Here is a 240,078-nt window from a genome sequence, read left to right as displayed (position 1 = left end):
CCTACATAACGACGAAATCTATGAGCGATAGGCTCAATAGGTTACAGTGGGCGGGTCACTTAATCCGTATGAATGAGTATGATCCCACCCGGAAAGTCTGTAAGGGCAATATCTCTGGTAGAAAAAGGAAAACGAGGCAGACCCTTCCTAACATGCAGCGATGGGGTTCAGCTGAAACGAATCGCCAAACTTTGCGAAGCGCTCCTTTTCGGGGAAAAGTTAAAGTTAACAATCCTGGACAAATTTGGGTTGTAGTCCGGCTAGTCTAAAATCTACCGTTTGGAATCGGATGGTCGCGAGTGGGCGGAGATTCCATGATGGTGTGAGGATGTATGATAGTCACATGGGTTGGAACCAGTATTTTCAAAAGCGAAAAAAATATTACCTATTTAGGTAAAAGCGAAAAAAAAGATTTTCACCGCTCATGTTGTTTGTTTTTTTTTATTAGGGTAGGTGAATGGATTTACGCACACAGTGTTGGACTCCCGATTCGGTACGTCGTGGGACTACCAACTAAACACCTTCCCATCGTCAGAGAGCTGGCCGTTTGTCACATTATTTCGGGCTAGTCCCCGAACTCTCCCGCCTTGCGGAGCCTTCAGTTCAGGGAATTCCTTTTACCAACGGGAGGCGGGAGAAGGAAGGGAACTGTCAGTTCAAGGAACCCCCTGCCATCCGGCTCCTCCACCGATCGAGTTCTATCTTCTTAGCAACGAGAACGTAATGGGCAACACGGTTTCACCTGTCAGCAGTCCTCAGCATCTCTTCGACAATGTTGTCTGGAGAGCGATCCCCTGAAAGAGAAGGTTAAAGAACGAACAAATGAACACGCATGAGAAATACAATGAAAACCCTAAAACATTTATTCCTACGTAATGCAAATCACACAAAGAAGACAAAGAAAATGAACACAACCGAGTACAAGAAAAGTATTGGTATAACAAGCAAAATTAACTGATTCTGATGAAAATCAACCAAATCCCAACTTCCATTTCAATTTTAATGTTATATATTCAGTAACACCTGTAAGTTAACAATGCATCGAATTGAAAAGATATTGAAGAACATGGCGGGGAACTTCGTTCCCAATATTCAACAATTTTTCTGCAAATTATTTTTTGAGGAGATTTACCGTTTATCGAGCTAGAGTTATAGTAAATGCTCCAGCTGTTCAAACTGAAGTTTACCGATAGGCGAGGCATATAGAGTCGGTGTAGAATATTGTACGATAACAGTCTGCCTGGACGACTAGAAACTTCACAATATTCTACGTACACTAATGATCAAAAAAAAGTGGCCACCCAAACTTTTTCCGAAAAACCAAACTTGAACCCTAGTTTCTCCCCAATTGATAACAATTTCAAATATCTGTTTTACAAATACTATGGTAGGAAGTGTAAAGGCTATTTATAAATAAAAAACAAATTTTTTATTATTAATAAGAGGTATGTCCTCCTTTATTTTTAATAACATTATCAATTCTGTTTGGCATAGAATTAATTAGTACTTCTAAATATTCCTCGGAGATTCTATTCCAGGCACCCAAAACAGCTTCCCATAGCTCGTTTAAGTTGTTAATTGTCTTGTCGTGAATCTCACGATCAATATGGTCCCATATATTTTCGATGGGATTTAAATCAGGGCTTTGAGCAGGCCAATCAAGAGTCCTTATATGTTTTTGGGCCAACCAATCGGATATGAGCCTTGTCTTATGGCATGGTGCATTATCTTGTTGGAAAGTTAATAGGCGAGGTGTTCTGAACCTCGCTAGACTTGGTACCAGTGATGTTTCTAAAATATTTTTATATTCAGCTGAGTTGATTTTTGTATTCACTGGTACCCGGTGCAGTACACCTACTGTTTTTGAGGAAAAACAGCCCCATACCATTATTCCAGGGTTGCCTTTCTGCGTTTCCTGGATGCAATCCTCACTGTATTCCTCGCCTGACCTACGAAGACAGCGTTGCGGCCTGTCCGATCGAAGACAAAATCTTGATTCGTCCGACCAAATGATTTTAGTCCAGTCGGTGTTTCGATGGTCTTTGGCCCAAACCAATCTTGCAGCTTTGTGCCTCGGTTTAAGAGCCGGAACTTTTCGACAGCGCCGACTGCGAATGCCAACATCTTTCAAACGGCGTGAAATCGTGTGGCGACTTACTAAGTTTCCGCTGGCTGGCACAAAATCTTTAGATATTTGTGCGATCGACGATTTCCGATTCCCCAGCGCGTGTTGTTCCAACGCTCTCGTGTCTCTGCTATTCATTTTTCGTGGTCTTCCGGAGCCTTTCTTACGTGCTACACTGCCGCTTGCTTGTTTACGTCGCAATACTTGCTGCACGCCGCTTCTCGAAACTTCGACATCCGATTTTTTAAAAATTCTCACGATTTCGCGTTGTGATTTACCAGACTCGCTTAGTCCTACGATGCGTCCTTTTTCTTCCTCCATTAATTGCCTGTAGAAAAAATGTATACACTTTTCTTGAGTTTCTTTTCAAACAAAATGATTTTTTGAAAATAATTCAAATATATGAATTTTTAATCTTCAAACTGATTTCTCCGCTTGCTTCCAGGACTCTACCAGGATTATCCTTGTGAAAAGTCCTTGAGGCAAGCCTAATTTTTGATGAGTTTTTTCTTACTATCCTTTTCTACTAAGTTAATGATAATAATTACTTACCGCTGTTTTGGAGACATTTTAATTCGACAAATTATTAAAAATGTATTTCAAGCACAATTTCCACCTTTGAATGATTTTTCACTATTTCTAAATTTTGTATCCTTGCACTTCGTCTGTTTGTTAGGAACTGATGTCCTTTGATGTTCTGATGTCCCTTTTTATACCTGCTTCATTGCAAAATTACGAAAAACCCCGAAATATTACATGCGGCGGCAATATTTGACACTCTTTCGACACCAGGTAGGTGGCCACTTTTTTTTTGATAATTAGTGTATGTTCTAAGAGTCAACCTGTCTGCCCGTGCATGTAGTGTCATCTTCCTCCAATGTCGTAGCGCTTTTCAACGGACTTTTCTGTGAATTACGAATGACGTCCTGTTATTTTCTAACTGCTAGTTTCCGCAATGGGTGGTTTCACTTTGTGTCCAACTTAGTGGATGTGCTGAACTGCGGTAACTGAAACCGCAACTTTGTCTGTGCGATTTTATAAAATGACCAGAGGCAACGTAAGTTCATCAGTTCAATTTTTTGGTCTTTTTGTCATTCGGCAAAACGCGACATTGACAAATATTAACTTCGTTTCGGTTTATGTTGAAAAGTATTGAACAGTACATAAAGTCCAAGTACCGGAAAATAAGAAAATGGAATCAGGTACTGATGAAAAGATAGTAAATTTGGTAACAAAAAGACGACACTGTTTAGAACGCTTCACAGAATCCTTGAAAAGATCGTATATTGATACTTTGGGGTCGAATTTCCGATATCTGCAGAAAAGTTAGACGTAAAATTTTCGGAATCCCGTTCTATAACTTTAGGATAAGCGTTTATTTTACACTTCATAATACAACCAAATTGATTATAGAACAATTTCTTCCACTGGTACAATTCGAGGCCTATTTACAACCAATGCGAACTGTTCTAACCTAGAACTCCGTGGGCGAAGCTCCGGCCATTTTATATCCCACGGAATATTCTAGAAAAGTTTGAAATCGCTTTACAAGATGTCCTTACTGGCATTAGGGTCACCTGTTAACAATTATAATAATCGTTGGCGCAACAATCCAATTGGATCAGGGCCTTGAAGTGTGTTAGAGCACTTCATTCAAGATCGTAACGGTACACTACAGGATTATAGTACCCTATAGCATGCAATGTGGTCAGCATTGCGCTCGCCCGAGATTATCACTCTGATTTGGCTCAGGTACTCATTCACAGCTGAGTTGATTAGTATCCGACGTCAAGTCATGGTACAAATCCCACTGCCACCAGGGAGATTTGAACCGCGACCTTTCGTATGGCAGCCTTGTGCTCTAACAACCCAGCTATCCGGACACGTTAACAATTATCCTAACTAAATATTCACCGCACTGCTTTATAATCTCGTCCTGGTTAATTGTCATTACTATCTTGCCTATTTCAACAGGTACTCCAATTTCATTTTCGTCCGCCTCGATCCACTTCGTCTAATTTAGTTAACGTCATAACTAAATTCCGTAATTTCCCAACGAGGTACTTCCAATTTCGATTGCAACTTTAGTGTTTTCCCCTTCTCATGCTGTAAACTCTGAAGCAATACCAATTGATACTCGAAAGAGCCAACCAAACTGGATCTTACATCAAATCTTGCTTGTCTGCTATGACTTGAAGAGTGCAATTTTTCCTTACCGCTCTCTGATGACGGCTTTACCTCAACCATAAAACTTCTTCCGATAGGAGCATGTACTTCTTCGTCTCGCCGACCCTTTTGCAAAGTCATGCCATTAACATAGTTTCACGCGATCTGATCCTAAGCATCTAGTCCAATAAAACCGCTGTTTGCCATTCGTTATAGTTTCGGTGACATACAAATTCTCACTAATTACTTTTTCATGATGGTTCAAAATGATGCCCGGTGTTGTTACTCATAACACAACCATCAACATTTGTGCGCTTCCTCTTTGGCTCTGCTCCTTCAAATTAATTGTTTCCTTTACTTTCACCACTTTTCCATAGCCTTGCCATACTTACTCGAAAGTTAGCTCTCTCTCTGCCCTAGCACTCAAACGATCAACACTACTAGGTCGTTCTGATACTCACTCGTGTATTCTCCTTACTTCTTAATTTTCTTCTATTTATCACTTCGCTTTCTTCACTGTAATTATCCCAAAACTCTCGCCTTTCCGTGTCCATTCATCCATCCCTTCTGATTTCTTTCATCTTCCTCTTCTCCAATCATGGAACTCGCTTCTAAAAATGCGCACAAGTGCAATTTTATAACTTGGCGAACCATTGCCTTAAACTCACTAAACGAGTTGTACACTGTTGTTAGATTCCTTACCGTCCAGTATATGCCTATTGCTACCTCTGTGCTTAAAGGTCCCAAGTTCTTATCACTCGCTTCTCGCCACTACACACTTTCCGTCTGCCGACTTATCAACTCTTGAACCCAACCAGGTATGCTCATCCTTCTTACAAATTTCTTTTCCATTGTCTACCGCTTCTCGGTAGTTTCGCTCCTACTTCTAAGTCACATCTTGTGATTTACGAATATCCTGACTGCTACTCTAATGCAAGTTGGCAACTTACTTCTGCCATTTTTCAGCTTCTCGGATGCTCTCCTGCATCGACTTTGTAATCTCATTGGCGTTCTCATGCTGTATCAATTGCTTTTGTATACTCACTTCTCGATACATCGGCTTTCCATCCTGCCTTTTGGCTTCCCATAGCTTTCTTAAGCGATTCTCCCAGACACTTTGTATGTTTTCCTTTAGTTCTTCAGTTATCTTCAACCCGCTTTCAAACTCTTCTAAAAATTCAGTTTGTCGTCTTGCCATCTTCCCCATAAATTTTGCTCATTCTTCGGCTTGACGTCTTCTAGATTTCTCTTTATGCTTTCCTCTTGTCGTCTTCTAAATTCTTCTTTTTGCTTTCTACTCAACTCTTCGGTTCTATATATAGCTGGCATTAAAGCTGCTATGTGGTTGTTGTTTACCGTGGACGTTCCAGTTGCTTCCTCATGACCTTCGATAGATACTATAGGCTCACACTGGAATTCACGTTCTGCGACATTAATACCTCCTGACTCCAAAGCTTCGCGAAGTCTCCTCTGTAGGTCACTTTAGTTCCCGTCGTAGGGAGCTCTAACGCTGACAGCTCCCTTTTAAGCTGCTCCAATTTCAGGGCCTCGAATTTAACCATTCTGGTTTAAGCAAACCCAGTGCTGTCACCAAGTGCTACTTTACTTGCTTTTCGTAGACTTGTTCTATAACTTTAATATAAGCGTTTATTTTACAATAAATAATACAACCATACTAGACAATTAATTATAGAACAATTCCTTCAACTGATACAATTCGAGGCGTATTTACAACCAACGTGATCTGTTCTAATTTTAGAACTAGCCTGACTTCCGTGCCGGCCTGTAAATGCTCTACTAGAAAACTACATATTATACTTTGCGCCTTTGACAAAATTTGTTAAAACTTCTCCTAAATAAATATTCACCCTACCGTTAGATAATTTTGTTCTGGATAATTATGATTACTACGATTTACATTGACATTACACATAATTTTCCCAAAGTGATTTGCGTCACAATACTTCAATTCTTGAATGGCTCTCCACCGTCGCCAGATATCAACTTCATAGAATACCCACGGGGGGACGCACGTTAAAGTACTGATGTCAAAAATATCCCCAAAAATGTTTGAAGTCACAAGTTGATCACGCAAGGTTTTTATAATTTTATTTAATTTTTTGTCTCTCTAGTTATGGCGCAAAGAATGGACCGCGTCGCAGAAGTTATACAGGGTGCGGCAGCATAACTTCCTTTTTTAAAATGCGCGCCACTCAGTTAGTTGATGTCATAGCGGAGCGCTAGTGGTCTCGTTCAAGAGGGGATACTGTAAAGTTTTGTCCCAATACAGTTCAGTCGCCATCATGCGTTGGAATAGTGATGAGCGTGCCTTTGCCGTTGAGGTTTACTTTTCAAGCGGATGTTCGGTTATTGCAACACAGCGTGCATTTCGGAATCGCTTTAATTTAGCCCCGTTGGCTCCTGTCCCAGACCGCAAATCAATTGTTACATGGGTCACTACATTCAGACAAACTGCAAGTGCGACAAAAGGAAGAACTGGAGTCCCTCGACCCGTTAGATCACCTGAGAACATTGAAGCAGTGGGAGCGTCAATGTTGCGATCGCCACGGCGTTCTGCGCGCAAACACGCATCTGCCCTTGGACTATCCGATCGTTCTGTGAGAAGAATTCTTCGTGATGATCTTCATTTTCATCCCTATAAGATGGCGATAGTGCAGGAACTTTCAGAACGTGAGCTTCTTCTTGATGTCGTTCCCGAGGGTGCTATTGTTTTTTTTTAGCGATGAAGCCCATTTTCATTTGTGTGGGTCGGTTAACAAACAAAACATGCGCTATTGGGCTGACACCAACCCTCGAGAATTGCATCAGAAGCCTTTGCATTCACCCAAAGTCACAGTGTGGTGTGCAATTTCCTCAGCTGGAATTATTGGTCCCTGGTTTTTTGAGGAAAATGAGGTTACAGTGACAGTGAATTCGGACCGGTATGTAAACATGCTACAGAATTTTTTTTTCCCACGGCTAGAAAATTTGGATTTGGGGGACACTTGGTTCCAACAAGACGTTGCAACAGCACACAGTTCAAGAGCATCGATGACTGTTTTGAGGGAACACTTTCCAGAGCGCCTTATCTCAATTAGAGGCGATTTGGAATGGCCGGCACACTCTCTCGATCTGTCCCCTTGTGATTTTTTTCTATGGGGTTTTTTGAAATCCCGTGTTTATGTGAACCGTCCAAGAACCCAACATCCAAGAAGAAATTGCCAACATAACACCTGCTATGCTAACAAGAGTCATGACAAACGCCAGAAATCGGTTTATGCAATGTATGGAGAATGGGGGACGTCACCTAACAGATTTGATCTTCAAAACAATGTAAATAAAAACTTTAGACATGAACCTACATTATAAAAAATAAATAAATATCTTCCGATGCATACAATAGTTTTTATTGAGTTTTGAAAAAAGGATTACTAAAAAACTACCAATCCAGTCAACCTCAAATTAAATTAAATGATAATAGCTAGTCGGTGAATGAAGGAAATTTTGTTTTTGGGTAAAAAGTTTGAAAATTAAAAGTCGGTTCACGAGTAATAAAAGAAATGCGCAAAGGGATTCAGGATTTACATAAGCAAACAAAGAACACAAGTCCGGCAGAATTGCTCGGAAACTTCACAAAGATGGTAGACCCCCTGTTCTGTTATTCGCGGGTAAAAAAATAACACATAGTTTGTCAATGGTGAAATCGGAGCAAGAACCAGGACTGTAACGAACATTTTAAGTTAATCACCAGAATTATTCTAAAAGCCGTCCATGGGGAAACATGCACGTAAGGTCAACGAAACCACTTTTGACCCAAGCAAATGTTGACAATAAAACAATTTTCTTAATAGACTAAATGAAGGTTTTACCCTAAGTAATGCAAGGGGCAAACGATAAAGAGCTCACATCCTTTTTATCGACTAATCTTCAATTGAATTATATCCAAAAACAAATCGACAGAACATCTGAGTAGGGACAACGCATTCAAAACCGGTAAAGCTAAAATTAAGATGGCCGGAGGCATTAGTTTATAGGGAAAATTTGAGCGCTGTTTTACCAAGCTATGGAGGGCGCACCAAAATCCAACTGGAACATCACGAAACGATACCTCCGATATTTATGCAGGTTGGAGCTCGGATGAACGCGTGTGAGCTTCTTCTTGATGTCGTTCCCGAGGGTGCTATTGTTTTTTTTTTAGCGATGAAGCCCATTTTCATTTGTGTGGGTCGGTTAACAAACAAACATGCGCTACTGGGCTGACACCAACCCTCGAGAATTGCATCAAAAGCCTTTACATTCACCCAGTCACAGTGTGGTGTGCAATTTCCTCAGCTGGAATTATTGGTCCCTGGTTTTTTGAGGAAAATGAGGTTACAGTGACAGTGAATTCGGACCGGTATGTAAACATGTTACAGAATTTTTTTTCCACGGCTAGAAAATTTGGATTTGGGGGACACTTGGTTCCAACAAGATGGTGCAACAGCACACACTTCAAGAGCATCGATGGCTGTTTTGAGGGAACACTTTCCGGAGCGCCTTATCTCAATTAGAGGCGATTTGGAATGGCCGGCACGCTCTCTCGATCTGTCCCCTTGTGATTTTTTTCTATGGGGTTTTTTGAAATCCCGTGTTTATGTGAACCGTCCAAGAACCCTACAAGATTTGAAAACCAACATCCAAGAAGAAATTGCCAACATAACACCTGCTATGCTAACAAGAGTCATGACAAACGCCAGAAATCGGTTTACGCAATGTATGGAGAATGGGGGACGTCACCTAACAGATTTGATCTTCAAAACAATGTAAATAAAAATTTTAGACATGTACCTACATTATAAAAAATAAATAAATATTTTCCGATGCATACAATAGTTTTTATTGAGTTTTGAAAAAAGGAAGTTATGCTGCCGCACCCTGTATAAAGGGAAATTAGTCGGCATCCTTCTATATAATATTATCGGTCGTATATTATTATATTCAGCTGACTAGCCATTATGAAAAAATACATACTATTGAAAAACAAGGATCTAACACAATGTATGAGAAAGAATTTCGGAACGTTTCATCAATAAGCGTGTTATGAAATACTTATCGTCGAAATGTTCAGGGTTTTTTTTGAAACCCCATTTTCAAAGTGTTGCAGAAGCCCCCACAAAAATATTACTTAACTGATTTAGTCGAAATTTGAATCCTTTATTACATACACCCATACTGATATTTAATTGTATAATATTATATTTTTTTAACTAGTTTTTTTTTCCAACAAATTCGCCCCTTTTTTATTTTTAAAAAATGTTTCCATATACGAGATTCCACATATTATGACGAGCCTACAAAATAGAAGCAACCTGTATGCTTCCCCGAGTAATAATAATAATAATAATCGTTGGCGCAACAATCCATATTGGATCATGGCCTTGATCAAAGTGTGTTAGAGCACTTCATTCAAGACCGTAACGGTACACTACAGGATAGCCTGTAGGAGGCAATGTGGTCAGCATTACGCTTGCCCGTGATTATTACCCTGATTTGATTATTGACCAAAAAGCATGCCTGGATCCGCTAGTATGTTAATATAATATGTATGTGCAGGGTGTAAGGAGAGAAATATAATATATGGTTGCTATTCAGTCCTTGTGGGGTACAGCACGTCAACCATACATTCGCGTGATCGTTCGCGGTTCACTGAAATGCACTTCAATTCAGAACTTCGCGAGATGCCTGCACTCCTCCTCATCGTTTTATGATCACCGACCAAGTTCTTTGTTTGAAATAATGTCAGACCAATTTACTTCAATGATGCAACGTAAACAGGTGTTCATGAAGGCTTATAGCTTTTCAGTTACAACGGTACTCCCACACAGCAACACAGAAGGAACACGAACAACTTGATCTACCAAGTGGGCGGAAAAGTTCGTAGGCTAACATCGATAAAATTTGATTTTATTATTCAATGCCTTCAATGCCTTCGAATGCGATCCAACGATTTTAGCAGTCATACAGTTTTTCGATACCATTTTTATTGTACGATTGGTTTTTAGCCTCAAAATAGGCCTCAGTTTCGGCGATTACTTCATCCTCGGTTCTAAATTTCTTTCCAGCGAGTATTCTCTTCAGGTCTGAGAACAGGAAAAAGCCGCTGGGGGCCAGATTTGGAGATTACGGTGGATGCGGAAGCCCAGTTCATGCAATTTTGTCATTGTTTTCATTGATTTATGATACGTGTAATGTCTTGTAGAACAGCATCATTTTTTCTTCAAATGGGATCGTTTTCCGCGGCTGGATTGGAACCATGTTTCGTTTATTGTTACATATCGACGTAAAAATTTAGGTTTTTTTTTAAAGAGGAAGAGCTTCAAACACTTCTTAGAATCGTCAACACGTGGTTATTTTTGGTCGGTTGTGAACTCGTGCGGCACCCACTTTGAACAGAGCTTTCGCATACCCGCACATTCAATACTTTACACTACTTTAGGGCCTCAGCGATTTCGATCAACTTCACTTTGCGGTCATCTAAAATTATTTTATGAACTTTTTGATGTTTTCGTCGGTAACAGCCTCTTTGGAGCGTCCACTGCGTGCATCGTCCTCGGTGTTCATTTCGCCCCGTTTAAACTTACCAAACCACTTCACAGCGATTGAATTTTCCGGCGCAAAGCGCAAATAGTGTTTATCAAGCTAAGTATTGACTTCAACAGTATTTTTTTTTCGCCAAAAAACAATTAACACACGAAATTTATTTTTATCCATTTCCTTCAAACTGACAAAAGTTAGTTCACTCAAGATGCTCTATTTCACAAAGTAACAGTCCGACAGCTGTCAAATTTGTATATTTGCCTTTTGGAGGTTAGGGTTAACTAAAAATCATATGGATTTAATACTGGTAATGCCACTTCTATGTTGACTTGTGAACTTTTCAGCCCACCTGGTAGGTTTTGAGATGACTGGATTTCCAAACATTAGACAAGCTACCGAAAGTGGGTCGTGTGCTGTTAATGCATCGGACGACGTCCTGCTCGATGCCGGTGTTGATGTGGTCAATGCAGGAGGACCTGAAGCGGAAACCAGGCTACTCTCTGTCGAACAAGCTTTTTAGGTGTTCTTTGATGCTTTTCATTCATTATTTTAACTATTACTTTTGCGATAGCAGGGAGCATGCAAATACCCCTCCAATTGTCACATTCAAGACGGCTGTCCTTCTTTGGAATCTTGACAATCATCCTCTTCTTTCGCTCTCTAGTAAAGATCTCGCATTCCCAAGATTTCCGTACGAGTGGAAGTAGCAGTAGGTGCAGAGATAAAAAACTCTGCGGGGAGACGGTCCAGCCCAACAACTTTATTCAATTTGAGTGCATTGACGGTCGAAATGATTTCTCTTCTGCTTGGGGGAGCAATCCGTACACGTATGTTCCGGTGACTAACCATTTCACCCACAAGAGGCGAAAACTTCACCGGATGTCTTACGGTTAATACCCGTGGTCGAATGTTCGTTCGACCTCTTCAGCTGCTCTTCATCGTGGAAGAAGAGTTGATAGTTAACGCCCTTCATAGCACCATCGAAAGGTTTGTGGCCACAAATGCAAGTTCCTTCGTGATGTGTTATATAATCCTGAAATAATTGCGTTCTGCGGCATCTTTTGCTTCTGTGAGCAGCACAATAGCAGATTCTCCTTTGTCACAGGGCACAGTACGTCAAAATTCTCAGAATTTCGCACGACATCACAGTTCGAGTGCATTATGCTGCCATCACTCGCACAATAGAGCCTTCAATTCTTTCCATTCATTGATCCCCTTCCACAATTCTGTACTAAGCCAGATGTTCTGAAGCCCCTTCGGGACGTGGCCGACGACCTGGGCAGCACCCGAGAAAAGACCATTTTTGAAGAAGGCCCAATCATCATCATGAATGGCACAACAATCGGTATCCGATCTAGTCCTGCCTTAATGAGGAACTGCAGACATCTCGGTTTTGCGCCGAGGTCCACCAATTCGAATTCCTTAAAAACTGTCTAGCGTCCTGACCTACGCCAGCGCTCCATCTGGAGCAGGTTCTGCCACATCCTCTTTTTCTTCCGCCCATATTGCTATTATAGACTTTCCCGGCTGGATCATCCTTACCCATACGGATTAGGCAAACCTTCCAGCACAACCTGTTGAGCCGGATTTTATCCACAACCAGGAGATCGTGGTACCGCTCCTACATTTCGTCATTTTGTAGGCTACGGAATCGTTCATACAACCACCTATCTAAATAGACTCTGTTGGCAGGCAACAACCGTGTGCGGATCGCATCGTCATAGCTGTTGATGGCCCAATGCTCATGAATATTCTCAGGCGGGTTACTTTGTGCGTGCCGTCCGATCAGCAAGATAGCTCTCTCGCTATTGAGCGACAAGTGGATCATACGAGCGGTCAATGTTGAACTTCGTGGGTCGCAGTTCTCGAAACCCCTCGAGAAGTGGCGGACGCAACACGCGAGTGAAGATAAGCGACCATAAGATGGTGATCCCTTTCGAGGCCGATGTCAGATTGCTCGTACGGTGTCGGTTAGTTAAAACACCAATTGCCTTTATGACAGGCGGTGTCGTCGAACCATGTGCCACCAATGACGCGGCGTTGGAAGTTGCAGAAATCCACAAACCTCGCACCATTGTCGTTATGGTTGCCAAGACCGTGCTTTCCCATTACATATCCAATTAAGGTGTTGTTAGATCCCACCTTGGCATTCAGCTTAACCATCACAACCAAAATGTCACCTTGAGGAAATCTCTCCTAAAATACTTGTAATTGCTCATGCAATGCATCCTTCTCCACTGTATCAGGAGTCTCCGGCCGTGCATAGCAATACAATTGCGATGGTTCTTAATTTGCTCGGAATCGCGCAATGAAGATCCTGTGGGAAATTTGTTCCCTGGGAGCCGTCAAAAGCAACCTGAAACCGTATTCGAAGAGTACTCTCCAGAGCCCCACCATCTTACTTCACTTAAGCCCAGAATGTCCAACTTATGTAGTTAGAATTCTCGCTCGAGTTAAAGAAAGCGAACATTCTGAGGTCCCCCGCTACCTTTTAGTTAGTCCTCACCCAAGTCGTTGTTGAGGTTTGGTGGCAGTAAAATTTCCAAAGTTGCAGGTTATTAGCACACTTATTAAAGATTGGCAATTTTTTGGAATCTTAACCGGTGCTTCCTTCAATCTAGCCCACACATTTTCAATGGGGCTTTGCTCGATTAAGCAATCAGGCCAATCTGTGCAAACCATAGGAAAGTACTGTTTGACCTTCTGGATACTGGCTTTTGCAGTATGCCAGCGAGCTCCAACCTGCATAAATATCGGAGGTATCGTTTCGTGATGTTCCAGTTGGATTTTGGTGCGCCCTCCATAGCTTGGTAAAACAGCGCTCAAATTTTCCCTATAAACTAATGCCTCCGGCCATCTTAATTTTAGCTTTACCGGTTTTGAATGCGTTGTCCCTACTCAGATGTTCTGTCGATTTGTTTTTGGATATAATTCAATTGAAGATTAGTCGATAAAAAGGATGTGAGCTCTTTATCGTTTGCCCCTTGCATTACTTAGGGTAAAACCTTCATTTAGTCTATTAAGAAAATTGTTTTATTGTCAACATTTGCTTGGGTCAAAAGTGGTTTCGTTGACCTTACGTGCATGTTTCCCCATGGACGGCTTTTAGAATAATTCTGGTGATTAACTTAAAATGTTCGTTACAGTCCTGGTTCTTGCTCCGATTTCACCATTGACAAACTATGTGTTATTTTTTTACCCGCGAATAACAGAACAGGGGGTCTACCATCTTTGTGAAGTTTCCGAGCAATTCTGCCGGACTTGTGTTCTTTGTTTGCTTATGTAAATCCTGAATCCCTTTGCGCATTTCTTTTATTACTCGTGAACCGACTTTTAATTTTCAAACTTTTTACCCAAAAACAAAATTACCTTCATTCACCGACTAGCTATTATCATTTAATTTAATTTGAGGTTGACTGGATTGGTAGTTTTTTAGTAATCCTTTTTTCAAAACTCAATAAAAACTATTGTATGCATCGGAAGATATTTATTTATTTTTTATAATGTAGGTTCATGTCTAAAGTTTTTATTTACATTGTTTTGAAGATCAAATCTGTTAGGTGACGTCCCCCATTCTCCATACATTGCGTAAACCGATTTCTGGCGTTTGTCATGACTCTTGTTAGCATAGCAGGTGTTATGTTGGCAATTTCTTCTTGGATGTTGGTTTTCAAATCTTGTAGGGTTCTTGGACGGTTCACATAAACACGGGATTCCAAAAAACCCCATAGAAAAAAATCACAAGGGGACAGATCGGGAGAGTGTGCCGGCCATTCCAAATCGCCTCTAATTGAGATAAGGCGCTCTGGAAAGTGTTCCCTCAAAACAGTCATCGATGCTCTTGAAGTGTGTGCTGTTGCACCGTTTTGTTGGAACCAAGTGTCTCCCAAATCCAAATTTTCTAGCCGTGGGAAAAAAAAATTCTGTAGCATGTTTACATACCGGTCCGAATTCACTGTCACTGTAACCTCATTTTCCTCGACCCACACAAATGAAAATGGGCTTCATCGCTAAAAAAACAATAGCACTCTCGGGAACGACATCAAGAAGAAGCTCACACGCGTTCATCCGAGAATTGAAGTCACGTTCTGAAAGTTCCTGCACTATCGCCATCTTATAGGGATGAAAATGAAGATCATCACGAAGAATTCTTCTCACAGAACGATCGGATAGTCCAAGGGCAGATGCGTGTTTGCGCGCAGAACGCCGTGGCGATCGCAACATTGACGCTCTCACTGCTTCAATGTTCTCAGGTGATCTAACGGGTCGAGGGACTCCAGTTATTCCTTTTGTCGCACTTGCAGTTTGTCTGAATGTAGTGACCCATGTAACAATTGATTTGCGGTCTGGGACAGGAGCCAACGGGGCTAAATTAAAGCGATTCCGAAATGCACGCTGTGTTGCAATAACCGAACATCCGCTTGAAAAGTAAACCTCAACGGCAAAGGCACGCTCGTCACTATTCCAACGCATGATGGCGACTGAACCGTATTGGGACAAAACTTTACAGTATCCCCTCTTGAGCGAGACCACTAGCGCTCCGCTATGACATCAGCTAACTGAGTGGCGCGCATTTTAAAAAAGGAAGTTATGCTGCCGCACCCTGTATAAGTGGAACCATCGTGCATCCAAATATACTTATATCACAAATCAACTAAACCTTTCATATCTGCAGCGTCGAGTTTCCTGTTCCCGACTTGTTGTTTTACTCTGAATAATGTTAAATGCATTGTCTCGAATCCTCCTCCTTTTCTGGACGTGGGGCTAGTATGTATGTGATTACAGCGGCGGAGTTAACAACAATACCTGCCAAAATATTTCTATTTCGCCTGTGCCGCTTTCGAACCAGCACGGCACAACACAATAGAAAAACAAGTCGGGAAACCGGAAGCTGGACTCTTCAGGTATGAAAGGTTTGGTGTATTTCTTAGTACGTAGTACGTAATATATGCATATATTATGTGAGAATATCCACTTTCGGGTGATATTGACATTCAAAGTCTTGAATTTGTAAAGAAGCAACAAATTTGACGTATTATAACTTTGTTAGTAATAGTGCGATTTCCACCAAACTTGGTAAGATCATGCTATAAATTATATTAGCCTAGCATACTGCAAAATTTCGTGGTGGTAAGATGAACTTAAGGGGGCTTTTGCAGCCATTTACTAAAAATACATTAATATATTATTATTCACTTCAGGCACCATATAGTGGGAGCCTCTTGATTTTGTTCAGCATTTTCGGTTTGGCAGTTTCTGAGAATATATGAAAATCGCTTTAAATTTCACAGTTTATTGCCACTAAAAACTGCACCTGGAAATTTAGAGCAAGAAGTGAAAACTCGAAGTTTTGTCTTTATTCAACGTTCTACTAATTTATTCATACAAAATCGGGATTTACTTCTACTTACTGGAGCTCTGTAGTGACTTCTGTCATCTACTCGTAACTAATCTGCGACACTCAATTTCCGGAAGTCACTGACCCATTATTTTCATTTACCATTACACAGGACATTCGCAAATAGCACACCGTTCAAAGATACACCTTAAACATTGACATTTGCCAAAATAAGTAAAAAATATATATTTTTCTTTAGAATGTGCAGTCATGAAGGGTTCGGGTTGGGTCCCAATAGACTGGAAGCATGCTTAAGCATATCGGAGAATCTTCGGGGAGGCGCCACCACTGGTTTTTCGCCTTCAATTTTGGCAGCTAATTCATATACAGAATCAGCCGGCCGGTGCTTGATTGTAGCGGGGAAAGGATGGAATAAGGTCGGGAGGTACTGCTACGACATATTACTTACCATCAACTGATTTAAATAATATTCATATGGAATGACTCCTGTTTGAGGGTCGACTGCAATAGCCATCATTTCATCAATTTCCTCCTGAAAAAGTCAGAAACCATTATTTTAGGTATGTGAAATTTTCCGAATTAAATTTTCACAGTAATTTAAACTTTAAAGTACCGTTACAATAACACCTATTGAAATTTGAAGTTTCAACAGTTATACATATCTTCGAAGCGATGATGGTCTTTGCAATTGAAAAAATATCCATTTATAAGAAATTTTATATAATTTCCGAAAATGGTATCAAATCTGGAATTAAATGATTGAGCGATATGGAAATTACGATTTTTTGGGGGCCAAGCCAAGATCTAGTGGTCCATGGTACTCGCTTCCCCCGCCTAACGGAATATCCCGGATTTGTTTACCTGTCATTATGGGAAGCCCACTTCTCGTTTTTATTCAAGGGATAGACTTCGGCTTCAGAACCTTGTTCTGGTTTTAGTCATCGATATAGATGACGTCAGTATATCCTGTCGCCCATTCTGCTGGTTCACCCCAGTTTTCTCTTCGTTTTCAGGTTTTAAATGCAACAGTGGGTATGTCATAAAAAAAAAAGTTTATTCAATACAACGATGAATTTGATTTGCGCACTGGAAGCGTTACAATATTTTTATAGAGATAAAGATAAATGTACTTTCTGTACTGTACAATATAAAAGTTACTCTCTCTCTCTCTTTAGAAAAACAGGTTCGTAATTGCATATTATAAAGTGGCTCATAACTTCGATAACTAAATATTTTTGCACAAAGAGATGTGGAGTTTTCTTTAAGAGTAATTACTTCAGCAAAGATAACTTCATATCTTCTACCAAACAGATGTATAGGGTTCTGAGAATCGGAAGGCATTGCGAAAACTGGATTCAGTTCTGCCAGTAACCCTTCCAATGCTCTGTGCACCCCATGTCCGTTGCTATTCCATAGATTTAAGCAAATTAGTCTATGGGCTGCCCTCTTTGCAGCGCTCGGAATAAGCAAATCCAAGGGCTGCAAATGGAGTAATACATTTAGAGCTGCACTGGATCTCGTGCTCATGGTACCAGTAATACCCAGATACATGGTTTTTTGCAGTGTGACTAATTAAAACGAACATTTTTGGTTTCACCTTAACCCACCACACTACTGATGCATAAGCGAAGATTGGCCTAATGATAGTAACATACATTTATACACATTATTACCTGGGGTTAAGTCCCCATTTCAAGGCAAAAATCCGCCTACACAGCCCATAAGCTGTGAGAGCTCGTTTCATCTTTACCCCTACATGATTGAACAAAAGAAGCTTCTTGTCTCGAATGACTCCCAGATATTTCACCCCTCATCTCTGGAAGGCAAAAACTACTCAGTTTACTTCTTTTGGTAAATAATATTATTGGGGTTCTTTTTGGATTTTTTGAAAGTCCATGCTTGAGGCACCAACTTTCAGTCAAATCAACGGCGCGTTGTGTATTTGTACACCCCGTTCCGACATCTCGACTAACAGACTGGCAGATTCTGCAGCTCGCCTAGTAGTAAGTCAATCAACATACTCCACAGAAGTGGCAATAGCACACCACCTTGAGGGCAGCCTTTCTTTACTTTTGTTTTTAGGCAGCGATCAGCACCCTCCCCAGCACACAGCAATCTCGATGTTAGTGTAGCGTAAATTTACTTAATTAAAGTTTTATCAACATCATGCTCTATGGCGGCATTACAGAGCTTTTGGAAGGGCGCACAATCAAACGCCCCTTCCATTAACACTCCCATCACGTATTCGCCTTTCAGAATTGCGCACTGTACTTTTGAAACCAAAGAGTGAAGAGCAGACGTGGAGTCGGTTTTCATTTAGCGGGTCCAATCTTAGCGCTTTCTCACGAATGAGACGCTCAACCAGTCTTTGCAAATATTTCAGCGAAAATGATTTGAATAGATATATTTTCCAAGCTTTGGTATGAAGATTACCTTAACCTTCGTGTTGAAAGGTTTGCAGAAACCGCCAATTCTCTTCCTTCCACTTTGGGACCTGTTTCCCCGGGTGGTATACTCCCATGAGAGTATAGACTCAATTTTGGAGTTCGTGAAAGCACAATCCCGTTTTCTAAGAGACTAGAACTCGACCGATTCATCTCTGCATAGCCTGGAAGTCTCCTTTTCACCTTCCAGTTTCTCACAGCATGTTCTAAAAGCGCAGTGCTTCCGGAATTTCAACAAGTCTTCATTCTCATTGCTTTTACAAGAACGATTTAGCAGTTGTCTGGTTGATTTCCTGAATCTTTGTGGTCCTCGGTTCAACTATGGAACCGTTTTACCGCTTTGGCCTCGGGAAATAGGACAAGCCTCTTCAAAGCACTCTAAAAGTGTGTGATTCAGAGTTTCCAATTGATTTTCTATCGCCAACCGAGTCGTTTCTTGACATAACCCACCACACGGAGCTGCTGCCTTCACCGCCTAAGTCATCTTGATCAACCACCCCGCGTCAATTCTCGAAAAGCTACAACCCAGTATTGGATTGTAACATCATTCACAAGGAGCAGGGAGTTTTGAGCTAGGCTCTGAACAGCGGGAACGGCGCTGTGGCTCAGCAGACACGGCCAGAGATGGCGAGACAACGACGTGAGGACAACGGCACCGGGGTCTGAATCGCAATGAAATCGCAACCTGTGCTCGCAGCAGTAGACGGAACGGGATCCAGACCGGCGGCCGACCTGCTGTGGCGAGCTGCACCATCTCATCGTCAGCGAAACGAAAACAAATGAAATATTCGAATTGTAATTAACATGACACGAATTGTTTATTTTAAGTGAAGTGTGTGAAGTAAACGAAATACGAATGCTCCATTACACTCCCCTCCAGCGATGTCCACGGAACAAAAAGACGCAACAAGGCCCGCAAAACCCGCGGTCGCCCTGGTCGTGCGCGTACCACCTCCATGGCGCAAGAGGTCCAAAACGTGGTTCCACCAGCTTGAGGCGCAATTTGCGCTGGCCGGCCTCACATCTGACGCCACACATTTCAACCACGCGCTGGTTGGGCAAGACGGAGAAACTGTTGGGCTCGTCTTCGACGTGTTGGAGCAGAGCTCCTACGAAAAACCAAAGAAACATTTAATACGGCGTCTGTAAGTTACTGAGCCATTCAAGCTAATTCTCTTGCTGAGAACTCACGCTGGATAATCGGACACCCAGTCAGCCGCTTAGAGAAATGAAGCAGCTGGCTGGAGACAGTGTAGCCGGTTCTGTTTGAATTTTTGCGGTTCCACCGGCGTCCGGGGGGCACCCGTGCCATTTTGAAGTGCGCGGACTTTGGTTCGTTAGACATGCTGGCGGAAAATCCCGACAAATTCCATGAAGTGCACTCGCGGCCCATAGTTGCTGAGGTGGCGAGCAACGCGCCGGATAAACTCGCGCGACAACAACTAAAGCATTCAACTTGCCGGCATGGTGGCTGCTCTCCATCTGGGACGAAGCTCGCGAAATAGGTCAACATCCGCCTTTTGAAATAGGTGCTCGGGTAGTAGGTCGTCAAAACAAACAAATACCGGGCGATGCTAGTACCACCGAACGATCGCGGAAAAAGCCGCAAAATGCACCAGCCCTAAAACTGTCATTAGCCCTAGCGACAGCTACCCGAAACACAACACCATATCGTCTTTCCGTTTAAGAGCCCCTTGATTGATACAGGCGTTGAGATTCTGATTCTCCCTGTATCCAAATACTATCGATTAACGCTGCAGACTTCAAAATTGGCGGCAGCAAATTCATTGTCCATTCGTACTTATGTCTACGAGCAAGTAGACCTGAGTTTTGAACTTCCACGTACGTATTCGTGGCGCTTCATTACAGCGGATGTTAGCACTTCCATTTTGGCTGCCACTATGGTTTATTAATGGATCTGCAACGTAGGTTCCATTTGATCCCACAACTAAACTTACGTCATCAGGGACGATCTCCATCTGCCCATCCGACACTCTATCCATCATTTTCAAAAACGTTGCCGCAACATAAGCTACCGAGCGTGACTTCACTGAGCTAGTAAAGCATGATGTTCAGCACCATATCAATACCGGAAAGAGTTTAAAGAGCTCCTCAAGTAGGATATATGCAGCTGGCAGCTGTTAGTATTCGCTACTCCGCATGGTCCCTAAACCAAACGACGTGGTGGTGGCAACTATAGACGCCTAAACAGTCAGACTGTTCCGGACCGTTCTCATACCGCTCATCCATGAATTTCCGCATTCTCTCGCTAGAAGTCCTATTTTTTCTACGTTGAAATTAGCCAAGACCTACCACCAAATCTCTGTTGCTCCTGAAGATCTTTCGGATTCTTCGTGTTCACCAAGATGACTTTTGGACTGTGCAATGCGGTACAAATATTTCAGAAATTCAACCACTCTGTCCTACGAAACCTAAACTTTTGTTTGGTTTACATGGCTGATGTTCTGGCCGCCTCCTCATCAGAGTCTGAGCATATGGCGCACCTTGAATGCATTTTTCTATGTCTCCTTGAGGCTGGTCTTGTTCTCAATGTTGAAAAGTGCAAATTCCTACAAGCGCAGGTGAGATTTCTCGGCCACAATATTTCCCTTGATGGCACCCAACCGGACTCGGACAAAGTCGGTACAGTATTACAGACTGTTCGCCTTCAATAGTCTAGACTAGAGACTAAATTTTAAGTAACGGTCATCTGAGAGTGGGACTTTATCTAGCACTCGCCAATCTCTAATCAACTTTAACAAATTTGAAGTACATATTATTAGATCAATTACTTCACTTCATCTTTGTCCCACGAACGTAGGGGCGCACCATACGTTCGCGGCCATCAAACCAGCTGAAGTGGTAAAATCAAACAACTTCTCTTTTCTAGGATTGCATTTGCTACTGTCCCAGCAAATATGCTGAGCGTTGGCATCACAGCCTATTAAAAGTTCGGATCGCTTAGTTCTTGCGTCGGTATAGGACATAAGGTAACATACGGTAAACACGCAGAGGTAACCATAACATTTACCATTAACCTGGTATTGTAAGTTGGCCGCGACTAAGTCCTGGGAACAGAAATGATTCAGCATGGTTGCCTCTAATAACTTTTGACATCAGGACGCAGGTTTTCGGTATCGAGAATGTCTCCTAGTCCCCTTTACTGATGCAATATCACAGATATTGGTAAAATGAATCCATGGCTCTTGGATCAAAAATATATAGGGACAGTCCTGCAATTTGGCCAGCCTTGCTGCCAGTAGATAAGAAGAGGCTTTGGTATGCTGTCTAATATGAAAACAGCCGTTAACCGAAAAGTATGCTGCGTCCAGCGTGGATGTCACCGGAGTTACCAGCTTGTCCCCACCTTTCGCCGAAAGTTCCGCTTTCTTGTGTCCGATTTTTCTGGGTATAACTACACTTGGTGATGTAGCAACGCCCATGTCCTCATTCTCACGAAATTAACCCTTCTTTCGCAGTGTCTTCCGTTGTCGTTGGCTGGGAGCCGTCCTAGTTTCACCGTGTTTGAACTGTATGAATCTGTTCCCACATGCTGGTCTGATGTCCATATGTTCTACATGACCTACCCACTGGAGCTTTCGAAATTTGATATGTATGATATGGTTTATCATAGGTAGCCACAGTTTAGTGTTGTATCCCATTCGCCATCCGCCACTCTAACTAGGTTTAAAATTCTCCTGAATATTCGACATTCGAAAAGATTGATTTTTTGTTCTGCGGCCTAGTTTATCGTCCACACCTGGCTGACGTAACACAAGATGGATATATTTTGAACTTTGTTTTCCTGGGTAGTTTTGTATTTTCAGTTTGTCAGACTTTTTCTGACTGATATCTGTTTTGTGTCAAGATTTGGCCCTTTCTTTTATTTTTAGGCCAACCTCTTTTGTTACTTTGTCAAGGTTCATGAAGACCTATTTACATCATCCACATAAGCCATTGTCTTGGATGATTTATACAGTAGCATACAATTTAGATCCATCTTTCGGATTACATTTATACTCCAGAAATGTTTATTTCTTCAATCCGAGAAAGTTTAAAGCCTTACCTTAATTTTGTTAATTTTCTTAGAAACTGAATAAAAAAATATTTCAAAGTCTACAAGACAAAATTCATCACTCACATGGAACGAAGAGTTTGCGTGGCAAACTTACTTTTTCACCGAGTATATGGCACAGTTATTCAAACTAATGAAAATTGATGATTTTGTGTTATGGATTATTCTAATTTCATTTACGTAGTGCTCAATGAGAGTGCTTTTCAAAATGGGCATACTGTGGGACTGCACTCAAGATATAGGAGAAGCTAATAAGAGTAAAAGTAAGCCTGTGTGATATGTGTATATGTATATCAGTTTATGCGTAGATCATATATATGATTGGCCTCTATGGGGGCGTGGCGCGTCAACCTCATCTGCGTGCCATCGTTGTCAGTACCCGGTAATGTGCTTCAACTGCTTCGACGATTTTCGGAGAAGGTTACACCTCTCGATCAAAGTTCTTCACTATCTGGTTTTAGGGCGACCCACTTATCGGGCATCCTGGAATATCGGACACCATCTCATGGCATAACCCGCAATGGAGTTTTTACCTTTCTCAATATGTCACCTATCCACTGCGATCCCTTTCTGGTTAGATTCTTTGATAATACGACGTAGAAGTCAATTTATGGCTTGTAACAACGGCAGTCACTTTTCATTTAATACCCGCACATATTACATAGAGAAAACATTTGCGTGGAACAGCCTCGACATAATGTTGGTGTTGACATAGTTGTTTTTCCAGATTTTAGACAAAACAATGAATGCGGATTTAGCACTGTTAAAGCGTCATCAAGCTATCAAGCTCGGTGGCACCGCTGGTATGAACAACGCTACCAAGATAGACAAATTGATCGGGACTCTTAATGTTTTGTCTGCTATTGCAGATAGAAATAGTGCGATGGGCCGCTTTTGCTTGTCTTTCCAAATTCACAGCCCTTTGACTAAGGTGCATTTCTCTATGCCAAAGTAAACGGATCTCATCAGCGTATTCGCGGTGTATGAGGAGAGATTATATCTTTCATTGAACCCTCCACGTCCTTCATCTATGTGGAGTTGCCAAATCTCCCATCAGGCGCATCCCTTCATGTGGAAAGAGAACGCTCGGCGGATGCGTTATGGGCATATGCATCAGGAGATGTGGATGAAATTATGAAAATTGGCTATTAGAAGGGTAGCCAGAATTCAAACCAAATATGAAGGACGAGAAAAGAAGTGGAAATCTCGGTGACTTTTACATCTGATGGTGCAAGTGGTAATAGTGGAGTGGAAATCAGGTCCACACCGGATCATTTTCTTAGGAGTTCGAAGCTTGGAAAGTCACCACTGAATGAATGTTCCTCTCGAGAGTCGAGATTTATTGCGGGACTCAGAAACGAACTTGGATAGACGCCGGATCAACATGAATGCTGCTGTGGAGGCGCAGGCTAATTAACACGGATTTGTCCGGGCTCCGCACGGGAATGATGCAATTCATCATGAAATGATGTCAGTAGCGGAGTGAGAGTCAAGAGGTTGGCAGAGCAATCGTGAAGTAAAAAGTCAGTGAGAAGTGATGTAGAAAATAAAGGAAAACAGAGTCGAGTTTTTCTCTTTTGTACTTACTAACTCATACGCAGTATATGTATTAATTAGATATTTATATAATCAAAATGTCATTATTTTGTAATTATGTTTTATGAATTATAAATGATTTCAATTACTGGACAAAAGTAGCTAAAATTATTTGTGAACCCTACAATTGGTGATCCCAAGCGAACTCCATGAACATCGAATTCCGTTGCGCCAACTTTTGTCCCAAGTGCCCAAGTGCGCAGGTTATTTGAGTTTAGGGGAGATTAAAATATTTTACTATTTTAAATATTTGGTTATTTAAATTTAGGTTTGTGAACCAACAAAGTTTGGCAGACTATGCCTTTGTTGCCCAGTTGGTTCTCCTGATTTTCCTTCCGCTGTCGGCAGTGGGGCTTGAATAATTCCGCTCCGGGTGTGAGTTCCGCTTTGGTGATTGTGTTTTCCGTTTGTAGTGGGGTTCGGACGACTCTTCATTTTTCTTTTCTAGGTGACTCGTAATTTCAATTGATAGCAGTACGCACGCAAACGTCTCGACACTCCCTGTGGCCGCAGGGGCGGTACGAGTGCGACCCTTTTTCGACGAACGTTCTCATGGCGTTTCGTAGTAGCGGACATCAGTAGTCCCATAATAGGCACAGACTTTCTAGGCCACTATGTATTGCTAGTGGATCTACAGAATAGGTCTCTTATAGATCCCGTAACTTCGCTCAGGTCTTCAGAAAAACTTGGCACCTGCTCTACTGTCAATCTTTCGATAATTTTTGAAGAGGTAGACGACCTTCGCATTCGCATTCCAAAAATACAACAATATAACTACCGAAAGTAGTCTCTTGCAGTCAGCTAAGCATGATGTACGGCACAACATCCCCACTACTGCCTCTCATATTTTCTCGAAGGTTGGTCCATTGCCACTCTAGAAACTCCCTGTTGCTAAAAAAGGATTTGACACACTTTTAAAGCAGGGTATTTTCAGACCATCAAATAGCTGCTGGTCTTCTCCACTACACATGGTTCCAAAGTCTAACAGCGTTTGGAGACCGTGTAGTGATTATAAGTGTCTGAGTGCTCAGACAATTCTTCTGAGTCTGAGTCTGAGCATTTGGAATATCTTGAATGCATTTTTCAACGTCTCCCAGGGGCTGGTCTTATACTTAGCATTGGAAAGTGCAAGTTCCATCAACAGCAGGTGAAGTTTTTAGGCCACATGATTTCTCTTGAGGGAATCCAGCCGGATCCAGAGACGGTTAAGGATCTGCGAAGGTTTTTGGGAATGTTAAAGTTCTATCGTCGTTTCTTGCCCAAACCGCACAACATCAAGCAATCCTCAATGCCTATTTGTCTGGACCCAAGAATAAAGACTCACTCGTGAGTCCGGGCTCTTTTGAGCTAGCCAAACGGCAGCTGGCTGATACTACACTCCAGTCATTTCCTCAAAGAGATGCAGCGCTAGCCGTATTCGTCGATGCCTTAGACATCGCGGTAGGTGCTGCCCTTCACCAAAGGGCGGAGCAAATTCGGCAGCCGTTGAGCTTCTTTTCTAAGAAATTGAATAGAGCTCAACAGAACCGCAGCACCTATGATCGTGAGATATTAGCCGCGTACATGGCAATAAAGTGCTTTCGATACTCTCTAGAAGGCAGGCCGTTCAGAGTTTCACGTACCACAAGTCTTAAGCCTTTAAGCCGAAATCCGACAAATCATCCCCTCGTCAACGCTGACACCTGGTTTTCATAAGCCAGTTTACTTTAGACATCCAACATGTGTCCGGCAAGGATAATGACAGATGCTTTGGCACGCGTTTCAGAGGTTAAAATCCGTGCCACGGCCGAGGCACAGAAGGATGACGCAGTGCTCCAGAGCCTCAGGGAAAACTTCAAATACAAATTTCGAGAGTTTCCCCTTTTCGGCTCAACCTCTGAGACCTCGCAAAAGGGATCTAGACCATAATTCGACGGGGGCTGATACCCCCAGAGACATGAATGTCACCATATGAGGGCCCATATGAAGTGCTAAACTGATGGGAGCACTTGTTTAGGTTTGTCGTCGGCGGCAAGCCCAAGAACGTTTACGTGTCCAGGTTAAAGCCTTTTGTCTCCGGAATTGAGGTTTCCGGAAAAAGCGGTGCACGGCGTGTGAGATTTAATCTGCGCCCCTAAAGTTGGCGGGCCAGGAGTCGAGTTTGTTGTTGAAGCACGGTATCAGCTGAGGGTGGGGTCCGCACGGGAATGATGCAATTCACCACGAAGTTAAACTCACCTGCCTGAGTGGCTCGCCTACCTGTCAGTAGCGGGGTGAGAGTCAAGAGGCTGGCGGAGCAATCGGGAAGTAAAAAGTCAAACCGCCCAGGTATCATGTGGAAAAGTCAGACAAGAAACGCAGCTGACACCTCCTCAAAATAAGGTAGGTGAGAACGCAGGAAAACGGAGCAGGGATGGAATTAGCGAACCCGGTGGTACCTGGAAAGCGGCCCAGAAGAAAAAACCCTCTTTGCTTCGAAAGCTGCGCTGACGAAAGTTGGTAGTTCTTTGACTACGGCCTCAACTTTCACAAAAAGGGAAGAATTTGCAGTTCACAAACTCGAGCAATGGACGAAGGTGTCATTGCTCACCTTCGACCATTGCTCGAGAAAAGGAGAAAAAGAAGATTCTTCCGGAAATAATCATTATTTCCGATCTCCTTCGAAAAGCCAAAGCCGATTCGGAATCGACAACACGTGGGCGATAGTGTGAATCGCATCAGGCGGAAGGAGAACTAAACAAATCCAGCTTGAAAATTGCGGATAGCGTTCGTGGTCAGGTGGAAAATGTGCTAGGTAAGCAAGCAGTAGTGAAAGCTTGAAATCAAGAGATAATAATCGAGTGCAAGGACCTAAATGAAGTTACATCACGGCGGAATATCTCTGTTGCGCTAAGGGAACAATTTAGTCTTAGCGAACTAGAAGAGAGGGCAATGAAGAGGATGAAGGAGGCATATCGAGACGCATAGACTGTTATAATTAGCTTGCCGGTTAAATCACAGTTTAAACTATTTACCGCGAGTAAGATTAGAATATATTGAGCCGTGTGGCGCAAGTATATCTCGGATTCGGTCGCTTTGCAGCAGACTGTATTAGTGAGTTTGATAGGTCGACATAATACAGGAAGTGTGGAGAAGAGGGCCATCTTATGAAAGATTGCACTGAAGATGTACGATGAATGTTGTGCAAAGGGAAAGAGGGAGTAGCCGACCAGCATGTTGCGGGTGGTGGCAGGTTACCTGCATATAAGAGGGAGCTGAATCGTAGGGCTAAAGCAAAACGAAAAGGTTGGTGAAAATCAACCTCAACCATTTCGGGGTAGCTCAAGACCGCCGGTCGCAATCCTTTCGAGAGCCGAATGTGAACGTGGCGGTAATCTGCAAACCTTACCGAAATTACGGTAGTACTACGTGGGTAAACGACTCAAGGGTGTCCATACCTACAGCTCTTATGTTCCTCCTGGTGCATAATTAGCGCAATATTGTGGAGATGCTAGAGAGCTTGGTGTTAGACGCTAGAGACAGGAGGAACTACGAAAGATCTGTGAATGAATTGGGAATAATAAAGCTGCGGGATTGGATGGGATTCCGAAAAAAACCTTGTAGTTGGTTTATAAAATCAGGCCTACATGGTTCATAAGCACATTTCAATCGGTTTGGTTGAAGGAATGTCCTAGAATTCAATGTGCCTGCAGACTTCCGAAAAGTCATTGGGAAGGAGCTGTAGAGGAGATGGTAACAAAAGTGGGTTAATTCAGGAAAAGGCCATTGGGCCCATATACTGATCCCTTGTGTTGAGAGAATGCACGGAGAATTGAATTATCACCTAACACAGTTCACTACGTTCAGCTTGCTCCCTGTCAATCAAATCTTCGATGTGTTCTTTAATGTGTTCCAGAATGATTTTGGCTAACATTTTCGCGACGGTAAGAATCACATAACTATCCCTGCAGTTTTCACGCTCAAGGCGGGCCCTTTGTTCGACTCAGTGCAAAAGAATTAATAGATCTGTGAAGATTTAAGGAGCTGAAAAGAAAAGTTACGCAGATAGTGCGTCAAGCCAGGCAGCTTTACTTTGGTTTAGTGCGTCGTTTGCAGCTCGTCACATCGTGCACAAGAGGTGGAATTTCACCAGGTGTTATATGACTAATAATACTTAGCATAGCGTTAACGTTCCTCATGAGACCATCGAAAATCCTACGATCATCAAGCTCTTTCATGATGGATCATAAGTATTTGCAGCAGCTTGTGACTCTCTTATCAATGCAATGATTCAATTCCGATTGAAATTACATATACTGCGCTGCACTTCTTGAAATTTCTCCAGGAAACAGAGCTCCAATGTATTGCGCTCACTCCTATTCGCAGTCATCAACAGAGCTCTAGGTTCCTTCCGTGACCTTTGTGACATATTTTTCAGCCGCGGTTGATACCTTCATCCGCACTAGAAACGAAGACGCTTTTGATGATAGGCCAGTGCTTATTAACATTCTAGGTCGGGTTATTTAAAGTTAGTGTCGTTTAAGGAGCACAAAGTTTTCCCATGATTAATCAAAACCCAACTAAGGTTATAGCAGGCTATGTTCTTGAACAATGTACAGTCGGTGAAGCGGTGGTTAGAGATTCCGGAACCTACGAACCTTTCGTTGTTGTTGTGCACGCTGTTGTTTTTACGGTCACCAGGACCATGGCTCCCCATCACTTGCCCAAGCAAGGTGTTGCCCAGGACCACCTTAGCATTCAGATCACCCATCACGATCACAATGCCATCTTTAAGAAGTCTCTTCTGAACTGCGTGATATTGCTCCTAGAGAGAGGATGAATTTTCCGTTGGTGCATAGCACTGCACAACTGTGATGCTCCTTAACCTGGACCGAAGCTTCATAGTGAAGATCCTGTCAGAAACCGGCTTTCAGGTCACGGGTCGCGCCTTGCGTAGCTGTCCAAGATTGGATTCGCGTCTGCTACCTTTCGGCTTTCCAGAGTACAGAAGCACAGTATTGCAAGAGAGGCAGGAGTCTCTCCACAGTCCGACCACCTTGCTTCGTTTAGGCCGAGAATTTCCAGTTTATACCGTTGCAATTCTAGCTCAAGCTTGACATTGGCGGGAAATTGGTCTAGGAGCGTGCGCATAATTCATCATGAATCGTTTTCGATAACCAAAGTGAAGCTTCGAAAGAAGATGTTACCATGCAGGGAAAACTTCGAGTATATTCTTAGACCAACTTGCAGTAAATGTAATTGGGTGCAGTAAATTCATGGAAGTAGAAAACTTTGACGTACTTGCTCTGTGAGTAATCGCAGCATTCTCCTCAGTATTATGCACTATATTGTCATTTACATTCGTCTCACTTTATGGTGTGCACTTTTTGGGTCATAACTCCCTTATCATTCAACTAATATTGGAAGTTAGGCCAGATTTAAAAAGTACTATTTAAGTGCCTTTACCTAATATCCCATATGATTATATTCTCAGAAGAAAAAAAATATGTAACCCCCTTTTTACATTTATTGTAAATGGATTCGCAGACCACACATACCCATCAAATTTCCTAACAATAGATTCAGCCGCTTCCAAACCAATTTATGCCAATCCCGTAAATATCGAATGCCTGCAAACAATACTTACAATGTAACTGGCATCCCAGGAACATCACTCCTATGCCAATTGTATAAACACTACAAACGTATACTAAGGAGAAAATATTGGGTTGGGGAAAAAGAAATGTCGTATTTTGTCAATAGATGGCGACACTTAAACATATCTTATGTTGTACTTATCGCATCGGGTCATACGGCGGTTTGAAGACGACAATCTGCGCTACAAGTGTCTCTTTGACAGGATTGTGATCGTACGTTTCAGTCTCAAGTTATAGCGCGTCAAAAAAGGAGTCCACCATGCAAGAAATTCGTCATATTTTACGTTTTCACTACCTGAGAGGTAAAAATTCAACGAAGGCGGCCGAAAAAATTGTTGAAGTTTATGGGTAACGTTTCGCATAGCCCAGCGTGCGCTCGATCGATTTCGATCTGGTGTAGTGGATGTCGAAGATAGACCCCGTCCTGGTAGGCCAATCGTCGTAGAAACCGATAAAATCGTCGAAAGCATACAAGTAGACCGGCATGTGAGCACTCGCTCGATTGGTCAGGAACTGGGTATAGACCATAAAACCGTTTGGAACCATTTGCAGAAGACTGAATTCCAAAAAAAGCTGGATGTTTGGGTGCGACAAGAGTTGACACAAAAAAAATTCTTAGATCGAATCAATGCCTGCGATGCACTGCTGAAACGGAACGAATTCGACCCGTTTTCGAAGCGGATGGTGACTGGTGGTGAAAAGTGGATCACGTACGAAAATCTCAAGCGAAAAAGATCGTGGTCGAAGCGCGGCGAGCCGACCCAAACCATCGCCAAGACCGGATTGAGGGCCAGGAAGGTTTTGCTGTGTGTTTGGTGGGATTGGAAGGGCCAGACTATCAACTCGGTCCTCTACTGTGAACAACTCGAGCGTTTGAAGCAGGCGATTGACCAGAAGCGGCCAAGATTGGTCAATGAGAATGGTGTTGTGTTCCACCAGGACAATGCTCAGCCTTAAAACTTAAAACGACGACTTAAAACGTATAATTCCAAGCATGTTAAATAAAGCGTCAAATTTCGATCACAAATACGACATTCCTTTTTCCCCAACCCAATTGGTAATGGACTCCTGTCCTGGATCATCAGCTAGCAGGTTGGGTATAACCTAAATAAAGTTAATGGAAATAATAACACCGTCAGGATGGAAATATAAACCAAGACTTAGAGTCACATACAGAGTAAGTGGTTGTCTATCCTCTTGAACGCTTCCAGAGGCAAAAAAGGCCAAATCACCAGTTCAGTTCGTTTAGAGGATTAATTCCCCGAAAAGGTGAATGAACTCTAAAAAACTGACTTCGAAATAGGGTTTATGTATGTATGTCTAGTATGTGACTAAAAAATAAAAATGAACATGCCTGAGTGAAAGGCTCCCCTTCTTCCATCATAGCTGTCGAAAGTTCCTCTTTTGTAAGAAATCCCTTTTCCTCCGGATCTAGAACATGGAAAGCCTCTAACAGTTTTTCCGGTGAAGCTGGTTCCATTCTGCAAATCGGATGATAAGTTAACGAAAGTATGTCTATCGTCTTTCCGTATAAGAATCCATCAATTCATTACTTACTTCCTTTCAAGGAGTAATTGGCAAACGTGTGGTAAAAATTTTGATAGGTGAATCGTCCCATTTGAATCTTCGAATTCCGTTGCTGAGATGATTTCGTTTATTTCATCTTCCGTCGGTACACAACCAAGAAACCTTAGTATGGTCCCGATTTCTCGCACATCTACCGTTTTGTTCCCGTGGTGGTCGAATATGAGAAATGCATCGGCGACTCGCCTCTCTAAATCATTGGTAATCGGCACTAAAGAAAATACGTACATACATTAGTTGACGATTTGTAGATACACTGATTTGCACCTTTACACGAATATCTACTAGTTTTTACCTGGGATATCGTATTCGTCCATTGCGTCCTACCAACTGAATTACTCTGAGTGACTTTTCATGTTATTGATTAAACTTACTGTAAGGGCGCCTTCTATGGCTGTATTTGTTTTGACTGTCCTGCCAGTTCACACACACATGCGAATACTGATGAGTATTTGCATCTTACATACCAGAAATTTTTCAATCTTAAGGATCTATTTCCTAAAAAACAAGTTCAAGGAAAATGTTTTGATGGGGACCCTGGCATTATTGCATTACTTGTAAATGAACGTTATCACGACACAATGCTATGTTAAGACCTTTTTCATTTTCATTTTATTTATTTCCAATTAGTGTCTTACATCTGACACATTTAGCTTAAGAGTAGCTTAGAATTAGCTTAGCTAGCTTAGAATTATTACAATGGGTGGCTATACATTGTTTGGCCTACCCGACCTTCTCTATAATTAACTTTATTGTGTAAAAGCAAACTGTAATTTACAACGTTCCTTGACTTTGTATTTAATTAAAACATTACTTAACCTATTTTCAAAACTGCGTCCGCACTAATGACGCGAGAAGGTTTTGTTTTACTTACTTACATCTACCTTTTTACTGCTTTTTTACTACTACTTATTTCTGCTTACATAAATACTTAATTCTACTATATACAATAGCACTTAATATTCATATAGTGCTTAGCCTCTTTGCACTCCTACCAGGCAAGGTGTGTCGAAGAGGGACAGGATTATTGATTTTAGGTCAGGGTTCAGTATCTGGCACGGCCTAAGGAAAGTCGCTAGTGGGATTGTTCTGCCCTGCTCATGCAGTCTTCTAATTTTTGGGTTTGGATGGTTTTCAAGTTTATTGAAAAACCGCTCCGTAATGTTGAGAATATATTCTCTAATGGGGTCTATATTTGCTCGCCGGTATACTATGGCGTTCCTGCCGCACTTCTTAGTCTTCCAATTGTAAGACAATCCAGTGCAATGTCTTAATACACGACGTTCGAAAGACATGCATTTATCCATTGCTTTCGAAGAGCAAGTGATCCACCAAGGGGCTCCGTAGCCTATGATGAGCCTGATGAGAGTCTTATATAGGATCAGCTTAGTTTTGGTGCTCAGACCCACTTTTTGCGAAGTAGAAAGTAGATCTTGCGCAATTCACCATTTGCTTTTCCAATGGCGAGTTTAACATGGTCATTAAATCTTAGGAATTCGTTGAAATTGATTCCTAGATATTTGATCGATTTCGACCCTCTTACTATTGTATTCCCGATTTCCAGTTTCAGGCGTTTAGCCTTCCTGTGGATGGATCTAGATCCCAAGTATCTAGATTTCCTCCTGAAGATGCAGACTTGTGTCTTGGTTGAGTTAATTTTAATACCCCAGCTCTGGTAGTAATAGCAGAGGTCACCCAAGTATTCTTCTATATCGCTAACTACCTTGTCTGGGCAAAAATTAGAGGAGTAGATGAGTGTGTCGTCGGCATACTGCATAAGTTCTGTACCGACCTCAGGGGAGGGGACATCAGCAGTAAAAATGTTGTATAAAGTAAGACCAGAAATGGATCCCTGTGGCACCCCAGAAGTAACCGGCAAGGGATCGGAAATCTCATTTCCGACACTGACGTAAAAATGTCTATCCTCGAAGAAACTGATGGCAAGTCTGATCGTCGGGATTGGGAATTCGTATTTGATCAGTTTATAGATTAGCCCGTTTATCTAGACGGAATCAAAGGCCTTTTCTAAATCCAGAGCGCAAGCTACCGTGGGTTTGTTATTGACGTTAAGTCTGCTGGCCACAGTATCGTGGAGGTAGCTCAGGACGTGCTGTGTTCGAACTGATGGTCTGGAATAATGTTATTAAGGTTGCAGTGTTGGACCAGCCCTACGGTCCATGCTCTCTCAAAAACCTTCCCCAGGTTAGATAAAAGTGAAACGGGTCTGAAGTTACCAGGTTCACAGGAAACACCCCCTTTCCGAATGGCTATAATTTTGGCTATTTTCCAGGTGGATGGCAGTTATTAAAAAGCGCAAGCAGGAACTTAATGGGGGCTACTGGAAGATTTTTTAAGACGAAATTCGTAATTCCATCTGGACCTGCTGACTTTTTATCGTTAAGGTTATGGGTAATAGCAGTGAGTTGTGATAAACTCAGAAATTTGCTCGAATCAGTAGGCTTGTTGGAAGGATTCTGGGCAGAAAAAGACGTGATTCTGTAGCAGTTCCAAGAAGTGAAATCTCTGATTGTTGAATCAACAGTCTTAGTGAGAGCCGTTCTGTTGCTCGGAGGTGTTACGTTGAGCTGCCGCTCGAAGAATTCCCCAAGTGTTTTTGCTTTCTCAGCATTACTGCAGACTCGCACTTTGTTTTGGGTTAGAACAAAGTTGCGGGCTTTGTATTTCCCCGTTAGCCTGTTCATATTTTGGAACATATTAGCTCCAGGCTTAATGTCTGCAAGTTTGCAGCTCAATTCCTTGCTACGGAAGGTCGCCACCATACCACGGATTAGCGTACTGAGACAGTTAATCCGGGAGAGTAATGCTTTATATTCCGCATTTATTTTATTCCCGTGCTCGTAAAATTTGCGCTTGAGATTACGCCTCCAAATCTGGCTAACTTTCAAGTGGAGCATTATCTCATGTGGAAGAGAATTGAATTCAAATTCATCGACTTTTATCAGCTTAGAGTTCCTGCGTGTAGCAGTGTCAATAGCGTCAGACGCCAAGTTAATAACCTCGTCGATTTCTTTGTCCGATAGATTGCGGTTATTTGAGAGCTTTTTCAAGTTGAGTTTTGGTGCTAACTCAGCCCTGAATTTATCCCAGTCAGTGTGTGCGAAAGACCTAATTGTGGTCATTACTCTCTTTTTTAGAGAAAGAGGTGACGACAGTTTGAGATTGACCGCGAAATGGTCGGACATGCCTGGTAAGGTATCACATGATATTACCTGAAAGCTTTGCTTCATTTCCATAGACAGAAGGAAGTAGCTAATATAGATTGACTACTGGGCCTTGACGGAGAATTCGGCAAGACCATCACGAGATTGGTATGCGAGAAAGGATCGTGGATCCATTTGAGCAGGGTTTTCCCATTACAGTTAATGGCCGTGTCGCCCCAGTGCGTGTGCCTGGAGTTGAAATTGCCTCCAAAGACAAGGTAATTAGATTTCAACTGGAGATCGCTCAAGACTTTTAAGTCATGGCCTAGTTCCTCATTTCTAGATTGGCACCTAATATAAACGGAGACAATGAGAATCCGTTTATTGCCAGCCGTTTTAATGAAAGCCGCCGCAGCGGAACAGGTTAGCAGATTGTCTATGGCGACTTCCTCGAATTCATAATCTTTTTTGATTAATAGGTCAGAGCCGGTGTTGTTATCGTCCCGGATGGTATTATATCCGGTGAAGTTCACGTTATGCCTGCTTTTAAGATGGGTCTTTGAAACGCAATAAATGTCTGCTTTCAGAGAGTCGATCAACACCTGGGCAGTGGCACGTTTGGCGTGAGATACAAGGGACGCGGAGTTAAAAGTAACGATACTTAACTCCATAAATTAAGAATAAGTTTAATGGCAGCGAATTGCCGTTGTTCATTTGTGCTGGCTGAGGTGAGGGCTCCAACCAATTCATGGAATGCAGCCGGCTGGTTTGGGAGAGACTTCGTTGGAGGTGGAGGTGCAGGGGCCACCCGCGGCAGTGATTGTTTCCTGGCTTGGGCGTAAGATATGCCTGGTTTAGCCAAACTTTGCGACAGTTGTGCTACTGCCTGTTTGGTCTGCTGTGCTTCTTTAGATTTGCGGGCTTTGGCAGCTTCTTTTCGAGCCAGCATATCTTTATATGCTGCGCAACCGCGGAAGCTGGCGGGATGTCCGACTTTGCCGCAGTTGGAGCATTGCGGCACCTCCGTTGAGGTGCATGGGCAGTCGCCACGCGGGTGTTTTGTGATGCACTTAACGCACCGATGTACAATTGCACAATTTTGAGCAACGTGCCCAAAATTTTGACAATTGAAACATTGAATCTGACCCAACGGTCTTATTTTTTCTAAGGTACCCTTCTGATGTAGAATGTATTTCACCGTGAAGGCATCGTTGAGCTCTTGAGAGGGCTCGAAGTTCACTATAAAAAGTCCCAATTGAGACTTTATTGGGAGAGAAGGATTTCCCTTATGTAGAGCTTTGTCCTGATTTGTCAGGAAGTTGGCTACAGACCGGATTTTAAGCTGCGGATGCTCAGCTTTGAGCTCCGCCAGAATTTCTGCAGCATCGGTTTCTCAATGTAATCCTCGAATAATGAGGGACTGCGTCCTCAGGGATTGAGGGGTGCTCATTGTGGCGTTTAAGCCTTGCTCTTTAATAAGAGCGAAGATTTTGCCGTGATCCTCGATGCATTCGGCGAAAATCACTTTTTCTATCTATTTCGCAGCACACGTCTGCTCGCCTCGAGATCTCGAAGCGAACTGGATATGTTGAGACAAATCTTGAAAAATGCTTGGAGATTTTGAAGAACAGTGGCGATCGCTTTCCATGTGCTACTCCCATATAACAGCGCAGAAAACACTACCACAGAACAATCTCAACATAATTTTGGCGTTAAGATAACTGCATTTTCAGATTTTAGACAAGCCAGTGAAAGTGGATCTAGTGCTATTTCATCGGTACCGCAGATATACACATTGATCGACGTCTTCGGAGCTCTTCTGGTAATGCATGTAAGCAGATTGCGATGACCCCTCGGATTGAGAATCTTGGCTTTGTTGGATGTTTATCTCCAGTGTAACTCTTCAAATCCAGAGCTATTTGGTGAGAGAGCAAACAGATGTCATCAGCGTAATCGAGATGTTTGAAAAATCTTCTGAGATTTATCCTCGGTCCAGCACGTGACATTTTACAGTATCATATGTCCTTCAACAATACTTGTTAGTTTCCCTGGAACGCTCCTCCTGCGTAAAGCACGCCAGATGTACTTACTATTTACACCATCGAAAGCTTTCTCGAAATGGATAAAGAGCAGGTGAAGCGAATATCTAAACTCCGTGCACTGTTGCAAAACGATGGTAAGGTGTTGATGTGGCGAATGCAGGAGGATCCGCCTGCTCTCTGAAGATCAAGCTTTCGATATGTTCTTTGATGCGTTTGACAATTATTTTAACCATTATCTTTGCAACGGCAGCGAGCACACAGGCACAATTGTCACACGCAGGACGGATGTCCTTCTTTGGAATGTTAACAACCATCCCCTTCTTCCACTCTCTGGGAAGCGTCCCGGATTCCCAATATATCCGTCCCAGTGGAAGTAGCAGATCCATAGTAACTGCAGGTATACCGATAAATAATTCTCCGGGAAGACCACCAAGTCTAGTGGCTTTACTTCGTTTTAGTGCATTGATGGGCGAAATGATTCCTCTTCTGCTTGGAGGAAGAGTTGGTATCCGCATGTTACGATGACTGGCCATTTCGTCCAGAGATGGAGGATCTTCACCGAATGTGATATATTAAGAACCGTGGTGAAGTGTACTTTCCACTTGTTTAATTGCTTGTTATCGTGATTGAAAAGTCGACCGTTACGGTCCTTCACAGAACCTTCTATAGATTTGTGACCACATGCAACCTCTTTTGTGATACGGTAAGCACTTCTGAAATCATTGTGGTCTGCGGCAACTTTCGCTTCCCAGATCACCGCAATAGTAAATTCCCCCACACATTACGCTGAACTTCCCCATATTTCGCTCGGAATCAGTGTTCGAGCCTGTCACGCCCGCCATCGCTCGCAGCAGCCAATAGAGCTTGCAACCTCTTTCGATCATCGATTTGCTTCCACGATTCCGCAGTCAGTCAGATCTTATGACGCCCTTTCGGGACGTGGATGATGACCTGCCTAGCATCCGCGAAAAAATATTTTCGGATGGCGGTCTAATGCTCATCGATATTCTCACGCGGGTATCTGTCGTTCGAACAGCAACTCTTCCACTAACGAGTGACAACTGGATCATATAAGCGGCCGATGTTAAATCTGGAGGATCTGGAAAAGGTGGGAACTGTGAATGCTCACGCATACAGTGAGTGATATCCTTCTGCGTAAAATGGAAGGGGGGGGGGGGGGGGGGGGGCGGGGAGGGACCCCATACATACAAAAGGGATTTTGCATTTTTTTTCACCAAATATAGTCATGTGTGGCATCAAATGGAAAGGTTGAGGGGGAGTGCGGGGGTCGAAATTGAGCATTTCTTTAACAGACCCATTCTCAGAAACTACCTAACCAAAAAATCTGAAAAAAAATTCAAGAGGCTGCCACTATATGGTGCCTAGGCTCCGAAATATCCTCCATATCGATACCTGTTCAAATAAAGTTAATAGTAGTAGTAATACTATAATTTTCAGTGTTTGGCTGCAGAACTCCTCTTAAGTTCATCCTAGTGCAGCAATGTAGGCTATAACATAGAGCATGATCTTACCAAGTTTGGTGGAAATCGCACCGCTACTAACAAAGTTGTAATAGGTCAAAGTTGTCGCTTCTTTGCGAATTCATCACTTTAGATGTCAATATTACGCGAAAGTGGATATTCTCGCATAATATACACGAGTACGTATACTTCGTGCTAGGTACTAATGGGTCAAATGTACACTCAAATGTCTTTATAAAAGAGACATACAAAGCCCTTCATACCTCAAGCGTCCACCTTCCGGCTTCTCGACTTGCTTGTAGATTGTAATGTAAATGGATTTAGCATGTCAGATTACTGTTTGTAGTGTGATATTTGTATTCATTGTTGCAGCAAATTTATACAAAAGAGATAGCTTTTAACTACTGAAAGTCTCATTTATAGTACGATTCCCACGAAAATCAGAGATATCATGCGTTATACTATAGTCTATATTACTATTATTGTCACCAAAATTGATAAGAGGGTGTGATCTGCTGTTCCCTTTACATGCAGCAAGTAGCGTCATTTTGTGTTAAGTTTAAGGGGGGTTCCCCATACATGTGAATGGTGGGTGCAAAATTTTTTTTCATAATATGTCGCCCTTATGAATGGGGTCGCAAAGAATTATTTTGTTTTAGTTTTTTAGTCATTTGTATATGAATATCAATTATTCCAACCAGACATGTGTGTGTATAGGTATTTAGTATTTGCGTATCTAATATATGTACTATATGTGTACATATGTATGCTTTTGTGCACGAAGTAAATCGGAAATATGAGCACCAAAAAGTGTAATAGGTCTCGTTCGCAGAACTTTCCCAACCGAAAAATCTGAAAAAAATCACAGTGGTGTAACTAAACGAAATCTTGACCTCAAAATACATCCGGTTCCGATATCTGCACAAATAAAGTTAAGAATATTACATTAACATATTTTAGAAATTTTGCCGGAAACCCCCCTCAAGTTGATGCTAGAACCACAACATTTGTATTTGCATTTGTATCGAGGACTATATAAGACACAATTTGGTCAAGTTTGAACAAAATCTAACTATTATTAACAAAGTTATAGGGGGTCAAACTTTGCCATGTGTTGTAAATTTCGTGCATTTTACAACGTGTATGACGTCATCATCCCATATCATTTCGCCAATACCACAACAAAGTGAGCTCACATGGATGGGGGTCACAAGGAAACATTTTATAGTTTTTGGGTCATTTGTATAGCATATATCAATATCATATCATATCAATGACTCTGAACAGACATATGTGTGCATGTTGGTATATACATGCTAATGAAGTTTGCGGGTGCTAATCCTGATATATATATTAGTACATTAAACCAGCGGTATACTTTTGTTCATGAAGTAAAACGGAAATATAAGTACGATCAATTTATATATGCATGGATATGTACAATACTCGATGATAGGCAGTTTGTTTGTTTAGGGTGAGAATAATATCTGCCTATAATATGTACGCATATCAGGTAGTTTGGAAAAATATGAAGGAATAGGTTGGATTTGTAGTCATATACGGATGGAACAATGTGCGTTGAAATTTCTCTCATAAGATGAACACAAAACCTTTGTACCTGAAACGCCCAGCTTCCAGTACTCCAACTTGTTTGCAATCAATAATGGCATAGGAGAACTTTAGATCAATTTGGAAAAAAGTAAGTAAAAGGTGTCAGAAAAAAATAACCGACTTTTTGGTCATGCATAATCTGAGTTTGATTTTGTATTCTGTATTTCTTTGTGTGCTCTATTAATTAAAAAGAATAAATATCTATATACGTATGTATAATTTATTTGCGTTTTTTATTCCTTTGTAATCGGACCAATTTTGTTTGGTCTCGGTCCCGGTTCGACTGTACTACTGCTAGCTGAACCCGGCAGATCTTGCCCTACCTGTGGTTTTTCTTCAGGTAAGGTGGGTGTGAAGTTTCTATATTTTATAATATTTGCCACTCCAAGCGACGGTGGTCAGTGGTGGGAAATCAACTTTGCCAGTGTAACATCACATATCAGGCATTTTTTATTGGAACTTCAAAGCACGATAATGTAAGTATAACATAGCCATTAGATCAATGAGGACATTTCGATGCATTTTGTAATCATAGTCTTCAATTACAATGCTGCTTTATTGGGAACCTAAATCTTGATCGAGCCTGTCATGAACACTCAGTTACACGTCGTGTCTTGCTCTTCATGAATTTGAGCAGCTTTTTCTATAAATTGGACACTTGCAACGATGAGAGAGATCTATTATATATCGACGAAACGCCAAGAACAACGCACGAGAATGGTACTTTGCTTACCGATCGCTTTCGAGCAGAGTTCAACGAAAGAATTTGTTAATCTTCCACTTTCAAAAGTACGGCCGGTGTTTGGAGCAATTTGACCTCTCAGCGTTACTGGTGCTCAGATGTGGCGGGGAGGCAGACCAGAGAGCAAACCTGTCGGTTGAGACAGCACCAAATGTCAAAGTGGAACCTCGACTGGCACTGGGAAACGCTGTGTTCACTTCACCTTGATGGTTGTGATCCAGTAGGCGAAATCTGAAGTGGCTCCAGCGACGAATCCTTACTAGAGGTAATCCGGAACGGGGATAGTCATCCGAGGGTATATGTCTCAGGAGATTTCTTGGAGGTGTATTCTCGGTCCGGTTATTTGCGGTTAGCCCCTTATTAGAGTTTCATGGTCACTGTGGTTGCGTCCATATAGCGGGCTTAAGCGCCGTACAACTCGAGCGCCTTACTTTTTAGTTGTGGAAGAGGTGTGGTATGAATGCTGAGCGTGCAGTCAGTATAAACCAGTACAATGGCTCAGTGACTTCTTTAATCGGGATATTGAGGAGAGTAGAACGCTATCTGAATGGTGAGAAGGCATCAGTGATCCAATATGCGGTTGCTGGCAAATACCATGAAGATTTTTGCACGCATCCTTGACAATCGTATTTGCGGCATCGTTCAAATAATCGCAATTTAAGCCGGGTTTGCCAAGAAATTCTGACGCAATACACGCTGCGCAGTTACTTATGGAGAAACACCGTCAGAAGCATCTTTTTTTTACATTGCAGTTCTGAATTCGGTATGCGGCAAGACCTAGTGCCACAGAAACTTGTGTGCTGGGCTAAATTGCATTACCACCATCCGATGAGTAAAATTGGAAGTGTGGCAGGTATAGCAAAACAGCTTCGTGTCTCTGTCGGTTTTCATCAAAGAAGCGACTTCTCGTCACCCTTCTTTATTCTTGTTGTGCGCATTATTATACGGCACATCTAACGTGCAGTGCCCTATACAGGGCTCTATGCAGATAATATTTTTCTAGCGTCTCATAGTAAAGCTGATCTGAAATGATCGCCTCACGCAATACGATCTTAGACTGCATCAAAATAAAACAGTTTTGGACGATCGATCTGAATGAAATAGGCACTATCACTGCCAGTGGCAGTGACATGCCCAGAACTGAGTAATCTAAATATCTCGGCTCAATGTTATTAGCCAATGGTGAACTGCTTTAAGCAGCGGCGCAACTTGGATGAAGTAGTGTATTTTGTAATCGAAACATCAACGAATGTCTCAAATTAAAAATTTACCGCAGTGTCGTTCGCCCTGGCGCCTTCCTTTCTTCTGAATGCTGACCGGCGCCTCCCGGTAGTGGAGACAAAAATGATGCTTTGGACTAGTGGCATAACAAGCTACGATTAAATCTTAAATGAAGACATCTGCCACCCATATGAGGTTGCATTGATGGTACTGAAATTAGATATGCTTCTTCGGTGGCATGGACATGTAATTCGCGCTGATGAGTATTCATATACCAAGATTGATCTGAACATTGAACTTGAATGGAGATTTGAGAGCTTCGCGGCGCCATTCAGACCATTCCTTTGAGCGAGCTAAATGGGGCAATCTATTAAAGACTAGCCGACTTCGCTTCTGAATGGGAAAAAGATTGAAGAAGAAGAATTCGAATTTTGATAGCCTGTATCACCCTTGAAATGTTTGATCCACAAATCCATTTCATTTAATGATCAGGTGCTGCAATCTCTTCTCTATTTCCTAAAAGTAACGTCTGTCAAGCAACAAAACACATTACTTTTGATTTAAATATTTATTCTTTTCAAATTCAATGTGAAAATAATTCAATTAATCATATATACGTTATTTAATAATTGTACATGAAAATAATATATTTTCCTTTCTTCTATCAATTCCTATCAATTCTACAATCACAATCGAATGCAAAAAATTCAAAAAGCGTGTGACAACTTTAAAATGCGAAAATTAACGGTGTGCTTCGAAAATTTGCTTAAAACATGTCAGTCATCTTAGTAAGTACATTTTTATGTCGTAAACTAGATCGAAATTAAAATACTTGGTAGCAATTTCTAGACTAGTATGCGGTGTAGGCGATCGCGCAGATAGCTCATGGGCAATGAAGTCTCATTTGAGTCGACTTTTGTTTGTCAAAACCGAGGGACATTCCTCTAAGCTTATAGAGGCTTTCATATCGAAATTGTAAAATTAGAAATAGATACTGCGGTCAAATGGGTAATGGCTATAAAAATAATTATGAGATAGGATAGTTCAGTTAAGCCAGAAAATAGAAAAATAAATTTTAGCATTTTAAGTTAGATTTATATTGTATTAAGGTTTGCTTCTTTATTCCATATAAAACGAGGGTTTTTACAGCACCAAATGTAACTATATGGTAATTTCCAAAAATGCCTACTTAAACATTATTTGTAAAGTTTGAATCAAGGATTTGTGCTTTTTGATCGATTAAGCTGATGAGAATCTTTTTTAGAATGTTTCTGTAAGTCGTACGCGTAAAAAAGTTTCCCAAAGTTGGTTCTAGTGCCTTTAAACTAATTGCTGTGAGCACTTGAATAATAAATTTATTGTTTGACTAAACGCTTTAATTTAGGCAAAAATAGAGATCATTAAATTTATTGAGCTTTAGATACTTCACTCCTAGCGCATGCGTAGATAGAATACCAGTATATTGAGAAAGTATGTTTGGTCAAAGAGTCTAGATTGCTGTGAAGGGAACTTGATGGAGGAATGCGAAAGGAACTTTTGTCGGTTGTCATTTTATCTGGTGTAGTTTTGACTCTTAGATCATTTGTACATAGTTTAGCACCTTATTTCGAGTTTCCCGTCGAAAGGGTTCTAGCAGTGGCTCACTTTGGAATTTCATAATTTTCGTTAGCTCTACTGCCATACGCACAGTGAAATTAGCTCAAAAGAAGAAAAACTATTGAGAGTGACTCAATGATATCAACTTATCTACCAATAAATTATTTGCATAATATAAAAACTAAATCTCGACACATACACTAAAATAATTATATTAAAACTATCAAGGTAAATACACGATTTACAGTTGTACGAATCGATATTTGAGTGGGGTTGCACTTGTTTTTCAGGAGGATTATAGATTATCAACATCTCATTCGCATGCTATCTTCCCGTCGAAGCTACTAAGCGCTATGGCAAAAGCTTGCAAAGCACATAACGGATATCTGTAATCCATGGTAAACACATCTTCTGAAGTTCGTCCGAATTGCATGACAATGTATTCCGGATCGGAATCGTGGACCAGTTGAAAATTTTTCACTGAAGCTTGTGTAACTCGACCGTGAAAGTTCAACACATAAGACTGGGTATCATCATTCCAGACTGGCGTTTTATTGTGCAATTCAACAATATTGTCGAAATTCTGGAAAGAAATTCGAATGTTCATTGAAATTCTACTTCACTACTCTGATTTTTACCTTAGATTTCCAACTTTCTAATAATCCTTGCTGTCGAGGGCCAGCTGAGCTTATTTTTACCCTTTCATCATTTTCCGTCATTCCAGGTAGTATCACTGTCATATTTCTAGGACCTTTAAAGCCTAGAATATTTGTGTCCTGGAAAATTATAAGAAAATAAATTATATAAACTTCAAGACTATCATATGGTACTAACGACCCCTGAAAATCCAGATCGGATTTCTGGATCTATTATAACAATAATCGTTGGCGCAACAATCCAATTGGATCTAGGCGCTGAAGCATGTTAGAGCCTTTCATTCAGACCGTTATCGTACGCTAAGAAGGAATGGGGTCGGCATTGCGCTCGTCTGTGGTTATTACCTTGATTTGAATTTGATACTCATTCACAGCTGAGTCGAGTCCTCTACCACCAGTGAGATTTGAAGGGCGACCTTCCATTATTATTAACCTAATACATCTTCACTCCATTGAAAAGGATGTTACTTCTTTGAGTTGGCAATTAAGAATTCACTGGAACCCTTGAGGGCATCTCCTCTCTTTTGTTGCACTCTGTCATTACACTCTGGAAAGCCTGACGTATTAAGCGTGTATCGATTGTCGGACCCATCCTTATGGCAACCGCAGGATGTGCCATCATTGGCTACAGTGTAGTGTTGGGCATATCTGCATTCGTAAATACGAATACGAAATGGTGGCGATTGAAAGTGTGCGAGTTAGCAGACATAGTAGGCATTTCAAAAAGTGCGGTGCATCGTATAAGACTGAAAATTTGGAAATGCGAAAAGCTGTGCGGAGAATGGCTGCCACATTTGCTCACACTCGAGCCAAAACAACGTCGTGAAGATGTTGTCGACTGAGTGTTTAGCTAAGTGTCACAGGAACAAAGGAATTTTTGCGCCGTTTCATAACATGATGCACCATTCCACAAACAAGACAAAACAAGTCGGGAAACTGGAAGCGAGACGCTTCAGGTAGGAAAGGTTTTGTGTATTTCTTGTATAAAGAGATTTGAGTGTGCATTTGTCCCATTAGCATGTAGCACGTAAAATATGCATATATCCTGTGAAAATATCCACTTTCTAGTGATATTGACATTCATAGTCTTGAATTTGTAGTGGAGCGACAGTTTTGACCTAGTATAACCTTGTTAGTAATAGTGCGATTTTCGCTAAATTTAGCAGGATCATGCTCCATACTGTAGCCTACATTGTTGCAAAACTTTGTGATTCTAGGGTGAACTTAAAGTGGGTTTTCCTGTCAATTACTAAAAATTATAGTAATATACTATTATTAACTTTATTTGAACAGGTATCCATATGGAGGGTATTTCGGAGCCTAGGCACCATATAGTGGCAGCCCCCTGATTTTTTTCAGATTTTTTGGTTTGGTATTATAGTTCCTGAGAATGGGTGCGTTAAAAAAATGACCACTTTCAATCCCCCGTACTCCCCACCTTTTCAACAAAAGTCAAAACTAAGACCGGCTTCGAAAAGTACTAGACCTATAATTTGATACCCCACATGACTATATTTGATGAAAGAAAAATTTACAACCTCCTTTTGCATGTATGGGGACCCCCCTTAAATTCATCGTAAAAGGATGTAACTCACTATATGCATGAGCGCTCGCAGTTCCAACCTTTCTACCAAATTTGGTGTCAATCGCTATAACCGTCTCCGAGAAAAATGCGTGTGACGGACAGACAGACAGACAGACAGTAAACCGATTTTAATAAGGTTTACTGTCTACCCTAAAAACAATCAAAACAATGGACTCAAAAGGGAGAACCGGCTCCAAAGAAAGCGAAGACCGTTTTATCTGCAGGAAAAATCATGGCGTCGTTTTTTTCGGAATGTGCGTGGGATATATGTCATGGACTATCTTGAGAAAGGAAAAATAATCAATGGCGAATATTAAGCGAAATTATTGCAAAGTTGAGTAAAGAAATGAAGCAAAAACGGCCACATTTGGATAAGAGGAAAGTGTTGTTTCATTAAGGCAATGCACTAGCTCATAAATCCCTTATTGCAATGGTCAAAATTAATGGATAAAAATTTGAGTTGCTACATTATTGTCCTGTTTGTTAGATTTAGCCCCTCGGATTATTTTCTGCTTCCAAACTCGAAAAAATGGTCCAGGGTCAAAGATTTTCCAACGATGAAGAAGTGATGTCTATTTTGAGGAGCAAGTCAATTCTTATTATAAAAAGGGTATCAAACATATTAACATCGCCGGAAAAAGTATAAAAAGCTGAAACAAAATTATGTTGAGAAATAAATACATTTTTTTCCAAAATATTTGTGTTCTCTTTTTGAGACCGGGTACTTCTGGGAAAATCCTCGTACATATAAACTTGAAAGATATTTCCTAGCCTTCCTATAATTGTTTTTTGGAGAGAAATCACTTGTAAGCAAAGACTTCGTCTGTGCTTGTGTTTCGCAGACAACAGGCAGACAGATGTCTGTGTTTGAAGCAAACAGTTGGTTGGCAATTGCCTCACACCGTACGTGCATATAAACAACTGCTACTTATGAAATACGCATATATAAAATTTAAGTTTGTAAATGGGGAGTAGTCCAGCTCACAGTGTATACATATATTTGTGCGCATCTCAAATCATAATTTCGGCTTGCAGCCGACAGCTTGTAGATATGTAAATGTGTACGAATTGCAAAACAGCCTCTCACGGTTTATCTGATACCTGATACATATATAAGCACAGAAGAAAATTTCTTCTTTGCTGTCAAGTGCTTTCTCTTTGCAAAACAATTCTTTAGACTTGGAAATATCTTTCGAGTTTATGTACTCATACATACTTTTTTGTCTACATCTGCAACGCCCTTTGACTTTCTTATATTAAGTCCGACTCCTTCATGCATACGTACAACATGAAATCATTGAGGCGCTAATATTCGCGATCCAGGCGAATACTAACATTTCAATGCAAAAAAAGTCAGGAGACCGAAAGTTGAACGCTTCAGGCATGAAAGGTTTTGTGTATTTCTTTTATAAAACATTTGCGTGTGCATGTGTCCCACTGGTACCTAGTACTTAATATATGCATATATTATGTGAGAGTATCCACTTTCGGGTGATATTGATATTCAATGTCTTGAATTTGCAAAGAAATGACAACTTTGATCTATAATAATCGATATGGAGAGTATTTCGGAGCCTAGGCACCAATAGTGGCAGCCTTTCGATTTTTTTGGTTGGATAGTTTCTGAGAATGGGTCCGTTAAAAACCTGATCACTTTCGACAACTGCCCCCCCCCCCCCCCGCACTCCCCAGCTTTCCAACAAATGTCCAATTAAGAGCGGCTTCGGAAAGTACTATTTGCGACCTTTAGTTTGATATCCCACGTGACACTCACTGTATGCGCGAGCGTTCACAGTTCATACCTTTCCACCAAAGTTGGTCTAAATCGCTATAACCGTCTCCGAGAAAAATGCTTGTGACAGACAGACAGACAGTAAACCGATTTTAATAACGTTTTGTTTTACACAAAACCATAAAAGCTCGATTCGTGTAAGGTTGCCATCGTTTTCATTGATTTGTGATACGGCGCATTGTCTTGTTGAAACAGCATTTTCTTTTTTTTCAAATGAGGCCGTTTTACAGTTTGTTACATAAGAGCGTGGTCACTGTTACACGTAGATAAAAAATCAGAGCGTCTTGTTTCTTTTTCTATGACATAGAGGGCACCTCAGTCCTTCATGCTTTTTGTAAAAAGTCAGCTCTCTGTCAAATTTAATCTTCAATTGAGTGGTTTTTCGAAATGAGTGCTGTTTACGCATCTCGCTTTGAGGCAATTTTTCTATGTTTGCATGAAAAAGGACCCAAATTAACGCAAACTGCTGCTGCGAAATATATGGGAAAGTCGAAGCAGTTTGTTAGTAAGTGGATAAATCGCTATAAAAAGGTCGGTAACGTTGATGATTTACCTGATCGCGGAAGTGCAAGCAAAGTCTCAAAAAAAGACGAAAAAAAGATTCTCGCATTGTTCTCGAAAGATCCAACTTTGACTTTACGTGGAGCTGGTGTGAAATTGAAAGCAAAAGGTGTTGACATATCTTACGGAACAATTCGCAGGCACTTGCTTGCCAATAAACTGAAATATCGCAGTACTTTGGAAAAACCAATGTTTAGGGCAAAACACGTTGAAAAACGAGTGGAATGGGCGAAGGAAAACTTGGACCGCGATTGGAGCAACGTAATTTTTTCTGATGAATCTTCCTTCTGGGCATTTCCGAGCATCAAACACGCCTGGGCAACCTCCACCAGTAGGATGCTTCAACGGACTGTTAAACACCCCTGCAAGGTCCATGTTTGGGGGTACTTCTCAAACAAAGGTTTCGGTACTTTGTTCTTATTTACCGAGAATTTAAATGCCGAAAAAAATGAATAAAATGTATCAAAAGGCTTTGTTACGATCTGCTAAGCAATGGTATATCAAGAAAAATGAAAGCTGGATCCTTCAAGAGGACAACGATCCGAAACATCGGAGTCGAGCGTGTAGCGAGTGGAAGGCGCAAAACGGAGTTGTCACTTTAGATTGACCATCTCAGTCGCCGGATGCAAATCCCATACAAAATGTGTGGGCTCTGATGAAAATGCAGCTTCGCAGACGCAAGCCATGTAATTTTGATCAACTGGAAAGTATGCCCCGATGATGCCAGGCCATAATTGACAATGCAGGAGATTGGACTTGCTACTGAGGTATTTTCATTGAGTATTGACGACCAAATTATCAATAAATTTGCGAATTTTCGAAAAATCAATTGTTGTTATTATTTAACAGTGACTACGCTCTTATGTAACAGACTGTATAGCGATTTCATTTTTCAAACGCTGTCGATGATTGATGTCATAGCATTGTCAGCCGACTGTTGCGTTTTTGCACGATTTGGAGTCGGTTCATAACGTGCAGTCCATTCAGACGACGATGGTTTTGATTCTGGTGTGAAATAATGGAACCATATTTCGTTCATTGTCACATATCGACCCATAAATTCGAGTTTTTTATGGAGGAAGAACTTCAAATACTACTCAGAATCGTCTCAACTGGTTGTTGTATTTGGTTGATTGTGAGCTCGCTCGGGATCCACTTTCAACAGAGCATACCCAAACATTCATGCACGATATGTCCAACACGTTTCTTTGATACCTTCAGATACCTTCGATTAACTTCACTTTACCGTCATCCAAAATTGGTTTGTGGGCTTCGGTAACAGCCTCTTTGGAGCGAATAGTGTTTATCAAGCCAGGCCTTGGCGTCAACAGTATTGTTTTTCGACAAAAAAACAATGCTTTATTGACACACGAAATTCCTTTTTATCCATGTTCTTTAAACTAACAAAAGTTACTTCACTTAAAATGCTCTATCACACAAACTAATAGTCCGACAATCGTCTAATTTATTCAAGTGTCTTTTGGAGGTTAGGGAGGTTCAGTTCGCGGCGAAAGGAAGACTTCAACTATGGAAAGTAGATGTTTATTTTCTAAGTAAATTTTAAATAATGCCACTCTGCTTCCTTGCGTGGTTCAGCACACGGCGAAAGGAAGACTCCAGCTGAATGTTGGTTCTCTACCTTCACGAGCACGAACTAGCGGTAAGTAGGTGCTGCCCTAGATTTCATGTTAGTTGCGCCATCTGTGTGTTAGCCCATGCACTTTTCAGCCCAATTGGTATATGTATTTGAGATGATCGCACCATATTACATTTTCCTGAGTAGTTTCGGGTATGAAAGGTTTTGTGGATTTTTTTTCTGTAAGAATATTTCGATTCACGATGGTTATACATAACTCCTAGTATATATACCCGACATTCAATTCAATGTGGTAATCCATTTTACCTCTTAGGGACGGGAATTTGGCGCCAATTAAGCAGCTTTAAAATATTATAATTTTGTCAATAATAGTAGAGTTTCCATCAAACTAACCGGTATGATATTTCATATTAAAACCTATATTATCGTGCTTTTACGGAGCTAGCATGAACTTAAGGGAGTTCGCAATAAATACCCAGAATGTAATAATATACAAATATTAATTATTTATATTTAATTTATAATTTATTTGAGCAAATATCGGAGAGTATGATCTAAGAAGAGTATTTTGAGGCTGATATGCACGGACCACCATATTTTTTCGTTTTTAATTTCTCAATTTTCCAGCAAGATTTCCAAAACTAAATATTATCAAAAAGTGAGGAAATCTAAGTAATTTCAAGATACAATGTAAATAGGAATAACTACTGCGTATACACTGGGCCAGATTCCCGGAAAATATATTGGTAAAGATATTAAAGATTGTCGAAAAGAAGAATAGAGATTATAAAAAGTAGGATACTCAGTTAATATTATAAGTAGCTGAGAAAATTCAATTTTCCCATTTTTTTTTGCTTTAAAAATTCATTTACAATTTAAAGCTTACGCATCAATGTTTTGAGCCCAATATAAAGCCAAGCTATCAACAGATATTCTTTAACTTACTAGCCTATGCTTATACCAAAAAGTTTGTTTTAGTTATTACTGAAAATATTTAACAATTTATTTATAAAACAGAAATTTTTGTCTTCTTATGTTTGAATTTTAATTTTTTGTTTTTTTCGTTAGAAATAGATACACACAAAACGAAAAAAATGTATATTTGCATTTAAACATCAATGTTACTATGTAATTGAATTCAATGTAATAAATAGTCTTCTGCTGTCTGGAAGTTCTTCCCCCTTGAATTCCATTTTACAACGGCAACATAAAGTGCCTTATGTTGTGTTACACCGGAAGAGCGCCCAGTGAAAGAAGAAAAAGTTGGTGTTGCTTCCAAAACCCAGTAAGTTACCTGAAAATCCAACATTATTTCGTTCAATCTATCCGTTGGATAGAATGGGGAAGATGATGGAGGGAGTTATATATAACAGACTTGAACCCATTAATGGCCTGTGACAGCACTAGTATGGGTTTACCCACTCTACGGTGGATGCAATTAGCATGGTGGTGAGCCTGGCAAAAGACGCACTGAATTCTAGTGGTTGCTGCGTCATGGTAGCACTGTATGTGAAAAACGCATTCAATTGCGCCAACTGGGGCCGAATTAAAACGGTTTAAATGTTCCTGGATATGTGGCATATCTGGCTAAGAGTTACCTCTAAAAGAGAAGCCTCTTGTACAGCACGAATGAAGGTCCCAAGGAGTATATCGTCCAAGCAGTGGTACCACAGGGTCCCTTGCTGCGGAATGTCATGTATATTGATGTGCTTATGCTTCCCGTCCCAGAGGAGACTACGATTGTAGAGTTTCCCGATGACCTGGCCGTAGTTGTTGCAACAAAACACACAGAGGATGTGGAGGTTTGCACAACGAAGATGGTGAGAGCGGTAAAAGCCTAGCTGAAAAAGGCTGGATTGACCCTGGCGAACCGTAGGAAAAACTATCAAGTACCTGGGGATAATAATTTATGCCAAACTGAGCTTTAGGGGACACCTAGAGTATTTATGTCGAAAGCTAGCTGGCGCAGTCACGGTACTTGCAAGAATGTTGTTGCAGGTCGGTATTAAGATTGATTTTATCCGGAATGCTGCGATTCATTCTGCTCTACATGCCACCTGTGTGGGCGGAGGCGCTCGCAAACTCTCAAAGATGGAAGCAAGTGAATTCGGTTTACCAGCTGAGGCAGCACTGATGATGGCCGGCATGATCATAGTCTATATTGTGGCGAGGTTTTACTGCCTAAGGTTCGCAATGGAAAGAAGGAGACTGAACCAAGCGCTAGGAAGGAACGTGAGCCCGGAGAATATAGTTGCGGAGATGCTCAAGTCAAAGGCGAGCTGGCTTCTGGTTTTCTCCACAATTGTAGAAATACAGAATGAACTGCTAAAGGAAGGAAATGGAAGGAAAGGACGAGAATCGTGAGTGACTGAAGGCATCCAGCAAGTGACGCCATTTTGTGTTAGGTTTAAGGAGAGGCTCCCCATACATGTGAATAGACGGTGCAAATTTTTTTTCATAATATGTGGGCCTGTGAGGTATCAAATGAAAGGGCTTAATTAGTGCTTTCAGAAACTGGTTTCATATTTGATATCGGGTGTGCAAAAAAGTATAACAGATCTCGTTCTCAGAACCTATCCAACCGAAAAATCTGAAAAAAATCACAGTCGTGTATCTCTACGAAACCTAGGCCTCAAAATACATCCGGTTCCGCTATCTGCACAAATAAATAATAGCATATTTCGACATTTTAGAAATTTACCCGGCAACCCCCCTTATGTTCATCCCAGAAATAAAAATTCAGTATGGGGATAAGGGATAACATAATGCACAACTTGGTCAATTTTGAAGAAAATCCAACTATTATTAACAAAGTTATAGAGGGTGAAACTTTGCCATTTCTGTGAATTTCGTGCGTTCTGAAACCTGTATAACACCAACATCACATATCAATTCGCCAATACCACACGGAAGGGAGTTCGTATGAATGAGGTCTCAAAGAATTATTTTGTTTTAGTTGTTTTTAGTCATCTGTATATGAATATCAATTACTCCAAACAGACGTGTGTGCATGTAGGTATGTAGTATATGCGTGCTAATGAAGTTTGCGGATAATGTCCAATTCAAATAGATATATTTGTACATTAAACCAGCCGTATTTAATATGCGTACTATATATGTACATATGTATGCTTTTGTGCACGTAGTAAATCGGAGATATGGGTACGATCAATTCATATACGTGCATATATATGTACAGTGTTCGGAAATAAGCAGTTTGTTTGTTTAGGGTGAGAATAATATCTATGGCGGTAATATGTACGTATGTCTTGTAGTTTGTAAACATATGAAGGATTATGTTGGATTTGTAGCTATATAGGAATAGAAAAATGTGCATTGAAGTTTCTCACATAAGATGAACACAAAACCTTTATGCTCGAAGCGCGAGCTTCCGGTATTCCGACGTGTTTATGTTTCATTGTAAGTGATTTTTCCATTTTTAGACATTCTTTGAATTCGCTTTCTCCTAAAACCTCCAGTTAACACAAATACTTTGTCATCTTTCCGAACGATTGTATTTAGATCTTCAACATTAGTGCGGACTGCAAGTGTTAATTGTTGGACAATTTGTCATTTCGTCGTTTCGGAAAGGCATGTAAATCTTCACACTGTTGCATGCAATATTGTCGCAGTCTACCTATAAGTAAGACCTTTTCTTACCAATTGTGTTATGCTTTGGGAAAGCTCTGCTGAAGATTTACCCATTTGTGGAAAATGTCAACATACTGAATTAATTGCATAAATCGCTTTATTTTTTTCACCTCAAAATTAATATTAATTTCAAAAGATGTTTATGTTCATTCCTAAAAGAAGCCCTTTTAAAAAACAATTTCTTTGCAATATTTTCAAGTTGTTAGGAGAAATACCGCAAACTCACATAATTGATTGAAGCGTCATCCTCATATATCATGCAAATCTCGATACAAATTCCACTGCCACCAGTGAGATTTCAACCGCGACCTTCCGTACGACAGCCTTGTGCTCTAACAACTCAGCTGTCCGGACATGTCGGGGACGGTTACAGTGAATGACATTCGGTGGAAAGGTGGGAACTCTAAACGCTCACGCATACAGTGAATTGCATCTATCTACGTCGAATTGAAGGGGGGTCCTTATACATCCGAAAGGGTAGTGTAATGGAGTATCAAATAAAAGGTCTCGGTTAGTATTTAGGCAGTCTTATTTTTTGTGTTCTCACCAAATTTCGTGACAACAGCCTTACCCGATTCCGAATAAATCGGGTGTGGCAGACAGTGAATCAATTTTAATAAGGTTTTGTTTTACACAAAACCTTAAAAACACTTTCGTTTGAAAAAATTATAGAGAAATATCAGAATATATGATTTTTCAGATGTTAGCATTACACCCATCTGGTCAACAAAGATGAACATTTTATTATTTCAATAAAAGAATGGGGTGTCGAAAAATTTTGCACGCAGTTGATTCCGCTATGCATAAAAATATATTTTACTGAAATCGTCCTGTTGGTTAGACAAATAAAGCTATTTCATTTTCCATGAAAGTTGAACCAATTAAATTGAGCGATTACATACAATGATCGGGAAACACGATCATAGTAACAGCAACAATAACGGTAAAAGGTTTGCGAACTTTTGCATATTTTTTGACAGAGCATCCCACAAGGTTAGGTAGGTTTCAACTGACCGACAGAGTACGAGCAATCATATTGATCATATTGCGATCGGCAGTAGATTTGGGGGCTGTCTTTTAGATCATTATCATTCATAATCGGTTGCTAACTGCGGAACCGTGAAAGGGATCGATTAACATGAGGAATTGAAAATATTATTGATCGTTGGGATTGGTATTGATCTTGACTCCCTATGCGCTTTACCTGCTCTTCATCAACAGGAATTATAGCTATACCATCCGGTATGCGACAATTCCCTCGTGTAGAGTAAGGTCGATGGCCATGACGGTCGTCCCCGCGGAATTGGTCTTTGCAGCTTCTGCAGTTTCTGCCAATTCGCTTGTTCCATTTATGTAAAACTATTACTACTGGGATCTTCCCAAGAAATAAATGGGAGGGATCTTTATGAGCCCGAAGAAGTGAGTATGACATTTAGACGGGTATTTGCGTACTTTGTACTGTCATAAAAATAATACGGGGATCCATCAAAGCCACCTCGAAAGCTTGATCGAAACGTTTCGACAATCTCAACACGGGGTGGCTTGTACATGTAGGAAATTCGAAGTTAAAAGCTATTATTAAAGCGACATAGGAATCTCCGAGGAATTTGAAGTTCAAAGGAGAGTCCGAAGATTAGCTTTCTGTTGGAAATATTATTTCTTATCATTATCCGTGAGGATCTTGCTTGATCGGAAGACGTGGAGGACTTCAGTGAACTAGGATATCTTCCTAAAATATTTCGACTACGCGGATGATATCTGCTTGCTCGCTCATAGAGTCATGGACCCTGGCCAAATGAAAATAGGAGGCGAGCAGATTTGAGCTGAAAATAAATACTAACAAACCTAGTCCCCAACCAAAATCGTAACATGTAATATACTGGCACTTTTGAGTCTAAGTACATCATACTCAAAAACTGTAACTGAGAATATTATAAAACTCTCAAGGAGTGTGTAAAACTTAGATACGAATAGAAGAGTAAACAATATTAGCTAAACAGACTGTGTAAATAACTTTTTAAAGAGTGTCACAAAGTAGAGACGGGTATAAAGAAAAGTAATTTAATGAGAACCTGTTTCAGATATTAACATTTTCAGAGCAGATGATTTCGAGAAACTATATCTTATATTTTTCAATTTTAAAATATACTTTTTGGTGTTGATTTTAAATATACAAGCTTCTATCACTAAGATCCTTAAAAAATATTTAGAAATGAACTGAATTTCATTTAAGGAATCTTCAAATGCTCTTCGCTCTTTCTTTAAGAATTTAGCAGCAACTAGAATTTAGAGAGCATCTCATTAAATGATAGGCCTGCGATTCCGTGGCTGGGCAAGGTACCGCGGAGACCGAGCTTCACTAAGACTCGAGGCAGTTTGAGGCATCTAATGTTTTGATTGATCTATTGTGAATCATTCATTTCTCGATCGCAGCAGCTGGTAATGAATTTCGTCGACATCTATTCTTCTTCTGGATTCTTTATATGAAATTTTGCTCACTTTCAGTGCAAAACCCAATTGCGCCGTACTATTAGACACGTGTAACTTTTGTAAGTGGCGTCAAAGGGCTGAAATAATCAGGAAATTTCGTAATCACGTACTTCAGTAGGTGGAACTGTATTTAGGTGCCGCACCCACGTAGGTTTGCCAATATTTCTGTTTTTATAGATAACTTTAACCTCTTAGTTGACAATCACTTTCGTCGTGTCGCCCATAAAAAGTATCCCGAATAGAAAGTTTGTGTGATACAGCCTAAACTTGATGTTCGCAATTTCTTGATTTTGGACAGAATAATAAAGGCAGATTTAGCCACAATTGGCAGAAACTCTCTAGCAATACAAATTGAAGAAAAATACTTCTGATTTTGTGCCGTCATACGTTACTTTGATAGTAGTTACTAGTTTCTCGCAATCCCATCTGTGCAGAGTATACAGATACACTCCAATTGGTCCCATTGATTTCCGAGACACATTTCATTGATATTTAGATGAGCACCCCATTTGCTGACATGTTCGCATGGAAAGGTTACTCTTCGCCAAGGGTATTTGTAATTTTTTTTAGGAATTGATTTCCATCGATCTTGCCTCAGAAAAGAAATATTAAACTCACGCCAGATAATGAATACAGATGAAGGATTCTTTTTGGTTGGTATTTTAAGGCAACTACGATTTTTCAAACTTAAACTCATTCTAATGGAGGGACACTATCCTTTTTAAGGTTTTGTGTGAAATAAAACCTTATTAGAATCGATTCGATGTTTGTCTTCCTGTCACACCCGATTGACTTGGAAACGGCTGAATCAATTGTCACGAAATTTGGTGACGAAATGTGGTCTTTGAATCCCTTTGCATATAGTAAGTGGCGCCATTTTATGTTGAGTTTGAGCGGGGCTCTCTATATATGTGAAAGGGGGGTGGAATTTTTTTTCACAGAATATGATCGTGTGAGGTATCAAACGAAAGGGCTCAGTTAAATTTCTTCGAAACTGATGATTCTTTGGATACCGGATGGAACATAGGGGAATGAGGGTTCGAAATGTGTACCCCAAAAAGTGTCGCATGTCTCGTTCTCAGAACCCTCCAACCAAAAAAAAACAAAAAAAAATCTGAAAAAAAAAGCATAATGATGCATCCATACGAAATCTAGGCTTCGAAATACATCTCATCCCTATATCTGCTCAAATAAAGTTAATAATAGCATATTACCATATTTTGGAAATTTACCATGGAAACCCCCTTTAAGTTCTTCCTAGAAGTACGAAATTTGGTACGGTTATAAGCAATAATATAACACACAATTTTAGAAAGTTTGAAAAAAAAATCGCACTATTATTAACAATGTTCTAGGAGTTCAAAATTATGTATTTCACATGAATTTACCGCACTATAAGATGAGTACGACGTCGTCATCATATAAAGTGAGCTTATATGAACGGCGAAGTTGGAACTTGGAGACATATCGAGGATTATTTAGAATTTTGAGGTATGTACGAATGGGAAAACGTGCATAGGAAATTTCCCACACAAGATGAACACAAAGCCTTTATACCCGAAGCGTCGAGCTTCCGGTATTCTAACTTGTTTATGTTAGAGAACAGCAAAATCGCGCATTATGCGCTATATTGCTACAAGAGTCAGTATTCCCAGGGTAATTAAAACTTTCTGGAATTTGGTGAAATATAAGCATGGAACGAACTGACTGACATATGACATATGTCTCCATTATGAAATTCTAAAAGGCACAATTAATATCGACAAAGGTGAAATTTTCGCCTACCTTGTTCTGAAAGAACAATCCAGGAACAGTGCTTACCCTATCTACGATTATAAAATTCAAATAATCTTTTCCACGGGTTAATCAAATTCATATATACTATAACGAGCTGTGACGTGCAATGCGAAGCCACCACCAATAGAACTTTTTGTTTTGATCTGTAAGAATTTGTTCACAATCTAGACCGATAGAAATACTGAATTTGGTTGATAATCAATCTATTCCAAACAGGTGAAGGAATATAAAGTACCACACAATTGAGGCTAAATAATTTCTGATTCAACTTACATAAATTACAGCTGCCAGGTCGAGTCTTGGGTTCTCCGCTTTATCTTTGTCGCCATTGTCATAAACTGTAAAACTTGTACCAAGAACATTTGAGCGAAGTTTGCCAACAAACCCATCAGCTTGTCTGGATAAGTCAGTTGGATCACAACTTATTATATAATTTGATGTTTTACTCTTTTTCCTTTTTCTTCCTGGAACGATATATGTTTGTGCGAATAAATAAAACGATATATACACACATATAGTGCCGAGTGAAAATGTTAAACTTGAGTTAATTAGAAACATATCTACCTCCAAGAAGAAAGATTTTCTTTCCATAATCACGTTCGAGGTGCAAATAATAAATCGGAAATAATCCACGATCCATGCCTTTGCGATCGCGTGTAATTCGGCACTTATATAGGAGCCCTTGTTGGGCTGGTTGCATAACGAAATTTTCAATTTGGCCTACAATGTCCCCGTCAAAATCGTTTGACGGTGGCAACGAATTCCGTGATGCATCACCCGCACCACTGTCTCCAGTTGCTGGTGTAACAGGCAGAGAACCGTTTCTCCCACTTGTTGCGCTGTTAACTAATATTGTTTCGTGTTGTGAATCACTACGAATGGGTGATGCCAAAACTTCGACGGGGGTGCTTTCTTCATCTTCAATTTCTTGACTAGAGATTTCTTCGATTGCATCTGAAAGTTATAGGGATTTTTTTTTTTCAAATAAGCCTTAAAATATTTCTAGCCAACCTTCATTGCTCGAAGGCGAACGCATTGTCGTCGAGATCTGATCTGGGTTTTGAGCGTTGATAAATTGCATAGGGCCATCATAGGCATGGACTTCTCTGCCATTTCGCATTCCTGACATTGGACGCATTTGAAGATCACTCGCTTGTACCATGCCTGGTGAAGCTCTTTTTTGTCGAATATATGCTTCCATCAACTGTCTCTGTAAGATAAAGATGAATTTGTTAATGTAGACTTACGAGGGTTTGGCCCAACAAGTTATATATAATCAACGAAACATTTAGACATCCCTGAGATGTGTGACAAAATTTCACATGTTAACAGCAGTCACAGGTTCAAAGGTCTAAATATCCTACTGTGATAGTGCCTTCACTGTGCTTTATAGATCAATAATTATTTTAAAATATTCCCCTCTTGTCGTAAAAACGACTAAAAGGGTTAAAAACCTGGGGGTTAACTACCTGCAAAGATAAGTGGTAACCGCATATTTAAGATTGCGAAGCAGTAATCCAAACTGAGAAGTGTCTGCTACGAACCAACGAAGACCAATCGAGGAGAGGGTGCTTAAAGGTGATCGTGAAGAGAAATTAATAATTTCGCTGATCTGAGAAGCATATTTTTCCGGAAAGAAGAATGATTTTGACATCGAGTGCCGCACTATAATTATGGTAGTTATGATCGTAGGCAGGCCTTTCGATAGTAAGCTTCTCGAATATAGTGATCAGCAACTATCTGTTAAAGACGAAGAGAAGGAACATAAAGTGCTCCTTCTAACGAAAATGAAATTACTTTAGCCGACAAAGCTCTGCAGTGGAACAAACCTGCCAGACTGCACTGTTTTTTTCGGAAAACCATTTTGCAGCTCCTGCAGTATCCTTTCTCTCGGCTTTCTCGAAAACTTCAACGTCAAAAACCAGACCTTAAATGTTTCCATGTTGACAACATTCACACTCTGGGAGTCACAGCGAGATAAATACGTGTAATTTAGATTTTCGTTCGTTATGTTCTCCGTTAATTTTCTCTAACTTTGAACAGTATAAACAGGGAGTATTTCTAGAGGTCGTCCAAGGTCTACTCTGCTGTTCCCGACAGTGAAATGTTCGTACTACCGACACGAAGCAAAATCAAAGCTCCAAGAAAATATGGGTAGGTCACACATGAAAGAAGATTGACGATTGCTAACTACGCAATACAGTTAAAACTACCATTTCATAATATTTGCTATATTTGATAACACCTTCATATCAAGTTAAACCAAAGCCGCCACAAATCCTCTCTAGCAGTCAACATGATAATTTAACCGTAGAACTGCAATAGCTGCCAAATCAGTAAGCCTACAATACTGAATTCAAGAAATCTAAGTAGTTTTACTTGAAAACAAAGCTCCCATAGTTGACGTCTATGTGACCCCACACCTGGCGTACCCGTGGATCTGTGTTTTGTTGAAACTACAATAACGTACAATTGAGAAAAATAAAAATATATTTATCTAAACACAACATATACATATATTATTTATTATTTCTACACAATAAGCACATACAATTCTACAGAATGCTGCAGCATATTTATTTCTTTCAAATACTACACGACTTCCTGGTCTTCCCGCGACGTTTTTCATCTGGTATATAGCATAGATAGGAGAAATTCTTGATTGATTTTCTGGAACGAGCTATGGTATATGTCGATGGATCAGCGTCCAGCGGGTCTCTTCAAATAATTCTCTAACGCCTTTTTTAGTTGAATACTAGCTGACCCTGCGAACTTTGCTCCGCCTGAGAGGCAAAAACTAAGCAGATTTTTGATTTTATTAAGTTAATTTTTTTATTTATCAATTTTAATAGGTTGTACTTTTGAGTTAAGCACCTTGTGTTACACGGCATTTTTTGTTTTATAATCAAGAACAAACAACGCAGATGGTCTTTCGATCCATGAACATGCCGCATATAATTGACCATGTGAAAAACATTGATTTTCCAGATTCAGACCACAAACTTTCAAGGATTGACCTTGTGATTTGTTAGTGGTCATGGCGAATGCAAGACGGATCAGAATTTGAAGTCTTTTAAACTCAAACGGTATATCGGTTGGGATCATCGGGATCCTCGGAATGAGAACTTCCTCACCTTCGAATTTTCCTTTGAGAATCGTCGCGTACATTGTTCATCAATTTACTTACCACCAAACGCGTACCGTTGCAAAGTTTTGGTGGGTTTTTGTTTCGAAGCATGATTACTACGGAGCCAACCTTTAGGCGTAAATTGTGCGGTGGTAAGCCAGGCACATCCAAGGAGTTAAAAAATTCAATTGGATAGTTGGTGGCTTCATCTTCGTTTGTTACACAGTTAATGGATTAGAATGAATGCATTGTTCCAATGATATCATTCTGAAATATGTAGTTAAGGTTATCTACATCTTTATTCTTAGCCACTAAAATTGCTCGCTAACTCAACGATTCACTATTTTTGTAATTAGTAATGATTTTTGGGAATACTTTGTTAATAAGTTCGTCTTTCGATGTGACAAAGTTACAGAAATTCTGAGGAAATAAAGTCAATCCGCTCGATTCGTCGACAGGTACTCGACCATTACCGACAATCAGCAATTGCTCAGAGAAATCTTCAGCAGATGTATCATTAAGCAATGCAACTCTCATGTTTGTTGTCAGCTGGAGTTTCTTCACATAGCGGCATAGATATGATGCTTTGAGGCAAGTGTTTATTTCGTCGGCAGCCGTTGATCCTGGAATTACTGGGAGTGTTTGGCGGAAATCGCCGGATTTTTTTGAAATATTACATTTTGGTTCTTCAATAGTTTGAAGATTTAACGGCAATTTTAATGCTGAATGAACGGTACGGCATCCTTCTAACAATGTGGCTGCTAATCCAGAAGAAGAAACCGCAAGCGCAATGTTGGATCTCGCACGAACAGGCGCTAAAACTACTGACATGAAGAATGTCTTGCCAGTTTGACCAGAGGCATCCAGGAAATATAAACCACCATTTCCTCATCAATTGCCTTCATTAATGTATCATAGACTTCTTTTTGTTGAGGATTCAACAGTGGTACATTCGTTTGAACTACTAAATCTAATTCTAGGTGATCATATGCACGTTCCCGTTCCAACTGTCGATTAAATGCCTCATTCATTTCGCGATTTGGCGCTGGCATTCCTAACCTGACTAATAAACTACCGCACATAAGGTAACACATGTCTTCGATTAAGAGTAAAGCCCGATTATGTATCTCCTCATTCATTTCCAAGATCGAGATTTCTGGAACTGACACCTATTTGATGTCAAATATCTTCTGACATATTATCCTTGTATTTATGCCACAGGTTAGATGGGTTCGATGGAAAGCATGTCGAAATGATGACTGCAAATAATGTGGGTATCTGACTTGAAGATGCAGAGATAATGGGTTCAACGATTGTCGTATCCCAATGGGCATCGTTTTCTAGTAAATTGAATTCTTCACTTGCAGCACGATATATTGGGAATATTCTACCATTAGCAGACCGTAGTCACTCAAATGACGTTGCCCCACGCACATTTACCAGTAACAACTGCAAATAGAAGCATTCATCATTCTTTGGATCAACTGTATACATACGACCAAGAGCACCCGTAGTACGCACATCCGGATAACCAGGAACCGTATCAATGTATAATGGCACTGCCTTGCTTCCGCCGTTCAAAATTCTTCGATGAAGCATTCCAAGTGTAATAAAGTGGCACCTCCCAGTAAAGCAAAGTTCGCGCAAACGAAGAAACTGGTCAATGTTGTGGCTGGAGGTGTTTCAGCACGTTGAACAACATTCGAAGCCGTGAAATATACTCGTTGACCATTCTCCAGATGCACCGCCAAATGCACAACAATAGGATGACGTTCGTGAATAGGGAATTCGAATATACGCCAAATCGCTTCATTGCAGTTCACATAACGACCAACTTGATAGAGCGCAATTTCATCGTTGGTATTGGAGGATTGGATGCCAAAAACCGCCATATCGCTGTCTTTCGTGACATATTTGCAAATGCATTTTATGGACTTTACTGAATTGCAATACTCAACGTTGCAATGTGTCTTGATCGTTTTGGAAATAATTGGCGAATATGGAACAATCCAACTGTTGTCGACAACGAAATCCATTCTTTTCACTTTTGTTGTGACAGTTCGACCGTTATCATCGGGTGATCGACGACCATACAGTGGATAACCATTGTTGCCAGTGACGGTCTCCGCCGTTAATTTCCGTGGTTATCGTTTGGAATACTTGCTGTCGATCATATCGAAACGCTGCTCGATTCAAATCAGCACTTGATAAATATCTTTTAAGTATTACTTTTTAGTGAATTTATTTATACTTGAGTTTTGAAATTCAATATATTTAACTTCCAAAGATGAGTACTAAGTATTTATTTATTTTGAATTTAAGTCACGAGCGAACCGAAGTGTATAGCGCCGCGGTTGGAAACAGAAGAGACCGACTTATTTCCATGCGGTCCTTACTGTCCCAACCAACGGCATTTTTTTTACCGCTGGTTCTCCACTCCCCTGGTGCGTTCTGAAAACGAGTGAGTGGAGAGTTTCTGAGTTCAGCGCCATCTACCCGTCCGCATCCGCAACATCCGAAATAAATTTCGAATGCTGCAGATCCTGCCGCGCCAGATCACTCCGCCCCCAGACGAAACCTAGGGGGTTTCGGCGACGGATCCCCGAACTTCGTTCGCCGTTAATCCACAAAGCGGACACGACGTTGCTTCGGGGCGCACACGGGTTTCAGCCTGGACAAAGAGACCGCCTTTTTGTGACCACCGATCTCGAGCTGGAAGAAATGTTCTCCCCTCTCGAGAACGCGGTACGGGCCCTCATATGGAGGCTGCAGCGGCTTCCGGACGGCATCCGTCCTGATCAGCACGTGCGTGCACGTGTCCAGTTCCTTGGGCGAACAAGCAGGTATGGACGAGTGTCGAGTGGGTGGTGGCGCTTTGATGCGTCGGAGATTGTCCCTCAGCAGACGCACCAACCCCGACTCCGTGAGACCCGATCTCTTGTCGAAGACCGGATCGCTTGGGAGTCTTGGGTTCTCCCCGTAAACCAGCTCCGCGGGGCTGGCAGCAAATTCCTCTCGGCGGGTTGTACGAAGGCCGAGTAGGACGAGAGGCAAGACTTGAGTCCAGGACGGGTCGTCGCGTGCCATAATGGCGGCTTTCAGCGTCCGGTGCCAACGTTCTAGCATCCCATTGGACTGCGGGTGGTATGCAGTAGTCCGCTGGCGTTTAAAACCCAGGAGTTTGCCTAACTCGGAGAAAAGGGTGGACTCAAATTGCATTCCCTGGTCAGTGATGATCACTGCAGGGACGCCAAAGCGAGGTATCCACTCTCGGCAGAGGGCTTCGGCACAAGATTGCGCCGTAATGTCCTTCAGAGGTATTGCCTCAGGCCACCGCGTGAACCTGTCGATGATTGTGAGGCAATACTTGTAACCGTGCGAGTCTCGCAAAGGCCCTATTATGTCGAGGTGTATGGTGTGGAAACGCTTGGTAGTGCGGGGGAATGAGCCCACTTCTTTCCTTACATGCCTGGAGACTTTACACTTCTGGCATGCGATGCACTCTCTGGCCCAGGAATTGATATCCTTGTTCATGGAGGGCCAGAAGTATTTTCCGGTGACTAACCGGTTTGTTGTCCTGATGCCGGGGTGCGCCAAGTCGTGAACTGCGTGGAACACTTCCTTGCGAAATGTGGCCGGAATGTATGGCCGAGGTCCCTTTTCCGAGTCTTCGCAGCAGAGCGAGAGGTTTGAGCCGAAGATGGGCAACTCCCGAAATTTGTATTTGGGGTTGGACTTGAGGCTCTGAAGTGCTGCGTCATCCACTTGCGCCGTGGCAATAGCCGAGAAATCGAGTGAGGCGGGGATGTTAACTTCGGAGACACGAGACAAAGCGTCAGCAACAATGTTGTCCTTCCCGGACACGTGCTGGATGTCTGACGTGAACTGGCTTATGAAGCTCAGGTGTCGAAGCTGACGAGGGGACGCTTTGTCGGGCTTCTGTTTCAAAGCGAACGTGAGAGGCTTATGGTCCGTGAACACTGTGAACGGCCTGCCTTCTAGGGAGAAACGGAAGTATTTGATGGACAGGTATGCGGCGAGCAGTTCGCGATCGTAGGTGCTGTAGTTCCGTTGAGCGGGATTCAACTGCTTCGAGAAGAAGCTCAACGGCTGCCAAACTTGGTCCACCTTTTGGTGAAGGGCAGCACCTACTGCGATGTCAGAGGCATCAACAAAAACGGCTAGGGATGCATCTTGATGAGGAAATGCCAAAAGTGTAGCATCAGCCAGTTGCTGTCTGGATTTATTGAACGCGCAGACAGCCTCTTCAGACCACACAATCTCTCGTGTGTCTTTTGTTTTGGGGCCAGACAAGTACGCGTTCAAAACGGACTGGTGATGGGCGGCCTTGGGCAGGAAACGACGGTAAAAGTTTAGCATGCCCAAGAACCTCCTCAACTCCCTCACTGTTTTTGGACGCGGGAAGCTTGTGATTGCTTGCACCTTGTCTGGGTCGGGCTGTATTCCTTCAGAGGAAATGGAGTGGCCGAGGAATCTCACCTGTTTTTGAAGGAATTTGCACTTCTCAACGTTTAAGACTAAACCGGCCTCAAGGAGACGTTGAAAAATGCACTCGAGATGGGCTAAGTGCTCAGACTCAGTAGAAGAAGCGACCAAAACATCATCCAAATAGACGAAACAGAAATCGAGGTTTTGCAGGACTGAGTGAATGAACCTTTGAAAGGTTTGCGCCGCATTGCACAATCCGAAAGTCATTCGGGTGAACTCGAAGAGTCCAAAGGGTGTGCATATTGCCGTCTTTGGAATGTCTTCAGGAGCTACTGGGATTTGGTGGTATGCCTTGGCTAAGTCCAAGGTCGAAAAGATGCGGCAATTCGCGAGGTGATGCGCAAAGTTGTGGATGAGTGGAATCGGATATCGGTCAGGAACAGTCTGTGCGTTTAGCCTTCTGTAATCCCCACAGGGACGCCATTCGCCATTTGGCTTAGGGACCATATGTAAAGGGGAAGACCAACAGCTGTTTGAGGGCCTGCAGATACCCTGTTGAACAAGTTGTTCAAATTCTTTCCGCGCGATAGCCAGTTTCTGGGGTGGTGAAGGACGCACCTTTGAGAAAATCGGGGAACCAGTAGTATTTATGTGGTGCTGCACATTGTGCTTTACTGGTTTCGAGAGACTACACTCGGTAGTTATCTGGCTGAACTTTTGGAGGAGTGTCCGAACACGAGAGTCGGAGATGTCTTCCAAAAGAACGGAAAGGTTATTGTCAGCGTGAGATACCATTTGGCCCGACGAATTTAGGTTGGTTGTGGGGTCTATAAGGGACTTATTTTGCAAGTCCACCAGCAACCCATAGTGACACAAGAAGTCTGCGCCTAATATGGGGAAGCTGACATCCGCCAGGATGAAACGCCACGGAAACGTCCTACGCAAGCCAAGACTCACGTCCACTTGCCTGTACCCGTATGTATTGATGCGGGAGGAATTTGCTGCCGCCAGTTTGAGGGGTTGTGGAAATAGTCGCTGATGCTGGGGTACGGGAAGAACCGAAACCTCCGCACCCGTGTCGACGAGGTAGTTGCGCCTGCTGAGGGGGTCGAAAATAGTTAGGCGACGTGGCGCTGCGCTCTGGGTGGCCGTCGCCAAGACCCCCCGCGGACCTAGTTTTTTGCGGTAGGCGCGAATTTGCAAGGTAGCGTACATCTTGTCGCTTTATCTCCGAAGTTACGATGATACCAGCAAATACCCTGGTCCGCAGGCTGTCTTGACGACCTGCTACCCGAACGCCCTTTTCGTGTGGCAGATCGTGAGCGAGCTCGCGACCTGGCACTCGAACGCTGAGCGTCCAACGTCGCCCGCATCTCGGCCACGCTGGCAGTTAAGGCCGCGATCTCGCGTCGTAAGTCGCTGACCTCATCCGACGGTGGTTGAACGGCCGCTATGGTTGGGCGAACGTACACCTCCTGTACCTGATCGGCCGTTGCTGCTAGTTCCTCCAAGGAACCGGAGACGCAGGCTAGGATCGCCTGGGTGCCCTCCGGGAGCCGACGCAGCCAGAGCGACCTGATCAGGTCGTCGCCGATCTTACTCCCACCCAATTGCCTCATTTCACGAAGCAATTGGCTGGGAGTTCGATCACCCAACGTTAAACCCGCCAGAACTGTGCTTCCAAATGCACGAACCACAGCTCGGGGTTCCGCCGCCAAAACGGAGGAACGCGTACGGCGAGGGCGGTCACTTGTGGGTCCGATGGGCCTGCCGCGTCTTTATTGTCAAACGACATTTTTCTTACCGAGAAGTACGAGATTGAGATGCAAACGCGGTGAGTTTATACTGAAACGCGGTGAACTTTACACCGACACGGCAGGCCGCACCCACAAATGCACGCACGAAACGAGAAAAACGACAACCGAAGCGGACGCTCTCCAGCGCAGACCAAAAACGCCAAAGAAAACGGAGAACTCGCGATGCTAAACACCTCAACGCCGTCTCTTGCAGCGGATTTAATTTTATTATCACTTTTTACTTTTAATCTAATGAACAATTAGTGCGAATAGTGCACAACTAATGCTACAATTGAATTTGGATATAAAATGATTACAGAGATGAGATAATATGAGATAATGAGATAATAATATATATAATAATTTCAAGTCGCCAAATTCTTTTTCCACCTAATTCACACTTGGTCTGCATTCAATTCCATCATTCGTGGTTCGTTTATCTCAAGTTTTAATGTTTCTTGATTGGATTGGGCGCGGCGCGTTCTTTTCTATCTACTTCTTCTTGCGATGTCCACTGCGTTCGCTTTTTTTTTTTTTCCGCCTGTATGCGATCGAGTAGGGAAAACTCTGCCGTTCGTGCTCACGGTTGCTCGATGTACTACTCCTAAATTCTCAAGGAAAATGTGCTCACCAAAATGACGACGGCAATGACGCGGCCACTGACTGCGAGGAAACCGGGCGGTTGTTCTACTTATCCTTTCCGAACGCTGCAGCGCCAAATTGCTCTGAACCTGCTCGCGGGCTGGACTCTGCCCAATTCTGATTTTCCGGATTTATTATTTTTACGTCATTAATCCGCCCACACACATTGGGAACACTTTTGAAGCGCGGATAGTATTTCCTGCAAAGATTGTCGGAAGGTCGTGGCAATGATGGCTGGTCCGGTGCGTGAAAGGTGTTGTGCAGGAGGGCGCGCGTACGGGAAGTCGCGTGAAAATCTACTTCTGGTGAGGGTCCGTCGTGGGTCGCGCAGTACACTGTGTAGAGAAAGTTTTCTCGCGTTTTTTTCTTGCCTCTGCTCCGACTCGGGATGTGGAGATGCGACACGTTTTCGCGATGTTTACAACGGCACTCGACACTCAACTGTAGATGCGAACGTGTGAAAATCGCTTGCCGTAAGGTCTACTGATACTTTTGATGGATTTCTCAGTGTTTGGAAGTTCTATTTCTGCCGTGTTGCTCGGACGAATTTTGTCGTTAATAGAACTTCACCAATGGCGGCGATGGCGGACAATTTGTCACTTTTCTTTTTTATCGGAGTCACCACTTAAGTATTACTTTTTAGTGAATTTATTTATACTTGAGTTTTGAAATTCAATATATTTAACTTCCAAAGATGAGTACTAAGTATTTATTTATTTTGAATTTAAGTCACGAGCGAACCGAAGTGTATAGCGCCGCGGTTGGAAACAGAAGAGACCGACTTATTTCCATGCGGTCCTTACTGTCCCAACCAACGGCATTTTTTTTACCGCTGGTTCTCCACTCCCCTGGTGCGTTCTGAAAACGAGTGAGTGGAGAGTTTCTGAGTTCAGCGCCATCTACCCGTCCGCATCCGCAACATCCGAAATAAATTTCGAATGCTGCAGATCCTGCCGCGCCACATCTTCTTGTGCATCGAAAATTATCTACTTGTTGATTTCTGTTATTTGCTCGACGATTTCACATTGCCAACCGAGCCATTTCACGCACTGCCTCGCTTTTCTCTTGTGATTGAGAAGCACGAAGTCGAGCCATACTAACGCGGCGCTCTTCAGGGCAATTACTGGTGTTTCTTCAGTGACTTAATTCGCAATGTTTCGTACCCTTCTTGCATTACGGCTTTGTCGGGAAAGATTCGATCATCTTGGTCGCGGCATTGTTAATAATGATTCAAAGAGAATACAAATTACTGATGATTATATATTTGACAAAATTTTTATTATCAAATTTTCTACTTAACCATAGACAAAATTACGTTTAGCTGTCAATTGCGTTTTGTCATTCCGTGTCAGATGCGTCTTTGTTATACCACGTTTTATAGGGACTTCACGGAAACGCGGTCGAGCGGGATAAAAAGTATCCTATATCCATCTCCTGGTTCTAAGCTATCTCTCCACAAATTTTCAGCCAAATCGGTTCAGCCATTCTTGAGTTATAAATAGTGTAACTAACACCACTTTCTTTTATATATATAGATTTCCGCGTAGTTTGGCGATCTACAGCACGATGTTTAATAATGGGCATAAAAATTTCATCAGTCGTTTTTGACAGGGGAAGTTTTCTTTTGGAGCTGGTTATGCAGTAGTAAGATTATGCACAGGGGATGAAACTGCCTAGGCAGGCCTTGAAGTTGAAGTTTTGAGGCACAGAAAATATAGCGTTCGGTGGACGACGCTTTTCAGTCAGGATCGCAGTTGCTTTCTGCGTATACATCACTGATATTGGTTCCCATTTGTGTGGTGGTGTTAGTGCATCTGGCCAGGTTTAATATAGAAATTTTCCAGCTTGGTGCCAACACCAATCTGGAAGGCGGCGAGCCGAATAATATTGCAATGCCACTTTATCAATTTCCTATTGTATTTATGCATGGATGCATTTGTTGTTTAGTTACGTGGATTCGCACACACACAACTGCTATAGAAACACGATATACAGTACATTAACATTTGCGCAGAACGCCCTGCTATCTTGACTCGGCCTTAAACCGGTTGATTTATTTTTTGTCATGGTTGTTGTGACGAGTTTCACGTTCTTGTGCAGTAAACAATGTATAATGGCACTGCCGTACGGCCTACCATGTTTAAAAATAGCGATAGTGGGCAGTGTTTTTGCGTTGTATATTCACTGAAAAGTTGGTTCATCTCATTAACACCACCTTTAGTCTATTGTAGAAATGATCATGCCTTGTCCTTGTTTAATTCGTTATTATGTGTACAAATAGGTTTGCCCAATATATTCACGGGTCTGCGTCTTTCGGTGAAGTAGTCAAATCATGTTCACAAAAATCAAGAATGTACCTACCCCATGGAGCGAGGGTCCTTTTCGTCTTTTTTGAATTTTATATCAATTAAGCTCTCCCCCACACATACCTACCAGTGACCGTAAGAGGGTGACAATTAAAATAGAGCAATTGGGAGCAGCCGTGAGGTAAGGCAGCAACCTTGAAAGCTGCTTAAGTTATTGCTCTCACGTTCACTAATCTTGAAGTGCTACTATTTCCTATGTGTAAATGGAAAATGTGGACAGAATGTAGCTTAAAATACTCAGTTAAGCGTATGAAAAAAAATTAATATCACATTAAAAAACGCGCGAACAAATCTTTGCGGATACACAGATACCCCGGCGTCCGCGTAACTTGGATTCTAAGAGTGGTTTAGTTCTAAAATTGGCAAACAATAAGCTCAAGGAAGCACGAACATAAAATATAATACTTATTTGTTTCATGTAATTTTCCTGTAAGTTTCAAATATAAACTCAAAGCAACACATCATACTTATCAACGACCAGTCTAACCCACTTCAATCAATGAGTATTAACTCCAACCGGATACCATTAACATACGGTTCAGCCCATATTCTGACGTCATCCCCCTTCAAGGATTATTAATGAAGTTCTCAAGAATTTATTTTATGCTTTTATTAAGTGACGGACATTTCATAGTGTGTTGCCAATGGATATTTCGTTTGTTTCTGTACGTGGGCTTGGAACTCATCCTGCATATATAGGCGACAGGCTGTATTGCTGAGGAAGGTAGCTTATGTTTGTTTCAATGTCATTCGCTATTCGATGCACTTGAAACGTACCCAAGGCAGCTTATGTTAGAAGTATCTTTATGTAAACTGAATTGCTCGTTCGTTTTATCAATAAAACTGAAATTGAGTTCTGCCTGGGGTTATATGTGTTCCAAAGGACAAAATGAACAATTGTAAATTTTAAATGAACGACTGCGACACCATCAAGTTGATTTTCTTTGTGTTTTTTTACGGCGAAATATAAGGGAATGTGTTTACATGATACCATTGAAATACAAGAAGCTAGAATTGTTTGGAGGAATGGAAAGGTGGAGCGTGGGATATGCCTACAGATAAATAATGGAAAGAAATAGTTATCTTTTCACACTGCGGGATGTTGTTGATTGGGTGTTGAAACTGACAGTCTTAATTGTAGTTTTGTATTTTAAAGGTCATGCGGTTTTCCTTTCTATCATACAACTCATATTTCCAGCTACCGTATAAAAGAAATACCTACATCTCTTTGCTATTGTTTTCGGTTGGGATTTAACCTAAGGCCTTTCTGCCTTTATATGGGGATTAAGGATTTTGTAGCAGAATTTCTTTACAACTCTAACAAAATATTTTGATTATTTCCCAGCTATAAATGCCATTGCCTTTGAAGCTGTAAACAGCTTTAGATCCTTTTTAATACTTTGTTTTAGATGACCATGGGTATTTGACCTTTTACATACGTAAACACGCTCTAATCAAACTATTTGGATTGTTTATAATGGACTATGTTGCGATTTAGGACTTAATCTTTGAGAAACTAGTTAATTTGTAACGAAACAAGTAACACACGAAGCCTTGTTAAGATTTCTTCATCTTTTCTTTACTACCGGTGGCAATCGAATCTAAGATTCGACAAAATCTACTGAACTGCAGGGCGAGAGTTTGGGAAATGGTCTGGAAATCATTAACTTTTTTTCATAAACTCTAAGAGTGAAAGGAACAAATCCACGTAACTAAAATTAATAACACTTGAAGTTATTAATTTAATATATTTTATTGATCTTCATCCTTCCACAGTTCCAACTAGACTCCTAGTTATTTATTTAATATATTTTATTGATCTTCATCCTCTCACAGTTCCAACTAGACTCTTCCTTTTATTATCTTACTGCTACCTTAATACCTACGATGCTCGCTCGTTTGTGCATCCGTTATGCAGGTGCACTTAATAATGTTTATGATTCTATTGGTTTGTGCATCCGTTATGCAGGTGCACTTAATAATGTTTATGATTCTATTGGTTTGTGCATCCGTTATGCAGGTGCACTTAATAATGTTTATGATTCTATTGGTTTGTGCATCCGTTATGCAGGTGCACTTAATAATGTTTATGATTCTATTGGTTTGTGCATCCGTTATGCAGGTGCACTCAATAATGTTTATGATTCTATTAGTTTGTGCATCCGTTATGCAGGTGCACTCAATAATGTTTACAATGTTTCGGAATTAACTGTAAATGGGAGATAAGCGACCCAAGCGGATATTTAACCTCTCCCCTATTTAACTTGAAATTCTCCGTAATTTTACTGGATTGCGAGCTTTTTACAACAATTTTCAATTTTTTTTTTTTGTTTTTTTTTTTTGTGTCCATGATATAGGGTAAGTATTATGATAAATAGTATTAACAAAAATGCGCTTACAATTGAACCAGATAGGTAATTTATATTTTTATGAAATTTTAAAATATTGATATGTTCCAAGTTTCTCTTATTTTCTAAACTATCTCTTTGAAATCAATGTTTTTGGTGAAATTATAATCCGTATTTTCATTATAAAAGAACCTGTCAATAAATTTTACATTTGTTTTACCAACGGTTTGATTTAGTATCTGGATTGTACAGTTATTGATGTTGATTAAATAGTTACCATTTAGGTCTATGTTTCTGTCGTCACAATAATTAACAATATTAGTTTGTTTAAGATTCTTACAGATTATAGTGTTATCATCAACCTTCACAATTTCTGTTCCATTATTTCCTACAAGTACGCAATTATTTCTTGTAATACTCTTACTCAAGGGTTTCAACTCCCTTTCATAATTCAATTTTTCATCATAAACATATTTTGTTCCATTTATTTCTATAAAATACTGATCTTCTAACATTGCTTGTAAATTATTCGTAGTGGGTAACGATGTAATTAATTTGTACTCTTCAATTTTGTAAGAATTTGGAATTTTAAGGGCCAAAATTATTGTGTTTTCCTTATACTTCAGTAGTCCGGTTCGTACGTTTTTGAGTTTATAAAAGTCCAGTTTAGTCGTCAAAATTTCGGTTGCTGTTAGCATACTAGAGTGAATCAATCCATGTTTCATCATTGCTATGTTGTCAATAATCTGATTTAACTTCTCTTCCAAAATTCGGAGTTTTAAAATTTGGTCTGTTTTCAGTTGTTTTTTTTTTTTTTTTTACTAATAATTTTTCGTTTTCTGTGAGTTGTTGAAAGGTTTTACTAATTGCGTTTCGGTCTGACTCTATCAGATTTTTAAGGTATTTAATCGAGTTATTAAAATGAGAATTGAGTTCAATTTATTTATTAAGGTTTTGAACTGCATTTTCACAATTCTCTTCTATTAGTTGGATATGTTCTACTATTTCCTGTCTATCTGTGGTGTTGCTAATAGTAGAAGTTGCAGTGCAACTACCCAAACTGAGGTCATCACCTGCAAATTTACGAGGACGTTTTATATTAATGGGATGTTCTCTACCTAATTCTTTAATCCTATATCTCGGTTCGTTCTTATAGTAATTACGTTTATATCATAGTTCTTAACTGGAATAATTCTCCTAGTCTCCCTATAATCTTCTCTTTTCTTATTAAGCTTATTTATATATTTATTCTTGTACTCCTTCAAAGTCTTTTCAAGCATTGCAGGATCAGCCCGTACTGCTTGATTCGGAGTCATTTTGATGGAAGAGTGATATCTATCATTATAATTACTTACTGCCCTATGTATTTTCTGTAATAAAGTTAGATCTAATTTCCTCATAGATACTAGTTTTTCCTGTAATGTTGAGTGAAACCTTTCGATATCACTATTCCCTGTATGGGTATTTGGTTTCGTGAAATGTAATGCTATACCTTGCGTTCTAAAGAAGTCCTTGATATTAATACTGGCGAACTCATTATCGGTAATAATCTTCTGCGGTTTACCAAAGTTAGAGAAGTGTTCTTCCAACACTTCGATCTTCCTATTCCAATTTCTATTTTGCAAATGATAAATATAAGCTTTTTTCGTCAGCTTATCAATTAGCGTTAGAAATGCCTGCTTCATGAAATAGTATATATCCATATGCAAAATTTCGTTTATACTAGTGGGAGTTTCACTAATTTTGTATTTAACTCTGAAAGGCTTACGTTCGTATTTGGTTTCCAAACACGTTTTACAATTATTAATAACTTTGGTTATCTCCTCGACTAACTTCGGGTAATACAATTTATTTTTTAGACTATTAAAGGTTTCTATCATATAATCCCACTGTGCATACTCTCAACTGTGTGATATAAGGATATCTGTCTATGGATTTCCTCTGCTGTTTTTATTTCTCTAGCCCTCCTTGTAGCTTTGATAAACTTTATGTTCCTATCGTCTCCAAATAGTTCAATTATTACTTGCTGAATTTTATTAAACTGATGGTATGAAAGTTCGGTGTAGATTCCTGTTATACCTGGTCGAATATACCTTCTTAAAAGGTCAACCCAATGGTCCCTATCCCTAGTCATATCCATATATATTATTCTACGGTTATGCAATATTTCTATTTCCTGATCTACGTCATATGCTAGTATTAACTGCGTTTTATATTTATTTACTATGGTCTCTTTAATAGGAATGTGATCCAACTGTTGTTCATCTTGTGAATGAACTGTAGCGTTATCTGACAAATCATTGATCGATTGGTTATCAGTGGAATTTTCTTTTTGATTAGTGGCTTCTGGAATGCGACTCAAGAAGTCTGCAACCTTGTTTTCCTTACCTTTGATATACTCTATATCAAACTGATACTCTTGTAGTTTCAGTAACCACCGTTGATTACGTTGACTAAATTCTTTCAATAAGTTTTCCATTTCACTTTTTTCTTCTTTATTTAAATGACTTAAGTCAACTTTCCCTTGTTCGGCATTAAGTTCAAAGCACTTGAGGTTTTCTTCATTTTCTGAAGAATCTAAAGATATTTTACTACCATTATTTAGGATGAGACATTTATTCTCAAAATTGAAGATTTTCACAATTTTGGATAATATGTCCATTCCGATTAAAAAGTCATACGACTTCCCTAATAAATCCCTCTTATACCATTTGATTCCACCTTTTGGATCAAAGTTAAATTCTGTTGGAATATTTGTAATTACTCGTTCAACGCTTTCCGTGGTTGTATGGTTTATAGTCTGCAAACGGATGTTAGTCTTATCGAAGATTTTAAACTTGCTACAATCTACTCTAGCAGAGTTCACAATGCTCATTGTTGAACCTGTATCTATCAAGCACTGGTACAGTTTATTATCAATGGTAAGATTAGCAAAGATTTTGTTTCCGAGGCCTAATTCATAAAAAAACTCTGGTTCAATATTATGAACCTCCTCGTTTACTGAATTAGACCCGGGTGATGGGTCATTTCTATTTTGATTTGATCTTCTATGGGTCACGGTACCTATCTCCATAGGTTTAGGTGGTGATCGCCTAACCTGGTCAGAACGATTCCAGGAATGTTGTCTATGTTGAGTAGGATTATTATTACTTCTAAACCCAGAATCTCGGAAGTTATTTAGTCGAGAATTTTGTCGATCTTGCCAAAAATGTCCCGAGCTACGTCTGTATTGATTTGATTGTACCCTATTTGGTCTACCAAAATTTGAATTGTATTGTCCATGATTACCGGATTGTTTCTGTCTATTGTCCTGTTTGTTATGGTGTTTTCTATAGTCCTGACTGTTATAATTCTTTCTTTCCTGATATAGTGTTTCTCGGTCTAAATTATCTTGATCGTAGCCCACGTACGAGTATAAAATTTCTTTTACTTCATGTAAATCAAACAAATTTCTTATATCACGTGACAAATTACCACTAACTATTTGCTTAATTCTATTCACTAATAACGCGTAGAAAGTTTGGCGAGTTTCCGCTGTATTCGATTCATAAGTGGCGAATGTATTGATTTCTTCTACAATATATTCAAATTTAGAGTTAAGATCGGAGATAGAACATACTTTGAGTTGCGTTATTCTTCTCGAAAGGTCCTTGTAGTTCGTAGATGGTCGAAAATGTTGTTTGAGTAAATTTCTAGCCGACTCCCAGTTTTTCGGACGATTATTTAACAAAAGTTCCTTTGCCGCTCCTGTAATTTTTATGTTATAAATTACCTGCCAGGCTTCTTCCCGTGATTCCTCATCAATAGCACTAAGATGACCACCAACGGTTGTTAGAAACTGCGTTAGCTGCTTCCTGTCTCCCGAAAACTCTTTTATGTAGGCAATTTGTTTTATTATTGTTTCTGCTCGATTCGGCCGTTGCAAATTAGCTAAATTCTCCAAAGCTGCTATTAATCGTTGCGCTAATACGTTATCCATTTCGGCTTGAAGGATGCGTCGATGGTAAATAGCTAGTCTGTCTCTACGTTGAGTCTTGAGGTGAGTCTATTTCACTGCACTTTTATATTAGATTTTTTTTTTTTTTATTGCTAGGATTCCAAACCAGCCTCAGAATGTGTTTTAAGACGGATTTATGCTTGTTACTCCGCCTCCTAGCTTTGTATTTATTTTAGTTAATATATTTTTTTATATTATTAAACGAATCGCGACACTTGATTTTTTTAGTTAAAACAACTTTGTTTCTAAAAAATTGCGCCGGTTCTTGAACGAATTTAAAACACGTAACTTCGCGTATCACTGGATCCTGCTCGATGCATGGATCCTACCGACTGCGCCACTAAAATTAATAACACTTGAAGTTATTAATTTAATATATTTTATTGATCTTCATCCTTCCACAGTTCCAACTAGACTCCTAGTTATTTATTTAATATATTTTATTGATCTTCATCCTCTCACAGTTCCAACTAGACTCTTCCTTTTATTATCTTACTGCTACCTTAATACCTACGATGCTCGCTCGTTTGTGCATCCGTTATGCAGGTGCACTTAATAATGTTTATGATTCTATTGGTTTGTGCATCCGTTATGCAGGTGCACTTAATAATGTTTATGATTCTATTGGTTTGTGCATCCGTTATGCAGGTGCACTTAATAATGTTTATGATTCTATTGGTTTGTGCATCCGTTATGCAGGTGCACTCAATAATGTTTATGATTCTATTAGTTTGTGCATCCGTTATGCAGGTGCACTCAATAATGTTTACAATGTTTCGGAATTAACTGTAAATGGGAGATAAGCGACCCAAGCGGATATTTAACCCGTATAATGTAGTAACTTGATTCTCAGAATCTTAATCCTGTTGCCTCGGTGCAGCATGGATGTTTGTGTTCGTTTTTTTATCCCCACCTCGAGCTGAAGTTGGTTCATGATTCGTTCTAAGAAGGTAACTTACATCATAATCTCAACATGACGCAGATACCCATCTGCGTATCCTGTTATAGCAAACAAGTATCACTAATAAATGAAAACACTGTATTTTTTTATTTAAAAAAAGTTTATATAGTTTTTTATCAAAAAATAATGATAAATTAAAACGTATTGCAAATTCAACAATGTGGTTACGTAGCTTAGTCTTTATTTTGTTTGTCTTGATTAGAGAAAAAGTCAGAAGTTCTAGTCGCGATCCAATCACGTGATTGATGTAACCACCGTTTTTAGGACATACAGATTTTATTACATCCAAAGCGTTAGCAGCATCTTTTATTGTAAAATCACGTTGCTTAATGTCACTCCTATGTTCCTCGCAATCTTCCGTTTTTTCATTAGGAACTGGCGATCCAGACGTGATAATTTCAGTTGCCAGGTTTGTGTTTGTAAAATCCGTCCAGTGCGAGGAGTGGAGAACTAGTTGGTATAATTTGTCCCGTTTTTAGGCGCGGGAGATGCGTCTTCATCCTTCTTCGTCTCCAGTTTTTCATTAATCATAGCAATCACCACGTGGAGGTGAGATAGGGTTTGATAGAAGAGTTGTTGGTTCAGAAGGTGTCTCCCAGGTTGGATGCTCCATCGTGGGTACCAATCTAAATTTCACTCAGGACCTATACTACCCTGAGGAATGTTTAACGGAACGTATGTTGTACTATCCTTGGTAAAATAAAAATAAAATGTTGTCCATTATGCTAAATCTTATCTGATCTCTTTCGCGACAGGTCGACCAATGTTCGTTTTGAGATATCCAGAGTCTCGAAGAAATGCTTGGGCGTTCACCTCAGTCGGCGCGACAGGACACAAGCAAATTAGTCCGAGCAAAACAAATACGTTTCTGCACGCTAAATGTTGGCACCCTCATAGGAGAGACTGAGGAACTCGCAAGAGCCTTTCGGAAAAGGCGCTTTGATATCTGCCCTCTTCAAAAACTCGATGATTTGTTGCCAAAACTCCAATATAGAACGTAAACGCGGTAAAAATGACTATAAACTTCTCCATTTTTCCCGTGAGAAGAAACGCCTCTACCACAAGTTTTTCGACGATAAAAAGTCGACCAATTGGCAGATTTACGAGAAGCAAAGAAAGTGATCGCTGTTAACCGGACCCTGCGGTTACAAAGAACTTTACGATAAATTGGACACTCGGGGCGATGAGAGAGACCAGTATCGGCTTGTCAAAAGCCGTTGCGTTAATGTCAAGAACGTTACTTTGCTTACCGATGAACGAGCAGCGACGGATAGATTATGGGAATATTGCGAGCAGATTTCAACTGAAAAATTTGTTCATTCTGCACTTCCACAAGCACTGCCGACATTTGGAGCAATTCCACCTATCAGCGTCACTGCAGTGGAGGAAGCAATAAAAAAGTGTTCAAATTATCGTCCGATCCGGTTACTGTCCATTTCATGAAGATTTTTGAACGCATTGTTGACGAACGTATTCTCGACATTGTTCAAATAACCGAGAGTCAAGCCGGGTGTGTCAAGAACTTGTTTTGGATGCAAGAGGACGTTGGCCGATCATAATAGGAGGCGATTTCAATGCGTGGGCTCTTGGATAACTAATAACTAATGTGAGGGGACGTGTTTTCCTCGAAGCATTCGCGGTGCTAGACGTGGTACTGGCGAATGTTGGGTCTTCGTACACTTTCCGGGGAAGGGGCCTGGAGTCTATAGTGGACCTGACATACGTGAGTGCCACTTTAGCCAATAGAATCGCTTGGCATGTCAGTAAGGACTATACTCACAGCGACCACCAGGCAATCTGCATAGAGATCAAGCGCGGATCGAGCTCCAAAAAGAGTTTTCGCAGAATGCCGGGTGGTGTGCTTGGCTGGACAGTGAAAGCTTTCGAGGGGGACACGTTTTCCGCGGTGCTCAAATCCGACATAACCCTGAATGGTACGGCTGAAGAGAAAGCCACCCAGATCACTACTATGCCCAGAAGGCGATTGCTCCCCAGTAGGCAACCCAACTACTGGTGGAACAACGAAATCGCAAGTTTGCGAGCCGCATGTTTTCAGGCAAGAAGGCTTTCCCAGAGGCTCAGGGGAAAACCCGGTGGCGACGGTCGAGAGGAGGCACACAAGCAATTGCGTGGCCGCCTAAAGGAAGCCATTCGGAGGAGCAAAAAGAACTGCTTCAAACAGCTGTGCGACCATGCCGACATAAACCCTTGAGCGAGGCTTACAAAGTGGTGATGAAAAGGCTGCGGAAATCACCCCAGGTGACCTGTCCGCGCCTCCTGAAACAGATTGTTACCGCTCTGTTCCCTCACCACGAAAATAGGGAAGGCAAATTTTTGTCCAGCTAAATGACGGCATAATACCGCCTGTAACTGTGGAGGAGCTGCGGGAAATATGTGGTAGGTTCGGTGACAACAAGGCCCCAGGTTTGGATGGCATCCCCAACCGAGCTTTGAAACTGGCAGTGAAGACTAGGCCCGACCTTTTCGCCAACACCTTCGAGGCGTGCCTAAAAGAAAGAAATATTCTTCAGTTGGTGTTGCTTCCGAAGCCTGGCAAGCCACCTGGAAACCCAGCTTCGTATCGTCCTATCTGCCTGTTGGATACAATGGGGAAGATGATGGAGAGAGTCATCTACAACAGACTCCTGCCCATCGTCGAAGCCAGCAATGGTTTGTCGGAACGCTAGTTTGGTTTCCGACGCACCCACTCTACGGTGGACGCAATTGGCATGGTGGTAAACCTGGCAAAAGGTGCACTGATTTCTGGCGGCTGCTGTGCCGTGGTGGCGTTGGATATCAAAAACGCATTCAACTCGGCCAACTGGAATAAAATTAAAGGGGCGTTGGCTGACATAGGTGTCCCCGGATACTTAGCGAATTTGGTGGAAAACTACCTCTCAGAGAGGACTCTTTGGTACGGGACTGATGAGGGGCCCAAAGAGTACATTGTCACGGCCGGGGTACCACAGGGATCGGTACTTGGTCCCCTGTTGTGGAATATCATGTATAATGGGGTGCTTGCTCTTCCCGTCCCAGAGGGGACTACGATTGTCGGCTTTGCTGATGACCTAGCTGCGGTTGTTGCAGCAAAACACCCAGAAGATGTGGAGGTTTACGCAACGGAAACAGTGAGAGCGGTAAAGTCCTGGCTAGAAAAGGCTGGGCTGACCTTGGCGGATGCGAAAACGGAAGCGGTCTTAATAACGAACCACAGAAAAAATAACACTGTGAAAGTGGAGGTCGGTGGACATACGGTCGTATCAAAGCCGGCTATTAAATACCTGTGGGTAATAATTGACACAAAATTGAGTTTTAGGGCACACCTAGAGTATGCATGCCAAAAGGCAGCCGGTGCCACCACGGCACTTGCAAAAATGTTGCCAAATATTGGTGGACCGAAACATTGCCGTAGGTTGGGGCTAGCCGGAGTGGTGCGCTCCATCCTGCTCTACTCGTCGCCTGTGTGGGCAGAGGCACTTGCAAACTCTCAGAGACGGAAGCGGGTGAACTCGGTTTACCGGCGGATGGCATTAAGGGTTTGCAGTGCTTTTAGAACCACATCAGATGAGGCAGTATTGGTGGTGGCGGGCATGATCCCGGTTGACATCCTGGCCAAAAAAATGAGTGTCCTGTACAATGCAAGTCGTATGGAGGGGAATGCACAGCGTAGAAATGCGGCAAGGTCAGAGTCGCTTGATCTCTGGCAACGCAGATGGGACGAGTCTACGAAAGGTCGGTGGACGCACAGGCTCATTCCCAACATTAGGGTGTGGCTTGAGCGAAAACATGGGGAGACCAACTACCACATTACCCAGTTCCTCACGGGATACGGTGGTTGCTACAGGCAGTATCTGCACCTCTTTGGGTTGGATGATTCTCCGAACTGTCCCAGATGCGATGGCATACCGGAGGATCCAGAGCATGTGATGTTTCACTGCCCACGATTTGCGATGGAGAGAAGGAGCTTAAACCAGGTGCTGGGCAGGAGCGGGACCCCGGAGAGCTTGGTTACTGAGATGCTGGAGTCCGAGGAGAAGTGGCTTGCGATTGGCTCCGCAATCATCCAAATACAGGAGGAGTTGCTGAAGGAACAAAGAAAGAGGAAAGCTGCAAATAGGAGAAGGATGAGTGCCTAAGAGCAAACCTACCCCGCGAAGTAATACCTTAAAGGTGGTCCTACGGGGCTGGGGCTGGAGAGACCGGGGGTGGTTTTTAGTGGGTGTGAATCCCACACGCGCCCACTGTATTTCCGGCGTTCGCGCGGCGGAGCTGCGGCGGACGTGTCTTTCTAAGATTTCCCACCTCCGTGTACGCACGAAAAAAATAAAATATATACATACCACATAAATAAATACATATATCTGTCGAGTAATTAATATATATATAAATGATTAAAAAACTGAAATGTTTCCCTGCGGGCTCCCATTCACGTATGCTCACTTTGTTGTAGTTTTTGACGAATTGCTATATGATGATGACGTCATGCAGGTTGTAGAGTGCACGAAATTCACAAAAAATTGTAAAGTTTCACTCTCTATAACTTTGTTAGTAATAGTTAGATTTTCTTCAAACTTGACCGAATTGTGCACCATGTTCTTCTTTACATCTGTGCTAAATTTATACATTTGCGATGAACATAAGGGGGATGCCGGGTAAATTTCTAAAATGTGGAAATATACTATTATTAATTTTATTTCTGCAGATATCGGAACCGGATATATTTTGAGGCCTAGATTTCGTAGAGTTGCACTACTGTGATTTTTTTCAGATTTTTCGGTTGGATAGGTTCTGAGAACGAGACCTGTTACACTTTTTGATGGTCATATTTGGAGCCCTCACTCCCCTATATTTCACCCAATATCAAATATTGAACCAGTTTCGAAAAGTACTAATTGGGACCTTTCATTTGATACCCCACATGGCTACATTCTGTGAAAAAAAATTTTGCAGCTTCCTTTCACATGTATGGGGAGCCCCCCCTTAAACTTAACACAAAATGGCGTCAAATGCTGTATATAAAGGGAACGGCAGATCACATACTCCTACCAATTTTCGTGACAATCGGTCCAGCCGTTTCCGAATAAATCGGGTGTGACAGACAGACAGACAGACATCGAATCGATTCTAATAAGGTTTTGGTTCACACAAAACCTTAAAAATGAGAAGAATGTACACACTCTACAACAATGAAAAGATTAGCCCATTTTTTAAGGTTTTGTGTAAAACAAAGTCTTATTAAATCGGTTTACTGTGTGTTTGTCTGCCCTTCATACGCATTTTTCTCAGAGACGGTAATAGCGATTGACACCAAATTTGGTGAAAAGGTGGAAACTGTAAACACTCACGCATACAGTGACTTACATCCTTTTACGTTTAACTTAATGGGGGGGGGGGGGGGTCCCCATATATACAAAAGGGGGGTGCACATTTTTTTTCACCAAACATAGTCATGTGGGGTATCAAATGAAAGGTCTCGATTAGTACTTTTCGAAGCCGGGAGTTCGGGGGGTCGAAATTATCATTTCTTCAACGGATCCATTCTCAGAAACTACCCAACCAAAAAATCTGAAAAAAATCAGGAGACTGCCATTATATGGTGCCTAGGCTCCGAAATAGCATAGATACCGACATCTATTTAAACAAAGTTAATAATAGTATATCACTATAATTTTTAGTAATAGGCTGCAAACCCCCCTTAATTTCATCCTAGCACCTAGCAGTAATGTAGGCTGTAACATAGAGCATGTTCTTGCCAAGTTTTCTGGAAATCCCACTGTAACTAACAAAGTTATAATAGACATAATTGTCACTTCTTTGCAAATTCAAGAAGAACGTCAATATTACCCGAAAGCGGATAATCTCACATAATATATGCATATATTACATGCTAGGTACTAATGGGACACCTGTGCATTGAAATGTTTTTATAAAAGAATTGTGCAAAACCTTTCATACCTGAAGCGTCCAGCTTCCGGTTTCCCGACTTGTTTAACTATCACCAAGCTGAACAAAAGACATACAGTAGAATCTGATCTAATCTTGTTTCGAATAAAGTGAATTATAGTATATTACTATATTTTCAACATACTGGGAACCCCTCTTAAAGTCATCTTAGGATTACAATCTTGAAGACAGGTAAAGTATAATGTTGGAAAGTTTGAAATAAAGGGTACTATTGCTAATAAAGTTGCATGTAATAACTCAAAATTGATTACATCGTGCGACTTTCCTGCCTCCCTAGATGGCATAGAATGCTAGTATCACATCAAAGGGACTAGTCTCTCAAATTAAGGGGGCCATCCCGTGGGTCGGATCCAAGGAATGGATTTCTTTTCTGGTATCAATTGTATCTAGATATAGAATAGAATAGATGGGCAAAATGTTTTGTTGATATTCGAAGCTGTCCGGAAATTCCAGTGTTAAACAGGTAAAATGCATGCTAGGTTTATGGCGCTCGCCGTAATAAAGCGCGTATTTATCGGTCCGAATGACGTTCGAATGACTTTGCTAAAATTATAAGAATTGAAGCCAAGGCTTTACATGTGTTTCTTCAAGAAACCTAAGGTTTATGGACTAGGTATAGCAGATTAATGGTCAGTTTAGATTTAATGGTTGAAAATCGCATTCTCCTTTTTAAATGCGTTTTTCTCGAAACTGCAAGTTGAAAATCGGCTGCCACCATAGCCCAAAATCTATCCAACGAAATTCTTTGAAATTTTCACGACTTATTCAGAACGTATTTCTACGGTCCGCAAACTAGGATAATTGTGATTCATTCAGTAGTTATTCATTAAAGGAGTGTTGAAAAAAACACCAAAATTTACAAAAGAAGTTGAACAAGGCATCAAAAATTTAGTTTTCAATATTTTTTAATAATCCTAGTTTGCGAATTGTGGTTAAGTTCGCACGTTAAAACATTACACATTTTTTCTTTAAGAGAAAGCGGGGAGCAGCAGAGATCAGCCCGCATGAAGGGAATGCTCCAAAAAAATCCAAACCTGAACCCAAGGGTAGAGAAAACCCGGGCAGGTCAGGAATGAAGGCAGGACCCGGGAAGCCCGCCATTAGCTACGCTATTGTGGTCAAGGGCATTCGACTGGCCATACTGCCAAAAATGTATCCCGAGCAAATACGCATTCGTCAGTAGCAGGAAATCATTGAGGACCTTGTCGTCAGGCAGATGATCAAGGGTTGGACTTCGAAACTGGTGTTCACCGGGATACGCTTTCGGCCAGGCCTTATATTTGTGGACTGCGCGATGGAAGACACTGCAGAATGGGTTAGAACTATAGTTCCTAGATTGCCAGGCTGGGAAGGGATGGAGCTGTCAACATGTACTGGGGATGATATACCAGAAGTCCACATGGCGATAGTTTTTCTGCCTAAAGCTGCGGCAATAGAAACGGAACACCTTATGAGCCTCCTAATCGCTCTGAATGAAGATCTCCATACCCGACTATGGAGAGTCTTTAGAAGCAAGGTGGAGGGCAAAGGTAAACTCCTCACGATCAGGGTAGATGGCCGATCCCTGGAGACGATTAAACGGTAGTTGCCATATCATATTTTTCAACATACCCGTGCATGTGCGCAGGGAAAAGCCGAGGAAAGATACCTCGGAGGAGACACCGGGTGAGAAACATAACGAGGTCCCTGAAGAAGTCTCGAAAGCCATAGAGGCAGAAAGGCATGGATCAACCAGGGAAATAGACTTGCTACCCAGTTAAGAGCAGAAGCTGGACGACCGAGACCTAGGGCTCAGGGTGGACAGCGATGCGTAGGAAAGCGCCATGTCGGAGGAGGAGGGTGACACTCGGATAGTGGAGAAGAATTCCAAACAATAACGGAACCAAGGCCAGCACTAAGATAACCCAGATAAACCTCCACCATGTGAGAGCTGCATCTGCAATGATTGCAAAGGCAAGTTCCAAGGAGAACATTGGAATAATGTTGGCTCAGAAGCCCTGGGTGTACCGGGTGCAGATTAGCGGTCTGCAAGGAGGAAGCATGCGGGTAATTTGGGATTGCTTTTGTGAAAAACCAAGAGCTTGCATAATTCTCAAACGTAATTTAAAATACATATGTCTTTCAGAGTTCTTAACCGGGGACCTTGTGGCTATCCAGGTCTCATTGGAAGCCGGGAGAAGCACTCGAGAGGCAGTTGTGGCATCGGGATACTTCCCAGGAGACGAAATCCAGGCTCCACCGGAACAAGTCGCAAAACTGACGAAGTATTGCGAGAAGAGTGCGTTACCACTTCTTCTCGGCTGCGCCAACGCCCACCACGAAGTCTGGGGAAGCAGCGACACCAATCGTAAAGGTGAGTACCTTCTTGAAGTTATTCTTAGCAATAAGATAGAAATATACAACGTGGGGAACACTCCAACATTTGTGACAAGCACCAGACAGGAGGTACTAGATATAACTCTAGGAAATACCCTAATGAACGGAATGGTCAGGAATTGGAGGGTGTCGGATGAACTCTCTATGTCTGATCATAGGATAATCAGGGGGATTGGGAATCCAACGCAACGCACTTGAGCAACAACATTGCCCACCTTCAAGGGTGCGGTGACATCAGGAGCGAACTGGAATTAGAAACGGTGGTGGAAAACCTCAATACAATCGTCATTGACGAATATGAGGCCAGCTGTCCGGCTAAGAGAGTCAAGTCATCAAGGGATGTACCATGGTAGGACAAGAACCTGGCCAGAATGAAAACAGAGGCACGAAAACTGTGACAGGCGACAACATTCCGCCTGACACCCCAACAACGAACAAAAGGGGAAGGAAGGAGAGCTGGAGACTAGCAAAAGAGGTATGCTCACAACCTAGGCTAAGATGGACAGTGGGAACTTTTAAACCATTGAAATCTCCCGGAGTAGATGGCATTTTCCCAGCACTTATCCAGAGAGACCTAGAAATTATCTTAGAGTCTCTTTTGAGGGTATGGAGACGGGCAAAAGTGGTCTTTATTCCGAAAGTGGGTAAAAAGGATCCTTTTCGCCCTAAATCTTTCAGACTAATTTGCCTAACAACGTTCGTGCTCAAAACGGTGGAGAAGGTCATAGACAACTATATTAGAACTAACGTTCTAAAGCATAATCCCCTACATCACTGTTAGCACGCTTACCGGGCAGGACTATCAACTGAAACTGCTCTGTATCGGCTGACAGAGGTACTACGGAATGCCATAGAAACAAAAGAAATTGCACTGTGCGCGTTTTTGGATATCGAAGAAGCATTCGACAACACATAGCACACAGAGATACAAGATGCCCTGAGCCGCAAAGGAGTGGGAAACATTCTGGATTGGCAAAATGCTAGAAAGCAAGCAAATAGAGGTACCGACAGATACACATTCCATCATGAACACCACTCAAGGCTGTCCACAGGGTGGGGTACTACCGCCGCTGATGTGGAGTATGGTAGTGGATGAATTCCTGGACGTGTTAACAAATACTAGAATACAAATCCAGGGTTACGCGGACGACATTGTTTTAATCTGTAAGGGCAAATATGAAGATACCCCATGGGATAGAATCCAAACTGGACTAACGGTTACTAGTTCCTGGTGCAGGAAGGTCGGACTGCCGATGGACCCAGTCAGAACCACCAAAGTCCCATTCACTAGGAGGCGTAAGCTTGATCACCTGAGAGCCATAACATTACATGATATGGAGGTGAAACGAGGAACAGAGGTCAACTATTTGGGAATTACGCTAGACCAAAAATTACTCTGGAAGACACATGTCGGAAAACCACGAGGGTGCAGTTCCATAGCAGGAAAAAAATGGGGTTGCAGCCCAAAGATACTACTTTGGATATATACTACAATAGTAAGGCCAATGATTACCTATGGAGCGGTAATCTGGGCAGAAAGAACCGAACTCAGCACACAAGCCAGGGAATTACATAAGCTCCAAATCAGTGGATATCAGTGGGGCAATGAGGACATGCCCAACGGCATCCCTGGAGGACCTTCTGGGATTAACCCCTCTCTATCTGCACATACAGATGCAGGTAAGGAGGGCAATCTTCAGGATGGCCGGTAGTATGAGTGAGGCGGGGAGCTGTCCAAATCGAAGGAAAATTGCTATTCTTTCTAGGCGGTATCCCGAATTACTGATACCAAGGGATAACATGACAACGGGGTTTCACTTCGATAAGAAGTTTGAAACGCGTTGGAGTAACAAGGCAAACTGGGAGGCTTAAACCAGCAACTGATTACTTGGTACACTGACGGATCCTTCACAGCGGAGGGAGCAGGTGCCGGTATCATTGGTCCAAGGAAAATGTACTTTGAGCCAATGGGCAGGTACACTAGCATATTCCAGGCGGAAATATACGCCATAGACAAATGTGCCTCCTTTAATCTACAAAGGAACTACAGGCGGCAGAACATAGCTATTCTCACCGATAGCCAAGCAGCGATCAAGGCGCTTAGGTCCAACCAGGTGAACTCTAAACTGGTATGGGAATGCGTTGAAGGAATGAATTCCCTCGGCTGGTTCAACAAGGTCTGGATACTTTGGGTTCCAGGCCATGCTGGGTTGGAAGGCAACGAGGCAGCGGACGAACTAGCCAAGAAGGGAGCAGGGACGCCTTTACACGGGCCAGAACTCTTCTGTGGAATCGGAAACGATTTCATGGCTATGAATCTAAGAAATGAAGAGAAACGGTTGAGGAAACTACACTGGGCGGGCCTACCAGGAATGGAGCAGTCCAGGGAGGATACAAACCCATACGCACAAAGGATTGCTTAAACCACCCAAAAAAGAACCTCCGAATCATAGTGGGAATTCTCACTGGTCATTGTCGGCTGAACTATCACCTAGGGAAGCTAGGGATATCTACGGACACTGCCTACAGGTTTTGTGAGGAGGAAGACGAAACCTCTATACACGTCCTAGGACAGTGTCCGGTACTTGTCCAAAGTAGGTCGAGGCATCTGGGAGAACACTTAATACCAGATGCAAAGCTGAAAGATCTGGAAGTAGAGAACATACTAAAGTTCCTAACGGTTATAGAGACAATAGTTCTTCAAGAACGCGGTGCGACTTTCCCTTAACAGAATAATAATAATAATTCTTTAAAATAATCACAGCGCCCTCTAGCAGCTGGTAACAGAAAAGCACCTTTTTTAGATGGGTGTATAAGTTGCTCTGTATTTAAATAATGAACTATGTTACTACGCGTGCTCAAGATATTAGTATTTCGTATTTGTCACTTTAACCAGTTCTTCACAAAAAATTTCTAAAAAAGCGAAAAAAACCGCTTTCACACGGGATGGTCCCCTTAAATTCATATACACTAGCTAGAACAAATGTCATGCAACGAAATATTTTCACATTGAAATATATAAAACATTTCGCACCTGATGCATCTAGCTTCTGGTTTCCTATTTACTGTAAACTGATTCCCGTGATAAATAAGAAACTAAGGATTTATGCTCACGAATAATAATAATAAATACTAATTTTTGTATTTTTGAGTGTGGTACCATTTATGGTATTTTCAACTGATACATGTATGGAACAAGTTTTTCAATTCCACAATAAATTGTCAAATGTTGAAAACATAATTAATCGCGGATTCAATACTAACTACTGACACTGCTGTGGTTCCTAAAGCAAAAATTTGAAACATGACGTCGCATGTGAACTACAGAATCGACTTATCTAGATATTTTCAACCATTTCTCCCTCTTATAATGCACAAGAAGAGGAGAAAAGTTAAATTGAGCCGGAAATTTGAATATCGAAAATAGAATAAATTGATGCAGACATTACTTTCTTTGGATTTCAGTGAAGAAATGCTTACAGAAAGGGATTTTAGTCTAAACATTCGACTGTTGATAAGGATTTGTTTGTAAACAAACTCCTTGAATGAATAATACAAATATAGAAAGCATGGATACAGTGTGCATACTGGAAGACCCAGATCTGGAATCGGAATTCTGCTAGTGCGCGTTCAGTTCTTAGTGGCTAGACTATAGCCCAATAAATATAATTCAAAAATTTCAAAGGTCACATTCTTTTTTCAATTAATGCAAGGACTAATTACTTCTACAGTTCGTTCTCTTCACATCGTTTCTATCGTTCCCTCCTTCAAAGGGTTTGACTTTCAATGTTGATTGATTTTCAGGTGAATAAAGAGTTGAATGCGCTGGGGCTCGGAATTTAGAACATCTCCGCCTGTAGTTTAATATTTCACTGTAGATTAGATCTCTGACTAAAGTTACGAAATTACTTATTTTGGTTATGTCGTTGCTAGTCAATCATATTTTCCCACTAGGTGTGTGCAAATCACTTTTTATTTTTGGTTCTTCTACACTCCAATTGCAATGAAAAATGAGTGAAAGAAGAGGGAACGTCAGCAAACGTATAAATGAGGTCATATTCAAAATCAATCAATGCACAGGATGCATTGGCGCGAACAGCTTGAAGTGATAAGCGAACAGGAAATTAGGATAGAGGATTGGAACTTCTATTGGTGAGAAGCGGCGTACATAGTGGGCTGAAGAGTTCCGATATGCATGAAATATTGCATGCGCGATACTCATTCAAATGCAAAAGGCGAAAATGAAAAGTTGGCGTTATGGTGCTAATGACATATGGAGCAACCAGAGTTTCACAATGGAGAATTTTCAACATGCATTTGCAATATGCTGGCAGCATTTAATCAAGGAACTTATTCACTTTGAGTATTTTCAATGCTAGAAATTACGAACTGAAGATAACAATCACCTGTTAATTACTCGCGCGCAATGCCCATCAAACCTTCGCAGGCAATCAATTACGGTGAAACCAAAACTGAATTTGCGTTCATCCATTTATTGATTAGTAAAGCAACATGTGAACATCCTTCACATGATATACGTACCGAAACGGTGTCATTTCCCAGAGGATTGAGGACACCACATTGTAATGGAAGTGCTATCGATTAATAAAAACACACACAAGTGGGAGCACTATGGCGTCTTTTTCACTATTCATTCTGATTGAAGGACGCTTGTTGAAAATATAAGTGATTACGATACATGCTCAATAGTTTTTGGAGTGGATACCTATTTATTTTAAAAATAAATACATATTAATCAGGTCAAAATTATTAAAAAAAAATATGAAATTGTAGTTTTTAATGAAATGAGATTATTGCTGTTTATTCGAAAGGCGTAATTATGTGATCTAAAGATGTCATTTTCTTGTAAGCAGTGATATATGTATAATGCATGAACAGTTCAGTCACACAGTAACGACCTAAAAAGCTTTTCAACTGAATTGGAAAAATACTCGCGAATTGATACCCGTTGCGAAAATAAAACAAGCGCGACTACCCTCGTTAAAGATATCAGTTTGAAGGATTAGTCCTGCAAGTTAGTCACCCATTTCCTAAAGAATATTATGAAGGAATAAATCATGGCAGTGGCAGTGCCTTACTACTGAAAGTCAATCAGTACACTCATTAAGTGAAATAGCGCGGTTATTTGTAGAGAAATCCATAATTTGACAATGAGATGCATCCAAACTTGCAAACTTAAACTAAACTAGTTCCAATGCTAACGTCCTCCCCATGGATCATATTGTGCAATTAGAAAATGGCCAAAGTAGCCTCCCGGGCCCTCCAAATAGTCTGCCTATAAATACATTCACATAGCCGAAATTATGTGCAACTTGAATTATGTTTCTATTTCAAATGGAGGCTCCAGGTATGAAAAGTTTTGTGTCTTATACAAAGAACTTTGCGTGCACAAGTACCATTTGTACATACAGTGCGCGAAACAATTATAATAACAAGTCGGAATACCGGAAGCTGGACGCTTCGGGTTCAGTTTTGTATTCATCTTGTGGGAGAAATTTTCTGTTCGTATATTTCCATTTTCCAATTCGTATATACCTCAAATTTAAAATATTCCTTGATATACATATGTAATTCAAACTCCGCCGTTCATATGAGTTCATTTCGCAAGATGCGGTCTCGGCATAAACCAAACCAAAACGGAACTGATGCTATTGATCATCAAGACAAGGGTGCCTGAATTCCACCTACCTTAGCCAAATGTTATCCTGGATCCAAAACAGATTAAACATAGAACTGAAGGTTAAGAAGGCCTGTATAGCCCTCTATGCCTGCAAGAGAACCTTTGCAAAGAAATGGGGTCTACGGCCGAGGATGGTTTTCCGGGTGTACACACTGTGGTGCGTCCAATCCTAGGTCTAAGGAGTTTTGATTGCAAAACAAAACCTTATTTAAACCGGTTCGATGTCTGTCTGTCTGTCACACGCACTTTTCTCAGAAACGGCTATGCCGATTGACACGACATTTGGTGATAAGGTGGGAACTGTGAACGCCCAGACATGCAGTGAGTGATATCCTTCTACGTTGAGATTTAGGGGGGAGGGGGGCGACATACATGAAAAAGGAGGTGGAAATTTTTTTTTCACCGAATATAGTCACATCAAATGGGGTATCAAATGAAAGGTCTGGATTAGTACTTTTCGAAGCCGGTCTTAGTTTTGAGGTTTGTAAAAAAGGCGGGGAGGGGGGAAAGTGATGATTTTTGTAACGGACCCGTTCTCAGAAACTACCCAACCGAAAAATCTGAAAAAATTCATGAAACTGCCTCTATATAGTGCCCAGGCCTCAAAATACTCTCCATATCAATATCTGTTCAAATTAAGTTAATAATAGTATATTAATATATTTTTTGGTAGATTGAGTAAACCCCTCTTAAGTTTATCCCAGAGTTATATGGTAGTGGTATAAAATATAATATGAAGCATATTATCTCCAAGTTTGATCAAAAACATTCTATTAGTAACAAAGTTACAGTAGCTCAAAGTTAACTTTTCCGTGTAAATTTACTGCAACTAAATATCAATATCACACTAAACTGGGTAGTCAGACATGCTAAATATATGCATAACGGGCAACGTACAAATGGGATAGCTCTACACTCAAATATACTCACAGAAGAAGCAAACAAAACCTTTCATACCTGAAGCGCCCAGCTTACGTTTTCCCGACTTGTTTCCGATTACGAACGGAATAATCAATTAAAAATTCAATTGTGTTTTATTTTTCAAGAACAGAACTATCTCCTTTTACGTAATTAGACTTGAGGGGGTTTTCCGTCAATTTAACAAATTTAATGATATATTTTTAACTTCATTTGAGCAGATATCGGAATTGGATGTAGTTTGTCCAATATGAAGTGAGAAAACTGTAAGAGAACTGGTTACACTGGAGGCGTGTAGAGTAATAGTATTTTTGGTTGGAAAAACAATTTGTCGTCGTACGACTCAGTAGAAAGTGATCTGTACCACGATGAAATCTATAGCATGTAATAAAGGCGTAGTTGTACTGGCACAGTTCCCACTGGACACTTCGAATAATTTTTTTAGCTTATTTTGTATTTTGGTAACTAAGCTACATTTTATGTGAATTTCGAATCAGAAAGTTCTTTCATTTACTTGCTTAAATAAATCTTTGAAACACTGACATAACTCTTGGCTATACTAGATTTACACAAAGCTTTTAAAAATCAAATTCTTGTATTAAAACTTTCAGAAATGTTTTGTTTTCTGAAAAGCTAAAATGATGGTTAAAAAAACCAAAAAATAACTGACGGTTTTTTCCAGGGCAGAGGCAACTCACCAGACGCTGCCTCACCTCTGCCCTGGGAGCAGCGTGACCAAAAGTGCTTAGGATCCCGCATATCCTAAACAACTACTCAGCTTTAGTCTAGCTTAGACTAAAACAACTGGCGTTTTAGTCGTGTTTTTGCGATGATAAAAGGGAGCGTTTTTCCACCAGTTGGCACTTTCGGTCACGCTGCTCCCAGGGTAGAGGTGAGGCAGCGTCTGATGAGTTGCCTCTGCCCTGGACGAAACCGTCAGTTATTTTATGGTTTCTCAAATTTTTGATGCTTGGGGTGCTATGCTCCAATCTAGGGATCCATGGACTATACTCGTAAAACGAGGGAGTAAGTTGCTCCTCATTTAGTCCGGTTCACTATCATGTGGATGTGAACTTAGGATTCCGCATATCCTAAACGATGATCCTCAATTTGTTTATTTATTTTGATGACTAATAATTACAATTAAAAAGTAAACCCTCTTGATTTTTTCCAAAAAGGGTATATTTGTTTTCTTTAAGGGACACTTCTGGTTATTGTTTTTTTATTCAACAGAAATAACAATCAGTGTTTAATTTTACAAATAAGCGTAAAATTTATTCCGAGTGGTTCATTCTTAAGGTTAAGCAATAAAATCCGTTCATACTTCTCGAAAGCGGGACTTTTGCCGTTTTCCATCAGATGTAGATCAGTAGCGTTTATTCTGATCTGTAAAACTTCCCAAACCTGGGAGTCAAGTTAATGATTTGACCTTCAACATTTTATTTATACTGAGGTCGTGCCATTTTTGGACCATCTAATCTTTAATGATATCAAAAGGGTTGTTGATGTGGCCAAAACAACAGATATTGTTGGACGTCCTGTTGCGGTGAATGGGGCTTTTCCAGATGGAAGAAAATGTTGCAGAGCTCCTTTCATTCTTCGGCTTTTTTCTACAAAAATACTCACATCTGGCGTTAAGCTTTATAGGTAGTTTTGTAATTCCTCTAAATCCTTAAGAGATTCATGAATAGATCCATTTTTTTTGGCTTGGCAATTTGTATCATTGCCATTCAAGGTGTTTTCTTGGACCAGTTGCATGGGGGTCACAATGCAGTGAAATTAGTTGCGATCTTGATGTTTCAAACTGCCGCTAGATGGCACTGCTATCGAATAATAGTACTCAAATAGTTTTTATCTAAGAATATTTGGATACACGACGGTTCCACTTATATGTAGCTATATATATATCCGATATTCAATTCGATATGGCGATATGGAAATTTTACCTCTTAGGGAGCAATAATTCGACGCGAAAGTGGTAACTTTGACTTACTACATCTTCGTTAATAACACTAGGATTTCCACCAGACTTCCAGTATGATGTTTCGTATTAAAATCTATATTACTGCAATTTTACAAATCTTTACTTAAGGGGAACTCACAGTAAATTTACAAAATCTAATAATTTACTATTATGTATTAACTTTTTGTGAACCTACTTGGGAGCCGAATTTCGTGACAATAGGTGTAGTATGATAAATTAACGAACGACACAGCGACTGTTCGAAAAAGGTTGGTAGCGCAGCATGATCCTTCATAGTGAAATCCGTGGACAACTAGGTCCAGCGATCGAAAACGACGAGCTGGTCTTCCTGATAGAATTTGATATATCTAGGTTCATCAGTAAAAGGCATTGCTTACAAATGGTGCATCGAATTCATTAGTTTACCGGCACTAGAACATGTTCGAAAGGTGAACGTATTGAGTAAATCATAACATTTCGAATGGAAGTTTGTTCTGTTCTCCTGCAACAGAAAGGAATCCTTTCTGTACACAATATTGACATATGATGAAAAGTGCGTATTGTACAGCAATCATTGCAGATAAGCCTAATGGCTAGATGTCAAGAAGACTCCAAAATGCATGCCACAACAAAGCCTTCACCCAAAGAAGACAATGGTAACACTTTGGTGTACAGCTGGAATTATCTACTATTCTTTTCTACATCGTGATGAAACCAATAATGAACTAAAGTACTGCTCTCAACTCGATGAATTGCGATGGAATATGCTGATATTTATTAGAAGGCTAAGAAATGTCAATTTTTCTTAACTGAAGGCAAGGATCGCGACCACGGCGGATTGTCGCGAGCCATTAGAGCGGTCTTCAACGTCCGGTGCCAACGTTCTAGCATACCATTGGACGGCGGATGGTATGCAGTAGTCCTTTGCCGCTTGGGGCCAAGGAGCTTTTCTAACTCCGCGAAAAAAGTAAATTTGAATTGCATTCCCCCGTGATAACGGCTGGAACACCAAAGCGCGGAATTCACTTTCGACAGAGGGCCTCGTCACATGATTGCGCCATAATGTCAGACAGGTATTGCTTCAGGTCACCGCGTAAATCTGTCGATGATTGTGAGGCCCCCTCCCGTCAGGGGTTACTAAGTGACCGAGAAATTTCATCTACTTCTGTAGGATTCTGCAATTTTTAATGTTTAAGGCAAGTTCGGCCTCAAGAAAACTTTGAAAAATGCACTCGAGATGCTCTAAGTGCCCAGATTCGGAAGCGGAAGCGATCAAAACATCATCCATGTAAATGAAACAAAAGTTCAAGTTTCGTAAAACAGAGTGGATGAACCTCTGGAAGGTCTGCGCAGCGTAAGCCAAGCCGAAAGTCATCCTAGTGAACTCGAAGAAACCGTCTTCAGAGCTGCAGGGATTTGGTGGTACGCCTTGGTGTCAAAACACGGCAGTTCGTTAGTGAGTGCGTGAAATCATGGATGAGTGAAATGGGATATCGGTCTGGGGCTATCTGAGCGTTCAGAAGCCTATAATCTCCGCATGGCCGCCATTCGCCGTTTGGCTTAGGGACCAAATGCAGCGGAGAGGGCCAACAACTGTTTGGTGGTCTGCAGGAAATCTGTTTCGTCAAATTTTCGAACTCTCTCTTCGCAACAAGAAGTTTCTGAGGTGAAAGAGGACGCACCTTTGAGAAGATTGGAGAGCCGGTGGTACTGATCTGGTGCTACACATTGCGCCTCACCGGATTGAAGAAACTACTTTCCATAGTGATGTTGCGGAACTTTCTTTGGAGAGTGCGAGTGCGTCTTCGAAACTTATAGAAAGAGTGCCATCTCGACAGGTAGAAATCTTCCTTGACGTCTGTAACGAGGTTGCGGGGTCTATTAAGGTCTTGTTCTGTAAATCAACCAGCAGCCCATAGTGACACAGGTAGTCTGTGACTAATATGTGAATGCTGATATCCGCCAAAATGAAACGCCACCAAAACGTACGACGGAGTCCGAGACTCGCGACCACCTGCCTATAGCCATAGGTGCTTATGGGAGATGAATTCGCGGCCTCCAAACGCAAGTTTTGCGGAATAAAGGTGTTCGGGTAGCTATCGCCGAGGCACCCAGGGTATCTAGTTTTTTAGTTTGTTGAACCAAACGTACATCCTGCGGTACATTTAGTTGTATTAGCTTCGTATTTCCGATGGTACCAACCAACCGTGGAGGGCGATCAGGGTCCCGACGTGTCATTACCCGAACGCCCTTTTCGGGAAGCAGTCCTCGACCGTGATTGCGATGGAAATCTACCTCCCGAACGCAAAGAACCAACCGTCGCAGGGAGTTTGGTGACCGCGACAGTCAATGCCGTCACCATCGACTTTAAATCCTCTATTTCACTCGCGTACATCTCATGCATCTTGTTCGCTGCGGCGGCCAACATCTCTAGCGATCCCGAGTACGCACAGGCTCATATGGTGCGTAGAAAAATTTAAAAGAAAATAAAGGAAATAAAATAATAGAATGAAGTTGCCTGTTTCCTGGCGTTGCTCCAGATTGTTGCTGAATTTCGTTAACAATATGATCAGCTTGCCGCAACGTGGCAGTGCAGTTATTAGAATTTCTTATTATGGGCTCGATGGTACAAAAATCACGAATGACGGAATGTTTCCGTCTTCCGAACGTACATTTTTAACTGCTCGTCGTAAAACCTAAGATTTATTTTAAGAATTTCGGTGAGTATATAGACGTCTACCTCTGGAATTAAGACGCGCGGAATATATCTCCAGGCTGATGTACCATGAAACGTTTCGGCTATGTACTCCGATTCTTTTCTGTTCAAAGTTTCCAACTAATTATTTCGAGGTTACTTTAGAAGCAAATTGTTTTCAAGCGAAAAAAAAATTGTATGCTCCCACTTAATTAACTTAAAACGAGCAAATTTTATCTTCTTTATCAACGGGATCGATGAATCGGCAATTCCGTAAGAGAAAGAAAGAATTGTTACCTGGGAAAAAAAATAACTGTCCTCCCCGACGTACGGGGTGACCACTTTAGTCAACTTTTCTTAACTGCCAGCCGCCGAGAATCCTCTCCAGTGTCTCACATTTATCCGCCCAAAAAAATGTCATTATTCACATTTGCCCTTTAGCCGATGCCAGACCATCTGTTGCTGATACTGCCTCCATTAATACACCGACGGAGGCGAATCCACAATGCCGGCCAGGTTCGCGCCTCCGCTGCACTAGCATACCCTAACTATTATTCTTTGGAGATAGTTTGTTAGGATCCGTAATGTTAGTGATTAACAGTAAGCCAGCGACTTACTTAATTCTAGCAAACACTGAGCACAACCGCCATAATTAAGTTTTTATCACTATTCCATTCAAACAGAACCACCCTTTTTAATGGTTCTTCAACGACTACTGTATGACATAAGTTGTATGTACATATGTATATCAAAAGTTTTTGAATCGTGCTCGTTTTTCACATTTGCTCCTGTTAGAGTTTCACTCGATACTGCAACATTCCCTGCCGATTTATAATATCGTGCGGATTGGACGCAAAATCGAGTTTTCAAATGGCTATAAATATAGAAAAAGATAGCTAAGTAAGGCGCTGTTAATTTAATGGGATGCTCTGCGATGCATCCTTTTTAACCTGGCCCTGGAAAAAGTGATCCGCGATGCTGATGTAAATGTGAGAGGCATCATATTCTTCAAGACCACCAGACTACTGGCTTATACTGGCGATACTGATTGACTGATTGATTGCTATTATGGGAAGAACGACCCGAGATGTACAACCTATCTTCGACCACATCGAGCAGATAACGGAAGATCTTAGGCTGCACATTTTGAAGCAAGACGAAAAAAATAGTGGCAAGTTTTTTTTTTGTTCCCGGTTTTGTACCGAGGTCGAATTCGATATCCCTAAAAGCTGTCTGGTGTCTTGACCTACGCCATCGCTCTATCTCAGGTAGGGTTGGCTGGATCATCCTCATCCATACGGATTAAATGCCCAGCCCATCCATAACCTGACGGTCATGGTATCGCTTAGAGATTTGGTCGTTATGTAGGCTACGGAATCGTCCATCTTCATGTAGGGGGCCAAAAATTCTTCGGAGGATTTTTCTCTCGAACGCGGCCAAGAGTTTGCAATTCTCCTTGCTAAGAACCCAAGTATCCGAGGAATACATGAAGACTGGAAAGATCATTGTCTTGTACAGTAAGAGCTTTGACCTTATGGTGAGACGTTTCGAGGGGAACAGTTTTTGTAAGCTGAAATAGGTTTTGTTTTTTTTTTGTTTGGGGGGTTATTATTGGCGGTTTAAACTTGGACATAATTCGCACCCTTGCCGTGTTTTGCGATTACATAAAAAGGAGCGTTTACTACTTTCGGTTACGGTGCTCCCACAGCGTAAGATGAATTTCCTCTGCCCTGGGCAAAACTGTTAGTCGTCTTTCTAATGTCAGCATCAAAAACCGAAGAAACAACAGTATTAAATGGCGCTAGCCAAGCCAAATGAGAACAATAAAAATAAGATAATACAATTTTGGAACGGTTGATAAATCCTAGTGTCGAAAATCACAACCGACAACAGCTACGACAACGAAATCCGCGCATGGTAGTTGACAGCCACCAGAGCCTATTTCAGCTTATAAAAACTGTTCCGCTCGAAACGTCTCACCATAGGATCAAAGGTCTTCATGTAAAAAACAATGATCTTTCTAGTCCTCATGTGTTCCTCAGAAACCTCAATTTCGAGGAACGACAATTTCGAACTTTCGACCGCGTTCTAGAGAAGAATCCTTCGAAGAATTTTCGGCCTCCCACATGAGAATAGACGATTTCGTAGCCTATATAACAACGAAATCCGTGAGCGATACGACGACCGTCTGGTTGTGAGTATAATCCGGCTCAATAGGCTGCGATGGGGGGAGTCCTCATGTGTTCCTCAGAAAACTGTGTTCTAGCAAGACAATTTCGAACTTTTGACCGCGTTCGAGACAAGAATCCTTCGAAGAATTTTTGGCCCGCTGAGAACGGATGATTCCGTAGCCTATATAACGACGAAATCTATGAGTGATACGACGGTTGTGGATATAATCCAGCTCAATAGACTGCGGTGGGCGGGTCACTTAATCAGTATGGCTGAAGATGGAAAGTCTATAATGGTAGTATCTATGGTACAAGAGGACGACATGGCAGACTCTGCCTCAGATGGAGCGACGGCCAATGTGCCAGACAGCTTTTAGGGGTATTGGGTTCGTGGACCTCGACGAAAAACCGGGGTGTTTGGAGTTCATTAAGGAAGCCCTAGACCGCATATGGTGCGTCTTTGATGATAAAATGTTACGAATGAATAGAATTAATTTGTTACGAATGTATAGAACAGTGACATCATTCGACCTGAACCGGAAATTTTCCATGGCTGACCGGCTAAAGTTTAGTGAAATGATTTGCAGTTTCTATCACATACTTTCTTTTAAATCATTCATAGACGCTGGGATGATGTTAAACACTTTACTCTTAAGATAGCTAACAGCAATGGGAATGTTTTCCTGGTCTTCATAAAAATCTGGATGAATGATGCCGTTGGTAAATAATGACACCCATACAATAAAGTTGGGATTTGTGGCGTTTCAAATATGGATCGGTGTGCCACCAGGATCTGCCCCACTTAAATGGGAATGGATCATGTCTGAGAAAAAAATGTTAAAATTTATAAGAATTTTAGGCATTTCGTTAGTAATATGCAGTCTCTCAGATGACTATTATGATTCAATTCAACCAACATTCGTACACCTTTTATGTTTATGGTTTCACTGAATCATGGTTTTGCTTGATAAGCTTTGGAATGTGGATGATTACATCTGTTGAATTCCATTTACATTTCATCCTAAATGTGCAATATAATAATAATCGTTGGATGAACAATCCAATTGGATCTTGGAGATCTTGAAGTGTGACAGAGTAGTTCATTCAAGACCGTAACGGTACATTACAAGATTGCAGTACCTTATAAGAGATAGTGTGGTCAGTATTGCGCTCGCCCGAGATTATTACCTTGATTCTACTCAGGTACTCATTCACAGTTGAGTCGACTGATATCCGACGTCAAATCACGATACAAATCCCTCTGCCACCAGTGAAATTTAAGCCGCGACCTTGTTCTCTAAGTACAATATAAAATCTCATTGTAAGTAATAATATAGTAGACGATTTTGGAAAGTTTGAAGGAAATCCAACTATTATTAACAAAGTTATTGAAGATGAATTTCATGTGAATTTATCGCAATCTAAGACATGTATGACCTCATTATCATATGAATGGTGGAGTTGGATATATCAAGGAGTATTTTGAATTTGTTTGCTGTGCACGGAAGGAAAATATCCATAGAAAATTTCTCACACAAGATGAGCACAAAACCTGTATATCTAAATTATCCAGCTTCTGGTATTCCAACTTGTTAATGTAATAATATCTAAGCGTATTGTTATGTAATGATATCATTTTGTAATACAGAGATGAAAAAAAAACCCTTTGCGGAAAAACTGGCTTAATTGCAGGATGATGCATTATACTAAGCAGACTTTTTAGTAGTGGTAAGATTAATGGTACAGTTGGAGGATAGAGTCCTACTAGGTCTAGATAAGTGCTCTCACGAAGTGAGATCGTTACGTAAAAGAATAAAATGAAAATGTTTGTGTTGATAAACGTGTGTAGCGACACACGCTCAATATGCCGACGCAGTTCTTTGTTCGAAATTATTTCGGGGGATCCCTCTTTCCACCCCCTCTCGTCAGGCCTGCTGTCCACTCTTTCATTGTTGAATTTGAATTTAATTACGAATGTAGATTGCCAGGGATGGAGAGATTTCAACAGCTTCAACAAATACTATTTATAGTTATTGCCACAAAATGATACTAATATGTAAATCTTTATAGAAATTTAAAATCAAAGGTCATCAGTGCGAATACGAAAAACGACAAGTTTAATAGATCCGTCAATACTGCTAGCTTCCTTACCAGGAAGTGAATCTGTAAATAGCTGTAAATGTGAAACAAGTCGGAATACCGTTAGCTTGGCACTTCAGGAAAAAGTGTGTTCATCTTATGTGAGCAAGTCTCTATGCGCGGTTCTCCATTCGCGCAAAGCTAAGAATGCAAAATCATATACTGGCAAACAAAATATTTGTTTATACAAATTAAAGCCATAAATATTGTCCGGAAAATTGATCTAACGCATATTCACGCTTTTCCTTTTTACTCTGTCGACGAAACCATATATACATATACGCCCATCTTATTGAAGACTACGCGCAAATTTGATTGGCATATACACATGCCTCTCCCCAGTAATTGATATTGATATTGAAATAACTAAAAACGGCTAAAAAACAAAAGCGAAAGTGTCTCCGCCATGCATATAAGTTCATTTTATACATATTATGATGACGTCATCAGGTCCTAGAATGGAATAAATTTACGTGAAATGCAATATTTTGACTTTAAATAACTTTGTTAATAATAGTTAGATTGCGTGCAAACTTCCCAGAGTTATGCCCTATATTATCGCCGGTGCTGATACCAAATTTTGTATTTCTAGAACGACAAATTTAAGGGTTGTTTTTTCCGAAATATGGTTATATACTATTATTAACATTATTTGTGGAGATTGTATTGTGAGGCTTAGATTTTGTGGAAGGCAGGTTCTGAGAACGAGACCTGGTTCACTTTTCGGGGCACACACAAAACCTTATTAAAATCGGTTTACTATCTGTCTGTCTGTCTGTCACACGCATTTTTCTCGGAGACGTTCATAGCGATTGACACCAAATTTGGTAGAAGGTAGAAGTAGGTTACATCTTTTTATTTCGGATTTAAGGGGGGAGGGGGTCCCCAAACATGCAAAAGGGGGGTTCAAATTTTTTTTTCATCAAATATAATCATGTGGGGTATCGAATTAAAGGTCTCGGTTAGTACTTTTCGAAACCGGTCTTAGTTTTAACATTTATTGAAAAGGTTGGGAGTGCGGGGGGTTGAAAGTGATCATTTTTTTAACGAACCCATTCTCAGAAACTACTCAACCGAAAAATCTGAAAAAAATCAGGGGTCTGCCACTATATGGTACCTAGACTCCGAAATACCCTGCATACCAATACCTGTTCAAATAAAGTTAATAATAGTACATTACTATAATTTTTAGTAATTAACAGCAAAAGCCTCCTTCAGTTCACCCTAGAATCACAAAATTTTGCAGCAATGTAGGCTACAGCATTGAGCATGAGAATTTGGTGAAAACCGCACTATTACTAACAAAGTTATACTAGGTCAAAACTGTCGCTCCTCTGCAAATTCAAGACTATGAATGTCAATATCAATTGAAAGTGGATATTTTTACAGGATATATGCATATTTTACCTGCTACATGCCAATGGGACAAATCCACACTCAAATCTCTTTATAAAAGAAATACACAAAACCTTTCATACCTGAAGCGTCTGGCTTCCGGTTTCCCGACTTGTTTGGTGATTGTAAACAAAAAGGGAATGAGTAATATGCTCAGCAAACTCAATATGACGGATACGATTTAGAATTCCCCACGGAGACCGGCGAACTAGCAATCCTGGATAACAAGTCGGGAAACCGGAAGCTGGGCGCTTCAGGTATGGAAGGTTTTTGTTTGCTTCTTGTGTGAGTATATTTGAGTGTAGAACTATCCCATTTGTACGTAGCCCGTTATATATATGCATTCAGCATGTCAGATTTAATACTTCGGGTTGTAAATTTACACGGTAAAGACAACTTTGAACTTTTGTAACTTTGTTACTAATAGTATGATTTTGATCAAACTTGGGGACAATATGCTTTAAATCATATTTAATACTACTACTACTTTTATAACTGTGGGATAAACTTAAGGGGGGTTTTACTCAATTTTCCCAAAAATATGGTAATACTTAATTTGAACAGATATCGATATGGAGAGATTTTGAGGCCTGAGCACCATATAGAGGCAGCCTCATGAATTTTTTCAGATTTTTCGGTTGGGTAGTTTCTAAGAATGGGCCCGTTAAAGAAATCATCACTTTCTACTCCTCCCACTCCCCGCCTTTTTAGCAAATCTCAAAACTAAGACGTAGATTAAGACCTTTCATTTGATACCTCACATGATTATATTCGGTGGAACCAATTTTTACACGCCCCTTTTGCACGTATGGGAACCCCCCCTGAATCTCAACGTAAAACGATATATCTCACTGCATGTCTGGGGGTTCACAGGTCCCACCTTCCAAATTTCGTGTCAATCGGTATAGCCGTTTCTGAGAAAAATGTGTGTGACAGACACCGAACCGATTTTAAAAAGGTTTTGTTTTGCACCATAAGGCACCAAGAGGTGAATGTCAACCTTATATATGTATATATATAAAACATGTAGAATTCGAGAATGTATTGAATACACATACACTGCGAATTGCGAACTATATATAAATACAGCTGCTGTGAACCGAAATATTCTTATATAAGAAAAATACAAAACCTTTCATACCTGAAGCGCCGAGCTTCACATTTCCATTTAATGTTGGGGCACAGAGAATTGGGCCAAAAAGAAAATAGAACCAGAATTGGTAACATAATCCAAAGTACACACTGCACAAAGTAGGCAAACATTTCCTGATGTCATAAAAATGATAATTTCATATACTTTGTTTTGTCCATGCATACAATGAGCAAATAGAAATTTTTATAATTTTTCACAGATTTTTATGCGAAGCTCACCAGACCACACATCTACATATGTGTAATTAAAAAAAGGTTGCTCGTCTAGGAGAAAATTTGATAGCAATCCGTTTACAAAAAGTACTGAAGAATATGATTATCTAGGAATAGATTTTTTTTTATTTTGCTCTAATCAATTGATGGTTGCACAACTGCGAAGAAGTAATCACAATCGCACTTCACACCGACTCAATTAAATTATCGAAAAACTGCCTGGGAACAGAAATTAATCGAAATTCCAAGCACAATGGACTGTGAGTGGTTACCTACTGACATTCTGCAAGAATAAAGTCGTTTTTACCATTTTTCCAATTGCCGCCGTTATTCGCATTTGCGTTGAAAAGAAGAATTAAGAACTACTCGTTTGTTTGATATCATCGTGATTACAACGGTCTAGGCGTGTAATTCTCGGACGCCGTACGTAATATATAAAATTCGTTAGTTTTATGAGCTTAATACAAAATGTTATTTATTTGCATTTATTCAATTCTCTATTGGTCGCCATGGTGGCAGCAAATGACAAAGCTGTTGGTCGGAATCGGGTCGCCTGTTCCAGATTTCATTCGGGTCATTCTTTTAACTACGGTCATTAAGGTCAGAGTTTGCTGACCTGTTTCTACTTTTACCGAAAAATACTAGTTCGGACCAAATACATAATTTGCTTGCTAGGGGTTAGATATGTTCGACGGTGGACGTGTCAAAATTGGTTCATGTAGATATTGCAATTATGCAGAAAATAGTGGGGAAATTTGGATAGAGAACGGGTTTCAATCATCAACCGATCCTGAAGGAATATTTTGTATATATGTACATATATCATATATTTTATACCATCAAATCCAAGGTTTTTCCTACTTTTTGGGTGATTAAAGCCAATCTCATGTGAACCGTCCTCACCACTAACAATTGCTCTTCTCTCATTTGAAATCATTTTTCGCCACAAGCTCTCCCCAATAGATTATTATCTCTTGATCAAATGGATATTCGAGTAAGTTCATTTGGGGTTATTTGATTTAGGGTAGAATATTGATTAGTAAACGGGACAAATGCTATTCACAAGAGTCTTCATTTTGACATTCGGTACATGCCCATGCCCACCAGGTGATTTCCAAACATTATTGTTACAGCACTCTTTGCCTCTCAAATGGGCACTAACCGAAAATATTTCCATGTCACATGCTACTTTCCTATGTCTATTTTGATTAGGAACGAAAAAGGTATACAAAACAGCATAAGGTTTTCCGAAAGGAATCATCGATTGGCAGTTTGGAGGGTTTTGGATGTAATTTCGTTGAGGATTTCAGAGAGAAAGGAAGATTAAAGTACAGTGTGCAAACGAGTAAGTCGAGAAACTATATTGTTATATTTCTGAAGAGTAAGACTATATTATGTTAGCATTCCTACATGCCAAGAGGAGGCAAGAGCCTTTTGAATATTGTTATATATTGCGATATATGGGAGCATTGTGACGGAATATTCGCCATGAATTCTTAAGCGCCGTCCAAACACTTGCCACTTGCCACAAACTCTAAACCTTCAACAAATGTTTACCTTGATTTTGTGTATCAACATCGTCACCATGTACAAATGCGTTACACTAGCCAGTCAAGCAAGTTGTTGGTTGGCGCGAGATTGCACGTGTCTGGGCAAGTTCGGTTGCCGTAACCCGATCGGCCATATGGTCATGGGTATATTATAGAAAACACATAAGTTTCATTTTTAAAGCAAGTAAACAATGTATTGTTTTTTAACCCTAAGCAGTAAAAATATGTTTTCCTCTCCGAACTCACAGAAACGTCCAATTCAATAAACATTCCGCGTCGACGAAGTTCGTTCCAAGTCGGCAAGGCTCGCTCACACACTGCATTTCACTCCGGTCCTTCATCTCGCACACACTCTTTGATTTTTGTCAAAAAACCGACATTCCATTGGATAGGCGGCAAATACTAGCGAACGGACACATCCCAAGCAGAACGACTGTTTGTTGATGCTTGACAAGTGCGTAGACGCGCCATATCACCCACAAGCAACCACGCTAAAAACTCTGTCCACACGCTTGTTGTGCTTAAAACTTTTTTTAATACTTGGCAAATATGTAGACGGCGCTTTACTATTTCACGTATCACAAACCGTGACATCATTGCCATGCACACCCAAAATGTCTAGACAGTTTTCAAAACTTTTGGAAGGCCAACTGGATGGTGCAGAAACAGCAATTTTAGTCGATTGATTACTACTTTTGCGATCTCCATGTCCTTAGTTAGCTTTTAATATGTAAAAAATAAAAAACAACCTTGTGGTCTGGGTTACGAGAGTTTGTTAGCCTACAGTTAAATAAAATTAAATAGGTTGTACAGTGTCCTTTAGTAGCTTAGTGACGGGTGCTTCTTCCGGAGCGGACGTCGTGGGTAATGTGGTGTTTGTCGAGGAGAATATGTACATCGATATTTGAAAAAAAGTTCAGGACAGCGTAGAGAAATCGAGTATTTATCAAACGTTCAAGATGTGCCAAGGAATGAGCTTACACATAAAGCGTGAGTGACACGTATCTGGTAGTGTTCAATCGTTCGAAGCTTTTCGAAACCTCTCCACAATCCCCGGAGTACAATATTATAAGAGAACCTGCGGGGTTATGTGGACGATGGGCTTCACAAAGGTTCCATTTAGAGCAAAAATACTTGATGGAACGTCTTTTCGAATAATGGAAAAAAATCCAAGCGAATATTAACAGCGTTTTGTCGAATCCATGTCACGAAAAACGAAGGCCGTACATATTGCCAAAATTCTTCAAATGGAGTATTAAGTAGTATTATTTTTAGATCTTAATGTCATTATTACGTTTTTCATTTCTCGGATTTTAATTTTATCTAAGAAAGTAGTTTGTTCGTGTAAAAGTTTTATTTTCCTTTTTCGTTAACTTTTTTCGCATTGTATCCAAAAGCGGCCGGGTGGCTCAAGTGGTTAGAGCGCTGGACTGCCGTAGCGGAAGATCGGGGTTCAAATCTCACTGGTAATAAAGGGATTTGTTATCGTGACTGAATGTGGGGGTTTTGTGTTCATCTTATACGAGAAACTTTCTATGCACATTTTTCCATTCGTATATGGCTAAAAACCCAAAATATCTCTTCATATTTTGTTCAAACTATAAAATAAACGAACAAACAATGCCTATTGCCGAATACTTATATATGCATGTATATAAATTGATCGTAGACCTATTTTCGTCCATAAAAGTATATATATGTATATGTACAAATATATCTATCTGAATTCGGCACATCCGCATAGCTTCCTTTACATATATATAAATCCATACATATGGCTGTCTGGAGTAATTGATATTGGTTAATAATCGTTGGATTTCCTTCAAACTTCCCAAAGTTATGCCTCATGTTATCCCTTCTGCACACTTCACCGATGGCTAAGAAAGTGTATATCTATATTTGTGGTTTTTAATGAAGAATATTTTGGTGTTGTCCACGTTGTTGTGCCCCTAGATGACGCGGCAATATCTTAACCTAGACACCTCTCAAATAGTCGTCATAACAAATAATAACTGTGATTGATGAGCCATTAAATTCTGCAAATGATTGAAAATGCCACCCAGAAAATCCGACCACCGAAACCTATTGAGCCGGATTTAATCCACAACCTGGTATCGCTCATAGATTTCGTCGTTATGTAGGCTACGGAATCGTTCATCCTCAGGTAGGGAGCCAAAAATTCTTCGAAGGATTCTTCTTTCGAACGCGCCCAATAGTTCGTAATTTTTCTTGCTAAGAACCCAAATCTCCGAGGAATACATGAGGACTGGCAAGATCATTGTCTTGTACAGAAAGAGCTTTGACCCTATGGTGAGACGTTACGAGCGGAACAGTTTTTGTAAGCTAAAATAGGCTCTGCTGGCTGCCAACAACCGTGCGCGGATTTCATAGCTGTTATCGGTCGTGATTTTCGACCCTAGATAGGAGAAATTATCAACGGTCTCAAAGTTGTAGTCTCCTATCTTTATTCTTCCCGGTTGGCCAGTGCGGTTTGATATTGTTGGTTTTTGGTGCTGACGTTGCCGCCATATATTTTGTCTTGCCTTCATTGATGTGCAGCCCAAGATCTCGCGCCACCTGCTCCATCTGAATGAAGGCAGTTTGTACGTCTCGGGTCGTTCTTCCCATGATGTCGATATCGTGAGCATAGACCAGTAGTTGGCGGGACTTAAAGAGGATCGCACCCCTCGCATTTACCTCAGCATCACGTATCACTTTATCTAGGCCAGGTTAAAGAGGATACATGATACCGAATTCTCTTATGGCCGTGTACAGTTTTACCCTGGCTATGCTATCAAAGGCGGCTTCAAAGTCGAAGAAAAGATGGTGCACTGATTTCTATACTCCAACAGTTTTCCCATCGCTTGCCGCAGGGAGAAATGTCAATTTTTCTCGTTAATTATGACGTCAGCATCTTATTTGTATGTCTTGGGATGCGGTAAATTCGTACGAAATTGATAAGTTTGAATTGCTATAACTTTGACACTAATAGTTGAATTTTCATGAATCATCTACATCTGCACAAAGCAGAAACAACACCGACCATAATGGTAACTATGGTTATTTCATTTTTCCATGATTATGATTACAGTGATAACGATTTTCTGATTACATGATTGCAATCGTAATCATGGCCTATGATTATTATTTCAATTGTCTAATCACAAAATCACGCTTCTGATTATAATCGCAATCATGATTATGATTTTGCCCAACTCTGCTTATATCTATTTAGAGATTTATAGGCAAGTGCTAGGTGGCTCCGATACCTGCGTGTCATATGATCCCCGCGTTAAGTTGCGAGAAATCATGCTCACTCCTGATCACCAAAAGATAAGAATGGCCGACAAATGATTAGGGATTGGTTGGGATTACAGATAGAATATTCTTCGGCTGTCTAGATATTATTTGTAATTCTATTGCTGTGTATGTCGCTTTAATAGGAAAAACCAAACAGAAGAGGCCAAATTTTCTTGAAATGCCGAATAAGAATTTATTTGTCTCATACACCAGGACTAAATGTCCTCTAGGTCTTCGAAATATTACTATGTGGGAGATATGCTGTTATTCGGAATTTCAGGAAAATTTATTCTTTTCTTTTTGGTTTTTCTTACATTATTTGTAGTTTTTTTTTAATTTCTTGTCACCCTGTTGGATGACACATCTATAGACACTATCTGGAATTGATATAAACCGACAGTAATGGGCTTTGTGCCAGACCCACATTTCTCAGGGAATTGTATTTTCTTTTCAGATTTTTTCTCATTTATGTGTGTACGCTGTCCGTGTGTATTTTCCTCATGGGACCAGCAATTAAGAAAATCTTATCTCAGAGGCTTGCTTGCAAGGAGTTAATAAATTTGTGTATTAATTAGATCATAGTATGGAATGGTCATCCCTACTCCAGAGAGGTCACGTTGATACTGCTTGCCAACCTTTTGGGTGCACTCGTGACTGCAGTCAATTTAAATCTACCGTGCAAGTAGTCGAGCACGGGAACCATCCTATTAGATTCCCTTACGGTTCTCGTTTTCCTCATAGGGTTAAAGCTGAACTTTCAGAAGAGCTAATCCAAGTAGTAAACTACAGGTTCATTCTTTATAATTATATGTTAGAATCAGCCGATTCCGCACAATTTCACACTCGACATTATCACTCTAAGGTAGGTTATGTCCGTCGCTCATTGTACTCACATAAAGGATCCTCATTTGCTTTTCTCATTTCAATTTTCAGGAGTTACAACCTCGATTTGACCAGGAGTTTCACTTGGAGCCGAGCCACTTTCACGCAATGCCAAGCACTGAGTCACACTACCTCCGCCGACTATGCGAACTTTCCGACGTGTCCTGGCTACACTGCACATGTTGAGTCAGAATCAATCCTCCGCACTACCTAAGTTCACTAGTCAAATTTTAACCCCAAATCCACGACCAATCCCCGAAGTCAACACTTGATAAGAGTTGCATTCTCGAGAATCAGATTACCAACAAAGTTCGAAGGATTCAATTTCCAGCAATCCTGTATAATTCTGCTGCTTGGAATCCGAATTCAAGGAAAACAAAAACTGGAGGGCATTCCTCGCATGCACACGCGACGCGCGGGCCGTTGTCACAACTCGCTCCAGATCGATAAATCCCCTTGCAACCACTTTCCACCCCTTCAGTCGGTCGTCCTGATTCCCTTCCATACATGTGAAAGGGAAATCAAGTCGCCCTGGGTGGATGGCAACGGAAATTGGATGAGGGGCGGTAAGAAGCGCGTCGATTAACGGCGGCGAAGTCCTACATGGGCAATAACTACTGCGAAGGAAGTACGGCTGTTTCAGCGACACAAAAATGCTGGGAGCGAAAACGAAATGACCGCGATGAAAAATGCATGATCCCTAGAAATTGTGACCTGAAATTCACGGTGGCTTGTCTATTTCCTACCATCGATTGGTATTGATCCAGAAAGGACTGTTCGTCATTAATTCATTTAATACAGAGCATTTTAATTATATTTCAGTGCAGTCCTTCGGGAGCTGAACTTCTTGCATGTGTTCTTTATTCAAGTCGGGCCGAGTTCTGGTTGGAAAGGCGGCTTTTACCGGGATCCTTCCCAATTCGACCTCTTACCTGTTGTTCCAGTTTCTGGTGGCGGCTATTGATGGCAGTCATGATCACGCCTTGCTTGCGGCAGCTGTCTCAACGTTTTCGGTCACGACTTTTCACTAATAAACACCGAATTGTTCAAATCGCACATTCACAAGTAACTGAAACACAATCCACTCGAACCACGAACCAACGACGCCAAACCAACCGATCCGCGACACTGACAGATGACTTTTGAGAGCGTCAGTTTGATTTGTTTACAGCTCTTCAGTGCTCGCTTTGCTGCTCTGTTCGTAGTGAAGTGAGTGCCAGTTAACTCCGGCATGGAGAAATTCGATAAAACTTAACGAAGAACCAAAGAATAATATTGTTCGTTCGGTTTAACGGTTTCGACGCAAGTCAACGTGAGTGAAATGTACCGCAATGGGAAAATGTTTTTTTTTTCGTTTTAAAAGGGTGGAAATCTTCAAAAGACTAATCCCAGGGAGCGTTTTTCTAAGGGTTTTGTGTTTTACCCACTAAAACCACATCTCGCCAAGCTACGGCAGAGTTCTACCCATCCAGCAGTTTTCTTTGCATATTTGAGTTTCGCTTTTATTGGGAGACTACCCTGTAGTCAACCGCATCAGTTTCATTGGCTCTGCTTAGGAGCTGACTGCTCCTTAGTAGCTTATTCATCAGGCAGATTATCCTTTACGTTAGTAAATCGTTTGGCTTTACTCTTTTCAGTCGCATTTGTATTAGGGACATCAGTCAATTTTCGCACTCAATTGCTTGCTCTTTGATTACTTCACAAACCAACTGTATTTTCAGGTTCAAGTGCAGATCCTCATAACGAATGAGTCAGAGAGTCCACTATGCTTCTATGCACTTGATTTTGGAGCATTTGCATGACTTTCAAGTATGATTCTTTGGCACAGCCCCATGGTTGGATACCATATGTCCTCATTAGGAACTGCTTGTAAATGTTGATGCTGGGCTGGCAATTCCTCCCCAAAAAGTTAATACATCTGTCTGTATCTGGCATTTCACTCGTCTACCTTTCTAAGGATGTGTCTTTCCCAGCTGAGCTTAGCATCGAGTATCATACCTAAATATACCACTCACTTGCAGTACGCTACGGTTATTTCTGCTGCAGTCCATTTGAATTCCTTGTTATGATTTTCAGGACATTTGCAATTTGGTTTTCTTTTTATTTCTGTTCTCTTCCATTACACTGCCTAAGTTTGTTTTTGACTTGTTTGCTATCCTTTGTTTATCAAGTCATTGAGTTTATCTGAAATAGTTCTCAGTATTTTGGTCATCATTTTCATTATGTTTGGTTAGTGTTCCTTTCTTTAGTACCTGTAAGTATTCTATTATCTCGGGTATAACAAAAGGCTTTGGATTGTTTTTGCATGGTATGGCCTCTTTTCGGGAGCAGCTTACTTTGGCGGCAGCGGTCCTTTAAGTCTTAGCTTCAATAATTCTTTCGGTACGTCACACCCTCTGTAATTAGCCAACCCCTTACAATTTACAGACTTTGCCGGCGAATCTCTGTTTTTCAGATATTTTGATGATCCATGGTCAACAGCACATTTCAAGCAGCTTGGATTTCGATAACAATACCTTTATATGTGATCGAAAGGTTGATATCTTTTGCACTGGGGTATTAGGTCATATTCATATTAAGGATAGCTATTAAGTTATGAATTTTGCTTGGGTCTTCACTATTGTCGCACGTAAGGATGATGGAGTCTTAGCTTACTGGCTATTGTTTTTCCATTATCATTAGAAAACGTCTAGGATCTTAAAGACTTTTTCCCTTAGATCTTCTACAATGTTATCTCTTTGACACGTTGGATGAAGTATGGATGGAGGCGATCTAGGAGCCCGTAGGACCGACCCCCTGGAAGGATGGATTTTCCACCATATAATCCATTGTTTTGCTCCACTGCATACGGGTGAGTGCAATTTATGCTTCTTGCCAGGTTCAGCAGTTTATAGGCGCGCATCCGACACACATGCTTAACTCCTTAACCATTCACTGACGACCGGTGTCCTATCTAAAAACTATTAATTTCAAAGAACATTCGGAGATAATACTAGCCCGACTTTCTTACTTTAGGGATGACAACCCTACCTGGAAAACCGATGTTACGAAGCCACGAAAGGAAGCTCGGAGAGGATTGACAACACAACTACGAGACCAGCGACGAAAACGGATGAAGGATTTGCGCCATATACAGGCAATGTGCATAATTTATACAAAAGTCTTCTTTTTTTTCTTCAGCCTTTGTCCCGTTCACAACCGGGGTCGGCTCGTCGTGATCGGTTTCGCTATTTTGCTCTATCGAATGCCTGATCTGGGTGCAATCTCGAGGCTCTTAAATCCCCATCCAGCGTATCAAGCCACCATCGACTTCAATGTTCAAACCAATCTTGGCAAGTGAATTCTCATTAGCACGAATTACATGACCATACCATTGAAGACGCCTCTCTCGCAATTTTTCCACGATCGGTGCAATCCCATAACGATCGCGGATATCTTCATTTCGGATGTGATCAAAACGTGTCACGCCACTAGTCCACTGCCGCTGACAGTGATTGTGCCCGTTTCATGGGGATCGGTGGTCAAAAATTCAGTTTTGTTTAGATTCAATGTTAGACCGTTTTGCATTTGGCGATCATTCTATTTTTGGGCAAGTTTCTCGAGATCATTTTTGCTATGTGATGCTAGGAAAACATCATCTGCATAAAGCAGTGTGTAGGGCGCTGAACGTTGGATATCCCGTGTGACGGTGTCCATAAAAAGAACAAAGAGGAGTGGTGAAAGAGTGCTTCCTTGATGAACACCAACAGAGAAATGAAGCGATTTTGATACACCTGCCATACTTCGAACTTTACTTTTCGGATCGTGGTAGAGCAATTGAACCCAGCGCACGAGTTCTTCTGGCACTAAGTGTTGTCGTAGGACATATCAAATGAGTTCGTGTGACACACAGTCAAACGTTTTGTCTAGATCCAGAAATGCAATGTAAAGAGCGCAATGCTTCTCAGGGTGTAACTTGCTTACGTCCTGACACCGTCCATGCGTCAAGAACCCTTGCCTATTTCTCGACAGGACCGGGACCCGTCCTCCCGCGTCGGCTGAGGTGGACGCCCTAGCATTTCTCCGAGGCTTATGACTCTACCCGATCATCATGTTTGCAACGACATAGTATGCATTTTCTTAGTCGGCCTGTCGCGGGACCTGTCACCAAGAGAGATCAGGTAGAATTTAACATAGTAAAATAACTTCAACTATACTCTATTTATCTCTTTCCCTGATTTCAGCATTTTATTTTTGTTTTACTGAGAATAGTACAAAGTACGTTGCCTCAAACCCTCCTCCTTTACCTAGGCTTGGGACCAGCATACTATGATAATAGCATGGCGGAGTTAACTTACACAAAAGTATCAATGGCAATAGACTGCGGACTATACAATTAGCAGTGTTGCACGAAATGTTTGTTGGAAGTACCTAGTTTGCGCGGAAAGCGGTTCTTTAACATACGTGGGCCTCTCTAAACGGGACCACTTTCAACCGAATTGACGAGCGCCACCATCTCTCAGCCTTGATTAATGCCAGAACTTATAGGGGGATTAATATAGACTCGGATTATATCTTGTTGACTTGGTGCTTCGAGCTCGGATAACAATATCACCTCGAATCGCCTCTGACAATCAGATGAGAGTGAACATTGCAGGCATTCATAACACAATCCCTCGTAACGCATATAAGGAGAAATGCCGTAATAACTGCAGCCAACAGAGGATGGGCAGATCACTGCTGCTGGAGGATGGACGATTCCGTAGCCAATATAACGACGAAATCTATGAGCGATACCATGACCGTCAGGTTGAGTATAAAATCCGGCTCAATAGGTTACGGTGGGCGGGTCACTTAATCCGTTTGGATGAGGATGATCCAGCCCGGAAAGTCTATAAGGGCAATATCTATGGTAGAAAAAGAAGACGAGGCAGACCCTGCCTAAGATGGAGCGATGGCGTAGGTCAGGACGCCAGACAGCTTTTAGGGAGCAAAAAACGGGATGTCTGGGGTTCCTTATTAAGGCAGGCCTAGACCGGATACCGGTGGCTGCGCCGTTGATGATAATGATGAACAGAGGATCTGGAGATGAAGCGTCGACAAATGATCTTCACATCCACGTGAAGAACGTTGTCATTGGTACGGCCGCAAACATACTTGGCCCCAGTCGCAAAAAAACAGAACGAGTGGGATGGAAGAATGTTATATACCGGGCAATACTGTACTCTCAATGCTGCACTCTTGTTTAATAAACAACCAAAATATCTGCGAGTTGGGCGTCCCGCCAAACAAACGCTGCCACCACCAAGCATCAAAGAAATAATCCCAGTAATCTCTTCGCTTAAAAATCATAAGTCGCCAGGATTCGATGGAATTACAGCCGAATTGACTAAATATGGATACACAAAATTACACCAGGCGGTCCAGTGCAGCACTTATATAGAGGTATTACGTTGCTGAGTACTATCTATAGGATCTTTTCCGCTATCTTGCTAGACCGGATCGCCGTATATGTCTTCGGCTCATACCAAAGAGGCTTCATGCCAGGCAAATCAGCAATAGATCTGATCTGAATATAGGCATCGGTTGCACTATCTTTTCATGGACTTCAAGGCCGCCTATCATAGCATAGTCAGGGTAAAACTGTACACGGCAATGAGAGAATTCGGTATCACGACGAAATTGATAAGACTGACTGAGGCCAGATAAAAGTAAGAGGATTACTCTCGAAACAATTCGACATCAACAACGGTCTAAGCCAAAGAGATACCCTATCATGCACCCTTTGTAAGCTGGTCTCGAAAAAAAGTGATGCTAATGTAAATGCGAGAGGCACCATCTTTTTAAGTCCACATTTCGATATCATGGAAAGAAAAACTCGATATGTACAATATACCTTCAACCAGATCGTGCAGGCGGCAATTGGCGCGAAATCTTGTGTTGCACATCAAAGAAGGCAGGACGAAATATATGGTGGCAACGTTAGCACCAAAAATTAGAGAGGCACAAACATCAAATAGCACTGGCCAAATAAGAACAATAAAGATCTGAGACTATAACTTTGAGACCGTTGATAATTTCTCTTATATAGGGTCGAAAATTAAAAAATCTAGGCACGGTTGTTTACCGCCAACAGAAAGTACTTCTGCTTACAAAAATGGTTTCGTTCGAAACGTCTCGCCATGGGGTCGAAGCTTTTACTGTACAAGACAATGTTCTTGCCAGTTCGCGTATATTCCTTGGAAACCTGAGTTCTTAGCAAGAAAAATGGTGAATTCTTGACCGCGTTCGAGAAAAGAATCTTCCGGAGAATCTTCGGCTCCTTACCCCTGTATAATTTATGAGCTATACCATGATTGTTTGATTATCGATAAAATCCGGTGGTGGGCGAGTCACCTAATCCGTTTGCATGGCAACTGAACCATGGCGTAGACCAGGATACCAGACACCTTTCGGGAATATTGAATTGGTGGACCTAGGCGCAAAATTGGCATATCTGGAATTCCTTATTAAAACAGTCCTATACCGGATGCTGCGCTGTTGATGGTGATGATGCCAACAAGATTCTTAGAGTGGCTTTGAAACAGTCTTGACCCTCATTTTATTGATAAAAGATTCGGAACGCTTATTGACCTAAACAAATCGGAATACCAGAAGGTGCACGCTTCGGGTATAAAGGTTTTGTGTACATCTTGTGTAAGAAATTTTCTATTCACGTTTCTCCATACGCATATACCTCCATTTCAAAATATTCCTTGATATATGACATTTCAAAACTCCAACAATTTGACAATGACATATGTATTTCCAAACTCCTAATTGGCCGTTCATACATAATTTTGACCTTTTGCAACTTTGTTAATAATAGTTGGATTTTTGTCAAACTTCCAAAATTATGTATTATATTATTACTTACAATCGTAGCAGCTTTTGTACTTCTAGGATGAACTTAAGGGAGCCCCCCTAAAACTCAACACAAAATGGCGCTATATGTAAAGGGGTTCACAGACCACATCGTCTCACCAAATTTCGTGACGAGTAAATCGAGTGTGACAGACAGACAGACTTCAAATCAGTTCTGAGAGGATTTTATTTCACACAAAACCTTAAAAAAAAGTTACAAATACAGGATCGTATAACCATGCAACAAAAAGCTTACTGCAGGATTTGTATTATATCTGTTAATTCCAAAAAGAATTAAGAACGTTATAAATACAAACAAGGTCGTATCAAACTGAAAGTGTAAAGTGAGAAAAATGTAAAAGGAAATAAAAGTTTAGTAATTTGCACTTTCTTTTCTCTGAAAACTTTTTTGTAAAATAGGTAAAAATGCAATGATTGGGTTAAGCCCTGTGAAATTTTAGAAAAAGGTCTAGTTACCTATTAACCTCTCATTCCTAAATACCAACATAAAGCAATATATTCTTAAAGTTAAATTTATCAAAACTTTAGTTAATTTTTAATTAGGGAGCATACGTTAAATCAAACACACCGAATACAATACAATTGTATAAATCTGAATTCCTCCGAAAAAAAATAAAATTTCTAGGGTATGTTATTAGTGCAGATAGGATTAACACTAGTCCAAAAAAGGTGGAAGCGTTTGCAAACATACCCCCACCTAATACGCTCAAGGAACTCAGGTAATTATTGGGCATGTTGGGCTGTTATCGCTGTTTTATTCAGGATTATGCTAAAATACCAAAGCCACTGATAAATCGCTTACCAGGCGAAGATCGACGCATATCCAGAAAATACTCGCTAAATAGAACTATTCACATGGATTTACGCGCTGAAAGCTGACAAATTAAATAAGTCGGGAAACCGGAGCTGCACGTTTCAGGTATGGAAGGTTTTGTGTATTTCTTTTATAAAGACATTTGAGTGTGCCTTTGTACCGTTAGTACGTAGCGCGTATATGCGTATGCATATGTTATGTGAAAATATCCACATTCAAGTGATATTGACATTCAAAGTGTTGAATTTACAAAGAAGCGACAACTTTGACCTATTATAACTTTGTTAGTAATAGTGCGATTTGCACCCAACTTGGGGGGTTTGCCAGCCATTATTAACTTTATTTGAACAAATATCAATAAGCAGGGTACTTCGGATAGTAGCAGCCTCTTGATTTTTTTCAGATTTTTTAAAGAAATGATTACTTTCAACCCCACAAACTTTCCACCTTTCCAACAAATGTCAAAATTAAGATCGGCTTCGAAAAGTACTAAACGAAACGTTTCATTTGATATTGCGCATGACTATATTTAGTGTAATAAAGTTAACCCCTCCCTCCTTTCTTATGTATGGGGACCTCTCCTTAAATTCGACGTAGAATTATGTAGCTCATTATATGCGTGAGCTTTCACAGTTCCAACCTTTTCACCAAATTTGGTGTCAATCGCTACAACCATCTCTGAGAAAAATCCGTGCGACAGACAGACAGTAAATCGAATTTATTAAAGGGGTCAACCCGTGTGTCGGATCGGCGGAATCGAATTTTTTTCTGGCATCAATTGTATCTAGATATAGTGTAGAATATATGGGCAAAGTGATTTTTTGATATTCGGTGTTGTTCGGAAATTATAGTGTTAAACACGTGATAAGTCACATGCCAGATTTATGTCGACCGCCGTAATAAAGCTCGTATTTATCGGTCCGAATGACGTTCGAATGACTTCACTAAAAGGACAAGAATTGAAGCCAAGGCTGTGTATGTGTTTCTTTAAGAAACCTAAAGTGGAGTAGGTATAACAGATTAATGGTCAGTTAAGATTTTTTTGCCTAAAAATCGCATTCTATCTTTTAAATGCGTTTTTCTCGAAACTACATGCTGAAAATCGGCTCACACCATAGCCCAAAATCTATCCAACGAAATTCTTTGAAATTTTCACGACGTGTTCAGACCATATTTCGACGGTCCGCAAACTAGGATAATTGCGATTCATTCAGTAGTTTTTTTTGATTGAAGAAGTCGTAAAAACACCAAAATTCAAAAAAAGTTTAACAAGCCACCAAAAATTTAGTTTTTAATATTTTTTAATAATCCTAGTTTGCGGAATGTAGTTAAGTCTGTACGTTGAAATACCATTTACTTTTTTTCTCTAAGGTAATCGCAGCGTCCTCTAGCGCGGCAGCAGAAAAAAATCCTTTCCTGGGCATTATCCAAAAAGGACTGTTTGGACTATCACGCCCGTTTCTCAAGGACCTTCACGATGCGGAAAGATTTACCATTTGCAAAAAACATCAACCATTGACTTACAACAGGAACACAAATATTATGGTAATAGGGTGGATAGGATGGTAATAGAAGAATACAATTATAAGCTCAAATACCAGGAATTCCTATCGATGGAAGGCATATAAGATAATATTATATAATTAATAACGAAAAATAATAGAATTATCAACACTGGTTACTACTTATGGTTTAAGCGCATCTATTAGATTGACTGGCGTCATTGGAAGCAAGGGGAGTTACTTAATTAAATAAAATATAATAACAGCCAAATATCAGCGGAAACTACTAAGATATCATAACAGCTCAATGTATTACCTTTTAACAGCAGTTTGACAGAAGGAGAGGAGAACAGCAACAGACTACGATACACATTTCTTGAGAAGCGTTTAGAATCTGCCTGTATGACGGTCCATTGAAAAATTCATTTCGTTAAATGAAGCGCTCTGACACACTTCAAGGCCCGGATCGTCGCGCTAACGATAATTATTATTATATGGTCTGGACTGAAGTAGTTTTCGAAGTGGTAGAGGTGCTGCAATTATCATAAATCAATATAAGGTGAAGGCAGTACTATGCTTCTTAGTACTTTGTCTTGAAAAGTTTGAACATCTTTCAAGTAAGCTTCCTTAGCAAGGTGTACGCCGTACATCCATATGGGATTTAGAAATTGCTAACAGATTGATAGTTTTCTATCGAATGTGAGCATGAAACTACTTCCCAAGAACTAGTACATTTGCCTGTGCCTGGCGTTAAGCTCCACTCGTACCGGTAATAAAAGGCTTCAGTTCCTTACACTCACTGTATACTTGTGGACCGTGTTGAGCTTCATTCTTTCGAGAAGATGTCGACGCAATACGCAAACGAAAGCAGGCGTATTGTATTTATTGCCCAGAATTCAGTCTGTCCCTTTCCTGTGGAGGTGCCGGAAAATATTAGCCGGTGGGGAAATTCAGCTCAGGGTGTCTCTCCCATAAATGTTGTCCGCAGCAGAGCGTTTCTGGCCTCTTCGGCTTTTCTTGGCTTACATTGAATGCGTTTACCATGCATTGCAACTGCATTCCAACTTCGCTGATACGCGGGTATTTCTACAAGAGGGACTTTTCGGTCCTACTCATTTTATCCATGAATCTACGATGAAGGAGGAAAACTGTTTCGGATCCCGCAGATGGGAACTTTCCAACCTATGCATGCTAGGTTCAAACTTTTATCTTAGGAACCAATCTATGTGTCCAACGATTCTTTTCCGTAGAAACCGTTGTTCCCATCTATTCAGTGATTCTTTCATTTGCTGATCAGAGAATTGTTCGCAGTTATCTGAAATGTGCTTCAGATCTCCCAGGACACTGAGGGTCACTTTTCTTATGCTACTCCCATAAAGCAACACAGAAAGAACACTAGCACGGAACAGTCTCAAGTTGATCTTGGCGGATGTTGTGCTGTTAATGCGTCGCGCAACATCCGAAACATCACTTATATGCAGGGTGCGGGGATAGCAGTGGTTGCTTCAGATGAGTGCAACTCAAGACCCGCGATATGTTTTGCAAGCACAATCAGAATACATCTCCATATTATTCAAGCGAAGCTAACATGCAACTATAAGCGAACTAGTTGTTCTGAGAATGGCCCCGTGAAACAAGCGACCACTTTGTAGCCACCCACTCCCCTCCCCCCTTTGCAACTGATGTCAAGACTCAGGTCGGGTTCTGAAAGTACTAACCAAGACTTTTCATTTAATAACCCACATACCAATTTCAGTAAAAAAAATATTTTACTCCCTTTCTTGCATGTATGGAGATACCCTTTAAGCGCAGTGCATGCTTACGCGTTCACAGCTCTACCCTTCTCATCAAATTTTAAGCCAATTGCTATAATCGTTTCTGAGGAAAGTAGGTGTGACAGACAAACCAGATAGGCATGCAACCGATTTTAATGAGGTTTTGTTTTATACATCAAAATAAAGAAATAATGAATGAAATAAAATAATGAAACAATAAGTAAAACAAATAAAGTAATACCTGTCACCGGCCCAAAGCCCGGTTGTGAAAAGCTTCAGTCTGAAAGGCCATTGCTGTGTCGCAAAGGGTAGGTGAGGGAAGTGTTGGAAGTGTTGTAGATTACTCATTGAGGAAACTATCACCACACCTGGCAGCTAGACATAAAATGCAAACCCATTAGATGAGGAGAAGAACTTATCTAAGTTTCAGCACGGATAATCGGCGGGAGCCGTCTGACTTGGTGACTGGGTCGGCTCCCATAAGGACTGCACAGCGTCTAACCTAACTAATTGTGGGGCGGTATAATCACCAGTAGCATGGCTCCGCTGCCTGTAGTTTTTCCCCACTATTTGTGGCATCCACTTCAGCACGTTCGATGAGGTGGACTGCAAATGACTGTGGTTCATAATGTAGAGCGGTACCACATTATTTACTCGCAGCGACTGAAATTGTGGATACACTCAAAAACTTTCTGTCGTATGCAGCCGTTTACGACGAGAAGGCGAAAGTCCCTCCAGACGTGTTTAGCAAGCAACGTAAGCGAGTAACCAGCACTATTTTGTCAGATCACTAACAAATCCCAACAGAGAGTTCAGACAGTGCAGTTTTCGGTAATAGAAGCAAAAACATATGCTAAGTGGATCATCGCTGAAGAGCATGTATTTCGTGAACGTTATCGAAGAGGAGTTCGATGACCCATGTTCAGCTCGAAGAACTAGAAGAGATTTAGTCAGGATCGGGTGTAGAATTCCTGGTACAAAACATTGACCAGTATACACAGTCGATTGTAGACTGAAGATCAATTACTTGCTTACCAACTTTCTGCAAATTCATGAAGTCCATTATTAGTGGAAGGGTCAATGCGCACCTCGAGACTAACAACATTCTCCCCGAGAAGCAGGGGAACTGCCGAGTGGGACCAAGGGGTTGCAAAGAGCAACTTATTTTCGACCCGGTAGTTATAGGACATCAAACTAGAGGCTAAAGAAGTCTATTAAGTTGCCTTAACGATTACACCAAAGCTGTTGATAGGCTGCGATGCCAGTGCAAGCCATACGCTTTGGGACAGCTCGGAAATCAACGAAAGAGGTGAGTCGTTCTTTGATTTTATTATGAGTACAAACCTATCGGTGTGTAACCGGGGCAGCAAGATTCTGTCCAAGGAATATAAGAGCCAATCCTTTCTTAAAAAGTCGGAAGGCTCCTGAACGGAATGTTCTGGTGAAATCTGGAAGCTGCTGGTTCAGACGCACTTTCCCGGCAGCGAGAAGGACTGTGAGTCAGAGCCTTGCTTGTAGGGTTTCCGGCCACCCCCGCTGTGCGAGACTATCAGTAATTACCTTGGATAAGGCGCGGCCATGAATCTGCGAAGGACTTTCGACCAATTAGCCCCACCTCTTTCATGTTGAAGACCCTAGAACGCGTTCTGTACATCCACTTAATGGCGATTATGGAGAGAACGCCTTTCTCTAAGTGTCAGTATGATACCTTAAAGGCAAATCCATAGAAACCGCTCTTCACGAGGTAATTGGCACGGTTGAGCGGTCACTGCAATACAAACAGTATACCCTAGCTACCTTCTTGGATATAGAGGGAGTTTTCAACAAAGTTAGTACTAACGCCATCAAGGAAGCATTGACCATTATTGGATTGGGGGAGTATCTTACGCATTGGATTATATCTATGCTAAGAACCAGAATAATCTAGTCGGATTCGCGAAGCAATCACTTGACCAGAGCTGTGAACAGAGGCACGCCCCAGGGTGGCGCGATTTCCCCGGTGCTCTGGTCTGCTCTGTCAGGGATGTTTCCTTCCATTATGAGCGATATCATGGAAAGAGCGTTGAAAAAGGTGTATCTGTGGGCCACAAGATGCGGATTCGGCATAAACCCAACCAAAACGGAGATGATGCTATTTAACACCAAGACAGGAGTTCTTGAATTCCACATACCACGGCTGAATGAACGAAGACTGGTTCTTTGCTCCAGTGTAAAGCACCTATATAGCTTTTTATGACTGCAAGAGAACCTTCGCAAAGCAATTTAGTCTCTGGCGGAGGATGGTTCTCTGTATGTTTACCGCTGTGGAGCGTCCAATCCTGACGTACGGCTCTATTGTGTGGTGGCAAGCTTTGAACGAAAAGTACAATAGAACGCGTGTGCAGGTGGTACTGTGGCTCTGCAGTCTTGCCGGGCAGATGCTCTCAATGTACTCTTGCATATCCTTCCCCTAGACCTCCATATTAAATACGTTGTAAGGTGCAGTGCCGTCAGTGAGTCTGGATGCTGGACAGCGAAGCCCTACGGCCACAATAACATCCTAGATGAAATACCTCGGGAAATCTCGGCATTATCCACGGACTATGCCATACGCAAGCTGAACTTCACGAGAAACTTTCCGGCTGACTTTCCAACCAGGGCAGAGCGGAAGAATGGCGGCGTGTTGCAACAGTATCCTTCACTGATGGATCAAAGATGGTCTGCAGGGTGTATATGGGGGTTTTTTTTGGAATACACACGGTATATCAGAGTTTTATGATCTCCCTGGTTTTGCCAGTGTATTCAGTATATAAGTAATGGTGATACTGGAAGTCTGTCGATGGTTGGAGCACGATTCGAGCTCCAAGTGTAACATAGCTATTCTGACCGACAGCAAGCAGTCATTAAGGCCTTGTACTCAGCGACGACATCCTCCAGGCTGGTAGGGCAGTGCAGAAACGCGCTGAACAGTCTGGGTGGAACGCTCAAGGTCACTCTCCTTTGGGGGTGGGGGGCATAGGAACATAGAGGGGAATGAACGGGTGGACGGATTGGTCAGGCGGGGCTCTGCTCTTGGCAATCTCTCGGCGAGTGCAGTTGTTGTCTCGCTAGCGGCTGTCCAGGGAGGACTCTACTCGCACTATTTAGCAGCGCGGGGCTTAGGTAGCGAAGACTTACCGAATGTGCCAAGTCAAGGAGGATTTGATCCGCTTATAACATCATCCGATCATGAGAGCTCCTCTGCCAGATGCATGCAAATGCATTCAAAATTGCTGTGGATTGCGAGGGGCACTGGCCATAGGGGGCCATGTCGTTAGGCTCGGCATACCTTACTATTTGTATTGACGAAGTTGCGGAGAAGGGGGAAAACCCTCCTGCACCTCTGCAATTTCTCAGCTTAGCTAGATTCAGGCTACGGACACTGAGTAAACCATTCTTCTTCTCTATGGACATCAGAGAGATTTTTAGCTGCAGGGTGGGGGAGCTGCTCTCCTTCGTGAATGCTACGGGCTGGCTTTGAAGATCTGAACCAGCTCTTTGCTCTCATAACAGTAGTCTTAGAGGTTTATGGCACCAAAACGGCACACGATAGCGCTGATTGGGCTCCTCGGAGCGGTTACTGATACCTACCTACCTACACCAAGGCCTTTGACAGCTGAGGTTACCAACAGTTCAATCAGACAACAGTTCAGAGCCCATCCGTAGACGGGGCATATTTCAAGGAGATTCATTTAATTGTCTTCGGTATGGATAATACTAAAGGCCCTTTCATGGCCAAGGTTTTGCAACTACTTGTAACCTACGTGCTAAGTGGGAGCTGGCACAGCAAATGTTCTAGGAGGTGTTGGTGACCGTGAAACAGTAGATATGTTCAGCCATGATATTCCAGTAGAATTTGCTTTAGACAAGTGTCGAATCCAAGCCATCCGCCAAAGTCATCTCGAGTCATATGCCGAACATAGTACCTCTGCAATCAAGTTATGACCAAGACAGACTTCTGCAAGTATTCAGGAATTCTGCAAGAAACCCAAACTTGAGTCTGCGGTTTAAAAAGTGCTCTGCTGCCCGAATTTCCGCGACATGTGAAGTCGGTATTGAAATCCCATGTCTCGGTGAAGAATAAAATAAGCGCATTGAAATTGTTCATTATTCCTTTCACTCAAATTATGCCGTGGGGCAGATGAACTTCCTTCGTGACATCGGGACCTGAGCCGTGTTCAGGGGCACTCAGCTTTACAAATAGCTGCGAGTTGTTGGAATAAGCACATAGCGAGTCAACTTGGCGATGATGTGCCTTAACTGCATCCGTGCCCGTGCCTTCGATATCACTAGGCAGATTTGTCCACTCCGCGGTAGAATTTTTAAGGCAGGAGAGGTAAAGAATGACCGGTGCAAAATATGTAGTTCAGTGCTAGAAACGATATACTATCTCATTTCTGATTGTGGTGCAATAGCGCCTGTGCAATAAGCAGGCAGGCATTATGCTGTACGTAAAGTGATTCATCAGAACCTTACATATAAGCATGGGCTGATCATGGAGATATGTCCGGTATCCATCAATAATTTTGCTTATCGTTTCATGGATCGCCGAGTTTTAACTGATCGTCATATTCCACACAATAAGCCTAACGTTCATTAGTTGACGAAACGAGTCGGTTTGCGTACATCATTGACGTTACTATCCCCAATAATAGCAATATTGAGCGAGAGGAAGGTGAGCGATGGCTAGTGGCTCGGAAGTAAAAGAAGTTTTGCCTCTCGAGAAGGTCGCGAAGTCTTTTTCAAACCATGCGGAAGCATACCATCCTGCAAACGTTCTCCACATTAGGGGAGCTTTTCGGTAGGTAAAACCCGACATCTGCCGAGTTTGTGACAATTCGGACATAACGAAGACAATATAAAATCAAAAAAAAAATATGATAATAATATATTTAAGCAAAAACGCAGTTAACCCAATAAAATAAAGGAAATATATGGTCATGTTAATCAACGAAAAAGTTTCAACTAAACACAAGTCTGGAAACCGGAACCTTGACCCTTCAGGTATAAAAGGTTTTGTGTTTCCCTAAGTGAGGAGCGATGACTGCATGACAGTTCCGAGTGTACATAGTTAAAAATTCCACTGTCCTCTATCTTTGATCTTGGTGGTCAAAGGATAGTATAGGTCCCAGGGCGAAACGTGAATTGGTACCCACGATGGAGCATAAAACCTGGGAAATGCCTGCTGAACCAACACCAACAGCTCTACTACCAAACCCAAACTCCACCTCCACGTGGTGGCCGCTGGGAGCTGTTTCTTAACGAAAAGCTGCAGACGGAGAAGGATGAAGGCGAGTCTCCCGCGCCTAAAAACGGAACAAATTGTACCAACTGGTCCTCCAGGTTGGGGATTGGGTAGGGCTGACAACCCTACACGGAAAACAGAGAGATGAAGCTGATAAGCAGCTAGCCGGTACCCTGTCCCAATATAGGGCTGATATAACAGCGTTACTAGAGATGCGATGGACAGGGACCGGTTTCCTGGAGAAGAACCACTACACCATATATTATAGCGGTCATCCAGTAAACCTTGTGCTCGGAGTAGGTTTCTTAGTCAGCCAAAAAATGAAACCTGCTGTTTAGAAATATAAGCCTCATAAACGATCACGCCCCTACAGAGGAGACTGCAGAGTTGGAGAAGGATACATTCTACGAGGAAGTAGAATGAACCCTCGAAGCCTGTCCCAGATATGATATCAAAATCATACTTGGGGATTTTAACAGCCAAGTAGGGAAGGAGCCCGTATTCAGGCGATACGTTGGCTCCCATGGGTTACACGAAAAAACAAATGATAACGGACTGCGGATTATTCAATTAGCAGGGTCACACGAAATGGTTGCTGGAAGTACCTGGTTTGCGCGGAAAGCGGTCCACAAACATACGTGGGCCTCTCCAGACGGGGCCACTTTCAACCAAATTGACCACGTGTTGATCGAACGCCGCCACCTCTCAGCCTTGATGAATGTCAGAACATAAAGGGGGGCCAATATAGACTCGGATCACTATCTCGTTGGCATGGTGCTCCGAGCTCGAATAACAATACCACCTAGAATCCCCTCTGACAATCAGGTGAGAGTGAACACTGAAGCCATCCACAACACAACCCTCCGCGACACCTATAAGAGACAAATGGATGCCGCAATAACCGCAGTCAACAGAGGACCTGGAGATGAAGCATCAACAAATGATCTTCACAATCACCTGAAGAACGTTGTCATGGATACGGCCACAAGCATACTTGGCCCCAGCCGCAAAAGAAGTCGGAACAGTAAGCTAGCAACGGAACGGAAGGATTCCGCATACCGAGTAATGTTGCATTCTCAAAGACCGCGGGCACGCGCAGAGACTTATCACGAACTCCGTCGAGCGGAGAAGCGACTTCACAGACGGAAAAAGGAAGCCTAGGAGAATCAACAAGTCTGTGAACTAGAAAAGTACAGGGAGCAACAGCACCAGGCGCGCAAGTTTTACCAACGAGTCAGCAGGATGAAGCCTTATACACCTCGATGCCCATCCTGCCGAGACAAAGAAGGAAATCTGATTTCCGACAGAATGGGCATATTAGAGCGATGGGTTGAGTACTTTGATGGACTACTGAACAACCAGAACATCGGCGAGTTGGAGGTCCCGCCAACGACGGACAAATACTGCCACCACCAAGTTTAGGAGAAACAGTCCATGCAATTCATCGGCTAAAAAATCATAAGTCGCCAGGAGCCGATTCAATTACAGCCGAATTGGTTAAATATGGAGGCGACCAGTTACACCAAGTGGTTCATCAACTTGTGCTCAAGGTATGGGAGAGCGAATCAATGTCTGACGATTGACAACCAGGCATTATCTGTCTCATACATAAAAAGGGAGATATCACACAGTGCAGTAATTATAGAGGTATCATGTTGCTGAGTAGCATCTATAAGATATTCTCCACTATCTTCCTAGGCCGGATAGCCCCATACGCCCAGAACATCTGTTGGAATATGGACAACAGTTGCACCATTTGTTCATCGACTTTAAAGCCGCCTATGATAGCATAGCCAGGGTAAAACTGTACACGGCCATGAGAGAATTCGGTATCCCGACGAAATTAATAAGACTGACTAGGCTGACTCTGACCAATGTGCGAGGCCAGATAAAAGCAGCAGGATCGCTCTCAAGACCATTCGACATCAACAACGGTCTACGACAAGGGGATGCCCTATCATGCGTCCTCTTTAACCTGGCCCTCGAGAAAATGATCCGTGATGCTGAGGTAAGTGCAAGAGGTACGATCCTCTTTAAGTTCACCCAAGTACTGGCCTATGCTGACGATATCGACATGATGGGAAGAACGACCCGAGACGTACAAACTGCCTTCATCCAGGTCGAGCAGGCGGCCATTGGGGCGAGATCTTGGGCTGCACATCAATGAAGGCGAGACAAAATATATGGTGGCAACGTCAGCACCGAAAACGAATCAACCAACAACATCAAACCGCACTGGTCAAACACGAAGAAGAATAAGGATAGGAGAATACAACTTTGAGACCGTTGCCAATTTCTCCTATCTAAGGTCGAAAATCACAACCGATAACAACTACGATGATGAAATCCGCGCACGGTTGTTGTTAGCCAATAGAGCCTATTTCAGCTTACAAAGACTGTTCCGCTCGAAACATCTCACCGTAGGGTCGAAGCTCTTACTGTACAAGACTATGATTTTGCCAGTCTTAGGTATTCCTCGGAAACTTGAGTTCTTAGCAAGAAAAAGTGCGAACTCTTGGCCGCGTTCGAGAAAAGAATCTTCCGAAGAATTTTTGGCCCCCTACATGAGGATGGACGATTCCGTAGCCTACACAATGACGAAATCTATGAGCGATATCATGACTGTCCGGTTGTGGATAAAATCCGGCTCAATAGGTTATGGTGGGCGGGTCACTTAATCCGTATGGATGAGGATGATCCCACCCGGAAAGTCTATAAGGGCAATATCTATGGTAGAAAAAGAAGACGAGGCAGACCCTGCCTAAGTTGGAGCGATGGCGTAGTTCAGGACGCCAGACAGCTTTTAGGGATACCGAATTGGTGGACCTCAGCGCAAAACCGGGATGTCTGGAGTTCCTTATTAAGGCAGACCTAGACCGGATACCGGTTGTTGCGCCGTTGATGATGATGATCTATCTTTGAAGAAAGCCATTTACAGAAATAATTTAATGGGAAGCACTGTATTGATAATAGCCAACCTCATACGCTTCACGCTCGCAGTTCACATATTATTAGTAAAAGTGAAGAAGTTACCCTACAACAGAGACAAACAAATCGGAATGCCGGAAACTCGGTTCTTCAGGTATAAAGGTTTTGTGTTCATTTTTAATGTGAGCAAGTCTCTATGCACATGTTTCCATTTGAACATAGCTTAGAAAGAAAGCAAAATATTCCGTCATATATTGCGAAACAAAATATGCGTTTGTAAGTACAAATTAAAGATACAAAATTGATCTAATGCATATTCACGCATTTCCAATTTACTCTGTCCACGGATGTATACATACGTACGCACACGTCCATCTTATTGAACACTACCCGCAAATTTCATTAGCACATACGTATACCACACATGCCTGTCTCCAGTCATTGATACTGATATTCAAATAACTGAAAAAAGCTAAAAAAGGAAAGTGAAAGTATCTTCAGGGACCCCACCCTTCAATTCACTTTATACATATGATGATGACGTCATACACGCTCTATAATGCAATAAATTTACGTGAAATACATGTAAAGGGACACACGGAACACATGTTCTCACCAATTTTCGTAACAATCGCTTCAGCAGTTTCGGAGTAAATCGGGTGTGACAGACAGACATTGAATCGAGCTTATTAAAGTTTGTTTCACACAAAACTTAAAAAGGGCTAGGTAGAAATACATTCTTGATGAGTGGAATTTCAATATTTCGAATGTCAATTATTCTCCTTAACCATGATGTGAGCATAGTTTAGGATGCGGTAAATTCACACGAAATGGATTAGGTTGAACGTCTATAACTTCAACGCTAACTGACGAATTTGCATGGAACACGCAAGCGTATGCATGATACTGTTCTCTATGTCGGTGCAACATCTAGTACTCCTAGAATGAACTTAAGGGGGGTTTTCGAGTCAATTTCTAAAAGCTCGTGATGTACTATTAGCAAGTTTAATCTTTCGGGTAATCGAATATTTCGTAAAGGCACTAAATTTGAGCTAAGTGGTTGCTCCGGAAGATTAAATATCTCCTTCATTGCCGAATGCAAAGAATTCCGAGGGGGAAGGAGTAAGTGTCGCATTACAGTCCTCTGCTGATTAATTAATGCCATTCTAGTGGACCTGTGAAATACATGATAAGAACGTTTCTGATTTCTGTTAAAAGGGCGAACGGCCGTAAACGGTGTCAGGTACTCTGGAAATCTCAGAACAACGGCCCATTGGCGGCCCGTTTAACCGCATCTCGTTATGCTATGGCAGCAGAGCAAAATGCAAACTTCTAGACAGAAAAATTACTCGGAGCTGTTTGAGGATGTGGAAGGAACGAACACTAAGGAATTAATTATGATTTTTCCTATCTGCCCGTTCAACACATTTGGACGACCAACACAAAAGGCATTAATCGCCGTAGCAACTGTACTGTTTGCAGTTCAGTTTTTATCTATAATGCCGAGAAATAATGTGCCATTTTTAAGTCGGTATCCCCTGCATGTTGGGCTATTATCACTCATGTTGTTTTGTTGATCCCATGATCCGCCGAACCTACCAGCTTAGTAAAGATTCTATGACAAAGCGACGAACCTAGGGTGACGAGATCGAGTGGCTAATGCTCAACCAACTCGACCATCGTACGGTCAGAATATTACTTACCATTCGAAAATAAATAAAGAAATACCAAAATTATGAACAAATTGATATTTTTATGGAATTTTTAAAAATACTTTTTTGCTAAGGGTGTATATAGAAATGCACGATTTTTTTATATTCAGGTCTAGGTATTGCCTACAGATATTCTGAATTTGGGTAAATTTAAATAAATAAATTTTCATTTCTATTAAGATCTTTCTAGATATGAGGCAGTTGATTTGGATTAAAATGGAAGTAAAGCTAGATGAGATAATTTCATGGTGATTACAAACTACAATGACTGATTCCTCCCTTTATTTCACATTCTCTGACCTATCTGATTACATTATGTGGCAATTCTACCTTAATTACCTTAATTCAATCTGTTCCAGTAAATTAATTCTCCCAAGGTTGTTTTTTAAATCAGACGCAGTCTTTCTTTTAATTATTATATTTTATAATTTTTATATATATAATAGTAGTCCTAAACCTATTAACATATTATTCTTTTCTTCTCTCACTTTCCTTTACTCACTTTTTCTTAATTTTTTATTTCGAATATTTATTATATCATTAGCTATATGGAAGTATATCGAAGTATATACTTATATGTATTCAATATTCTATGATAAAAGTATCAGAACCTAGAAATTGTTGAAAAAATCAAAACCAATCAATCATTATTAACTTTCTTCAATGATCACAGTTTCAACAAATTATAAAATCCTGCATTTATCCTCAGTAATTTCAATGCTAATATCCATGTTCGATATATAGTAACATTATGAGAGGTGGAATATATGTACATAGTTTACTGTTTTAGTCTTCCGTTTCCCATTCAGGAGCTTTTAAGGTGAATCACTTGGGGTGGTCGGGAATACAACCGTACTCTCGCAGTAGACAGGTTTTTTGGCCGTATGAGCTGCAACAAATTGAAAAGACAATATAAGTTAATAAGAAATTGCGGGGTAATAGACACAGTGGAGAAAGTCAATTGACACAAGTTAAGGAAAAGGATTTTGTAAAAATTAAAACCTCAATCTGATTATATTTTAAAAATACTTATATTTTCCGCTACATATTAAAACTCATATTAGTTAAAACGAAGTAAAATAGTAATTTTTATTTTCTGTCGGTTGCTATCGTACATGTTTTCGTGCCTTCAGTTTACTGAACACCTCAATAACTTCAGCGAAATCTATTTCCTGGGAAGCTTAACTTTCAATTGAATGCAGGAAGGAATTGACAAGTTGCTTTTATTGAATCGCAATGAGCGCTCCAGCGAGTATCAGATACATGTCTTAATTTTTTCCTGTTTTTTCTTAATTCCCATCTCTGCGTAGATGACGACAAGAATGAATATAACTTCTCTACAGTTTCAAAATACGTGACGCTAGAAAGAACAGATGAGAATGCATGGATTCCGCAAAGATTCAAGGAATGATTAGCACACGAGTGCGCAGAGTTTTTGGATTGACTTCCCGGATTTTTCGTTGCACTCTATGTATACCTGATATTGACGCGACATTGTCATAACCTTGAGCTCTACACAACGCAATATCCAGCTCATTTTTTTTCCAGTTGCTGCTGAATGTCTTTTGACCTATGTCCTGCAGTTTTCCCAGACATCAAAACAAAACCTAAGAAAGATTCTCGAACTTCACCAATGTCATGTTCTACATGAACGTATCTAATAATTACACTCATTTGGGCTGTTTTACTTTCATCGGTAGTGCTGCCAAGAAAGACTCTGGAATACTTAGCCTTTTTAAGATTTTATTTGCAAACAAAACCTTATTAAAATCGGTTCAATGTCTGTCCGCCTGTCTGAATTTTTTTTAAGGAGGTGGAAATCTTCAAAAGACTCTGGCTTGGGCAGGCCAGAGTAACCCACTATCGTGGCCTCCTCCGGAACCGGAAGGTTAAGTACATCATTTTACGTGATGTTCCACAGTAGTGAGCCCAGTACACCCGCGGAGACAATGTACTCCTTGGGTCCATCATCGGTATTATACCAGAGCGTCTGCTTTTGCAGGTAGCTATCGGTAATAGTGGCAAGGTAGGTGGAAACACCAATCGTAGCCAGAAACTTTCGCAGAAGGTTCCAATTGGCCAATTTGAATGAATTCCTTACATTTAGGGTCACCACCGCACAATATTTTCTGGTACAACCACTTCCATAAATTGCAATTTCGGTCAAGCCAGTAACCATTTTGATGTCATCACTGGTTGATCTGGCTTTACGGAGCCCATACTGCCTATCTGAAAGGCTCTTTGGCTCTCGACGACTGGGAGTAATCTATTATAAATTACCCGCTCCAACATTTTTCCTATAATGCCCGACCTGATCGGACCGATCGATACCGTTAGTGCATCCCTTCGCGAAGTGTCCAAACATTATACATTTGAAGCACCTCTTTAAAGAGATCTGTTCCCTTAGTCGGCAAACAACTCATCCTATCCCAACCTTCACCACGGCCAAGAACTTCTGCGTTGACTCAACTCACAGTCGCATTGTGGCCGTTTGAGTATCGCCATAAGCATTTCTTAGGCTCTTGATAGATTCTTCGCTGAATTCCTCCAACTTGAATTGCTGCTTCAAAGCAGTGCAGATCTCTTCACTGGATATTACCTCATCGAGGTCAAGACCCCTTTTTTCCTTTTTGGTGCTTGTTGATTTCCCAAAGCTTCCACCTCTTTGTCTCGCACTCTCTTACTTGATTGAAGGTCGGTGACCTTGTGCTTTGTTGTCACTTGGGTCGGCTGTGACACTGTTGAGGCTGGGATATCCAGCTTTTCCGTAAGCCTCATTTTTTCTTCCTGCGACCTTTTGTAAAACGCCCTGATGGCTCTTACCATGTTCTTAATGGCTTGGTGCACGCTGTGCTTGTCCTTGATGAATTCGGATAGCTCAACTATTTTAGTCCCAAGCTGCATACAAGGTATTCTTCTGGGTCAGGGTTCTGTTCTCGGTGAGTTTTGGCCAGATTACTCCTTTTAGAGACTCCTTTACCTTTTTCAATTGCTAAGCTCCCATGAGCTTCCCGCCTTTGTTATTGGAGGAGATCGTAAAATCAATGAGCTTTTTCTGAATGGATCTATTTGCTGCTGCTGGAGTACCTCTGGTTCAGATCCGTTGGGTGTCGAAATAGCCTTTTTTGGCCAACTACCTCCTTTTAGCCCATCATTCTTTGCCTTTGCAGAGTTGTGCTTCGTTAGAAGACTTCCTTCTCCAAATCTAAACCATTTGCAGCATTAGATACCACGGTGGCTATGTTGCCCACTACCGTAGCATTGCGGTCGAGGGATATCGACCGCACGGTCAGAAAAGAAAAGTGCATGAACACATGTTTACACATCATTGCCCCTATTCGTCACCTGGGGTCGCGCCTTATGGAAGATCGGGCAACTCCTCACAGGTCTGTCTATCTGTATGCCTGTCTGTCTGTCACACGAACTTTTCTTAGAAACGGCTGTATCTATTGACACGAAATTTGGTGAGAAGGTGGAAACTGTTAACGTCCAGATATGTAGCGAGTAATGTTTTTCTATGTTGAGATTAAGAGGAAAAAGGGGGTCTACAATTTTTTTTCGCCGAATGTAGTCATGTTGGGTATCAAATGAAACGGTATTGGTTTGTGGAATGCTTTTTATGCGAATTAGGTAATTTGAACAACCATTTGTTGGATAATCCAGAGCCCATTGTCATTTGTTGTTTTCTGCAAGCTGGAGGAGCCAAGGTATCGCTTGAATACGGGTTCCTTCCTGAGTTTAATATCATATTTATAGCAGCTTCCCAGGGTTCATTTTACGGCCTCATGGGGGGTATAGTTCCTTTATCTCTGCAAAGATGTGGGGAACACATATAGAACTCGTTATCATGTTCATGCTAATAGCGACGTAAGCGCATTATTTTGCTCATCTTGTTAGGACAAAAAAGCAAATATAATTTCTGACCGATGGATTGAGTACTTTGATGAAGTGCTCAACAACCAACATATAATGTTGACGGCCCGCCGACTGAAGATGACGGATAAACGCTGCAACCACCAGTTTCAGTTCTTCACTAACTTGCTAGACCAGATAGCCCTATTTACCGAGCACATCATCGGTCCATACCAAAGGGGCTTCATTGTAGGGAAATCAGCAAGAGATCACATTTTCTCTCTACGGCAAGCGATGGAAAAACTGTTGGAATATATTTTTTCATCGGTTTCAAGGCGCATATGTTAACATATAGCCTGCACATGGTCATGAGAGAATTTGGTATTCCGATTAGATTGATAAGACTTAGGCCGACTCTGATCAACGTGCGCTAGAATCAGAAGAATCACTCTCGAGATCATTCAACATCGAAAACGGTTTAAGAAAGACCCTATCAGGCAGCCTTTTTAACCTGGTCTTGGAAAAACTGATCCGTGATGTTGATGTAAATACGAGAGACACCATCCTCGCCTAGTCCAACTAACTACAAAATTTCAAGAACAACTAAAATTAATAATAGGATATTATTATATTTTGAAAATTTATTGCGAACCCTCCTTAAGTTTATTTGAGGCTCGTACCATTTTGGAGTAACATAGGTTTTAATATGAAACAGCAAACTGGGAAGTCTGGTGGAAATCCTAATATTATTACCAAAGTTATAACAGATCCAAGTTGCCTCTTTCACATCAAATTACTATTCCTTAGAGATCAAATTTCAACCCAGCATCGAATTGGATATCGGGTATATATATAACATACATACACAACGAATTACGTATAAATGGAGCAATCGTATTCTCAAGTGCTTGTACACAAAAGATCAACAAAACTGTTCATACTTGATACGCCGAACTTTCTGTTTTCCACTGGCTACTTTAATCGATTCGTCTTGCAAGTTTCTTCTTTTATTTTTGCAGGGTTGTTCATGTTCCTTGCACGGCAAGGAAGTTTCATTGCTGGATGACATCCGGATAGTGTTTTATTGAATTTGGGGAACCGAGGTTCTGTTTCAGAAGACACAGTACACATACACTTTCCTGTGCACGAAGGTTAGCGATATTGTGATCCTTTTTGCGGCCGATGTCAGAACCTCTATTGTTACGTATAAGACAAATCCTAACTGCACTGCTGATCGCGTTATGGTTGACATAATTAGATGTCCGTAACCGTTCAATTAAAACCCAGGTGACCTGCCAAAAGCAGGTTCTGTGTTCGAAAGTTCAGGCCGATGATGATCTGGCGAAAGTTGTAGAGGCCTATAAGCATTTCATTGTTGCGATCAGCATCATCACATGCTTGAGCAAAATGTTTTCAAGGCCCACCTTGGCATTCGAATCACCCATCCGATCACAGTGCCTCATTTAGGATACCTCTCCTGAAAGGTTGCACTTTGCACGAGTGGGGATTTCTGATATATTAATATCGGAAATTTTCGTTGGTGCATGGGACAATTGTAATGCCCTTCAACCGGGACCGAAATCTCGCAGTCAAGATTTTGTCCCTGGTAATGAGAGAACACTTTGCAATATCCGGCACTAACAGTCCGAGATTACCTGCCTAGCAGTATATATAGAGTACAACAGTCATCCTCCAACTAACGCTCTTTTCCACGAATCGACCTTTCTTTCACCGACCGAACATGTTATCCCACATTGACCTCTTCCTGATGAGCAACAACCTTCTTACCCAATCCCCATGGCATCATTACTTATCTAGACTTTCGAACCATCCCAGGCATCAGTGACCATGATGGTGTAGTGCTGCTCATCAATACTTCGGAACGGTTACCCAAAACCCAACCTAAACTTCTCCCAAACTATACTGCCACTAATTGGAACCTCTTTAACCAGCGACTTGCAGCTTTCCCTTCAAGACCCTCCCTCCAACTGTCAAGGAATAATCACCCTCTCTTTCCAAACCCTTAATCCCATCAAGGAGAAAGCCACCCTCCGTCGCCAACTACACCGCCACAGATACGCACCGCACATTCGCCACCTTGAACTCCGTATATCTTCATATTCAACGCATCCGATCCGAAAGCCAATCCTTATATACTGAGCACTTCTGGGTTCAACATGCAGGCATATCCCTGAACCAGCAGTACCAACCGTACGTACAGCCACCTACGGCGCACATGCGCCCGATTAGTCAAACCCCAATTAGCCAGCTCCCTCCCAAAACATCTCTCTCAAAAATCAGGCAGATAACATTGCCAAAACTTTTCTCACTGCCCACACTCCGCATTTATGACCTAACATTAAAGCCTCCCATCTTTCCTCTCTATATTTCTCTACACTATCCCTCCGGACCACACAGCTCAAGTCTGTTCCCCCATTTTAGCTGTCACCCCCACATAGTAGAATCCATAATAATGTCCCACAATAACAAGAAACTCTCCGTTCCCGACCAGATCCCGATCATTGTCCTAAAGAAGTGCGTTAAAATTATCGGTCCCTTTCTATCCCATCCCAGACAAAGATGGTCTTCCGGGGTAGAGTCCACTTTACCCGAAAGATAACAGCAGACCCTATAAATGTCTGAGCGGCTTCTATCCCCTCCGTAAGTTCAATGGAGTTCCTTGGAATACACCTAAATTCCTACTTACAACCAATTTCAAACGTCAACAACACGTTTAACGTAAAATGAAACTGTTTTTTTATAAATAGCTGACAAGACTTTTGATCGCATACAGCTTCGCCGCCTGGTGCGTTGATAGTTTATTTATTATTTATTATTTATATTTATATTCCATAATATTTCCGTGGTTAGATTCTTAGATTAAATATTGTTCACTTTCGCTAGTTTGTGTATATTTCTTTTGAATTCCAAGTGTCGATGTTTTGAGCATCAGTTAACTGCTTTCTAGATATTAGATGTCTATAGTGGCCAAGTGATCTGCAAACTATTGAGAGGCCAATTTAGCGGGTTTTGGATTTACCTTCGTACTTCAGCAGGAATCGGTGTGTGAAGCTTCACTTCGCTTGGAGATAATAATCACCTCCGGTCATATCCTCCCTCTATCTCCTAGCCTTCCCACTACTACGCCGCGGCGAGGGAGAAATTCTGTCTACCGAAAATACTTCAGAGGATGTTATGGTAGAGGAATTGGCAACGGCATCCAAGTCCGATCATAACGAGGAACCTGAGCTGCTGACCGAGAATAAGAGGCTCCATAGAGAGAATGGACCTGAAAGGAAGCAAATAGCGGAAATGATCGGGTCTGTCGGCAATACTTTCTACGTGGAGCCTCACCTCAATGCAACAGTCTACAACCAAGGCAGAAGGTCGCTTATATTTATTGATGTCATTGAGGAAAATCTCAAAATGATCTCTCTAATCAAGGACTAACATAAATGCCTCAAAAAGTACCAGCTGACCCTAAGTCTCTCATTATCAGTTGTTATTGACAGTCTTGTTCTCGACGCAAGGGGTCGTAGTCCAAGGGTGATTGCTGATGAGTTCAATGCTTGGGCCCGTAAGTGGGACAGCAGAGATATAAATGCAAGGGGTCGCAGTCTATTAGACGCTTTTACACAGTTGGATATAAATCTGGCCAACGAAGGTTATGTAAACACCTTTCAGAATGGGGCATCTGACTCAATCATAGACCAAACTTTTATCAGCCCTGCATTGGTACGTGGTATGTCCTGCTGTGTCAGCATGGACTACACTTACAGCGATCACCAGGCAATCTTCTTTGGGATATGGTTGAAGTCACCGGGCAGAGGACCATCATGTCCAAAACCGAGAAAGATGTCAGGCTGGTCTGCTAAAGCTCTGGATGAGAGATGCGGTTAGACCAACCTAATAAATCAGCCGCCTCTACGGAAAGAGCTGCCCATGTGGCCTAACGCACCGCCAAAGCGTGTAAGGCATCCATGCCTAGGAGGTGCACATTCCCTAGTAGAAGACCAAACTACCGGTGGAATGCTGAACTGGCCAGCCTCCGATCAGCCTATCATCGAGCCAGAAGAGCGACTCAGCGCCTATAAAAAAGCCCGCGAAGCCCTCAAGCTCGTCATCCAATGGACCAAGAGGGAATGCTTTAAAATCCGGAAGTGGACGTAAGCCCGTGGGGAAGTGCCTATAGAATCGTGATGAGGCGATTCAGAGGCCGATTATCTCCTCAGATCACGTGCCCTTCAGTCTTGTTAAAAATTATCCAGGGGTTAATCCCCCAGCAAGAGGAGGGAATAGACAGCTTCCCGCGATCTTTGCATGTGACGGCAATACCGCAAGTCACCACTGACGAACTGTTGGAGATCTGCGCTAGGATAGGAGATAACAAAGCTCCGGGTCTGGATGGCATTCCGAATAGGGCCCTTAAGCTTGCCGTGAAATCCAGATCGGACATGTTCGCTGAGTTGTACGACGCGTGCATGTCCGATGGGATATTTCCTGTGCCACGGAAGCGACAGAAATTAGTGCTACTGCCTAAGGCTGGAAAATCTCCACGTGAGCCAACCTCCTGCAGACCTTTTGTCTTTTGGACACTGTGCGGAAAATACTAGAGCGAGTAACCTATGATAGATTACTGTCGGTTGTTAGGAGCCAGGGAGGGTTCTCAGATCGACAGTATGGGCTCCGCAAAGCCAGATCAACGATTGATGTCATCAACATGGTTACTGGTTTGGCCGAAGATGCAATGGAAAGATGGAAAGGGCAGTACTAGCAAATATTGCGTGGTGGTGACCCTGGATGTGAGAAATGCATTCAATTCGGTCAATTGGAACCCAATACGGGAATCTCTGGCGAGGATAGGTATTCCCGCATATCTTACAACTATTGTCACCAGCTAATTACAAGAGCGGAGGATTTGGTATGGTATACTTGGGAGTGATGATAGACGGAAAGCTTAGCTATAAGCAACATGTGCAATACGCTTATGATAAAGCATCCACTGCGAGTGTGGCCCTGGCGAGGATTATGCCGAACGTGGGAGGGCCAGGCCAGGGGTGAGTTCGATCCTGCTCTATGCAGCTCCAGTTTGGGGAAAGGTGCAGGTTACATTTAGCGCTAACAAAATGAGTTCAGTCTACAAAAGAACAGCCCTAAGGGTGTGCTCGCATTCAGGACTGTCTCAGATGATGCAGCATTTGTTATCTTCCACACGCTGGCGTGTCCAGGCGAGTGTCTTTTGAAAATTTCCATCTTCTTAAAAAAAAAAAGGAATGGAACTTAAGGGTTTCCCTTTGGGTATTATAACTTAATACCGAAGAGGGGATCCTTGAAGTCCCACTTTTATCCGCTCAGTGTTTTAATTGTCAAAATTTGGGGCACATTACCCAGAACGCTTCGGTCCTAAACAAGTGCACTAAGTGCGTGCACGTGTATTAAAAGCCACCGTCGTGGGGAAGACAGAAACACCGCACTGCTGCAATTGCGACCAAATCAGGTGTTTCTTTCACCCTACCGCTAGAGTCTTTTTGTAAGATTGCAGCCTAACCAATTTCCACTCCTTCTTCCAAACCCTTTTAAAATTGAGTTGATAGTTTGCTGTTATCATAATGAATTTTTGGAGAAAAATGACGTAACGTTCAACTCTGGGTCCTTGATCTAATCTAATCAACTTACTACCACACAAGTCTTGGTTCTCTGAAAGTAGACTTGTACTGCGTTTCAGAGTCTGATTTAATCGGAAGGCATGATGTCCGGCTGAATTCCAATACCGGCACTTCCCTTTGATGAGAACCTGCTTATTTGATTGGTTGCTGCGGCAGTACGTAAAACCACTGATAATAGGCAGCTTTTGATCGCTTCCGTCTACAATAAATGTAGAGCCCTAACTGAGCAACTCTAGCCTTGCCGGACAAGGAATTGATGCTATTATTTTGTTACCGATGTCATTAATGCTGTTAGACGCAAGAATTATAAATTATAATTTCTTCCATGATATCATGTTACACCGGATTAATTCCTGAGTACAATAATCCGAGAAATGATAGAGAAATTCCGTAGCAGAAAATTTACCCACAAACTAGCAGATTTTAAAACATATTTGTCCGGATGGCTCAGTGATTGAGGCGCTAGGCTATCCTAGCAATGAAAATGTTCGTTGAAGTCCTAGACTTACGTCCACTTGCCTGTAGCCATAAGTGTGCATGGTTGCGGAGTTTGCCACGGCTAGTTTCAGTTATTACGGAATCAGCTTGCGATTCAGCAGTTCCGGCAGAACTGAGACGTCTGCACCTGTGTCGACTAGGTGATCTCCCTGGTTCAGGGAACATATATTATTAGGCGGCGTGGAGCTGCGTTCTGGGTAGCCGCCGCTGGAGCTCCCAACGAGTTAATTTTTTTTGAAGTTGTGAACGTGCGCGGGGGTACACTTCTTTGCTTTATCGGCAAAGATACGGTGATTCCAGCAAATTTTAGGACTCGTTGAGGTCCCCGACGCGCGAATACTCGATCACCCATTTCGGTTGGCAGACCGCAAACCAGTCCGGGACCTACCTCCCGCACGCAAAGTTCCCAGTGTTGCCGCCAGCTTAGAGACGGTAGTCGCGAAGGTTGCCATCGTCTGCTGAAGCTCCGGAATTTAACCCGTGACTTCCCGCGACACTTCACTGACCTCGGTACACCTGTATACCCCGTAAAATTTGTCACCAGTGTCTGCTAACACCTCTAAAGATCTGCAGTCCGCATAGGCGAAGATGGCAGGTGCTCTCTGGGATTTGCTGCAACCATACTGACTTCCGAAGCTCAACCCCGACCTTATCCTTGCCCAACTGCTTCATCTCACGCAACAGTTCGCTCGGGAAGCGGTCGTCTAAGGTGAGCTACGTCAGTAAGGGGTTCCGTTTTGCTGACTCAGTTACCGACAATTGCTTGATGAGGGTGCCCTTTAATTTTGAGTAGGAATAGTCTTCTAGAATGTCGCTGACGAGTCCAATCGACTCCCCGTTGAGGTCGACCAGCGCGTGATTGAATCGAATGGCATCAATAGTCACGCCCGTGAGTGCAAATTGCTCCTCTAATTGTCGGAACCAAGCCTCCAGGTCGCCAAAACGTTACCCGTACTGCAACTGCGACCACGGGGGTACGCAGACGCCGGAGGCCGCGCTATTATGATACGACATTTGCGAATTAGCCGAATTTACGTGAAGAAAACAAAGAGTCCTCCAAGCCCTACTACAAGTGGAAAACGTGAAAACTTAACCACGACCGAAGCGGAACTCACTCCCGCAGCGGAACTACTCGAGTCCCAATGCTGATAACAGAATGAGGAAAACCAACGGAGCGCCCGAGGCCACAGTCTGTCCAACTTTGCTTCTTTTTACTTTAAAAAATTTCGCGCCGTCTCCTGTCACATCCGATTTACTTGGAAACGGTTGATCCTTTCATCCGAAACGCGCAGCTTTCGCTATCCCAACTTGTTTAATAATTAAAATAATGCGACGATTAGTAGTTTGTTTTTGTATTTTCCTTTATTTTTTGTGACTTACGGGTACTGCGTACAAAGTAAATGACCCGGTCTAACCAACTGGCAACACAACACTTTGCCCATATATTCTACACTATATCTAGACACAATTGATGCCAAAAAAAAATTGATTCCGCGGATCTGACACACGGGATGACCCGTAATGAATTCGTAAAACTCAGGGCCTGCTGAGATGTAGTTGGTTTATCCACACTCCTTGCTTAGTCGACGAGAGGTTTCCTCATCAAAGACTCGATTACAAGGCGTGTCGCGAAATGTCTCATTACTAAGTTGTTCACAGATCTAATCTGGATAAGCCGCATACATAACTCGTCACTCAACGTGAAAATGTCCTTCTTTGGCTGGTTTTGTAACTTATCATTTTGTTATTTTCGAAATATATAATATATGCGACCAGAGCACTGAAATCTACCATATTTTAAAAAAAGCTCATCGCGTTGTTTGTCATCGTGTTATGAATCTTCGCAACATTTGGTCCATTGTATCGACTCCTGCTTTTGTTTTATTATAGTATTCAAATATGTCAGGTTTCTTCATTATGTCGTCAGACGTTTTCATATCTGAATGCAAAGTGAATAACAATAGCAGAGCTTTATTTCTTTTTGGTACATATGAGGAAAAGTGTATCCAGGAATCTAAATTAGACGAATATGGCTCTTAATTCTTCTCGGCTTTCATTTCGATGGGAATATACTTTTTATTTTTCCTCAAAATTCTTACAATGGTCAAACTCTATGATGTTGCGCGAGAGGAAACAAGGCGAAAAAATTGTCCATCGTTATATTTCTGCTCGATTTCGAAAAGGTACCACCAGCCCTTCCGCCTTGGTTTGTCTCTCGGCAACCTGCGGATTTACAAGTATATAGAAGTCCAGATAATGTGTAGGATTACTGCACCGTGGTGCTGTAGGAAATAAAATAAGATATTTAAATATCAATAAAAAATGCCTTTTCAAGTAAATTATGATCGTGTACATCACTCCTATTGAGATTCTTTGGACTTGCTTTTTTTGGGCGGATTTTTAGGAATAACTCATAAAAGAAAATCTTAGGGAAAGCCAAAATCCATTTAAGGGGGTCATCCTGTGTGTCGGATCCGTGGAATCGAAATTTTTTTTGGCACCAATTGTATCTAAATATAGTGTAGAATATATGGGCTAAGTAATTTTTCGATATTCGGAGCCATTTGGAAATTATAGTGTTAAACACGTGATAAGTCACGTGCCAGATTTATGTCGATCGCCGTAATATCGGTCCGAATGACTTCGCTAAAAGGACAAGAATTGAAGCCAAGGCCGTACATGTGTTTCTTGACGAAACCTAAGGTTTATGGATTAGGAATAGCAGATTAATGGTCAGTTAATGTTTTATGGCTAAAAATCGCATTCTACTTTTTAAATGCGTTTTTCTCGAAACTGGATGTTCAAAATCGGCTCACAACATAGCACATAATCTATCCAACGAAATTTCTTGAAATTTTCACGACTTATTCAGAACATATTTTTACGGTCCGAAAGTAGGATAATTACGATTCATTCAGTAGTTTTTTTTATTTATTAAAGAAGGCTTAAAAAAAGACCAAAATTCACAAAGAAAAGTTTAACACGGCACCCGAATTTTAACTTTTAATATATTTTAATAATCCTAGTTTGCAGACTGTGGTTAAGGTTGTACATTAAAATGCCGTTTACTTTTTTTCTTCAAGATGATCACAGCGCCCTCTAACGTGGCAGCAGAAAACACCTTTTTTGGAGATGGGTATATAAATTGCTCTGGATTTCAATAACGACCTATGCGATCGGGCTGGAAAAATTACTATGTAGGCTCAAGATATTAATAAATCTATGGTGAAAAATGCGTATTTGTATCTTTATCCAGTTCTTCACAAAAAATTTCTAAAAAAAGCCAAAAAACGGCTTTCACACGGGATGATCCCTTAAATGCTATCTGACTAGTTCATGATAATACTACTATCGTATTAACAACAACGGGAGTATGGACATGCAAAAATGTAAATTATACTGTCTGTGGGTACTCCGGTTATTGAACAAAGTAGAATATTTTGATTTCTTGACGCATGGACGGCGTCAGGATGTAAGCAAGTTAGTCCAAACAAAACGAATAAAACCAATACGTGTCTGCACGCTAAACGTTGGTACCCTAACTGGAAAGACCGAGGAACTCGCAAGAGCTCTTCGGAAAAGGCGCATTGATATCTGCGCTCTGCAGGATACCCGATGGTCTGGTGACAAAAGTTGCGACATTGAACGCGAACGCAGTAAAAATGGCTATAAATTTCTCTATTTTGGTAACCCACATACTCAATAGGGTGGTGGCATTGCCATCTCAGAGGGTTTCCCTGGTGCCATTGAAGAAGACGAACGATTTGATGATTGGCTGATGAAGCTCACCATTATATCAGCTGATCGCATAATTCACTTATTCACCGCGTATGCACCACAAACAGGTCGACCTGATGCCGAGAAAGATGCCTTCTGAATTCGGAGCGCGCAATGAGGGTGGCGAGCATGTAGTCGATTTTGCGGACACCCATGACCTTGCACTTCTGAATACATGGTTCATTAAACGATTGTCTCATTTTCCTACATTTTATAGTGGAAACAGTAAAACGCAAACTGACTATACTCATAAGGCGCCGACATTTTACCATTGTCACTGATTGCAAAGCCGTTCCCTATGAGGCCATCGCACCTCAACGTCGACCATTGATTGTCGTCCTGCGAAATAAGCCACCGATAAAACAGCGTGAGGAACGCACTGGCCCGCCGCGCATTAAGTGGTGGCGATTTGGCGAGAAGAAAGAAGAAACGATCTCACTCATACGATTGCCGACCATTATGAATGTGGAGGAATCATGCAACCAAATGAAAGACACGATCCACAAATCTTTACGATAAACTGGACACTCGGAATGGCGAGAGAGATCTGTAAAAGCTAAAAGCCGTAACGAACGTATACAGGTAATCGAACACTTCTGTTGCGTTAATGACAAGAACGGTACTTTGCTTACCAACCGTCGAGTCGCAGCGGATAGATGCCGAGAGTGCTTCGAGCAGATTTCAACTGAAGGCTCAGTGAATTCTTTAATCGGGTTAAGCAAGGAAGGAAGAACACCCTCTGACTGGCAAGAAAGTACCACTGTTCCATGGAAAAAAAGGTAGTCCAGCAGAATGTTTAAATTACCGTCCGGTCCGATTACTTTCCCATACCATGAAAATTTTTGAACGCACTCTTGACAACCGTATTCGCGGAATCGTTGAAATAACCGTGAATCAAACTGGATTTGTCAAAAACTGCGGAACTAATGACGCAATGCACGCTGTGCGGTTATTCATGGTGAAACACTATCAGAAGCCTCGCGCTTTTTACATTGCATTTCTGGATCTAGAGAAAGTGTTTGACCGTGTGCCACATAAACTCATCTGGTATGCTTTACGACATCACTTAGTGGCAGAAGAACTCGTGCACTGGGTTCAATTGGCGGGTGTATCAAAACCGTTTCGTGGCTGTGTTGGACACCGTCACACGAGGTATCCAACGTTCAGCGCCCTACACACTGGTTTATATAGATGATGTTTTCCTAGCATCTGATAGCAAAAATGATCTCGAGCAACTTGTCCAAAAATGGAATGATCCCCTCATGCAAAACGGTCTCAGATTGAATCTAAACAAAACTGAATTTTTGACCAACGATCCCTATGAAACAGGCACAGTCACTGTCAGCGTCAGTGATATGCCCAGAACTGAGCGATTTAAATACCTCGGGTCAACGCTATCAGCCAATGGACAACTGCGTTATGAAATTGCTTCACGCATTAACGCAACCTGGATGAAGTGGCGTTCCACAACTGGTGTTCTTTGTGAAATTTACCGCAATGTCGTCCGTCCTGTCATTCTCTATGTTTCCGAGTGTTGGCCAACTATGGTATAAAAGACAATGAATGGCGACTTGCGGTAATGGTGACGAAGATGTTACGTTGGACTAGTGGTGGCACACGTTTTGATCACATCCGAAATGAAGATATCCGCAATCGTTATGGGGTTGCACCGATCGTGGAAAAATCGCGATAGAGGCGTCTTCGATGGTATGGTTATGTAATTCGTGCTAACAAGAATTCATTTACCAAGATTGGTCTGAACATTGAAGTTGATGGTAAACGACCAAAAGGCAAACGGTGGCTTGATACACTGGGAGGGATTTAAAAGCCTCGAGATTGCAGCCAGATCAGGCATTCGATAGAGTCAAATAGCGAGACCGATCACGACGAGCTAACGCCGCTTGTGAACGGGAGAAAGGCTGCAGAAAAAGAAGAAGAACACCATTACACAAATATAGACTAAAGTACAAGCACTGGCACTGATTGTGATCACAAAGCAGCTTGAGTTTAATTCATGCGAACTGCGTGCAGAATTGGCTTTTAACCTCCGAATACTTTCAGTCAAGATCGACTGACATTAATTTGGGGTGGGAGTGGAGAGTGGCATAAGAAACAAAAGTTATATAGCGCCGACGTGCGCGTATTTAAGCCCTGGTAATAAATTCTGAAAATTTGGTGGATTTCAAGTGCGTAGCTTCAGAAAAAGTGTGATTTATCTACATTGTGTAAACTCACTCTCTTACAAAGACACATTTTGTTGTCAGCGCTCTCAGTGTGAACATTAAAACAAAGTGAAATTTTTAGTTGTCTTCCTGATATTTTAAAGTGGTGGGGGTGGATTTTGATCATTTCATTTGGTAATCAATGTTTTTTGATATATTTAAATAATTCAAACTTGGGCGGTTTGTACAAAAAATTATTTTATTTTTATATTCATGAGAGATTTTGTTTGTTTTTGTTTGTTTTCTTGTTGTATTGCTTAGTATACATATTAGGACTTAAAAATTGCCTGCGGTTAGCTGCAGATCCCAGTTATTGGATTTTTTGTGAATAAGATCACAAAAGGAAAAATAATTGAATTTTGTTTCAAATGCAATAAAGTGGGATTTCCTTTTTTTTAGGTATACTTGGTTCTTGTGGTTTAACAATAGTGATTCGTAGATGTCCTTACGATCAAATGTAGGCAAGGATTGCCTAATTTAGACGAAAAATTGGAATATATTGGAAACGACTTTCTGTGTTGTTTTTGTGGTTCGGAGCGGTTTGAAACAATAGTTTGCCTATTTTAAAATGTCTATGGAAGGAAAATGCCCATAGAGGACAAGCAGTAGTCCTTAAAACCAATAACCTAATAAATGCATTTATTAGAAATACCAATAAGTCTTTTCATCCACTCAAAGATTGTATCGCTTCTCGATGGTTTGAGAAAAAAAGCCTTTGTTCTCTTAAGTTTGTTAAATAAATTACCGAAACGACGAAGTTAGTTACGTTGAAAAGTCTGCCAAGGAGTAAAGTCTTATTAAACTAGTTTTACATAGGGGCACATTCAATTGCAATCGATTCAATGTCTGTTTATCCATATGGTCCGTGAATCCCTGTCCTTACAACGAGTGGTATCATTTTCCACTGGATTTAAGGAGTGGGGTGCTGCCTATACATGCCAAAGAAGGGTGCAAATTTTTTTTTTCACAGAATATAGTCGTGTTGGGTATCAAATGAATATCATGAAGTATTTTGAATTTTTAGTTATGTATGAATAGGAAAACGTGCATGGAAAATTTCTCACACAAGATAAACCCGAAGCGTCCAGTTTCCGGTATTGCGGCTTGTTAAACATACTTTAAGGGCAATTTTTAATGTTTTTAAAATTGTGATTTCTCCAAAAGGAAATAACATATTGATTTGCGTTTTTTTTTTATTTTGAAGGTAAAGAATGAAATCAAAATATAAAATATATTCGATTGTTGTTATACACAGGGTTGTATTTGATTTTGAAATTGACCTTTTTTCGAGACTAGCTCCAAATTCGCCTGCGTTTTTCACCAAAACGTAAACCAGAAGAAGAAAATGTAAATATAGTTTTGTTGAGAACACACGTAGTTATGGCCTCAACTTGAACCAACGGAATCGATTGAAAAATAGAATTTGGACATCTTTTAAAAAATAAATTTGAAAATTGCCCTAATCTCGGAAATTTTAATTCGGGCCATAATGACAAGTGTTATGATTATTTTAATAAAAAATTTGTTAAAATCGAGATCTAGAGAATCTAACAAATCAAAAAATAACTGGCCGAACAATCTCAAAAATTATCCGGGAAAACCCCATGTTACAAATACAATTCATATGAAACACATGGTGTTTTCTGTCTTCTTGTTAGTAGTGACTTGTATGAAATTTCCTGACTTGACAAAAAAAAATTATTGTTAGTTTTGACTTTGAACTTTCAAGGATGTTTCTTGAGAATTGCTGAATGTGAAAAGTCCTCTTAAGATGACGATGATCAACGTCTAAAGATTTTAACAAAAGTTAAATATACTGAAGTCTTATGGCTATTGAATCTAGACTATCTGTACTTCACGTCAAATTTCAATTTTTGAAAGCGTTCTGCATCTGGCACATAATTTGTCAAAAAAAGTGCAGACAAAATGAAACTGATGAAGGAAAAGAATTCGGAGTTCTTACAAAAATACAAATGTATCCAGGAAAGATTTCGAAAAGAAACTATATTGTTAGTCAACATGGCTAAAACTTTGGTAGCATAAATGACGGTAACGCTAGCCGTACATTCCTTTAAAATCCCCAATTAGCTATCGACATAGCTAAAATAGATTTTAATTTAATAAAGAGGTTAAATGTTTGATAGCATCTCAATTCATTTTAGAATAGTCATCCAACAATTCGATGAATGTACCATAGCAAAAGCGAAATTATATGTCGATCTATGTATATGGATGGCCTCCAATAAATTTTAACACAGCTATAATTGAAAGTATCTTATTGCCCATTGGACAATTGTCAGAGGAGGCAGCGGAAGTTATACCGCGAAAACTAACGAGACAGTTCTCCAAGGGGTAATGCACTCTTGATATACACCAAGGACCAAATCAAGATCATTGTGCTTTGAAACAATCAAAATATTATAACAAGCTGAACAAGTTACTACTACGGAATTCGATACTCCAGACACGGACCAAGATTTATAATGAAATAATAAAGTTCCGTCAATTGTAATCACTTTTCTAGTTTAATTTCTAAGTTTGCGTGGAAATACAGGATAATTTTACAAAGATTAATAAGTTCCATATATATGCTTTAAAGTCACATTCTAAAATATTTTAACCGCCTAAATCTATCAAATCAATCTATGTGAGTCGGCCCCCATAAAATACATAACAGTGTTCCTAGACACCTGAGATGGGCAGTACTATCTCGCGAGGGTCTGCTTTCCAAACGACTCAGAATACCAAAATTAAAAAGCAAATGCAAAAATATGGATTAAAAAGTTTATTGTTTTTAGGTTTTCCAGCACTGCTTATATGGAAGATAAAGAAAAAAACTATTTATTCATTGAAGTTTTGTGTCCAAAAATGTTCGATCGTGTGCTGTTGAGTAAATTTTGATTTTAATTTCGGTAGCACAAACGTCATTTAATTTACAGAAAGCAATCTGGTATTATCAAAGAAAATTTAACACTATAACGTTGTACAGATCAATTGTAGCTGGAGGTGCCAGTAGTTATGCGTGCATAAAACAAAGGATTATTATGTATTCTTGATTGTTGACAGAATAAATTAAACTTGAAGACGATTATCTAATCGGTTCAAATTATTTGGTTGTTGCCGAAAGCATGAAAAGAAATCAACTTATCTACTTTAGCGCCAAATGTATTGTACACTCGTATATGTCGGCCATTATTCAATATGGAAGCCAATGAATGATAATAAAAGTATACAACAATTCGATTGACTATTCGTTAGGCAGATAGTGGTTGCAGATACAAGTGCCAAAAATATAAATCAAAGGTCAAAATACGATATGTAAGACACTGCAGGGGGTATAAGGAAGGATAATATCTTATATTTATTAGATACTCATAACGTTAATGGAGGGAGAACCCCTGTTTCCTCTAATTGTAGTTATGCATATATACCGACCAATTGAAGCATTTTCCGGACATTTTGGGAGTATATTCCACAGGCTTGTGTTTTCTGATCAAGGCATACTGAAGAAGTGAAAAATTGACTCCCCGCGATAGAAAATTACTATATATTTTTTACGCCGAAATAGTAGTTTCATTTGCTAAATTACCATATTCGTTAAAAAAAACCAATTCGGAACACTCATTTGATAATTATAATGGTTTAAAAATTGAATTCACACACACAAGGCGAAAAAGAAAACGCGGTGACATCATTGAGCGAGCAATTTGAATCGTATCTACGTGAATCTACGTCCAATTACTTTTCAAGTAATCAATCAGTTTTTAATAGGAAATGGATGCGTGAATGGACAATCCGTCAAGTTACTTTACGTTACGGCAGTAATGATAGCAAGCATATAGCAAATTCTGACATTTGTACCTGAACGGCGATAAAACGAACTTTTTTGAAAGATTCACAGCCCGCAAAAAATAGATTTGTACTGTGCAGGATTCGAATCTTGGGTACATTGAATATTCTGCGGTATTGAATTTGAATAATGGTGACACAAAATTCTAACCCAATCGTATATTATCAATTAAGATTGGAGTTCAAGCTTAAAAGGGTTAACTCACATTGAAATGATCCTCACAATTTAAACCCGACTCTAAAGAAACTGGATTTCGTCGGACGATGGCTATCCACTTCTTCCGAAAATCTTCTTTCGGGACAGCCAAAATAGTTTCCTGCAGGGTATTTGTGGAGTTATTTGTGCAGCCAGGCACGAAAGAATATTTCATCGTCCTGGCATTTCACGCATGAAATTAATTTTGACAGTTTTATATTTTTATGAGTAACTGCCAGTTGCCGGACTACTGAAGATTCTTGGCTCGAGTTGTGACGTCACACAACAAGGCGCAGGCTTTTCCATCTGTTTGAATTATTTTATATTTAAAATGTTGATAACTTCAAATACACAGTTTTTTTTTCAAAAACAGTCTTTGAGAGTTTTGCTAGATTGCACCATAGAAATGATTTCCGTCATTAGTGAAAATAAGGCGGGGAGTTTATTAAGGATAAATGAAAGTGGGACGCTTCGGATATCAAACGTAACGTATTGCGACAGATAATGCCAGAAAAGGCAGAGCAGTCCAATAGGCAATTACAACGGAAGCAAATTGAGACTGCAAAGGGGTGGCACGCTGTCGGATCGGGATTGTCTGTTGTTAATTAGGGTAAACTCTCACTATCACTTTTAGGCAGACGTTTTATTCACAATTCGCAATTACATAGCAATTAATTATATACGACTCGTATTTATAACCGACGCGTTTTGCTTCGATATTCAAACTGTATTGATTCTGAGGGTAGACCTCAGGCCGTTTCATACCTCACTGGATATTCCAGAAAAATTCTCGTATACTTTACTTACTGGCATTTACACAAGTCAGTGGTTATCAACTAAATATTCGCCCTACCTTTATACAGTTTTTGTGTCCTTTCCATTTATCATTACTATGCATTTCAATTGACATACTTTTCCAAAGCACAGTAAATTTACTGTAATACATAGATAGTTCCATACATGCAGAAAGAGGTAAATTTTTTTTTCTCTAAGTTTGGGATATCAAATAATAGGTGATTAGTATTTTTTTCAAGACTTTGTCTTCGGAATTTTTTGGAAATATCGAAGTTTACAGCGAAGCTCCGGCAGTTAATAATGCTGCTGGAGTGTTTCACTTCCATGCCTTTGCGCAGGAATGTGAGGTTCTTTTGGGTACTTCAGTCCCTCGCACCTCATTAACAGAGATTCTACGTGAAGGGGACAAGTGGTTCCCGAAATATCGGTATTTGCAAGAATAAATATCTACACCAGTGAAAAAGGAAAAACAAGTTTTTTATTATTTCAAATAATTAATCCCTGGACACATCGCGTAATTACACTCAGATTCTACGTGTCTTTTATTCCGATTGGAACTTGAAACATAAAATATGAGTGTCGTGCCATGTTGAAACGCAGCGGACCGGAAGTAGCCAAAAGTAAAATAAAAACAAAGTCGGGATACCAGAAGCTGGGCGTTTGTATATAAAGGTTTTGTGTTCATCTTATGTGAGAAACTCTAAATGTACGATTTTCCATTCGTATATAGTTAGTTAGTTTAGTTAACTGGAGGGGGGGGGGGGGGGGGGGGGGTAGCCGCAGGTCCGAGCACTCAGGCCATTGTTAGGCCCATTGTACTATCCCCGTAAGTTGCCTATTCAGTGGCTTCCCGCCTACGGTGTTCGCAGGCTTTAGCGAATCTTAGAACATTTTCCAGAGGCAGAGAGTGTGCAGATTCTTCATTGAAGAAAACCTTGCCAACGTGTCTTCGTCTGAGATCTGAGGATGCCGGGCAGCTGCATAAAAGAGCAGGGCCGTCTCCTCCTCACATTGGCTGCACATAGCCGAAACCACTACGCCAATCTTTTCCATATGGTAGTTTAACGAGCAGTGCCCCGTTAAAAGCCCTACTAGGGTTTTCATGTCCCACTTCTTAAGGGACAACAAAAATGCCACTCTAGTGGCCCTAGGCTCTTTCACAATGATTCTCGCTTGTCGGCAAGAGTCCAAAATTCTCCACTCGGTTGTGTAAATCCTTGCAATTTGAGCCTTCACAGTAGACTTGACAGTAGATGGTCGGATTCCAAGAGCTGGTTCTGGCCCCACCATTGTGGATCCAGACCCTCGGCGAGCCAGTCTGTCAGCCTCCTCATTATCGGCGATGTTAGAGTGCCCCGGCACCCACATCAGGAATGTTTCCTTCAGTCGGCTAAGTTTCAACAGCACCTGATGACAACTCCACACCAACTGGCTTATGTTGTTGCCATTTAGTGCTGATAATGCCGCCCGACTGTCGGAACAGATTCGAATGGTGCGACCCCTCCATTTTTGTCGCAGACATTCTCCTGCTGCCAATAAAATGGCATATATCTCCGCCTGGAATATGGTCGTCATTTTTCCGAGGGGTCTTGCCAGTTCTATAATCGGATTCTCCGAAAACACCCCTGCGCCCGAACCATCCTCCATGACTGATCCGTCGGTGAAGATTATTAGGTTTGTAATCTGAAAAGACTCATGGCCACTTGTCGACCATTCTTCTCTTTCGGTGATTACGATCTCTTTTCAAAGTCGTATCTTGAAACCATATGATCGGTCGGCATCAGGGCTACCGGATGTTTTCCAAGAAATTTCCAGATAGACGCATGACCGTTTGATTGGCCCCCTTTCCACGCCCCAATGGTATCGAGCCTATATGCGTCGTTGGCCGCTTTCTGTTTCACCTCCAAGTGAATGGGGGGTAAATTAAGGATAGCTTCAAGTGCCGCAGTCGGCGTAGTACTCATTGCTCGAGTAATACTTAGGCAACCAAGTCTCTGAATTTGCGTTAGCAGCTTCCTGCTGTTAGCAAAGTTCAGTCTTGGTCACCAGACGATACATGCATACATCAAAATGGGTTTTACAATGGATGTGTACATCCAGTATATCCGTTTGGGTGAAAGTCCCCAGGTCTTACCTATCGCATTCCTACAGCACCAGAACAATCTGCAGGATTTCTGATATTGTTCCTGGATATGATGCTTCCACCTCAACTTGGAGTCGAAATGTACTCCTAAGTACTTGATTGTTTGTGCCAGCTGGATTTTCGCCCTTGCTCGTACATAACTAAAAATACAAAACATTCTGTCATATTTTGCCCAACTCCAAGATACACAGATGTGCATACATATCAACGACATAAATACTGTGTTCATCTTAAATAAACAAACATTGTCTATTACCGCATTGATAAATTGATCTAATGCATCTTTACGCATTTCCACTTTACTCCGTGCACAAAAGCACGTACGTAAATTAAAAATCGTTGGTAACCAGATAAACACACGTCTATTATATTGGTTTCCACCCGAAAGTTTTAATACACATACATATATATATACATACATGTCTTCCTCGAGTAGTTGGCACTGATATTCAAATAACTAAAAAAGCCATTGGTAGCCTTTACATCCAAGCTAGGACCGAGACAGACTTATACAAATACCTAGTAACTATGCAAAGAACCCACGCTCGAGTTGGTGATTGGAAGGATGTTCCTCTGCACGAATTCCTGAAGAGTTAAGAATAATAAGAATAAGTGAATAAAGTAAGCGTACTGAATATATTCACTCTCCCTTCACTGGCATATGTAGTCGGCATGTTGCCGTGGAAGAAGGCCGATCTAGAAAATGTCCTACAGTGGACTCGGACTATTATGTTCAAATCTAAATGCATCGACCAAACTCTGTCGTGAAGCGGATGAACCTGCCTCCTGATATCGCAGCCAAGGGCATGGTTGACGTTGCAGCGCAACATCACCGCTACGTGCTTATTTTTATAGCAAAGAGAAAGCGAGTTCCTTGAATGCGACTGCTTGTAAGGCAGGTTGTGGGCTGACTCCACTTAGCTTGAATGCTCGTTCTTTCAATCTTCTGAGTTGAGTGAAGTGCAAAAAGTGACCAAAAGTGGATAGGTGAATGAAAGCCAAAAATAATATACGGTAAACACGCGAATCCATTCAGAATATCGTGGTCTTCAATAGAACTTATAAAAAACTCATAACGGAAGAGGGGGATGAAGAAGGACCAGTGCAGAATGTGGAATTCGGCTTTAGAAACTTTGGACAATCCCTTTTCTGGCTGCACTGTTACGTTACATACGTTACACATATTGTACCTAGATAATTCACGACTTCCTTTGATGTCCTGGGAATCCCGCACAGTGTGGTCCGAACCATATAGAAATACATCATTCTGCAATCGTGCTCGATGTTGCAAGGGGTTCTTGGTGAATATTCTCGCTAACATACCACTGGCCACCACCATCAGAACTCTTTTGTTATTTCAAGCAGGTAGAAGCGTCCGAACCTAAGGATTACGGGTTCAAATTTTACAAACGAATGAATGAGCTTTGCATGTATGCTGCTTTAATCATATTTCATTAGTATTTTAAGAATTAACTTTCGGAATTTTTGAGACTGTTTTCTGTCTGCTACAGATTTTTTAATAAAACATCAAAATTGGCGGGGATTTTGCGTCAATTGAATGTTTCAAAAAAAGTACAGTAAAAGTTAGACTCCCCATAGCATGAACTAGAATAAAAAAATCGCAAAAAACAAAATAGCATGTTTTTTAATTTGTCGGTTTGCCACGCTAAAAACCTGATGTAAATCAAACTATTTAGCACCAATCTACCCTATTGTAGGTCATTCTATTGTTTTGAAAATGGATAATGAAACGGTTAAATTTCAAAGCCATTGGTTAAGTGTTTTCTTTTTATCTTGCCAGTCAAGTTGACAAACACAATATTAGCACAATATTTTCTAAAAAAACAGGTTTATAATTTTTTTCTCTTTGAAAATGTATGTATTATAATTAAATAATGTTTACTTGGCCTTAGGATTTCGGGAAATTCAATTTATTGTTACTATTATTAACAAAATTATTTTATGTCAAAATCCATCCATCGGCAAAAGTCGAGACAATCCCATAATCAAGAAGTTGTATTTTTTATCATTTTCATTGATATTGATTAATATATTATGCCGTTTTCACGAATGCTTAATTTTTAAAAAATCTTCGGACGGACGATTCGCTGGTTCTAAATTTTGCCCGTTTCGGGATAATGGGGTCCATTCCATGACATAATTCCTCCACAATTTGATCAATACGTTGGGGGGTACCAGGCGCGTACGGCGGGCAAGATTTTCATAAGTTTTCTTAAGCCAGACATGAACTGATAAAAGCTTTCAATTAAAAGTGACGATCACTTTCTCTGTACTACTCTCACATAACAGCACAGTGGCCCGAAAGAATCTTAACTTGATGGTGGTATTGATAGCTGCTGTCGGCCTAGCAGTTTGTGCGATAGAGCATCTTGAGTGAAGCAACTTTTGTTATAAAAGGATATCCTGAATGGAAAGGAATTTCGTGTGTTAATAAAGTATTGCTTTTTGGCGAAAAAAATACTATTGAAGCCAAGGCTTGGCTTGATAAACATTATTTGGACTTTGCAATAGGAAAATCAACCGATGAGAAGTGGTTTGCTATGTTTAAACGAGTCGAAATAAGCACCGAGGACAATGCACGCAGTGGACGCCCCAAAGAGACTGTTACCGACGAAAACATCAAAAAAGTCTATAAAATAATTTTGGATGACCGCAAACGGAAGTTGATTGAGACAGCTGAGGCTCTGAAGATATCAAGGGAACGTGTTGGACACATCGTGCATGAGTGTATGGGTATGCAAAAACTCTGTTCAAAGTGCGTGCCGCGCGAGCTCACCATCGACCAAAAATAGTAACGAGTTGACGAAGTGTTTGAAGCTATTTCTCCATAAAAAAAAAACAAATTTATAATTCAATATTTGACAATAACGAAATATGGCTCTAGTATTTCACACCAGAATCAAAACGATCGTCATCTGAGTGGACTGCACATGGTGAACCAACTGCAAATCGTACAAGGACGCAACACTCGGCTGGCGAGGCTTTTCCACCGTGTCACAAAAAACAAGGAAAACATTGGTACAATTGTGAATTGGGCTTCGAATTACTTCCGCATCCACCGTACTCTGCAGATCTGTCTCGAGTGATTTTTCTCTGTCCTCAAACCACAAGTGAATGCTCGTTTGAAAGAAATTTAGCGCCGATGAAGAAGTCATCGCCGAAACGGAAGCCTATTTTGAAGCTAAAGACAAATCGTTCTAAAAAATTGCATCGAAGGCGACTATATTGAATAATAAAATCAAATTTTATCAAAGAAAAATTTTACTATGTTAGCCTACGAACTTTCCTGCACACCTGGTATATCCAAATTTTGGACAAAACAAGGAAGACGAATCGTATGCTATTAATAAACCGGAAACTGGAAGCTTCCGGTATCAAAGGCTTTGTGTATTTCTTTTATAAAGACATTTGAATGTGTATTTGAGTACGTATCACGTAATATATGCATATATCATGTGAAAATATCAACTTTCGGAAGATGTAGAAGAATTTTGACCTATTATAATTTTGTTAGTAGTAGTACGATTTCCACCAAACTTGGTAGGATCATGCTCTATGTTGTAGCCTACATTGCTGCATGGTAGTAAAATGAACATATATATTGACTTATTATTCACCTTATTTTAACAGTTGTCGATATGGGAGGGGACCTAGGCACGTAATATATGCATAGCAGCCTCTTGAGTTTTTTCAGATTTTTGGGTTTGGTAGTTTCTGAGAATGGGTTCGTTAAAGAAATGATCCCCTTCAACCCGCCACATTCTCCACCTTTCTAACAAATATCAAAATTAAGACCGGCTTCTTAATCGAGACCTTACATTTGATACCCCACATGACTATATTTGGTGAAAGAAATGTACACCCCCTTTACATGTATGGAGACGTAAAAGGATGTAACTTACTGTATACGTGAGCGTTCACAGTTCCCACCTTTCCACCAAAGTTGGTGTCAATATCAGTCGAGATAACCGTCTACAAGAAAAGTGCGTGTGGCAGACAGACCGACAGACACCAGTAAACCAATGTTAATAATGTTTTGTTTTACGCAAAACCTTAAAAACAAACAACAGTTCCTAAATAATATAATCTGTTCGGTGCCTTCAATGTTCTTTACATTTATGCAGATAGGAAAAGTCCCATTACTCGTCCGACTGAGAGCCCCCGTTTCATTGGCGTTTATTTTCATTCCGACTCTGCTTGCATCTTTCTCCAAATCCACAGCCATTTGGAGAAGATCTACGGATAGGTGAGGGAGCACACAGGCTCAGTTTGTGTGGGCTTGCAAGCGCTTGCCGGAGGTTTTTTGGACAAATCAAAGGGAATTTGCTTGGCTGCCCAGAAAACACTAACGCAGTTGCAAACGTGTGAATGGCGATGTTTGATCAGCCAAACGTTTGTGGTTTTTTACACAAGAACGCCATAAAGCCTTTCATAATTGAATCGCCCCCTTCTGATTTGGGACTTCCAACTATTGTGAGAGATATTGTTTAGAATGTAATAGTTGCAGCCATTATAAACTTACTTTCTAATTTTCCTATCAACAGCTACAATTCGAGTTTCTGTATCATTTTAATATTTTTTTAAAATAAATTCTGCTTGCTGCTGCTCTATTTTTAGCCTATGAGTAATTCAGTATATACAAACACATGATAATTATTATCATCTGACAATGCTGCGTTTAGCCAATTTAGACTCTATCTTAAAAACTAGATTACTGGATTTATCTGACCGATAGTTTGTGCCGAATGCATTTTAATACAAGTCGGGAAACCGGAAGCTTGACGCTTCAGTTACGAAAGGTTTCGTGCATTTCTTAGTACGTAGCACGTAATATATGCATATACAATATTATGTGAGAATATCCACTTTCGGATGATATTGACATTTATAGCCTTGAATTTGCAAAGAAGCGACAACTTTGACGTATTATAACTTTGTTAGCAATAGTGCGATTTCCATCAAACTTGGTAACATCATGCTCTAGTTTCGTCGTCCTAGCATGAACTTAAGGGGGGTTTTGCAGCGAATTACTAAAAATTATAGTAATATACTATTATTAACTTTATTTGTGCAGATATCAGTGTGGAAGGTATTTCGGAGCCCAGGCACCATATAGTGGCAGCCTCCTGATGTTTTTCAGATTTTTCGGTTGGGTAGTTTCTGAGAATGGCCTCCGTAAAGGAATGGTCAATTTCAACCTCCTGCACTCCCCACCTTTCCAACAAATGTCAAAACTAACGTTTTCGAAAAGTACTAACTGAGACCTTTAATTTGATACCCCACATGAGTATATTTGATGAAAAAAAAAATTACACCCCCCTTTTGCATGTATGGGGACCCCCCCTTAAAATCAACGTAAGAGGATGTAACTCACTGTATGCGTGAGCGTTCACAGTTCCCACCTTTCTACCAAATTTGGTGTCAATCGCTGTAACCGTTTCCGAGAAAAATGCGTGTGACGGTCAGACAGACAGACAGACAGACAGACGGTAAACCGATTTTAATAAGGTTTTGTGTTTACACAAAACCTTAATAAAAATGAGTTGCTATCTGTAATCAATTCAAAGAATGTTGATAAACGGATTCATTGATACTCATATTTATCTTATGTTTACGAAAGGGACTTTTATTTGGAATGCTCTCGATAATTCCTTCTATCAACAAAGCTAGTGATTTGTTGAGTGATTTATTTATAATTAAAAGTACCGATATAGCTTCATGAAAACATTATTTCTATTATTATAAACCAGCTATATTAACTTTGAACGCTTTACTGGTGCCGCCATGCTGCTTGCATATAGAAACAACGGTACAAAAGTTTCCGCAATGTTAATTTTTTGTTGTCCAGCATACGTGGTGTAAAGTTAATATTAATTAAAATCTAATGTAGATATGTCCTGTGGGGAGTTGTCAAATTTCACATCAGGAGCGGCGGATGTGTTATGGGCATGCATATGCACGCATCCGGAGATGATGTATGAGCATCTTATTCGCAGACCGCGTATGCGGAAACAAAAAGTCCCCTCGGCGAAAAAAATGACTATGGGAAGGAAACCCGGAACTGGGGGTTTTTGGAAGTGGGTGGGCGGGTTGCCTACCATCGATACCTATCGACCGCAGTGCCTCAGTGGGAAAACCTTGGCTACTATGGCATCTAATGTTAGAAGCGCACGGGAGATAGCACAACTGGCTCCAACGACGGACCCGTTCAGAAGAAGTTCGATCGTAGATCTTCGCTCATACGGGCACAAGCCTCCGAAATCGAAAGCGCTACCTGGGAAGTGCGTAGCGCGAGCATACGATGAGGGAGAAAACTTGATGTCAAACCACCCAAGCCATGTTATCGCACTGGGTAAAAAGATAGTGGTTCTTTTTGAATTCAATAAGGAGCGCCAGAATATTCGCCAAAATATAAGGGCCATGACAAGAGGTATCTGATTGACGTATGGCAAGGCCCAACATGAAAGAGAGGTATAGACGTCGAGTGAAAAAGTGAGTCAGACGACATAAGTAACGCCTGTTGAAAACACAAAAGAGAAGAAACCGGGGAAAAGGCTATGCGAACGCTTGAGCGATTCAGCACCACTGCAAAACCCGAAAAGAAAAAAGGGTTCAACTCCCAAAAAGGTGGAGCACGTGAGGAAGACGGTTGAAGTTTTCGCAGCAAGCAAAGATATACATATCCGTTTTGCAAGTCAAATCCAGAATTTATGAAATCAAGTCAGATTTTTTCAAACGAATTTCAGAACTTTCCAAACTAGCTTTAGGGTTTTATAACCCAATTTCAGAATTTTCCATTTCGTATTCGGAATTTTCCATTTCCATTGGAAAAATTCTGATTTGGAAATGAAAAAGGTATGTGATTTTAACGCTCACTAAACATATTGGGGAAGTACCAAATACAATGCAAGAGGATCTAGATTTTTAGGTAGGTAGGAAATTAACTGCAGATCCTCAATTTGGGTAATGAACCTAGTTTCTTCCACGTGGCGAGGTGAAAGATCATCAAAATCACGGTGGCGTCCGCTGGTATTGCGGCTCTTATAGGAGAGGGTAGAGTGTCAGACGCATTGATTTTGTACTGTGCATTGATCCACCTCCAAATACTCTATTTCGAAATCCAAAATCAAAGATTGATTAGGTGACGTATGCAGTAGAACTGACGGCCCGAGTTACGATCTTTGGAAAGCGTATCAAATCAATTGCTGGAATTGAGAAAACAACCCAGATGATTATAATTAGCATGAGGGAACCCTTCGAAGATACTCCAAATAAAGGTAAAACACCATGGTGAACTCCGCTTTGGCAAAACAAAAGAGAACGACAAAGATGCTCCTCAGCTGAGCTTTAAAGTTTGATTCAGCTGCTGGTAAGAATCAGTACAAAGAGGTTCAAAAAACTCTAAAAAATAGCATAAAGTCGACCGGATGATCATTATCGAGACGCGCTTAAGAAGATACTAATTCTCTTCAGAAAACTTCAAAACTCGCAAAAAAACCTTAAAAAGTAAACAAAAATAAAAATAGGAAACTAAGAAAAAGTAGGTAAGCTAACAAAAGATAACAAAACAAATATATGTATATGACCATACTGATAAATATACTAAGTGTTCATTCAAAATTTTGCATAAATATTACTATATATACCACTTATACTAGTTCTCTGCACACGGAATGTTATAAGTACAGGCCTTTTGAAAATAAAAGTCAATTGAAATAATAATAATGAATTTCACTGTAGCCGGTCCCAAGCCCGGTTGGGAAAGGAGAAGAGTTGCTGTTCGCCACTGTAGCGTCCCAGAGGGTAGGTAAGGAAAGTGCAGGGACTTTGCACTCTTACAGAATACTCACTGAGAAAGCTAGAAAGAGCTAGAAGGAGAAACTTGGGAGAATTGCTTCACCTGCTCCAATTTTTTTGGGAAATGTACAACATCTTACCGCCCCTTGTTGCACCAGAGATTCGTCGAGAGCTTCTTGCAATTCATGCAGGTGACTACAGCTTTAATTTTCGCAGCGGCACAATCACAGCCATCATCAGAGAGCGTGTTCAACTTGAAGTCATCGGGGAAACTAGTGACCGAGAGTCGATGGGGGCAGAGGCGGCGGCATCAACAACACCGCGCCGCACTGCAGACAACAGTTTCACTACTCGCCGAAGCTCTCCTGCGTACAGCTGAATTCTCCGCTGAGGTTCGTACGAATTCCAAAGAACGTGTGTAAAATACAGAAATGGATCCTTTGCATAGACCAACTATTCCCAGGTTGTATGCATCTGCAGCAACTCCGAGAATTCTATCTCAAATCAATGATGAGATTGCATCTCGGCTGTGTGCTGGTATGTCGCTGCTGTAACTATAATCACTTGTGAATTGTGGTGCAATTACGGCTGTCACCTAAAACGTCGGCGGGATTCACTACGGCAGGACATTGCTAGACTGATTCAAATCAGCATTGCAACGCCAGCGGACGGGTGACAAATAAAGGGCAGAGGGTTTATAGGAACTATGCCATCCCCAGGGAAACACCCATAGTTGAAATTCTCGACGCACTTCTTTTTCTTTAGCTTTTGTCCCGGGCGGGGTCGGCCCGTCGTAACTGGTTTCGCCATTTAATTTGATCAAATGCCTGATCTGGATGCAACCGTGAGGTTTTTAAATCCCCATTCAACGTATTAAGCGGCCGTTGTTTCGGCCTGCCTTTTGGTCGCTTACCATCGACTTCGTTGTTTAGACCAGTCTTGGCAAGTGAAGTTGAAATTCTCGACACAGTAGAGTAGAAATTTTCGTGTCGTATGCAGTCGGTTACGGCTTCAATATTTCGAAACGGCATCAAGGAAACAGTGTCCTAATTATGCACCACTCCAGACGCGTTCAGAATGCAACGTACGCGAGAAACCAGCGCAGCTTTTTCAGATCACTAACAGAATCCCAACAGAGCGTCCAGAGAGTACAACTTTCGGTAACCGAAGCGAAAGAATATAGTGATGGACTTTAGGTATTACCCGCCTAGCATGTTGAGTGGTCACCGCCGAAGGCATTCGCCACGCCACTACGTCTAGAATGAATTGTTGGGATGTTACCGAATAGGAAGTTCAACATGCCATAAACAGCTCAAAGAACTGGAGAGGTCCTGGTCTGGATGGGGTGCAGAATTTCTAGAATAAAAAATTTACCAGTGTACACATTCGGTTGGCACATAGCATTAATCAGGTCATTACCGGGCCGAAGGAATCTCCACACTTCCTCATTGCGGGAATTACCTACTTTGTCTCTAAAAGGGACACATAACGTCCATTATTAGTGGAAGGATCAAGGCGCACTACGAGACCAATAACATTGTGCCCGAGGAGCAGAAGTTCTGACGAGTCGGGGCTGCAAAGTGCAACTCATTATCGACCCGGTAGTTGCAGGTGAAACAACTAGAGGCCAAAGAGACCTCTTTAGTTGGTATATTGATTATGCCAAGACTTTTGACAACATCCCGCATAACTGGTTAATCCATGTCTTTGCTGAGACGGAGGGATTTGTGTGTGCTATTCAGGATGGCGTAGTCGCCCCCCGAGTTTATACAGCGGTTAATGAAGAAGCGGGTAGAGAACGACCAGCACAAAATGTATGGTTCGACGTTAGAGACGTTGGACCATCTAACTTCTGGCTGTATTGTTATAGCGCTGGTGCAATACAGGAACAGACATAATACTGTATATAAGGTGATTCACCAAAACCTTGCATACAAGCCTGGGCTGATCACGGGAATATGTCCGGTTTATTGATAGGAGCTGCAGACTGTACTTGATGGTTTTGCTTATAGCATGTATTGGGACCGGGAAGTTCTAACTGATCGCCACCTACTATACAAGAAGCCTAACGTGCTGTTAGTTAAGACGGGTCGTTCCGCGTATATTATGTATGTTGCTATTAAACATAATAGCAACAATGAACGGAAATACGTGGAGAAAAAGGTGAACTATGAGCCACTCACTCAGGAAATCAAGGAAATCTGGCATCTCTAGAAAGTTGTTATAGTTCCCACACAGCCACCACCACCAGCGCGAACCTAAATATGTAGCACTTTGTGCTAGAATTAGGCACCTACCGATATTATGACAACTGAAAAGTTATGTCAGGTTAAAACTGAAACTTTGAAACTAATTCAGTAAATTGTTTAGAATACTTGGTCGGTGTGAAAAGGACACAAGGCGCGCTAGTGGAAATAATGGGCGCGTTTGCAAGCAAAGAACGTGTGGCCTCAACAAACCAAAACGACTTTAAAATAACCCAAACGCATTATCGATGTTCCCTTGAAGCTATAGACGTGCACGCAACAATATCCAGTTGCCAGTGTAGTCATAACAGCCGACCGCACTCCACTCCAATATAGCAATACGCTTGCAAAATGTCAGGGAAGTTAGGAAATTGGAAGCAAAGGGGTGCTAGAATGTAACGAAAGGAAAATTCTGCATATCAGCAAATGCCTTCTCTCGTTACCTTGTCACCGGTCAATGAATGAAATGTTAAGCATGTCGGAACGTCAGTACAATTTGCGTGTATAAAATTTCGCCCTAGCCCGAAAGAAATGTTGGAATTACATTAATGCATGATCGATTCTATGCGAAGACAACAACAAGCAAGTCAGGAAACCATTTAAATTTCGCATACAACGATGTAACTCACTGCATGCGTGATGTTCCGACCTTTTCGCAAACTTGGTGTCAATCGGTACAACCGTTAGTGACAAAAGTGCGTGTGACAGACAGATAGACGGACCTTACAGCGTCGTTATGAAGAAAATGAGAGGGCGAACACTGTAACTGACATGCCCGGATAAAGGGGAGCGCAAAGGATATAAGCAAGCATTGGACGCCTATACCACACCTGCTGTAACCGAGAGGAACTTGCTGATGTTTGCGGGAGAATCGGAGAGAGAGACCCTTTAATCTCGCTATTAAGACCAGAGTAGACTGGTTTATCAACGATGTTGAAGCATGCAAGGTAGAAGGATGTTTCCGTAACTAATTTTGTATACTTAACGATCGATGACGTGGTCTTGAAGCTGCATCGAGGCGCGATGTCGTCTAATAAATGCCGGGCTGTGGTGATGTAAAAAGAGATTTCAATTCAGCGAGCTGGGTGTCGATAAAAAATTCATTTACTAAAGTAGGTGTTCCTAATTACTTGACTAAGCTCCTCGAAAATTACCTTTCGAAAAGGACACTTTGGTACGATTATCTAAACAGTACACCGTCACAGCAGGAGTACCACGAGGCTAGCGCTGGGTCTTCTCTTCTGGAACATGATGTACAGTGGGGTCCTCGTCCTTCCCGTGCCAAGGAGACCACGATAATTGGTTTCGCAGATGATCTAGCAGTGGCTGTCATTGCGGAACAACCTGAAGACGTTCAAGTATATGCTAACGAAACCATTAGCGCCATAAAAGCCTCGCTGGAGATGTTTCAGCATGGTCATGTGGAACAAAGACGGAAACAGCCTTGATTACCAGCCTATTAGTATTCATGTTGATGGCCACATCATCACTTCAAAGCCGCTTATCAAGTACTTGAGGGTGGTGATTGATGCTAAGATCAATTTCAAGGGACACCTGGAGTATGTGAGAAAATTGCAAATGCTAACGTGTCGATTATGCCTAACATTGAAGGTCGAAGATACTATGCAATCGCAGATTACTTTTGGCCGGAATGATCCCGATGAACATTCTGGCAAGTTAGGAAGCTGCCTGTTCGAGAAAAGAAGGATGAATTCAAATGGATTTTAGGTTACGGTGGGCGGGTCACTTAATCCGTATGGATGAGGATGATACAGCCCAAAAAGTCTATAAGGGCAATATCTATGGTAGAGAAAGAAGACGAGGCCGACCCTGCCTGAGATAGAACGATGGCGTATGCCAGGACGACAGGCAGCTTTTAGGGATATTGAATTGGTGGACCTCGGCGCAAAACCAGTATGTCTGTAGTTCCTTATTCAGGCAGGCCTAGACTGGATATCGATTGTTGCGCCGTTAATGATGATGATACCTGAAGTGTCAAATATCCGATTTGTTGACTCTTTTGTATCCGAACTATGCTAATTCCAAATCGATGATCCAAGTTTACTTTAAGTGATTATCCTAGCTAAGCTTCTCCTCACAGAAAAATATCGTATATTTAAATGCATGAAAAATGGTTGGATTTTTTGAGCTCGGTGCCACGTGGTGATTTCAGCTGCGATAAAATTTGTGCTTAAGTAATTTCTCTCGTATGTAATTATTTCTGGACAAATAATTAACGTAATTCACTCCTTGGCGATCAAATACTATTAAGTGTGCGACACCACCATCAGTACGTAAAATATTTGGCAGCCAGAGCAGATCCCAATAAAAAATTGGGGTATATTTTTCCCAATTTTCCCTAATATAATTTAACATTCTCAGTTTTTTATTGTGGTATAGAGTGAACCGTATTATAAGAGACTAGAATCTGGAGGTGTGTGTGATTATTAATCAATTGAACTTACGCTAGTATCTAATCACGTGCTGCGATTAGGAAATCTGAGCGCAAATACGCCGCTAAAGAGTCACCGCTAAGAATTTCGTCCCCGTAGGTATTATCAATAACTGGCATTAAATCAAAAGCATCTGATAAGAATTTGTTTTAACATTGGTTTGTGCATAAAAAATGTGATTCGGAAATTTCCCTACTAGTTTTCTGTGAAAGTTTCTTTTGTTTGAAAAAAGGAAGTGTTTCCTGGAATTGTGTTTCCATCCAAAAAATATAATTTGTGTTGTAGGGGAGCGGCAGAAATCTACAGCATCCCCTTATAAAACCAGCTGAACACTTCTGGTACAGTTTGGTTCGGAGTTTTAATTATATGAGCAGTTCCCAGTGTACGTTTTTCCATCTATACATAGCTAAAATTGCAAATATTCCTTTATAAATTTCCAATTCCATATAAATACTCATACATATGCACATATTGAAAACATAGTTATTATGATTTCATCATAATAAAGCAAACGTTTTTCATTTCCGCTTGTCCCTTCATATTCATAATTGATAGTACAACACAGTTTCGATTTCCTCGCAAGAGCAGGTATTACTCGTGCTGAAAACATCATTAAAATATATACCCACAAACTTCCTACGCATAAATAACGGGAAGTTCGAACGCATATACAAAATATATGTTTATGTTTCTCTCCAGACTAACATACAAATAACCAAGAAAAGTTGGAAAAAATAGATATTCCCATGCGACCCTCCAGTATAATATATGGGCCTCAGTATGGGGGGAAACCCAACAGTAGAATGAATGCGTGCGCGCGCAATAGAGAACTGTCAAATCAACTTCTTTACACGGACAATATACAACAAGTCGGATGCGCAATGCGGCATGTAAAAAAGTTCGGAAAATTGAACTTTTGCGATGCGTGACAGACAATAGTCTGTGCTTTTACAGACAATTACTAAAAATTATAGCAATATACTATTACTAACTTTGTTGGACAGATATCGGTATGTGGTTTATTTTGGAGCTTAGGCACCACATAGTGCACGTAGCTTCCTGATTTTTTTCAGATTTTTGGGTTGGGTAGTTCCTGAGAACGGGTCCGTTAAATAAATGATCAATTTCGATCCCCTGCACTCCCCACCGAACTAACAAATGCTTCGGCTTCGGAAAGTACTAACCGAGACCTTTCATTTGATAGTTACATTTATATATAACTGTCGTATATAGACTAATATGTATAATATACCGATATTTAATTCGATGTAATACTAACACTCTGGTATTCTGGATAGGCAGAACCATAGAAAGCAGGCAAATGGAAGTATGGACAAGTAAAAATTCTATTGTCATGAACACTACTTGTCTACAGGGCGGGTATTGCAGGGTGCGGCAGTATAACTTCCTTTTTTAAAATGCGCGCCACTCAGTTAGTTGATGTCATAGCGGAGCGCTGGTGGTCTCGTTCAAGAGGGGATACTGTAAAGTTTTGTCCCGACACGGTTCAGTCGCCATCATGCGTTGGAATAGTGAGGAGCGTGCCTTTGCCGTTGAGGTTTACTTTTCAAGCGTGTGGCGCGGCAGGATCTGCAGCATTCGAAATTTATTTCGGATGTTGCGGATGCGGACGGGTAGATGGCGCTGAACGTGGAAACTCTCCACTCACGCGTTTTCAGAACGCACCGGGGAAGTGGAGAGCCAGCGGTAAAAAAGTGCCGTTGGTTGGGACAGTAAGGACCGCATGGAAATAAGTCGGTCTCTTCTGTTCCCAACCGCGACACGGAACACTTCAGCGCGCTCATTAAAAAAATATTATAATCAAAAAAGGCTCCATCGGTCAATCTCCTACAAGTGCGGAAAAAGACTATTACTAAAGTTGTTCGTTATTTTCTTATACCGTTTTTTTGATATTAAGACTGAATGTACAGAGACTGAATTGGAAGTGTTATTTCATTGATTTGATATTATATCTAGTCATAAATATGTGGACATTTAAAATTTTTATTACTAAAGTGGTGACCCCGATAAAGAACAAGTAACAAGTTATCCGCCATCGCCGCCATTGGTGAAGTTCTATTGACGACAAAATTCGTCCGAGCAACACGGCAGAAATAGAACTTTCAAACGCCTTTCACACACCGGACCAGCCATCATTGCCACGAGATTCCGACAATCTTTGCAGGAAATACTATCCGCGCTTCAGAAGTGTTCCCAATGTGTGTGTGCGGATTAAGGGCGTAAAAATCTGACGACGTTCGTCAACAAAAAGAAAGTGTCGACGAGATCTCCACATTGAATTCCTGCAAACGCCAGACATTTGTGCTTATCGCTTTGAATTGTGGCTGTGTCGCTCGCAGCTGTTCCGAGTCTGTGCCCAGCCCGCGATCAGGTTCAGAGCAATTGGGCGCTGCAGCGTTCGGAAAGGATAAGTTGAACAACCGCCCGGTCTCCTCGCCGTCAGTGGCCGCGTCATTGCCGTCGTCATTGTGCAGCAAACGGACGTCCCCAGGAACTACACTGTTGGAAGCCGCCGAAGTATCTAGAGCAGCAGAGTTCTACATCATCAGCATCGACATCTCTAACAACCTGACCGCCAACACTTTCATCATCATCATCATCGTCGTCCTCATCTCTTCAGACATAGCCACCATCGTTGCCACCGCAGACGTCGTAGCCGCTGCAGACGCCGTAGCCACCGCTACCACAGCGGACAATTAGGTCATTTACTAAATTACAATTTACTACTATACTACATTTACTACTATTTGCAAAATTAAGTGATTTCGTGCATAAATTGTTACAACAAATTAAGTTAAATATTGTAAATAATAAAAAAAACGGAAATCAATAAAATTAAAGCCGCTGCAAGAGACGGCGTTGAGGTGTTTCAAGTCGCAAGTTCTCTGTTTTCCCGGTGTTTTTGGTCTGCGCTGGAGAGCGTCCGCTTCGGTCGTCGTTTTCTTTTTTCTCGTTTCGTGCGTGCATTTGTGGGTACGGCCTGCCGTGTCGGTGTAAATTTCACCGCGTTTCAGTATAAACTCACCGCGTCTGCATCACAATCTCGTACTTCTCGGTAGGAAAATGTCGTTTGACAATAAAGACGCGGCAGGCCCATCGGACCCACAAGTGACCGCCCTCGCCGTACGCGTTCCTCCGTTTTGGCGTCGGAGCCCCGAGCTGTGGTTCGTGCATTTGGAGGCACAGTTCCAAATGTCCGGTATCACATCGGACGCGACCCGTTTCAACTACGCGGTGGTCGGCCTGGACGAAGAGTCCATACTTCTGGTGTCCGACGTGGTGAAGTCGGCATCGTACGCTCAGCTCAAGAGCGAGTTGATCAGGCGCCTGTCGGCAAGCGAGTCGGCAAAATTAGACCACTTGCTGGCGGGTTTAACGTTGGGTGATCGAACTCCCAGCCAATTGCTTCGTGAAATGAGGCAATTGGGTGGGAGCAAGATCGGCGACGACCTGATCAGGTCGCTCTGGCTGCGTCGGCTCCCGGAGGGCACCCAGGCGATCCTAGCCTGCGTCTCCGGTTCCTTGGAGGAACTAGCAGCAACGGCCGATCAAGTACAGGAGGTGTACGTTCGCCCAACCATAGCGGCCGTTCAACCACCGTCGGATGTGGTCGGCGACTTACGGCGCGAGATCGCGGCCTTAACTGCCAGCGTGGCCGAGATGCGGGCGACGTTGGACGCTCAGCGTTCGAGTGCCAGGCCGCGAGCTCGCTCACGGTCTGCCACACGAAAAGGGCGTTCGGGTAGCAGGTCGTCAAGACAGCCTGCGGACCAGGGTATTTGCTGGTATCATCGTAACTTCGGAGATAAAGCGACAAGATGTACGCTACCTTGCAAATTCGCGCCTACCACAAAAAACTAGGTCCGCGGGGGGTCTTGGCGACGGCCACCCAGAGCGCAGCGCCACGTCGCCTAACTATTTTCGACCCCCTCAGCAGGCGCAACTACCTCGTCGACACGGGTGCGGAGGTTTCGGTTCTTCCCGTACCCCAGCATCATCGACTATATCCACAACCCCTCAAACTGGCGGCAGCAAATTCATCCCGCATCAATACATACGGGTACAGGCAAGTGGACGTGAGTCTTGGCTTGCGTAGGACGTTTCCGTGGCGTTTCATCCTGGCGGATGTCAGCTTCCCCATATTAGGCGCAGACTTCTTGTGTCACTATGGGTTGCTGGTGGACTTGCAACATAAGTCCCTTATAGACCCCACAACCAAACTAAATTCGTCGGGCCAAATGGTATCTCACGCTGACAATAACCTTTCCGTTCTTTTGGAAGACATCTCCGACTCTCGTGTTCGGACACTCCTCCAAAAGTTCAGCCAGATAACTACCGAGTGTAGTCTCTCGAAACCAGTAAAGCACAATGTGCAGCACCACATAAATACTACTGGTTCCCCGATTTTCTCAAAGGTGCGTCCTCTACCACCCCAGAAACTGGCTATCGCGCGGAAAGAATTTGAACAACTTGTTCAACAGGGTATCTGCAGGCCCTCAAACAGCTGTTGGTCTTCCCCTTTACATATGGTCCCTAAGCCAAATGGCGAATGGCGTCCCTGTGGGGATTACAGAAGGCTAAACGCACAGACTGTTCCTGACCGATATCCGATTCCACTCATCCACGACTTTGCGCATCACCTCGCGAATTGCCGCATCTTTTCGACCTTGGACTTAGCCAAGGCATACCACCAAATCCCAGTAGCTCCTGAAGACATTCCAAAGACGGCAATATGCACACCCTTTGGACTCTTCGAGTTCACCCGAATGACTTTCGGATTGTGCAATGCGGCGCAAACCTTTCAAAGGTTCATTCACTCAGTCCTGCGAAACCTCGATTTCTGTTTCGTCTATTTGGATGATGTTTTGGTCGCTTCTTCTACTGAGTCTGAGCACTTAGCCCATCTCGAGTGCATTTTTCAACGTCTCCTTGAGGCCGGTTTAGTCTTAAACGTTGAGAAGTGCAAATTCCTTCAAAAACAGGTGAGATTCCTCGGCCACTCCATTTCCTCTGAAGGAATACAGCCCGACCCAGACAAGGTGCAAGCAATCACAAGCTTCCCGCGTCCAAAAACAGTGAGGGAGTTGAGGAGGTTCTTGGGCATGCTAAACTTCTACCGTCGTTTCCTGCCCAAGGCCGCCCATCACCAGTCCGTTTTGAACGCGTACTTGTCTGGCCCCAAAACAAAAGACACACGAGAGATTGTGTGGTCTGAAGAGGCTGTCTGCGCGTTCAATAAATCCAGACAGCAACTGGCTGATGCTACACTTTTGGCATTTCCTCATCAAGATGCACCCCTAGCCGTTTTTGTTGATGCCTCCGACATCGCAGTAGGTGCTGCCCTTCACCAAAAGGTGGACCAAGTTTGGCAGCCGTTGAGCTTCTTCTCGAAGCAGTTGAATCCCGCTCAACGGAACTACAGCACCTACGATCGCGAACTGCTCGCCGCATACCTGTCCATTAAATACTTCCGTTTCTCCCTAGAAGGCAGGCCGTTCACAGTGTTCACGGACCATAAGCCTCTCACGTTCGCTTTGAAACAGAAGCCCGACAAAGCGTCCCCTCGTCAGCTTCGACACCTGAGCTTCATAAGCCAGTTCACGTCAGACATCCAGCACGTGTCCGGGAAGGACAACATTGTTGCTGACGCTTTGTCTCGTGTCTCCGAAGTCAACATCCCCGCCTCACTCGATTTCTCGGCTATTGCCAAGGCGCAAATGGATGACGCAGCACTTCAGAGCCTCAAGTCCAACCCCAAATACAAATTTCGGGAGTTGCCCATCTTCGGCTCAAACCTCTCGCTCTGCTGCGAAGACTCGGAAAAGGGACCTCGGCCATACATTCCGGCCACATTTCGCAAGGAAGTGTTCCACGCAGTTCACGACTTGGCGCATCCCGGCATCAGGACAACAAACCGGTTAGTCACCGGAAAATACTTCTGGCCCTCCATGAACAAGGATATCAATTCCTGGGCCAGAGAGTGCATCGCATGCCAGAAGTGTAAAGTCTCCAGGCATGTAAGGAAAGAAGTGGGCTCATTCCCCCGCACTACCAAGCGTTTCCACACAATACACCTCGACATAATAGGGCCTTTGCGAGACTCGCACGGTTACAAGTATTGCCTCACAATCATCGACAGGTTCACGCGGTGGCCTGAGGCAATACCTCTGAAAGACATTACGGCGCAATCTTGTGCCGAAGCCCTCTGCCGAGAGTGGATACCTCGCTTTGGCGTCCCTGCAGTGATCATCACTGACCAGGGAATGCAATTTGAGTCCACCCTTTTCTCCGAGTTAGGCAAACTCCTGGGTTTTAAACGCCAGCGGACTACTGCATACCACCCGCAGTCCAATGGGATGCTAGAACGTTGGCACCGGACGCTGAAAGCCGCCATTATGGCACGCGGCGACCCGTCCTGGACTCAAGTCTTGCCTCTCGTCCTACTCGGCCTTCGAACAACCCGCCGAGAGGAATTTGCTGCCAGCCCCGCGGAGCTGGTTTACGGGGAGAACCCAAGACTCCCAAGCGATCCGGTCTTCGACAAGAGATCGGGTCTCACGGAGTCGGGGTTGGTGCGTCTGCTGAGGGACAATCTCCGTCGCATCAAAGCGCCACCACCCACTCGACACTCGTCCATACCTGCTTGTTCGCCCAAGGAACTGGACACATGCACGCACGTGCTGATCAGGACGGATGCCGTCCGGAAGCCGCTGCAGCCTCCATATGAGGGCCCGTACCGCGTTCTCGAGCGGGGAGAACATTTTTTCCAGCTCGAGATCGGTGGTCACAAAAAGGCGGTCTCTTTGTCCAGGCTGAAACCCGTGTGCGCCCCGAAGCAACGTCGTGTCCGCTTTGTGGATTAACGGCGAACGAAGTTCGGGGATCCGTCGCCGAAACCCCTAGGTTTCGTCTGGGGGCGGAGTGATGTGGCGCGGCAGGATCTGCAGCATTCGAAATTTATTTCGGATGTTGCGGATGCGGACGGGTAGATGGCGCTGAACGTGGAAACTCTCCACTCACGCGTTTTCAGAACGCACCGGGGAAGTGGAGAGCCAGCGGTAAAAAAGTGCCGTTGGTTGGGACAGTAAGGACCGCATGGAAATAAGTCGGTCTCTTCTGTTCCCAACCGCGACACGGAACACTTCAGCGCGCTCATTAAAAAAATATTATAATCAAAAAAGGCTCCATCGGTCAATCTCCTACAAGTGCGGAAAAAGACTATTACTAAAGTTGTTCGTTATTTTCTTATACCGTTTTTTTGATATCAAGACTGAATGTACAGAGACTGAATTGGAAGTGTTATTTCATTGATTTGATATTATATCTAGTCATAAATATGTGGACATTTAAAATTTTTATTACTAAAAGCGGATGTTCGGTTATTGCAACACAGCGTGCATTTCGGAATCGCTTTAATTTAGCCCCGTTGGCTCCCGTCCCGGACCGCAAATCAATTGTTACATGGGTCACTACATTCAGACAATCTGCAAGTTCGACAAAAAGAAGAACTGGAGTCCCTCGGCCCGTTAGATCACCTGAGAACATTGAAGCAGTGAGAGCGTCAATGTTGCGATCGCCACGGCGTTCTGCGCGCAAACACGCATCTGCCCTTGGACTATCCGATCGTTCTGTGAGAAGAATTCTTCGTGATGATCTTCATTTTCATCCCTATAGGATGGCGATAGTGCAGGAACTTTCAGAACGTGACTTCAATTCTCGGATGAACGCGTGTGAGCTTCTTCTTGATGTCATTCCCGAGGGTGCTATTGTTTTTTTTAGCGATGAAGCCCATTTTCATTTATGTGGGTCGGTTAACAAACAAAACATGCGCTACTGGGCTGACACCAACCGTCGAGAATTGCATCAAAAGCCTTTGCATTCACCCAAACTCACAGTGTGGTGTACAATTTCCTCAGCTGGAATTATTGGTCTCTGGTTTTTTGAGGGAAATGAGGTTACAGTGACAGTGAATTCGGACCGGTATGTAAACATGCTACAGAATTTTTTTTTCCCACGGCTAGAAAATTTGGATTTGGGGGACACTTGGTTCCAACAAGACGGTGCAACAGCACACACTCCAAGAGCATCGATGGCTGTTTTGAGGGAACACTTTCCAGAGCGCCTTATCTCAATTAGAGGCGATTTGGAATGGCCGGCACGCTCTCTCGATCTGTCCCCTTGTGATTTTTTTCTATGGGGTTTTTTGAAATCCCGTGTTTATGTGAACCGTCCAAGAACCCTACAAGATTTGAAGGCCAACATCCAAGAAGAAATTGCAAATAACACCTGCTATGCTAACAAGAGTCATGGCAAACGCCAGAAATTGGTTTACGCAATGTATGGAGAATGGGGGACGTCACCTAACAGATTTGATCTTCAAAACAATGTAAATAAAAACTTTAGACATGTACCTACATTATTAAAAATAAGTAAATATTTTCCGATGCATACAATAGTTTTTATTGAGTTTTGAAGAAAGGAAGTTATGCTGCCGCACCCTGTATAACCGCTTATGTGGAGTATGGTAGTGAACGAACTCCTGGACTTGCTAACAAATACTGGAATACAAGTCCATTGTTGCACGGACGACATTGTTTCAATCTGTAGGGGCAAATATGAAGATACCCTATGTGAATCCAAACTGGAACAAGGGTTACTAGAGCCTGGTGCAGGAATGTGGGACTGCGCATCAATTCCACTATAATACCATTCACTAGGAGACGTAGAGAGAGCTTGATCACCCGAGAGGAGCCATAAGGATACATGACATGGAGGTGAAATGAGAAACAGAGATCAAATATTTGGGAATTACGCTGGACCAAAAATTACTCTGGAAGACATAGTTCGGAAAGCCACGAGGGCTCATGATTTGTAGGTCCATAGCAGGAAAAAAATGGAGTTGCAGCCCGAAGATACTACTTTGGATATATATTGCAATAGTAAGGCCAATGATTACCAATGGAGAGGTAATCTGGGCAGAAAGAACCGAACTCAGCACACAAAGCCAGGGAATTACACAAGCTCTAAAGACTGACTTGCGTGTGTATCAATGGGGCAATGAGGACATGCCCAACGTCATCCCTGGAGGTCCTTCTGGGATTAACCCCTTTCCATCTGCACATACAGATGCAGGCAAGGAGGGCAATATTCAGGATGGCCGGGAGTATCAGTGAGGCGGGAAACTGCCTAAATCGAAGGAAGATTGATATTTTTTCTAAGGGGTATCCCGAATTACTGATATCAAGGGATAACATGACAATGAGGTTTCACTTTGATAAGAAGTTTGAAAGACGCGTGGCTGTGACATACTTGGTACACTGACGGATCCTTCACAGCATAGGGAGCGGGTGCCGGTGTCATTAGTCGAAAGAAAATGTACTTGAAGCCAATAGATAGGTACACTAGCATATTCAAGGCGGAAATGTATGCCCTGAACAGATGTGCCTCCTTTAATCTCCAAAGGAACTACAGAGGGCAGAACATAGCTATTTTTACCGATAGCCTAGCAGCGATCAAGGCACTTAGGTCGAACCAGGTAAACTCTAAACTGGTATGGGAATGCCTTGAGAGATTGAATATACTCGGCTCGTCCATTACAGTCTGGATACTCTGGGTTCCAGGCCATGCTGGGTTGGAAGGCAACGAGGCAGCGGACGAACTAGGAAGAAGGGAGCTGGGACGCCTTTACACGGACCAGAACCCTTCTGTGGAATCGGAAACGGTTTCATGGCTATGACACTAAGAAATGAAGAGGAATGATTGAGGGAACTACACTTGGCGGGCCTACCAGGGATGGAGCAGTCCAGAGTGTTTTTTGGGGGATACGAACCCATGCGCACAATGGATTGCTTAAACCTCACCAAAAAGAACCTCCGAATCATAGCGGGAATTCTCACTGGTCACTGTCGGCTAAACCATCACCTAGGGAAGCTAGGGATATCTACGGGCACGTCCTGGGACAGTGTCCGGTGCTTGTGCAAAGTAGGTCGAGGTATCTGGGAGAACACTTAATACCAGATGCAAAGTTGAAAGATCTGGAAGTAGGGAATATACTAAAGTTTTTGACGGTTAAAGGTTTGCTTGAGATACTATGATCAATAGGTACACTACCACCAGTAAAAGGGGCATAATAGTTTTTTAAGGACGCGGTGCGACTTTCACTTAACACAATAATAATAATAATACTAACATTCTGTCTTTTAGAGAGTAGGAAGAGGCAAACTTTGACTTGCTATAAGTTTAGAATAATAGAAGGATTTCTATCAAACTTTCAAGTAAGTAGGATGCACTTAAGAGAGATTCGTAGTAAATTTTCAAAATATAATAGTATACCATAAATTTTATTTGAACAGATATTGTAATGTAGAGCATTTAGAAGTAGAGATAGAATGTGCATGGACCACCATCATTACTCTCAGATTTTTCGGTTGAGTAGTTTCTAAGAATGGTTATTTGAAATAATTGACCCCTTTAGGACCCCGAACTCCTCCCCTTTGCAACCAATACCTTGTCCCTTGTCCCTTTGCCGCTGGACTTGCTCTCCTATATACAGTCTTCTTACGATGACTACTTGTCGCCTTCCTTAGTGCTTGCATTTGAAAAACTGAGCACTGAAGAAATCGACAAGTACATAGTTGCCGAAATATGCATATTTGCAAAACATAAAATATTTAATAAAAGAAACGGTTTGGATCTTTTAATTTATAGTTATAGAACTTTATTAAAACGCTTTAAACATACGCTTTGTTAAGAGGCTAACCCAAGGAGGGCGCAGCTTATTGGAACATTTAGATATAGTACTAACAAAGGTTTATAAACACCTATCAGAATGGAGAGTCTGGTTTAATCGTAATTTTGACTTTGTCAGCGCTGCCCTGTGAAGGTGCGTAATATAACTTGCTAGGCTATCGAGGACTACAAGTGCAGCGACTACCAGACAATCGACTTTGAACTACGGAGGGCAGCTGACCCGCATCCCGGCAGCCAAAATCAAAAAAGAACGCTAGGATGATCTGCAATAGCAATGGATGAGCGAACATTCATAGTAGTGTGGCTAGACCAGCCAAACAAGTTAGGCACCGCCATACTCATTCCTCGGAGAAACTCATTCCCCACTAGAAGAGTTAGCTACTGGTTGAAAAGTGAACTGGTCAACCTTCGATCGACTAGCCACCGAGTCACACGATTGGCTCAGAGAGCGATAGATGGGCTCGATCAGGGGAATTGTTTAAAAGGAGCTCTGTTATTTTCATTTATTTTATTATTTTATAAAGGAACTCTGTTAGGAGGCGGACATAAATCACGTGGAGCAGCATCTATAAAATCGTGACGGAACGATTCAGAGGCCGTTCATCTCCGCAGATCACGTGCCCCACCTTCTTGTTGAAAATTTTCCATGGGTTATTCCCCCAGCAAGAAAGGGCACTGACATCTTCCAGCGACCTCTGAATGTAACGGCAATTCCGGCAGTTACCTCTGTTAAGAATGATGCCAGGGCGATGAGTTTCATCTTGTTGTGTACAGTTCCAGTTTGGGGAACAGAGTTGCGTGTTTTAGGTAATGCACATAAATTGAGTCCAGTCTACAGAAAAACAGTTCTAAGGGTGTGTTCCGCCTTCAGGACCGTCTCAGAGTTTGCGGCGTTTGTCATCTTGGGAGTGATGCTGATTGACATCTTGGCAGACGAGATGATAAACATATACATATCTGCTGCAAGTGAAAACAAGTCGGAATACCGGAAGCTAATGCTTCTGGTAAAGATTATGTGTTCATCTGTGTGAGAAACTTTCTAGGCAGTTTTGAATTCGTATATGGATAAGACCCAAAATATTCCTTCATGTTTATTCCAAACTACTAGATATACATTATAAACAAACAAGTGTTGCCTATCGAACCCTATACTTATACATGTAATTTACTTTGTGTACAAAAGGTACAGTACGTATATTGAATACCGCTGGTCTCTCTAACTCCGACATGCTATTAACATAGTATGCTGGTCCCAAGCCTAGGTAAAGGAGGAGGGTTTGAGGAAACATACTTTGTATTATCTTCCTTCAAAAAAATGCCGAGATCAGTGAAAGAGATAAATAAAGTATAGTTGGAGTTATTTCTCTCAGCTAAATCCTACCTGATCTCTCTTGGTGACAGGCCCCGCGACTGACCAACCAGGAAAATGTATCCAATATCGTTAGAAATAAGATGATCGGATCGAGTAGCAAGCCTAGGAAGCAAGCCTACGGAGTCCACCTCAGTCAACGCGGTAGGACGGGCCCCGGTCCTGTCGAGAAATAGACAAGGATTCTTGACGTTTAGAATCTTTGATGTTTGGTTTCCGAGAAACGGGTCTATCAGGGAGTTAACAATCATCATCTACAAAACTTGTACAAACCTACCTACCAAACCGGCAATATCTATTGAGATGGGGATTATTAATATACCTGCACAGTATATCCTGCTTGTGGTAAAAGGAGATTAAACAAATAGCTGTGTCCGGATAGCTGAGTGGGTAGAGCACAAGGCTGTCGTACGAAGGGTCGCGGTTCAATTCTCACTGGTGGCAGTGGGATTTGTATCGTGTTTTGACGTCGGATACCAGTCGACTCAGCTGTGAATGAGTACCTGAGTCAAATCAGGGTAATAATCTCGGGCGAGCGTAATGCTGACCACATTGCCTCCTACAGTATACTGTAGTGTACCGTTACGGTCTTGAATGAAGTGCTCTAACACACTTCAAGGTCCTGATCCAATATGGATTGTTGCGCCAACGATTATTATTATTATTATTATTCTTGACACATGGTCGGCGTGAGGACGTAAGTAAGTTAGTCCGAGCCAAACAAACACGTGTTCATCGTGAAGAAGAGCGAGCGGGTAAATTTACTCTGTACCTTCTCTATGGCAAGACAATCACAATTACAGAAGGGGGACCAAATCACGGAACAATACTCAAGGATACTTCACATTAGGGAGTTAAAAAGCATTATGGAGGGTTGGACTGAGGTGAAGTCAGTACAGGAACGCAGTATGAAACCTTGTATTTTGGAAGCACGATTGGTGATATTGAAGTAGTGGCTGTTAAAACGGAGTTTATCGGCGAAGGTTACGCCCAGGTCAAAGATAGAGTTTAGATAGGACAGAGAGCAACCACCAAAAAGTAGGAGAAAAGGCTGGGAGAGGTTTTAAGCTAGTAACCTATCGAGTGGCATTTGGTGATATTAAAAGCCAACTTATTAACTGTGCACTAGTGGAACAAAGTTTCCAGATTTTTCTGCAGGGAAGCGCAATTCATTGGGGACGAAGCGGATGAAAACAGATTGAGGTCATCGGCGTATAATAAGCAAGGACAAGTGAGGATAGCGGGCAGGTCGCTAATAAAGAATAAAAATAAAAGAAATCCTAGAATGGATCCTTGTGGCACAACAGAGGAGGCGGAAAAAGGACTAGAAGTGCAACCATCAAAGGAAACGCTACAGGATCGGAAGGAGAGGTAAGAGGCAAGCCATGTAATAAGTGATGGAGCAATGTAGAGAGGCGAATTTGGACTATAGTAACTCGTGGTTGACGGGAAAAGAAGGCCTTAGAAAAGTCCGTGTAAATGACGTGGACTTGAGAGTTGAGGCATTTGTCCGCAAACTTAGTGAAGTTCCTGAATGCCAACCGGGGAGTAAAGAAAGCGATCGCTGTCACCAGAATGGACTTTTACAAAAATCTTTATGATAAACTGGACACTCGGGATGGCAAGAAAGATTGTATCGACTTCCCAAAAGCCGACACGAATGCACACAGGATATTGAACACTTCTGTTGCGTTAATGACGTTACCGACCGTCGAGCCGCGACGGATAGATCGCGCGCAGATTTCAAGAATTTGTTCGTCCTCGACTTCTACAATCATTGCCGATATTTGGAGCAATAGACTCCCTGCGTTAGAAAATGACTATATGTTTTTTTTACGCCGAAATAGTAGTAACGCTCATTTTGTTAATTGTCCTGTCCGAACGAAGTGTGGCGGGTGCATCAAAACCGCTTCGAGTAACCCTCTATTTTTCTGAGTGTTGGCCAACTATAAAAGACAATGAAGTAATGAAGGCGAAGATGTTGCAGTGGACTAGTGGGGAGACAGGTTTTGATCACATCCGAATGACGATATCCGCGTTCGATATGGGGTTGTACCAATCGTGGAAAAACTACGAGAGAGGCGTCTTCGATGATATGGTCACGTAATTCGCGCTAACGAAAATTCACTTGCTAAGATTGGTCTGAACATCGACAGTAAACGGCCAAAAGGCCGGCCGAAACACCGGTAATGGAGGCGAAAATGTTGCGCTGGAATTGTGGCGTGACACGTTTTGATCACATTCGAAATGAGGATATCCACGATTGATATCGAGTTGTGGAGAAATTGCAGGAGAGACATCTTCGGCTAACGAGAATTCACTTGCCAAGATTGGTCTGAATATCGAAGTCGATGATAAGCGACCAAAAGGCCAAAACAACGGTGGCTGGGATACTCTGGATGGGGATTTGAAAGTCTCGCGATTGTATCCAGATCAAGGTTCTGATAGAACCAAATGGCGAAACCGGTCACCGATCACGACGAGCCGACCCTGCTTGTGAACGGGACATACCTCTCTCGAGAGTGATTAATATTGACATATAAATGATTAAAAAACTAAAACGAAATGTTTCGCTACGATCTCCCATCCGTATGAGTTCACTTTTTTTTGGTTTTGACGAATTGATATGTTCTGATGACGTCATACATGTTTTAGAATGTATGAAATTCAGATAAAATGTAAAAGTTTCACATTCTATAACAGTTAAGCCTTATGTTATCCCTTATCATCAGCATCACCGGCGCAACAACCGGTATCCGGTCTAGGCCTGCCTTAATAAGCAACTCCAGACATCCCGGTTTTGCACCGAGGTCCACCAATTCGATATCCCTAAGAGCTGTCTGGCGTCCTGGCCTACGCCATCGCTCCACCTCAGGCAGGATCTGCCTCGTCTTCGTTTTCTACCATAGATATTGCCCTTATGGACTTTCCGGGCTGGATCATCCTGATTCACAGGGAGTAAATGAACCGCCCACCGTAACCTATTGAGTCGGATTTTATCCACAACCTCACGGTCATGGTATCGCTCATAGATTTCGTCGTTATGAAGGCTACGGAATCGTTCATCCTCATGTAGGGGGCTTTTGTAAGCTGAAATAGGCTCTGTTGGCTGACAACAACCATGCGCGGATTTCATCATCGTAGCTGTTATCGGTTGTGATTTTCGACCCTAGATAGGAGAAATTATCAACGGTCTCAAAGTTGTATTCTCCTATCCTTATTCTTCCCGTTTGACTAGTGCGGTTTGATGTTATTGATTGGTTGGTTTTCGGTGCTGACGTTGCCACCATATATTTTGTCTTGCCTTCATTGATGTGCAGCCCAAGATTTCGAGCCGATTGCCGCCTGCTCGATCAGGATGAAGGCAGTTTGTACGTCTCAGGTGATACTTACCATGATGTCGATGTCGTCAGCATAGGCCAGTAGTTGGGTGGACTTAAAGAGGATCGTACCTCTTGCATTTATCTCAGCATCATGGATCACTTTCTCGAGGGCCAGGTTAAAGAGGACGCATGATAGGGCATTCCCTTGTCGTAGACCGTTGTTGATGTCGAATGGTCTTGAGAGTGATCCTGCTGCTTTTATCTGGCCTCGCACATTGTTCAGGGTCAGCCTAGTCACTTTTATCAGTTTCGTCGGGATACCAAATTCTCTCATGGCCGTGTACAGTTTTACCCTGGCTATGCTATCATAGGCGGCTTTAAAGTCGATGAATAGATGGTGCAACTGTTGCCCATATTCCAACAGTTTTTCCATCGCTTACCGCAGAGGGAAAATCTGATCTGTTGCTGATTTGCCTGGAGTGAAGCCTCTTTGGTATGGGCCAATGATGTTCTGGGCGTATGGGCTATCCGGCCTAGAAAGATAGCGGAGTATATCTTATAGACGGTGCTCAGCGACGTGATACCTCTATCCCTATATCTCTATCCCTTATACCACTGCTAAATTCTGTACTTCTAGCATGGTCTTTGTAAATTATGTTGTTATGTTATGTATGTGTGTTATGCTATTATTAACTTTATTTGTGCAGATATCGGAACGGGATGTATTTTGAGGCCTTAATTTCGTTTAGATACATCACTGTGATTGTTGGACTGACAGGTTGATCGCTACCATCGGGGAATCAATTAGAATCTCTGCAGGTTTAAACTGTACGCCTCAGAGAGAACAGACAGTAAACCAATTACAATAAGGTTTTGCTTCACAAAAATACCCTAAATGTGGTGCTGAAGGGAAATTAATTTTGTATAGTACATATTATGGATTCAGAAAGGGAGCAGAAAAACTACGAATTAAGGGGGGGGGGATTAAGGATATCATGAAAATGTGTTGTAGGAGAAAACAGGATATAGACAATTAGATGGATTCTCCATACGAGTCAACCCAGTCGAAGACCTGGATCCTCGAGAGAACAAGACCTGCGGACATCATAATATTATGCTGATTTTCCATGAAATTTAATCGAATCTGAAATGAACCTTCCTACTTTCCTGTAGTTTGAATAGAAAGGAGCAGGTAATTAAATGAATTAAAATAATGGATGTACCTGTACCGCTACTAAATGGTAAAATTTTAAGGAGTTGAGTATTTTTGCACACAAAATATTGATTACAATATAAGCCTTCTAAAAACTGCAAATCCCCAAAAAACACAAACTGGATTTTGCGTTTTATGGAAGCGATTGTTGCGTACGGCGCGATTATTAAATCAATTATTTGGTCATTTCGTGTTATATACACACATCAATCTACTAATCTACAATGTGATATCAAGCCTACTGTGATTATTCCTGAATGTAACTTGCCTTAATCATGGATGTTCGGATGAACATCTGATAACATTTTTATCTGTCCAATAATGGAAATGGCAAATAGTGGCAGACGGTTACCGACGAGTTTTTTCTATTGCTATCTGCTTTGACTTGTGAATTATATAGTAATATTTCTGAATGAGTGGATTTGCGAACACTGTTTGATCAAATATGTTTGATATTGTAATTTTTTTGTAGAAATTGCTTGTTTTTGGCTTTATTTTAATTCATTTTCATTCAGGAAATACAACTCATATCTGAAGGAACTGCGAATATGTATAATACATATGTAATATATTGTATATCTAAAATAATTGGGAATAAGTGGAAAAGGACTTAGCGACATGCCTTCTGCCACCAATGAAGAAGCTATTAATGGACAGGCAAGGAATTTTTAAAAATGAAATAATAGATGCCCCGTAAAGTTAGACAAATCGTCTTAAATATTAGTACTTACCTTCAGGCAGCATTTAAGCAGAATTTCCAACTTTTAGTTTTCTATTGTTTTATCATATCAACTTAACCATGCTAGATTGAGATAATTTCTTATCGAACCCTTCATCATCATCATTAACGGCGCAACAACCGGTATCCGATCTAGGCCTGCCTTAGTAAGGAACTCCAGACATCCCAATTTGCGCCAAGGTCTACCAATTCGATATCCCTAAAAGCTGTCTGGCGTCCTGGTCTACGCCATCGCTCCACCTCAAGCAGGATCTGCCTCGTCTTCTTTTTCTACCATAGATATTGCCCTTATGGACTTTCCGGGCTGGATCATCCTGATTCACACGGAGTAAATGAACCGGCCACCGTAACCTATTGAGTCGGATTTTATCCACAACCTCACGGTCATGGTATCGCTCACAGATTTCGTCGTTATGTAGGCTAGGGAATCGTCCATCCTGTAGGGGGGCAACAATTCTTCGGAGGATTCTTCCCTCGAACGCAGCCAAATGTTCGCAATTTTTCTTGCTAAGAACCCAAATCTCCGAGGAATACATGAGGACTGGCAAGATCATCGTCTTTGATCCTATGGTGAGACGTTTCAAGCGGAACAGTTTTTGTAAACTGAAATAGGCTCTTTTGGCTGACAACAACCGTGCGCGGATTTAATCATTGTAGCTGTTATCGATTGTAATTTTCGACCCTAGATTCTAGTTCCAATCTCCTCTCTTTATTCTTCGCGTTTGACCAGTGCGGTTTGATGTTGTTGGTGGTGCGGACGTTGCCACCATATATTTAATCTTGCCTTCATTGATGTTCAGTTCAAGATCTCGCGCCGCCTACTCGATCAGGATGAAGGCAGTTTGTACGTCTCGGGTCGTTCTTCCCATGATGTCGATATCGCCAGCATAGGCCAGTAGTTGGGTGGACTTAGAGAGGATCGTACCCCTCGCATTTACCTCAGCATCACGAATCACTTTCTCTAGGGCTAGGTTAAAAAGGACGCATGATAGGGCATCCCCTTGTCCTAGACCATTGTTGATGTAGGATGGTCTTGAGAGTGATCCTGCTGCTTTTACCTGGTCTCTCACATTGGTCAGGATTAGCTAGTCAGTCTTATTAATTTCGTCCGGTCAGTCTGATTAATTTCATCGGGATACCGAATTCTCTCATGCCCGTGTACAGTTTTACCCTGGCTATGCTATCATAGGCGGCTTTAAAGTTGATGAAAAGATGGTATAACTGATGGCCATATTTCAACAGTTTTTCAATCGCTTGCCGTAGAGAGAAAATCTGATCTGTTACTGATTTGCCTGGAGGGAAGCCTCTTTGGTATGAGCCAATGACGTTCTGGGGGTATGGGGCTATCCGACCTAGCAAGATAGTGGAGAAGATGTTATAGGTGGTACTCAGCAAAGTGATACCTCTATAGTTGTTGCACGGTGTGATATCTCCTTTTTTATGTATGGGACAGATAATGCCTCGTTGCCAGTCGTCAGGTATTGATTCGCTTTCCCACACCTTGAGCACAAGTTGATGAACCACTTACACTTACACTTACACGGACTGTTTCTTCTATACTTGGTGGTGGCAGTACTTGTCCGTCGTCTTCAGTTGGTGGGACCTCCAACTCGTCGATATTCTGGTTCTTCAGTAGTTTATCAAAGTACTCAACCCATCGCTCCAATATGCCCATTTTGTCGGAAATCAGATTTCCCTCTTTGTCTCAGCAGGATAAGCATCGAGGTGTGTAAGGCTTCATTAAGCTGACTTGTTGGTAAAACTTCCGCGTCTGTGCTCCCTGTGCTTTTCAAGTTCACAGACCTTTTGGTTTTCCCAGGCTTCCTTTTTCCGTCTGTGAAGTCGCTTGTCCGCTCGATGGAGTTCATGATAAGTCTCCGCGCGTGCCCGCCTCCTTTGAGAATGTAGCATTACTTGGTGTGCAGTATTCTTTCGTTCGGTTGCTAGCTTACATTCATCGTCAAATCAGGCGTTCCGATTCTTGTTGCGGTTGGGGCTAAGCATGTTTGTGGCCGTATCAATGGTAACGTTCTTCATGTGACTGCTGTTGTTGCGACATCTATTTCCCTCTTATCGGTGTTGCGGATGACTTGAGCATTAACTCTCACCTGATTGTCAGAGGGGATTCTGGGTGGTGTTGGTATTCGAGCTCGGAACACCATGCCAAAGGGATAGTGATCCAAGTCTATATTGGCCCCCCCTATATGTTCTGACATTCATCAAGGCTGAGAGGTATGATCTTGATATCATACTTGGGACAGGCTTCGAAGGTCCTCTCAACTGCCTCGTAGAAGATATCCTTCTCCTACTCTGCAGTCTTCTCTGTAGGTGCGTAAACGTTTATGAGGCTTATATTTCTAAATTTGCCTCGCAAGCGCAGAGTGTATAGCCGTTAGCTTATGTTTTCAAAACCGATAACAGAAGGTTTCATTTTTTGGCTGACTAAGAAACCTACTACGAGCACATGGTTTACTGGATGATCGCTATAATATATGTTGTAGCGACTCTTCTCCAGGAAACCAGTCCCTGTCCTTGCTGCAACGCTGTTACATCAACCCTATATTGGGACAGAATATTGACTAGCTGACATCTCCGCACAGGGAGCGCACGTTTCATGAGAAAATGCGCAAATCGTTATTCCGTTGTCGTTGCCGTGTTCGTCGTTGTGGTATTAGTCTAGTCTAAGGCTCTTATTGTGGCCTTGTAACAAGTTGTTTTCCGTGTAGGGTTGTCAGCCCTACCCAACCCCCAACCTGGAGGACCAGTTGGTACAATTTGTTCCGTTTTTAGGCGCAGGAGACTGGCCTTCATCCTTCTCCGTCTGCAGATTTTCATTAAGAAAGACTTTCCCGCAGTCACCACGGGGAGGTGGAGATAGGGCGTGGTAGTAGAGTTGTTGGTTTTGGTTCAGCAGGTTTTCCCAGGTTTTATGCTCCATCGTGGGTACCAATCCACGTTTCGCTCTGGGACCTATGTTACCCTTTGACCACCCTCACTATGCTGATAATAGTGAGATTCATTATATTAATCTCCGCTGCTAAAATGGCTTCTTCCTGTTATGATTTTAACGGCAATTAAACACCTTGTTGCTAACCCAAATATGAGCCAGTACTATTTACAGCTTTATTTGAACAGATATCGGAAAGATATTTTCATTTTTTTAAGGGGTTAGTCCACTGTTAAAGGTAAAAAGCGACCTTTTTTTCTAACCTGCGATAAAAAAAATTACAAAAGCAATCGATTTTAAATTTGAAATATTCATTGTTACACATTGAAGTTAACAATTTCACTTATATATAAAACAAGTCCGGAAACCGGAGGCTCGGCGCTTCAGGTATGAAAGGTTTTGTTTGTTTCTTCTGTGAGTATATTTGAGTGGAGAACTATCCCGTTTGTACGTAGCCCGTTATGTGTATGCATTTGGCGTGTCAGACTACCCACTTTAGTGTGATATTGATATTTAGTTGCAGTAAATTTACACGCTAAAGTCAATTTTGATTAAACTTGGGTGTAATATGCTTCATATTATATTCTTTGTTACCACCACTATACTACTTTTATAACTCTGGGATAAACTTAAGGGGGATTTTTACTCAATTTCCCTAAAAATATGATAATAAACTATTATTAACTTAATTTGAGCAGATATCGATATGGGGAGTATTTTGGGGCCTGGACAGAGGCAGCTTCACGATTTTTTTCAGATTTTTCGGCTGGGTAGTTTCTGAGAATTGGTCTGTTAAAGAAATCATCGCTTTCTAACAAATCTCAAAACTAAGACTGGCGTCGAAAAGTGAGTATAATCCGTGGAACAAATTTTTACACCTCCCTTTTGAATGTATGGGGACGCCCCCCCTTAATTCTCAACGTAGAAGGATATTACTGGATGTCTGGGCGTTCACAGTTCCCACCTTCTCACCAAATTTCGTGTCAATCGATATAGCCCTTTCTGAGAAAAGTGCGTGTGACAGACAGACAGACATTGAACGGCTGTCCTAGCCCAGCACTTGCTTTGAAAAAAAGAAATTTGGAGATGTAACATAAAATCTTGGTGAAACTACCCATATGCAAGAATAATATAATCTATCGCACTGACCACATTTTAAATAGGAAAATTTTTTCCTGAATTTGGCACATGGCTGGGTATAGGGGTGTCTGTTTTGACCTTTTTTTCAATTGAAGAAAGAGTTGTAAAATTGACAAAGATTAATTATACTTACTAATTATTTAACCCAAATTCGAAGTGAATTGGCAGACTTCTCTCAATTTTTCCATTGCCCACTAAAAAGACACATTTTAAGAAAATAGGGTTTAAAGTTTACGAGCACAAGTGACCTTTGTGAGACGTGAATATTTCGGACACTTTTTTCAATGTTTATGCATCGAAATTTGGATAAGTACTATATGATATACATTCTGTAGCATTTGTTATTCACATATACATGGTACCACAAGATGTTTATATTATGTATACCGGGTGCATGCATAAGTTTTACCGGTTTTAATAAGAGATGGCGCTGGCAGAAAATACGGAGAACGGAAAATACGGATCTGACAGTAAGCTACTGTGTTTTATCGTTCAGTGACCATGTCCAGTTTTATGTCAGAAAAGTGCTTCTCCTGCTTCCATTATTCCATCAAAAGAAGAGGCTGTTGAAAGTCGTCCTTTGCAGGTAGAAACATTCCGTCAGCACGCTCCTTCCATATAAACATGGAAACATTTCGAAAACCCAAAAGAAGCAATTTTAATGAGAAAGGTAAAGAGCGTTCTGGTAGACACGAAAGTATGATGACAAGCAATTGAAGGAGTTATTGTATGAACACATAACTCATACTCATACGTTTACGAGCAATGGGGAAGATGAGTAAACTCGGTAGATGGATGCGCCAAAATTTGACTGAATGTGAAATGGAAAATCGGGAATCACATGATAAATGCTGTTTCAACAATACGAAAGCAAATAATTTTTACATGCAATTGTGACGGCTGACGAAAAAATGGATTTATTTTGAAAATCCGAAGCGGAAAAAATCGTGGGTTTCACGTAGGGAAACCAACACCAAGGCCAAATCTCTTCAGCAAAAAACGATGCTCTCTAGTACCTAGCACGTACTATATGCATATATTATGCAAAAACATCCACTTTCGCGTGATAATGGCGTTCAAAACCTTTAATTTGTTCAGAAGTGTTAGTTTTGACCTATTATAACTTTGTTAATAATAGTGCGATTTCCACCAAACATGGTAAAATCACGCTCTATATCATAGCCTACATTGCTCTAATTTCATGATTCTAAGAAGAACTTCCAGTCAATTGTTGAAAATTATGGTAATATACTATTATTAACCATATGGTGGCAGCCTCTTGATTTTTTTTCAAATTTTTTGATTGGGTAGTTTCTGAGAATGGGTCCGCGAAATAAATGATCAGTTTCGATCCCCGCACTCCCCACCTTTCTAGCAAATGTCAAAACTAAGACGAAAACGATTTTGAAAAGTACTAACCGAGACCTTTCATTTGATACTCCACATGAATATATTTGGAGAAACAAAATGAACACTCTCCTTTTGCATGTATGGGAACGAACACCTCCCCGCCCCTTAAATTCGCCTAAGAATGATGTAACTCACTGCATGCGCGAACGTGAACAGTTTCCATTTTTCCACCAAATTTAGTGTAAACCGCTATAACTGTTCCGAGAAAAATGCAAATGAGAGACAGACAGACGGCCAGACGGTAGACAGTACACCGATTTTAATAAGGTTTTGTTTTACACAAAATCTTAAAAGTCGATAAAAACTTGTGCATACACCTGGTATATTACCTAAAACAGATGCTCGAGCGCTTCAATGCCACTGTCGCTTCAGAAAGTATAATAGATATTGGGGGGGATATTGACACGAATTGAAAGTTGAATTCTTTGCTTCCTATTTTTTTTTTCGTTCAATATCCAATTTGATGAGAGCGTGTATTCTGCGAATCTTTTCCATATAGCGAGTGGCGGCATTTTTTTATGAGGGTAGGGAGGGGTGGGGCGCCCCATATATGAGAATGAGGGGTACGAAATTTGTTTTCTCAAAATGTAGTAATGTGGGGTATCGAACGAAAGGGCTCAATTAGTTCTTTTCGAAACTGGCCCTTTCTTTGATATTGGATAGAATATAGGGAGGGAATCAAAATGTGAGCCCCAAAATGTAAAACAGCTCTCGTTCTCAGAACCTATCCCACCGAAAGTTTGAAAAAAAATACGGCTCCATCTATATGAAATCTAGGTCTCAAAATATATTTATCGATATTTTAGAAATTTACTCCCTTAAGTTCATCCTAGAAGCATACAATTTTGCATTAATAATATAGTAACAAGGGATAACACAGGGCATCATTCTGGGAAATTTGAAAGAAATCCCACTATTATTAACAAAGTTATAAAAAGTCGAACTTTTATATTTCACGTAGAATTATTGCACTTTGAAACGTGTATGATGTTACCATCATGGGGTGGATGGGAGCATTTTAGCTTATCTTTTTTTAGCTTTTACCAGTTTGCCAGGTTTTGTGTGAAACAAAACTTTATTAGAATCGATTCAATCTCCGTTTGCCTGTCATACCCGATTTACTCGGAAATAGCTGAAGCCATTGTCACAAAATTTGCTGAGGGTATGTGGTTTGTGAATCCTTGTATATACAACGAGTGTCTTCCTTTTCCATTGGGATTAAGGGGGGCTCTCCATAAAGGTAATAGGTCTCATTCTCTCTTTTTTTTAGAGAATATCGTCATGTGGGGTATCGAAAATGATATTATTGAGGACTCAAAATGTGTGCCCAACACAGTGAAACAGGTTTCATTCTCAGAATCTGCCCAGCCGAAACTTCTAAAAAAAATCACAGTGATATATCTATACAAAATCTAGGCCTTAAAATACGTCCCGTTATGGTATCCGCTTAAATAAAATTAATAATTGCATATTACTATATTTATATTATAAAAATTCTTTTGAAGGCAGAAATTTGTTTGGGGCCTAATAATCGTTTCGAAATGGCCCCTCGCTCAATCCGATGGTTGAAGTGCAATAACTCATACAATTTTCCTAATTTCACTTTGTAATTTTGGGGAAATATTTCTCAAGTATAATACTATCGATTGAAAAAAAATGTTCCGGAAAGTTCTAATCATAGATCTCCCCTTAAACGTGAAAATATGACTCCTGAATAGAATTAAGCTCCATCCATAATTTTGGGCATTTCTCAGAAACCAATTGACCAAATTCAATGAAATGTTGAAATTCATCAGACCATCGAATGAGAAGTATTTCAAATTAGCTTTACTGCTTTAGATACTGCAAGTCAAAAAAACTATATACAGGAGAAGCAAATCCAGCAGTAAAGGGGCACGAATGTCATTGTGTATCTTTGACCCATGTGGTTATTGGTGTATCGCTGTGTCGCGCTTAAATGGTTTTCTTGCATGTGTTTTAGGTTTTCGAGTTATTTGCGAAAAACGGTTTAAAAACATTCATTTTTTCTATAAAAAAACTACATATTTCAACATGGATAACTCGAAAACTACTATTTGTAACAAAAAATTTCATAAAATATTTTTTGCTTAGAATTGACCATTTAATTTCTGCGGTTACTTCGAAAAAAAATTTCACCCCCAATTGGAGGGTTCCCCAGACCTCCACGCGAACAAAACTCACCTTCGTGGAATATTTAAAGATTCCTGATCAGTTGCATGTTTGCTCACAAAACTGAGGTACGCACTGCGTCTGAAATCAATCCATAAATAAAGGCGCTACGAGTTTGTGAGAAACAACTTGGAAGACGGTAAACTGGCAATTTTTAAGGTTTTGTGTAAACATAAAACCTTATTAAAATGGGTTTACTGTCCGTCTCTCTGTCTGTCTGTCTGTCCGTCCGTCTGTCTGTTTGTCCGTCACACGCGTTTTTCTCAGAGACGGTTATAGCGATCGACATCGAATTTGGTAGAAAGTTGGGAACTGGGAACGCTCACACATACAGTGAGTTACCTCCTTTTGCGTTGAATTTAAGGGGGGGGGGGGGCATACATGCAAAAGGGAGGTGTAAAATTTTTTTTCATCAAATATAGTCATGTATCAAATTAAAGGTCTCGATTAGTAGTTTTAAAAGCCAGTCTTAGTTTTGATATTCGTTGCAAGGGTGGGGAGTGCGGGGGGTTGAGAGTGATCATTTCTTTAAGGGGGCCATTCTCAGAAACTACCGAACCGAAAAAAACTGAAAAATATCAGAAGGCTGGCACTATATGGTGCCTGGACTCCGAAATACCTTCCATACCAGTATCTGTTCAAATAAAGTTAATGATAGTATATTACTACAATTTTTTGTAATTGGCTGGAAACCCCCCTTAAGTTCAACCTAGCACCTAGCACCTTGCAGTGATATAGTGTAGAACATAACCTCGCCAAGTTTGGTGGAAATCGCACTATTCCTAACAAAGTTATAATACGTCAAAGTTGTTGCTTCTTTGAAAATTGAAGACTATGAATGTCAATATCACCCGAAAGTGGATACTCTCACATAATACGCGTATATGCATATATTACGTGCTACGTATTAAGAAATACACAAAACCTTTCGTGCCTAAAGCGGCCAGCTTCCGGTTTCCTGACTTGTTTTATTCATCTTTTGGCATGTATGTTTATATTGCTTCAGGTGTTATTCAGTGACCAAAAACAGGTTTCAATTCACGGTCCATTATTGGAAGGATTTGGGAAACGATCCTAAGTGTTTTGGTAAATTGCATTTTAAATTGGCAATTAGTGTTTCCATGGACAAAAATTGACCCGGTTAATTATTATCAACTCATACTTACGGATCAACTGATGCCTTTTTTCGACGCTTCCGAAGTACTAAACTTACATTCCCGAAGAACAGCGCGTCGGCCCATTTAATTCGGAGGACGCGCAGTTGGTTTAACGTCCATCCTATTGAGATACTGGACTGGCCTGCCTCAGATGAAATATCGTATTATAGAAGAGCTTAAAGCTATGGTCACACTACCCAGCAGTTAACGTGCCCAGCGGGTATTTAGTACTGAACGTGTCAAACACAAAAGAGAGCAGCTGGTGTTCCGTATCCAGCACGAAGCGTGTTAGACACATTCATTTCCCGGCTTGAATTTGTATGGTGGAAGAAAATTACTGCGCATGTACGCCGTTCGCACATCCTAAGTATTTGCGGCTATTCGCACATTTCGTAACTGCAGTTGCAATAGTAATAAATTATTATTATATTTGATGGTGGTGGTTTACAACTTGGTTTGTAACATTAATATGGTAAAGTTCACAGACATTGTAGTTAATCAATCAATTAATCTAATGAAAATTTGTTTTGCTCAAACTTTAAATTACTCATATCATAATTCAGTGACTCTCGATATATGTGTGTACTTCCATTCACTTAGGATTGCGAAGTTAATTTAAAGCATGTTTCATTCTTGCGTGAACAATAACAATTCCACACTAATTACAGTTATCACCAGGCGGGAAAAATTATAATGCATGGCTATTTTAGAATCACGGACGTTTTGTGACGATAGTGACAAGGGGTGCATATTTCCTATCATCACACGAAATCTTAACATAAGTATGCCAGTATTTTAGTAGTGCTTTTTTTATTTGTCTTTACAGGTCTTTGTACGGGGATTGTCGTTTGTGACTAGGTCAAGAGAATCATAATAATCACGTTCGAAACTCCTTCTCAATAGACTAAAAGTGCACAATTACGACTATACAGTCAGTGACTTGTTTCTTTGATTTAAGAATTCTTCACTTAATCGGTAACAGGAATATATTCAAGGTAAAATACTTACTTCCAACAATGATTGCGTATATCGTGAAGAAGCCTAACACGAATCCAGCATATGTCCACAACCCTGATCGCTCCTTGAACAAGATTTCGAAAAACGCCGCATAAAGCAAAGTTCCGGAAGCGAGTCCTTGAATTATCACTGATGGCACTACAGCACTTTCGCTTGACGTTACACCAATACCAATTGCGATTCCAATTGGTGCAACAATTATAAATATAAACACATACACATATGCCAGCCAGGGTCGAACCTTGGCCGCGATCAACTCTATTCCAATCACAAAGGCCAAGACCAGCTTATGTCCAGATACTGCTCCTGTCACGGTCCACACTTGGTCGGCTGTTGGCTGCAGCCCGACGGCCAGTCCTTCGAAGAGGGCATGTAATGACAGTGCCAGGACCACCAGAAGCCCGCGAAGTGAGGATATCAACATGCTTTCATTCTCACCTCCTTTTGGTGGAAGGTGGACGTCAACTACCGCTTTCCTTTGGTACCCATGACACGAAATACTTGGCACGGAATCACCGTTTTGTACTTTTGCTACACTATCTTCGGCTTTGGCCATTTTGTGTTCATGATGATGCACGTACATGTGAATAAGTTCCTCTATCAGAAACATAGTCATGAACCCAACGCACATAAGGAACAAAGTTAAATCGAAGGCGGTTGGAGCCAATCTGCCGCTGGCCTGCAGTTCCGCTACACTTTCTGAAACTTCTACGACGATATGTTGGAAGGTGATCCCAATCAAGCAGCCCCCGCCGAAGTAGAGTAGAACCCGGAGCACGATTCCTGTCCTGCTGCTCGGGTCGCTATTCTTTAGTGCGAAACACCTATCCAATACAAATGGAAGGTACCCGCAAATTGCTGAAGCAACAAGCAGGATGAGAATGCAGAAGCCTTTGGCAACGGTCACCGATTGGTCGTCATCCTTAACATGCGCAGCTCTACTATGAAGGAGTAGTCCCGCGAAGTTGGTATCGGACGTTAAATCTTTGGTGGAATACATTATTTGCGGAAAATGTAAGGCCTTTACCAAAATCAACCGAGAACCGTAGAAGTTGTTACCGCCTCTGATGTCCGTGCCTTGGAACTAGATACTGAACCGAAGTTATCGTTCACCTATATTTATAGAGAGCCATCCACCTATCTCATTTTTGACGAAATCTCCATTCAACCATTATCGCCAGTCCCCATGATAAGAGTTTGTTCTGATACTGGTAAGTAGTTTGAACAATACACAAAAATTGGGAGCATGATTGAGTCCCACGATCGAAATAGCGACTGGAGATAATTGCAGGGTACTGTCTGCAGCGATACGCGTACTGAACTATTTTCGTTACAGTTTGAAATTCCTTGATTTATCTTTCATCGTCGATAATGTTGGAGAGGTCAGGTTTCACCGCGTAGATATACCTGTACCCATTATTGCCGCAAGCGTGTTGCTTTTTACACCTACTTGCTTTCTTAATTAAGAACACGTAAAATATATGTTGGAGTCGCTTTTCATGTAACTCACTATAACTGTGAGGAAAGAACCCGAGGCTGGCAGGTACAAAAAAGGCGTTCACACCATTCAAATGTATAAACACGTAGAGGCTACAAAAAGTAAGTCTTGTTTGAACACAACGACACTGCTGTTCTTAATGAAGTATCTAATTCGCGATATGACTCGAAGGAGTAATAAAATGTAATTAAACGCTGATATCTGTGTATATTTGCACAAGTATATTCATGTAAAGATTATAATATTTATTTACATGAATTGGGGGCGACAATGCTGACATAAAAAAACTGCTGCATACAGGGTATACGCGCGGGTCTTTATAGCAAATGTCCATTCAATTCGTCTATTTCTAGTTGTATCAGTGTTTAAGATGGAATTTTGGATCTGCATTCTAATTTAGAAATCTAAACCGTATTACAATTGTCAGAGCTGGCGGCAAACTCCTCACGATGGGCTGTACGTAGCCCAATTAGAACAAAATGCAGGACTTGCGATCACGAAGAATCATGCGCCATTATAGCGGCCTTCAGTGTCTTATGCCAGCGTTCCAGTATCCCATTGAGTTGCGATCGCGTTTGAAGCCCAGGAGTTTGCCTAACTCCAAGAACAGGAGAGACTCGAACTTCATTCTCTGGTCAATATTGACTTTGGCTGGAACTCCAAAGCGAGGAATCCATACCCGACAAAGGGTTTGGGCGCACGATTCTGCGGAAATGTCGGCCAGTGGTATTGCTTCAGGCCACAGTGCCAATCTGCCGATGATTATGAGGCAATATTTGAAACCATGCGAATCTCGCAAGGGGTCTATGATGTCGATGTGGGTTGTGTGAAAACGCTTGGTAGACTGAAGGAATGAGCCTACCTCTTTTCGAACGTGCTTGGGGACTTTACGCTTCTAGCACGCCATGTATTATCTGGCCCAGGAATTAACATCCTTATTGATTGAGGACCAAGCATATTTCTTTGTGACAAACCGATTCGTTGTCCGAATGCTCGGGTGCGCAAGATGGTGTATTGCCTGGAATATTTCCTTGCGAAATGTGGTCTGAATATATGGCCGAGGTCCTTTTTCAGAGGTCTCTGCTATTGCCGAAAAATCGACCGTGGTAGCTTTATCGTGTGGTCCGTACCGTGCCTGCTTTCTATGGAATATCGGAAGCATTTGATTGTCATGTACGCTGCTAATTGCTCACGATCATAGGTGCTGTAGTTCTGTTGGGCTGTGTTCAATATCTTGGAAAAGAAATTCAACGGTTGCCAAATGTGGTTCACCTTTTGGTAAAGAGCAGCACCAACTGCGATGTCAGAGGTATCGACAAATGTGTGCATCTGGGGGGAAGGGCAGGAGTATAGCGTCCACCAGCTGGTTAGCTCAAATACCTGCAAGGCCTCTGTTGACCACACAAACATTCATGAGTCTTTAGTCTTGGGTCCAGATGCTTGATGTTGTGCGGCTTTGGGCAAGACACGACGATAGTTTAACATGCCCAAAAACTGTTGCAGATCCTTGATTGTTTTAGGTTGTGGCAAGTCTGCGATGGCCTGAATCTTGTCTGGATCTGTGTGGATTTCCTGATGCCAAATCATGTGGCCTAAAAACTTCACCTGATCTTGAAGGAATCTGCACTTTTCAATGTTAAGTACAAGACCGGCTTCAAAACGACGTTGAAAAATACATTCGAGATGTTCCGAACGCTTAGAGTCAGAGGTAGAGGCGACCAAAACATCATCCGAGTACACGAAACAAAAGTTAAGGTTTGAGCCTTGAACCGTTTTCGGAATGTCTTCTGGAGCTACAGAAATTTTATGGTACGCCTTGGCCAAGTCCAAGGTCGTGAAGACACGGCAGTTAGCGAGGTTATGAGCAAAGTTGTAGATGAGGGGTATGGGGTAGCGGTCTGGAAAGGTCTGAACATTTAGACATCTGTAATCGCCACATGGTCACCATTCGCCGTTGAGCTTTAGGACAATGTGTAGTGGAGAAGACCAGCAGCTATTTGATGGTCTGCAAATACCCTGCTTTAAAAGTATGTCGAATTCTTTGTTAGTAACAGTGAGCTTCTGGAGTGGTAATGGACGCACTTTCGAGGAGATATGGGAACCAGTAGTGTGGATATGGTGCAATACATCATGATTAGCTAGCTGCGAGAGACTACTTTCGGTAGTTACGTGGCTGTATTTTTGGAGGAGCGCGCAAATGCGAGGGTCGGTTACTTTTTTAAAAATGATAGAAAAACTGACAGTAGAGCAGGTGGTAAGTTTTCCTGAAGACCTGAGCAAGGTAACGGGATCCATAAGAGCTCTATTTTGCAGATCCACTAGCAATCCATAGTGGCCTAGGAAGTTTGCACTTAATATAGGGCTGATTATGTCAGCTATAACGAAACGCCATGAAAACGTTCGTCGAAGTCCTAGACATACGTCCAGTTGCATGTTGTCGTAAGTGTCTATGGTTGAAAAGTTTGCCACCGCTAATTTGAGCTGTTGCGGAATCAGCTTGTGATTCGGCGATACCGGGAGAACTGAAACGTCTGCGCTTGCCAGGTAATGGCGCTTGGTCACAGGATGATATATTGTTAGGTGGCGTGGAGCTTCATTCTGGGTAGCGGCCGCCGGAGCTCCCAACGAGTTCAATTTTCCGTTACCGTGAACGTGGACGGGCTGGTACAATTCTTTGTTTTGTCGTTGAGGTCTCCGACGCGCGAATACCCGATCACCCATTTCGGTTGGCGGACCGCGACGCGTTCGGGATCTACCTCCCAACGCAAAGTTCCCATTGTTGATGCTACCTAAGAGACGGTAGTCGCGAGTGTTGCCACCAATTTGCCCGTGGTCTCCTACGACACTTCAATGAGCACGAGGTGTGCATGCACCTCGTCAGCGGTGTTCACTAATAGCTCCAAAGCTTCGGAGTCCGCACAAGGGAAGATGGCCTGGGTGCTCTCTGGGAGTTGCTGTAACTACAGCGAGATGAGATCCTCAATCTCAACCTTATCCCTGCCCAACTGCTTCATCTCACGCAGCAGTTCTTTTGGGGAGCGATCGCCTAAGGTGAGCTCCGTCAGCAAGTGATTCAGGGTGCCCTTTAATTTTGAGTAGGAACAATCCTCGAGCACGTCGGCGACGGGCCCAATCGACTCCTCGTCTAGGCCGACGAGAGTGCGATTAAGTCGCATGGCTCCACTTGGCGGAAGCGGGCCTCTGGGTTATGTCGACAAAACGATGGCACCCGTACCGTACCGACAGGGGGTGCGGAAGCACTTGCAGCGCTGTATACTACATTGCGACTGCTGACTTTACGAGCGAAGAATACTCCGAACCCTACAACGAACGGAAGACGTGAAAATGTAACTGCACCACGACCGAAGCGGAACTCACGCCCGAAGCTTTGGGATTTCCCCAACGTTAATAACAAGATGAGGAACCAGAATAACCAGCGGAGCGCCTGATGCTACAGTCCGTCCAATTTGTCTTTGACAAAAAACCGTGCGTCGACTCCTCCGGTCTAACATATTTCACTTTTCACAATATCTTTAAATCTGGCAGGCAGCGTCTGATGAGCTGCCTCTGCCCTGGACGAAAGCGTCAATCAACTTTTTCGTTCTTTCTTGAAAACTTGGGTGCTTAACACACAAAAGTGGATTCCGTGGGCTACAAAAGAGGAAGCAAGTTGCTTCCCAAGTAGTCCGGTCCGTCACCAAGTGGGTGCGGACTCAGGACTCCCAGCATCCTCAACAATAAAAAAACCTTTAAATATGTTAATTTTAGCCATTTCAATAATAACATTTACATAAATAAATAAAAAAAAAATAGGTTGTTGCTGGAGTTGTTGTGGAACCTTCTGCGTACCTTCTGTGTACCTGTTTTTCATTAACAATCTCTCCTTTTGCTGTCATAGATTCTGCAAGTTTCGATGGTTGCATCGGGGCAATTGGTTCTATACTTCCAAATGCCAAAGGCGATGAATTTTATTCTCGTCAACGGGCTGGTGCCGTTGGCGTTGTTATAAATGCTATCCACAACGGTCTTATAGCTACACAACTAAGTGGTGTTGTCGTACGAAGCACAGGTCCTGGGAAACTTTCCAGCTCTTTACGCGTTCTCTTCTTGCTGTAGATTTTTTTATTACACATTCGTTGCTTGCTGCTCTGCGTTCCTTAACTGATTTGTCCGACTTGAAGCCGAATCGTTTGGTATCTTCTAACGAATCTCTCCGGCAAATATTGTCCAGATTCATAAATTTGTATAGGTTTTCTTTTCAAGCAGAGTTTAGGGAGTCTCGGAGAAGTTGTAGACGGAATGGTGAGGTTTGTCAAGGCGTCCCGGATTTTAGTATTTTGCTTTTTTTTTGCGTTTTCACCAAATTATAATGGAATGAAAATTATAATTATATTTTTGATTTTTATTAAAGTTTTGGGTAAAACAAAACCTGTCGGTCACAAATACTTTTCTCCAAAACGGCTAAACCGATCCAACCGAAATTTGGTGAGCATATGGGAACTACGAAATTCCACGCACAAAGCGAGGGGCATAAATTTGCGTGAAGTTTAGAGGGAGGCTACAAAGGGGGATGTAAACATTCTTTTCATTGAATATAGTCATGTGGCGTAACAAATGAATGGTCTCGATTGCCGAATTTGATATTAGTTTTGAAGTGAATTGTAAAGTGCGGGAGTAAGGATTAAAAATATGCACACTTAAAGTGAGACAGGACTCATTTTCGGAAGGTACCAACCTAAAAAATTGAAAAATATCAAAGTGATGAAATATGGGCGTCGAAATGTGTCCTATTTCGATATCTGCTCAAATAAACTTTCTATAGTATATTGCCTTTTCGAAATTGACTAGAAAATACCCCTTAGGTTCATCCTAGAAGTATACTTGCATAAAAAATAATATTTCTCATATCCATGCCAAGTTTTATAGAAATCTGGCTATTGGCGCCCAGTTATAAGATGCAAAACTTAGCAATTTCGCGCGAATTTACTGCATATTAAGCCATGCAAATAAGATGCTGACGTCATAATTACGAGACATCTGAGTGAAATATTGAAGTCCCATATGTGAAGAAGTCATCCCCCCCCTCGGATGAATCCGCGGTATGAGACTCTACACTACAGCACCTCCTCAAAACGGTTTTTAAATAAACTAACGGTCGTACAGACTGGTTTTAAAATGCCTCTCAAGGAATGCCATGTATCCGGAGGAGAACATTTTCTGTTGCTGATCTGCAGTTAAGGAAGCACATTTCGAACTGTGTTATGATATTTCACAATAGTGTCCTTTGTTAAATTTCTGTCACTATATTTTCCAGTGACGTCACGTCACTGTCACAGTGCGATATTGTTACAGTAAATTTACACAGAAGGAAGAACTAACATTGAAAGCATAGTAGCAATTTCGTCAAACACAGCAGTATTACGCTTAATGCAAAGTCTCCAATATTACTGCAACATTTTGTGATCCTAGTTTGTATATAGGGAGGTATCCCTTATTTGGGTAGATATCTGTTTGGAGGGAAAAGTAGCGATACTCCACATGCCCATATTCTGGGAAGAAACTATTATCTCCATTTGCGTGGATGGGGACCTTACCTTAAACGTTACAATGCAATACGAGGGTGTGCAGGGGCATTCCATTCACAGCATGCGTGGGGGTTCGAGTGCCCTCACTTCTCACTGAATTGTCGGTTAATATGTGTCAGTGTTTCTGAGGAAAGTGCGGATAAGAGGCTGACAGACAGGAATCCGATTTAAATAAGTTTGCCTATCTACATAAGATAGCTACTTTTTTAGACAGCAAGCAGGACCCTTGGGCTAATTATAGGGGCTGTCCAGCATATGTGAATATAAGTTTAAGATTAAGATTTAGCACCCCGAACCACGCCTGTAATCTGTCGTTTTGTTACAACACCTAAAAGAAAAAAAAATTTACACTGTTCTGCAGATCATCATCATCAACGGCGCAACAACCGGTATTCCGTCTAGGTCTACCTTAATAAGCAACTCCAGACATCCCGGTTTTGCACCGAGGTCTACCAATTCGATATCCCTAAAAGCTGTCTGGCGTCCTGCCCTACGCCATGGGCCCCATCTTAGGCAGAATCTGCCTCGTCTTCTTCTTCTACCATAGATATTGCCCTTATAGACTTTCTGGGTGGGATCATCCTCATCCATACGGATTAAATGGCCCGCCCACAGTAACCTATTGAGCCGGATTTTATCCACAACCGGACGGTCATTATTATTATTCTGTTAAGGGAAAGTCGCACCGCGTCCTTGAAGAACTATTGTGCCCTTTTACTGGTTATAGTGTACCTATTGATCCCCACTTCCAGATGTTTCAGTTTTGCATCTGGTATTAAGTGTTCTCCTAGATGTATCGACCTACTTTGCACAAGTGCCGGACACTGTTCCAGGACGTGCATAGAGGTTTCGTCCTCCTCCTCACAAAACCTGCAGGCAGTGTTCGTAGATATACCTGGCTTCCCTAGGTGACCGGACGGTCAGAGTATCGCTCATAGATTTCGTCCTTATGTAGGCTCCAGAATCGTCCATCCTCATGTAGGGAGCCAAAAATTCTTCAGAGGATTCTTCTCTCGAACGCGACCAAGAGTTCACAATTCTTCTTGCTAAGAACACAAGTCTCCGAGGAATACATGAGGACTGGCAAGATCATAGTCTTGTACAGTAAGAGCTTTGACCCAATAGTGAGACGTTTCGAGCGGAACAATTTTTGTAAACTGAAATAGGCTCTGTTGGCTGACAACAACCGTGCACGGATTTCATCTTCATAGCTGTTATCGGTTGTGATTTTCGACTTTAGATAGGAGAAATTATCAACGGTATCAAAGTTGTATTCTCCTATCCTTATCCTTCCTGTTTGACCAGTGCAGTTTGATGTTGTTGTGTAGATATCAGCCATATTTTCCAATAATCAGCCAAATTTTAGCTGTGCTAATGGTGTCAAGTCGATTCCACAAGAACATTCATTTGTAAACTCCGTTACTCACAATTTAGAGGGACTTCTTTTTACATTGTCGGATGATGACCCAATTAATGCCTTCAATGTAAGACATGATTCTAGGTCAGTAGGTTATTCTCAGTGAAAATCGACTAAGCTAACAATATTTCATTGGAATGCGAACGACGGTAAGCCGAAGAAACCGGGAATTCAGAATTTCTCGCTTCATAGTGAAATCGATGTGCGATTGATTTGAGAGGCATATCTGATCCAAATAAACATCTGCAACATTCATGGATACTGTTTCTACGACACAAGTCATTCAGAAGGCAAAAATCACGGTGAGGCGGAAATATTGACAAGGCCGAGAATCAAACATTGTCATTTGGAGAATTAGCCCGTTAGTTTCGGTAGGTTAACAGATGGGATCGGCGAAATAAAAATATCTGCAGCACTTCTTGCTGATGGGGAATAAATAAAACACTTGCTGGGAATCACGTCTTGTTTCCCCAAAAGGAAAACAGTTGTGAACTGCTACTGGGCAACCACCGTATTGACCTTACTTTCTAACAAAAACACTAGACACTAGCTTTGATCAGCTTTGACATCACGAAGGTCTCGAATCGAGAACAACCGATCATTCTTCAGCGAATCTAAAACGCAGCTAAAAGCAGGGAATATAATAATAATAATAATCGTTGGCGCAACAATCCATGTTGGATCAGGGCCTTGAAGTGTGTTAGAGCACTTCATTCAAGACCGTAACGGTACACTACAGAACACTGTAGGAGGCAATGTGGTCAGCATTGCGCTCGCCTGAGATTATTACCCTGATTTGACTCAGGTACTCATTCACAGCTGAGTCGACTGGTATCCGACGTCAAATCACGATACAAATTCCACTGTCACCAGTGAGATTTGAACCGCGACCTTCCGTACGACAGCCTTGCGCTCTAACCACTCAGCTACCCGGACACAAGCAGGGAATAAGCAAAACAAAACAAACAAAGTAGCAAAAATACAAATGGCAGTTACCAGCAGCTACTAAAAAGTTTAAGTGACTCTCAAATCAGATGAAAATTCGGATGCTGAAAGACATTTGAGCCATTTGTCTTCTTCAACGCTTGGTTTCTTGTTGCTCAAAACTAGAAAAACAAAGTGTCCACATTAATGCGAATCTCCCAGAAATGGGAAGATAGCTCCTGGGCAAGAATTAATTGCGAAAGGAATGCAGTGTTAGTTAATTATTTTAATCTTCGAAGAATTAGTTCTCAATCAGCATAAAAATGTACTCCTTCAAACGCAAGCAAATTATCCCAGTAAGCGAAAAACAGGTCATTCCAAACAAAGCATCAGGACGTGGCCTTGTTACTCGAAGAATTATTAAAGAGCTGCTACTGTACAGCGATAATCTACTTCACTTTCGCTTTTAACGTACTATTGGCCTTCTGTTCTACCCGAAGGCTTTGAAAGTTGTATGAATTTCGATGATTCTAAAATGCAAGACAAAATACCGACTACATACTCCTTCAAGACAAATAAGTCTCCTCCGAAGCCTTCTAAAGGAGGGATTTGGTTTTTTAGTCAGATGTTTGAGGATGGAAGATAAGGTACTGCGATCTCTTTGGTCAAATGATGCATCAAACAATGCCGAATGGATTATGTTGCTAGTTTAGGGATAGTTCCTGGTTTAGGGATAGATGCCGATTTCGAATTTATGTACATTCCGAACAAGCCAAATAAATACGCTGATACATATATAGGTCAGGGTACCAATACTGGAATGGTTTCACTTGGTGAATTTAATGTCAAAAACTGTTAAAGACTATTCATGGATCTAATAAGAACATAACATGCGATAAAAAGTTACTTCAGCAGTCGTACAGATTGAGTCTAGTTGGCACTATTCGATCAAATAAGTGGGAAATCCTCGAAAAAACCAAGAACTCGAGATTGAAACCAATTGGCAGTCTATATTCTGCTTGTATCGTACAAGCGAAAGATGCATGCCAAGATGGTTTACCTCTTATCCTCTTTTGAAGAAAACGGAATACTTCTTCATGACATGATTCATTTCTACAACTAAACAGACGCAGCAGAAGATTTGTTCGATCAAATGTGCCTTTCATTGTCGTGCATTAAATGAGGTTTTGTCATCCCCAATGTCAATCACCACAACATGACCAAGATCAATAAAACCCTTGAGTACGCCTTGGATGGAGAAAAGACAACTTTGAAAAGTTCTGTACGAGAAAATATAAACTCGAACAAATAAATAATTAAACTGATGAACTACAGGAAGGAGAACCTAAGCAAATAATGTGTTATGGCGTAAATAATGTGTTTTTTCCTCTTTCGAAAAACAAGTCGCAAACCGGAAGCTCGGCGCTTCAGGTAAGAAAGGTTTTGTTTGTTTCTTATGTAAGTATATTTGAGTGCAGAACCATGCCATTTGTGGGTAGTCCGTATTTAGCATTCCAAATTACTCACTTTAGGGTAATATTGATATTTAGAATTTTGGGTTGCAATAAATTTACACGAAAAAGACAACTTTGCGCAACTGCAACTTTATCAGTAATAGCATGATTTTTATTAAATTTATCGTGCTTCATTCTATAGTCCCTATTACTGCAAATAGCTTTAAGATAAGGGAATTCCTAATCAATTTCCTCAAAAGAAAGTAATGCACTATTGTTAACTTCATTTGAGTTGATATCGAAATGGAGAGTACTCTGAGGCCTAGACACCGTATAGAGGTAGCTTTATGATTTTTTTCAGATTCGGTTGGGTAGTTTCCGGCCGAAAATGGGTCCCTTCAGGAAATCATCACTTGCAACCCCACCTTCCCAACAAATGTCAAAACTATATGGGTCCGAAAACTACTAATCAGGACTATTCAGTTAATACCCAATATGACTTTATTCGGTAAAAAAAATGTACACCCTCCTTTTGCATGTATGAGGAATTCCCTTAAAGTCAATGTAGAAAGATAGAATTTACTGCATATATGGTCGTTCACGGTTGTCAAATTCTGAACAATGAGTGTAGCCTCTTCTGAGAAAAGTGCATGTGACAAACAGATAGAAAGAAATGATTATGGAAAAAGCAACCCAAACCGGCTAAAAAAAGAATCACAAAAGCATGTGAGAGAAACTTTGACAATCCAATGTTTCACCCACAGGAAAGAAAGAAAGGGAGAAACCCCCGATGAAAGTACTGGCCAATGTTGACAAAAGGATCCGAGCCAAAGCTGGACACTAGTTAAATCCAAGAAGGAGCGAAGCGAAGCCAATGGAATAAATCGTATATGAAACCGCCAAGAAGCCCTTGTGATAATAGCAGAAGAGGGCATGTCCTGGGCTGAAGTAGCTAAGCATCAACGTGACGCGAATTAGGCGAACACAGAAAGAAGGACTGCTTTTCGAATTATCCAAAAAGAATAAGGATGACGACGACCAACACATCGAGGTTTCAGTCGACGAGCAAGACACCGCCCGCGTTAGTCTGCTAATGATTCTATTAGAGTGCAAAGATTTTGAAGAGGTTTCCACTAAGAAGCAAATCTATGAGGCACTCAGAGACCAATTGAAACTATAGTTAGACATAAAACGGATGTGGAAAGCGTAACGCGAGCATACGGCGGAACGCAGACAGCGACTCTTACTATGTCTATTACGTCTTCTTCGTCATAGGGAAAATATGCAGAGCACCTTAGTATCTCGTTATCTCCGTGTTGACTTTTTATGGTTAACTTAGCCGATGTGGTGTCACCATCACATAGGTTGTTAACCAAATTTGCCTGGAAGTCTTTTGAGACTACCAGGCAGGAGCGGGGTCGATCGCTTCCATTGGCATATAATAGATCAGCATGTTGGAAGTTTAGGCCTCTGACTACCCCACCAACAACCCACGGTTCTTGTATGAGGTATATAAATGTCTTGCAGCTATTGATCCGACGACTGGAAAGTGCAGTCGTCGCTTTACAATGCTGCAAACTTATTTGGGAAATGTGGCACTTCATCTACGTTTCAGATGAAGATGCCGGTCTATCGGCTCTCTCTCCTGTTTTGCTGCCTAGCAGCAACCAGGAGGTTAGTCGCGCACCCTCCCACACATCGTTGAGGGAGGAGCAGTATTGCCTGACCCACTCAGTTCAGCCGTACCATTTTACGGTATACACCTACCAACTCAAAGCAAAGCTTAATGCCTTGCGCGGATGCAGTCCTTACAGCTAGAAGGAGTTTCCTCCTAAGCTGTTCGCACTGCTCAGTATCGTAGCCGGATGGATTAAAGTCGTCATACAGGACCCATGCATCGGCTTCTATAGCCTTGGCAGCAAATGAAGGCCTAGCCATTGCCGGCCGAGGCCCCTTTGCTGCCCTTTGTGTCGAAGAGTTAGGATCGTCTGAGGACCGCTGCCGCTTCGGTTTCCCTTTAGCCGCAGGTGCCCCGAACGCTCCTTTCCCTTCAACCTTGGCACAGCTCTTGGGTTGTGCGTTGCCCGGAGGCGGTTTGCCCGAAGGCAGTTTGCTGTCCGTGGACAGGTGCTTACCCATGGGCAAGACTTTAGTGTCAGCAGGTGGCGCCGATTGAAGCCTGGGGTCAGGAGTGCTGACAGAAGGGGCCTACTTCGGCTCGTCCTTTAAGGACTGGGTCCCAATTGAATTGGTTCCCACCTGAGTAAGTGGAGAATCTGAGTCTAGACTTAGGTTCTCCATCGATGAGTTGCCCCTTCAGTCGGGGTTGGATCGCCATGATCGAGGTTTAATCGAGTTTGCTTAACAGGTTTATGTTTTTGTTTTTTTGTTTTTTCATAATTGGCTACCATGGCCTCAATTTTATCGGGGAAAGAAAGTCGATCTCGGTAGAGCCCCTTGTTGTCGAGAGAAGGCTAGTTGAAATTGGGGGTCGCCCAGAGTTTACGGCGACATTTTAACCGCTGTGACCATTCAGCCCTCGGCATGGTAATCACACCTTGGCTTAGGGTTTTGATTACCGCTTGGCTTCAGGTGTCACCTCCCGTTCCCTGGAGGATTTTCCTTACTGAGCCCCCCCACCACAACAAGGTAGGTAATCTTCGAGGGTGTACATAAATGAAAGTCATCCAGCTGAATTGAAATCACTGTCAAGCTGCCCAAGACTCGCTATCACAAAAACTCTCAAAAAGAAAATTGATGTTGCTATTGTCTGTGAACAATATAAAAAGCCCCATATAGTCGTTTGGCAAACGGATGCAAGGGAGGCTGCGGTGTGGGCCTGCAGAAACCGAGCTCTACAACAGGCGAATATTGCAAGGGCATAACCCCAAGGGTATCGTCGGCAACTTCAACGCCGGGGCAGGGGAGTGGGGAAGTCGCGAAATAAATGAAAGGGGAAGAATCCTACTCTAGGTGTTCTGCTGCCTAAACATCTCCCTGGCTAATGTCGAAAGCGTAAATACGATTAGGCGCGGAGAACTAGGCTCCATCGTGGATCTTGCTTTCATAAGTGATTCGTTGATAAAACATATACAGTGGCATGTTAGCGTCGCATAGTAACCACCAAGCAATATGCAGATATCACTATTGATAAGCGGCCTAGAATAATAAATGTCATCCTGAAGAAACCAGGGTCAGCTTCATTTGATGCGGATACATTTCTGGAGGTATTCCGGTGGCGTACTGAGTTCACTGGAGCGGCTGCAGATAAGGCGTCGCACTTATCGCAACAGTTATATCGAACTATATATTTCCATCCCAAGGCGTATACACCATCAAAAGCGAAATATCAACTACAGGTGGAACATTGAAATAGCGAAATGTGGCACAGAATGCCTGGAGGTCAGAAGGCGAAGTCAACGCCGAAATATGATCAATATTTTGAAGCGCGTTGAAACTGGCAACGGGAAAAGTATTGAAACTGGCAATGAGAATGGCAAGAATTTTGGCACAGGTATCCACAAACTGCCTAAACGAACGGCCATTCCCCGCAGCCAGGTGGGGAGATAAGCAAGTCAACATCCTATAGACCTATCTGTCTTCTGAATACAATAGGCAAGGTTCTAGGGCGGATAATATATAACCGGTTATATCTAAAAATTGATAGTGGCGGTTATTTATCAAATAGGCAGTTCGGCTTCCGGAAGGTTCGGGCAGTGGTTTATTCTACCAAAGTGGTTTTTGAACTAGCTAAGAAAGCATGTGACGAGGGAAAATACGGCTCTCGACATTAAAAACGCATTCAATTCTGCCAGGTGGAACCGTATCATCGGAGCGCTCATCGAGGCACAGACGCCAAATTATGTATTGTATTAAGTATAATCTTCGCCTACTTTCGACAGCGGAAGTTACTTTACAATTCTGATGAAGGGTCAAAGACGCAGGGGACCAAAGCTTGCCGAACAGAAAACGGAGTGGGTACTAACTTTCGACACAAACCTTAAACCGCATTTAAACCTTATTGGGGAAAAAGCAGCGACCCTCAAGCTGCATATCGGCTAAGTGCTCCCCGTACGTACAAACACGAAACAGTTTGAAGACACTCCCAAAAGAAAAACGATCTTGCTCACCAAGTTCAGCTGATTTCAATTTCAACCGGGCCCAACCCCATTAATCTCCGTTTTCGCTGATCCGCACTTTGAACTTCAAATTTATAATCGGCGGCAGCAAAAGTAAATTTTGCCATTACTAAATAAATTTGCATTCCGCCCAGCCAAAAACACAACGTTAGGCTTGCATATGATAATATGTAGCCTGGGAAAGGGTACATAGATATGTGCAAGCAAAAAGTCGGCGTTCAATTTGCCCTGTCATTGTTCAGTTTGCAATATAAGGGAATTATTATGCAAAAAATTGATTTTTTTTAAATGGAAATAGGTTCAAAGTGTTGAGGAAGGTGGATTTTGTGAATAAAATAAAATTAATCATTTTAAATATCAAATTTCAGATATAAGTGAATATCGAAATGGGAATTTGGAAATTGAAAGAAGTTTTTTGGAAAAGCTAAGGAGTACTAAAGCGTGAGAAAAAAGAAAGAAATGTTGCATGTTATTAAATGCACAATCTCGTCAGACTGTCGCTGGACAAAGCAAATGAAATGTCGTACATTTGACAAAGCCGCGGACTCTACAATTCTGTGCAGATGACGCTTTCCTGGCGTCTCATAACAGCTGATCTCGAGCAACTTTAGAGATGGCTTGAGACTGACGCTGAAACTGCCGTTGCCAGTAGCAACGTCATGCTGAGAACTGAGTAAATTAAATGTATACTTTGGATCAGATCTGTTCGCACCAGTTAGCGTGGTAACATACAGATTTCATAAATCTTTTTCTTATTTTCAGTTTGAGGGTTTTCAATCAATTCTAGATAATCATACAGATGTAAGCAAAACAATTTTTTTTTACTTTAAACACTTTCAGAAAGAAGAACTCTGTGTACAATTTTTCAAATTAATGGTCATGATATTTCTTTGCGCTTAAATCTTTGGTAAATGCATCTGTTACTGTTGTAAAGCGTTACTTTTTCAAAATTGTGTAAAATTTTTTTGTGAACATTAAAACGTCAAGCGTATGAGAAGGACCATGCAAATTGAATACGCTGTGATTTTGGCTGCGCGATTGTCCTTGCTATTCACCTGGCCGCTATGCATTTTATCTCCAGATTCCCTACACGCGCCCGCTGCGATAACAGCCAGTTGGCGCATCGGCGAGTATTAACTTTGATAACCGATTTTGATTAATTTTTGCATGTTCAAAACTTCAAAACAGTTGATAACAGCGGCTAAAAATATGTTGGAGAGATTGATTACATGTTTTCCCTGCACTCGATCAATTTCTAAGAGCAAATAAATATTGATTGCAAATGGCCGGCTTAGACACACAAAGCAGGTGTTCGATGGCTGGACTAGATTACTTTGAAATCGCTTGCAAAATTTAAGGTGGTCCTTAACCACCAGCAATTCATTCATTGATTGATTGAAGTGCTGACACCGAAATGGTCAAATGGTGTCAAAGGAAGCTTCCAATTCGAACAAATACACCACAAATAATTTCATCGGAGAAACATTGCCAAAATTTTGAAGCCAATACACAAAAGTGGAGGCAACCTTAAAGTACACTCAATTCACGTACAATGGAATTCGAAATTATTCGAACACTTGTTGCTAAGGCTGGTTTTGTAAGTTTTCGTAATCTGATGATTTAGCATAGCATGTGACCCTCATCTATTTTGGGTAAGTTTATCGAACAAATTTCCGATAAGCAGATTTTGTTGGATCAATAAAATAAATTACGACTTAAATTGGAAATATATTCTGTGAGTGGGGAAGCTGGAATGTCTCTCCAGAATGCATTAAGCATTTTCACGGAATAATTATTAATAGGTACCAATAATAGTAATCATTTCAATCCAGTTTAACGACGACTTGGATTAACGCCAATCGTATATGATTAAGTTTTATGAAAATTTTGACAAAGTCGTAGAATACTTTTCATGCCGGACAAAATTACAAGGCAGTTTCTTAGTTATTTCCTTGTTAAACTTTAATTTCAGCTTGCTTGATAGCCACCTGGAAAACATGAAGGTAAAGGAACTTGTTGATTTAGCAATTTATTCATTTAGTCAAAGGGTAGTATAGGTACCAGAGCTCTTCCTTAACGAAAAGTTGCAGACGCTGCCCGCGCCTAAAAACGGGAGAAATTGTATCAACTAGTCCTCCAGGTTGCGGGTTGGGTAGGGCTGACAACCCTACATGAAAACAACTTGTTACGAAGCCACAAAAGGGGCCTCGGACTGGAAGAATTACACAACGACGAATCTGGCAACGACAGGAATAATGATTTGCGCATTTTCTCATGGAACCTGCCCTCCCTGTACAGAGATGAAGCTGATGAGCAGCTAGCCGATACCCTGTCCCAATATAGGGCAGAGGTAACAGCGTTACAGGAGATGCGTTGGACAGGGACCGGTTTCCTGGAGAAGAGTCACTGCACCATATATTATAGTGGCCATCAAGCAAACCATATGCTCGGAGTAGGTTTCTTAGTCAGCCAAAAAATGAAACCTGCTGTTATCGGCTTTGAAAACATAAACGAATGGCTATGCGCTCTGCGCTTGCAAAGCAAGTTTAGAAATATAAGTCCCATTAACGCAGACACCTCTACAGAGGAGAAAAGCCTGTCCCAGATATGATATCAAAATCATACTTGGGGATTTTAACAGCCAAGTAGGGAAGGAGCCCGTATTCAGGCGATACGTTGGCTCCCATAGCTTACACGAAAAAACAAATAATAACGGACTGCGGATTATTCAATTAGCAGGATCACACGAAATGGTTGTTAGAAGTATCTGGTTTGCGCGGAAAGCGGTCCACAAACATACGCGGGCCTCTCCAGACGGGGCCACTTTCAACCAAATTGACCACGTGTTGATCGAACGCCGCCACCTCTCAGCCTTGATGAATGTCAGAACATATAGGGGCGCCAATATAGACTCGGATCACTATCTCGTTGGCATGGTGCTCCGAGCTCGAATAACAATACCACCTAGAATCCCCTCTGACAATCAGGTGAGAGTGAACACTAAAGCCATCCACAACACAACCCTCCGCGACACCTATAAGAGAGAAATGGATGCCGCAATAACCGCAGTCGAAAGAGGACCTGGAGATGAAGCATCAACAAATGATCTCCACAATCACCTGAAGAACGTTATCATGGATACGGCCACAAGCATACTTGGCCCCAGTCGCAAAAGGAGTCGGAACGGCCGGTTTGACGATGAATGTAAGCTAGAAACGGAACGGAAGAATGCCGCATACCGAGTAATGTTGCATTCTCAAAGAACGCGGGCACGCGCAGAGACTTATCAAGAACTCCGTCGAGCGGAGAAGCAACTTTGCAGATGGAAAAGGAAGCCTGGGAGAACCAACAAGTCTGTGAACTCGAAAAGTACGTGCAATTCATCGGCCTAAAAATCATAAGTCGCCAGGACCCGATGGAATTACAGCCGAATTGATTAAATATGGAGGCGACCAGTTACACCAAGTGGTTCATCAACTTGTGCTCAAGATATGGGACAGCGAATCAATGCCTGACGATTGGCAATGAGGCATTATCTGTCTCATACATAAAACGGGAGATATCATACAATGCAGCAATTATAGAGGTATCACCTTGCTGAGTACCATCTATAAGATATTCTCCGCTACCTTGTTAGGCTGGATACCAAATATACCAAAGAGGCTTCACTCCAGGCAAATCAGCAACAGATCAGATTTTCTCTCTGCGGCAAGCGATGGCAAGCACCATCTATTCATCTTTAAAGCCGCCTATGATAGCATAGCCACGGTAAAACTGTACATGGCCATGGGGGAATTCGGTATCCCGACGAAATTAATAAGACTGACAATGCTGACCCTGACCAGTGTGCGAGGCCAGATAAAAGCAACAGGATCACTCTCAAGACCATTCGACATCAACAACGGTCTACGACAAAGTGATACCGTATCATACGTTGTCTTTAACCTGGTCTGACCTGAAAATGTTGACAAAATCGTAGAATACTTTTCATACAGGACAAAATTACAAGCCAGTTTCTACAGTTATTTCCTTGTTAAACCTTAACTTCAGCTCGCTTGAGAGTCACCTGGAAATAGGAAATAGGAACTGGAAGGTAAAGGAACTTGCTGATTTAGTAATTTATTCATCATCATCATCATCAACGGCGCAACAACCGGTATCCGGTCTAGGCCTGCCTTAATAAGCAACTCCAGACATCTCGGTTTTGCGCCGAGGTCCACCAATTCGATATCCCTAAAAGCTATCTGGTGTCCTGGCCTACGCCATCGCTCCATCTTAAGCAAGGTCTACCTCGTCCTCTTTTTCATTTCAGTAATCCAAACCTTATTTAATTCTTTCTATTTAGTTTACTTAGTTCTAAAAGTAATATCAGTCTATGGTGTTCAGTTTTGTCCATACACTGTGTTTATCGTACTCGAAAAGTTCCTTCAACTCTTTCCAACATGTCATTTGTCTGTTGAGGACAGCCTGAGGAATAGATGGTTATAAAAACAAGTGTTTTAAGATAGCTCCATGAAAAAAACACAGTGGGCGAAACTAGGCAACAGTGCTGACAAGTTTAGATCCCTCTGAAGGAGAGAATCGTTTTGAAGAATGCTACCTTATTGATACCACTGGTAACTCGTAATAAAGTTCGATGTTCTGTAAATATTAAAGTCCATGTAAATGCATTGTATGCACTTTTGTCATATATATGAATAACTCATGATATAGAGTTATCAAACCTATCAAAGGAAAAGGTTCATCAAGATCCCATTCGTTCAGTTTTGGTAAGAAATAATCTGAATCATATGAATCTAGTGGTTAGAATCAGCGAAGCTGGCTTGCATCCTAAGCAGTAAAAAGTTGTGAATGAAGATGCCCCTTGTAAAGTTGTCTGCAGCTTCATTAGCGCTGTTTATTTACCCATTTTGAAACACAGAACGATGAAAAATAAAATCGTGTATATTAATTTGCGGCAGATAACCCACAACAGCAGGCCCACAACGCTTTATCATGTCAATATTTTCTTCTTCACATCACCAGTTTCCCGGAGGTTATTCTTCCATGACATAATTAAATGCTGAGTTACGGTGGACGTTGCGCCATTTATCAGGGGAAAAGGGGAAAACAGTTGACGGCGTTACATAATTGCTACTAATCGAATGAAGGAAAACACCTTCATAGAAGCCCCGTATCTCTTCAATACGTTCTTAGCAACATTACGTTCCTTTCCAGATTTTAAGTCAAGAAAAATTTTTCCAGAATATTGTTTGCTGGTCGAAGAACCCTGTAAGTGGCGGTGACCTCTCCAATCCTAAAACTGTCAGAAGTTTAGAGATCCGCATAAGACATGATGCTGCCTTCAAGATTAGATAGGCATGTCGTTTGATTAGATGGGAGAATTTGCATCTCCATGCTCTCAGGCTTTGTACATATAATGTGCCCAGGCGCAAAAAGCACCAGTGCTAACTTCAAATATAACACGATTCTGAGCCCCGCAAAGGCACGAACGACACGTGATAAGGGGTTCATCAGCAGATGTACCAGTAGATGTGAGGAAAGCAGAGAGCAACGAACGATATTGAGATGGAAATAGAATAGCTATCCACCCAAGTATACTTGCAAAAGAAATATTAATTTTAATTTATTTATTTAGCTAGCAAGGTAGACAATGTATAATATATGTATCAGCATCATCAACGGCGCAACAACCGGTATCCGGTCTAGGCCTGCCTTAATAAGGAACTCCAGACGTCCCGGTTTTGCGCCGGGGTCCACCAATACGATATCCCTAAAAGCTGTCTGGCGTCCTGACCTATGCCATCGCTCCATCTTAGGCAGGGTCTGCCTCGTCTTCTTTTTCTACCATAGATATTGCCCTTATAGACTTTCCGGGTGGGATCATACTCATCCATACCGACTAAGTGACCACAACCGGACGGTCATGGTATCGTTCATTGATTTCGTCGTTATGTAGGCTACGGAATCGTCCATCCTCATGTAGGGGGCCAAAAATTCTTCGGAGTATTCTTCGAACGCGGCCAAGAGTAATATATGTATGGTCACAAATAACAATTCATGAAATTATAATACAATTAACGTATAATATGAACACACACAAACAACAAATATCAAATATTAGTTAAGGTCAAATAGGGTTGGAGGAAGGATTATAAGGATTACAGGTTCTTAATCAGGATATTTTTAAATTGGGATCTATATAAGTCTGGGGAATAACGCGTGTCAACAATGTTAAATATTCGACAGCATCTGTTTATGGGCCCATTATAATCATAAACAATTTGGTGCCGATATTCCTTGAGCAAGGACCTATGTCGAGAGAGTATCAACCTTCACTGCTCTTCTAATGACGTCAAAGATAAAGCAGGCAGAGATCAGTTTTCTCCGGGATGAAAGAGTCCTCACATTTAAGAGACCCAGCCTGTATCGTCTTATAAATATTATAAGGATATATTATATATATTATATTATTATATATTATATATTATAAAGATTCTGAAAATCATACGGGTCATAGCGGTCTCTTAAGACGAAAAGTAAAAATTGCTTTTGGATGGATTCGATTCGCTGGATTCCAAACAATGCAGGCGTATAAATGTCATATATAATGACTTGGTGACCCAAATATTTTTGAACTCCTTAGCACGTCTTTTGATGAAACCAAGTTGTTTATTGGCCGTGGATAAGATTCTGTCATACTGCATGTTGAAACACATTTTGCTATCTAGAACTATGCTGAGGTCAATGGCATGACCCTGTTCAGTTTATCGTTGCCTACAAAGTAGGGATGAGTTGCCGCTAAAGTCTTGCGTGAGAAATGTATTACATTTCATTTCGTAGCATTAAGGTCGAGATTATTGTGGATGCACCAGCGCAAAAAAAGTTGTCAGCTTGCATTGAAAAAGTCTGCATCGGATTGACTGTTGATAGTATGATACATTTTCAGGTCATCGACATAGAACAGCTGAGGAATATTGGATAACACGCGAGATAAATTCGAAATGAAGATGTTAAAGAGTAGAGTATCCAAGTGACTACCTTGCGGTACAGCAAAAGACACGAGAACGCTTCTGAGTAGATGATCTTGAAACTTGAGAACAGTTTGATCATGAAGATGGGATTGGAGTTGGCTGGCTGGGAGTCCGATATACCAAAATCGCGGGAGTCTAGCTGTTTTCCGTTTTATATTGACGAAGTTAAAAATTTTTTTTGTATCTTTGGTGCTCAGAGGTGGCGAGGTGGAAGACGGGGTGGCAACCCTGTAGGCCAAACCAAAACCAAGTGGCCGAGGAGAACCTCCATGTGGCACCGGGAGACGCTGTACTCACTTTGGCTTGACGGCCGTGATGCAGTAGGCGAATGCTCCAAAGGCCTAATCAGGGCAATCAGACCCGAGTCTGCACGGGGACTCATCTGAAGTGGCAAATTGGTCACGAAACTTCACCAGGGGTATACTGGTACCATGGTAACCCAGATAGCCCCTGGACTCTCACACTTTGGTTGAACTCCCGTTGTATGTGAGTATAGCTCGATTATTTGCGGTTAGCCCCTAGTGGAAACTACATGGGGGTTGCTGGTTATGCTCAAGCGAGCGGGCCTCGGCCTTAGTTCGGTAGAGATTTATGAAATTTATGAATGAATGCTAAACCATGCATTTGCTATCATCCTCCGTGTAAATGCAAAGCCATTCATTTGGGGTAGACTGGTACCGTTGTTGCTTGTCTCAGCAGGGCTTTGATTGTGGTCACAAAATCAATCCGTGTCTTAAAAAGACCGAATGATTAAGTCGTCCAGACAGATGCCCACGTTAAACCATCAAGGACTCACTGTATCTTTGATAATTTTTTCTGCCGTTAAGTTAACATATGACTTATATCGGGATTTTAAGGTAAATTCTCATCATCACTGATGTCGTAGCCACTTTTGATGACTTTGTAGATCTTATTTCTTTGGTTACGTAACTGCCTCAAATTATTAAGCCGGGGTTCTGCGGGTTTATTGCGTTTCCTTATTTTAGATACGTAACTGTTGATGGCGTGGAAGATTATCTTATAGAAGGAGGCAGCAGAGCCATCTAGATCTACTGCTAACAGAGAACTGGTCCAATCTATGCTGTTTAAATAATTTATAATGCTTTCATAACTAGTCAGCATTCAAAAAATCGTATACCGTTAGTGTACGATAGGGTAAAAGGATAATCTGTTGGTCGGTTGTTAGCAGCCAACATCTTGCCAGTCCTCATGTATTCCTCGGAAACTTGGGTTCTTAGCAAGAAAAATTGCGAACCTTTGGCCGCGTCCGAGCGAAGAATCCTCCGAAGAATTGTTGGCCTCTTATATGAGGATGGACAATTTTGTAGCCTACATAATGACGAAATCTTTGAGCTATACCATGACCGTCAGGTTGTGGATAAAATCCGGCTAAATAGGCTCCGGTGGGCGGGTCACTTAATCCGTATGGATGAGGATGATCCAGCCCGAAGATTCTATAAGGGCAATATCTATGGTAGACAAAAAAGACGAGGCAGACCCTGCCTGAAATGGAACGATGGTGTACGTCAGGACGCCAGACAGCTTTCAGGGATATCGAATTGGTGGACCTCGGCGCAAAACCGGGATTTCTGGAGTTGCTTATTAAGGCAGGCCTAGACCGGATTGCGGTTGTAGCGCCTTTCATGATGAATGGGGTCAGTGTTACAAAAGGGCACTAGAACGCAAATCATAATGCTTCCAAATTATTTGAGTCACTCATTAAAAGTTAAGCACATACGTGATTCTTGATTTATAAATAAAGTGAGCAAAAAGAAGAAGGAAAAAGCACACTTCAGCACTTATCGGTTAAAAGTAATTATGTTAAATCCACTGGAGCAAAACAAAGCACGTCCAGACTGGTTGGCGGATAATTTACTTCTACAAAATCGTTCGTACCTGAAGCGTCGAGCTTCCAGTTTTCGACTTGTTGAATATTTTCGCCAGTGGATTTTGTGTAGAAGGTGAAAGATTCCTCCAACGCATCGTAAAACATCCTGCAGGGCCATGTTTATGAATGCTTCTCGGTGTAAAGTTTTGGTCAATTGATTTATTACTCCGAAATCGAGGACGCAGAACAAATGGTACAACTATGCAAAGTTGGTCTGAAGTTTCTTAAAAAGCAATCTGCAAAACGAACCGGAAATAACCTATTCGATAACACCAGGCTTCCAAAAAAGAGAAAAAAAACTTGGTAGGATCATGCCTTTATATATAATATATTAGTGTTTAGTGTATTAACTTTATTTTAACAGATATCGGTATGGAAGGTTTTTTAGCCCCGTATAGTGCTAGCTGTATGATTTTCGCAGATTTTTTCTCGGCTGGGTAGGTTCTGAGAATGAGTTCGCGAGGGAAATTACCAATTTTCAGCCCCAGGTCTCTCCCTTTTGTGTTAAATATCAGAAGTCAGGCCATCCTCGATAAGTACTAATCGAGAGGTTTCATTTGATACCCCACGTGGCTATATTTTTAAATCTACATTTTTTACACTCCCACCCCCTTACTTGCATGGAAACGATATAACTCACTGACAAACAGACCGGCTACATGCATGATCGAGCCAGTATTCTTCTATCGCCATTTTCGCGTTCTTTTCATTCTCTTTTAGTGGATAGGATTTGAGATCTTGGTGCGACCCCAAAAAACATGTATAAAACATGTGGAGTTATGTACAGGCTGCCTATCACTGAGGCATGCAAATACGTGCCGAGGAGACAATTCGGCAGAGTCGAAGAGAGAGAGAGTTTATGCTAGTTGCCGTTGGAAGTTTCTATAAGTTGTCGCTGCTGTGGACATAAATGGCAGCAATAGCACGAATAAACGACTCCGGATAGCTGAGTGGTTAGAGCACAAGGCTGTCTTACGGAAGGTCGCGGTTCAAATCTCGCTGGCGGCAGAGGGATTTGTATCGTGATTTGACGTCGGATACCAGTCGACTCAGCTGTGGATGAGTACCTGAGTCAAATCAAGGTAATAATCTCGGGCGAGCGTAATGCTGACCACCTACCGACCTCCTACAGTGTTCTGTAGTGTACCGTTACGGTCTTGAATGAAGTGCTCTAACACACTTCAAGGCCCTGATCCAATATGGATTGTCGGGCCAACGATTATTATTATTATTATATTAAACGAGTCGGGAAACCGGAAGCTGGATGCTTCTGGTATGAAACGTTTTGTGTATTTCTTTTAAAAAGGCATGTGCATTTGTCCCATTAGTACCTATCACGTAACATATGCATATATTTAGTGAAAATATCCATTTTTGGATATTGACATTCATAGTCTTAAATTTGCAGTGAAGCGACAACTTTGGCCTATTGTAACTTTGTCAGTAATACTGCGATTTGCACCGAATTTGGTAGGATCATGCTGTATATTTCAGCCTATATTATTACAATTTGGTGGTGCTAGGATGAACTGCAGGAGGGTTCGGCAGCCAATTACTAAAAATTATGTTAATATAGTATTATTAACTTTATTTGAACAGATATCGACATGAAGGTTATTTCGTAGCCTAGGCACCATATAGTAGCTGCCTCTTGATTTTTTTCAGATTTTTTGGTGGTGTAGTTTCAGAGAATGGTTCCGTTAAAGAAATGACCACTTTCGACCCCCTGCACCCTCCACCTTTCAAAAAAATGTCAAAACTAGAACAGGTTTTCGAAAGTACTAACTTAATTCAATGTACACTGTGTGCGTGAGCGTCCACAGTTCCCACCTTTCCACCAAATTTGGTGTCAATCGCTATAATCGTCTCTCAGAAAAATGAGTGTGACAGACAGACAGGCAAACAAATGGCAAAACCAACAGACAGACAGTAAACGGATTTTAATAAGGTTTTGGTTTATACAAAACTTTCAAAATGTTGTCAAACATTGTAAATGCTATTTTGACTAGGTGATATGCTGATATAAGTAGGAATTCGTGGTAAAAAATCTGAAGAATGATATGCTGTGGGAAAATAATAGGATGAGGACGACCAGATATACTATACGTTTTCGTAGATGCTGGCACAAGTCGATGGAATATCGGAGGTCTCCTACAGATCACGAAAGTGCTCAAGACTATAAGTTTTATTACACTCATGTATACTTATGTACGTTGTTTACGATGGTACTAGAAAGTCTTTCTACTAGTGGTCTGCGTCTAAGATTATGAATTTGTTGCACTAACGATTTAGTGAGCTAAACACGAAAACAGGTACTTACTTGGACACTTTGTCAGTTCTACACAATTTCAGTTATTTGGTGCTAACATTTAGTTTAGATATTCGTTTCTGAATTTTAGATAAACCGATTTGTGAAAGTATCTTATTGTTCTATTACGTGAGCAGGTTTTGTCCTACCAATCCGCTTCCCTTGTTTATTTTCTGTCTTCTAGAGGCCTCATTTTAGGTGGACATTTATTCATAGGAGCGTAGGAACAAATCCAGCTGAATTCTCAAAGTCGTAGAATAACAGATATAGCCTGCTGCTAGGTCTCCCAGATCACTTGTCTCTAATATAATCGAGGGAATGCAATACGGTTTACAAAATGAAAGATCATTGTTTAATATTCATACCATATTTATATTGGAATATAAAAACAATGCGTTAGAATTAATTTTTCATTGTTTGTTTCTTTTTTCGCCATAAAAGGTGTAGTCAATTTTCGAAATGTATTATTCTCATTTTTACATAAAAATACTTAACAGCCAAATCCCATCATGTCTAAAATATTACTACGAAACGAATATCTAACAAACACATACTCAACTCAAACTGTAGAAAATAAAGTCTAAATTTAGATTAGTAACAATATCTGGAGCATCCATTTGGAGTGTCAGATTACATATGTATATTAGTTAGTTGAGGATGGTACAATTTTTGATAATCCGTACTGTAAATGGAGTAGAAAATAAATCACCAGTCAAAATAAATTTCTTTCACACACATATGTACATTTACTATGTCGATCGTCTTTGCATATTTACTTTTCGTTTTTAAAAGTATTTTACATAACTTAAGATAAATTTAGCCTAGAGAAAACGTATCTTAGAATCTACTTTTTATTCTTTTTAGTTTTAGTACTCTCTTTCTCCTTCTCCTTGTCAGTCCCCTGCTTTACGGGAGATCTTCGAGGCAATGGTGGAGGGGAATCGGTGGTGTACTGCCTGAAAGTTTGGTCAGGGTTTGATGCTACTGTTGGTGGGCGTTCAAATTTGGGGGACGGTGGAATCGATGGCACTTCGGTGGGCGTCTGGTTCTGTGTGCTCATGGCTTCGTCTTCCGACATTTCGAAACCAATTGTGGCTCCAATCTTTGCACTAGCCTGTTTGAAACTGTCGCTTAGTTTGACCTGGACGACATTGATACACATAGAGGTCAAGGCTAGGCCGAATATGAGGTATGCAATGCTGCACATCATGAAGATCGGATGCTGAGGTACGAAATCGCCAAAACCAACGGTAGACATGGAAATGAAAACAAAGTATATGGATTCGAAGTATGTCCAGTCTTCCCAGATACAATAAACTGCTGCTCCGAGGAAAATATATAGAAGGAGTATCCCAATTGCCACCGAGATGGGAAGATTGAATTCGTCGTCAATTAAAAATGTCTCAGGCACTGGAGATGTAGGCGTCTCCGCAGTGGAGCCATGTGTATCATGTTGCGACTGGGGAGTCCCAGGTGTCTTCGCTGTTTCAGACTCTCCTTTCTCAGGGTCAAAAATTCCTAAGTTAGCGAGCGTTGGTCTGCGCATTGCAATTTCGTAAACGATGTTCATACCATGTACCATTTGCTGCACGTGCTGATGCTTGCGGATTTTTCGAAATGTCCCCGTATAGTATAATCGCCTGACAAACACCCATAAGAATTTTATACCGCGTGTGAAAAGTTTACCGAAATCAGCCAAAAGAATTAAAAACATTGGAATACCGATGATAGCGTAGACAATGGTTATTGCTCGACCCACGACTGTTGTTGGACTTATATGACCATAACCTGAAATATAAAATGGTTTACAACCAATTACTTATAATTCAATCAATACAATGTATCATTAACGTTAGAAAGAATATATTATTATAGGTTGATGAAATTGTTTAAAAAACATGTTTAGATACATTTTTCTTGAAAAGAAAGCTGTTTTGTGTAAAAATAAAACTTGATTCAAACGGATTTATGGTTAGTCCGTCTGCCACAATAGGATGAAATTTGGTGAATATATGCATCCGATGCAGCGAGTGCAAGGTGGTCCCCAAACAAGCGAAGAGGAGATGTAAAGCAGCCGCGTGGTATCGAACGAAAGGTCTCGAGATTATAGAGATTTCGAAAACATTTCGACGATTGCTCTTCAAAAAAAGTTGCTAATAGTACATATATTACTATATATTTTAACTTCACTGGCTTCCTTAGGACAGTCACATACGTGCAATTCTAACTGCCAGTCTGAACTGTACACTGTAGAGCGCTAACACGTACAGTCACATCTCTCAGTTTTTACGATAAACATAAATGAGACAAGTCGGAAACCGAAAACTCGACGCTTCAGGTATGGAAGGTGTTGTTGATTTTCTATGTAAGAATATTTGAGTACACGATGGTTTCACGTATATATATCTCGTAGTGTATATACGTTGAATATATCTAATATTTAATTCGACATGTTATTGATATTTTATCTGTTAGCGAGTAGTTATTTGACGCGAAGGGAGCAACTTTGGCCTACTATAACTTTTTTAATAGTAGTCGCCAAACTTCCCAGTGTGATACCTCCTATTAAAACCTACCCTGCAAAACTTTACAAACCTAGAATGAACCTAACGGGGCCGCATAAGGGTTATCACCTTCCCACCAAATTTCGTATCAATCCGTACAGTTGTTTCTGAGAAAATTGCATTTGAATAAGGTTTTGCTTTCAACAAAATATTCAAAATAAAAGGCACTTGTCTCTGACCCAAACTCAACTAAGAACACATTCTAGTTACCAACATTGAAAATACATTGAAGCAACAGCCCGACCCACAAATACAGGACAAATATTGTCAGAAGGCTAGGTGGAAGATGAAATGCTGTCAGAAGTCTTAAAGTTGCAAAAAACACTTAAAATTTGCATATTAAAAAGAACTTTGACAATTCGCATTTATATCTCACGTATACAGGGTGTTCCAAAACTAAAAACCACGATAGCTAGAGGACTCGAATAGACGTTGAATCGCAGCTGCGATATTACTCTAGAATAGATATATATGAGTTTGCTTGTGAAAGTAGAGTAAACTCTGTAAGACTTTCTAAATGCAAAATTGTGTTTTTTCACTCATAAACTTTCCCCTCTACCCCCATTTTCCCCGCATTTTAGCATGCACAATGCCCAAATTTTCTCACAAAAAATTAATCTACGTTTCACCATGATAAAATCTTGTTAACATCATTTCAGCCTAATTATACAGTTAGGGGTAGTTATAGGCCTGGAAAGAAAAAAGGAATTTTATTTCCAAAGAACAAAATAACGTAACGAGTATTTTCATCATCATCATCAACGGTGCAATAACCGGTATCCGGTCTAGGCCTGCCTTAATAAGAAACTCCAGAAATCCCGGTTTTGCACCGAGGTCCACCTATTCGGTATCCCTAAAAACTGTTTGGCGTTCATGCCTACGCCATTGTTCCATCTCCATCCATCTTTTTCTACTATAGATATAGACACTTATAGACTTTTCGGGCTGGATCATCCTCATCCATATGGATTAAATGACCCGCCCACCGCAACATATTGAGCCCGATTTTATCCTCGGACACTTTGATGAATGAAAATTCAAAGACGTTGTATTCTAAAGTAATTTTGTCGGACGTTGTACCGCCCCATAACGGTCTTTCCATCATTAACGATATTTTTTGTTAAGAAAGGATATAAGGTCCCTGAAGTGAAGTAGAAATGCCACATCAAGTCACATTTGCCTCCTTCTGTTAATTGACACATTTTGTAGTAAATCGAGCGGGACATCTTTGCAAAAAAAGATTTATACCCTTCACTCTTCAACCGGTTTGGGAGAATAACTGTACGCTGGTTTACAATAATTCCTTTTTAAATTAAATTCCTTTTAAATTCCATCCTCATGTATAGTGGTAATTAAAAGTCCCTTCTTGGGTAAAAAGATATTCCTCTAGGAATAAAATATTTTTAGTGGTGTAACGATTTTCCGTAATTCGATCTTGCAAGTGACATTTATGATTAGCACTTGCAACTCAAATCGTTCAATTTTTCGAACTTTTTTGTGTGCCACATTGCACATCGGACTTATAAATTGCTTCATAAAAGTCCGTGTAATGAGCTTCATTTGACAGCTCTCTCTCTTTCTGTTGTATTTCAGCCATATATTGAACTATTTTTTTCAATAACGCATCACCGAATAGTAGACATTATGCATTGTGGGGACTCTTCAGGGATTGTACGCGTCTAATCAGAAATGTTTTCATATTTTCTTTCCGTGCTCTAGTGTACCATCGATCTCCATACTTTGTCTACCGCTACATCCAGAACTTGAATAATAAGATTTTATGCCAAAATTGTTAGAAACACAATCTTATTAAAATCGGTTTTTGACGATCTGCATATCTGTCTGTCACAGCATTCTTCTCAGAAACGGTTGTCTATTGACATGAAATTTCGTGGGAAGGTTGGACTATGAATGCAATAAGTAACATCATTCTGAAGAGAGAAGAGGGATGCGAATTTGTTCACTTAAAATAAGCGGGATGCTAATGAAAAGTTTCGATTAGCACTTTCCGAAGCTGGCGTTAGTTTCGACATTAGTTGTAAATGGGAGAAGTGCGGGGCTAAAAATTAACTATTTATTCCACGAGATGATTCTTGGAAATTACTCAACTGAAAAAAATGGAGCTGCTCCTATCCAATGTCGAGGCCTCAAAATATGCTCCGATTTAAAAGTGGTATATTACTTTATGGTTGGGAAATTGGGTGGAAACTCTTCTGAAGTCCATTGTTGAATTAAAGTTGTCTGATTTGAAAAATAGCTCTTACGCACATATTGAAATTTACTCAGTTGTCTAGATTCGGAACAACAAACGTACTCATTCCATAACACAAGTAGACTGCTTTATCACTAAACTAAATTATGGTTAGGGTCTCGACATGAAAACGAACTGTCAGGTCAAAGGCAGAGTTTGAATTTCGTTTGGGGTAGGGCTCTCTAGCTTCAAAATAAACAATAATAAACCCAATTGGTTTTTCTCAGAATTTCCAAGAAACTGACAACGACAACATAGCATTACGTGGCCAAGAATGCAAGAAAGCCCCCGGACGCAATGCCAGTGGACAAAAATGTGGTCAAAAAGCGTCATATTACCAGCACAAAAAGGGTACCAAACTCTTGTGTGATAATTATGTGCAACTCCTACATAATTCTGATAAAAGTTATCCAAAGAATGTCGGAGCCGTATAAAATATTCTAAGTAAAAAGGGGGGTGGACAATTGCTGCGAATTCCAAATCGACGTACACTAAGTTTTGATTGACTTTAGATGACATTATAGATCGCAAATTTTTCAGTTCACCTCATTCACAATTCGACGGTGCTTTTAGTTTGAAAAACTAATTGCCAAAAATGAAAAGTGCGGTCAAATTAAGGCCCAACAACCTATATCGCTTAGGTTCAATTCTTAATTTAATTCATTATGTTTTGTAGAATTTTGACATACATAGATCTGACATTCGTTAGAAAATAAACAATCCGCATATATTCTCTTAAGTCTACTGTGGTTGGGCCTTTACAAATGACCTAAAGAAAAAAAAACAAAACTATAGCGTCAATCATATCTTACGCTTAAATTTTAAGATACATCGCCAAAAGGACCCATGTATGTTCAACCAGCACCAGAGGTAGATTTGAAAGTTAGCCAGGCTAAACGCAATTTATTATTTAAACACGACGCAGTACACCAGCAACATATTTGACGCGCAGCTGATTAAAAACGGCTGTTAAGGGGGTCATCCCGTGTGTCGGGTTGGAGAAGTCGATCTTTTTTGCATGAATTGTATCTATATATAGTGGAGAATATGTGGGCAAAGGGATTTTCCGATATTCCGAGTCGTTCAGAAATTACAGGGTTAAACAGGTAAGGAGTTCGCAGCCGCGGCTAGAGTACTCAATGAGAAAGAGCATCGAATCTTTTTTTACCTGAGCCTTATAAATTTGAACGCAGGTATAAATATAAAAAGATGAAAAACCAATCAATTGTCTAAACTTATTTGCTGTTTGGAATAAAAAGGATAATCCAGTCTAGAGTGAGCACTGAAAGACGTTCAAGTGATGCTCAGTTATATTTTGTTGTAAGTATTGTGCTGTTTGTGTGTTCAGTGATTTTTTTAAATGTACGAAGGGAGATCGCTTTAACGTTCAACGTCATCCTCGCACTAAAAAACGAATATTTCATGGGAATCGATAGTTATAATATCAGAGAAGAAAAAGGACTTCGCATCAACATCAGCAAAGAAACTTTTAGCAAGCATGGACATGGATGTTCCAATTGTGACAAGTTTTGTATATTGTATATTGGATTTTACTGGAGTTTTCTCGGGCATTTCTGCAAATTTCTGCAAATAATAAAATATACGTAGTAGTAAAAAAGGAATGTGTAGGACATGTCGAGAAAAGAATGGGAACGCGGCTTAGAAATGCAAAGAAGAATCACAAAGGCATTGGTGGAAAAGGGGCTGGAAAACTTACTGATAAGGACCTCACTACATTTTTTGGGGTGGCTATTCGTCGACACGCAAATTCAATAGAAGGAATGAAGCAAGAAATTTGGGAAACTTTCTTCCATAAATGTTCTACAGACGAAAATCCTCAACATCAAAATTGTCCAGCAGGCGAGGACAGTTGGTGCAAAGCGGAAGCTAAAGGAGAACTGGATAGTTTTCACCACGAGAAGGCACCTTTGACTAAAGAAGTTCAAACAGTCATCAAACCAATCTACGAAGATTTGCACGAGATGATCTCTTGAACAGATGTTTACGAGCAGAGACCCAGAGTAACAATGAGTCGTTAAATGCATTGATCTGGACTTTTGCTCCTAAACACCTTCATTCTGGGGCCAAGGTCGTAGAAAAATGGCTGTAATTATTTTCAATGAAGGATTCAATGGCGTTCTCAAAATCCTAGTGGCAATGGGATGTCAAGTTGGTCACATATGTCAGGTTTATGTCGACCGCCGTAATGAAGTGCGAATTTGGCGGTCCGAATGACGATCGACTGACCTCGCTAAAAGAGCCAGAATTGAAACCAGAGAGCAACAATCGAGCTTACAAGACTTTTTTGGAGAAACGGAGGGTGCTCTATATGGACCAGGTATAGCAGATTAATGGTGAGTTAAAATTTTACTGTTGATAATCACATTTAAATTTTCAAATGCGTTTTTCTCGAAACTGCATCTTGAAAATCGGCTGCCACCATAGCTCAAAATCTATCCAACCAAATTCTTTGAAATTTTCACGGCTTCTTTAGTACATATTTCTACGGTCCGCAAACTAGGATAATTGCAATCGAACGGGTCGTTTTTTTTATTCATAAAAAAAGCCGTAAAAAAACACCAAAATCCAAAAAATTAAGTTTAAAAGCCCACCAAAAATTTACCTTTTAATATTTTCTAATTATCCTATTTTCCGGACCGTGGAATATTGTCCACATTAAAATGCCGTTTAGTTTTTTTTCCTCAGATGAACACAGCGCCCTCCAGCGTGGCAGCAGAAAAACACCTTTTTTTGGAGATGGGTGCACAAATTAACACCTATTCTGAAAATTAGCTACGAAATCAAGCTGAAAAATTTATCACATATACTAGAGATATCAATAAACATATGGTGAAAAAATCACGTTTCTATCTTTATCCAGTTCTTCAAAATAATTTTTCAAAAAAGGCAAAAAAACGGCCTTCACACGGGGTGACCCCCTTAAGTGAAAAACAAACTGGGAAACCGAAATTTGCACGCTTCAGGTATGAAATGTTTTGTTGATTTTTTAAGTAAGAATATTTGGCTACACGGTGTTTCCACTTATATATAACTCGTACTGTATATACGTTGAATATACCTGATATTCAGTTCCATGTGGTACTGACATTTTATCTGCCGCTGCCGCTTCGGTTTCCATTTAGCCGCAGGTGCCCCGAATGCTCCTTTCCCTTCAACCTTGGCACAGCTCTTGGGTTGTGCGATGCCCGGAGGCGGTTTTCCCGAAAGCGGTTTGCTCGAAGGCGGTTGCCCGGAGGCGGTTTGCCCCAAGGCAGTTTGCTGTCCGTGGACAGGTGCTTATCCATGGGCAAGACTTTAGCGTCAGCAGATCGCGCCGATTGAAGCCTGGGGTCAGGACTGCTGACAGAAGGGGCCTGCTTCGGCTCGTCCTAAGTAAGTGGATGGATGAGATGAGATGGATGGATGAGCTTAGGGTTGCCCCTTCACTAGGGGTTGGATCGTCATGGTCGAGGTTTAATTGAGTTTACTTAACAGGTTTATGTTTTTGGTTTTTTGTTTTTTCATAATTGGCTGCCATGGCCTCAATTTTATCGGGGAAAGAAAGTCGATCTCGGCAGAGCTCCTTTTTGTCGAGACAAAGCTAGTTGAAACTGGGGGTCGCCTGGTAGCCAGAGTTCACCGTTTACGGCCACATCTTAACCCCTGTGACCATTCAGCCCTCGGCATTGTAATCACACTTTGGCTTGGGGTTTTGATTACCGCTTGGCTTCAGGTGTCACCTCCCGTTCCCTGGAGGATTTTCCTTACTGAGCTCACTTACCACGACAAGGTAGGTAATCGTCGAGGGAGTACATAAATGAAAGCCATCCAGCTGAATTAAAATCACTGTCAAGCTGCCCAGGACTCGCTATCACAAAAACTCTTCAAAAAGGAAATTGATGTTGCTATTGTCTGAGAACAATATAAAAACCTCCATACAGTCGTTTGGCAAATGGATGCAAGGGCTGCAAAGGCTGCGGTGTCGGCCTGCAGAAACGGAGCTCTACAAAGGGCGATGGAGCACCAAGAACATGGCTTTATGAGGGTTAAGATCGACGACATCTACATTTACAACTGCTATGCCGCACCAAGTATGATAACATCAGAATATTGCAATATGCTCGGCAGACTAGCCATTGACGGCTGCAGATAAGGCGTCGCACTTATCGCAACAGATATATCGAACTATATATTTCCATCCCAAGGCGTATACACTCTCAAACATTGAAATACCGAAATGTGGGACAGAATGCCTGGAGGTCAGAAGGCGAAGTCAACGACGAAATATGGACAATATTTTGAAGCGCGTTGAAACTGGCAATGAGAAAGATATTGAAACTGGCAATCAGAATGGCAAGAATTTTGGCGCAGGTATCCACAAACTGCCTAAACGAAGGATCATTCCCAGTAGAGTGGAAATTACAAAAACTTGTATTGATCTGGAAGTCAGGTAGGGAAATAAGTGAGTCAACATCCTATAGACCTATCTGTCTTCTGAATGAAATAGGCAAGGTTCTCGGGCGGATAATATATAACCGGTTATATCTAATAATAGATAGTGGCGGTTATTTTTCAAATAGGCAGTTCGGCTTCCGGAAGGTTTGGGCAGTGGTTAATGCTACAAAAGTGGTTTTTGAACTAGCCAAGAAAGCATGTGACGAGGGAAATTACGGCTCTCGACATTAAAAGCGCATTCAATTCTGCCAGGTGGAAGCGTATCATCGAAGCGCTCATTGAGGCACAAACGCCAAATTATATATTGTGTTAAGTATAATCTTCGCCTACTTCCGACAGTGGAAGTTACTTTACAATTCCAATGAAGGGTCGAAGACGCAGGGGACCAAAACTTGCCGAACAGAAAACGGAGTTGGTATGTTTTACGAAGCGGCGAAAACAGAAAACAGTTCAAATCTGCTTCGGCGCACAGACCATTCACTCCCAGCTATCATTAAAATACCTGGGAGTAACTTTCGACACAAAGCTTAACTTTAAACCGCATTTAAAGTTTATTGGGCAAAAAGCAGCGACCATGAGCTCGACAATAGCGACATTATCGCGAGTCACCCTCAAGCTGCATATCAGCTAAGTGCTCCCCGCGCGTACAAACACGAAACAGTTTGAAGACACTCCCCAAAAAAAAACGATCTTGATAGACCAGTAGCTTACTCCAAACTACAATTTTGCTTTGTACTGATGAAGGGAGTAAGTGGCTCCCGAAATATATATATACATAATAAAATAAAATTGTAGTTTGGAGTAAGCTACTACTCTATTAATTTTAGACTTAACTGCAAATAGAAGACAATATCTAACCTCTTAAAGACTATCTTACTCCCCTCTTACTTCAGCTGATTTCTATTTCATCAACCGGTCCCAACCCCAATAATTTCTGTTTTCGCTGACTCGCACTTTGAACTTCAAATTTAGAGTCGGCGGCAGCAAAAGTAAATTTTTCCATTACAAAATAAATTTGCATTCCGCCCAGCCAAAAACACGACGCTAGGCTTTCATACGATAATATGTAGCCTGGGGAAGGGGATATACATATGTGAGAGCAAAAAGTCGGCGTTCAATTTGCCCTGTGATTGTTCAGTTTGCAATATAAGGGAATTATTATGTAAAAAATTGATTTTTTTTCAAATAAAAATGGGTTCAAAAGTGGTAAGTTTTTGTAAATAAAATAAAATTAATCATTTTATATATCAAATTTCTGATATAAGTGAATATCGAAATGGAAATTTGGAAATTGAAAGAAGTTTTTTGGAAAAGCTAGGGGGTACTAAAACGTGAGAAAAAAGAAAGAAATGTTGCATGTTATTAAATGCACAATCTCGTCAGATTGTCGCTGGACAAAGCAAATGAAATGGCGTACATTTGACAAAGCCGCGGACTCTACAATTCCGTGCAAATGACGCTCTCATAACAGCTGATCTCGAGCAACTTTTGAGAAGGCTTGAGACTGATGCTGGAATTGCCGTTGCCAGTAGCAACTTCATGCTGAGAACTGAGTAAATTAAATGTCTACTTTGGATCAGATCTATTTTCATAAATCTTTTCCTAATTTTCAGCTTTTGAGTTTTCAATCAATTCTAGATAATCATACATATGTAAGCAAAACTGGCTACTTTAAACACTTTCAGAAAGAAGAACTCTGTGTACAATTTTTCAAATTAATGGTCATGATATTTCTTTGCACTTAAATCTTTGGTAAATGCATCTGTTACTGTTGTAAAGCGTTACTTTTTCAAAATTGCGTAAAAATTGTTTGTGAATATTAAAACGTCAAGCGTATGAGAAGGACCATGCAAATTGAATACGTTGTAATTTTGGCTGCGCGATTGTCCTTGCTATTCACTTATAATAATAATAATAATCGTTGGCGCAACAATCCATATTGGATCTAGGCCTTGAAGTGTATTAGAGCACTTCATTCAAGACCGTAACGGTACACTACAGTATACTGTAGGAGGCAATGTGGTCAGCATTGCGCTCGCCCGAGATTATTACCCTGATTTGACTCAGGTACTCATTCACAGCTGAGTCGACTGGTATCCGACGTCAAATCACGATACAAATTCCACTGTCACCAGTGAGATTTGAACCGCGACCTTCCGCACGACAGCCTTGTGCTCTAACCACTCAGCTATCCGGACACACTTTTGCTTCACTTGGCCGCTAAAAAATGCATTTTACCTACAGATTCCCTACACGCGCCCGCTGCGATAACAACCAGTTCGCGCATCGACGAGTATCAACTTTGATAACCGATTTTGATTAATTTTTGCATGTTCAAAACTTCAAAACAATTGATAACAGCGACTAAAAATATGTTGGAGAGATTGATTACATGTTTTCCCTGCACTCGATCAATTTCTAAGAGCAAATAAATATTGATTGCAAATGGCCGGCTTAGACACACAAAGCAGGTGTTCGATGGCTGGACTAGATTAGTTTGCAATCGCTTGCAAAATTTAAGGTGGTCCTTAACGACCAACAATTCATTCATTGATTGATTGAAGTGCTGACACCGAAATGGTCAAATGGTGTCGAAGAAAGCTTCCAACTCGAACAAATACTCCACAAATAATTTCATCGGAGAAACAATATCAAAATTTTGAAGCCAATACACAAAAGTGGAGGCAACTTTAAAGTACACTCAATTCACGTACAATGGAATTCGAAATTATTCGAACACTTGTTGCTAAGGCTGGTTTTGTAAGTTTTCGTAATCTGATGATTTAGCATAGCATGTGACCCTCATCTATTTTGGGTAAGTTTATCGAACAAATTTCCGATAAGCATATTGTGTTGGATCAATAAAATAAATTGCGACTTAAATTGGAAATAAATGGGGAAGCTTAGGAAGCACGAATGTCTCTCCAGAATGCATTAAGCATTTTCACGGAGTAATTATTAATAGGTACCAATAATAGTAATCATTTCAATTCAGCTTAACGACGACTTGAATTAACGCCAATCGTATATGATCAAGTTTTGTGAAAATTTTGACAAAATCGTAGAATACTTTTCATGCAGGACAAAATTACAAAGGCAGTTTCTGCAGTTATTTCCTTGTTAAACTTTAACTTCAGCTTGCTTGACAGTCACCTGGAAAATATGAAGGTAAAGGAACTTGCTGATATAGTTCCTTCAACTCTTTCCAACATGTCATTTGTCTGTTGAGGACAGCCTAAGGAATAGACGGTTATAAAAACAAGTGTCTTAAGATAGCTCTATGAAAAACACAGCGGGCGAAACTAGGCAACAGTGCTGACAAGTTCAGATCCCTTCGAAGGGGATGAATAGTTTTAAAGAATGCTACCTTATTATGATAATACCACTGGTAACTCGTAATAAAGTTCGATGTTCTGTAAATATCAAATTCCATTTCGTAACATAAAGGTTTAATTGTACGTAAATGCATTGTCTGAACTCATAAAATGGAGTTCTCAAACCTATCAAAGAAAAAGGTTTTCTTTATTATTAAAGAATTTTGTTTTCCTAACAGACATGCAACTACAAGATCGTTTAGTTTTGGTAGGAAAAAAATCTGAATCATATGAATTTAGTGGTTAGAACCAGCGAAGCTGGCTTGCATCCTAAGCAGTAAAAAGTTGTGAAAAAAGATGCCCCTCGTAAAGTTGTCTGCAGCTTCATTAGCGCTGCTTATTTACACATTTTGAAAGATAGAACGATGAAAAATAAAATCGTGTAGATTAATTTGCGGCAGATAACCCACAACAGCAGGCCCACAACGCTTTATCATGTCAATATTTTCTTTCTTTCTTCTTTCCCGGAGGTTATTCTTCCATGACACAATTAAATGCTGAGTTACGGTGGACGTTGCGCCATTTATCAGGGGAAAAGGCGAAAACAGTTGACGGCGTTACATAATTGTTACTAATCGGGAACATTCATTGGTAGGATGAGGGAAAGCACCTTCATAGAAGTCCCGTATCTCTTCAATATGTTCTTAGCAACATTATGTTTTTTTCCGGATTTTGAGTCCAGAAAAGTTTTCCCAGAATATTGTTTGCTGGTCGAAGAACCCTGTAAGTGGCGGTGACCTCTCCAATCCTAAAACTGTCAGAAGTTTAGAGATCCGCATAAAACATGATACTGCCTTCAAGGTTAGATAGGTATGTCGTTTGATTAGATGGGAGAATTCGCATCTCCATGCTCTCTGGCTTTGTACATAGAATGTGCCCAGGGTAGTTGAGGGAAAATCAGAGCCTTATGATCGATTCCTTCGACCATTCATATTGTAGGTAATTTTATCACATTTGATCGGTTCGGTTGATTGGTGAACTCAGAAGAAAGAGTATCAACCTTCACTGCTCCTCTAATGATGTCAAAGATAAAGCAGGCCGAGATTAGTTTTCTCTGGGATGAAAGAGTCCTCAAATTTAAGCGATTCAGCCTGTATTTATAAGACGGAAGATTCTGAAAATCACGCTGGTCATAGCGGTCTCTTACGACGAAAAGTAAAAATTGCTTTTGGATGGATTCGATTCGCTGGATTCCTAACAATGCAGGCGTACAAATGTCATTTATGATGACTTGGTGACCCAAATATTTTTGAACTCCCTCGCACGTCTTTTGATGAAACCAAGTTGTTTATTGGCCGTGGATAAGATTCTGTCATACTGCATGTTGAAACACATTTTGCTATCTAGAACTATGCCGAGGTCAATAGTACGCTCTACCCTGTTCAGTTTCTTGTTAGTAGGGATGAGTTACAGCGAAAGTCTTGCTTGAGAAACTTATTACATTGCATTTCTTAGCATTAAGGTGGAGATTATTGTTTATGCACCAGCACAAAAAAAGATGTTAGCTTGCATTGAAGAAAGTCTGCATCGGATTGACTGTTTATAGTATGATACATTTTCAGGTCATCGGCATAGAACAGCTGAGGAATATTGGATAACACGCGAGATAAATTCGAAATGAAGATGTTAAAGAGTAGAGTATCCAAGTGACTACCTTGGGGTACACCAAAAGACACAAGAACTCTTTTGGCTGGACGACCTTGAAACTTGACAACCTGAGTTTGATCTACTAAGGAACTAAGGAGGTCTTCCCAGCTGATTCCCAAACCGCCACGAGACTCTATTATCCACTTCGTTTTTGCAGATTCCGCCAGCTTTCTCAATAATTCTGTGTGGTGGGCAGACAAAACGACAGATAGCCAAGGGATCGGTCCTAATACATTTCCCATTGCCTATATCTCCGCTATGACCGCCATGATAAAATTGAAATCATTTCTTTTTACTATCACTTTGTCTATCTAAACAGATTTTGTGCATATCTACCAATAGTTGTTAAAACGGTCCAGCAGTATATCAAACTGTTTAGGAAATTCCAGGATTTCTTTCCACTGTACGAAGTCATTCCAGACTCGTGAGCTGCATGCAGTTCCTCCTCAAACTTTCGCAGTCTTATTCGAGCTTGAGATTTCCAATCTTCCTCCCTACAAGAAAGCAGTATTTGAAAACTGGGAACTAAAATATCTTTTGCAATTTTGAAAAACCTTAAATTATGACTCGTCAACCAGAGATGGTCGATGAAATCTCTCTTGACTCGTCCCACTCCACATTTATATGTGTTTTCCAGGTTTCCTTCAATAAACCGAAACAAGAGTCCTCCAAACCCGCAAATTATGAACAGTGAAATGAGATGCGAAATGCACTTATTCCGTTGTAATCGTATGTAACGGACTTGTTCGGGGTAGTCATCCTTTAAGCACCTCCATTCGGAACGAGATTCGATGAAGATCAGGCGGAATACTGTTTTGATCATACTGGGTCTTGCTTGGTCGGCTAGCAATTTCGGACCGGGTGCTACCTTTGGCTTTTCTAATTCCTTCGGTTTCTTCTTAATCATGAATATTGAAAATATCCGCGAAAAGAATCCTTTTTTCGGAGGCGGCTTATCTTTCCCAGCCTCATATTTAACTATGTCAGTAACAGCGGGCTCTGTAAGCGACGGCCTCTTGGGCCGCCGATTACGTAGGGACGTGGGGGTTGAGCTGTGGCTCAAGTTTGTCCGCTTTTCACGAGGTTTCGTGGGTTGCGGGTTTTCTTCGTCATCCGCGTCCGTTTCGTCGACGTCGATAGCACTGAGTTCGGATTCTGAAATCGTTGCTGTTGATGATTCGTAGTCAGGGCATTCAATTGGAGAAGGTGGTTCGCGATCAGTTTCCTCCGTCTCGTCGTCGAAAGAACCACGTCTAGGGTTTTGTTTCGCTTCGAGGGCAGCTTTCTGCTGCGACTCTAGAAATTTATCGAGCAGAATTTGTTTGTCGTTTGTCTCACTGGGAAGATGAAGTCGATCATTGATCCTGCGATAGGTTTCCGCAATTGACCTGCGATCACCGGGATCAAAAAGCTTGTAACGCATTTTCGACAATTCTCGTTTTTCGCGCTCAAACTTTTTCTTCTCCAATTCGAACTTGCGTCGTTCTTCCTCGAACCTTTTCAGATTCTTTTCCAACCTAGATGTGCTGGTGGTTTGCGAATCAGATGATAGCTCCGCCGGAGCCATTTGAGAACTATCCTTTGAGCTGGGTTCCGGCATTTTAGGGGCAACTGTTCGTTGTGGAAGAATAGGTTGCAAGGGATGTGGAGATGATCGCCCACTTTCACTTGATTCTTCCTTATGTCTTGGCGATGACAGACTACGACGTGCAACTCGTAGAAAGTCGTAAGTTTCTGGAGCAAGGGTACCGTTCTCTTGTCGCGGCGACGATGAGCTTCGCGCGGCTGTACCGCTGAAGCTTTTATTTTTCCTACTTAGAATTTTACTCTTATGCGAACCGACCGAACCGGGAGCAAGTGAAGGTGGACGCAATTGTAACTGAACTGATTGCACTTCCGGGGGTTGCTCTACGACACTACTATTTCCCTCGTCTGATGGCCTTCGGGCTGTTTTCGATGCTTCAGGAGTCTTTTCTCGTAACTGGCGAGTGACTTTGCGCTTTCGCCGCACGACAACGGGTGGTTCTAAACCCCCAGATGAGGGGGTGTTCTGACCTTGATCCACTTTTTCCATTTCCTTGCCTGTGCACGCTCGATGCTGTCTATTGCACTTTTAAAAGGTTTATTTCTTTCCCTAATCCACTTATGACCCTATCGATTTTTTCCAACTCAATTTACTAAAAATATTTCGCAGTACTACCGACGAACGAAAGTGTCCCGCTTAGTACCCGCCGCCATATTTTCACTGCTCGACTGAGTTCTCATTCACTCAGGGAAAGTATTGTGTCGATGGAGAAATGTTCATGGCGAAATTTGATTTTATTTTGAGATTTTTCATCTGAGCAGAGAACTGTGTCGTACATCGTTGCTGTTGTCTGAAAATAAATCGAATATGCACAGCGCGTCCGCCGTGCTCCCGAGTAGCGAATATACACACAAGAATGCGTCGGGTAGTCTGTTTTATATTTTTAGCTCCACCTTGGTCAACAAGCTTTCCGGTGAGTATCTTGGATAGTATATTCATGATCCTTGAATATCATACGAGGGAATTTTCATATTCTGGAACTACAGAATTTTGAAAACAAGAGAATTTTGTAAGCTGTGAGCTTTTTCCAAAAGCTTAAACGTTTACAATGAATCCAAGGGCGGAACAATATCTTTAAAACAAGTCGGAATACCGGAAGCTCGCGCTTCGGGTAGAAAGGTTTTGCGTTCATCTTATGTAAGAAACTTCAACGCACATTTTTCTATCCGTAGATAGCTACAAATCCAACCTATTCCTTCATATTTTGGCAAACTACAAGACAAACGTACATATTACAGTCATATATATTATCCTCACACTAAACAAACAAACTGTACATATATATGCACGCACATAAATTGATGTACCCATATTTCCGATCCACTTCGTGACCAAAAGCATACATATGTACAAATATATCTATCTGAATTAGACACTACCCGCAAACTTCAATAGCACGCATATACTATATGCCTACATACACACAGTTTTTTTTTTCTTTTTGTGCGTACACGGAGGTGGAAAATCTTAGAAAGACACGTCCGCCGCAGCTCCGCCGCCTGAACGACGGAACTACAGCGGGCGCCTGTGGAATTCACACCCACTAAAAACCACCCCCGGTCTTTCCAGCCCCAGCCCCGCGGGACCACCATTGAGGTATTACTTCGCGGGGTAGGTTTGCTCTTAGGCACTCATCCTTCTCCTATTTGCAGCTTTCCTCCTTCTTTGTTCCTTCAGTAACTCCTCCTGCATTTGGATGATTGCGGAGCCAATCGCAAGCCACTTCTCCTCGGACTCCAGCATCTCAGTAACCAAGCTCTCCGGGGTCCCGCTCCTGCCCAGCACCTGGTTTAAGCTCCTTCTCTCCATCGCAAATCGTGGGCAGTGAAACATCACATGCTCTGGATCCTCCGGTATTCCATCGCATCTGGGACAGTTCGGAGAAACATCCAACCCAAAGCGGTGCAGATACTGCCTGTAGCAACCTCCGTGCCCCGTGAGGAACTGGGTAATGTGGTAGTTGGTCTCCCCATGTTTTCGCTCAAGCCATACCCTAATGTTAGGAATGAACCTGTGCGTCCACCGACCTTTCGTAGACTCGTCCCATCTGCGTTGCCAGAGATCAAGCGATTCTGACCTTGCCGCATTTCTACGCTGTGCATGCCCCTCCATATGTCTTGCATTGTACAGGACACTCATTTCTTTGGCCAGAATGTCAACCGGGATCATGCCTGCCACCACCAATACTGCCTCATCTGATGTGGTTCTAAAAGCACTGCAAATCCTCAAAGCCATCCGCCGGTAAACCGAGTTCACCTGCTTGCGTCTCTGAGAGTTTACAAGCGCCTCTGCCCACACAGGCGACGAGTAGAGCAGGATGGAGCGCACCACTCCGGCTAGCACCAACCTCCGGCAATGTTTCAGTCCACCAATGTTTGGCAACATTTTTGCAAGTGCCGTGGTGGCACTGGCTGCCTTTTGACGTGCATACTCTAGGTGTTCCCTAAAACTCAACTTGGTGTCAATTATTACCCCCAGGTATTTGATAGCCGGCTTTGATACGACCGTATGTCCACCGACCTCCACTTTTACAGTGTTATTTTTCCTGCGTTTCGTTATTAAAACCGCTTCCGTTTTCACGTCCGCCAAGGTCAGCCCGGCCTTTTCTAGCCAGGACTTTACCGCTCTCACTGTTTCTGTTGCGTAAACCTCCACATCTTGTGGGTGTTTTGCTGCAACAACCACAGCTAGGTTAGCAAAGCCGACAATCGTAGTCCCATCTGGGACGGGAAGAGCAAGCATCCCATTATACATGATATTCCACAACAGGGAACCAAGTACCGATCCCTGTGGTACCCCGGCTGTGACAAGGTACTCTTTGGGGCCCTCATCCGTGCCGTACCAGAGAGTCCTCTCTGAGAGGTAGTTTTTCACCAAATTCGCTAAGTATCCGGGGACACCTATGTCAGCCAACGCCCCTTTAATTCTATTTCAGTTGGCCGAGTTGAATGCGTTTTTGACATCCAACGCCACCACGGCACAGCAACCGCCAGCCACAGCTAGGTTAGCAAAGCCGACAATCGTAGTCCCATCTGGGACGGGAAGAGCAAGCATCCCATTATACATGATATTCCACAACAGGGAACCAAGTACCGAACCCTGTGGTACCCCGGCTGTGACAAGGTACTCTTTGGGGCCCTCATCCGTGCCGTACCAGAGAGTCCTCTCTGAGAGGTAGTTTTTCACCAAATTCGCTAAGTATCCGGGGACACCTATGTCAGCCAACGCCCCTTTAATTCTATTTCAGTTGGCCGAGTTGAATGCGTTTTTGACATCCAACGCCACCACGGCACAGCAGCCACCAGAAATCAGTGCACCTTTTGCCAGGTGTAATAACAAAGGTTGGATGGTCGGATCGCCTAGTAATGTTGAAGGTTGCAGGGTAGTAGAGCTGTTGATGGAGCCGTCTGAGTTATCCTCAGATGCTGGTAGGGAGCTAGCGAGAGAGTTCGACAGCGAAAAGGGAACAAAAGGAATTTAACGTACCTTACCTAACAAAGCGGTGAGACCGCAGATAGAATGGCAATATGTTCATCCCTGAACACTTGCCGTGGTTACTAATGGTATCTTATGATCTATACCTTGCCGCGAGGATACGGCATGCAGAAAGTTAGAATCAATAAGAACATTTATTTCTTCTTTTCATTCTCTTTTATACAATTTCTTAAACTTAAAATAACCCTAAATCTACCAACAACAATATTGACCTAATTGGTTCGAAAGTAATTCAACACCAAATTACTTCGAACACTGCACTTACTAATAATTCTCCTGAGGCGCGTGCTCTCAAATCTCACATTTCATTCCGTGTGCATATGCATTACTCATATCCATATGCACACATTTTATTCGAGCTAGAAATGGCGTTTTTTAAGGTTTTGTGTAAACACAAAACCTTATTAAAATCGGTTTACCGTCTGTCTGTCTTTTTTTTTTTTTTTTTTTTTTTTTTTTTGAGGAGGTGGAAATTTTCAAAAGACACTGGTCTGGACACACCAGCGTGTGGGATTTTTACCCACTAAAACCACCCCCGACTCCCTCCCTGCCCCGCGGAACCACCATAAGGTATTACATCACGGGGCGGAGTCAGCTCACTCTAGCTTAATCCCATTTCTTCTATACGCGGCGCACGTGACCGCGTTTTTCTCCTTTCCTCTGCCTTTCGCAATTTATCTTGAATTGATGCGATCATGGAGTTGACCGCATCCCAATTCTCTTGATGTGCTAGCATTTTCGGCACCAGATTTTCTGGTACCAGCACCTCTCCTAGAGTCTCCTCTAGGTTCCTCCTTTCTTCCACAAATCTCGGACAGTGGAAGAATACATGCTCTGGGTCCTCTGGGACTCCATCGCAATTTGGACAGTCGGGTGAGGTCTCCAATTTAAACCTGTGAAGGTATTGGAGATATCCTCCATGTCCCGTGAGAAACTGGGTGAGTCTGTCTGTCTGTCTGTCTGTCTGTCTGTCTGTCTGTCCGTCACACGCATTTTTCTCGGAGACGGTTATACCAATTGACACCAAATTTGGTAGAAAGGTGGGAACTGTGAACGCTCACGCATACAGTGAATTACATCCTTTTACGTCGAATTTAAGGGGGGGTCCCCATACATGCAAAAGGGGGGTGTACAATTTTTTTTCA

The 240,078-nt window shown here is 41.4% G+C and overlaps 4 protein-coding genes across 7 annotated transcripts; all 4 read right to left on the bottom strand.

The window, feature by feature from the left end:
* Nucleotides 1-16,221: 16,221 nt before the first annotated feature.
* On the bottom strand, nucleotides 16,222-32,060 carry LOC119655219 (dynein regulatory complex protein 8). Its single transcript, XM_038060998.1, has 5 exons — nucleotides 31,836-32,060; nucleotides 31,514-31,751; nucleotides 31,311-31,437; nucleotides 16,675-16,758; nucleotides 16,222-16,611 (listed from the first exon to the last, which is right to left on the bottom strand). The coding sequence occupies exons 1-5, from the start codon at nucleotides 31,855-31,857 to the stop codon at nucleotides 16,474-16,476; spliced, it is 609 nt and encodes a 202-aa protein (XP_037916926.1). The 5' UTR covers nucleotides 31,858-32,060; the 3' UTR covers nucleotides 16,222-16,473.
* A 10,291-nt stretch (nucleotides 32,061-42,351) lies between these two features.
* Nucleotides 42,352-110,786, bottom strand: LOC119655039 (protein king tubby). Of its 3 annotated transcripts, none has more exons than XM_038060718.1 (6): nucleotides 110,561-110,786; nucleotides 58,535-58,733; nucleotides 58,088-58,465; nucleotides 57,797-57,987; nucleotides 44,033-44,170; nucleotides 42,352-43,977 (listed from the first exon to the last, which is right to left on the bottom strand). In XM_038060718.1, exons 1-6 carry the CDS (start codon nucleotides 110,600-110,602, stop codon nucleotides 43,708-43,710), a joined length of 1,218 nt encoding a protein of 405 aa, XP_037916646.1. In that variant the 5' UTR covers nucleotides 110,603-110,786; the 3' UTR covers nucleotides 42,352-43,707. The 3 variants fall into 3 exon arrangements, with proteins under 3 accessions (XP_037916646.1, XP_037916645.1, XP_037916647.1); XM_038060717.1 differs by having other exon boundaries at nucleotides 58,088-58,477; nucleotides 110,561-110,784; XM_038060719.1 differs by lacking the exon at nucleotides 110,561-110,786 and adding an exon at nucleotides 109,640-110,295 and having other exon boundaries at nucleotides 58,088-58,477.
* A 20,141-nt stretch (nucleotides 110,787-130,927) lies between these two features.
* Nucleotides 130,928-194,422, bottom strand: LOC119655702 (zinc transporter ZIP1-like). Of its 2 annotated transcripts, none has more exons than XM_038061717.1 (2): nucleotides 193,307-194,416; nucleotides 130,928-131,414 (listed from the first exon to the last, which is right to left on the bottom strand). In XM_038061717.1, the coding sequence occupies exons 1-2, from the start codon at nucleotides 194,313-194,315 to the stop codon at nucleotides 131,341-131,343; spliced, it is 1,083 nt and encodes a 360-aa protein (XP_037917645.1). In that variant the 5' UTR covers nucleotides 194,316-194,416; the 3' UTR covers nucleotides 130,928-131,340. The 2 variants fall into 2 exon arrangements, with proteins under 2 accessions (XP_037917645.1, XP_037917644.1); XM_038061716.1 differs by lacking the exon at nucleotides 130,928-131,414 and adding an exon at nucleotides 142,602-142,823 and having other exon boundaries at nucleotides 193,307-194,422.
* A 25,491-nt stretch (nucleotides 194,423-219,913) lies between these two features.
* LOC119654549 lies at nucleotides 219,914-236,121 on the bottom strand. The gene is made up of 3 exons (XM_038059994.1): nucleotides 234,408-236,121; nucleotides 234,190-234,347; nucleotides 219,914-221,350 (listed from the first exon to the last, which is right to left on the bottom strand). The coding sequence occupies exons 1-3, from the start codon at nucleotides 235,925-235,927 to the stop codon at nucleotides 220,407-220,409; spliced, it is 2,622 nt and encodes an 873-aa protein (XP_037915922.1). The 5' UTR covers nucleotides 235,928-236,121; the 3' UTR covers nucleotides 219,914-220,406.
* Between the last annotated feature and the right edge of the window lie 3,957 nt (nucleotides 236,122-240,078).

This window comes from Hermetia illucens, chromosome 4, assembly GCF_905115235.1.
Source record: "Hermetia illucens chromosome 4, iHerIll2.2.curated.20191125, whole genome shotgun sequence".
In the NCBI taxonomy this organism is placed as follows: Eukaryota; Metazoa; Arthropoda; class Insecta; order Diptera; family Stratiomyidae; genus Hermetia; species Hermetia illucens.
The sequence above is the reverse complement of the archived record's forward strand: the minus strand, read 5'-3'. Positions and strand labels throughout refer to the sequence as shown.

Excerpts from the sequence above, each read along its gene's own strand:
- LOC119655702 (XM_038061716.1), bottom strand. The coding sequence starts at position 194,315 with ATGTATTCCACCAAAGATTTAACGTCCGATACCAACTTCGCGGGACTA. Across the intron at positions 142,824-193,306 it reads ATACGCAATCATTGTTGGAA|CACCACGGTGCAGTAATCCT; the intron begins GTAAGTATTTTA and ends TATTTCCTACAG.
- LOC119655219 (XM_038060998.1), bottom strand. The coding sequence starts at position 31,857 with ATGGACGAATACGATATCCCAG. Across the intron at positions 31,752-31,835 it reads GGACGAATACGATATCCCAG|TGCCGATTACCAATGATTTA; the intron begins GTAAAAACTAGT and ends TATTTTCTTTAG. Across the intron at positions 16,759-31,310 it reads AAGGGGAGCCTTTCACTCAG|GAGGAAATTGATGAAATGAT; the intron begins GCATGTTCATTT and ends TGACTTTTTCAG.
- LOC119655039 (XM_038060717.1), bottom strand. The coding sequence starts at position 110,602 with ATGACTGCCATCAATAGCCGCCACCAGAAACTGGAACAACAG. Across the intron at positions 58,478-58,534 it reads TTCGCCTTCGAGCAATGAAG|ATGCAATCGAAGAAATCTCT; the intron begins GTTGGCTAGAAA and ends TATAACTTTCAG. Across the intron at positions 43,978-44,032 it reads TAGAAAGTTGGAAATCTAAG|AATTTCGACAATATTGTTGA; the intron begins GTAAAAATCAGA and ends ATTTCTTTCCAG.
- LOC119654549 (XM_038059994.1), bottom strand. The coding sequence starts at position 235,927 with ATGGAAAAAGTGGATCAAGGTCAGAACACCCCCTCATCTGGGGGTTTA. Across the intron at positions 234,348-234,407 it reads TTGACGAGTCATAATTTAAG|GGAGGAAGATTGGAAATCTC; the intron begins GTTTTTCAAAAT and ends GCTTTCTTGTAG. Across the intron at positions 221,351-234,189 it reads GACCGTTTTAACAACTATTG|GTTATGGTCATATAAGTCCA; the intron begins GTAGATATGCAC and ends TTTATATTTCAG.